Here is a 288,358-nt window from a genome sequence, read left to right on the forward strand (position 1 = left end):
TAACTATTAATTTTATGCGTTTTGTACCTTTCTGAAGGAATAAAAGCTGGAATTGGTTTCAAGGCTGTTTCTGAGTGAATACTTTCTTCAAAATAATATTAAAAATTATAGAAAAATTTTCGAGACATTCGAGTCGAGTCGAGATTTTTAAGAGCCGTCTCGACTCGACTCGTGTCTCGACTCGAAAATTCGAGTCGAGAAATACGTTTGTCTCGACTCGTCTTGAATTTTACAAAGTGTGTCTCGACTCGAATCTCGACTCGAATTCGAGTCGAGTCGAGTCGAGATTCGAGACATGTCTCGACTCGAGCGCATCCCTAGAAGGCATAAATATGAGGATTTTAAGACAAATTGCATTCAAATTATGCCAAATATTGTATATTCATAAATACAATGGGTGGCTCACATAAGCTTTGGGGCCCCCTAGGCCCCTCAGGATCGGCGCCCTTGTCTACTTCTATTATTTTTTAATCAAAATAATAGGTGAAAGTATTTTACAATTACTCATCGTCTTTAAGGATGCAAAAATAATATCCGTTTAATTCTGCATACGTACACGCAGTGGCTTGTAGTATTTTGCCCCCTTCTAAGAAAAGTTTCTGAGTGCGCTCGTATAGGGTATCATATCATGTATGGACGTATGTTGTTAGATATCTCATATTATGTCTACCGCCATATATAAAGTAGTATAACATAAAATTGAAATAAAGGTACTTTAAACAAATTAAAGGGTCAACAACAAATTATTTTGTTGTGTCGACACTCGGCACTTCGTTCAAGGAAATTTGCGAGAGGGAAAAAAAGTTTTAGTTTCTTCTTGAGCTATATTACTTATCAACTTCTTATGGAAATGTGTGACAACAAGTCTGATACTGACGTAACCATTCATCGCAACCTAAAAGAACCAATGAAAATCATAAAGCAAAAGTGGAGAGTGTTAACACAGCACGAAAATCAACTCAATTTTTGGCAGTACCGTGAGCGCATATACAGGGTGTTTCAAAACAACACCGACTACGTTTGGGAGGTGATTCCTGACACCAAGATAAGACGAAAAGTATAGACCAACCTGGGTGCACAAATACTTCCTTTCGGAGTTATATGCTGCCGAAAACATGAACAAATGAAGTTTAAATGTCCATAGCTCCAAAACTATGGGATCTACCGTAATCGGGTCAAGACTTCACTTAGGAACTAGTATGTATCCTATCCAAAAATCCATGTTTCAGAATCCGGCAGTGCTTCCGCAACTATTTTTATGGAGGTAGTTCGTGAGTACTTCAAATTATATGCCTGTAGCCAAACTTCCTCTATAAAAATTGTTGCGTCAGTACCTTAAGATTCTGAAACATGGATTTTCGGATAGGGCACATATTAGTCCCCAAGTAAAGTCTTGACCCGACTACGGTAGGCCCCATAGTTTTGGAGTTATGAACGTTTAAACTTCATTTGTTCATGTTTCCAGCAGCCTATAATTCTGAAACGAAGCATTTGTGCACCCAAGTTGGTCTATACTTTTCGTCTTATCTTGATGTCAGAAATCACCTCCCAAATGTTGTCGGTGTTGTTTTGAAACACCATGTATTGTTCCATCGAAACTAAAGAATCTTCTTTTTTCTTTGGCGATTTTGACAGTAATGAACATACTATTTTAAAAAATGATCACGGGTTTACTTCATTTTGCAGGACATCTATGGCCTCACCGTTGGAGGTGGACACAATTCGCTTCCAAGCAACACTGAACCCGACGCAATATACGGTATTTGGAATGTTCTTGCCAACACGAGTACATTCATTGTCGATAACTTTATTGCCTCAGTAGTGTTTGCTACCTATCAAGGCATCTATCGTTCGTAATTACTTTTAAATAAACCCTTTCTTTTAGATATTCCCATAAAGAGTAAACGCATAGAGTCAAACCGGAAGAACGCGATGGCCAGTTTTGTTGTAAATGATGTGATCTCGAAAAAACAATCAATTTCCTTCCTAATCATGCTGAATTGTGATTTCGTTTTAGTTTGCTTTAAATATCTAATGGTAAGTTTACCAATTCATTTACAAAGGTGAAGATTTCCCCCAAAGTGAAGTCCGAGTAGGAAACTTCTTGTCCACAAACTTTCACGACAAGGATTTGTCTGAAACAAGGAGATGTGTTGTCGCCATTATTATTCAACTCTGTCCTTGAATACGCTACAAGGAATTTCAAAAATAGCAATCAGAGTCTAGAGCTTAATGGTATTCACCAGGTTATGCCGTATGCTGATGATGTAAATTTAGAAAGGAACAATAGAAAGGAATGCCGAGGTGTTATCAAACGCATACATGGGGTATGGGTTTGGAAGTAAATGCAGAGAAAATTAAATAGATAGAAGTTCGTCGGGATCGTAATACTGCAAATTATGGTCATTAAAATATCAAATAATACTTTCGACAAAGTGGATACTTTCAAATATCTAGGATCAATATTAACAGGCCAAAACTATATTCACGAATAAATTAAATGTCGACTAAAAGCATTGAATTCGTGTTATTATTCAGTTCAAAATAATTTATCGTTGCGAATTCTGTCGAGGATTTGAAGCTTAAAACTGTATGTAAAACAATAATTATGCCTGTTGTGATATAGGGTTGAGAAACATGGTCGCTTAATATGAGGGAAGAACGTAGAGAATAAAAGTTGAGAATAAAATCTTGAGACTAATATTCGGACCCAAGAGGAACGGAAATGCGGAATGGTGGAAACTTCATAACGAGAACTACATAATTTATACGGTTTACCAAACATTGTTAGGATCATCAAGTCTACAAGGCTCTGGTGGGCTGGTCATGTAGCTAGAATGGAAGAAATTAGGTACGCTTTTGAAGTTTTTACTGGAAATCCAATGGGAAAACGTCCATTAGGAAGACTCAAACGTAGATGGGAAAACAATATTAAGACGTATCTCGTAGAAGTAGAAAATAAAGTAGAAACTGGATGCAGTTGGCTAAGAACAGAAGTCAATGGAGAGCTTTTGTAAATACAACATTGGACCTCCGGGATCCAGGCCATAGTTAGTTAATCATAAAGATTGAAGAAATTACGTGCTGTAGGACATTCATGACCAAACATCGATCTTTTAGGCATTGATGGATTCTTCTTATGTATGGTGTTGGTATTTTCACTTGCCCAAATATTGGGACTTCAAGGATTAACGTACCCTGACAAGTAGAACCAAGGATCAACAATCGGCTCAGAGTTACCAGAATTTTTCTGCAACTCTGTTAAGTGTTGAGGCATTTTTTAAAATAATTCCTGGGTCACAGAAACGCGAGAGCCATTAAACATTTTTCTCTTCGCACGATGAAGTGCTTCTACACATTGTAACTGATGTAAGTCGGCACATGATACTTTTAAACGACCTCTTGCACGCTTGTCCAGCAAAGTCCCCTTGGTTCCCAAGTTATTCGACGAGATCCTAACGCTGAATTTACTCGGCAGATGTCTGCTTCCAAAATTCTCTAGGAGTTGACTTTAACCAGTACAAATGATGATTCGCTGCTCCGGACATTTTTCGCCATTCTATGTGCATGCTTACGCACTCACTAACAACATCCGTATCGTGTAGATATTATCAGCCAAAACAGAAACTAAACGAGATCGGTTATGCTAACCTAGAACCTTATAAACTCCCATCTATAACGGCAGAATTACCATTTTGTTTTTAAGTTTCTCATGCGCTATACTAATTACAAAATTTTCAAAATTTATACAATATGAAAATTGAAACTACTGTATGTCACTTACTTTCTTCAATATTTGAGGGAATTATTCGTAAATGCTGATCTTCTAAACTCCTAATAAGTATTCTCCTTAATTAAAACAGACTATTGAAATTAATTATGAAAACAAGTACATTTTGTTATCAGAATTTAGTATTTCCACCACGTTTTTGTGCTATAATATTCTACTATATGTAGTAAAAAACTGGAAGAACTTCATTATCTAGTTATTTCGCCTGGGACATTTTACAAATTATAAAGGTAACCAAGAAAGTTCTGTCGCTCTTTGTGGAAGTCTCTATTCAATTGACCCTCACACCGTCAGTTGAATGCGAATGGAGATAAGGCGAAAGTCAGTTGTTGCTGTAGGTTTATCCAACATACTACCTGGCTGTATATTGTTCGGCGATGATACCGACCACCGACCGCCAAGTCCATTCGGCGATGATATTCACAATTCGACCAACATGGACTAAACAGAAGATTGAAAAATCGATGGATCGGTCCCGGTAGGGATGATGATCAGCAAGTCCTGACATGGTAATCTTCGGACTTTAAGCCCCTGAGATTGTTTTGTGTGTGTTTACAATTCCTCTACCAAAAAATGTAACAGAACGGAGAGCTCACATCAACAGTGCCTTCCAACGGACTGATAGAGACATGCTGCCCCGAGTGTGGGAAGAACTTGATTATTGGCTTGATATATGCAGAATTCCTAGGGGACACATATATAGCACTTCTAATATGCCACTTTTAAAAAAAATAATAATACGTCTGCAAAGTTTTGTAATAATATATCGAATAAGAAATATTCAATGAATTTATGAAATCGATTCAATCATTTGTAATAACCCCGTATATGTAAAAATTACAGCCATTGACAAAATAGAGAAGATATGTATGTATCTATGTATATACAGGGTGTTTCAAAACAACACCGACAACGTTTGAAAGGTGATTCCTAACACCAAGATAAGACGAAAAGTATAGACCAACCTGGGTGCACAAATGCTTCCTTTCGGAGTTATAGGATGCCAAAAACATGAAAAAATTAAAGGTTCATAGCTCCAAAAGTATGGGCCTATCGTAGTTGGGTCAAGACTTCACTGAGGAATTTCTATGTGCCCGATCAAAATATCCATGTTCCAGAATCCTGCGCTACTTCCGAAACAATTTTTATAGAGGTAGTTGGTGAGTACTTCAAATCATGTCTGTAGCCAAACTCCCTCTATACAAGGGCCGCGGTGGCTCAGTAGTAGAGCGTTCACCTCTGGTGCTTGGGGTCCCGGGTTCGATCCCAGCCCCCGCAAAGTGAACTTTGTGGTGGACAAACACCGCGTGCGTGGGTTTTCTCGGGGTTCTCCCGTTTCCTCCCACTTTCTTCATTCCACCATTTCATTCATTACTCATCATCACCGTCTCCTTTAGCCTAACCGGCATAACCGTGGGACGTAAAACTCAAAGATTTCATTTCATTTCATTTTTCCTCTATACAAATTTTTGCGTCAGTACCGCAGAATTCTGAAAAATGTATTTTAGGATAGTTTCCCATATTTTTGGTATTATTCATGTTTCGCGGCCTATAACTTCGAAAGGAAGCATTTGTGCACCCAGGTTGGTCTATATTTTTCGTCTTATCTTGGTGTCAGGAATTCCCTTCCAAACGCTGTCGGTGTTGTTATGAAACACGCTGCATATATATATATATATATATATATATATATATATATATATATATATATATATATATATATATATATATATATATATATATATAGGGTGGCCCAAAAGTAGGTATACAGTACCGTACTGATCAGCTGATAGCATTTTATATCTTTTGTATTGTTATCCATCAGATAGACTTAGTTTCTTTACTGATGGATTTGTTCTTAATGTCTTTTTACTTATCTCAAGGTCGGAACAGCCGATGCGAATAAACCCATAGAATAGAATGTTATACTTCATCAATGTTATATACAGATACATATATATATCTGTATATGTGTATTCCATATGTAAAATATGCTACAACTCGAAAAACATTGTTAATTAATGTATGACTATCGTAAAGTTTAAATATCATCATCAAGCTATTGAGCTCTCTTGATGTAATTGATCAACACATTCATTAATCTTGAACTGCATGATGCTGTAATTTATAGCTATTTATGCTTTGCATAATAGAAAACATTGAAACCTGTAACAAATTTTTGTGGGGTTGGACCGATGATTCCCATAGACGATCATTAGTCAGGGAGGGCTCCTTTCTTCGAAGACAGATGAATAACCATTTATTTGATAACGGATGAACTGGTGTTACAATACAACGTGCAAGAGTATCTGCAAATATCTAAAGTGTCTTAATAATGTTTTCTTTTCTTTTGATTCCGTTTCAAAATAAAGTTCAGTTTCGCCTTAGGCAGCAGATGTCAAGTCTGTTGGAGCACAATACAGACAATCTGTGTGTATGTTTCATAACAACAGCGAAATAAGTGTGTCCTGGGGTACTTCTAACCTATTATTTCCTAATGTTCAAACCACCACCACTGTTTCCTCTTGCATAGTTCTGCAGATTCTGCACCGTGGTATAATCAGCAAACTATTCGTCTCTTACCCAATGCATAGGAGTTGACAGGTCTATCTGCGAACATTTTTTCCTGTTCCTCTTTTGTTTCGCCTTGCATTCAAGAACTTCTTTACCTTACCTTTATCTTATTTGTTAACTCAGGTGATATTATTCTAGCAGTGCAGCAATGGTTATTGAGGCAATAGGATAACTTTTATAGGTAGAATGTCAAGAAACACTAGTAGAAATGTGCCTTATGGGGTCATAGAGAAGGTTTAACTCGCTATATTTCGCTTTCTGACTTATTGTGTCCATTCATCTATATATTAAAATGCTAGGCTTATATGTTTGTGGTTTAAAAAGTTTATATGTTTGCCTCCAATCCTTTCGATAATGAGATCTCGGAAACCACAAGTGCTAGAAACGTGCCGTTTTCTCTGGTCAATTTCAAATTTTGTGTAGATTGTCCAGTTCTAATTGAATGTTAAAAAAGTATGGCTGATATTTCTTTATTTCATTTTTTAGGGATACACTGGAAGTGTTGAATTTTTTAGTGAAATACCATATCCTACGTGTTAGACATTCCAACATCATATATTTCTATACAGAGGTTGTATATCTCTCATGCGTTTGTTTCATGGCCAAATGATAATGAAAAACGAAGGATAACCGTTTCTCTAGTCTGAGATGAATCTTTATTATTTGGGGTGTTTTGCCCAATGAACATCATATATGACATTATAATTAACTGTGTATGTCATGCATTTGCTTATTACATACTGTATGCAAGAAAAAAGAAAACATTAATCATACATGAATTAGAAACTCCAATCGGAAGTAAGCTCAAATCTTACAAACGGTACGAGATGCTGAAAAAATAATAATAAAAAATCTCCTCTTTATGGTATCCCTTTCCGATTTTTATCAACACGTCCTTCACTTGTGTGTGTAAAGGGACATGTACAGATGTTGTGAGGAATTACAAGGAGATTCATGCTCGTATGTGCATGATGCGTTATGCAGAGAGCACAGTTTCAGTTAGTTATGACATTAAAAAAATTATGCTGCGGTAAGTAGTAGAGAAGCATCTAAAAGCACTGTTTATATTCATATGATGTTTCGTAAGTCCTGCTAGGAGATTATATCTTTTAGAAATGTGTTAAAAAAGGATTAAAATTCTAGGAAGTGGATGATCATTTTACGTGAAAACTCAAAGATCAAACTCGGAACTTCCCCATTACCAGGTAATTTAGCTCCTTTGTCGTGTGGTGAAAGATCTTACGTTTCTTTAAGTAAACAACATGTTGTAATAAAAGCTGATTTGTTTCCTACGAACTGCTAACCACATAGTATAAGCATCATATTAAGGTTACCATCTACGAGGTTTTAATGGCAAAGGCCAGATATTAACACTGTATGTGAGATGGTTATCAATTTGCGGTCACACACTAGAGCTTGTAACAATAAAAAATTAACTAAGAAAACCCTATCTATTGCATGTTTATCATCTCTCATATGTGAATTTTATTTTTAGGATCTTGCATGCACTTGTATCGCTGTAAAAGCTCAATGTTAAAAGTTAGATTTAGAAATTGGCGATATGCAAATGAATATGCGAATTCCATGCAGTATGTATGAAAGATAAAGTAAACTATATATGCTATGTTAAGTTTAATTATAGTTGATCCCCCTAGTATAAATAAATATAATATACTCATTTCTTGAAAATAAATTTTCTCCTTAAGACTGTTCGGAGTTATTAATGTAATATTGTTTTGAATATAATAGCAAAGTTCCTTGGAGTAGTTTAGAAGTAAGCGCTTACCGTCCTTATAATATCGACGAGAGTTTATGAATGTAGTTGTTGTGTTGATGGCCAGTTACTGAGATTGGTATTGGCAGTTATTAAGATTCGTGTGTGTCGAATATTGATATTCAGTGATGTTAGAATTAATGAAGGAAAACATATTTTTGGATGGGGCCATATTGTTAGAGAATATTCAGGCAAATGTGTAGATGGTTTTGGAGGTTATTTATTATAAAAGTGCATACTTGGAAGTTGATACGGTGATACAACTTTCAAGAGCTAAAGATGTGTGTGCTTATACATACTGGAAATAAATGGTTGGATAATTATTGTTATGTTATTAAGCTTTACTATATCTTAAAGAGAAAATACTATTTAGTAAAATTGATAGACAGCTGAGTCGTAAAGGACACCAAACTATTAATAAGATATTACACTGTAAGATTTTTTTCGGTGGAACATATTGAGTGTTCAGAGCTTCAAGGAAATCAAGTGCAGTTATAAAAGTTCTGAGAAAAAGAGACAAAGTGAAATAAAATGAAATGAAATCTTTGTTTTACGTCCCACTGTTATGACGGCTAGGCTAAAGGAGACGGTGATGATGAGCCTTGAATGAAATGGTGGAATGAAGAAAGTGGGAGGAAACGGGAGAACCCCGAGAAAACCCACGAGCACGGTGTTTGTAAAGAGACAAAGTGTATGCGATGCCCATAAGTAGGTGGAAAAGTTAACTACTTTTCTCTTTTACTCGAGATTCTTCATAGTTCGTTATTTTAAATACCTATATTGGTTTGTTAGGACAATAAAATGAGGATATTTTCCTAACAAACCAATATAGATATGTTGCCAGTAAAATAGTTTAGATTGATCGAGCCCCTGGTGTGTGACCAGAGTATTTCATATCATGTTCCCCCTTCCATTACGAAATCCTGGCTAAACAAACCAATATATGCTTCCAGTAAAATAGTTTAGAATGGTCGAGCTTCTGGTGTGATAACCGCAGTATTTCGTCACGGATTTCCCCCCCTCCCCTATTACGAAATCCTGGCTACGTGCCTGTTGTAGATTGAATACTGAAAACACATAATGCTTAGTAATTTGGGTGCTTTTGTTAATGGTATACCAGATAGATTTTAGGAGAAATCAGTATGGGACCTTAACTTCACGCGAAATCCTAGTTTGCAAGATAGCGGATAACGGCCGGTTCAGTATAGAATAGAAGGTGAAAGTTACAATGTCTTGTGCAGAAACGAAGATTTTGGTGGCGACACAAAGACGTTTTCGTGCACAAGATGGTTTCTTTGCAGACCATTCACAGATTGAATGAGTAAATTGAAGCCACAGGCTCGGTGTTTGAGAAGAATTAACAGCACGCATTAAGTGTTCGCGAACCTGAAAATATTGAAGTAGTTCTCATGGGTTTGACACGATACTCCAGTAAATCAACAAGCAGGACGGTTGCTGAGTCAGGAATATCTTGGAGATCAATCCAAATAATCCTGCATTCTGATCTTCGCTTATTCCTAAACAAAATGACAGTTGTCCACAGTGGCGTATTTAGGGGGGCTTGCGGGCTTAAGCTCCCCACATTCTTACTTACGATAGTAAAGTACATGAAATATCTTGCAGAATTGTCACATTTTCAGGCGAAGCTCCAGCTTCCGAAAGTTAGCAAAGCCTCCCCTGAAACAAAATCGTAAATCCGCCACTGGTTGTCCATAAACTAAAGATAAAAGACAATAAAGGAAGGCTTCAGTTTGCTTCATGACTAATAAAAGAAGATCACGTTCTGTACAAGATAAGGTTTAACGTCGAGGCGGTATATTCATGTAAATGGTGTAGTGAAATGCAATGAAATCTTTCAGTTTAGTGTCCCACTTTTATGCCCTGGAGGCTAAGGGAGACGGATGATTAAGGCAAGTAAATGTTGTTGGAAGTTCACGGACACGATGTTGTCCACCACAAACTTACCTGACCCGGGGTTCAAACCAGGAACCCCACACATCAGAGGTTAGCGCTCTACCACTGAACCAACGTGCACCCCTAATGGGTGTGGTGAATTAGCAAAATGTTCGATTCTGGGTTCGATTCTGGGTAACATTATCACATACCACATGAAATTGAGAATTGTGGTGAAAAGGTCAGCTAAAGAATCATGAGTCCTTTTTTTTCTGGTGGTATGGGGATGTTGGAGAACAATTTTATTCCTCAGTTCTTAGCAACCGCTCTTCCTGTCACAGTTAGTGGTTTCCGCAGCGCCTTGTATTTTTTGTTTTAGAATGTAATGAATGGCGCTCGTACCTGGTGCGCTCTCCTCTTTATGGCGCTTCCAAAAACCCAATTTAATAACGAAAATAAAATGAATAAAATACAGCGAAATACAGGGTGGCCACAAAGTCCCGATATCTCTTGACAAATGCTAATGTAAGTTTACCCGTTACCTTTTGATAAACGCTAATGTAAGTTTTCCCGTTACCTTTTGATAATTGCTAATGTAAGTTTTCCCGTTACCTTTTGATAAATGCTAATGTAAGTTTTCCCGTTACCCCTTTATAAATGTTAATGTAAGGATTCCCATTGTTTCAGATTGTGTGAACGATGGCTGATCCTTTCAGTTACAGTATTGAAGAACGTGTTATTGCAAGTTGTTGGGTGCATGAGAGAAACCACACAGGTAAAACACTGGCAGAAATATGGACAGACTCTCGGACAGGGTTTCAACAACATCCTTCCCCGAAACAAACACTTTTACGATGGAAACAGAAATTAATTATTCGCCACAAGAAGTGTGAAGGATAAATAAAGAAGTGGCAAATCGCCTACACAAATTTACACTCAAGTTATAACTGCAGTGCTCCGCAAAACGTCACACAGAACTTGGCGGCGTATTATCCTTTGTCACGAGAATGACGGTCGACAGACTGGTTCTTTGGACACTTAATGTTTCCTATCTCGATAGAACTCGAAAGCATTTTTGTTCATGTCATTCAGTTCTTTCCGTGTAGTTATATCTGTGTTTGTTGCGTAAAAGGTGTTAAGTCCAAAATGTTCCAAACGTTTGAACTTTAAAACCTTTTTATAATACAGTACTTTGTAGGGAACAATTTATGCAGAGATTTAAAACCTCAGCATTTCGCCAGCAGTGTAAAGCGCTTAATAAACTTTTTTTAGAGACTTTACAAAGCAGAAAATTTTAATCCCACTCTATGTCAAATTACTACGATTTATGATTTTTGGACTTAACACCTTTTACACAGCAAACACAAACATTTACGTACGTTTAGTGATTTATGCTACTTGTTTTCAGGAGTAACTGAACCTTGTGGCCATCCTGTACATGTTAACATTATTTTTGTGTAAAAACACACAAAATAACCCAATTAATATAATAATACCGGAAATAATTTGTTTATGTTGTAAATCTCTGTTCAAGCCGTGTGTAGACAGACAACTTTATTGCGTGGACACGGTAAATGTCTTCTGTAATCAATTATCAAACTAAAACAGTACCTTGATAGATGCATTGTGCTCGTAGTTCCTCAATATTCCATGTTTTTTCCTCATGCACTATGTGCACCATCATAGCGTCATAGTCTCTTTACCTTGATTTGCAATTTGCGATTCTATCTGCACTCCTTCTGGGTTGGGCTACGAATTCTTCAGCAGCCTCTCGTATCTCCCCTCTCTGACCATTTGTTAGAGCCCCCCCCCCCCCGACATCTGTACCACCGCCATTCTCATAGAGGCAGTCCAAAACCGATACTTGCAGCACCGTTCCAGTATTTGTTTCCAGTTTCCCCTCTCAAGCAGCATAGTAAAGTGAATCTAAGCGACGATCTACAAGATAGGTCTAGGATAACTGCAAATAGTTCGTAAAAGTATGTGTATGTATTTCAAAGAAGTATCGTTGAAGGCATAGACGCTTCGAAATTCTGATTAATTCCTAGCCAATCATCCCAGTTTGGGTTTCCGTTAGTTTCATCAGAGAAATGAGGAGACTGTACCTTTAACATAAAAAATATGCTCATTTTTCATTTTCTTTCCTTGTTGTAATGTTTCGTTCTACAAGGTAACCAAAAAATTTCTTGCCGATTTTTAGTCCCATTAATCACGTGCTCACAGAGAGGAAACGAAATGATGCACGTGCCTGAAAAGCGATTAGGAGTTAGTCTAACCATCGACCTTCAGTAATACAAGAACGTTGTGCACACACAGCAGACATAGCGCGTCCAGTGTTGAAGAGAATTGGAGATATCGAATCATCTTGTTCACCTGTGTTTGTTGTACGACTTTAAAGTGAACCTGTCAGTTGTCGCATTAAGTTGACGCATATGCCAGGCATTTGGGGAGAATGCCGTGAACGAACGCACCACCAGGTATTGGTTCCAGAAATTCCGTTCGAGAGATATGAGTTACGGATGAACCTTGCAGTGGACGACCACATGTGTAAGCAGCCATCGAGAAGAATAGTGGTCTGCGTATGATAAACTTGCAGAAAGGTTCAATGTTTCTGCTAAAACAGTCAGACTGCACCTGAATGGGATAGGAAAGTCATACAAGTTAAGCAAGTGCTTACTCCACACATTGTCGGCAGCCAGCAAGGAATAATGAATCTGTTTGTCCTTGCTGATTCGGCATCTCAACACATCCATCTTTTATCGTGCTCACTGGTGACGAAAAGTGGATCCCCTATGACACTATCAAACATACCAGACATTGGTTGTCGCCACATGACACTGTTCCTCATTCATCAAGACCAGCTCTTCACTCAAGGAAAAGTTGTGCTCTCTGTGTGATGAAATTATCGGCAAGTGGTGCATTACGAGCTCCTTCCACCTGGTCAAACCATCAATGCTGACCTCTACTCTCGCATTTGCAAAGGATACACCGTGCATTGCGACAAAAGAAGCCGGCATTGGTGAATCGCAAGGGTGTGTTGTTTTTCCACGACAATACGAAGCCACATGTAGCAAAGAGGACCCGGAAGACTCTTCAGCAACTTGGTTGGAACATATTGTGCCATGCAGCATAATCACCGGACTTTGCGCCTACAGATTACCACTTGTTTCATTCTCTCGACAACTACTTCCGTGGGAGATCCTTCGCAAATGAGGGAGACTTGCGGAACGCACTCACAGACTTCTTTGCATCCACGACCACCAAGTTTTATCATCAGGTTATTGTACAGCTACAGGAACGTTAGCAAAAGATGTTGGACGCTGATGGAGATTGCTTCGAAACCTAAAGGTACGTACCGTCCACTGTATTACTATTTGTTTATCACTGCTCTAGAACGGCAAGAACTTTTTGATTATCTTCTAAAATAAGCTTTAGGGTTTCAGAAACTTTGTAAATAATTAAATAAACTTGAATTAAATTTTATTCACAAGATCACAGATATACAAATATACTTCAACAAAAATATTTTCATACTTCCAATTGAATTACACTTTATAATAATATTTATTATTTTCATAAAACAATAAAAGCAAAGATATGTAAATTTTTAAATGCAATATTTTTTCTTTTACAATTATAAACATTTTATTCTTTCTTCGTTCAATTATAAAATATAAAATTGTTTTCTTTTAAAATGTATTTCTATACAATAATACTGTGAAGTACGAAGTTCTTAATAACACAGAATATTTTTACAAGTAATATAGGGTGTTCACATAAAATCTCTCTTATTTTAAGTAACTCTAAAATGAAATAAAGATTAAAGTCCCATACGGTTTGTATTAAAAGGTGTAACAATCTTTCGCGACTCGAACATTGAGAATGTATCATTATACACACACACACACACACACACACACACACACACACACACATATATATATATATATATATATATATATATATATATATATATATATATATATATATATATATATATATATATATATATAATATATATATATATATATATATATATATATATATATATATATATATATATATATATATTATATATATATATATATAATTATTTATATATATATATATATAATTATATATATATATATATATAAAGAATAGGGCACAATGGGCTCATAGGGACCTCATTTGATGGGCTGGCTGATAACTAACGTCACATACACGACAAAGCCAATAAGACGTCTATTGGATTAAAATGTTCACGTGAAAATACTTTAAAGGCCAACCAAGTGAAATGGCGGGAAGTGTGCAAAAAAAAAAAGTTCTCTAATAGCTTTCTTCTTCTTAATTCATGAAGAAGTTGTACCACCGCATTGATGCCCTATTAGTGCGTGCCAAATTATTATTTAAGCACGTTTAATTAATCGTGATCAATTGCATAACTCCAAGTTGTGCGAAAATATTAATAACGTTTGAAAAGTTGTTTAGGAAAGTATAGGAAGGATATAGAATAAATCATATCAATCAACATGGATAACTTGGGATATCTGGTTATAGTTAGTAAACTGAAATGCAACAAGTTATGTCACTGAAAATTTAGTGCATTCTTAAGCGTCCTTAATGAAATCCATATAGACTGTTCTTATCAGGGACGTACGTACGCAGGGAGTGAGTCCTGAGGATTCGGACTCCTGACGAAATTGAAACTTTCTGTAAATTATACTAAATTTAGGGGAATTTCACAAATTTTAACATGATTTATTCTCATATGAAATTTCGACTCCCAGGAAAACTTTGAACCCTCCGAAATAAATTGCTGCGTACGTGCCTGATTGTAATTATTTTCACTCATCTTAATTCGTTCTCTTTGTATAGAAGGAAGTGTCCTGTTCTCATTATTGGTCCTTCTAGTGATGATTTCAGATTTCTCCTCGGGGGCAAATTTGAATAAACGGGGGTGGAAGTAGTACTGCAAAAATACTAGTAACTCAGGTTGAGCCCAATGGAAGAAATGCCCTGAAGGAAATTTCTTGATTTCCCCAGGGTCACCCTCAGAAATCATCATTAGGACTTGAATATAAATATTTTATGTGAACACCAAATACTTTGACGATTAACATGAATTATTTTGTAACAACATTTTATTTATTTATTATTTATTGTTCATCATATACGTATAATAAACAATTTATATTTAAAATAATTATAATTAAATAGTAATTTTCAGTTTTGAGAGAGAAATGATGAAGCCAAATCTCGCCATTTTCTGTTTCCTAACCACATTAATTTGTTACCATCTTAACATTACCTTTCCAATACATCATTTCACTTAATACGTAATATTCTGAAATATTTTGTTTTATATAAGTTTAGAGTGAACCTTCATTAGTTAATGTACCGACTATTAGAGTTTTAAAAAATTGAAAATAGTATTACTTTATGTGTCTTACTGTCGCATTTGTAACTTACAATTTATATGTTAACTTTTTTATTATTATTTTATTAGAGGCATATTCTGGGATATTTAGCTTTTTCTATAATTTTAACTCATTCTCTCAGACATGATAACAAATGTCAGTGTTGGCAAACGTAGGAAAGGAAGACCAATATTACAAACCGATAACGAAGAGTTAAAGAGATTTGTTAAGATAATTTGATTTAAGAAGAAATTATATTCTAAGAAATGTGATACAAGGTATGGTAGATGACAGTGGCGTACACAAAATTTCATCAAGAGGGTTCAAGCTCTGAATCTTATATCCTTTCAGAAGAACTGTCCTTACATACGCCACTGATAAGTGAGACAGAGGGGTTGAAAGAAAGTTGTTAGCGCTGGATGAAATTACAGAAGGTCGGAACAATGGTATCGATGAAGAAGCATAGAGCATATAGATTCTCCATAGAATTCAGTAAGCAATACGCTGAATTCGGTGCTAAATTTGTTTGATACCAGCTGTAAGTGAACGGTAGTTGTGTCCATGTTTTCTTTTCTTCTTGAAGAGGGAATTGCTCGTTTCGCTTTACACCCTTAATTCAATAATTGTTCCATAACCATACATATTCATTTAGCATCCTTCTTCTTTAGCTTGAAGGGCACAATCGTAAGTTAAATCAAGAATTCGTTTCATACCGTATGAAAATTAGGAGCAAAGGGTAGAAGATAAAAGCCAGAAATGTGTGAGGAAAACATTTGAGGAGACAATAATAATAATAACAATAAGATGGGGGAGATAATGAACAGTCCAATAGAATTTATTGCAATTTTTCTAAGTGAACATTGATGTAGTGCCTTAATTTGCCGTCTTGGGAACATTTGTGTTTCAGGTTTTCCTTAGTAAAATATGGTCCATTAACTGACAACAGAACAGTGACTAGAGGCAGTAAAGCTGTACTGCCTCAAAACCAGTGTCATGGAACAGCGACAGCTCATCTCTTAAGTGAAAAAAGTTATTATATGACCGGTACAGACTAGTAACGTCAGAAAATTGAGGCTGGAAATGGAGGTTTTTATCAGGATGATGCACCACCACATTACGCGTTGTTTTGTCAGAGAATTGTCGGATATACACTTATGAGGGAGACGACAAGAGTTACTGAAGTGGTCGTCTTGATCTGCGGTGCAAATTCTTATGTACGAGTATTTTGTGGCAACGTCTTCAAACATTATATCGTCGCTGCGCCTTGAAGAACCGTTATGTGACTTTTTTTTTTTTGTCGAAAATGAGCGATGTCGTGCAAATAAACCACAATGCTGTCAGACAGCGTCCCTTATAATGCCATATGTCAATATTCAATTCTTTCGCCACAACAAAGAAAAAAATTATAGATTGAAATAAAGGTATCCGATTCTCATCACGTCCGCATTGATTAATGTATACAAATCCCCTATGTGCTTATAAAGGCGCAAAAGGTGCTACGTAAACACAAAACTAGTGATATAATACTGTTCAAGCAAGCTACAACAATGTCCAGTGTGTAATATACGTACAACCAACTTTATTATTTTTTCATGTGTTTTCGTGTATATTTGGCAAAATTTTAAGAGTTCGTATTTTTTTTTTTTTTTTTTTTTTTGCTTCTCCTAAAAAGTTGTGGTTTTAACACATAGCGGTTCTTCGATGCGCAGCGACGAACACATCCCAGAATGTTGATGAATTGCGAGAGTCGAACATTCGAATGAATTACGTTTTTTTAAAAAAAAAAAAAAAAAAAATAAGAAACTTCTCAAGAAGCCTGTTTAAAATAGAAGGTCGTCTTATATTCACAATCATCTTGTAATTGGGTAAACACGCAAATACTCACGATCGCTAAAGTACCTGCTTCCTATGGACACAATTGCGCTAATACACCGCCCTTCAACTTCACTTTTCCATTAGCCAGCGGATGCAATATTAGCTTCTGGTGACCACCGAGCACAGGTTGGTGCGTGTTATTTCGTACTCATAGAAACAAAAAAGGAAACTATTGGAAGTATTTCTTTAGCCGAAAGACACCAACAACCGATACGAATCGTAAACTTAAGTTTATTGTGCTGTTAACAATTTTATAAAATTCAGATTTTCTTATTATATATACTACGAGACGTAAGACCTATCAAATAATTCCATTTGATAACCTTTTGTTTTTCGTAACAGTTTAAAACACAAAATTGGGGAGTAAAATTCTTTAATCTTCAGTCATTTCACAGCTGTGATATTTAGAACTTGTCTCTAACCAGCTCTCGACGTCATTATTGGAAGCGAGATCATCATTGGACGGAAGTTCTCGCAGTGGTTCCATCTCCAAACGTCCATTAGGTAATAACATGAAACCATTCTCCTTCCCAGGTAAACTCAACCGCTCCTGGCTGTCGAAAACTACAAAGAGACAATATGAAGGAACTACTCATAATACACATTACATAAAATAAAAGAAAGAAACCAGAGTTTTTTTTAAAAAAGAACATGAGCGACTTCAACAAAAGCGTTTAAAAAGTATAAAAGAATAAAAGCGCTAAAAGTATAAAATAATGAAAGCTCTGAAAGTAGAAATAATAAAAGCTCTGAAAGTAGAAAATAATAGAAGCCTTGAAACGAAACTAACAATAATAATATTAAAGGTCTTAAAAGCAGAAAATAATCGTTACAATTACCTATAAAAAATTCAATTCTGTGCCAAGCCAAGCAAATTAATACAAGTAAAATTAATTTTGATACTAATTTTTGAGACACTAATTTGTTTGGTTTGGTACAGAGATCAAAATATTTTGTACATAAAAGTACTAAATTATTTTCTGTTTTCTAGCGCTTTATCCTTATTATTTTCGTTTTAGAGCGTTCATTATTTTCTACTTTTAGTGCTTTTATTATTTTCTACTTTCAGAGCTTTCGTTATTTTCTACTTCTAGTGCTTTTATTATTTTCTACTTTTAGAATTTTTATTCTTTTCTACTTTTAGAGATTTTGTTGAAGAAAGTTAATATTTTTTTAAAAAAGATCTTATTTTGTGGTTTTTAGTGCATTTATGTCGGTCATTTTGTTTTAAGTATTTAATTTTTCCACTTCATCAATACCCTTAACACTAGATACCGAGATACTTAAACTAAAGATAAATATTAACTTCCGATAAAGTGACTCAGCCTCCGAAACGCGTGATCATATATATATATATATATCGGATGTTCTAAAAATAGCGCCCACGGACTGCGGAAGACCATTCTACAAATCAAAGCATAAAATTCCGGTACTCTTTAGGATAAGTAAATTGCACTATGTGGCAACGTCGCAGATAAAGAACCTCAGAGATTAACCAATCCATCAAATAGTTACATCAACTCTTTCCAGATGCCTGTTAAAGACGACAGACGTTGACACTAGAACTTCTTATTAGCTTAACAATTAATGTAATTACTTGATGGATTAGTAGATCAATACTAATGGTTACTACTTAATTTACAACGTTGCCACATAGTGCAACTTTTTAATTTCACAAATCAGATGAATGAGCTCCGAGAGTTATACCATTATATATTATTTATGCTTTATTTTGACCTGAAGATTAACGCTTTGTTGTCCATGGGTCGCGTTTTTACGAGTAGAACACCTGATAATAATCTGTATATAATCTGTCAAAGCGTTATGGAATTATCATGATTATAAACACGATATTAACACTGTCATATGTTGAGATGTTTCATGGTCAAACTCCAAAGACTGTATTCAGATCCAGATAAAGCTTGTTGGAACTTACAATAGAGAATTAGAATCTCAAATAAAAAAAGAATCAGCACCTAGTTATGTAGAAGTTATACGTGAATATATATACATAAACGGGAGGGATCCAAAACTCCCCTTTTTTTAAAAAACCGGTTAGAAAGCAAAATGTACTTACATGGTTTTACCTAAACAAATTATATGAGACATGTCATATTAACAATTCGCCTAATTCTCATTTCGCCTAACTCTTTATCATTGCCACTCACAGATAAAAAAAACTGATACGCCTTTTTAGACGAAATCCGAATTAACATTTGGGCTAAATCCCATTTCGCCTAACGATCTTACCAATCAGAAAATACTCCCTTATATAGAAGATATGACTGAAACCAGCACTGAAATTTCAAAACACAGCTCCATCCAATGTTATATTCAGCTCTGAAATATGACATTGTAACTTTAATACGTCATAAAGTTGTTCAGAATTCTAACCACTCTTCATTTCATAATACAATCCTTTTTATTTTCTGCAACGCTATTTTCCAAATTTTGACATTGCTTTTTGTGTTACATTTAGTTACTAAATATTCTTATTAGCTGCAAAAATTCTTGTGCTGTATGGTCGCGAAATATGATCACATACTCTGAAGGAAAAGCGCAGAATGAAAGTATTTGAGAATAAAATCCTCAGACGAATATTCGGATCCAAGAGGAATGGCAATCGGGGAGGCGGAAACTTCTATAACGAGGAATTGAGTAATTTATACCGTTTACCAAACATTGTTAGGGAAATCAAGTTCAGAAGGCTCAGGTAGGCAGATCCTGTAGCCAGAATGGAACAAATTAGGAACACTTTCAAAGTTATTAACTGGAAATCCAACCGGAAAACGACCATTAGGAAGACCTAGGCGCGGATAGGAGGACAATATTAAGATAGATCATGCAGAAATAGGAATACACAGTAGAAACTGGATCCAGTTGACTAAGGACAGAAGTGAATGGAGATCTTTTGTGAACACGTCATTAAACCTTCGGGTTCTATAAGCTATAGAATTAGTTAGTTTAACTCTGAAATATATAATTTTACAAAATTTATATCAAGTTAGCTGACTCCAAAAATACCAACAGAATCACAAGATTTATTTCAGTGTTGAAAAGTTAACTTCAGACATGGCTCCACTGCAGACTTATATCGTAAAACGCGAGATGTTCTAATTTCTATCGGTAGTTATGTACACACTCAAAACGTAGGAAAACTAGAATCAGGGCTCTACGCAATTTGCAATAGCATTATTTGCTGTAGACCCGTGCAATATAATTATTTGCTGTCCAACTTTCTCTGGAAAGAACAAATCTCAAAAGCCACAGTTTTAAGTACGCTACCCCATTATGAACATTACCAAGGGAAGAGAAAGTGCACACTAGGGTGGAGTGAAAAGTAGTGAGAAAAATATTTCAATAGAAATTCTTAATGGCATAGGTACTAAAGTTTTCCTTTAATGTTGTACAACATATATTCCAATTTTTTTGAAATTCTGAACATATCTTTAGGTTGCTACCAGCTGTTTTTTTACTGTCATATTACACGAATAATCGGACATACAGCAGGCTCATATAAAATGGTGGTTTCCTTCTGTTTGATTACTTCTAACATGTTAATTGATACAGTTAAGACATAGTTAAACACAAGTAATGATATATTAAAATTTTCTGAAACATAAGACAAGAACCTCCCCCCACGGTGTGATAAATCCTTAGACACTGACTGCATTACAAGTTTGACTTTAACCTATTACACTCACAGTCCCGTTATCACTTTATGCAACACTGTACTCCTTCTTGGTTTCAAAGACTGTCATAATGAGTCTTGACTTTATCTTCGTACGTTTGAAGCCATCCCTTGCTTCTGGACCAATTACAGCCTCAGATGCTTCAGTCACTAACTTTACACACCTTTCGACGGCCTGTGTGTGGGCTGGAAATTTGGGGAAATTGAATACTGGCACTTCCCGACTGATGATAAGGGACTATAATTCTTCATTTGTAAGATTTGTCAAAATTGAGAGCTCTGTGACTTCAACTTCCTACCAGTCAATAATTTCAGTGTAGTCTTGCACATCAAAGTTCAACTTTGGAATTGTGAACTGTCGTACTTTGACAACAGTGCTTGAACTTCTTTCACGATGCTTAAGGATTCTTCTCAATGCAAGTTTTCTAACGTGTTCTCTTTGATCTGTTAACATCCCTAACAAGAGGTTTTCAGGGTGGCTGAAATTTGCGTTTCGTTGTATCACGGAATCCACAACACTTCTGAGATGTGAAAGTAAGAACCTTGATAGCACTATGGTTTCAAACACATGTTGAGCTCCGTCCGTGCGGGACTAATTGTTTTTAATTTTGAACCAAAGAGGAGCATACACTTTGACAATGTATTCAGTCAGATTAAATGATGGATTCTCAGTTTTCACATACACTTTCAGTACCCTGTCAGCCATCGTTAGCCACCTTGAATGTGACAACCTGCCAGGGTTTCGATTGGTGAGATCAGCAGAGCAGTTTCCTGAGAAAATGGCATGGCACATTTCGTGTAAATATTTTTGATCTGTGCTTAGATCATCCGCAGAAATGTCTGGTAAATTACAAGTGATTTTCTGGAAACTTTTAACAGGGAAATATTCACAATCTTTTAGCATATTTCCAATCGGTCCGGAGAATTCACGAGGTCCCAGTGTGACTCCATGAAGGTACTGAAATAAGTGGCGAAGGGGAAGTTCATTCGCATGTAGTTGGCACATAAACCATTGCAATGGTCTGTTAAGGTGTTGTTCAAATATCCTAATGACTCCATTTTTTGTTCCAGTATTCACTGCTGTTCTATCACTGCCAATTGCTGATAGATTCCTTATATCTATACTGTTTTCTGAGCAGATTTTCACAATACTTTCTGATACACTTTTTGATGAGCCACTTGATGGTGTAACATGGCCCAAATAAATGAAATTTGGTTCTTGAATAAGAGAAATGTGTTCCTCAACTATGGTTCGACAGTGACATTTCTGGCCAATTTTTGCTTGAGTTAATGTTGCACATTTCCTTCCATCAAAGTAAAGTCCTATCAGAGTGTCTTTTTCCTGTCTCTGTTCTTGAAGTGTAGCTTGTGTTTTTTGTCGTGCTCTCCGTACTTCTGTCAATTACTTGAGATGTGTCTTCCCTGAAAACTATTCCAAAATCTTGTAAAGTTGCAGATGCAATTGCGGCAACACATCTAGCAGATACCCCATACTGATCTGAAACTCTCGCCAATGTTGGAAGTTGTGATCTCACTTGGTTTTTTGAAGCTTTTTCTTTCGATGTTGAAATGTCAGTTTCAAATGTCTCTCTGTCACCCTTAACCTCATCCTCATCCTCAGATGACAACAATTCGCCAGTATCGGCAACATAATCAGTGCTGACTGTTCGAACATCAATACATATTTTATACTTTTCAATGCTTGAAGCCTCTTTTCTTTTCCTTTATTCTGCTCTTCTTAACTTCATTGTCTTGGTTTTATCTACGGAACCAATTACCATCTTCCTGGAAGATCTCTGGTCATTAAGAAATGTGTGTTCCTTTGCACTTTAATTATTTTTTCACAGATACATGAAGCAAAAGTAACATACTTGAAAGATGCAATGTCAAGAAGCGCACTTGCATCAGTTTTAAAGCTTCGACTTTCAGATAGTAATTTTCATTTCGTTTTGATTTTGGATACCTCACAAGTTTATGATAAGTTTTGAGATCAGTTGCAAAACACGTTTTCTTGACACAATTGGAATTGACGCTCGATTTCAAATTTCTTCAATCTTTTCTGTCAGAATATTAGAGATGTCTGAAATCGACGGATCTTTCTTCGATGTTGCTTTAAGTAGTTATCGTAAATGTAAATAGTGTTTCAAAACTTCTAGCACACTTGGTAAAATGTTGTCTTTCAAATCAGAAGGACTCCCCAGAATTGGGCACTGAACTACATTCCTAGTTAACATTACACCAAATAAATGTTCCTAACTCAATTAATCCCTGAAAAACGCAGCTTACCGCACTGTCTCAGTTCAAACCAATTGCTTTACTGATTTTAGCATCTACTACCTGGCTTTAGTCAATGTATCTATAAATAAAGAAATCCGCAACAGGCGTAGTATAATTAAACTTAATTTAAACATAATAGTAATACATATCTCTATACACATAGTATCAGAAAATTTTAACATATTTTTACAAAAACACCTTGTCTTGATTAATTCTTTTCATCCCGTCAGCCCATAACCCAATATGTACCAAATATATTAACTCTCTTAAATTATGGGGTTTTTAGGTAAATTTTAGACTTTTAGTCAAGCAGCTACGGTGTCATCACTGTTAAATACTCACATGTCTCCATCATGCATCTGAGGGAGGAAATCGCGAAGAAAGGGATTTTTAATCTAAAAAGAATCCCTTTTTCTAAGTTTGCCCGCTCTGGACTCCCTTTGTTGATGCAGTGATGTGAAAAATCGGAGAAATACTAAGGGGTATAGAGAATATGCTTGCAAAATTTCACTGTTCTAGGTGCAAAAGTAAGGGTGGAAAAACATATTTATCAATGTGCTGAGAATATCCGCAGAATATTGCAGATGCATGCATAAAACAGGATCTCAGATAAGAATTTCCTGAGACATTCCTATTTGCGCTAGGATCATGGTTCACATCTCATTCTCTTCAGAATGGAATAGCCTTTCCAACGGTTTCATGTCTCCATCATGTACCTGAGACGGAAAAATCGCCAAAAAACGGATTTTTAAAAATAAAAAAAATCCGTTTTCACCTTTTTGCCCCTGTGAACCCCTCTGCGTTAACGCAGAGATCTGGAAAAATCGAAGAAATACTAATGGGTATAGTGATTGTGAGTGCAAAATTTCGACCTTGTAGTTGCAAAAGTAAACCCGTCAAAAATAATGAAAATAGGCCAACAATTTGTTTTCCACTTATGACGTCATCACCCCCATGTCTCGACGCAGAAAGGCAAAAAACTGTACGAAACGTGTTCTACGCTGCCTCTATGTTTGAAAAAACAAAAATAAATCTAAGTAAAAAGCTTTGTTGATTCATTTTTAAGCCAACAATGTACATACTGCGCCATCGTTCCATTTGGAACGACATAATTTAAAAGGGTTAAATGACAAAAGTTTAGTGGTTGGTAGCACCCTAAAATTATTCACGAAATTTCATCAAATTTTACAGAGGTGTTCCTTTGACAAGTAGTAAACTTTTTATGGGTCTGCCAAATTAAAATTTTCTCTTTCATATTTTCGCTCCACCCTAGTGCACACGTCCTAACAAAAGGCATGAAAACTACAAATACAATCTCGTTGTGTTTGTTTTTATTTCCTTTAATAATAGTATATGATGTTAGTGAAAGATAAAGGAAACACACCTGCACAGCAAAGAAGGTAATACTTGTTATAGAACTCAATATCGAGCTTCAATCTCAATATATCAGGTTATAATTCCAGTGGAACTAGCTCTTTTATCTTTATTTCTTGATTTTCCTTTTACATCTGTTTTTTTTTTTTTTTTTAAAAAAAAACTTGTTTCCACCTTCAATGATAAGGAACTTGTATGAGACAAGGACAAGACTATGTTCATATCAGAACTGTGATAACTAATTAAATGGAACAGGTGTTCGCTAATGTTCGAGAATTGAGTTCTTGTATTTGGCAACAATCAAGCAATTCATGCTGGGATTTATTTGATAGATTTTACCGACCCTTGAAACATGCCGCCCCGTGAAATATATGTGTTGCACAAATGGTAGAGTTGGCTCTGACTAGGATGATACAAAAACAGCTCAATTGATAAAATACGGATCTACGAACTTTATCGTTCTTGCTGTGATGACATATAAAGATTATTAAAGCAATACAAGTATTTCTTACTCGAATAGTCATCTTATTCGAAAGTTTTATTAAAGAATGTTCCAGTATTCAAGTGTACGGAATATTCGAATTTCAGCAACACTACCTTCGCCACGGGAGACGTGAGTTCGATTTTCAGTAGGAGCTAAAATGGTTCGAATCCCACATTAAATTGTATGTCCACATCTCATCTGCTGAATAAAAACCGTTAAACCCTATAGTATAATGAAATTATAAGAACAGAGATTTTTTAAAAAGAAATCATACTTTATAAGACATATTAATAAATTTTATTCTAATGATAGAAAGGACATTCAAGTAACCAATATTATTTTGTATTGTTTTTGGAAATGGGAATTATTAAAAATCAGAATATATTTCATTAAGTAGGTTATGGATATCTAAATGACACAAAATGTATTTTTAGGTAAACAGTCTAAGTTCATAGTTAATTAGGCCTCAGGCAAAAAGCTAAAAGTGATCACGAACTCTCTTGTGTTCATTGAAAAAAAAAAAAAAAGAGTAATTTTAGAGAACCTCAGGGTTCAAACTAATGTAAATTGTCAGATATGAAAAGGCGTGCAAGGGACAAAAGGCCATTCCGATTCTCACTCGAAAAAACGAGAGCATGACTGGACATCTCAAAACTGATGGTGTCACAAGACAACCTTTGTTGAGGGACTGCGGTGGCTCAGTAGTAGAGTGTTCACCTCTGGTGCTTGGGGTCCTGGGTTCGATCCCAGCCCCGCCAAGTGAACTTTGTAGTGGATAAACACCGCGTGCGTGACTTTCCTCGCGGTTCTCCCGTTTCCTCCCACTTTCTTCATTCCACCATTTCATTCATCCCATCATCACCGTCTTCTTTAGCCTAACCGGCATAACCGTGGGACGTAAAACTCAGAGATTTCATTTATTTTCACAACCTCTGTTGATGTAAGTTGTATTTTTCCTTTTTGTATACTAAACCACTGTAACTTTAAGAGTCCAAAGCTTAATGTTTGGTCTCCTGCCTCCGTTATTTCAGAAACGTTATGTCTTTTTATTAGCTAACTTTTTCTCTAATATCATTTGTCTAATAAACTCAATTCTATAATTATATGTAAAATTATATGTAAATAAAGCTTTGTAGTTGTGGAAGAAAACAGGAGCGGTATGGACAAGCTGAGATACTTAACTTTCGAACATTCGACTCCATTAATTAATTCAAATTCAAAGCCTTATCAATCCCATTATTTAAATAACAATCAACCAAATAATTAATTGGTTTTTCATTAGATTGGTTATATATATCAGGGCGCAAAATTTCTGGTCGCCAGGTCGCCATTGGCGACTAGAAATTTAGAGCTGGGGACTAGTATTCATTAGGAATGGTTTCTGCGTAAACTCACATGGCTGCGCAGTTTCTGTTTCGCACGAAAATAGTTGGGGCTGAGTGAGAAAATAATTGTCACTGATATGAATTGTCCAATTCAAAATTGATTATCCTGAATCGAATTGCCTGATTTTGAAATTTTATGCAGTGATGTGATCTTTTACGTTGTCAAACCAAAGGCTGGGGGCGGGGTGACCTCTCATAATTTGTACGTAAGAGATACTGGCGATCATCATTTTTGGATTGGCGAGATACTGCCGTCTGACTTTGAAATTTTGCGCCCAGAATGGATATTTAGATAGAATTATTAGTAATGATAGTGTTTCAGTCCTTGTTGAACACCGAGGTTATTAAGAACAGGCTCTACTATTAAAGTAAACTTGAATTTACTACTGATTTTCCGAGGAACTCATTTAGCATCAAGTTTTGAATCTAATATGAGAGAGCTACTAACAATATTATTACATTATTATTACTATTATTTGGTTAGAAGCAACGCGAGATTCTGATGGTTAACTGGTGGACACGGTGGGCTGTGGTAGAGTGCTTACCTCTGGTGCTTTGGGGTCCCTGGTTCGATTCCCGACTAAGTAAATTTGTGGTGGACAACATCATGTTTGTGGTATTTCAAGATGCACTCCCATTGGTCCCATTTCCTTCCACATTCTCATACCACCATTTTTTCCATAATAAATAATTTGCCTTAATCATCCGTCTCCCTTAGCCTAATGGGCATAATCTTGAGACGTTAAACTGAAGGATTTAATCATTTTTTTTATGGGTTAACATGATGCCTATGGATTTCCTCAAGGTTTTTTCCATAGTTTTATTCCACCAGTTCTTTCCTAATTTACATTTACTTACATCAACAACAGATGTACACTCATGTTCAAAATGATTGTCGCATAACTGTTTTCTTGTAAGAATATAATTTGATAATGATTTTGCAGGTTACTTTCAATACTGATACTATGTGTGTAATCGGGAAACTTATATTTATGGTAAATTTCATTGGAAAAGAATTATAAATACAAAAATTAGACTGAGTAAAACAAAATGTTGCTAAATAGACAAGAAAGTTTTATTTTCGTTTTATTGTTCTTAGTTACTTCTCTTTTGACATGAAATTTTCCACATACATGTCTTTGCTGATTATACACATACTAACATTGTAAGAAATACAGGGCGAATTCGTTATCAAATTATAATCCTACAATTTATAAACATGCGACAATAATTCTGGACATGAGTGTACCTGAGACTCCAATTTCCTTATAATTACGATACAATTCATCCTATTTTGCAGAAGCAATAAAATAGTTCGGTTTATTGTAAAAAAAACTGTATATACTCGTGTATAAGAAACATAGCCCTAGATAGATTCCTAGTAAGGGACAGAGATGCTTGCTTTGCCGTTGAAATTTCAAGTGCGGCGCTTTTTTTTTCGGGAGTGTGTATCACTTGAGCAAAGGCAGCATACACGAAGTGACAGCTGAAGACATAAGGTTGACTTAATAATTCATCCAATTTCAACACCAAAGCAACGAAATCTCTTGAGAAATCTTTTCAGCTTGTCGTTTCCTACTGTTATTTACAGGAGAGATTGACAGAAATTGCTTTGTTTACACAATACAATTTCGATTCATTGTGTGCTAGCGAGGGATAAAGAAAGACACTGTAGCTACAATTATTATCACTACTACGGAACTGGAACACTTTAGTTGTCACTGAGTTGTCACTAATACGGGATTAAAACACTTTAATAGTCACTGGTGTTGAATAAAACATATTTTTAAAGAGTGTTGAGTATACCTGCTCTACCTTTGTTTGTAAGACTATTGATTTATGTGGAGAACCATTTTTTTATTTTCTCTCGAAATGGAATCGAGAATTTTAGTGGTTTGATTTTCTAATGATTTTAACAATATTTCATGCAAAATTTGAAGAAGACGTTCATTGTAAACTGAAGGATTTATTATATCATTATCTTATACACAATGTTGGAAATTAATGTCATTATCTTTATAATATTTTGAAGTAAATGTTACAAATAGTATTGCATCATTGTTGAAAGGTATCGAACAATAATATTCTGGGTTTAGAATTTTTTTTATATATCAGAAATGGAATGGGTGTAACTGCCCAGTTGATCCAAAGGCAATTAGACTCATGATCCAAAGGCAATTAGACTCATGACATACTTGACCTGGTGACTCGGTCAGACCCATGACTCACAGTGACCCGGTCTGAAACGGACAGACTCATGACCTCGAGTGGCTCGGTCTGACCCGAATAGACCGACCAATGATCTGGAGTGACCCAGTCTCTCCCTGAGAGACCCAAGATCTGAATATATGGTCTGATCGGATAGACTCATAACTTGGATAGACCTGGTCTGACTCAAAAAGACTCATGACCTGGAGAGACCCGGTATGAGCCGGATAAATCCATGATCTGAAGATATCTGGTCTGACCCAGACAGACCCATGACCTGGAGAGACAAAGTCTGATCCACTTAGACCCATGACTTGGAGAGACTTTGTCTAACCTGATAGAAACCCATGAATGGCAACGAGTCATGGCTAGGACAAACCGAAAACAGAAATTAATTTTTTTTAAAGTTCATGACAATTTTAGTTCATATCTCATTAACCGTACCACATACTTCGTCTTGCTGTAGTGATCGCCACGATTCGTGAAGCCTGGGTTCTACATCAGTCATAGAAATGCTATCCCTCATGTGTGATACTTCGGAAGAATTTGGTACAATTCGTGGAGCTACCTTCTGAATGCACACTTGAGAAAAGGTAAGACAGCAGAAACGCACCAACAACGTTGCCAAACATAGGGAACATGGCGAATGAGCGAAAAAAAAACTTTCATAAAGAACTATAACACGAACACTACGAATTATTCGAATTAAACCGTAACAATAATAATAATAGCAAAAATATAAAAATACAATAACAAAACGAAACTTAGCGCCAACCCAACAACACTACACCCTCAGGAGATGTTCTCCGTTTGGTGCGAGAGACGATACTGGCAAAATTTCAGAGTGGGAGTTGACGACCGGGACACACCCTCGCATTCTATTGGGTGGCGGAATTGGTAAATCTAGGTCAAGCTTCACGACTCCTCGTGATCACTATATTATTATGATGAACAGCTTTATAAGAGTATATTTCAATATCAATCTCACCTTAATAGGTCGCATGGTTTTCGTTTATCATCAACTTTTAGATTTATTATTTAAAAAAAAATTGTCGCCAACTACGCATGAGAATTTACACTGAGCACGTACGTGTTTTCTACTCAGAAACATCTATTGGTTGGTATATACTCGATCTTTCCACAATAATTTTCTATTAAACATTAGTAATAGAAGTAGAACTTGTTCTATTGTTATCAATAAAAGTATAAGTAACTATATCGTATGGAACCGGAGGTTCAATGCCTAGCTAATTATCTATTTGGCCTACAGAACCTGGAGGTTCAATGCGTAACTAACTAACTGTATGGCCTATGGAATCAAGAGGTTCAATGCCTAACTAACTAACTGTATTACCTATAGAACCTGGAGGTTCAATGCGTAACTAACTAACTTATGGCCTATGGAATCAGGAGATTCAATGCCTAACTAACTAACTGTATTACCTATAGAACCTGGAGGTTCAATGGGTAACTATTGTGCTGCCAAAATGTCTTGAGCCGTGGCAAAAATGCGAACTAAAGCTCACACCCTCACACACCCACGCGTTGAGCCAATAAGGGTCCAGCTGTCGCTAAGCGAGAGAAAGCGACTGGAATTCCTTCAGCCGATAGCAGCGCTTGCAACGGAAGACTAGGGATCAAGTCAATGTGGCATATCTTTAACTAACTGTATGGCCTATGGAATCAGGAGGTTCAATGCCTAACTAACTAACTGTATTACCTATAGAACCTGGAGGTTCAATGCGTAACTAACTAACTTATGGCCTATGGAATCAGGAGGTTCAATGCCTAACTAACTAACTGTATTACCTATAGAACCTGGAGGTCAATGCCTAACTAACTCTATGGCCTATGGAACCCGGAGGTACAATGCCTAACTGACTCACTCTATAGCCTGTGGAACCCGGAGATACAATGGCTAACTAACTCACTCTATGGCCTATGGAACCTGGAGGCTCAATGCCTGACTCACTCGACGTCCTATGTCATCTGGAGGTTCAATGCCTACTTAACTAACTCTATGGCCTATGAAACCCAGAGGTTCAATGCTGCGTTCACAAAAGCCCTGCGTTGACTTCTATCCTTAGTCAACTGGATCCAGTTTCTACTTTGTACTCCTATTTCTGGAAGTTTCATATTAATATTATTTGCCCATCTGCGCCTAGGTCTTCCTAGTGGCCTTTTACCAGTTAGATTTTCAGTTTATAGTATTTTGAAAGTATTTCTACTTTCTTCCATTCTAGCAATATGACCTGCCCACCTAATCCTTCTAGCCTTAATGACCTCAACTATCTTAGGTAAACGGTATAAATTATGAAATTCTTTGTTTCAAAATTTGCGTCATTCCCATTCCCAGGTCCGAATATTTGTCTCAGGATTGTATGTTCAAATACTTTCAATTTGTTCTTCGCTCAAAGTAAGGGACTATGTTTCGCAACCATACAGTAGAACAGGAAATTATCATTTTATACATAAATTGTATTTTAAGCTTCAAACATTTCGAAGACAAAGAGTATGGACTGAATAGTAACACGAAGTCCTTTTTCCAGTCGACCTTTAATGTAGGGATGCGCACGAAACAAGATTTGTGGCTGTCTCGTCTCGAAAATGTGCTGTAAAAGTGATTTCTCGACTCGAAAAATGTATATTTTTCTATTGACTATTTTTTCTATTTTCTGTCTCGACTCGAATTTTGTCAGGAAAATCCTGTCTCGACTCGTCTCGTGCACATCTCTACTCTAATGTCTTCGTGGGTATGATTTTGCTTTGTTAATGTTGATCCTAAATACTGAAAGTGTCCACTTTGTCGAAAGTAGTACGTAATATTTTAATTATCCATAATAATTACACAGTATTACGGTCACAGCAAATTTCCATGTATTTATTTTTTATTGTATTTTATTTTATTTATTTTTCTGCATTTACTTCTAAACCCATATCCTTGTGGGCATTTAATAAAAGAATAATTTCATTTAAAAAATAATAACTCGTACCTGTCGCATTTGTTTCAAACTACGTGAACCCGCACACTGCAAGAAGCGTAGCACAACCATAGAGAGGTTTGCAGACTCAGTTTCAGGGAGGGGGGGGGGGTCTTACGTCGAGTATATTTCAATCTACTAAAATTATCATGCAGCTGATAAGTGTTGGGAAACTTAGTGAAGAAAATTTCGATTTATGAACGAGTATAAATCTACACACGAGTGTATGTAAATCAAAGTAAATAAACGCTTTATGTGTCAAATAATCATGATGGCCGAACAGCTCAATCTATTTTGATGATTTTTTTAGAAAGACAGACCTCAGCCGAGAGAAAACTTTTTCTTTACTTCACTTTGATGAAAATTAATTTTTTCAGTTTAACATCACACCATTATGTCCTTCAGGCTAAGAAAAACGGATGATTAAGCCAAGTGAATGATAATGGAAGAATCGGTGGAATGGAAATGAGGGAGAAAACGGGAGTACTCTCGAGAAAACCGACGTAAACTGTGTTTTCCACTATAAATTTACTTTGGTCGGGTATCGAACCAGGAATGAAATGTACCAGAGGTAAGCTAAGCACTCTACCGCTCAGCTACCGTGCATCCTCCGCACAAAATGTAAATACTCTATCACTGAATTATACCCATTCTCTTTCTAAAGTGTTGTTAAAATATCGTTTTCGTTCGGTTGTTTTAAAGAGACCATATCATATTTATCTTTAGAGATGCCGCTTCTATTGCTAAATTAAAAATCTTGAAGAAATGAATGTACACTCTTCTCATTTTAGTAGCTGATCTTGTGTAATAGATATCATCCCCCTAAGTGGCATGTTTCGTGACTTTCAAAGTCGCTTACTCTTCAAGTTAGATTATAGATACACCACATGCTCAAGGATCTTTTTTTTTTAATTTTTACTAGTCTTCCCTGTATCATCTAATATTACAAATTCTAAAACAAGAACGGCTTTGTTTAAACAAACTAAAGTTATACTCAACTATTTTCACGTCCTTGAGTGACGATGATTGTAGAATGTTGTATTGTCTGTGAAATCTGGCCAAAGATGTAGGATTTACTTGGCGAAACTCACATTCAAAGAGAGCAACGAGTGAGTCGGGGAGGAAAACCGCAGTCTGTGTGTGATACGTTTCGATTTGATAAGGGGGAGCTCGGTGGCTTAGTGGTAGAGTGCTTACTTCTGATATTTGGGGCTGCTGTTTCGATCCCCGACCAAGTGAGTTTGTGGTGTACAACATTGTGTTCGTAGATTTTCTCTGAGTATTCCCATTTTCTCCTAAATTCTCATTCCACCAATTCTTCCATTATCATTCGCTTCCCTTAATCGTCGTCTCCCTTAGCCTAAAGGGCATAATCGTGGTACGTTAAACTGAAAAAAATCGGTTTTATAGAAACAATAATATCTTACTTTTTGCTTTGACTTTTTTCCCTTCAAAATGCTTCACTCGGCTTTAGTTTCCATGAAATATTGGTATAAAATAAATAACTCTGTTTTGGTTGCATTATAGCTTAGGATTTATTTCGCATGAGTTAATAAAACGAACATTGATAAAAGCGATAAATACGTATTAAATGGTTTCCCATAAAAAGCACAACTTTAGAAATGCCCGCCATTTCTGTTCTAGTAAGTTGGCAGCACTGAACGTTAAACGATTTTCATTTGTTGTCTTTGTGGTTAGTAGCCACGGAGCCCCAAATAGGGCATGATAGTCATTTGTTTTCTGTACGGGTAAAAGTGCAGGTCTTCATAACGGAACAGCGTGTTGTCATAGTGAAAAACTTGTGCTGGGTGAATGTTGTGCAAAAACTAGTGAAAGTTTGGTGATGACGATCATGCGCTCTTCGAGCAACAGATGAAAATCGTGTGACATGCAGTGCTACCAACTTACTAGAATATAAATGGCGGGCATTTCAAAAGTTGCCTTCTTCTTGGGACACCGTTTACATTAAATAATTTGTATAACAGTTTCGACAATGTATAATCACCTTCATCAGGCACGAGATCTAACTAGGGATGACCCCAAAGTTGAACCTTGAATCTGAGGATAGTCCATATATTTTCTGAAAGGGTTACTAGAACAAGTTCTAACACAAGTTTCAATTCCTTGCCCGGAAGTGATCCCACCCATTCAGGGTTGGAAATATATAGAATAACCTATATGTCCTATAAATCAAAATACTCCGCATGACTAGTAGATTAAGAGCATAATATGCACTATCGAATAACATCCTATATCAAGGTAATAATCTCTTCCTCCAATAATAAAAATAAAAAAAAGAATTCTTCAGTATAGATATCCTATATTAGTGAACCTTACTATTACGCCGTAGGGTGATCGTGATTCAGTGTGAGTTACATGGCCCTCACGCCTTAAAAACAAAGGCTAATTCCTGGCAGAACCATCTTGCCAGGACCGTGACGTGTGACTTACATGATTCTCACACACAGCCAAAAACTAAAGCCAAGCTCCGGCAAACAACATCCAGTCGGAGCCTTCTTTCGTTTCATTACCCAGGCCTTGTGGCTAGAGGGCTTAAACGCTGAAGGGTGACAAATCGAGTTTATGTAGCCACAGAGAAAGAGCTGTTCGGATTGAGTAAATGTGCTCAAATTATCACCACGATTAGTTTTCCCTAACTAGTAACTCAAAAATCTATTGAACGTTTTTCTACCATGTGACCTATCAAACAACTCGTCTAGATGAGCAGTTGACGAATATATAGCGAACGTACTGATGTGACAACGTATATAGGTAAATTCGTGAAAAATATAGGAATTGAAATATGTACACTCATGTCCAAAATGATTGTCGTTTATCTATAACTGTCTTCTTGTACAAATATAATTTGATAATGATTTTGCGGGGTACTTTTAATACTGATACTATGTGTATAATAGGGAAATGTATATTTGTGGTAAATTTCATAGGAAAAGAATTATAAATACGAAAATTAGAATGAGTAAAACAAAATGTTGCTAAATGGACAGGAAAGTTTTATTTTCGTTTTATTGTTCTTATTTACTGCTCTTTTGACATGAAATTTGCCACATACATGTCTTTGCCGATTATACACATACTAACGTTATAAGAAATACCGGGCGAATTCATTATCAAATTATATTCCTACAACAACATATTTATAGACATGCGACAATAATTTTGGACATGAGTGTACACCGAATGTGTCACATCTAGCCATAATAATGAGTCACATTAGTTGAGATATCAAGTGACTTATTGTCGACTGAGTATTATGGAAATGCTTTTCTCTACTTTACAGGTCCACTAATATAAGATATTTATAGTGAAATAATCATGTTTTTTTTTGTTTTATTCATTGTTATAGGATACAATTGAGTAGTGCATATTATATTCTTAATCTACTAATCATGCAGATCAATTTAATATATAAGTCATATAGGTCAAGTTGTTCTATATATTTCCAACCCTGAAGGGGTGAAGTTACTTCCGAGCAAGGAATTGAAACTTGTTTTGGAACTTACTCGACAAAGTCTTTCAGGAAATATTTTTTATTGGAAAGTTTGAGGGGGGACCAAAGTTTGGGGGGGGACCAAAGTTTGGGGGATCCAATACTGCAAGACACTATGTCTACATCATATTGAACTGGTGTTATTCTGACCCGAAAAGACGATAAGCAATTCTTAAGTAACGTCATTTATATTTTTTGAAAAAAAAAAAATAATAATAGAGTTGAGTTGCGTTGATTTTGAGTTGAGTTGATTTTAGCTTAACGTCCTTTTCAGCAAAGAGGCTATATGAGACGTGGACCTACTGATTAACGTGGAATCCGAACCACATGAGCTCCCGCCGGAAATCGAACCCGGGTCTAACACGCCAAAGGTGCGTACGCTAACCGCTTAGTCTTGATTTTGAGTTTAACGTCTCTTTTCAGCAGTGAGGCTATATGAGACGTGGACCTACTGATTAACGTGGAATCCGAACCACATGAGCTCCCGCCGGAAATCGAACCGGGGTTAAAAAATAATAGAACTAGATGTTTTTATGAGGAAAGCAATTACACAGATGAGGTGTAGGGTTAAATCTTTATGCTACACCATCATTTTCTCTGGTAAACAAATATAGTTTGATTGAGAAAGTATACAAATTTATGTCCAGTTGCGTAGGTTTTGGAGAGTCTGGACTCGGTGGACACTCTGGGTAGGTGGCGGCTAGGATTTTTCTTACAAGACTAATACATATTTCACAGTAGGATATTATAATTTCCTTTTTAACATCTGATTGAGATTTTGCAGCTGTTACAGACGTAAAACAGATGAAGCTGTCTTATTGCAGCACAAAAAAGACCAATTAACCGCAAGAGATTAAAGAGGTTTAGCCTATTATGTTCGCTATAGCGAGATTAGATTGAGTTCTTTGAACATGGAGACTGCATACCGAGATTCAATCTGCCTCCTGATGAGTTTTTGCAAAAACTTCAACTAATTATTAAAAGTCATTTTATTTTAAATTTCCTCTTTTTTTTTTTAAATTAACATAGAGTATAAATAATGAGACTTCGATGGAATAACTTTTTAAAATAAATCTAACAAAAATGGTTTCTAATTTTATATTTTATACTAATTTTTTTTACTGCTGTTATAAAATTAACTATGTAGAGTTTATTATAGCTTGACATTCTCCAGTATTAATAGCTTTTTACGTTAATATGTAAAAAAAAAAAAAGCATATAGTAATCGATAGAACCTTTTGAGCTGAACAAAATGAATTGCAAATTAAGAATAATCCGTCAATCTTTTAAAGAAAAAGAAATATTTTTCTTTTGCTTTTCTTGCTTTAAATGATTCCCTAAGACTTTCTAGACTGCTATTACCCTGCTACATGCCCAAATAATTCCGTACAGATTGATAATATGTGTGCAACCTGATATGTACTGGACATCGGCGCAAATCTGTCTTCAACATAGGGGGGGGGGAGGACGGATAAGACCGATCCCATAATCTCGTTAATCGTTTTTTTCAAGCGATGTTCAAAATATTTATAAAGTTGAAAAACAATGCTGTGGAGGATCAGGGGAGCAGAGTTGTCTTTAACATTGGGAGGCGGGCAGATTTGAGGCCAAGGAAGCCGATCCAGGGGGAACACGGGCCCGGGCCCCCCAAAGTTCATGTGAGCCCCCAATGTATTTATGAATATACAATATTTGGCATAATTTGAATGCAATTTGTCTTAAAATCCTCATACATATACCTTCTGCAAGTGAATGATCCCCCCAAAAAATTTACAGAGAAATCGGCGCCCTTGTTTGAGGCTTATTCTGAAGGGAGAATGAGACTTATATTACAGTAGATGAATCTGATTTCTGAGTTATACAATATTTATTTGAAAAAAAAAATCTGTTACATACCTGAAGCTTCCTTCACTACTCTACATAATCACCACCTTCATTTAAACATTTGTCGTGTCTGTTCATGAGCTTCAGAATCCTCATGTTATACTCTGCTGCCTCCAGTTAAGCCAGGTGGTCAATCCATTCAAACAATAGACCGCTCTTATATGGGTTGGATTTGAGTCATAAAAAGTCCATACAGGAAGTGACTGCTGAATTATTGAGCCACTACGGTCTTAATAGTAACTTCAGGTGATCACTCTGTATCACGAGATTTTAACTAATTTTTAATATACTTCCAAGTACAACGATTTACACTCGATTCTTTGACAATCGACTAAAACTATAGAACAGGACGTGAAAGGATTGGCCAGGTCATGAAATGAGCGCGAAAAATCGGAAAATTTGTCAGATTGACTGATTACTGGATTCGAATCTGCGATCTCTAGCTTCCGAATCAAGAACGCTAACCACTATTTTTAATTCACCCCAATTGAGACATTTGTCTCCAGTCATCTATTTATTTTTTTTACTTCATTTACTACAAGGGACACATACACAAAACTTCAAGGACAGTTAACTATCCAACCATGCTTTGCAGAAGGATTCAAACCCCAATAGGTTTTGCCTCACGGTTGTCAGTCTAATGCCTCTGATGTCCTGACTCAGTAAAAAGATTGGAACCTTTTGATATAACCCACGTGTGTTGGCTCCACCTACGCATGAGTTATTCAGCATCGTCCTTTCACACCTGGCGCTTCTTAGTTTCCATCCGTGTACTAAATTTCAGCTCAACAGGCTGAGTAGATTTTGCTGCAGTGGAGTGCAATTGTTACATTGGTCATTTTCTGGGAAGATTCTTCCTGCAGTCGAATCAAAAATTTTCCCCCTATCGGCTGAGTAGATTTTGCGGCAGTGGAGTGCAATTCTTATATTCGTCATTCTCTGGGAAGATTCTCCCTGCAGTCGAATCAAAAATTTTCCCTCTATCGGCTGAGTAGATTTTACTGCAGTGGAGTGCAATTCTTACATTCGTCATTTTCTGGGAAAATTCTTCCTGCAGTAGAATAAAAATTTTTCCCTCTATCGGCTGAGTAGATTTTGCTGCAGTGGAGTGCAATTCTTACATTCGTCATTCTCTGGGAAGATTACCCTGCAGTCGAATAAAAAATGTTCCCTCTATCGGCTGAGTAGATTTCTCTGCAGTGTAGTGCAATTGTTACATTCGTCATTCTCTGGGAAGATTCTCCCTGCAGTCGAATCAAAAATTTTCCCTCTATCGGCTTAGTAGATTTTGCTGCAGTGGAATGCAATTGTTACATTCGTCATTCTCTGGGAAGATTCTCCCTGCAGTCGAATCAAAAATTTTCCCTCTATCGGCTTAGTAGATTTTGCTGCAGTGGAATGCAATTCTTACATTCGTCATTCTCTGGGAAGATTCTCCCTGCAGTCGAATCAAAATTTTTCCCTCTATCGGCTGAGTAGATTTTGCTGCAGTGGAGTGCAATTGTTACATTCGTCATTCCTTGAGAAGATTCTCCCTACAGTATAATCAAAATGGTTTGGGTACAAAACCTCGCGGCGACAACCTCGCGGACCAAAACCTCGCCTCCCAAAACCTCGCGGCCCAAAATCTCGCCGGGCCGAAACCTCGCCTGGGCAAAACCTCGCCACCCAAAACCTCGCGGGCCAAAATCTCGCCGGGCCAAAACCTCGTCTTCCAAAACCTCGCGCCCCAAAATATCGCCATACCCCAAATCTCGCCAGAGCAAAACCTCGTTGTAATGATCTCGCGACACAGAATCTCGCCTGGTCTAAATTAAGCGAGACGTAGTGTCGCCTGGGAAGAAATGTCGTCAGGATAAAACCTCTTCACGACGATTTCTTCAATGTAGAATGTTCTATGTATTACTATATGTATATATTTAGTAATAACACATAATTACATTAAAATAATGACAAGAAAAATTCTAATGCATGCTTTGGAAATCTATATATATAAAAATTAAATGACTATGTTTGTTACATTATACCTCTTGAGTCATCCTACCGATCTCAATCAAATTTTCAACATAGATGAGGTTCGAGCCTAGGATGTCTTTTATAATTTCACTTTGTCGGCACAACAAAAGGGAGGGTAGTGGGAGATATATACTTTGGCCCACGAGGTTTTGGCGGCTAGGTTTTGGCCACGCGAGGTTTTGTCCCGGCGAGATTTTGCCCCGCGAGGTTTTGGGCGGCGAGGTTTTGGGCACGCGAGGTTTTGACAACCGAGGTTTTGACCCGGCGATATTTTGTTCCGGGAGGTTTCGGGCGGCGAGGTTTTGGCCACGCGAGGTTTTGGCCGGCGAGATTTTGGTCGGCGATGTTTCGGCCGCGAGATTTTGTCCGTATCCCCTATACTACTGCAAATCGAGCTAAGTATAATTATTATTGATAACTCTCCGACAATTACAGCTTAACCTACATGTATTTGAAAAGATCACATGAACATTTATTGAATACGAAACATAGGCGCAACTTTCAAATTTATGTGGGTGCATATCAATGGCGGGACGTGTTAGCCTGTATGTTTTCAGAGAAGTTTCGATATTGATTGATTTATTTTTAGTTAAAATATTTTATGAACACTGCCATAAAGGGCTGTGCTGTGATAAAGTAAAATATACCGGTACTATAAGGATAAGTTGGGGCTGCCCTAGCTCAGTCGGTAACACGACTGACTTAAACGCAAGAGAAACTGATTCAAATCCGGATCTAAACTAAAAATCTTGTAGGTGCGGCGCATCCACAAGATTATTTCTGTAAGTACCGGAGCCCCGGAGCACCAATTTCTTAAAATCAAACATTAAAGTTAGTACAACTATCTACAATAAACAAAACTTCTGTCTCTCAAACATCCAACAGGACACTCTTAGATTCTAGACTATATGTGGACTAAACAACGTCTAGCTGTTTTCTATTCAAATAATACAAGTAAATATGTGAATTCTGCATCAACTGAAACCGCTGAGGCCACTGTTTAATTATCCATGTTAACATCTTGATTTAGGGCGTGTACTCCAGCAGTTAAACATATTAACACATGTTTTTCCTCGTATGAAACAGTAACAACGCACAGGAGGTGAATATTGCAATCTCTTTGTAGTTGTTATTTTTTTTTATTCTTTAATATGAATGCACATAGTTTTAGTGACGGTTCAACAAGACAAACCAACGCCCAACAATTTGTTCGCGTCAGACTCATAATTTACAGCAGCTCAACCACTGTTCTACATTTCTTGCATGCCTCGTGTGCGAGGTGCATTGTTTGGATACTAGACTGGTATATGTCCCACCCAGAATGTAACATATGAAATTTAGAAAGAAATAAACAATTTTTTTTTTTTAATGTCTATGTGGTTGTAGTAAACAAACTGCATACTTTTTAACTGTCACTTCTGGTGACATGAACAGAGGTAGGGAAATTTGCATGCTTTGTAACTTTACGTAGAAAATGAATACAAATGGGTTTGTTTTATTGTATTTACTGATTCCTCCCCACTTTATTGTCATAAATGCAGTTTATGATGCAGAGTTTGTCAGAAAGGGATTTGCTTGTACGGCGAGGAAAAAAAAAAACAAAAAAAGATTGTTTCTTCCAAACTTGTACGTGTTCCCCTGTTTCAACGTTTAATCTTGTTTCCGCAACCTTTAATATTTTCTTATTCTTTACCCTTTTACGATCTTGGACTTTTGAGGTAAATTTTAGACTTTCAATCAAGCAGTTACTGCTTAATTGCTATTTATCGTAGAATCTTTGTTTATACCTCGTTTTTTTTCTTACAATAGAGCGACCTTTCTGATATATGATACGGTCGCTTGTCCGTATCATATATCAAAACAGGAAAATCGGGGAAAACCGTGAGATTTTTCGAAAATATCTTTTTTCCTTAATTTTGCAACCCTCTGGCACGGGCCTGTGTTGACGTGGAGATCCCCCTCCCCCCCCCCCAAAAAAAATAAAACTGAGAAATACTTAGAGGTGTAGACATTGTGTGTACAAAATCTCAATCTGATATCTTGAAAACTAAGGGCGGGAAAAAATTCTAAAACCTATCACAAGGTCAAAATTATATATAGAGAGTGTTAATAAACCAGACCGACAAAGTGAAACAGGTTATTCCTCACATCAAAATAAGGAAAAATGTGCATTTGGACCAGTGGTCAAAATTGCGTAGTTTCAGGGCTATGACTGTTCAAAACCGTGTGATAATAGACTTCGGGGGCGAATATCTCCAAAACTATTAGCTATTGAGCTGAGGTGGCATGTTATTGCCTTCGACTTCTATTCTGCACTATCCGAAAATGCATCATTCTGAATCATTCATTGGCGGCGCAAGGGAATTACCCACAGGAAGTTGATAGACCCGGGTATTCCGTTCGGACAGTTGGGTCCGATTCATGACAGATGGAACAACGTCCCACCAAGTAACAAAAAGTCGTTGACAGATCATCAATATTTTGAACAAAATCAAGATGGCAAGGGATTTTTGGTGTGTTGTGCGTGGTTGCATAACGACAGTAGGGACTGAATGTAGTGAATAAAGGGAAATTAAATGAAATCATTATATATTCAAGTTCATGACTCACAATCATGACCTGTGTGCTAAAGGAGACATATATTAAAAATACGTAATGATTTTGGAAGAATTGATCCAATGAGGATTTGCGAGAAAATGGGAGTATCCCCCGCAAAAGAAAAAGACGAAAATAAGAACAATAAATGCCGTGTTTTTCATCACAAATTCACATGGTCGAAGATCTAAAGTGGGACTCCTTGTCATAAGGTGCACATTTCCACTGAGTTACCATGTACCGCTTTCGCACCTCTCACGTAGCGAACAACAAACTATTTACAACGTATGGGAGTTGATGACACATAAAAGCAACAATACTGACAATCAGTGGCGTATTTAGGGGGGTGGCTTCCGGGCTTAAGCCCCCCCCCCGAAATCTTACTTAGTATAGTAAAGTAAATGAAATATCTTGCAGAATTTTCACATTTCCAGGCAAAGCCCCCCCCCCCGAAAGTTAGCAAAGCCCCTCCCGAAACAAAATCGTAAATACGCCACTGCTGGCAATGTAACAAAAAGAGGGAAACCGTTTCAAGGACATAGATATCTCGAGAAGAGCAGTTGGTAATTAACATTTCACCCTGTTGTCTCGTAGGCTAAGGGAGGCGGATGATTAAAGAAATATGAAAAGAGTTCAGAAAATAAGAATATGCTAGACAATGGGAGAATCACGAGGGAATCCACGGACACTTGTGGAAAGGCACCTGCTCATTGCGATGAGAAATATGGAAAGTTTTTTGGTCGTGTGGGTCATGTTGTAGGTAGTCTATCTAGAGGCCAGATGGGGGTCATTGTGCCAACTGTGCTTAAATGTATAACAATAAAGCAATAAATATCAATAGCAATGAAAAGAGAATATCATCATATATGCAAGAAACAGCTTTACACGCACCTCTAGAGAAGCTATCTAAAACGCCGCCCTCCGATGTCAGTACAGGCATTGCAGCGGAAATGCTGAATTGTCAGTGAATCTCCAATACTTGTTAACATATGTTGTGCCTCCCGGATGCTATGTCTTGCAGTAACAATTCTTGCAACTAGCTCTTCTTCAGACAGTACAGGTGTTTCGTAAACCAGGGCTTTCATATGCCCCCACAGAAAAAAGTTAGAATCATGAATTAGGTCTGGTGAACGAGCAGGTCTACTCATGGGACCACTTCGCTCTATCCATTACTCTGAATACACACGATTTAGGTATTCCTGCACGGCATGTGAGAAACAGGACGGAGTTCCGTCATCTTGGAACCAAATGTGCTGGCGAAGTTCTAGCGGAATCTCTTCCAAGATTCCTGGTAAAACGTTTGACAAGAAATAACGATCAAACTGTCCTTTTAATAGGACTGGTAAAAGATATGGACCAATAATACGTATAAGCTCCCATAATACGAGCCCAGGTATTCATTGTGAACATGTATTGGTGACGGATATGGATTCTGGTGTGCGGATTTCCCTCGTCCCATAGATGACTATTCCAACTATTCAACATAGTATATTTTGTAAAGTATGCGTCCTCACTAAAAGGTATCTATGTTGAAAATACAGGATTATGCTTTCACATTCGATGAAACCACCCACAGATGTTCATACGTGGACCGTAATCATTGTCTAACAGAGGCTGAACTTTTAGGAAATTATACGCACTTAATTGCTGTTCTCGTAATATTGTCATACAGTCACATGATTTGTTCCTCGCACTTGCGCAAGAGGTCTTGTGCTACTGCTTTTAGTAAATATTCTTTCAAATCACGAGAGCTGACAGTCCGCAGAATATCAGTGTCACGCATATCCGCTAGCATAGACTCAGTTCTAGGTTCCTCAGCACAGCCTCAGCACAGACAGGTAGCACAGATGATTTTTACAATAGTTCTTAGTACCTATACAATTAGAAATAAGATCATGACCTATCGTTGGCTTCTAACCAGTTGTCAAACCTCTTTTCATATTTCTTTAATCATCCGCCTCCCTTAGCCTAAGAGACAACACTATGAAATGTTAATTTGTTTCAAACAAATCTAGGAGGATAAATTACCAACTCCTCTTCTCGAGATATCTATGTCCTTGAAATGGTTTCCCTCTTTTTGTTACATAGTCAGTATTGTTGCTTTTATGTGTCATCAACTCCCATACGTTGTAAATAGTTTGTTGTTCGCTACGTGAGAGGGGCAAAAGCTGTACATGGTAACTGAGTGGAAATGTGCACTTTATGACAAGGGGTCCCGAATTAGATCTGCGACCAAGTGAGTTTGTGATGAAAAACACGACATTTATTGTTCTTATTTTCGTCTTTTAATGTGAAGGATACTCCCATTTTCTCGCAAATTCACAGTGGATCAATTCTTCCAAAATCATTACGTATTATTAATGTCTTCTCATTTAGCACACAGGTCATGATTGTGAATCATGAACCTGAGGATAATGATGAGTTCATTTAATTTCCCTTTATTCCTTACATTCAGTCCGACTGTAAATATGCCACCACGCACAACACACCAAAAATTCCTTCGCCATTTTGAGTTTGTTCAAAACATTGATTATCTGTCAACGACTTTTTGTTACTTGGTGGGATGTTGTTCCATCTGTCAGGAATCGGACCCAACTGTCCTAACGGAATATCCGGGTACCACTTCCTGTGCGGAACTACCTTGTGCCGTCATTGAATGCTTCAGAATGATGCGTTTTTGGATAGAGCAGAATAGAAGTCTAAGGCAATAACATGCCGCCTCAGCTCAATAGCTAAATTTTGGAGATATTCGTCCCCGAATTTCATTATTCCATGGTTTTGGACAGTCCTAGCTCTGAAACTATGCACTTTTGACCACCGGTCCATATGCACAATTTTCCTTATTTTGATGTGAAGAATCACCTGTTTCAGTTTGTCGGGCTAGTTCATTAACACCCTGTGTATATATATTTATACATAGCACATAATGTAAAAAAGTACTGCGTCATTACTATTTGCTCTAGGAACATGGTTTATAGCTCATTCTATTCAGAAGAAAACAACGTTTCAAAAGATACAAGTTTTATGCCCGTATCGTACACCAGAAAGAGAAAATTATGGGAAATCCGGGAAAATTTTCCGAAAAATCCCTTCTTTTAGACTTTTGAGCATCTCGGGCCCAGGCACGGGTTGATATAGAAATCTCAAAACTGTTTGACAAATAGTTAGAGGTGTACACAACACGTATGCAAAATTTCATTATGATACCTTGAAATCTAAGCGCGGGATTTTTTTGGTGAAAATTGTCTTAAGTAAAAAAAATGTGATGTTCCGTCCCCATCCCCCTTTAGCGCCACCAAGTTGAACATCTGGGTCCCAAACGCATATGGGGTGGACATTTAGATATTGTGGTGCATGCTTGACTTGACCAATAATAAAAAAAAACTGCTTAAATGACTGTTATAATACCAAAATGAGCGGTAAAATATAATACTGCATTATCGTACTAAATGTACCATGAATGTTAAAAAAGTCAAATAATCATTTTTATAAAACGTGTTTTAGCTTTTCATATATAGCAGAACAACGACTTATGACTAACGACGACTTTTCTTGGAAAGAGATAATCGGCAAAATGTATATATGGGGTGGTTTTCCATACATGGCCACAATGAAATTTTCTACGGGCGAAACGTATAGACGTAATTAATGAGTAACGAATAAGTGTGAAATCAACATTAATCGTGAAATTCGAAGTCTTCGCCATTGCCCAAACGTTTTCCTTTGCTGTCGGCAAAGTACATGTTAGTGAAGTAGTTTGTGAAGTGAGTTAACCATATGTGAGGCTCAAAACCCAGGCAAGAACATAATTTGTGCCCGGGTATTTTAAAAAAAATGAAAAGAAAATAAAACTGCAGTAATGAACAAAGAAATAGAGGAGAAAAGGTAAACTGGGAGTTGAGAAGGAAGCAACTTTTGGGCATTTTGGAAATATATGGAGAACAAATTTTTTTTTCTAGTTTCGTTATTTTCCAGTAGAAGCAGATGGCACAAAGTCGTGATTTAGACACTCAATTTCTCACAACAAAATATACTAGTTTTCGATTAGGAAAAACGTTTATTTTAATGTATTTTACAAACATAAAAGATCGAAATTTACAGATGATTCTTTTAAATATTGTAAAAAAATGAGAAAAACAGAATAGTTTTATTTTTCATATTATATCATATTTTTAATTAGTTTAGTGTGGGAAATTCACACTTAAAATGGGACTTTTTGCCTCTCGAAAGGGATTTTTAGAACGTTTCAGGTTGGTATCATTGGTTCATTGGATGTAGTCATTTGAATCAGACGTTGTATGTTGAGCTCGTAAATTGCATTACTAATGCTCCAGCCAACATGGCTGTTGCCAAGGCTGCAGTGCAGGCAAATTTCAATTCGGGCTACGATATGAGGTTATCAAAGTACGAGTACCTCTGGAACGATTTAATGAGATCTCTATTAGATTATCTAATATAGAAGAATTCGATTTGGGATACGATTCGAGGTTATCAAGATACAAGTAACATTTTGGAACGATTTAGTTAGTTCTCCATTAAATTATCTAATATAGAAAAATTCGATTCGGGATACGAGTAATATTTGGAACGAACGAACGAATAAACGAATCTAACATAGGAACTCCTTTATCCTATGTTAGATGAGAAAATTCGATTCGTGATACAAAATTTTGAAGATACGATATTTTTTCTGGAACGAATTAATTTCCATTAGTCTCTGTCATATAGGAAAATTCGAGTTAGGAAACGACATTTTAAAGACACAAATACCTGTCCGGAACGAACCAATGGGGTCTTCTTTAGCTTATCATTTAATGCATGAAATCCGAAAAAATACAAGTGTTATGTTTATTACTTTAAAATTCATTATAAGCGCACATCAAGAACTTTTATGGATAGAATATTGTTATGTGATTCTATAACAGTCCTGGGAAGGTGGTATTGTTCCCAAAAAGTTGGCAACTTGGGTTTAGAGGACAAATGCTTCAAAGAATATCATTGTTATTAAATTAACAATAGTGTTTCAAATACGTGGCTAGTAAAGAAATCTCAATTTGTAGCCAACAAATAAATCTGTTAAAGAAAGTAACCAAATGTTAATTTTTTTATTAAGAACAATGAATTTTTAATTATTAAAATTGGTAAAATATATTACTTCAAGTGTTTCCTGTGCATGTCATCCGATTTTTCAGATGGCATGGCATTTCCCTGCCACCACAATAAAAAAAAAACGGATAAAACCCCTTTACACATGTTTAAATTGTTGTAAACCTAGTCTAAAATGACCATCTCTAGACAAAAATTACCTGTCGGAAGCTTCATACACTAATGGGTTAAATGGGAAAATTTGATTATGGGTACCAGATTTTCAAGACACAAGTAACTTTCTGGAACAAATCAATGGGATTTCCATTAGCCTATTTCATATACGAACATTTGGTATAGGATTCAGTATAATCTAGTAAAACTTCGTTTGGAGAGTAAAGTCTTACCTTAAAGTTTCTTTATGCATACTGGGAAAGCTCAACCGAAAACTACTTCTAGCCCTTCGTTTGCAACTTGGCTTTTACGGATATTGCAACACGAGCTTAATCATAAGTATTTCTTATACTATTCTGGGTTACATCTTTGCTCTTCGTTTATCCTGACAATCGAATAAACTAGGGACTCTGGTGTTACTTTGTAGAAACGGTTGTAAACTACTGATAGGACTTGATAATTTATATAATTTTATAAGTTTTTAAAAACTCCTTGCCTAATCTACGATACAAATTCCGATTTATCCAAAAATCACAAGAGTACTATTATAGAACATTATAGACCAAACCTTTTTGGTGATTCGCGTTAGTTTCGGGAATAAATAGGCATATTTGGTGATTTTTATACCATTAGAGGCCTTTTCTACCTATTTTGGACCAAAAAGTAACCAAATTTGCCTATTTATCCGGAAACTAAAGAGAATCATTAAAAAAAGTTTTGGTATTAATGTACTACAATATTACTCAGAAGTAGAGAGAAAGTTCAACATACTTTACTCAAAACGAAAAGAATGAAGCTACACGACAATCATTACTACAAGATGAAATGTTTCGTATATCATAGTGCATGGACACTTCTCAATTTACGCCAAGGTTACTTATCTTTGATGGCAGAACAGCTATGATGATGATGACAATGACTCCTATTCCAAGACGGAAAGAGTGACGAGAAACGGAGTGTGTGAAAACTTGGATTCGATAGTAAGTCATCTAAAACTATGATTAGGGTACTTATGATGATGATTTCGGAACGAGAAATAGAACGCAGTTTTTCGCTACAAAAGAGAATATAAGGAGAATTACTTCACCCTCTACCAAAAGGAACATTATAAACTCTACCACAACACTTGCTACTTATAAACTCAATTTCGCTTCTCAATGCTTTTATTCTGTTGCTCCGAAGAAATTTGTCTGAAATCATTAATGGTGCAAAATATTATTTGGTGCCTTTATCTTATAATTACCTTTTTTTAGAATCTTAAGCAAGAGGTTTCTCGCAAGGTACTGCATTCAGAACAAAGCAAAGGTTTAATCGTAAGGAATTGTGTGATGTTCAAAGCCGAGGTATTCTACTAAGGCTATAAACCAAAAATTATTACGAAGCTTAACTCATTTTCGAGCGTGCTGGAAAGTAAGCAAAATTTCTAACCTATAATTGCAAAATATGTTTTGTTTACATGGTGATTGATGCATACATAGCTGATAGAAGAGATAGGAGAGCATTTAACATGCGTTTCGTGTTATTTACCTGCGTTTACATATTACAGAACACTATTGATGTTATAGAATTACTTACGACTTCAAATTTCTTTGTTTCAGTTACATCTTCTAAGGAAATAAATATAAAACTAAGGTATATGTATAGATATGCAAGTTTAATCAGTTATATTTTTCAACTTTCATGATCATATGAATCATGCATTTAAAATGGCATATATATAATAAGTTGTAGTTTTCGGTGCATTTAACTTCTTTACCAAGATATGTGCATTAATCTAAAATACTTTTTTGAAAAAGATTCTATTTTTTGATCTATGTTTTATCATGCTAAAGCAAATAATTCCAGAAATAAATAATTTGTAAAACATACCAAACAACTCAAACATTGTTTTGGTTGTTTCGTTATGTTTATCTTATAATATTAAACATTCCTTGAGAAATGAATATTCATGCTTGCGCAATATGGGTATTCATGCTGTTGAGCTATTTACTTACTAATATCATGCAAGTATGTGACAAAATTTGAAATTACATTTTAAAATAATTTTTTTTGAAAGAATAAAGGGAAAATTATTAAATTTTCTTACAGTGGAAATAAATAAATAGTAAAACAATTTTATTACTATTCAGTTTATTTTCATTAATAATTTATACAGTAGTATTTATAATAATAGAAATAATTATAATAATGTGTCATGTAATATATAAACATTTTATCAATAATGAGATCATTAATAAATATAGAATACTGTAAAGATATATATATAATATATAGAATAATATTCAAGTGTTTATATTAACATAACACATAAAATTTATTAACAAATCACAGCTCTATATGCATCAGTCATCATAATGGCTAAACAAGTGCAAAGGCACTAATATTTACTTTCTTTATAATTTGGCGTATGGTTGAATTTGAGATGTGAATATACATATGCAATGTACTTTATTAGGTTGTTCAAAATGAAGTGGGACTGATTTTATTTGAAGGATACTAAGAAAAAGCCTCTGCTTTGAATTTCACCTTCTACTTCAAGAAAAGTGATTATCAATTATAATATGCTTAGTGCACGATTCCAACGGTATATTTTATAATTTCTTGTCAAGGAGATACAGTATCATCACAGTAATATCTATTGATCTGCCAATTAAAATCTTCTGCAAAAACAAGAGTATTTCGCGTAAAACGAACGTTTTCAAAAGTGTTTCCTAACAGAAAACATACTTATTATCACAGTAAACAATAAACCAGCAAATCACATAAATTTTATTCAAGGAGAGGAATATTTAAATTATCTCAAAGACGTACTCCTACAAAAATCAAAGCACTTAGAAAGATATTGAATATCCTTTGTTTTGAGCAAGTTTGAAAGTAACTAAGGAAAATTGACAGTATAATGACAAAATTACCTGGCGTAATATTTTACTTAGCATGAAATTCATATTTAAAACAGCCTTCCAATGAGACATTACAAGCTCTTTAACAATTTTACTTATACTGGGAAGGAACTTGAGAGCTGAATTTTTCTATGAGAAAGAGCTATTATTGATAGAAATCAAAGAAAAAATAGTTATAACTTTTTCATTTCTTCGAAGTTAAATGAAACTGATTTTTTTTAATTTCCGAATTTTAAAATTGGGTATCTTTAGTAAGACAGAGGATAAAAGTTTGAAACTCCTCCAAGTTTAAGCCCTGTACGGTAGGTAACAGTAAATACAAAACTAATTGGTGATTTGTAATTTATGGAGAATACGTAAGTCATTAAGTTATTGATGTACAATTGCTATAATCATGTTATTCCAGTGGGGAACAGGTTAACATCATTTCTCTCTTTCATTTCCAAAATGCCTTATTGCTCCATCCCATGCAATATTTATTCGTTGACCGTGAAAAATCGATAGTCCCAATCATGTTTGAATAACCTAATATAAATTAATAAGATGCTTTTAAACATATTACTTACGACAGAGGTATCAAATAAGAACCATTTTCCGAAACTAGTTTTATATTGCAATATTAAAATATAATTTCTCTCTAAAAGTTCTATCCATGAGCATCTGAAGGCCTATCTATGATATTTTCTCACCTAGCACAGTGCGATATAATAGAAAGTACATTAATATCTATTTGTGTTAAAATTATATAGGATTTCCAGAACATTGGTCTAAAACCTATTACTTAAATCGAATTAAAATTGCAAAACATTGTTGAAACGATGACACATTTCATGATTCTGTATGTAGAGTTAATTTTCTACTTAACTGATACTAAACACTGTATCAAATACTTGTAGAATACTTAAAATTAAAAATGTCAATTTAATAGATTTGATTCTATGCTATATAAGGTAGATGTTGTTGAGCATTATATACTTGATGTTTTACAAATTACTCTTTACCGTAACCACTACTAATGAGAAATAATTTTAATATCGGCTAATTAACTAAAGATATTAATAAATTTCATCAAATTGCTTACAAATATATTGAAAATAATATGTAGTTCCTAAAACACATTTGTTCCACTGTTCATATTTTTTTCATTTGAATCTATTCTTTTTATTCTAATTAGTGTCATATTAGTAAAAGTACTAATTACAGCAAATCAAAGATAACAAAAAAATTCCTGGTGGAAGAACGTGGATTGTTTTAATCCACGATTGTTGGAAGAGGCACAGGACAACGGTGACTATGGGATGTATTTTGGAGATCCACAAGGCGATCTAGATCGTAAAAGAAAAATCCATAAATTGTTCTATTAGAACCTTTGAATCTAGTTTCAATCTGAAGAAAACTAGATCTGAAACTGGATGCTGAGATCAAGTTTTTAAAAAATATGTGAAAATAAATTGATAAATACGCTATAAAGCGAATAGTGGCAATATCAATAATATACGTTTAAATACAAAACAACGTATTGTAAGATCAAATATTAATGTATACATTCTATATATCAACACAAGAAGTTCACAAGTTTATTACAGAGATAATCTCAGTTGAATATTCTTTTAAAATGCCATGCAATTTAAATTAGGATTCTCCAAATCCAAATTCAAGGCAAATTTAAAATCCAAATTCCAAATAACCTTTTACATCACAAAGATTTTCTGTTCAAAATTATAATCCGAATCAAAGAAGTATACAAATTACATAAGTAATTCTGATTGATTTCGCATTTACAAGAAACATATTGATAGTGGTAAGTGATTTTTAATATTTGTCCCGTTGTTGCCTCAAGAATGAGATAGTTAAAAATTAAAATACATTAAAAGAATTTAGGTAGTACGGAGAGAGTATAATAACAATTATGTAAGATATTACATTTATTGTTGTTGATGATGTACGATGGACGTATACTTTCGAAGTATTTGAATACATAGTACTTTAGTCAATTAAAATATTTATAAACAAAGGTAATATAACTTATATCGTTGAATTTCTTGCTACAGTTTAAATCTGTCATATTCGTTTTAGCTAACTGTCAAAAAGATTTTCTCAAAATTTATGCTCATATATACAATAAATAAAAATTATTATTTTCATTGTAGAATATTTATAAATAGCGTATATTTTTTAAAAATTTATATCATACAATTTCACATTAAAAACTATAAATTAAAATAGATATTGACTAACAAAAATATGAAATTTTGCATAATTTCAACACATTTTAATATGAATTACGGTACTGATAAGTAGGAAAACACATTGATATTTTTTTAAAATTATAAGTTGTCTTAATTAGAAGTTTTTTAAAAATATTTTTAAATAACTCGAATCAGTTATTATTTAATTTGTTCGAAACGAAATTATGTGAAGTATATAAATATTATTCGTAAAAATACTTCAATCAAACTATGTTTGTAAATACATTAATTATAAAAGTATCCTACATTAGCTTAAATTCGAACTCTTTCATCTACGTTCTATAGGACCTAATTAAAAGTTTGTACTGAAGATATATATTTTGGCGTTAGCATCGTTGTTTCACATACGTAACAAAATTGTCATTTCACTAAGATTTTTTTTGCGAAATTTTTGTTTTTCTCTAGATGTTATTCTAAACTGATATTTAGATTTGTTCATTGAAGTACAAAATCGTATGTGCTTTAGAATATTAAGCTGTTTTTTTTTTAATTTTGCTTAAGAATATATACAAATTGCAATACGTGAATTTATCGTATAGAAAAATAAAGACAATTTTATTGAATTTGTTTCGAAAATCGTGATATATATATATATATATATATATATATATATATATATAGTAATTTAAAAGCCTGAACATAATATTATTTCTTGTTTTTTAAATATAAACTAAAATGCGTAAAGCGGAAATTTTCTATTTCTTTTGAGATACGTATGATAATGTAGTTTGACTGGCATTAAGAGTACTAAAGTATCTCTTCATAGCCTGTAATAACGTAATATAATATCGACCTTAGATAGTATCGCATTCAGGATACCTTGATGTCATGTGTCAGGAGTAGTAACTCTTCCACGTAACCATTGCTTGACTTTGAATTTCTACAAATTGAAAGATTTCTGAATTTTTTAATGTATAGAGGATTAAAATCGTTTCATTTCATTTAACTAGTTAAATTTGATTTGAAACAGGCTCATTATTGTTTGTCTACGAAACTATTAGATATTCTGTAATAAATCATTATTATTACTACATAATTTTGCATAAAAATGAAAGAAATACATATAAGCTATACAATCTCATACAAAGAGAATTAGCTTTAGCATATTCCAGCTACAACCTGAAGTTGTTAGTTTGCTTGTGAGTGAAAAACTAATTCAAGTCATATGGTTACAGTTCATAATCATTTAAAACACTCAAAGAGCTCATTGGTTTGTTTATAATTGTTTTGTTTGGTTACAATTGTTTTGCATGTATATATATATATATATATATATATATATATATATATATATATATATATATATATATATATATATATATATATATATATGTGTGTGTGTGTGTGTGTGTGTTTCAGAAAATAAAGTTGTAAATTCTAGAAATACTATTAAGTATTTTCTGTTTCGTATGAGATTTACAGGAATTTTGGTCTTCTCTTTATATGAAATATTGGGTACAAAAGCGATAAAGGACATTATTTTCAATTCTTTTGCATTAATTTCCATTGTATGTTGGAATTAATCCTGACTTACTATCTTTCCAGAGCTGTTGTTGATTGAATGATTGTTTAGTATCAATTCAAGGACCAGTTATAGACCTCAAAACTTATATGAACAATTTCAATATTAGTTGAGAATCGAAGCATATGAAAAGTATATAACATAATCATTTGAAGTTAGACCGAATTTTCCCATTTTGTGAAGTATTTTCTTCAATGCTTCAAAGAACAAATCTTTCTATTAGCCTATGATTTTTTATCGATATCAGAAATTTAGTCTATCTTTTCTCAATAAATTTTGCTAATTAATATAATCAATAATTAATATTAACTATAATTTATTATTTTTTAAATTTTCATACATAACTTGAATTATAGCTGCATTATCAAATATCTAGTACAAAAATTACAAAAGACGAATTTACTTCTAATATACTAATATTATAGGCATTCAAAAGTACAAAATTGCAATCGCAAGTAAAAGTTTAAGACTATAAATCGTATCAATATTTTACATGATCTTTATGGAATTTCTTTAACGGCGTTTTCTGATCGCTCCTTCGCAGCTTTAAAAAAAGGAAGAAAAAGAGAATTCGATAAAATTAGTTAGAATGGAGGAAAATTGATATTCTTTTTTAAAAATAGGAAAAACTTTATATTGATATTACGCACACAAAAATGTAGTATTTTATTACTATTCTACGAGAAAACTAATGTATATTTTAAAAATTATGGTTCGATGTATTATAAATATAATTGGTAATTATTAAAGCACAATGTATATACGTGATTTTACGTAGCAGCTTGGATAAAAATAAAAATTAAGTTCTACATGTGATGATAGAGTATATTGTTCTATCCTGATATCTTAGGTATGATTTGGATGTTAAATATCTCTATGACAATAGAAAGAATATTCTTCAAGTTCCGGAGTTTATTTTCATAATCTTCATGATGATGCAAAAAAAAAGTATTATTAATGGCTTTAAAATAATTTATACTGCTTATAGATACCATAACATGAAGCAATAAATATTTCGGAGATATTTCTTGTTTTGCTACTGGAGAAATTTCTTCCGTACAGATAAATACGTGGGAATAATGTCAATGTTAATTGAGGTCAAATTTTGTGTTACAGATCGCCATAATATAGCGGTCGTATAATTTTTTAATTGAGTAATGATATGTAGAGAATCCATTACGACTAAAAAAATTAATACTATACAATAAATATTGAAGTTAATTTGGAATCGGAAAATATTTTGAGACTACTAATGTTTGGTTCAAGTAAAGTCTGCATAAAATATCAAAGTTGAGAGAGAAATTCAGTAACTTTATTCGCAAAATATTCGCTTTACCTAATTTCTGATTGTATAAAATAGAAAAAGCACCATGATAAGAAGCTGCAAATGTTACTTTTTAAATAACAGAAACAAATTGTTACTTTTTTATTTTTGTACCTGAATAGCTGAATAAGAATTAAAAATAACATTATTTTCAAGAATCAGAAGATTTATCAGTACCAATCAAAAAAATGGTGGTGTAAGTACAATCTCACTTTTGACACAGCGCAATGGTCTCAGTACGTGTATTACTTTAGAGTGGTATTGGAATGCCAAGGGTCCGGTATGATATAAAATCGATCTTGAACAGTGTTAAATTGACGGCAGTGTTAATTCTACATTATAGAAATAACACCGCAACGCTGTCAAAGAATTAATCGAATGAACAGCGGGACACGAAAATAAGAACAGGGTCAGATTATTGTTTTTATATATACTCTGTGGTCTCAAAAGAAAGCTATTGGGGTATTAATATATTATTCGTTAGCGGTCAGTTAAACCTTTTATTTGTTAATAACAATGGCTGAGCAAAGATATTACAGCCTCTTCAAAATGCTATGTATCAGACATATATAATCCTGCAATTTTTTAACGTGCATATTGCATTGCAGGGATGTCAAATATCTAATTAACGAACGTTCAGAACTGCTATTAGTTTCTATTTTAGCTATATGCTAAACTGTACGAGACATAATTGCCATTTATACGAAGTAACGAATAATGTATTATACTTTCTGTAATCTTTCCATTTGATTACGGCGTTCTTACAGTTATTTTAGTTGTATTTCAACTGATAAAGACTCTAAAAATGGGGCTAAGCAAAGAAAATTTGATATATTGTTTGATTACTTTACTGGACATTTCCCGATTTTCTTCCCATCATCCAGAATGCATGTTTGCCAAATCGTAGCATTAAAGTCTAGAATACTTTTCTTCTTTGGTGACTATGTGTGGTTATTTGTAAACACTTACAAATTCTTAAAATATATCAAATACTTTAATATCTCTCATAATAGTCATTTCAGTTTAATAGGAAATAAAATGTTTCTCTAAACGCGGTTCTTGATGACGGTACACAAAGCAACACCAATAGTCTGCTACTAAAATCAGTCCTTACTACAAGTTAGCATGTCAGATAGTTTACTTAACTAATGCTATTTAACAATTTACTGCAAAATCTGGTGGAGTTGAACTAACACTAGGCATGTGTCAAAATTTAACACAACTCGGACAACATAGAGCCATTGTATTGAATTAACACAGCCATTTTCACTGTGTATATGAAAATCGCCGGGAAGTGTCCTGTCACGGTCGCTATTATATATCTCAGACATTAGGTTGATTTCATTGTTGTTAATAATTTACACTACATAAAATAATTCAAAAAAATCCGTGTCTTCATAAATACTATTGTGAATGTTAAAGTTTTATATAAAAGTGGAGTGACATTCAAGAATATGTCATATGATAATACATAATGTGAAGAAATTTTAAACCAGAATAAAACAAATATTATTTTTAAAAATGTTGCCAGTGTCTGGTTAATTTATTGTTAAATTTTAATTTTTTGTAACTTTGTTTAGTTTAAATTTACTCATTCTGCAATAAGAAACAAGCATTATAATAGTAATAAATAAATATTCGAAAAAAAAATATTTACCTGAATCTGGAGTTAAAGGTCCCATGCCACATTGCATAAGATTTTGTTTCAATGTCCTGGGAGGACTCTTATACTCTCCTGCTGACGTAAGCGACGAAGTAATGCTTGGCAAGCGAATGTCGAGATGGGAGCCTTTCTCAGTTATAATCTATTAGTAAAGAAAATAAAAGATCAATAGTATTAAATTGAATATTAAAGATTGTCTTAATTTAATAATAGATATTTTGTAAGAAGCCAAGTAAACAGTATCACGCTTGTCAATTATGAAGGCGTTGCTTGTAAAACCGAAAAAAGGCTCATTGGAAGTTAGAAACCAAAATGTGTAATTAAACTTACATTAAATGAAGAAAGAAGTGTTCTTAATTAAAAATCATTACGAATTAAGAAAGACAAAAATAATGGCTTGTAATTCCGATCTCTTTACCACTATTGGCTCCCCAATTTATAACGTTGTCCTCAATGATCGCAATGGTTCAAGAAATATATACAATGTACAATAATGAATAACTCTCAAATGCATTGAGGGAAACGTCTTATTTTTTGTAATATAATTTTTGTTCTGTTATTACATTGCATCATGGTTTCATTTTTCTTTTATATAGGTGGCGTGAGTAAAGCAACATGGCTGCAAGGTTGACATTTGAAGAAAAGAATGGCCTTTAGGTGGTACATGAAGATATGAAACCATCAATAAGGTGTAACGATGATATGCGTAATAAGAGAAAAATATTACGAATAACGCATGAAGAGATTTCGGGGCGTTAACAAAAGAATAAAATCTGCAAAATCAGTAGAGTAGGATGGGATCATGAAAAAGTAACAGAAGTAACAAAACACTCGAAAAACGTAGTCTAGTAGATAAGTGAAAAATGTGAAATGTTGTCTCCTTTTCTTTTCTCTTTCCGCATCTTACAGCAGCAATATTTACATCATTTCGCTCTTTTAAAAGACATTGAGAAAATAAATTGCTTGGAGAAGTAACGACTTAAGTCGACAACTAGAATCTGTATGAAGTTTGTAAAATTTCTGTTCTGCAGAGAATATATAGCGAAAAATAATTCCGTTTATAAATATTGCCATTGCTGAGCTGTGGTCATGATGATGCACATTTGTGCTGAATTTCTCTATTTCGGTGACAAGTCACGAATAGCAATTAGCAGACATTTAAGTATTATTAATGTCGTATTCTGTATTTGTAATCTTTAAGAAAACAAGGAGATCCCATCACATTTGAAGTGCGAGTTATAGTTCGTGTCACAAAATGCAAAGAACATGAAACAAATTCATTTTCAACTTTATATATGAAGAATACTGTGTGTTGGGTTCAGTGCTATTCTTTACAAAAGGAACGTAAAAATGTGTATGACGATTCAAGGAGCGGTCGAGCATTTGTAGGATTAAAAATTTTTGGGTGTTCAATACTAAACAGAAGATTAGAAATAATAGGTAATTCACAGTTACACGAAGTTTTCTGAATTGTTCTCAAATATAACGATAACTGCTTCACAAAATTAGTTAACATTTGGCTTGTAATGCAGTTTTTATCATTCTAGGTTGAAGTATACAGAAACTAGTGCGACAATGACAAGAAGTTCAATAATACTAGAAAATGCTAGATTGACGTATACAGAAACTAGTGCAACAATGACAAGAAGTTGAACAATAGTGGAAGATTCTAGATTGAAGTATACTGATACTAGTGCAACAATGACAAGAAGTTGAACCATAGTGGAAGATTCTAGATTGAAGTATACAGATACTAGTGCAACAATGACAAGAAGTTGAATCATAGTGGAAGATTCTAGATTGAAGTATACAGAGACTAGTGCGACAATGACAAGAAGTTCAACAATAGTGGAAGATTCAAGATTAAAGTATACATATTCTAGTGCAACAATGACAAGAAGTTCAACAATAGTGGAAGATTCTAGAATGAAGTATCAGATACTAGTGCACAACGACAAGAAGTTCAACAATAGTGGAAGATTCAAGATTAAAGTATACATATACTAGTGCAACAATGACAAGAAGTTCAACAATAGTGGAAGATTCTAGAATGAAGTATCAGATACTAGTGCACAACGACAAGAAGTTCAACAATAGTGGAAGATTCTAGATTGAAGTATACAGATACTAGTGAACAATGACAAGAAGTTAAACCATAGTGGAAGATTCAAGATTGAAGTATACAGATACTAGTGCAACAATAACAAGAAGTTGAACAATAGTGGAAGATTCTAGAATGAAGTATCAGATACTAGTGCACAACGACAAGAAGTTCAACAATAGTGGAAGATTCTAGATTGAAGTATACAGAACTAGAATAACAATGAGAAGTTCAACAATAGTGAAAAATGAAATGGAATATCTAGTTCAACTATCCATGATTATGAACCGAGCCAAAAGAAGACGGTGATGAAGATGGTAATCAATGGTTTGGTTTGTTTGAGTTTAACGTCCCACGTATATGCCTGGGTGGCTAAGCGAGACGCGGACCTACTGATTGTAGTGGGATCTGAACCACTTTTTTTCGTTCAACTGTAGCCCCCACTGGGAATCGAACCCGTGATCACGAATACCAGCCTCTAGGCCAAGGTAATGAAAGAAATGGCGGAATGAAAACAGTGGGAAGAAACTGGAGAACATAGAAAATCCGCACACATGATACTTGTAGATCACAAAGCCTTCTTGACACGAGCTGGGTTCAAACTAGGGACCTCATTTACTAAAATTGAGCGCTCTGTTACTGAAGCAGGCTCCTCCCTCAACAACAGCGAAAACATCACTGAACAGTAATATATGATATAAATGTCAAAGGCTATATAAATAGTTTGAAGTAATCTTTTTTTTTTTTTTTTTTTTTTTTGTAGCGTCAATCGAAGATTACTTTCTGCATATTCCTCGTATAATGTGAAAAATCTCTTCCAATGATTTAATGAAATTTTCTCGCGAAGATTCATTTCCAGGAACTATCAGCTTTTGCCGTATTGAGTCAAACAGATTGAATGTGTCACAGCCTAAAGGCATTAAACGTTCGTGTTGAACCATAAAAAAGGCATAGAGTCCATCCGAGTAGAACAGAAAGCATAAAAATATCTTTTATTGTCCTCACATATACACATATGTGAGAATATATAGACGCACAAGAAAGTTAGCTTTAAGGCCAAAAAAAAAAAAAAAAAGTCTTAGCCCATTTGCAAATTGGTATGTATGTAGTCGTTTCCCGAGATCTTAAACATTCAAACATATAAGTTCACTTTGGAATATGCAGTCTTGTAGTTCACAATGTGATTTGGGTATTTAAGATTCCAGCAAAATAGTTCATGAATACCAATTTCTCAGTGTGTAATCCATTTAAAAAAAATAGATATACATATTCCTGTCATTCTAATATATTAAAAAGCTTGTCGCTTTTTTCTATTATGTTATGTTACTCTATAGCTGTAAGACGAATGATGGTGCTCCAACTAATGTGACCACTAATGTTTTACCGCTCTACCGCACCACGTGACGAAAAGAACAAATGGTATTTCAAGACTGTAGACAAATGGTCACAGGCAAAGTATCTGACTGATTTGCTTTAAGATTATCCTACTACTCTTTTCTCTGTGCTACTGTAAACAGTGTTGCCAGAAAAAAGAAGTTGACACTAAAAGACACTAAATCGGAGATAAAATTATTAAAATTTTGCGTGAAAAGTCGCTAAAAATTAATTGTGAAATTCCATCTCTCTTTCGCTTATTTTTAATATCATTTTTAACGAACTTTTAAAAGTTCGGTACTGAATTTTCTATGCCTGTGTGTGTGTATGTCTGTCCGTCTGTCTGTTATTTGCGATTTTTTCAATTTTGAACACTGCATTCGATAGAGCATCAACAACCATCAGAGAAAGTGATTAAATTCGCGTCACTCTTACCGTTCCCAAGATATTGGCCAAAAAATGGCCGATTTCCAGAAATTTAAGGACCCATATCTCGGGAACCGTAAGTCATAGAGAAATCATATTGGTGTTGATCAATATCTAAAACAATGGTAAACATTTTTGTACCAAATAGTAACCAGTGGCCACTGTCCAACTGGTCAATGGTTTGGCCAATGGCCAATTGGCCAGTGGCCACCAATTAATATTGGTACGAAAATGTTTAACATTCTATTAGGGATTGATTACCACCAATATCATCTATCTATGAATTACTATTCCCGTGAAATTGGCAAAAAAATAATGGCCAATTTCTACATACTTAACGAGCCATAAGCTCGGGAACCGTAAGTTGTAGAGAGACGATATTGATGTTGATCAATACCTAAGAGGATGGTAAATATTTTGGTACCAAATAGTAACCAGTGGCCATTGGTTAACTGTCTACTGGCCAACTGGCCACCGTTCCCCAGATATTGGCCCAAAAAGTTCGAATTTCTAGATATTTAAGCAGCCATATCTCGAGAACTCTGAGTCATAGACAGATGATATTTTGCTAATTTTTGCGAGAAAGAGAAGAAGGTGTGGACAAAAAAGATTTACTTTTACATCTGGGAACAATCACACTTATCCTTCCTCTCCATCTCTCCATTCTTTTTAAGTTCGTTCTGGCAATGCTCTTGGAGCATTCTCAACTGGTTTCGTTTTGTAACATTTCTACATTGATATATTTTTTTAAAAAATGATATTATCAGGTTTGATCCCATTCGTCATAAAACGTTCTTGCTTAGTTTTTAGTCTTTTTTTTCTATTTGTGAATAAACGAAACGTCGTGAAATCCAGAGGCTCCATGCTTAGTAGAATTAAAGGACTATTCACCGGATACGCTGTTACATTCCAGAGTTTTGACTATGTATTTTATTTTCTTCTGAAACAATTTTGGTATTACATTATGCAGGAACACTGCATTGAAACTATTATTATTATAATTTAATACTATCATAATTATAATATTATGATAGTATTATTTAGTTAAAATCTGTTAACACCTAAATATGTCACTTTATATTATAATCAGACACACACACACACGTAGTTATATATATATATATATAGGGTGTCTCAAAAGCTCCTGACATAGGGTGACTCTGTTATTATCACAATTACAACAAAATGTAATAGGAAAAACCATCTCCAAATATTATGTTTTCGATCTAAACTGAAGGATTTTTTTTTAAATCGGACAAGTCGTTTGGGCTGTACACTCTTTATGTGCCAAATGTTAAATGAAAATGCAACGTTTGCATTTACCTGGACTCACAAGTTACTTTCTTTTACGCTAACATGTCGATGGCCAACCTTTAATTCAAATAATAACGTCATATACATATATATGACAGAGAATCAAGTGTTAATAGTGATGGGAAAGAACTATCCTGCTGCAACTCTGGTGTTAGAGCTTAGCTCACGAATCTCTGTCGCGATTCTGATTCTTTTTTGCCGTCAATCGCGGCAGAAATTCGTGAGCTAAGCTATATCAAGTATTTTTAATCGCAGATTCTACAAGCAGCTGCCTACAATACTGACTGAAGATGCATATTTAATAGAAAGTTGTCAGTTTGTTATTCTGTGACGGTATGCGGGAATCTGTAGCAGCATTGGAACTATTCCAAATCATGCTTTTCGCGAAAGTTCAATTAGAAAGAACTTCCAGAACTTTTAAATGAACCTGACATAGAAGGTATTGAGCTCGAAGATAAAGTGGAAGGTTTTGATGCAGACGACAGTGATTTGAACATTTTACTTGATAATGCAAATGGAACGAAAGGAAGCAGTGGTACACTTGTTGCAGTGAATGCCTTATCATATTCGTGATGCTGTATTAGTATTAGTTGGCAACACTGATAGACAAGTGGTAGCTCGTTTGCTTAAGTTTTACATGTGCATTCCACAAGTCCAAAAACTTGACGTTGTGCTAATAGAAAAATTATAACTTTATGTTGGGTTGGCAAGACTGCTTCTCTGATGACATCCCCTATAGTGCCCAGTGAAGGTTCCTCACACTGTCTACCTCTTCGAGGAAATAAAATTTAAAAGAATTTCCCCAATCTAAGGATAAGCGAGATAGAAAATATAAAGGATTAACCGTGAATGATTTGAATGCTGAAATATACCCCACACTTCCCCATTCCACCCTACTCTATCATACAACCACCGAAATGAGATTAGAAGCCGCCTTTGCACACATACTACACTGTACTAAGTTGCTATTGATCTGTATGATAGTTTTTCTATAGAAACAAAATAAATATGTCATAGTTACTGTCATAAATAAAACATGATATCTTAAACAATTACATACATATAGTTGGCAACATTGTACTTAGAAATTTAGGATATGTGTCTACTTATAGCGGTCGCTGTGGAGGTGGTAAAGCGCTCACTTCTCACGCATAGTGTTGCTAGATCTGAAGAGTAAAAAGTAACGAGGTTACCACACTCCAAAAGTACCAGACGAACTATTTGTAGCCCAAACATAGAAATGTCAGGTGTCAGACATTTGGGTTAGCAATGGTCCGGCAGCGACCGCAGTTTCAGACTTTACGATGTTGTGTTAGGGCAAACCCAATATTACATCAGCTGCAGTAGAACTGAAGTGTGTAATTAACTGGACAGGCGGTGGTGGTACAGAACGGGTGACTTTTCTTATTTTCAAGAACACATGTTTGCTTAAGTCAGTTTTGTAGGCTCTGAAATACACATTACAACATTGGGTGATATCAATAAAAATAAGTAACTACTCTTGAGAAGTCCAGCTCGAGAATCGGAGTAACTACACCTGGAGTAATCTCCTCCCTCAATTTCGTATCAATAAAACAAGCCACTACTCAGGTCTAGTCTGCTCCAGATTTATGAACGTTTACTCGCGCTTCCTCTGCACGTAGCACTGAGTCGTATCAATAAAAGAAGTAGTTACTTATTTCTCCCACTCATCGCGCAGTCATTTCGTTGTGGGTAAAGTGCATGTGTGGATATTATAAAAGAGTTTCCAGTGATACTTTCAAAGTCACAGATACCAGAAAGTACGCGAAGGAAAGCCGAAGCTTTGAAGGCAATTACAGTAAAATGCAACGAAATACCAAATACATCTACGACTGAGACACACATCCAAAAGAGAATCTTTAATATTCGAGCGAGAATAAAACAAAAAAGGAAAAACGGGAAACAAGAAAGTAACACTGAAACCATGGGAAGGAACCTATTGGAGCTGATGGATGTTGATTCGAATCCAGCAATATCAAGATTAACACGACAAGCGCATATCACGTGTTGGCCAAGGTCTTTGTAGATTGTTTGGCTTTAAGAGCGAAATCAGACACTTGGCCCCTTTGTTTCCTTTTTTAAAAAAGTCCAGCCAGTCACATCATAAAGCACATCCATCCGATTGCGTTTTCCACACCATACGTGTCCCATTTCGCCTTGGCATAAAAAAAATACATTCTCATGTATACACCCTTCCTATCAACGTTGAGTTGAATTGATTTTGAGTTTAACGTCCTTTTCAGTAGCGAGGCTATGAGACGGGACCCACTGATTAACGTGGAATCCGAACCACATGAGCTCCCACCGGGAATCGAACGTGGGTCTCTCATGCCAAAACCGCTTAGCCACGAATGAGCTCGTCCTATTACCGTATTCGTTCCCAAAGTACTAGGTTTCTTTATTGCCACGTGTGTATAGTCAAGTGCTCCGATAGCACCCGGAAATGTATATTGTTCTTACCACTCTGCCTTTGCTGTTTGCATATTACGCACACTTCCGGAAACAATCAATTTTCAGATATTGCAATAATCGCATCCATTACATTTGTAGTAGTCATAGATACATTACTTTGAGCAACACCAGAATCCCTTGACATTCCGACCTGGAATTCAGGATCACTCACGTAACGCAAGAAAACCCGCATCTTTTCCTCATTACGTAGCGCACCACCCCAAATTTAGGTTGATTCTTCTAAAAATGTTGTGTTAACCACTCTACATTTTCTTTCATAAACCTATAATGTTTTTGCAACATTTCTATGCAGTTTTTTCTGCGTAGCAAAGCAATCATATAATCTGCCATATTTAACACGGAGTCACCTATTTAGCTTGCTCCATAAATTTGGAGAAGTTACTAGCATCACAGAGGAGTCTTTGATTTTTATTGATATCAAACGCGGAGTAGTTACTAGGCTCGAGAATAGAGGTGTGGTTACTTCAAAAGGGCGGGGCTTCTCCGAGGTCAGCCGAGACGAGTAGTGCTCAGTTCTCTTTTTATTGATACCAATGCGAGTAACTACTACAAAATTGGGAATAATGAGTAACTTCTCCGTTTTATTGATATCACCCATTTACAGTATGCTTATTCACTATTATTCCTCACTTCTTTAATTTATTGCTAAATTCTTTAGCTGGAAGCCAGCATTTTCGAAGATTTATTGTAGCTCTACTTTTGCATTATGTTAATATGGACAATACAGTGACACAATTAAATTTCTGATGTTTCTGTTCATACAGCTTCGCAACTATTAGACCAAGACATTAATTGAGACAGTAATATCGTCAATGATACTGCAACAGTGCAAACTTAACAAAAGTCTAGTGTTGTCAGATCTGGAGATTAAGAAATACTACAGGGTGTCCAACCCGGAGTTTGGGATAGTAGAACTTTTGAACCTGAAGTGATACACAAATAATGGTTATACCAAATGAAGTCTTGTTCATGTATATATTTTTAAACTAGGAAGCAACGATTGAAGTATACCAGGAACCATACAATGTTGCCAGATGTAACCGAAGGTGCAAATCTTTTTTTTTTTTTTTTTTTGCAAAACATATAAATTGACTCATAACTCACACGTATGGACGTTCTGTCGTTAATTTTCAGTATGTTTAGTTGGAATAGCTTGGAAACTATGGAGCAGAAAAAAGAATTTTTCATTTCCATCGATAACTAATCGGATGAAGCCTCTGTAAGGGGGAACTAGGAAAATCGTAGTTTTCATAAATTAACACTCTGAATTGGCAACCCTGCTGATGTTTCAGTGCATCAAAAGGTGTGTTAAGGATCTGTCTATATTATGCAATTCCTGAAAACAATAAAAAACAAACTTTGAAATTATCATGATAAAAGTTTTACTTACATGCACCCGGCAACAGTGCAAATCATTTCTATGGGGCTATTTAAATTGAGAGGTATACAAGAACAATTCTCGAACTATTCAAGACCTGGAAACGAACATTCGCAGTGCCATTGAGAACATTAACACTTCTAATCTTCGTAAAGTTGCTGCCAACCTGATGAAACGTGTGAACCAGTGTTTGAATCAAAACAGGGGACATTCCCAGCATCCGCTGTAGAGCTGGTAACTCATTTCTGATAGTAGCAGTGTTGCCGGATGCATGTAAGTAAATGTTTTATTGTGATAATTTCAAAGTTTGTTTTTCATTGTTTTCAGGAATTGCATAATGTAGACAGACCCTTAACATACCTTTTGATGCACTGAAACATCAGCAAAGTTGCCATTAGTAATAATACGGAATAGTAATAATTTAAGAAGTTTTCTCCTCAGGGGTGAGGGGATTTCAATAAACGGATGGAGGTGAAAATAGCAGTGTGAAAATACCGCTAAAGCACGTTAAACTCGGTCGCAGAAAGGTCCTAGGGGGAGATTTTTTTTACTTTTGGCGTTAGTATTTGATACGCCTATATTTTGAGTGAATATATTTTGTGACATTCCGATCCCTTCCAAAAAAAAAAAAAAAAAAAAATGAAATGAAATGAAATGAAATATCTAAGTTTTACGTCCCACGGTTATGCCGGCTAGGCTAAAGGAGACGGTGATGATAAGGAATGAATGAAACAGTGGAATGAAGAAAGTGGGAGGACACGGGAGAATCCAACGAAAACCCACGCACACGTTGTTTGTCCATCACGAAACCTCACTTGGCGCAAGCTGGGATCGAACCAAACACCCCCGATCCCTTCGAGAATCAAACCAAGGACGTCTGCATCGAATTCCAATCCCTTACTAATTCTCTATCTACTAGTAGATCTAATACACAAAGAACATTTACACCGTGAACACGTGTCATATAACCAGCTTGTGGAACATGAATATAAACAAATATAAAACTTTCATTCAATTTCATTGCTATGTCAAACTTCCTTTTTTATTTTTTGTGATTGATAATATTGATAGATGGATCGACAGAGGGCCGGATCTAGGATTTTCTGAGGGGGGTGTGCCGTGTCTAGTATCATTACGGCATGTGTGTGTGCACTATTACAGACAGGTTTGACATATATTTTTATGCCATATCAATGTCTTTGGGCTTTGTGTGTAGTAGTAGTAGTAGTAGTAGTCAGGGATAAAAGTGCGGGGGAGCGCAGGGGGATGCTGTCCCCCAACTCAAAAAAATCTGTACGGCGTCCCACAGTTCTTAAGAAATTACAATGGGCAAAGATAGGGAGGGACGGCGTGACGTCATGCCGCTACCTACCATCCCCCCACCTTTTCAGATCCACTTTTAGCTCTGGTAATAGTAGTAGAAACGGGTTAGAAGTCCCGCAGGGGTTGGTTGGATTCTGCTCTTGACATGAAATGGGCAAATTAAACACTTGCCCAAAATTTTCTCTACATTTCACAATCTATGGATCCGTACCGTATAGTAAAACAAGTGTACCTCTCCGCGAAATAGTCCATCCGCCTCCACATACAGTGCCGCTTACAATATCGAAGACAACCAACAAATACAACCTTTTTCTTAACTATTACTATTCCCCTTACCTGAACCCTTCACTCATTCTCCCTCACAAACTTAAATAAATTCTCCAATTGACCCAGTAAATTTCCTAAAATTGGTCCGGCGATACAGCACTTAACCTTAATATACTAATAAAAAACGTGAAAATGTTATGTCGCTAAATAACTTTTCCCTTGCTCCCATTAGCATCATTTGAAATGTGGCAGGGGGAGGAAAGCAAAATTTTCCACCTACACAGAGAAAAATCAGTTCTCCGGACAGCGGTATATTGTACAAATATACGGTATCCTCTTGCTTACTATAGAAATCAGTACGGAGCATACGTTATCCGTATGCTACATAGGCACTGCCCTTAAATGTTACATCATGCCGTTGCAGGATGTCTGACATCTAACAGTTTTCCGTATATCACATGCATATACTTATGTTACCTTCGTCAGCTATATGTTGTATACGTCCATTTGTATGTGAGATCCTGACCGCCTATATTGTTTCATACGGAAAGTACGTACAGATGGAACACTTATACAGAAAGTATTATAAAACATGCGTTTTCAGTTGTACGTTAAGTCCAAAAACTACAGGAATTACGCATGTAACCTATTTTTTTAAAGTACGCCACCTACATTTTTTTCTCAGTGTACATAAAGGCTCCGCAATTTTAAATAGTACATTGTATATAAATTATATATATATATTTTAAAAAAAAGAGGTTTCTCAAATTCATGGGGACAATTGCACCCTTGCCTTCCCCAAATGACGCCCCTGCTGGTCCCTCAGCATAATTTGAAATAACGCTGCTCGTTTACATGTGTAATGGGTATAATATCTTACTCATTTTCTGCCGTGTCGTGACAAAACGCTGTAACTTTGGCGAAGAAGTTTTGCGAAAATGAGCCTTAAAGTTTTCATCCGAAAATGTGATCTGTATCGTGTAGAACCAGTGTATCTTGACTTTGGAAACACGTGGTTACATGTAATGTTACGTAAATGCATGTTGTGTGATTAAATTTGGTGAAAATTGATTGGTTGACCATTATTGCCTAGTTACACTGGTTCTACACGATACAGATCACATTTTCGGATGAAAACTTTAAGGCTCATTTTCGCAAAACGTCTTCGCCAAAGTTACAGCGTTTTGTCACGACACGGCAGTTTTGATATAAGAAGTTTTCTTTTCAATATTGTCTATTAAGTGTAGATATCATCTTTTCTTCCCAGGCCGGTAGCCAGCCCAAAAATGTAGGGGAGGCCAGGCTGAAGTTAGGAGGGGTCCGATCCAACCATATTATAGTTCATTTGCAAGCCTACCGTGAAAAATTTAGGGGGGCCAGCAAAAATTTAGGGGGACCGCTCCATAGACTCCCCTGGGTACGGGCCCGTTTCTTTCTCTCTATAAGATTGTAACATACCTTCTATAACCTACCTAATAAGAAAATTTCTTCTTATAAGATATCCTAACAATACAGCAAACGAAACATACGTACGAACTCTTTTCAGCAATCGTCATTTGGCTGATGTACTCACTCATAATTTTCACCGACTGCAGCGCTACCCGATAATTTAGAAAAAAAAAAACATGTTTGAGACAATGCTTTTCTTTTTAGCGGAGTAATTGTTCAATAAAACATACGAATTCCTCTTGAAAAGAACTAAATTTTCGTAACTTTCAGTGATAGCAGTGCCATCTACGAAGATTCGAGAGACATGTTTCAGACAATAGTAATTGTGTGTGTGTGTGTGTGTAGAAGCAAAATTTACAAGTAAAAAGTGGGGTTTCAGTTGACATTCCACAGTCACTCCTTCACTCAAGAACAGGCCTGTAACCAGTCCAAAAATGTACGGGGGAGGGCAGCTGAAGTTACAGGAGCCCGATGCAACCATATTATAGTTCATTTGTCAGTCTACAATGAAAATTTTAGGGGGACCAGCCAAAATTTAGGGGAGTCTCGTCCCTCTAGACTCACCCTGGATACGGGCCTGGGATACGGGCCTGCTCGAGAAGCGGAGGAGGGGCTAATTGTTGCAGCGTTCAATGATCCCCTCCAAAAAAAAATGTATTTAAAACATTTTTTGGGTATGATATCCATTTCTCGAGATATTTCGATGTCTCGAGTTAATATATTAACGTGTATACGTACATACATATTTTTTTTTTAAAAAAAAAAGAAAAAATGGTCAGTGGCTCAGTGGCAAAGCGTTTACCTATGACTCGTGAGGCACATGGTTCAAACCCCAGCCAAGGAAGGTTGTTATGGACAATATCGTATCCCTGAGCTTTCTCGGGGTACTCACGCTTCCTCCCGCATTCTCATTCTACCAATGTTTCCGTCATCATTCATTTGCCTTAATCATCCGTTTTCCTTAGCCTAAAAGTGTATAAATGTTAGACTTCAACAATCATTTCGTTTCATTTAAAAGAAATTAGGCAGAAATAATTCACCAAATTGTCACCATAACTACTTGGAAACAATCATAATTAGACCCTAATTAATTCTTTGTTAGCTTGTCGAGAAATTCTTAAGGTATTAATAAAAACTGTATGGTTAACATACCCAAAAATTATATAAGCGACAGTAACGCTGTTCCTAAAACCAAGTGCTAAAATTAATTCCAAAAGCTTGTGTTATATCTTCCTGGATATAGTTTTTCTCTTCAAACGTGAAATGTGTACCTTCACTCGTAGAAATACATAAGTGAATATTTTATTTCTATAATTTTCTGCTGTATTTTGTGCACGTAACACTTAAAAGGATTACTGGCGTAAACAGAAAACAAAAGGCCCAAGCTAGTGTCCTCTACCAATTCAATTTTTAAAATAACAAGTCGAGTTATTGTTGAGTTATCACTGGCAAATATTTTTTTGGGCCCAAAGGAAACAAACTCCTTTACTAAACTACAGGTGCAAAATGAGAATAGGTTGTCATAAAAATGATAGTACTAATTAAGAAAAGTGTCATAAAAATGGTGGTTTTACGGTTAAAATGAGTGAGAGCATATGAAAGAGATTTGTTTACAATAATAAATTGCACTGTTGGAGGAATTTTGCACACTGTAAGAAACCTGTATTTCATGTTTACAAGTATAATGTTACAACTGGGAACCCATTACAAGGGTTATACTAGGGTTAAAATGAATGAACGTTAATCGAAAATGGCTGTGTAACATATGAGGGAGAACCCGAAAGAAATCGAATTGAAAGAGCGCGGCCGTTCCTAGGCGTAGTAGAAATTTCTCCCGCTAGGTGGGTCTAGTACAGACCTTCCCAAGGCAGTTGTCTAGTCTAACCCGTCTGCGTAGGAGATTAACGTTTGATCGTAGTGTTGCTTTACTCAACCGTTCTTGTTTACCGCCTACGAAATCGTTAGCGGTGACAAATTTTGAAATTTTGCTCCCTGTTTCCAAAATCAGCAACTGAAGCTTACCAAATGCTTCAACAGGCTTTCAAGAAGATTCTGGGTGCGATTTACCATCTTACAACGACGAAAACATTGAAAATATCGGCCAAAAATTGGACGAGGATCGTTATTTCAGGATGAACAAAATTTCAGAACAGATAGGAATGAGTTGCAGCTTGTGCCAGCGGATTTTGACTAAGAATTTACAAATGAGATTTGCTGCTAAGTTTTTCCTCTGCTGCTGACACAAGATCAAGAAACGATTCGTCTGAATTTATGCCAAGACTTGAAAAATCAGATTTAAGTAATTCAATCTTTTTGCACAAGGCCATTACCGGTGATGAGAGTTGATGTTACGGATATGACCCCGAAAGCAAGCAAGAGTCTAACAATAGTAAATATTGAAACCGGAAGTTGTTAGCTTTTTTTTTTTTACCATTTTCGGTTTGAATAGACGATTAACGGATCAGATGGAACTTACTCGTGGGACACTGAATTGATTTAAGAAACCGTTTTCTGCTCGGATACCAATTGACAGACAGACGGACATACCTCTTATAAGACTTCTCATACCTGTGCTTACGATAATTTGAAAATATAATAATAATAATAATAATAATAATAATAATAATAATAATAATAATAATAATAATAATAATAATAATAATAATAATAATAATAATAATAACTAAAAGATGGTTCTCTTTCGGGGCAGATCCAGATGGATTAATGGTGAGACTGAAGGTAAAAGCGACTTTCTATACTTTCTATAGTTGAGTTGATTTTAGTTTAGCGTCCCTTTCAGCAGCGAGGCTATATGAGACGTGGACCTACTGATTAACGTGGAATCCGAACCACATGAGCTCAGCTCTCCCACGCCAAAGGCGCGTACGCTAACCGCTTAGCCACGGAGGAGCTCTACTATACTTTCTATAGACCAGGGGTGCCCACAAGGGGGGGGGGTTATGGCGCAAACTGCGTCATTGAAATATTTGGGGGGTTAAAAATCTATATAAATATGTTTAAGGAGGTGTAAAAATTAATCGAAAAGATTTTTTTTATGGAAGAACACCTACGGATAGACAATTGAGGGGGGTGCGTCATGGACATGAGGGGGGGGGAACCACTGTATAGACACAAGAGTTGTCATCACTAGAACTCTCCAGCCGTCTTTTCTCCCCCGGCACCCATTTTCCAGAGGCTTGGTGACTCAATGAGAAGTATTGGAATGAAGGTGGAACAAAAAATCTCCCACTTGAATTCGAGCTACGGTGTAGGTAGGTAGCAGTGGCGGATCCAGGGGGGCAATCGCCCCCCAGAAGAGGAAACTTTCTTATTTTATATATATAAATAAAACCCATCCCATAGTTTGGAGCTCTTAAAAGTACCCCTAAGTAGTAGTATTACAACCCATCGCCCCACCCCCAGAAGTCCGTCCTGGATCCGCCCCTGGTAGGTAGACGACCAACCATTCTAACGTAACTCTATGTAAGACTCACACAATAACTACTGAACTAAATAAAAATGATAAACAGCATGATTATCAACCTTAGGCCTCCCAAGGATATTATGAAATTACATTGATAATTTTCAGCGAGGGGTAAAAGGGTATGACATGTAAAATTAGTCGAAAATGGCCGATATTAGTATCCAATCCATAATTTTCAGGGTTGCTGAGATGAATAGTGACACAGTCGATGCCGTTCGTATCAAAATCCATCCCTCATCATCATGAGGGTGATGGAAATGGGTGGGAAGTTGGTGATATTTAAAAATAATCGGAAACGAACGATATTAGTGTCTTATCCGTTGTTTTCGAGATCGCTGAAATGAATGGTGACACTTCGGATATCTTTTATGACTAAATTCGTAATGCTGAGGTCTTAGCGCGGGTGAGGAGGGGAAACAGATAAAAATAACCGAAAACCAACGGTATTACTCTCTTTTCCGTTATTTTCGAGATCGGTGAGATGAATACTGGCACTTCCGATGCCGTTTATGTCCAAATTCTTAAAGCTGAGGTCTTAGCGCGGGTGAGGAGGAGAAACAGGTAAAAATAATCGAAAACGACAGATATTAGTGTCAAAACCATAATTATCGGGGCCGCTGAGATGAATACTCACCCTCTCGATTCTGTTTGTGTCCAACTTTATCCCCATCATCATGGGGTGATAGGTACGGGTGGAACGAAGGGTGACAACATGTAAAAATAAATAGAATTACAGCTGTTAATGTCTGATGTATAGATCTCGAGATTGCGGAGATGAATAGTCACACTTTCGATGTCATTCATGTTCGAATTGATCTCCCATCATCAGGAGGTGATAGATGCGGATGGCAAGGAGGCATGAGACGTGAAAATAATCGAGAACGATCGCTATCAGTATCCAATTTACAAGGGCAATTCGGAAGAACACCACCCTTTGGTTACCAATGACATACACTCGCAAACACAGAAGTTTTATTATGTACATTAGAAAAATATAACATTACATTACTTTTCAGCATATTCACCATTCAAATTGAGGAAGTTGTCATAACGTTTTACAAGGTTTGAAATTCCTTCTGAAAAAAAATAATAAATTCCCGTCTGGAAATAAAGCTGTGCTAACAGCATTGTGAAGCAAGCCCGCAACCAGAGGGCAACTAGGGGGCTTGGGCTCCCCTAAACTTTTCGTGATCCCTCCATACCTCAATATAAAAAACACAATTTAGATATGTGTAAGAGATTTTTTAATGACTTGGCCTCCTAACATATTAATGGTCTCCCCAGACCTCTGTGGCTGGTTTCGGGCTTGTTGTGAAGTGCATTGTCATTGTCAAAGCGGTGCAACGCAAGCCATTGTTTCGTGTGCCTGAAGAGGTAGTAGTCTCTCTGCGCCAAACCTGGGCTATAGGGAGGATGATTAAAAACATCGCAGTGGACTTGCTTCAAAAATTTTTGGGTACCTTCTGCGGTGTACTCAAAACATGCGATTCCATTCACATAACGATACCTTCACTCAACACATTTGGTCCGTAAACACCACACAATTCGCGATGGATCGCAGCTCCTGAAAGTTTTTTTTTTTTTTTCGCACTCAGAAAACGTACTGGATCGTTCATTTTCAATTGTTATAGCGGACGAATGAACTGCAACACAACCTTCTCTTTCTACTGCTCACTGTCTACTGAACTAATGTACACAGCGCCACAAGAATGACATCATTCTTCCCGGCCATTTTTCGCACATGCGCAAACAAAGGTTTTTTTTCTCTCTTTTCCTCGTATAGTTTTCGGAATCGCTGAGATAGTGCTCCCTAGTACAAAGAATCAACACAATGGCGTTTAAGTTAAATGTTTAGCCACCATCAGCGTGGGTGTGCGAAGGAGTGAGGGGTAGGGTGGGAAGGCGTGACAGTACGAATGTGTGTTAATATACTTTCAATGAAATGCGTATCCTAAGGGGAAGGAGGTTCAAACATTTTTCATAAACGTATTCTCTCCGTGCTTAGGATGGACATTTCAGCTAGCAGTATTGCAATAATGTAATTTAAATACGTATACGTATTGCATTTGTATTATTATTAATGCATAATTATTATTACAAATGATATGTTAATAAAAGAATATGTGTGTCACCGTTGAGAACATAAATAACAATAGATATGGTCTCCTATTTTTGATAGTGCTCCAGCAAAATACAAACCATCTATTATTGCTGACAACGAACGACATACTTTTAGTACCACAAACGTTTATTTTTGTCAATTTTCTCATACACTAATCATGAGAATTTACTGATAACGATGTTAGTTTGTCCAAACCCAATGTGTTCAATCGACGGGTGTATGTCTTATCTGTGGATAATCGTTGAATTAATGACAAATTAAAATTTAATAATTAAATGATAATTTTATACTAAGATAACTGCACGTATATGCGCCAATGCAGCTAAATACGCCAAGTGTTCAGTGCTGAGACTTCTCCGACGAAATCCGCTAAAATGCGACTCCAATATGTCCGATTTGACGAATACTCTTGGAGACAGCGTTGAGTCAGCCACGCCGTGTAGTGTTGTTTGCTTCGGGAAGGTTTCGTGGAAGGACGTTTTATTTCAATAAGAGGTAAGAATCCGTTATTAGTACCGTGCTAATTCCGAACATTAACGATTGTTTACAGAAATGCACGCCTTATTTCGTGTTCGTCCAGGAACACTTTGTTATGTAAATGTAATTTCAGTATTTGTGATTCCATGGCTACTTAATCAATACCACGCATGATGCAGCGAAATACGCCAGGGTCTGTGCAGAACTGACTGCAAAAGACCAAGATTTTCATTTGTCCCACATGTTCCATGTAATGTCGGTGTAGTTTTTTAAAGTTACAGTACAGTGATACTGTTTGTTTCTATTCTTATGGACTAAAACTTTTCAGTTTGAAACTTCATTTCAACTTTGAAGATTATCGTTTTTACATTTTATCTTTTTATCTTCATCTTGCACTTTGATTATTCTATTTTTGCTTTAGCCATGTTGTGTAATATTATTTGAGTTCGTATAATACAGACGATGCAAGCAGTTCCAAGATTTATTACAGGTTTCTAGTAATATCCTAGACTTGGCGTAATTACCTGCAAGTGTTGGTAAATACGCCACTTTGTAACACTTTTTTCTTTTATCTTGAGTACAAAATAGAAGTGAGTCGCATCATTGCCACATTTTTTTTCTACCTGCGGAAAAGGCTATTCTGCAACGCACATGTCGTTGTTTTTTTGTGTATGTGTTTCATGAAAATTAAGGCCATAAAAAATCCAACACCCTTAACATGGCGTATTTTCCTGCACCTGCACCTAATATTTCATCAATTATATTAGATACTGTCGTCTTGCAGGTGTATTAATACGGGCATGATGGCTTAATGGTAGAGCGCTTATGTCTGGTGCTTAAGATTCTTGGTTCGGTCCCCGGACAAGTAAGTTTGTGGTTTACAACACCGAATCTGTGAGTTTTCTCGGTATACTCCCGTTTTCCCCCAACTTTCTCATTCTACTAACTCTTCCGTCATCATTTGTCTTGATTCGGTCCTCGGCCAAGTAAGTTTGTGGTGGACAACCTCGTGTCTGTGGGTTTTCTGGGAATACTTCCAGTTCCCTCCAACATTGGCATTCCACCAATTCTTCTATCATTATTCATTTACCTTAATCATCCGTGGTGGCACGGTGGTTCAGTGGTGGAGCGCTCACGTATCGTATATGCGGCCCCTGGTTCGATCCTGCCCAAGTTAGTGATGGACAACATCGTATCCTTAAATTTCTCGGGGTTTTCGCCCACATTCTCATTCCACCAATTTTTTCGTCATGATTCACTTATGTTAATCATCTGCCTTGTTTAACGGGAAATGAGCACGGTGGCTCAATGGTCGATTAGGCTACTTATATCTGGTGCATACGACCCCTGGTTCGGTCCCCGGTCAAGTAAGATTATGAAGGATAACATCATGTCTTTAGATTTTCTTGAGATACTCCACTTTCCTCCTATATTCTCATTCCATCAATTCTTCCATTATCATTCACTTGCCTTGATCATCCGTCTCCTTTAGCCTGACAGGAACAATCGTGGAACGTTAAACTAAACGAATAATTCCTCAAGGGAAAGCTTGATGAAGATATATAAGATATATTTCAGTAACAGTTTCATTTGAGTCTTCATCCCGGCGAAATTGAAATACCGCTAATTTTACAGTAATTATGTGATATCTTCAAATAGATAAAAGATAATCGAAATATGGAACAAGAGCGCCCTAGACAATATTATTTTACATGAGAAACTGCTATCACGACTCACTTATCTGCTTTCGATTTCGAGCCATTTTGAAAATCGGCATTTATTTTCGCGTTTCTAAACAGCTGAAAACAGAAAGCCATTATAGGTGACTTGTGATATCGGTACCTCACGCAAAATAATACTGTTTAGGGCGCTCTTGTTCCATATTTCAATTATCTTTTATCTATTTGAAGATATCACATAATTACTGTAAAATTAGCGGTATTTTAATTTCGCCGGGATGAAGACTCTTAACAAAGACATTTGCTTTTCTTCATTTTCTGGGAAACTGCGGATGAGAAATTACGTATTAATTGGTCTTATTGATCGGTAAATATTCCACTTCTAGACATCTTTCGTTAAACGCTGAGTATTATTATTATTATTATTATTATTATTATTATTATTATTATTATTATTATTATTATTATTATTATTATTAAAGAGATAACTGTATTATAAGTTTCTATGATAGCTCGCACAACATGCTGTAGTTTCAGTAGTTTGCAACGCTGTATAAAATTCACATCTACGGAACCAGCGTCTTGATGGCGCCGGCGGTTCCCCAGATGGTTCGGTCGCCAGTGATGCTATAAAAACTTCATCAAACCATCAAGACCCTTCGTCGTCTTCTAAGAACCTACTCGAGCGAAACCATTAACTACCGTGTAAAAAAAAAGTTTAAAAAAGCCAGAGAGAAATAGCTTTTTACGGTGAAAGTCTCTTGTTCGTATCCAAGCAAGACAAAGAAGATGACTAAAAATTAGAAAGCAAACTTTTTAGAAGATAATCCTTCTTTAATAATAATAATAATAATAATAATAATAATAATAATCATCATCATCATCATCATCATCACCATCATCATCATCATCATCATAATCACAAAGTAATGTATGTGAGTGTCTATGTGTGTGTTTATGTGTTGTCTGTCATCAGATTTATACATAGAAACGAGGAGTGAACTAGAGCCACCAATTATGTACGCAAATACATTTGCACCTGATCTAATCCCGTACGAAGCCTTTTTTTCGATTTTCGGCTCAAGGGTGACTAGCGGGGATTAAAATTTATGCACGTTTCTGGTTGTTTCAAAGTACCACTGCTACATATGCAACCAAATTTACATATTTGTTACGCAGGATTGCATTACAGCAGAGCTTATAGCTAGTAGTAACGGAGTAGTCAAAAGTCATAAAGGGAAGGGCCACGGTGGCTCAGTGGTAGGGCGCTTACATCTGGTACGTGGTGTTCCTGGTTCGATCGCAGGCCAAAAGTTTGTGGTGGACAACATAGTGCTCGTGGGTTTTCTCGGGGTACTTCCGTTTCCTCCCACTTTCTCATTCCACCAATTCTTCTATTATCAATCACTTGCATGAATCATCGTCTCCCTTAGCCTCAAGCGCGTAATCGTGGGACGTTAAATATTTCATTTCATAAAGAAAAATCACAAAGGATTTAGAACTTTTTTTTATTTATCACTAGTTTCCACTGACATTTCAAACTTAAAGACCAAAGATGGGAGATTGCTTATACTTATGTGCGGTATGCTATGACGTAAGAAACGATCAGTGGGCTGTACTTCTTTGAAGATAATGAATCCAATGCAGTAACGGTGACTGTTGATGTATATTGAAATGTGACAGAAAATTGTGCGTCCTGCAATGAGGAACATTTTCTTTGTGGCTATCTGAAGGACAAAGCACAAACAATACAACAGTTCAAGGAGAATATCCGTGCAGAAATACGGGCTTTCGGACCAGAAGTATTGACCCTTATCATGAATCATGTGCTAATAAAGGGCCCGTATTGGTGAGGCCCATAATGGAAGGTACTTACCTGAGATTATATTCCGTACATAAGTGTATACAATTTCCCATCCTTGGACTTTCAGTTTGTGAAATATCAATGGAAACTAATGATAAATAAAAAAGTTATTCACGTTTGGCCTAGCCTGTATATAAAAGACTATATGTGTGTCCGACATCATATTTTCAGATCGAAAAGTCATCAAATTTTATTCAGATATACATTTTCAACATATGTAATCGCTTAAAAAGCATGTTTTTTTTTTTTTTCAGTTTTCGACTCAAGCTGATACTGAGGAACACACGTATTCCAGGTTACGGTTGTAGAGGCCAGAAAGAAAACGGAAATTTTGGGTAAAAAAAAAAAAGTTTTTACCGTATAAATTATGTAGTTTCTCGTTATGAAGATTCCGCCATTCCCTATTCCTCACACATGTCCCTTTGTAGACACAAGTGAAAGAAGTCTTGGTAAAAATCGGCAAGAGATACCGTAAGGGAGAGATTTTTCTCGATTACTTTTTCAATATCTCGTGCCATTTGCAAGATTTGAGCCTACTTCCGGTTGCAGTTTTTAATTCATGTATGATCTGTGTTTTCTTTCTTCTTGCATGTAGTATGTAATAATCAAATACATAAATTAAGTACCTCTATGACCTATGGAACCCGGAGGTTCAATACCGCGTTCACAAAAGCTCTCCACTGACTTCTATCCTTAGCCAATTGGATACAGTTTCTACTTTGTATTTCTATTTCTGCGAAATTTATCTTAATATTGTCCTCCCATCTGCACCTAGATCTTCCTAATGGTCGATTTCCGGCTGGTCTTCCAGTTAAGATTTTGAAAGCGTTCGTTCTTTCTTCCATCCTGGCTACATGACCTGCACACCTGAGCCTCCTAGATTTGATGACCCTAACAATGTTGGATAAACCGTATAAATTATGTAGTTTCTCGTTATGAAGATTCCGCCATTCCCTATTCCCGTTTCTCTTGGATCTCAGGATCTTGTTCTCAAATACTTTCAATCTATGTTCTTCGTTCCGAGTAAGAGACCATATTTCGCAACCATACAGAACAACAGGCATTATTATCGTTTTATACATTTTAAAATAAGCTAATACATTACCCATACAATCAATTATAATGTCAGTGATATATGGTGCTCATTGAGCAAAACACTCCAAACAATAAAGATTCAACTTAGATGGAGAGATGGTTATCCATCGTTTTTCATTATAATTTGGCCATGAAACAAACACCTGAGAGATATGCAGCCTCTATATACAATTGAACCACTGATTGGAAAAAGGGAATAAGTACAATTTTTTTGCGATTTTAACTTGAGATAGCAGATGTGTTCCTTTAAGATAGTTGCATCGTTGAGTAGAAAATTGGAATGTTTGGGCAACTCTATGTGACCAATGTAGAAGACAAAATCTCTCGCTGATTAGAAAAAGGGAATAACTACGTTTCTTATTTCCTTCTTACAGTCACTACAGGACACGACCACAACTGTGAGACTGTGTGAAAGTAGACAACCACCAGAGCCCTCTGCTTTCGTTACGATACTTCGCCTTCTTTTTGCATTGCACAATCTATGGAGAACTTTTTGCTCCAATCAGTTACAGATTTACATGTTTTCAGTGAAACAAGTGGTGGTCAAAACTACAATCATTCAATGACATGAATGCTTTTCAGCCTGACCGTATCATAACGGTTTCCACTATACACCAATATTTGCCTGTCAGAGGTCACAGTTTTTACCATGTGACCGAAATTTTGCTGTAATCAAACCAGAACTCAAACGACACAATCGCATTTATTTACCAGCACAGTATAACCACATGATTACGAATGCAACAAATACTGATCCTCCATTTCAGGTTTACGAAGTTGTCAATGAAGAAATCTTAGATTTTAAACATTGGTGGTAACCGCTTTAGAAATCTTCAGGTAGCATTGTGGACAAAACAGTGAAATTCCAAGTAAGTAAATAGAGACACTGTTTACAAAGCAGAAAGAATCTCCAGGTTATGTCCAAGCTCATAAGTTTATCAATGGACTAAGAACTGATATTTTTCGATTACTCAAAAGTAATGTCACAAACGTTGCACTGCCAACGTCAAAGGCATACGATTGGCAAGTCTTGATTAATCAGAAAAAGATCAACGATTCTTCACAAATCATCAAATACATACCTGACCAATACAAACAGTTTTATAGGATGATTTGTTCATTGAAAACCACTGACCAAGAAACTATAGAAGAAGAAGATGCAGACGGATAGGACCTTATGTAAACCCATTCTACTGTGACAACGTATTTCGCTACGTATTTTGTTCAGTTGTCTATTGTATTACTTTTCTTGTTGTATGAATAACATGTGCTGTACAGAAAAACGAACGGTGACAATAAAGGTGTTAGAAGCCTAATACACGTGATAATTCGAATACATATATCCAGGATTAACATACAACATTGCATTCAACATGTGCATTTTCATAGCTTTCTATCAAACTGCACATTACATACCCTACACACAATTACAATTGCACCCGACTTTAATTGATTGGAAAAAGGGAATATTTTTTCCATTTTTAAGCTTTTCTAACCAATTCCAGGGCTGCAATACAAGATTCTTCTTGTTGTCTTAGTGTTTGTTAGTTGTTTTGCTACAAGTAATCAATTATACACTTTTTGCAACAAATACAAACAACGCCTCTAGAAGGTTTTTTTAGCGTTATTGAAAACTTAGGTCTGATGCACTTATTCCCTTTTTCCAATCAGTGATTCAATTATACGGTGTTGGAATGTATAATAGGTAGGATATGATGCTTTAGCTTTTTTTTTTTAATTTCAACACTTCCAGTGTACCTGTAAAAATGTAATAAATAAATAATGACCATGTTTTTTTTTTTTAATATTGAGTTAGAACTGGACAATCTAAGCAAAATTTGCAATCGATCAGTGAAAACGTCGTCTTTCTAGAGCCTGTAGTTTACGAGATCTCATTGTCGAAAGGATTGGCCACAAACATATGAACGTCCAATTTGAAAGAACTCCAAAGATGGCAGCACAATTCATTTGCATTTATTTCGGAGAAGGCTTATTAAAAGACAAAGGCTTTGAACAATAATTTAAAAGGATAAACTTTGTGAAAAAGATCTCTTTAAGTAATTTATTTAAAGTACACCTTTTAAAAAATATTTGTCTTTGTTATAAACATGAAATCACAAATAACCTAAATCAAAGGTTTGAAAGCTAAAGTTATAGGTTGGAGCCCGGGCGTTCTCAACAGGGCTGCCTTTGTCTGCATCAGTTACTGCGTCGCCCCAGGAACAGAAGATAACAGCATTTGTCTAACTAACATCACCCATGTGTTGTAGCACCCTTATACCAGAGCACTTCACCCTTATACCATCCATCATTACAGATCTAATGACTGTCGTATATTTAGCTGTCAAAAATAATGCTTTGATAGCTCTCCATGTATTCAACTAACCACCATATGTTTGCTGTATTTATTCATTTCAGGCACCGCAGTTCCAGCAAGACCATAACTTATCAAGCCATCCAATCTGGACCAGCATCCACTGCAACTGAGGCTTATCCTCACTCAATTGATGACCCTCCCCATGAAAATGAATAAAGTTTCAAATAAATTGATAATTAAATAGCACCTAGACCCTCTAACGAAAACTTGGACCTCTTATGCTATTCTACCTAACTCTTACCGAAGAAAGGGCGCAACCCTTTGAACGGGTAAACGTAAAAAAAAATCGTTCTCAATTGGTATTGTAGCATTTTAATAGATAGATACTTTTAAAATGAGAACTATTTTATATTTACTAATTTACAGTTAAGATCATTGAGTATTTATGTTTCTTGTATTAGAATAGAGAAATTTTGTGGCAATAAATATGATATATGTCCATCACCCGTTTAAAGTTAGCACCGTGATAAAATAGAATTATGGCTACAAAAGATACTAAAATATATTCCTCGTTAGATTAATTAATACAGACGCAAGTAAATTATTTTAAGTAATCTTATAAAGTTACCGTTTTATGGCAGGGAAGTGTTAAAATAACAGAGATATAATCATTTTAGTTAATACCAGTATGTTAAAATCAAATACAGTACCGGTATACATTTTACAAAGATCCGTATCTTCCTTGTGCTGTGTAATTTTTTTTTTTTTTTTTTTGAAATGTTGAACCTATTAGAAAAAAATCTTTTGTTCGGAAATATTGGCAAAACCGGAAAATATAATTTAAAAACTATTTCTTCGCCTGATGCTAATATTATTTGCTGTAACGTGTCTGCAGCATATATATATTTCTCTAGCAGGAAAAATACTTAAATCAACGGCTTTTAATTTTACTTTTTAGTTTTTTGATTTGCGATTTAAAAAATCCCTCTTTCTTTTTTATATATTTTTCGAACAACTCAAAAAGAGAGATGTCTTATTTATATACACACACATACACCACACAAGTGCGTAAACTTGAGCAGCGACAAATATATTAAAGAACTTAACATGTGAAACTTCCGTTCGTTATTATTAAAGTCTAACAGAATACCCGTTCTTCACACGGGCAGAATACGTTTCATTTTGGGTATAAAGAGCACCAAAACTGTCACCAATAAACTTAGGACCCCAAAAACTATGAATTTTACACTAGTATCAGTCATTCTTAATTACTTTTACATGTCACCCTCCCCATTTAGGATTGCTAATGGTGGCTGAATTTGGATTTAAACAGTATCGGAAGTGTTAATGTTCATCTCAGGACCACAAAAACCATGGATTCGACAGTAATAGCGGCCATTTTCAGTCATTTTTATATATCTCCCCACCCCCAAGTTGCTGGCCTGAATTTGGATTGAAACGGCATCGGAAGTGTTAATGTTCATCACAGCAATCCGAAAAACTATGGATCCGACACTAATATCGGTTATTTTCGATCATTTGTATATATCTCCCCTCCCTCAGGTCACGGTGCTGAATTTGGATTTAAGCGGCATTAGTTCATGCCAGCGACCAGAAAAACCATGGATTCGACACTAATATCAGTCATTTTTTATATTTTTTATATATCACCCTTCTCCCCCTCCTTAAAGTTTCGGCGTTGAATTTTGATTTAAACTGGATCGGAAATGTCACTGTTGATCTCAACGACCATGAAAGCTATGGATTTTGCACCATTTTTATATACGTCCCCCTCCCCCAATTTGCGGGGATAAATTTGGATCTAAACGGCATCGGAAGTGTTACTGTTCATCTCAGCAACCCCGAAAACTATGGATTTGACACTAATGTTGGTAATTTTCGATCATTTTATATATCTCTCTTCCCTTTTCTTTAAGTTGAGTGTTGAATTTGAATTTAAACTTCATCGCAAATATCATTGTTCATCTCAGCAACGCCGAAAACTATGCGTTCGACACAAAGATCTGTTCCACACTTCCTTCCTCCAAGTTGCACCTTCAAAGTGAAATGGTAAAATATATACCAGGCCCGAACCTCATCTATGTTGAAATTTTTTATCGAGATCAATCTGGTGGTTCAAGATTTGTTAAGTTATAAATATAGTGTCCTTCATTTTTATATATTGTATATAGATAATTTGTCGGTCTCTTTTAAGAAGTAATTTGGTTAGCATTAACAAAATTTCACCAGATCAAAGAGCACATTAAAAACTCAGTTTCATTAAAGAGCCCTATTTGTTGCAACAGAAACGCTTCATGAAGGTATATGTGTATGGAATTGTAAAAGTTCTGTAATTAATGCACAACCAGAAGTAAACGACTAACAGGCACATAAAGGAAATGAGTGCAGACTATTAATTTTTATGAATAACTACTACAGTTTTACTTTCGAAAACTTCTTTTTTTAAATTTTCAAAATATTGAAATTTTTCAACTTACATTTTTCACGCGTTCGAAAACAACAATGGTTCCATTACTAGTAATACTAACCTAATACAAAGATTTTTGTTATTTTCCCAATTTTTCCAAAATTTCCGGAAAGAAACCGGAAAAAACGGTTTTTTACCAGCAGGTTCAAAATTTCCAAAAATTTTACAACACTATTCCAGGTTCATGAAGTGAAGAGTATCTCAGAATTGAAACCCCTCACATTATAACCCACATTATTCTACTGGATCGCAGGTTGCATAGTCAGTCCATACTAAGAACGAACATTCAATTATTACAAAAGATATATATATACAGGGTGTTTCAAAACAACACCGACAACATTTGGGAGGTTATTCCTGACATCAAGATGAGACAAAATGGATAGACCAACCTGGGTACACAAATACTTCCTTTCGGAGTTATAGGCTGCTGAAACCATAAAAATATGAACTTAAAAGGTCCATAGTTCCATTTCTGTGGGACCTACCGTAGTCGGGTCAAGATTTCACTTAAGAACTAGTATGTGACCTATCCATATATCCATGTATCAGAATCCTGCGATACTTCTACAACAGTTTTTACAGAGGTAGTTAGTGAGTACTTCAAATTATATGCCCTTAACCGAACTCCCGCTCTAAAAATTGTTGTTTGAGTACCGCAGGATTCTGAAACATGTATTTTTGGATAGGGCACATATTAGTTCCTAAGTGAAATCTTGAACCAATTACGGTAGGTCCCATAGCTTTGGAGCTATGGATCATTAAAGTTCATTTGTTCATGTTTTCGGCAGCCTATAACTCTGAAAGGAAGCATTTGTGCCCTCAAGTTGGTCTATACTTTTGTCTTATCTTGGTGTCAGGAATCACCTCCCAAACGTTGACGGTGTTTGTTTGGAAACGACCGTGTATAAAATTATTATTTTGTGGATAGATAGAAGAAAATGGTATATTTTGTGCTATTTTAAGAACTAAAAAGGAATATTTTTTATAAGCATCGTTATCATCATCCCCACAACTATTCTTCTATTCGGGGGCGCGGTGGCTCAGTGGTAGAGCGTTCACCTCCGGTGCTTGGGACCCCTGGTTCGATCCCAGCTTGCGCTGTGTGGACTTTGTGGTGGACAAACACCGTTCTCGTGGGTTTTCTCGGGGTTCTCCCGTTTCCTCCTACTTTCTTTATTCCACCATTTCATCCATTTCTCATCATCACCGTCTCCTTTAGCCTAACCGGCATAATCGTGTGACGTAAAACTGAAAATTTTCATTTTTTTTTACTCTTCTATTACTGGCAGATCCCTTAAGGTAAGTTCCAAAGAATACCAATAGATGGCAGCAGGTTCCCTATCTTTCCAATGTATTCTGGTAGGGGGAGACAGTATTCCCAACAAATCAGTCAGTTGAGAGATTCCTTATTGAGATCATGTTCCCGGAGAGTAAATTTATTTCTCCCTATAATGAGCAAATGGCGGGAACGGAAGCTAAGTAACAGAGTGCTTATTTCTGGTCTGCGGAATCTCTGGATTAATCCCTGAACAAATTAGTTTGTAGTGGACAACATTGTGTTCGCATGTTTTAGTGGATACTCCTGTTTTCTCCCACATTTCCATTCCACCAATTCTTACAACATCATAAATCACTTACCTTAATCATCGCTTCCCTTAGCCTAAAGGGTATAAACGTAGGACGTTAAACTAATAATTTATAGAATAACAAAAGAAAATAATTAAGAATTGTGTGCATTGCCTCTCAAAATATACAGGGCGGATAACTTTTAAAATAAAAGACAAAAATACTGAAATTTTGTACCGTACAAATATCGGAAAGGGACAAAATCATTTGACATATTCTGTGATACCTCAAAGTTAACAGTGTTGCCAACCCAATATAAAGTTATACTTTTTCAAAGGATAGGCCTACTACGTCACATTATTTCATATCTCAAATCTACGTAAAAGGAAAATACACACTACTACACTTGTCATGCAAGGGCCGCGGTGGTTCAGTAACAGAGCGTTCACCTCTAGTGCATGGGGTCCTTGGCTCGATCCCAGCTTGCGTCAAGTGTGATTTGTGGTGGACAAACATCGAGTGCGAGGGTTTTCTTGTGATTTTCCTATTTCCTTTCACTTTGTTCGTTCCACCATTTTATTCATTTCTTATCATCGTCGTCTCCATTTGTCTAGCCTTCATAATCGTAGGACGTAACACTTGATGATTTCCGTTCATTTCATTTACTTCTCATAAAGAATTGCAAACTAAGAACGCTACAGTATTACAAACATTGGGTAACAACGAAATTAGCCTGTTACAACAGTCACAACACAAGCGCCATGAACGAGGTAATGCTCGGCCAAAGTAATACTGTGTCGAATACCACGGTAATTATATGATGCATTTTGTACAAGCAGAAACAAAGGCACAAGAAATTGAAAAAGTGGCTTTTTTAAGCAAATTACTTCGAAAAATTGCTTAGAAAAGTATGACTTCAAGTTACGTACATGGTTTCCAATAAAAATAGAGATTAGAATACCATTTACAATAATATTATATGAAAAATGGTTAAATTTGATTACTTAAAGTGGTATATTTGCGGGAATTTTTAAAAACATTTTTATGTACGAGAGTCAGCCAAACTAAATCGCAAAATTTGCGTTGCGTTGACGTAAATGGTTACGGAATGAGCCCCCTGCTGTGGTCGGGATGATGACCAAACAGAGCATATTATGAAGCTGATAGTGTAATTCTAAAAGTATAATTATCTATTCTTTCTCGCTTTCCTCACTAAAAATATTTTTTCTTTCTCTCGTATTATAGCGTATGCGTGTGTCATATCTCTGCACTGAAAGATAATTACAAGATCTATTAGAGTACATACGTACAGTATAAGAATCACGAAAGATAAAAGTTACGTACATATTTTTGTTACGACGGAACGTCAAAACTTAATCAAGCAAGCTTGTAAAACTTGTCCTGTAGAATATGAGATATATCGCTCAATCCAAACACTGTTATATTAAGTATTTACTTGAGTAATCTGTGTTAGAAAACCATTCATTACTTTTCAGTGTGGAAAGACGAAGACTTATAAAATTATATTTGAAATAGTAAAGATAAGCTTGGTTAAGAGATGTTATACCGTGAATCAAACACATGAACCTTCGTGATCTAATAGTGGACATTATTAACTCACAATAAAAGTATGCTGTTTTTAGATGAGGTTTGGGACTGGTATACTTTTTATCATTTCACTTTGATGGTGCAACTTAGGGGAGGGGAAGAAGGAGACATATATAAAAATAAATAACAATGAAAGTGGCAACGTTTGTGACCACAATTCTTGAACCACCCGACCGATCTCCATCAAATTTGCCACATAGATGAGGTTCAGGCTAGAGATGCTTTTTATCTATTCACTTAGACGATGCAACTAAGGGGAGGGGGAGAGGCGATATATTTAGAAATGATCCAAAATTACTGCCGAATCCATAATTTTCGGGGTCGCTGAAATGAACAGTAAATTTCCGATGACGTTTAAATATAAATTCAGTCTCGGAATTTGGGAAGGAGAGGAGGTATATAAACATGATCGAAAATAACCGATATTATTGCTGAATCCCTAGCTTTCGGGGTCGCTGAGACGAATAGTGACACTTCCAATGCGGTTTAAACCGAAATTCAGTCCCCATTGCTCCTTATGCCCAAAAGGAAACAATTCTCCCCGTGCGAAGAACGGGCAATCTGCTAGTTCACAGTAAGCTTATGGTGGAATGTTATAGATCTAATATTTCGTTTGTGTGGGTCATATTGGATCTGAGAAAATATATTTCTAAAATCCTTGCCAAACATAAAAGGTGTTGCTTATTATAAACACAACAAATTAAATAGATTTTGACATATGCAGAACGATTGTCTTACATTAGGAAAAAAAACAAAGGTAAAATAAAATAGTTTACTTACCTTTTTATTCATGGCATATAATTTTGTTGTTATGTCTCTGGCTATGAGCGTCGTAAGCACAGTAGCTAAATACGTTTCCTTAACAAACAAATATTCTAGCGACGAGCGTTGCCAGAAAAGGTATCTACAAGATGTCGCTGCAATGATAGATACCTACAAGAAATGGAAACAAAAAGGTGAAGGAATAAACAATACAGGAGCGGAAAAGATATTTATATAGGGAAAGTCAAATAGATCATATTCATACCAAGGCAAGGACGCCGATTTCTCTGTAAATTTGGGGGGACCCATTCAGGTGCAGAAGGTATATATATGAAGATTTTAAGACAAGTTGCACTCAAATTATGCCAAATATTGTACACTCAAAAATACAATAGGGGCCCACATGAGCTTTGGGGGGAGGCCGGGCCCCCTCGGCCCCCAGGATCGGCGCCCTTGTACCAATGTTTCTATATAATGATATCACGACGAGTATATAGTGATGTCCGGAAGAGTTTGCTAACTTTATTCTCTCAAATCCATCTCCTTTAGCCTACAAGATGATAATTGTGGAATGTTAAACTAAAAATATTCTATCATTTCGTGTTTTCGAGAAATATGGAAACAGACTTTATGTATACTTTCTTGCGGATAACTTAAAATGTTCTGGAAACAACTTTCGAAACTTCTGAAAGTATACCTGCCTTAACTTGAAGATATATATGTGAAATGGTTTATTACGAACAGGACAATAAGAACTCCGGTAGATTGATTACAAATTAATTAGTTGGTAACACTGTTGTTTAGATTTTAGTTACAAATCTTGCCGTCTGCATTCATTTGATGGTCGGGATATAGAAAGGTCCTTATGAAGTTCATGAAATAACCTAATAATCAAAATGTCAAATAATTAAGTGTATTATTATAAGAATGAAAGGTAATATTTTTAAATATTTTAATAACTTATGTATTGCATATATATATATATATATATATATATATATATATATATATATATATATATATATATATATATATATATATATATATATATATATATATATATATATATATATTTAGAAATTTAACTTTTTTTTCAAGGCGCATCCTGTATTTACAAAAGACAATGCATGTCTACCTTATTCACACATTCTTCAATGTTTCTCATGTAAATTATAATAATGAATTAAACCAAATAAGGAAGTGTTCATTACCTTGAATTTGTCCTCCATTGTCGCTCGGCTGGATTCGAACTCAGGTGAATCTAAAAATTCGCAAGCCATAATATGATGTAGAAATTGATGATCCGACATTACGTTTACCTGCAATAAATTTTTTGGCGTTCATGTAATCAAAATTTCGGTAAATCAAAGTAGATTAGTGCTAATCTCAATTCAAAATGTAAAGAAATATACATAGTAACCAACCACTGAGCACAACCTACATTGTTGTCATGTGGTGACTGGCATGCCATAGGAATGGAATCTTATCACAATGACGCGTAAGCGACTTGTACCTTCCACGGAATTTGGCAACGTGGACGGGTAAAGATAAACAGTGATTAATTAAAGTGAGTCTGAAGGCTTAGCTGTATATTACTTTAAATTTTGAATCTTCTTTAGGTTACTTAAAATAATAAGATTGCCAAAACAGCGGAGCCATGATCTTTGTAATTCTTATTACCTATCCATGTATCACCTTGCGCATTACCTTATTACCTATGTATTTTATCTAAATTACAAAGACTTGCTGGCAAGAATATTGCCAAAATATTGTTGTTAAATTACAACTCAGAAGTAAAAGAATAATATAGATGATACCTGTAAAACAATCATTTATACAGGGTATCCGAAAAATCCCACACTATAGCAAATATGAAAAAGATGCTAGTTTTCGTTCCTTTGTTGCAGTGAATTATTTACAGATCACTGGATTCCACTGAAGAGAAACCGAATGGGCCAAAGCTCCCTAGATTTGAATCGCAGCATGGACTTCCTAATAGCAATATCGGTTGGCCCAACGTTGGGAAAATTGTGGAGATGCGACTTATCAACCGTGGCTCAACACCAGTTTTGTCTACTTTGGCAACCATTTTTCAAGCAAAAGAGCGTTTTCCCTACATTTAGCCAACGCTAAAGTACGGTAACGTATTTCTTGGTTGGGAAAACTGTCCACTCTAATATCGTTGCGTGAAGATCAGAAGAATAGTTGATTGGCCAACCATACATTTAACCAACGTTGGACCAACGTAAGTTTTTCCGCTATAGGCTCACACCGACCATCGCCCACCGTTTTGACCAAATTCCACTCAAGCTACAACGATGGGCCAACCAACCTTGATACAAGGGTTATGCTTTCTGAGTGAATTTCTGGTATACAGCAGGAATATTTGTGATATGCCTCAGCTTATGTTCCCATGTGCTCAACAATTTGGAATTCCGCCTACAAACATGTGTGGAACTCAACGTAGAACACATTGAAAAAATACTATTTTGCCTATGGTGCGGTATATTTCAGAAACCATATATTGCAATAATGACTGGACATTGTTATGTCAAGTTGTTCATTATTCAAGAAATGTTGGATCTCGATTGACATAAATTGAATATTCCCAAACGATGACAGATGGTATCAGAGTATCGGAAACTAACGGGTATATACAACTACAAGTAATTAGTGTCATGTTAGTACCGTGTAATCCTATAGACGCAATATGGGCTTAAGGCAGATACGGCTATTTTATCTGTAAGATTTTAAAATTGACCCAGGTAGCAGATACAACCAGAAACATCAACATAATTTTTAGATCTGACACAGTAAATGAACAAACCACATAGCCGTGGTTAACAAATTTACGATGCAACGACATGAACCTTGATAGCAAACTGTGTGGACACACATTAGCAGCCATTGATTACAATTAACTGCGAGCATTACTGGAATTTAATCCTCGCTAAAGAAATTGTGCTGAGCATGATAGAGACAATAGATGTATGCATGTTATTCCACAATTTCCTGACAGTTCCAAGATAATCAGAAGCTAGACAGTTGGGTTCCACATGTGCTTACTGAAAAACATATGACCCATCTCCCGGAAGTATGATTTTCTATGCTCCTCCAAAATCGAAACGTTCAATTTCTATACAGTGAGTGGCATGAGACAAGACCTATCCCCATACGCTGGCGGCAACCGTTTATGAAGAGAGTATTGGAAAGCTCGTTCATCGATATGACAAATGCCTTAATCGTTATGGTGACTTGGAGAAGTAACTGTAATTATGCTTTGACTTTTGGTAGTAAAATGATTTTGTGATTCACATTTGTTTTGTGTGTTTTATGCTACATTGAAGGTTGAAAAAAAATTAGCCCTCGTAAGTTATGATACTTAAGATAAGAGTTATGATACGCTAAGAAATAAGATACATGTGATAGAAATTGTGATACGTATCATAACGGATACAATACGTTTGATAAGAGTTACGATACTTACAATAAGAGTTCAGGAGTTTCAAAATAAAGGTGGATATCCAGATTTTTTTTAAAAAAAATAAGGCTGTACATCAGAAAAGGAAAACAGCCAGCTTTGTTTTACTTAGAAATTTTGAGATTTAGTTACCAATGAACCATTTCCCCCTTTTAACTTTATTTGATTCTTATATTATAATAATAAGGCGTTGTATATTTCTAACAATGTGAGCTATATATATTAGATAATTTTCACGGAAATATATGTTACTAAATAATAGGGATGGTACCGAGACCGAGACTAGTCTCGGTCTCGTCTTGGTCTCGTCTCGAATTATATATATACATGGTCGCGGTGCCACCCAGGTTCGCCCTGCATAGGTTCCCGGGGGCCCAACTTTAATTTTAAATGGAAGCAAGGGGTGAGTGGTACCTCGTTCAATAGACTTTGAAAAACTAAAAATCGTTGTGGCAAAAGATCTTTCCTATCCAGCACTGTATTCAAAATGTCCGACAAGACATGTTGCCTCTATCAGATGCAGTAAAACGTGCAGTACCGCTAATATGAAAACGGTTGAACATAAATGAACCGAACAAAAACTCAAATAGAAAATGTCATGTGGCACATCGTTTGATATTGTCGCGGAGGCTCCCAGGGCCACCCTTCATGGGGCCCCTGGGCGCAACCTCAAAATTGTAAATGGAAGCATGGGGTGAGTGATATCTCGTTCAACATATCTTTAATAACTAAATAGTCCTGTTGCAAAAGATCGTTCATATGGGTCACCGTTTTCAAAATGACCACCAAGACATGGTATCTGTATCAGGTAAAACGTCCAGTATCACTAATATGAAAACACCGAATAAATATTCGAATAGGAAATCACAGAGGGTATCTATCATTCTGTAGCTCGGGAATGTTGCAACAATCGAAAAGATGATTAGAGTGAAACTGCCATAATGGAAAGGAAGAAATCTAACTCCTAGAAATTTACCCTAACCTCACTCCGTAAGTGAGTGAAGCGGGAAGGATCGGTGAAATTGCAAATGAGAGCCTTAGTTTTTGCAAAGTGTATCTACGAAACAAAGTTATTTGAAATGTGTTTTTATAAGAGATAAATGTCTCTGTAATGGGATAAAGTGCGTAAAATTCTTGTTAAATGGTACCTTCCATTTTGATTGCGGGCAATGGTTTGATGCAAAAATGAATCAACTGAAATGCGAAACCAATTTGTCGAACAATGCAATTTTAGAACAATGTTTACAAACGTTGGTTTTGTTCAACAGTCGTCTGCATGATATTGGTTCTCTTCTTTTCTTTCTATGTCTTCTTGCATGTGATAGAATATGAGTTTCACTGAGATGTCCACAGTTACATTCCGAATAACTTTCAACAGTAATTTCAGTTGTGATCCTTAGTAACGAAACGGTACATACTGATGCAGATATGTCCCAAAAATGTTTCACGCATTGCGTTAAATTATCAGGGGCGGGCAAAATGTTGTTAAACTTGAATTTCACCTTATTTCACTTTATTTTTATTCATTATAGTACCAGTCATTTGTACACACAAGTGCTTCAGACAAACCATATCTATTGCAAATAAAAGTGAGGTTCTCATTTGAGATTTTTCCATTCATTCCCGCTTCACCCACTTACGGACAGAGATCGGAAAGATAATTTTCTATCATTTCCCCTTTTGCATCATGTTAATTATATTTTAATAATCTTTTTCTCCGTTGCATTATACTCGAGCCGTGGAATGATAAATACCCTCCTCTGTGCTTTCCTATACGAGTTTTATTCTGTTCATTTATCTCCAACTATTAGAGGTCTAGTGGTACTGGACGTTTTATCTGATACAGGAACCATGTCTTGGCGGCCATTTTGAAAACGGTGACCCATATGAAAAATGTTTTGATACAATACTGTTTCGTGTTTCAAAATTTAACCAACAACGTATCACTTGACCCATATTTCGGTTCAAAATTTCTAAGTTTGGCCCCCTGGGAGTACTGCCCCCTGGGAAAGGCAGCCGTGGGAGTACTGCGAGAACATTACTCGACGCGCCCCATGCCTTTCCTGTTTCACTTTCTGACTGTTCGTTTATCTCCAACTGTTTTCATATTAGTGGTACTGGACGTTTTATCAGATACAGGGACCGTCTTGGCAGCCATCTTGAATACGGTGATCAATATGAAAAGTCTTTTGCCACAACGCTTTTTACTTTTTAAAGATCTATGGAACGAGGTATTACTCGCCCCATGTTTCCATTTAAAATTTTAAAGTTTGGCCCTGGCACCCCATTAAGGGCGGCCCCGGGAAGCGCCGCGAAAACACCAGTGTGCCCCATGGCATTTCCTATTTGAGTTTTTGTTCTGTTCATTTATGTTCAACCGTTTTCGAGATATCTCCGTGGAAAGATTAAAATGGGCCATCCTATATATATATAGCCGCGGACCCAGTATATGATCAAAGGAGGGGCTAAGCCATGGTTTGCTACTTTATCCAGTGTAATGAAAGTAGGATTGAAACCCATTTTATCCAGTGTATACCTGAGCGTTAAGGGGGGCTATAGTCCGTATAGCCCTCCTCTATGATCTGCGATATATATATATATATATATATATATATATATTAAAAATGCTGAAATCTTGTACCACGTTGGGAAATTCTTCTAGATATTCTGCAATATCACTAGATAAACAATGTTGCTAAAAGGAAAATAAAGTTGTATTTTCTCAAATTGCGCTACGTAAAGTATTACATATTTGTAATTTAGTTATTTAACAAAACCACAATAGGCCATACATTATATACTGTTTGTTTTATGGTGCAAGAATGCTTTAAAGAGAAGATGTTTTTCATAGTCTTTGGGCTACTTGTAATGTTAATGTTTAAGTCTTCGTTCCAGCAATACATGTGAATGTAAATTATAACTGAAATTAAATGTAACTGGTACATTTTCAGTAACACTAGTTGTTCCCCCTAAGCCTTAGGCCTGGTGTACACTTTAGATTAAGACCGTGCTTAATTAAAAGTTTTAATTACACACTAATTACATTTCACTTGCTTTAGTTTGACCACCGATCACCTCAAAATCGATCCATACCAAATAGCTATATGCAATTATTCAAGGACTTACAGTTAGTACTACACAGTGTTCACTTTTCTTTTGTTTTGTTTTAGTTTAATGTCCACAGTTATGCTAGAGCGGCTAAAGGAGACGTGGAGCTAATGATTATAGTGGAATCCGAACCACTTCGGACCTTCAACTTTACCCCTACCGGAAATCGAACTCCAGACCACGCGAATCGAAATCAAGAGTACTAGTCGCTAGATCAAATGGGGGTTCTCACATTATGTTGATTTAAATAATTCAGTCAGTGTTGTCAGATCCGAAGATTAAAAAGTAGCGTGTCTGTACTCCGAAAGTATCTAATTCGAACTATTTGTAGCCCAAATACATAGAAATGAATACTGATGATGCTAATGAAATAATTTAATATGAGCTGAAAAATGTGCTGGACGTATTGCAAGAAGAAATTATGATCGACGGACGAAAACAATTCCAGACTGGATACCACAAGACAAAAACAGCCTAGGAAACCTCCGCATACAAGAAGGTGTGACGAAATCAAGAGCTACTGAGGAGTAACCTGGAAAAGAATTGCCCAAGTTAGATAGTTGTGAAGACTTGGAAAGACCTTCATCCAGCAATGGATTGATAATGGTTGATTATGATGATGGTGATGATTTTATTATATATCAACCTCGGAGGTAGACTAAACGAAGTCATAATTTCGTAATTTTACATAAGCGTAAAACTGGTTCCTCAACTAAGACTATATATATAACTTTTACTAGGTAAGGTAGGGTAAAAATGGATCCAAAATTTAATGAGAGTCATAGAGCGAAAACAGTATTTTTGACTATTCAGTCCATCATGTTGCAGCAAAACTACGAAAATTAATATAAAATAAAACTAGAAAGTTAAGAATCACTTCTTTTGGCGAATGAGAAAAAATAGATACAGATAACTCGAATTACCTATATACTTATATAAAATGTATGTCCATGTTTCGCAAGTAATTTTTAATCAATATAAAATTTCAACGTAATGAACGTAAGACTAGTTTTCTCGAATAAAGATTGCATGCACCATTGAGAGCTCAGGAATAAGATTAATCTATATTACGTCACTGGATATGTGCTTACGTAATGCATTACGACCTTATGAACTTGTATAAGAAACAGAATGCACTTAAAATGAGACGCGAATTTTGCGAAACATCGGACTTTGAATCTAACTTGTTTTGTGATCCAACTCGAGACCTCACATAGCAAAGATGAGTGTAGTAGCTCCAACCACAAGGTTCAGGATATTCGTGTTATAAAGTGTCAATTAAACACGGAGATGTGAAATGGTAATAAAGCATTTCATCAATTTCAAACAAAATACGTATATTGTAGTAATAATTTACCCTATTTGTTAAGATAATGAAAGTTATATTCTGTTTTTAAAATGACAGCCAAAGCAGAATGTATTGAATAATAAATGAGAAATTGTAAAGTTTCAATTTCGGTACGATTAAATACATTCGTGCTGCTATGTGTTGCGTTATCCGTTAGGAGGTATTGAACAATTCCGATTCAAAGGAAGGAAATAAAACTACTGTATAGTACTGGAGTTAATTTAATAGAGTTTAATTGTATAGGCAGTTCTGAGGCTATATGAGACAAAATCTATTGTTGAAAGTGAAATATGGGTTCTATTAGGGTTTTAGGGTGATACACCCACTGATCATTGAACCTGGAATACGCGCATGGAAAGCATTAGCACAAGCAAATTAGCTATGAAGAGGTGCACCATACCATAATTTTAATTCAAAATCAAAGGGAAAAATAAGCGGAAACGACAGACTGTACGAGAATAATACTTTCACTATTTGAATTTCACACTATTTATTTCGAGACTTTCGAGACTTTCGAGACGAGACCGAGACTTGGTACTCGAGACCGAGACCGAGATCGAGACAAGCATCTGTTGACCGAGACGAGACCGAGACCGAGACGGTGATTTTTTACTCGAGACGAGACCGAGACCGAGACCGTTATTTAACAACCGAGACGAGACCGAGACTGTACAAAGTCTCGTCTCGTCTCGTCTCGATACCATCCCTACTAAATAAACTCTTTTTTGTGTTCCAATCGTGTTTTATTTATTTTATTTTAACTTACGTTTCGCGCTAACTGCATTCATCGTCACAGTTTTACTGATTTGTGGATATGAGGAATCGAACCCGGAGCTCCGTGCAGTGAAGACGCACGAGCTAGCCACTAGAACAGCTAGGAGTTAAATTTCAAGATTGTGAGTAATAGGTAACATACTATACCTAGATACCAAAAAATAACGTTTCTAAGTGTTCAAACGACTCAATCTTGGTGTTCCGAAGATTAGCATATAAAAGTTAGCTACTTTATTCCTATTTGAGATATTGGACTATACTTATAATCAAGGGCCGATCCAAGAGGGGCTAAGGGGCTATAGCTCCCCTTTACGCTCAAGTTTACACTGGATAAAATGGAATTCAATCCTGCTTTACACTGGATAAAATGGCAAACTATGTTTTAGCCCCTCCCTTGATCATATCCTGGATCCGCCACTGCTTATAATTATATGTAGATGTAGATGTATTATATGTACTTATAATTATATGCTAGATATATAAGTGAAACTAACCTTTCCTGATAAAAGAAGTCCCAGTCGATCCGTCCTCGTTAGATTTTGCATGGCATACGCTTCTCCTGCATGCAGCGACATAATTTGTGCAAATTCTGAACTCACCATTTTCTTGAATAAAACGCGTGATACCTGAAACGAAAGACGAAGAATGTTTAGCTGACGAAGTCTTTGTAGAATCATTTTGACATTTCTGTTACTTGACTTAAAAAGGGAAAATATTAATTCACCAGAGTGTGAGTAGTCTTTATACACTCATTTTGACACTTTCGCTAAAGGAATGGGAACAAATACTAATTGAACTGAACGTGCGGGGGAAAGTCGTCATACAATCATTTCGACGTCTCTGTTAATCCACTAAAGAAAAGTGTCGATTTCGTTCAATGTAAGCGAAGACCTTACACAAACGCTTCCATATTCCTGTTGCTCGCCTAAAGGAAAGAGAAGGAATGAAAACCTCAACTTATCTGAGTTGAACGAAGTCTTTAGGTAATCATTTCGACGTTTCTGTTCATCTATTAAAGGAAAGAAAAGTATTGGTTTCGTTGAATGTAAGCAAAGACCTTACACAAACGCTTCCATATTCCTGTTGCTCGCCTAAAGGAAAGAGAAGGAATAAAAACCTCAACTTATCTGAGTTGAACGAAGTCTTTAGGTAATCATTTCGACGTTTCTGTTAATCTATTAAAGGAAAGAAAAGTGTCGATTTCGTTGAATGTAAGCAAAGACCTTACACAAACGCTTCCATATTCCTGTTGCTCGCCTAAAGGAAAGAGAATGAATAAAAACGTCAACTTATCTCAGTTGAACGAAGTATTCAGGCAATCATTTCGACGTTCCTGTTAATCTATTAAAGGAAAGAAAAGTATCGATTTTGTTGAATGTGAGCAATGACCTTATACAAACGCTTCCATATTCCTGTTACTCGCCTAAAGGAAAGAGAAGGAATAAAAACGTCAACTTATCTCAGTTGAACGAAGTCTTCAGGCAATCATTTCGACGTTTCTATTAATCTATTAAAGGAAAGAAAAGTGTCGATTTAGTTGAATGTGAGCAATGAACTTATACAAACGCTTCCATATTCCTGTTACTCGCCTAAAGGAAAGAGATGGAATAAAAACGTCAAAATATCTCAGTTGACTGAAGTCTTCAGGCAATCATTTCGACGTTTCTGTTAATCTATTAAATTAAAGAAAAGTATCGGTTTCGTTAAATGTAAGCAAAGACCTTACACAAACGCGTTCATATTCCTGTTGCTCGCCTAAAGGAAAGAGAAGGAATAAAAACGTCAACTTATCTGAGTTGAGCGAAGTCTTTAGATAATCATTTCGATGTTTCTGATAGTCCACACATACAACTATCTCATATAGTTGTATTGATAGCCTTCATACAATTATCTCAATGTTTCTGTTTTTCTGATCTCTCCACCCAAACTCTCACGTCCCAAAATCTTTCCTAACCAAGCTCTCGACTGGCCAGAACTTCACTAGGACTAAATTTGTGTTTCAAATGCCTTATGTGGGCTCATGAAAACTGTTCTGATCATGAGAAAGATACTTTGAGTCGTCCATGTGTACCCCTGAAAGTGAAATAATTCTTCGAGAAACAACAGACACAGCTTATTCCCTGGCTAGCATAGTCATCTGGCATATCACTCATCAATCATGTATGGCATATGTTAGTCGTTATCTCGTTCATTACACAGTCGTCCAACAAATCTTTTGTGGACTCACATACAACTAACATAGCAAGTGACTATTTGGGAAAATATCCAATGCATGTTCGTTCATGCCCATTATCCCTATGCTATGCTAGTTTCCCAAGTGTTCTGGTTTGCTATTTTCTAAAGTCTGGTCATACTACTGATAACGAATTGCCCTATGGCCCCGGATTTTCGAGGCTGTCTAGAGCAGTGGTTCTGAACCGATGTGTCGCGACACACTGGTGTCATGCAGTCCCCTAAAATGTGTCGCGATATTTTAGAATTTAAAAATCATTAAGAACTTAATAACAATTAGTTAAAATCAAGTCAGACTGTACCAATCAACACCTCCAGCAGTAGCAATAGCACTCAGTGCTATATAGTCATTATAAAAAATAATTGGTTTCACCATTAGAACAGTTCTTCTTCTTCTTCTTCTTCTTCTTCTTATTATTATTATTATTATTATTATTATTATTATTATTATTATTATTATTTATAATAAAAAATATCAAAACAAGTGTGTTGCGATGTCCAAGAATGTTCAGAAAGTGTGCCGTCAGTCTAAAAAGGTTGAGAACTACTGACCTAGAGACAATTAAGTTATTCGTAAGGTTGTTCAAAAAAGTACTTATTTTACATTTTTTTAAAAAAAATTACAAAGTTATTTGCGAAAAAGAAAACGGTGGTCCGTAACCCTCTCAGCTTCTTCATCATTAGCATACAGGAATGGGCGATGTTGCAAATTTTCTTTGTACTGAAAAATGTGTTTCAATGATTAAGAAATGGCTCACTGCACTTACTTGCTTTGTTTTGAAGATTAGTTTTAGCTAAGGGGACATTTTGTATTAGGTGAACGAACAAATATGGCAGCAGTAGTTGTTATATGAGACTTGAAGATTTCCTTAAACTAAACATGTTGGGCCTTATGCAGAGTCGTATTGATGTCTGATTAACGTCATACTACGGGGTTGACTAACGGATGGTTATCAAAATTGTATTCAGTCTCTGATTAGGACGTAGTATTTGACGAAGTTATTCACATGTGACTAATTAATATAGAGCAGAGGCTAATCATTTACCCGCAGTTTAGCGTGCGACACATTTCGTATTTCATGTATTTTCATTTTAACAGACTACGCATGCGCTCATCTACTTTTTCGTAGTTGCCACATTTATTTTTCTAGCCCGATGCACTGGGGTTATATAAGTTAATCATACCCAAATCATCCTTTTAGTTGTACTCAAAGTAGACTCTGAATACCAAAAAGTACACCTTCCTTAGTAAAGACCTAGTATGCCACTAAATTTCTAGGCCTTATGCAGTCGTTCTGACGCGTGATTAGTACCATACTAAAGAGCTCGACTAACATATGTTTCCTGCAGTAGTCAGACCTTTAGTATGACGCTAATCATACGTCAAAACGACTCTGCATAAGGCCATCTGTGACTAACCCTCGATTAACGAATTTTCTCTGAATACCGCCGGTTATGTATATGTTGAGTTTCTTGTAAAGAAGTATGGACTACTTTGGAACGTTGAGCAATTAATCATTGTATCACTTGCCTCGCAGATGGCAGCATAATCGTCGTTAAGTTCCTGTGAAATGAAAAGTGAAGCTTCGTGTCTAATTCTTTCTGTATATTATGACCTTTATAAATAAGTCCCTTTTTCTTCTCAGCTGTCAGTAGCTACAGTAGATTTGCTTTTGATAAGCCTAATATGTCAGTGTCGCCCAACATTTTAAGTTTTGTTTAAGAAGTGTCGTGTGTCCTAGTTTGCGTCGCAAAATTTTCTCGCTCGGATGAACGTTGACATTTTCCAGAGAACTAAAGTGAAAAAGGTCATTTCATTGTGTGTGCGACATTGCGCATCGAATCTCTCTCTCTCTCTCTCTTTCCGTCCGTTACAAAGAATATGGTACAACAAGATTACATGTTCATTTAAAAAAAAAAAAAAAGCCGCAGGGAATGTATGTAAATTTGTTGTAAATGTCACCTGAATTTCAAGGGCTGAATCGCACCATTTTTTTCCTTTCTTAAAATGACACGCACTATATAACGAATACAAGGCTACGCATGTAGCTTCTTTTACGGATGAATAGATTTGATATGTTTGGTGGTCTCAGACTCCGAGAACCCTAGCAGAAATCGTGATTATTGCAAGGACGGAAGTACGGTAAGGTTGTTTGCCTTCCTGCAAGGTGACAATGTCACAAATTGTCATATATTAATCTCTTCGTTTCCTCTTCACTTTCTTTATTTATTTCTTTTTTTTCTTTCTTTTCCAGAATACTGTGTGAGTATGTTTCAGTTTTGAACAACTCATATTTCATTCTCAGAATAAGACTGTCGTAACTAAAAGAAGATTTAATATTATTATCAACTAGTGGAATACCCGTTCTTTGCACGGGGAGAATCACTTCAATTTTGGACATAAAGTACTAATGGGAGCTGAATTTGGATTTAAACAGCATCGGAAGTATCACCTTTCGTCTCAGCGACCTCGTAAACTGTGGATTCGACAGTTATATCGGTCACTTTCGATCACTTTTAGATCTCCCTCTCCCCCAAGTTGCGGGGCTGAATTTGGATTTAAATGGCATCGGAAGTATCACTGTTCATCTTAGCGACCCTGAAAACTATGGATTCGACCTAATATCGATCATTTTCGATCGTTTTTGTATATCTTTCCCCTCATTCTCCCCCAATTTGCAAGACTGAATTTTGGATTCAAACGACATTGGATGTGTCACTGTTCACCTCAGCGACACCAAAAACTATGGATCGGACGTTAATATCGGTCATTTTTAACTATCTACCCCTCTCCTAAGTTGCACCGTCAAAGTGAAATGATAAAAAAAAAAAAAAAAAAATCCCAGGCCCGAACTTCGTCTATGTTACAAATTTGATCGAGATCGGTGTCGTGGTTCAAGAATTATTGAGTTTTATTTATTTTACACACTCCCCTCTCCCCTCCCCTACACTGTACCGTCAAAGTGAAATGATAATATAACTCTCAGGTCCGAAACTCATCCATGTTCAAAATTTGATCAAGATCGGTCAGGTGGTTCAAGACTTATGTAATTTGTGTGTATTTAAGAAAGATTTTTCAATAACAATTAATAGCACTTACGTATGTTTTTTTTTTATATTGTAGTAACTTTTTATTTGAATGCTAAAAATCCTTATGTACATACATTGTAAAATGTTTTGAGTATTTTTAAATAGGAAACTAAAACTGATGCAATAAACACAGAACATAGAACAGTATTATAATTTACAATCGTGAAAACGACAATTAATCTTATATCCATATATTATAAATTGTTAATCACAAATAAAGCGATTTTTGCCTAGTTATTTTACATTTAAAATTTAACAATCAAATATACTTATTATTTGATGAGGAATGTAGCTATTTCTGTAACATAAAATATTCTGTCCAAAATTGGAAACTTTCGAAGTGAATGCCACAAGGAGTTTGGTGAGAGGAGATTGATTACAAAAGGAAAATTTCGTCCCAAGCTTTTCCCGGAGGGAGAGTTCCTAGTATCGCGGCTACGTTCCCTCTTTGCACAGCCATACTTATTCTTTGAATAAGATAGGATGAGGCTCGGGTGTCTTCTGTGTTAATAGTTATGCGGTGTCCAACTTCCTTAATGAAGTTTAGACCTTCCTGACCCCAGGACCCACAAGTTTCAATGGCTATGGTGACGAAGTGGTATTTGTCCAAGAGGTTGTTATATTTTCGTCTCTTTTCATATTCTCTGCGAGTTGCAACCGTCCCAGCTTTTGTGGAAGATGAAGGAAGATTAGAGGGGGCTAGGGTATCAGTACAAGTGAAATCCCATATTAAAGCCTTCCCTCGTTTCCAAGGCACCAAAGACATTCCGTCAGGTCTCTTGCCATCAGAGCGACTACACCCTATTGGTTCTCTCACGGAAGGCGTTCCAGAGGAGATGAGGGCTCTCATAATGAGATCGTTAACGGTGGAGTGTCGAGAGTATCTGCCAGCACTGTGAACACATGATAGGCCATGTATACCTTTCTTATCCACTAAACTTCCGCAAGCAGGGCACTGGTGTTGTTCACAGACATCTGCTCCCAAACGTAACGCACAAGCGACTCGAAAACTTTCGTCGGGAAGATGCAGCCCTAGGGATGAAGATGGGATAGCTTGTAACCAGGCACCTGCTTCAGGGGAAGAAGTAGCAAGAAGACGTGCCTTATCTTCAGGATTGGTGGAGGAGTGAAGAATAGAAGATAATCTGGAGTCTATAAGAGGAGCGTCCCATGAAGTTTGAAAACTTCTCTTATCAAAATCAGGTAGATCGAGTCCGCCACACGATATCCACTGGGAGATACAATCATTTATCTCAGCTTCTGAATCCTGATGAATATCCTGGCGAAGAAGAGAAGTGATCAAAGGCATAGAGCTATACATGGATGAAAGGAAAGATGGAGTAGCCAAGTCAAGGGCTCGACGAATCCCTAGACCTCCGTGATTCACAGGGAGAGATGCTTGTAGCCATGAGTTATCTGTGAGACAGCAGTTTAGAAGAGATTCTAGGCCATGTCGGATGGATTCATCATATTGTTCCACAAGATCTGTCTCATGCCAGGATGGAGAACTACGAAGGAAATATAACAGTCTATGAATGGCTAATGAGGTCCGTAGGAGATAAAAAGCTGAGTGGGTAGATATCTTAGATAGGCGAGTGAAGAAGAGATCTAATTTAGATATCTTGTCCAATAACAAAATGCGTCGAGTATCAGTGTGTAGCGCAGCACCTAAAAGGGAGGCTCTGTCGGATGATATAAGTTGAATTCCAGGTGCAACTTCGTTGAAAAGGGAGTAAAGGGTGTTAGCCTGTTCGTTTGAGACTCCTAGGAAACCGACTTCACATTTGCAGAAATTGAGCTGTAATCCAATGTCACGAGATTGAGTACGAATCTTTGACAAAGCTTCGAGGACATCTTCTTTGTCTCCAGCTATAGTCCCATCGTCGAGGTACCAAATGTTTAACTCCGTATTGATATTTCTGACAATAGAGTGAAGTGTTAACGCAAATAAGGCAGGTCCTAAGGGGTCGCCTTGTTGAACACCTCGTTGGGAGAGTATGATATCTTCACCAAAAAATAGATGACTAGGCTGTGAGTAACACTGATGTATGAAGGTGTATATATAAGGGAAATGCGTTTTAACGGCTGTAAGCATAGAGTCTCTGTTAATTTCGTTAAATGCATTCCGGAAATCTAGTTTCAAGAAAATTTTCTCCTGTTTGTGGGGATGAGAATAATACAGTCGGGCGACATGGGCTGTAACCTCTGAGCCATGAGGAACGCACACTCCCAACTGATGTGGTGACAAGAAAGTAGATAACGGTTCTCTAATTCTTTGGCATACTATCTTAGCTGAAAGCCGTCTCCAAACGTTACCGACAGCGATGGGGCGTATATCACCACTTTTCTTCCTTAACGCTATAAGCGACGCTCCAAAAAATAGTGGTCTAATTTCTGTAGGTACGTTTCCAGTGAGGATTATGTGAAGAAAATCACTGATAGTGCTTAACAGACGGTCTCTAGAATCTATGTCTTGGCACAGCAAAAGATCCTTGAGAATGGAAGGGCGTAAACTGTCCATACCTCCTGCAGAGCCGGAAGAGAAGGATCGAAGAGCTTTCTGTACTTCTTTGACAGAAACTCTAGGGACGGCTGGAGCGTTGTCAATGAGTGCAGGGGGTGTGAAAGTATGACTGTGTGTAGGGTGTTTGTTGCGTAATGCATCTAGCACTGTAGCTTCTGGAGGCGCCAAAGTGTCATCAGAGACGAGAAGTCTGACTGCTCCATGGACATCACCATCGGAAAGTTTGTTCTCGATAACCTTGATGTTGAAGGAGACTGGGTCTGTCACTCGGCGAGGTTTGGAGGGTCGTTGGTGGCGATAAAGAAGGGCATCGCAGCGAGAATTAGTCCAACTTGTGATTCTTTGTTTCACCCATGTAGTGAGATTGGACACTTTGTTCGTTCTTGTTGGTAAACAAAGAGTTACGTAGGGGAAGAAGAAGAGCTCCTTCCACGATTGCAAGTTATTAGTAGATATAATATTCTGCAGAACGTGACAGAGGGAGTCAGCCAACGCTGGTCTAGCTCCTCGAGGAACTCTACGAAGAATAGGCGTTATGGACTTGAGTTTTACGAGGAGGGTATTGCATTCTTCAATTGACATCTCGTTGGACCTAAAAATACAGTTGCTCAATGTAGTGTGTGAAGTAGAATTGTGTGAAGGTGAAAGCATGTTAGTGACATTGGGCGATGTGGGTTTGGCTTTGGTACTAGTGAGATGACACTTACTGTTGTGGATTGCAATGCCTCTTGCATTGAGTAATTGTTTGTTGCACTGAGAACACACTGAATCATTATGCACAGATCCACCATCAGTATTGAAATTATGAATACCTGGGTCATCATTATAGTTCAATGACACAGAGTGGTCGACATTGCCGGGCATGGCGCTAATATCGTGTCCGGTCGACATATTAAACAAATGGTAGGTTATGTACACAATCATTCATGTTTGAAACGGTTTAACAATAGAAGAATATATTTTAAACTTCGATTTCATATACACACAAATCACTTCCATTGTTAGGAGTAACGTATTTGAAACGATATTATGGCTGAAGAAAGCAGTAATTTAAAAGTTAAATCAGTTTCCGAGAACTATTGGAAACGAGGATTTCACTAAAACAATCCTGAGATGTTCACGCACGTTTTGACACCACACTCGTGAAATTAAACCATGTTTTTCCCGCACTAAGCTGTAAATCTTTACGAACATCATTAAAATTAGAACTCGCAAATACAATAATTCTTACGTATTCTTACGAATAAATACATATTATATTAAAATAACGTCGTAATTCCAAATACAGAAAAGAATCTACTTTCTTTAGGTATTAAGTTTTCTTTTTCTTTGGAGGCGAGTTTACATTTAAAACTGACAGTTTAGAATTACGAGTCTTATTCTGGGGCTGTGATACAATCTATACATTACTCCTTAGTGCAAGTGAGTTATTTTCGTGCCACGAAGGTGTCAATAAGCATCTGTAATCAATTTTTATTGTTTATTACCACAAGCATACAATGTTTTTATTCATATAATATTTCAACATAGTTACTCTGCTTTCCAATGCACCTAGTTCACACTTCCTCAAGATTTCCGATACCCTCTGTAAAAAAAAAAAAAAAAAAAAAAAAAAAAAAAAAAAAAAAAAAAGTTGCGCAGCAAGCCACGAATTCTACGCTTCCTTCACGTGTTGGTAGGAGTTAAATTGACGGCTTCTGAGAACATCTTTAAGTGGACCAAACAGATAGTAATCCGAAGGGGCGAGATCGGGACTGTATGTAGGATGTTCCAACACGTCAAAACGCATCGTCTGAAGAGTATAAGTGGTGTCGGCGAAGGTATATGGACGTGCATTTTTATAAAATACCTTCCAACAATTGTCCTTTGGGTATATTTCGAATTGCAGGCTTCAATTTGCTTACCAGCATATCACTGTACCTTTTATTGTTTATTGTTCACTCCTTTTCCAGGTAATGTTCCAAGATTGGCCTTTGTGAGTCCCGAAACACTGTAACTATCACTTTCCCTGCAGAAGATTGACTCTTGAATTTCTTCTTAACGGAAGATCCGTGGTGATTCCATTGCATGCTCTGGCGTGTGCTCTCCGGTTCAAAGTGACGAATCCGCGTTTCATTTGCAGTGATGATTCGTCTAAGAAACGCTTCTCGTTCATTAGCATAATGGTGAAGTAGGTGCTGACAGATTCTCACACGGTTTCGCTTGTGCTCTTCACCCAGTATTTTCGGAACCTGTCTTGCACAGATTTTGTGGAAGTTGAACCTGTTATACATGATATCATATGCACAACCGTAACTAATCTGCATATGGGTTGATATTTCATTAACGGTTACTCGTTTCTTATTAAGAACCAAAGCGTGGACTCGCTCAATAATGTCACCAGTTGTTGCTGTAGCTGAGCGCCGTGCTCTTTCCTAACCCTTCACGCTCGTTCCACCACTTTTGAACTATTCAATCCACTGGCAAACACTTTGCTGTGGCAACACATTGTTCCCGCATTGTGTAGAAGTTCTATGAATTTCCACTCCGTATACACCTTCAGTCCACACACACACACACACACACACACACACACACACACACACACACACAAACACAAACACACACACACACACACACACACACAAGTGGATGACAGAGAGTTGATCTTTGAATGAAAGAGAGTGGCCCAGCTATTACCTCCCAACAGCGCAAAGCGAGCTAATGTTATAACGCTTCGACCTACCACAGGAGAAGGTATTGACTTAGCCTCGTATATAACGGTAATTTATATACCAGTGACATCATGTTTCGTCTGGGTTACTTGAATCCTAATTTTGTACGGAATACCCGGGTTTGTATCTCGCTTCTCAATCTCTGATTGACCCGTTGGTCGTACAAATCCAGTGACCCGAGAGAAGCCTATATAATATGAACTCTAAAGGACTACTGACTAGTGCTCTCAAACGGGTTAGGTCAGCTCGGGTCGGGTCGGGTCAGTCGGGTCAGCTCGAGTCAGGTTGTCGGGTCAGGCTACTCGGGTCAGCTCGTGTCGGGTTATCGGGTCGAGTCAGCTCGGGTCGGGTTGTCGGGTCGGGTCACTCGGGTCAGTTCACTTTGGTCAACTGAGTTTAGGTTAAGCTTAAACTCGGCTAGAGTCGAAAGCTGCTGTTTTTCACTAGCTGCCTAATTAAAAATAGCAATTTTCAATTGATTTTATAGAAACCATAAATCTATTTTGAACACTTGCAGCTAGTGTTTTTATGGTAAATGCTTATTTTTTTACTTGTGTGTACTTTAATTTTTAAATGTGGAAGACTGATTTTACCAATCGACTGTAATATTAATATCTACGCCAATATGGAGTCTGGATTTAGAACAAAACTAGAAGTTGTTTAAGCAAGGCCAAAAGAAAGATTGGATGGACAACCAAGCCCAAGCAGGGCCGCGGTGGCTCAGTGGTAGAGAATTCATCTCTGGTACGTGGTGTCCATGGTTCGATCCCAGCTTGTGCTAAGTGGGCTTTGTGGTGGAGAAACGCTGTGTAGTGGGTTTTCTCGGGGTTCTCCTCTTTCTTCCCACTTTCTTCATTCCACCATTTCATTCATTTCTCATGGTCACCATCTCCCTTAGCCTCGGTGCAGAATCGAGGGACCTTAAACTGAATATTTAATTTTATTTCACCAAGCCCAAGAACATCGATACAAGAACAAGATAAAGATTGGATATGCAAGACGAAGTGCACAGTAATCTTGCTCTTGGCCTTGTTTTGGTGATCACCAAGTAGCGATGAGCATATTTTCTTGCTTTAGTATAGTATGAAAGACCATGATCTAAATCACACTTGGTCTTCATTTGTACCGATGAGGGTACATTCTTGGTTCTTGTATAGCATGATAGACCACCAAGACTACAAAATGCAGGACCAAGACTTGACTGTACAAGACAAAGGATAAGACGCAGTATTGATGACCAAGACGGGTGAGAATTGTTTGAATTTCATTTATTGGGCTGAAAGGGATGAAATAAAATTAGTATTTTATAATTAATTATCATGCTGTATTTTTAAATTTTAAATTACAAAATTTATATTATGTATCTTCTTACTTGCAACAAGTTTTAATTACCGAGCGAGAAAGAAAAACCAAAGTGGCGCGGGTCCCGGAATCATAAGAACCTATTTGGGAATGAAAGTTGAAGGGTTGGAAAAAATCACAGGTGTTCTCCCGTTTCCTCACGATTTCCTTTTGTCTCCGCCAAGATTTCCTTTTGTCTCCGATTTCCTTTTGTGCTCTCAAACCGTAGGGCCGGGTCGGGTTGTCGGGTCGATCAGTTGGGTCAGCTCGGGTCGGGTTGTCGGGTCAGGCTACTTACGTCGGGTTGTCGGGTTTACAGGGCATGATCCATTTATGATCATCCCTGCAAACAGTTTTCAATGTTGACAGTCTGATTTTAAAATTGTAAAGAAAGAATAATATCGTCATATTTTATGTCCCCTGTGGGGGACGCCGGGACCGACATGGTTATGCTGGACCCTTGAATGGCGAATAGGAAAAGAGTCACTGAAAAGAGCAGTGATCCACAACTAGTGTGCCGCGGTACACCGGAGTGCCAGCACAAGATGAAAGGTGTGACATGAATTTTTCATAATTATATTGTATAAAAAATAATTTTTATTTAAATTTTATTCCATTACCGTCTACAGTATGATTCAATTATTTATTTTAATAGTAGGTCTAATAGAAAAGTCTATCTTCTTATATTTTATACACTACATCTACAGTGAATTAAAGTTAATAAATTATTAACCAATTCAAAAGTCTATTTATGTTTAATAATAAGAATATGAAATATAATAATATAAATAAGATTATATTACATGTTTGTATTAGCAATGCCAATATCAACATTACATGACTCAAATTACATTTTGGTGTGCCATATTGAGTCATGGTGTGCCGCGAGGAGCAAAAGGTTGCGGATTAGTAGAAAAGAGGGGGGAAACCAATTAGCTATTAATAACCAAAACTTTATGTGTAATATTTTTGTTGTTGAAATCGAAAAATCTAATTGGTTGATTTATGTTTTAATGATGCTACCCGTTCAAGACCCCAACAAGGCGAGGGCCAATCATTGCAGCAAAAAATCATTGCAAGGTGAGAAGAAGACGCCGCAAAACTAATGGGGGAACCATATATAAATCAATTTAAGAATATCAATTGTTATGGCATCTGGTAAAAGGTTCAAGATTCCACTGTTGAATCTTTAAAATAACTTGCTGATTGTAGGTAGGATAAATACCCTTCTATCAGTGCAGGTTGTACCATATGTGCAACACGTACATCTGCACGGTAAGGCAAGTTTCGGAAGGTGGAAAAATCTGGCACAACTATATGATTTAAAATAAATGTTTCTTGTTGGAAATAGACTTCATGATGATGGTAGTTAAATTAACTAAGCTGATCTCCTATTTGAATGATACATTCATAAATCATGTTTAAGTTGCATCAGTTTGTCACATTGACAGTGCTAAAGCAAGTGGTGAAACAAATCCCAGCATGAATTGCTTGATTGTTGTCAAATACAAGAATTTAATTCTAAAACAGTAGCGAACACCTGTTCCATTTAGTTAGTTATCACAGTTTTGACATGAATACTAGTCTTGCCTTTGCTACAAACAAGTTCCTTATCATTGAAGGTAGAAACTTTTTTTTGGTTAAAACTAAGAGATGTAGAAGGAAAATCAAGGGGGAAAAGGAGGTAGTTGAACTTCAATTTGTAACGTGATATATTGAGAATAAAGCTCGATATAGAATTCTATAAAAAGAATTACCATCTTTCCTGTGCAGGCGTGTTTGCTTTATCTTTCACTGAAAATCAACAGACACAACGAGATTGTATTTGTAGTGGTTTAGACCTTTCTGAGTGCGATTGCGTTTTCCCTTATCTTTGTTGTTCATCATGGAGTAGCATATTTAAAATTTCTGGAGAAAGGGGGCAGCAAATGATGTCATTGCCCTGGGCGACAAATTGCTTAGAGCCGCCACTGCCTCCTATACGGAATCCAAATTGCTGGTCGAGGGTTTTGGGGGGAAAAAATCCTGCACCAGTACCCCCTGAATAGATTTGTTACGGCCACTGGCGTATTTAGGGGGGACTTCCGGGCTTAAGCTCCTCCCGAAATCTTACTTACTATAGTAAAGTATATGAAATATCTTGCAGAATTTTCACATTTTCAGGCAAAGTCCCCCCCCGAAAGTTAGCAAAGCCCTCCCCGAAACAAAATCGTAAATACGCCACTGGTTACGGCACTGGTCGAGACATCACTTCTACGATACCTTTTCGAGACAAGACATCCTCAATCTTGTCTTGTGGGCAATCCTGTACTTAAGTTATTCACTAGCTACCAAGAAAGAGGTGGAGGTAGTTGTGAAAGTCTGTAACATTTTAACCAAACTGTTCAGTATACAGTAGTAAATTTTACCCCCCCTCCCCCCCCCAAAAAAAAACATTAAAAAAAAATAGAAAAACGATGGTTTCATTTTGTACTACGTGAGCAAAAATGAAACCATAATTTTAGTTAAGATGTTTTATAAAATATATATTTTTTTTCGAGCTAAAAAGAAGTTTTAACAAAACGTAAAGCTTGCCACACCCTTGAAGGATTTAGGGAGATATTGCGAAGGAAATGCGTTTTATCTGACCTAGTTTTATAAGCAGTTATTTGGAAAGTAAAATGTGCATTACAAAAGCTACTGTAAGATTAAAGAAGAAGAAGAACCTAAAACTCCATCCTCTTTATTCTGTGGCGAAGGATGAGGTATTGGATAGAAAAAAGTGGTTATTTTTATGTATGAGTGTGGTAATGTGCATACTGTGTCACGCGAGCAGGATGGTGAGTTAGCATATATATATATATATATATATATATATATATATATATATATATATATATATATATATATACTGGTAAGTATATGCGTGTATTTTTTTCTCTCGACCTTAAGTTATTTTTTTTCTTTTTGTTTTATCGCAAGAAATCAGAAATGTCGAAGGTAATGAAAAAGAGGAAACATTTTTTTTTCTAAGCAGTACTCTATGATAACCTTCACAAAAGAATAAAATATGGTTTTATAACTATTTCTTTCGGTGAAGATACAAGAAAATGAAATACGAACTTTTGTGTTTAACGTATTTACAATAATGTCCTGTAAGCTGTAGGGGACAACGAACAATGCAACCGAGGATTTGGTGAACTACCCAGCCACTAGGGTCGCAAGATATAACCCATTATCATCATCATCCAGCAGCACAACTATGCTATTGTGCTGCCAAAATGTCTTGAGCCGTGGCAAAAATGCGAACTAAAGCTCACACCCTCACACATCCTCATGTTGAGCCAATAAGGGTTCAGCTGTTGCTAAGCGAGAGAAAGCGAGTGGAATTCCTTCAGCTGATAGCAGCGCTTGCAACGGAAGACTAGGGATCAAGTCAATGTGGTATATGTATAGTTGTCGTCTGGGGCAAGATTTCACCTTAGTACCCCCCCTCCGGCCAACTAAACAGAACGCTCTCCAAAATGTTTGCCCAATTTTGCCCCCTCCCAATCCTGCGCCCGGGGCACAAGCCCCGTTTGCTTCCCCTAGTTACGTCACTGTCATCATCGTAGGTATTCTGCCATTATTGGCAGGATACTTGCTACAACTGAGAAGCTTCCATGCTCCACGGTCTTCTGCTAACTTCTTCGTCTTCTCGTATGTTTTTTCAATTTTGATATCGTCCACTAATTGTAGTCCCCTTTGCCCCCTCCGTCCTACCTAAAATGATGGTTCCTAAAAGTATTTTGAGATATGGTCACCTTGTTATAACAATTGTAACCCCACGCTTTTTAATTCCTGTCTTTTTTCTTCCCTTCTAAAGGAAATATATTTTGTTAAAAAAAAAAAAGCTTAAACATGGCTCTAATTATTTTAAATATTTGTATACAAAATTTCATGTATCTACCCTTCAGAGGTTCGGAGATAATGGATGGATCACATGCCGGATGGTGGGTTTTTGGCCAGGCGCGCGCCCAGAAATATTTGCTGGGAGGGGGTCCAATTCGCCTATGTAATACTGAACCTGTCTTATTCTGCACCCAAAAGAAAAAGGCGATAAGTAAGTGTTAATTACCGCCACCTATATTTTTTTTTATAAAACATCACAGAACTAATATTTTTATAAGAAAAGATGGAGTATGGATGAGGCGTAAAATCAAATCTGTAAGCTACATAAATCATTTCTCTGTTAAACAAGTATAGTTCTGTTAAGGAAGTTAACAAATGTTAGTCGAGTTACAAAATTTGAGGGGGTACCCAGATTCGGTGGACACTGCCCCCACCCCCCGTGGGTGAGCCCCTGGTCTTGACTCCTCAAGAGGTGTTTAGTTTTAGTTTTAGTTTTAGTTTACGTCTAATTCATTATCTTGCGTTTTTCCTCTTTTGAAATATAAGGTTTAAAGTTGGGTTTAGATACCCTGTCTCGAAGGTCACTTTCTGAAGATACCATCTTGCAGTTCTAGCGTTCGAACCCTTTTATACTCAAACCGTATGATCTTTTCTTTTAAGGGTAAATGTGCATGTAGAAGAGACTGTAGGAAGGATACGTATTATAGAACAAAATTATATATGTTCTGTCTTTCTGAGGCTTTCTAATTTTATGGACCTGAGAAGAAACAGCCGCAATCATTTTCTCATTAATCCCTTTGACCAGCCACCTGTTGGTGCCAAAACCCAACACTTAACTCTCACGCCAACGTATGTTGCACGCGGTTTATCAAAATATCCTCTTTTCTCGTCCGCCCTCCGCGTCACACAGTAGCAACACAACTATCTCATGTCTAGAAATATGTTAGTAATGAGTAATGTCACGAAACCACTGGCGAAAGGAGAGATTGAAAGAAAAAAAAAGTTTTATCTTCTAGACAGAAAGAAGGATATCTACAAGCCCCTTTCATTAACGTACACAGGATTCGTACTCTCTCTAATATAATATATAGTGAAAAAATTACACGGCTGTTAAATCTTTCATTTCTTAGTGACAGATAACGAATATCTATCATCTTGATTGGGAAACATAAACACACAATCAATATTCTAGAAAATGAAGTACTTCGTTAACAGGTGTCTAATCAAGAAAATACAGTGATACCTACAATGTATTATAGATAAAAAATATGATTCTCAGTATTAACATCTTGTTTCATTCAACTATGTTCCCTCGTGGCCAAGTATGTAACGTGCGTGCTTCCTGTGTGCTATTTTCCAGGATCTATTCCCTGTGAAAATATTTACTTCGACTAAATACGAGGGTATTTCCATAAGTTTCTTGCCAGACACTAAAATATCGCGTCAGTGATAACAGATAGGCCATCTATGAAAGTAATAATGTATCATTTTCATCTGTTTAGCTGCGTCAGCTCGTTGGAGGTACTCATTTGAATTTGCCATTGTGCTTTGAGTTCGCATAACTGCATGACAATGCTCCAGTCCACAAGGCAGTTGCTATCAAGGCTACAGTGACAGAGTGAGGCTTCAAGAAGATTCAGCACACACTCTACAACCCAGACTTAGCACTGAAGCCTTGGCATCAATAGTTATGTGCGATGGATCATTGTTATGCGGTACGCGAGTTCAATGCACAATGACACATGTAAAAGAGTACCTCCAACGCATGGAAGCAGATAGACAGTTCAAAGAGATGCTCTATATGCCATGAACGGCTTATCAGTGGTGCTACATGTCAGTGTCAGGCCAGAAATATTTGGGAATACCCTCGTAATAGTTCGGATCCCACTTTATGAACGTGTGTCCAATTTCTTACAATCTCTGTACTGAAATAATAAAGTAAAGGAAGGGTTATGAAATTTCATTTTGATTTGCACAAATAACTCGAACTTCGTGTATGTCCAAGTGGAATAAGTTAAGTCTTGTATTAATTTACGAGGAATGTAATGATCGCTAATATACATAGTGCAGCAATTAAGAAACGAGACTGTAGCCTCGTGTAGCGTAGTTGCTAACGCTGTTGCCTTTTCTGCTTGCAGTCAGGGGTTCGATTCCTGGTGAGGACACTTGGTTGAGAAAGTATAAAAGCTTTTTCAGCCAGCCATTGGCAAATGCAGAGATGGTACCTAACATACAGGCCCCAGGCGGTTTCCTTCCTTCCCTTTCCTCGGATAGTGTGATCACCGAGGGACGTCATCCCTCGTGTGTGTCAGGCTAGCATAGCTATAGATATCGAAAGCCTAGAAATCTAATTCGTAAATCTAAGGAACAAGACTGATTTCTTTTGTTGATAAGTTACTTTTAAGAGAAAAGTTATTTTCATAGTAGTGATGGAGACATTTTCAGTTCGACTAATTGCCAGTCTGGTGCGTGATATGACTAAAGTATAGGTAAAGACGAACCTTTTTCACAAATGCGATATGAGCGAAACGTTAAAAATACGCGTATATGTTTCAGGAAACCTCAAACTTTTCGTTTCAGAACCAGAAACCACATCTATATTATCACGATTTTTTTTGGCGAAATTTGGCATTACGCGCGACAAATGCGAATAAAAGCGAACAAGTGGAATTCTTGCTAATTATTGCTAATAATAAGTAAAAACTGCATTTCCAATATTATTTAACTTAAAAATCGTTGCATTTTACCGAAAACGTGCACGACGGTAAATTAAGTTCTCCATAAAATCCATAAGCTTGCATGGCGTGATGTCACTTTCTGGGATTTTCAACGCCTCTTTGTGCGTCGCTAAGGCCAGCCGGGACCCTTATGCTCACCTTATTGTCGGTAAAACGAAAACTTGAGTCCACACTGTTCAGCGTGTATGACGCAAATTTTAAACTTAAGGTTTTTATGAGATTCTCTTGTTTTCATTTTCTTTTCGAATTTTCTTCGCACTGAAAAACTAAGGGTAGTTTATTTAAGGGTAAAAATCAAAAATTACTATTTGCTCAAAAGTGCTTCTAACGCCTTTGTTTATATTTCATAAATTAATTAAATTTTATTAATAACCCCATGCTATAGTATCAGGCCCGTAGCCAGCACAAAAATTTAGTGAGGGCCCGGTCGAAGTTTGGGGGTGCCCGATCCAACCACATTATAATTCAACACCATATTATAGTTCACTTGTAAGTCTACCGTGAAAATTTTAGGAGGGGCCAGTAAAAATTTAGGAGGGTTCCCATAGACCCCCCTGTATACAGGTTTGTATAGTATCTGTCACCTTTCAGGAAAAGATCTACAATAGATAGTTCATTGTTGGGGGGGTAGCCTCCTCGGGGATTTTCTCAAAAGTGACTAAGGCGATTTTATTCATATTTCAAAAACAAATGTTTCATTAGTAACCTGATAGTATAGCATGTCTCATTTGTTTCGAAAAGGACCCATTAAGGGGTAGTTTATTCTGGGGAGAGAGTATTCCCTGATGATTTCCTCGCAAATGACTTAGGAGATTTTGTTTGTATTTCATAAATAAAAGTTTCAGTAATAACTCCACAATACAGAGAAGTTGTTTTTCATGAAAACAAGGGTTTAGTTTGCTCTTGCGGATGAGCTTTTTTTCCGGACTATTCTCTCCAAAACTATTCGCATTATTTTGTTGATTTTCATAAATAAGTTTTTCTTTAATCATTTGACAATACTGTATAAATCACTTGTTATGAATAATTGTAATATATGGTAGAGAATCGGTACATGGGTTTTCTTTTCCCTCATCTTCTTATTATAAAAAAAAAGTTTTATACAAGTACAGTGTACTACAAATAAGTATATATCTCTAACAATAATCCTTTCTTTTTATGAGTTTCGACCTTCTGCCCAAAGCAGCCCAGAGATCTTGTGCTTGACGGTTAGTAGCCTCCTGCCCAGTGCAGCGTGGAAATGGATAGGAACATCTTGTCCGTAGCAGTGCAGAGGTGGATAGTACTCGTATCTCCTGCCCAGTGCAGCTCGGAGATTGGTAAAATTAGGTAGATCCTCCAGCCCAGAGCAGCTTGGAGAGAAGCTGGAACTGATTACTTCTGCCTCTTGACGTGCTCTTCTATGGCCAATTTTGGAGGCAGAGACTGTGGAGGGGTTATAAGGGTCTCTTCGTGACTCTTCGTATTTCTTCGTAGTCGGTATCTATAGGCTGCTTGTGATCCTTGTGGAGGAGCACGTGTTGTTGTTTATAAATATGAGAGGATATTGTAATATTCACAAGGGTTCGTTTATTATTATTGCTGAGATATTACATACACAATTTACACAATTAACACTCATATGATTTTATTGTATCACTCATAAACAAATATTTCATTATAACCATCGTGTATGGCGTAAATAATTTCTGATATCAGAATCTTTAAAGGATGGTTTACCTTTGTGAACGTTTCCTTCAGACAAAGTTTTCAAAAAGAACACCTTATACTTATATTCGTATTTCACAAATAGGGGCACAATGGCTCAGTGGTAAAGCGATTACCTCTAGTGCATAGGGTCCTTAGTTCGATCCCCGGCCAAGTAAGTTTGTAGTGTACAACATCATGTCAGTGGGTTTTTACAGGGTACTCCCGTTTCCCACCACATTCTCATTCCACCAATTCTTCCATCATCATTCACTTGCTTTAATTATCCGTCTCCTTTAGTCTAAAGGGTGTAATCGTGAGACGTTAAACTGAAAGATTTGTGTTTCACAAATAAATGTTTCTGTAATAACTGCAGTCTAACACGATTTAGCTTAAGAAATAGAGCGACAAAGTTTAGTGCGCTGGCCTGTACCTTTTACATTTTCCTCTTGAGTACATTTTCCATATATATATATATATATATATATATATATATATATGATAAAAGGAATTTGGAAATACCCTGTAAGGATATATGTGAATAATATTTCTTTTCTTACCTTAAATGGATAGAAGAGGGTTTGGTAAGCTTCTTCTAGTTCGTTATCAAACTTTACGGGCCTCATTTGATAGATTATGTACAAAAGTTGTCCCATATTCAATATCATGAAACTGAAATTCCAGGAGAAAATGTCTGGAGCACAAATGATATTCCAGGCCCACGTAGAAAATAGCATAAATCCTGAAAGTAAAGACGCAGACATAGTGTTTAGTAAATTATCTCTAGTATAAATTTAATTCTGATGTTTCTAATATTAACAGTTATTTCTAATAAAAGTAATTTCATTTTACATATTATTACAACTGCTGCAAAAGAAAATGTAATTTGAATTATCATGAAATACAGTGGGAAAAACTATGGATAGTTTATTACAATTGTATAAATGGCCGCTTTACGTTTTGACTCCATAGTTAGGGGATCCTAATTCCATCGTTAGAGAATCCTGATTCCATAGTTAGGAGATCTTGACTCCATAGTTAGGTGATCCTGTCTCAATAGTAACAGGATATTTACTCCATAGATAGGGAATCCTGACTCCATGGTTAGGAAATCCTGATTCCATAATTAGGGGATCTTGATTCAATAGTTAGGAGATTCTGACTTCATAATTAGGGGTTCCTGTCTTTATAGTTGGGGGATCCTGACTCCATAATTAGGGGATCCCAACTCCTTAGTCAGAGGATTCTGTACAATAGTTAGGGGACCCTGATTCCATAGTTAAGGTATGCTGACTCAATAGTTAGTGGATTCTGACTCCATAGTTAGGAAATTCTGACTTCATGCATAGGGCATTCTAACACCATAGTTAGGGAATCCTGACTACATAGTTAGGGGATAATGACTCCACAGTTAGGGAATCCTGACTCCATAGTTAGGGGATCGTGACTCAATAGTTAGGTGATCCTGACTCAATAGTTAGGAAATCTTGACTCCATGGTTTGGGGATCCTGACTCCATACTTAGGGGATTCTGACTAAATAATTAAGAGATCCTAACTCCATAATTAGAGGATCCTGGCTCCATAGTATGCAGTTAGCGGATCCTGACTTCATAATTAGGTGATCCTGTTCTGTCACTGACTTTTTGGTACGACTATACTGTAAATTTTCATAAGGTCATCCGGTTTTTTAGCCTGAAAATATAGGACGACTACCTATTTAACACCTGGCAATACATACATCGAGTGTCCCATAAATCTGAGCCCACAAACAATTGAAACTTGTGAGAAACACCAAAAACTGTATCCCATTAATTAAAATTGCTAACATTTTGAAGTAAGGAAATTCGAACTCGAGCGTTAGAAGAAATATACAGACGGAGATCAACTTTAAAAAAGAAAAAATAAATAAAAGGCAAAGGAAATTTAGTAATGTCAGAGGTGTTCAAGCCAAACCAGGACTTTTAATTTTATAGGCATAAAAAGGAATACTACCGTAGCAGTTCTACACGCAAAAGTAAATGGTAATTACAGCACACATATTATGGGACAGCCAAAGACCAATAATTAAGATGGTAGGCAATAGTGTTGGTAATGAATGGAACCATGTGTGATGATGATATTTCTTGTAAACAAAGACGTAGAAACTTCCAATACCTAAGAAAACTTCAGGCACAATACAGTGATGAGCCGCTCAGCCTCAGTTACTGGCGTTAGCGTTTCAAAGATGGCCATACAATCGACAGTAATGATCGTGGAAGTGGTAGTACCCCGCCAACAGTAGTCGTTCCTGTGAATATTCAGTCCGAATACAATATAATTATCGTCCAATTACACAACAAACTCTTTTCTTCTGCAGGAACGGTGAACATAATCATTCACGAACGCTTGCATTTAGGACACGTTTATGGACACTGGATATCAAGGTAGCTTTTCCCTTCTAGCCGAAATCTTGGACCTCGCTCCTACTGATTTCCTACTGAAAACAGTCATTTCCAACTAATCTATGGCGTCATAATTTGTTGTTATGCTCTTACTGATTTCCATCTGTTTGGACCCCCAAAAGCAGTGATTTCCAACTACACTGAGGTATTATAATTTCTTGTTACGCTCTTACTGATTTCCACCTGTTTGGATCCTTAAACGTAGTGATTTCGAACTACACTGCGGTGTCATAATTTGTTGTTATGCTCTTACTGATTTTCTCCTGTTTGAAGCACTAAAAGCAGTGGTTTCCAACTACGCTGTAGTGTCACTATTTGCTGCTATACTCTTACTGATTTCCACCTATTTGGACCCTTAAAAGCAGTGATTTCCAACTACACTGCAGTGTCATAATTTTTTGCTATGCTCTTACTGATTTCCATCTATTTGAACCCCTAAAAGCAGTCATTTCCAACTACACTACGGTATCATAATTTGCTGCTCGTTATAAATAGTAGGACGGAAACCTCGCGTTAAGGAAGAGCAGTACTGAGGGCTAAATAGAGTATACTAATCGTTTATCCATGGCTACTTGTACGCTGACATCACTTGTTTACCCCATTCCTCTCATCATCTCATCCCTTCTCTCCCTGACTCCATGCGTTTTTCTAATTGCAAATGTATTCTCCTAAATCATATGGCCAGTTGGAAAGAGTACCTCGGAGAGAGTCAGCATTTCTGCGCTGAGGAAGCAATAAAACATTCTACGTGGAATGCTTCGAAAGTACAACCAATATTTCTATAATGAAATTTTCCTGCACTGATAACGGAATAAACCAGGTTATCCTAAGATAGCTCACAAGTATAAATCTTATGTCGATGTTTTCCTTCACTGATTAAAATAAATCAGAATATCCTCAAATGGTTCAAGAGTATAACAAATCTTTGTATGCCTATATTTTCCAGCACTGATTACATAATAAACCAGGCTATCCTAGTATTGTTAAAGACTACAATAAACTTTTCTATGCCGAAGTTTTCCTGCACTGATGACGGAATACGTCAGGGCATTTTTGGATGGTTCAAGAAGACAATAAACCTTTCTAAGCCGAAATTTTATGCGCTGATGACACTAAACCAAACTAACCTGGGATAAACAGAAAGTACAACAGATCTTACTAAGCAAAAGCTTTCCTGTAATGATGACAGAATACGTAAACCAGACTATCTTAAAATTCTGTAAGCGTACAACAAATTTTTTCCATGTGAAGTTTCCCTGTACTGATCACAGAAAAAAAACAGGATATTATGGAATGGTTCAACAGCACAACAAATCTTTCTGGGTCGAATCTTTCATCCAGTAACAATGGAATAAACCAGGCTATACTAAAATGGCTTAAGACCAGGCTATACCTTTTCTATGTCGAAAATATCCTGTACGGATCATAAAATAATCCAGGCTATTCTAGGATGGTTCAAGGGTACAACAAATCTTTCTATGCCGAAACTTTCCTGCATTGATGTCAATAAATCAATCTATCAAGAGTGTTTCAAGTGTACAATAAAACTTTCTTTGCCGAAACTTTATTGCACAGATGACTGAATAAAATAGGCTATCTTAGCATGGTTCAAGAATACAAAAAAATCTTTATATGCTGAAACTTACTGCACTGGTGACGAAATAAATCAGGGTATCCTTGAACGGGTCAAGAGTACAACAAACTTTTCTACGCAGAAATTTTCCTATATTGATCACAGAATAAACCAGACTATTCTGAGATAACTCAAGCGTATACATCTTTCAATACCGAGATTTTCCTTCATTGATGACGGAATAAACCAAATTATCCTAGGATGGCTCAAGAGGATAAGTATTTCTATGCCGAAATATTCCTACACTGATGAAAGAATAAGCCAGGCTATTATAGGATGGTTCAAAAACAGAACAAATCCTTCTATGCCGAAAACATCCTGCACTAATGATAGAATAAACTAGGTTATCCTACGGTTCAAGAATTTAACAAAACTTTCTATATCAAAACGTTCCTGTACTACCGACACTAAATCAGACTATCCTAGGATGGTTAAAGAGTACAAAAAATCTTTCTACGCCGAAAATTTCGTGGACTGATGACGGAATAGACCAGGCTACTCTAAGATGGCTCATGAGTATAAACCCTATGCCGAAATTTTCCTACATTGATGCTAGAATAAATCAAGCAATATCAATGTTCTTCTAGAGTACAATGGAACTTTCTACGCTTAAGTTTTCCTGCATTGATGCCAGAACAAACCAAACTGTTCTAGGAAGTTCAATTATACAGCAAATCTTTCTATGTCAAAGTCTTCCTCCACTGATGACGCAATAAACCAGGCTATCCTAAGATTCTTCAAGAGTATAATATATATGTCTATGTCGAAACTTTACTCACTGATGGCGTTATATATTAGGGTACACTTGAATGATTCAAGATTATAACAAATCTTTCTATGCCGAAATTTTCTGCACTGATTTCAATAAACCAGACTATTCTAGAATGGTTAAAGGGAATAAATCTTTCTATGACGAAATTTTCCTCCGCTTATTACGGAATAAACCAGGCTACCTAATATAGCCCATAAGTATAAATCCTTCTACGCCGATATTTTCCTGCACTGGTCACAGAATAAACCACGTATCCTAAGATAGCTTAAGAGCATTAATCTTTCTATACCAAAACCTTCCTGCACTGATAACGAAATAAATTAGGATATCCTAGGATGGTTCAAGAGTATAGCAAGCCTTTCTATGCTGAAACTTTTCTGCACTAATAGTGGAATAAATCATGCTATACTAGGATAGTTCAAGAGTGCAAATAATTCTATTACGAAACTTTCCTGCATTGATTATGGTTTAAACCAGGCCACTCTAAGATTCTTCATGAGTTATTTCAACCACTGAACAACATCGGTCTCATTCTGGACTTCCAAGATCCAATAATATCAGCTCACAATAATTTATTAAAATATCAGGACTTCACGCAGACTAATGGTCCGGGATGATGATGTCGAACCCTAAGCAAATAGGAGTCTGGATGGAGATGTTTCATTGTTTCCAGAATGCCTCCCACTTTCTTCATTCCACCATTTCATTCATCTCTCATCATCACCGTCTCCTTTAGCCTAACCGGCATAACCGTGGGACGTAAAACTCAAAAATTTCATTTCATTTCATTTCATGTTTCCTGAATGGAAATGCTGCATGCATTGAAAATGAAGTCGAAAGACCCATCTTCTCGAAATACGTCATGTACAATGCGTACGGAGAACTTGAAGCACACCTTTGCTTGAGCGCAGATTTCATAGGTAAACTAATAATAATGACTATATAACCGCCACCAGGTTATAGAAGTATTTTTTTGTGGACGCCCTGTATATTTTGTGAAGACAGTGATTATTATTTTCGATTTGTACTTTATTCTGCAACGCATATAAGTTCTTTCTTTGGTGGGAATTGCTTCTTTCCCACACAATTGGACAAAGAAGTCTTTCATCGTTTTTTCATATATATATTTAAAACGTTGCTTTTGCTGAGAACATTTCAGTTAGTGACTAACCATTTCAGTGTTTCTCCCTGACTCATTATATGCACAGTATATATTCTATAGTTAATGGGAACTGAATTAAGTGTTTTCTTTAATCGCTTATGGAAACATTATAATAGATTGGAGAAATACGGGCTGACCAGATGTTTCAGTAACCAAAGTGGCACCAACTGTGTTGTTTCGTAGCCCGTTATCTGTACTTTCTCACGCCAGTGTTATCGCCGTGTCTAGTGCATTATGGGCAGTTGACTAAAATTAACAGAAATTGTTTTCTATATTCTGTTTGTATGTGCATACAGGTGAGTTAACTGAGTAATTTTTGAAATGAACTGCCAACACTTTTCTGTTGACCATTGCAACCCGTAGCTTGAGTTTGGACGCTCGAAGAGTTTGACTCCAGGTCTGGAAGATGCAACCACGCATCTCGCGTTGAACTTCAAACATAAGTTGTGTTAAGGGGCACAAGCTATTTAGCCGGTGAAGGACGATTTCTTACGGCTAGCCCCAATCAGTGAAATCCCAGGTCCGCAGACCTTGTGCGTTTCAAAAGTTATATTCGCGCCCTCCAATATCAGAATTCAACTGTGAAGACCTTCTTTTCGTTTATTTACTCAAGATTTACTTTTACGCTGCAGGACTGTTCAGCGTAACAATTGGGTTCATCGTGGGACGATCCAGACAACTTTTCCCCAGTGCGAATCCCCCAAGTGTGTTCATGGTGTGAGCAAAGTATTTATAGTGATACCTGAATTATAATCATATATATAGAAAGGGCTCTATTTCCCGAAAAGCGCAAAACGTAATTTCAGCGGCAAAATTTATTAGTGTCCAGTGTTGTGTTCATTTCTCTTCGTTATTTTTTTTTTCAAAATAGTGTTCTAATAAATAAGTATAGTGTCATTTAACCCAGTGTGTTTTCGTTGTATGTATGAATGGTGTTTGTGTGCGTTATGGTCTGGATGACCGTCTGATCGTCCGTGAGGTTTTCGAGACGAGACACCCGAACCTCTCGGCGCCTAATGCTCATCTCATTATTGAGACCGACGAGCTTTGTGGGAAACAGTTTGTAACCTTTCTTTGGAGAGGTCTTCGTCGTCCTGTCCAGGTAAGTTAAGGTATCAGGAATATATTTATTGGTAATACCACGAGCCAAGGACAGCGACCAGAACTCCAGCCGGTTACAAATAAATGACGCCCGAACTACCGACCCGAATCGAGACCGTTGGTGCTCGAATATACATTTAAGATTAATATTTTAATATATCATTTCTCTTTCAGCTCAGGAACCAGTAATCTGAAAAAAAAAAAAAAAACTTCTCTTTCAGGTGATTTTAATAATATGTTTTGTGATAGCATATTTTATTTTAATTGTATGTTTTAAGCTTTATCTTGTTCAAGATGACATACAACGAAGCAGATTTGTTTACTAAGATAGCTTCAGTTTTTCAAAAGCATTTAGATAGGTTAGAAGGAAAGCTAGATCAAAATAATGAAAAAATTGAGAGATACATAAAGGAAAGTAAAGTTGATTTTAAAGAGAGCTGTGTTGAGTTTAAAGAGAATTGTGCTCGCTTGAAAGAGAATCTCGTTGAGTCAAAGAGTGGATTAGGTCAAAAGATAGACGCTTTACGGGACGTGTTTCGTGAAAATAGTCAGAAAACGGAAAATGCTGAAAACAAAACATCGGAATGTGAACCCCAGTTACAGTCAGATGTTCCTACTGGATACGAAACACCGGAATTTGAACCTCAGTTAGTGACTGATATTCCTAATGAAAAGGAAACGCAGGCATCTGAACTCCAACCAGAGACAGGTAGTCTAAACCAACCTCGTAACACATCTGATAATGATTTTATCTATTCAGAATCTAGTGACGTCGCTTGTAGTAGAAGTAGTGAAATCCATGAACATATGATTGTACACGACAGAGGTCGTAAGCGCACAAGAATAACTACCACAAACCACAGAGAGAAAAGGCGTAAACGAGATTACAATTATAGCAATAAGCAAAGATACGCAAACCGGAGCGTAAACAATACGAAATTTAAAGGGAATCAGAACCAAACCTGCACTCGAAAAGGCAGTAATAGAAACAGAAGGAGTCGTAAATCACGGCCACGAAATATGAGTTATCACAAACGAGATTGGAAACGCAACTTGAGTGAGAACATTAAGAGTATTTTTGTACATAGAGGTAACCGCTGTAGGAATAGACGAACAAACCGTAATTATCAAAGTAGAAACAGTAATCATAGGAAAAGAAAAAAAAGAGGGGCAACCAAGACTTTGGGTGTTGATACAAATTTTTCTTTCAGAAAAGCGACGCATTTCCAAGCGATAAACATATATTCATTTTTCTTCCTTTTTGCTTTTAGTTTTTGATAGAACACCTGGATACGAAAAGAAGAGCTACGCATTTCTTTTAAAACTCCTTTTTGCTTCCAGCTTTTAACTGTTCAGCAAAGAGCAGATAACACGTTTTTCTTTCTTTATTTTGATAAGATAGTCGCTGCATTTTCGATCACCTGTTAATGTCGATGAATGACGGACAACACACAGCTGATTGATTCTTGGTGTGTGTGTATGTGTGTGTCTTTGCTCAACGTAGTACTTCATACTTCAACCAGTTGTGCATTTGTGTTGCAAACCTTATCACTATTTACTATTAGTTTAATGTTATTAATTTTTTCTTCTTTTCATTACAGATGTTTGAATTTAGATTTTTTAGTAAATAATTAACGTATCCCATACGTAGAGGGACCGTACTTATCCAAAAACGGTTTGATATCTTGGCGAGATATCCGTACCTTCAGCCAGTGGGAAGATATTTTGGCCTTATAACATATTTTTATTAAATGTTTTAAATTTTAAAAAATCTTTTAGGATCCCTTCCCACTTTCGAAATTCTTAAATATGTTATTACATGTTATTTAGAATTAATGTTTGATTTTCTTTTAGAAAAAAAAAATGTATCGAGATGCCCAAGATAAGAAAATTTTTAGTTGTTAGTTACGTATATATTTCTGTATTTGTAAATGAAACTTAGTATGTAATCTCATGCGTAGAATATGAAACTTTACATTTATAATCAATGTTAAATTTCTTTTCAGTGTTAATCTTAGATTTTCGTTTTCATTTTGAAGTGTTTACTGTAATTTTATTGAACCTCATTTACGTCATTTACCCGATTTTGACTTTATTTGAATTTCCAGGATGTGACATGATATATTTTGTTCGAAGAGAAAAGTTTAGAACGGAAAGTAGGCTAAGCCTTAAACAAGTGAAACAGACATTTCCTTGTTAGCTAATAGTGTGTGTAGGAATGTCGTGTGAATAGTATATTCTTCGAACGAAAGCAGTAATCTTTTTATTTTAGAAGGAACTATATGAACAGATATTCTGATGGTGAACGGTCGTTTTTCCCCTCATATTAATATATATGCGGAAATATGTTTAACTTCTATATTTTCTTGCAATTTCTAATTAACATTTTTTTTCGTCTTCTCTAGACCACTGAACGACCGTAGGGAAACTTCTTCGGGTAGGATATTTTATGGGGATAAATATAATTTTTTTTCAGGGAGGCAATTTTTCCTGGAATTGCAGATCTCTTGCAAAAATGGACGTGGCTAATCCATTGGATATTCCATAGCTAACTGTATTTTCGCCATCAATCGCAAAATATAGTTTGTCATTTCTCTTCTTCCTTTATGGTATCCGTAACTAAGTATGCGTATTCTTAGGTTAAATATTTTGAGTATATTTTGTTTATAACATTTCAGTGTATATTTTAATGTTTATGAATCGTAACTATATTGTGTACTTGTATGCTAATGTGCTATAATGTTTAGTTTTACATTAATTTTGAAAAAGCTATATTTTAATCACAGTATGTCCCAAAACTATTTGGAATTTTTTTAGTAAAATTGTTTTTGTTATGGAGTATTTCCTTCAGAAATCAACATGGCCAAAGGTTTTGGAATATAAATCTTTAGGTTTCAGCCATACTACCAATGACGGATGATTTTCTTCAAAAATCGACATGGCCCATTATTTATGAGGTTTCAGCCGTCTCAGAAATATTGATATAGATCCCGAAAAATAAACTTATTTTCTTTTTTCCAACAGTATGAAGCCATAACGTTTTTTGAGAATTACTTTCTGTCAATTATTTCATATGCTCGATGACTGAATTTTAATATGTTAATAAGACCATTTTGAAAATTTTGTAGCGAAGATGCCTAAGGAAGCTTGTTACAGCTGTTTTGTAGGGAATTTAATTGGATGTTTCAGACCAACCAGAAAGTTGTAATGTCGTTGACTATATTCTTGTTTGTATCTCATGTTTTTCTCTTAGTAGGTCTCATGTATTTTGTCTTATAGAGACATATCTTTACGATGCTACGAGAGCATTTGTATTTTGTGTGTTTACACATTTTTTCTAGGTGGAAGACGTATGTTATGTTCCAGGGAACATACGCGTAGTTTACTGAATATTAATGTTTATATTTCAGTTTTGTGCAGAAACAATTTTGTAAGTGCCTAGGGTTGCAGGCCTTCCTCGTTTCTAGTTTTTTTGCCTCGCAGGTGTCGATGGCATATTGTGTGTGTAAGTACGTGTAGTATTACACATTTTTCCCACCAATAGTTTTGGTCAATTTATGGCGTAATGACCATTTATTTTCAGGAATGTTTGGACTAGTGAGTCAACTTCCTTGATTCAGACCTTTGAAAAACTTGGATCAACACCGTATAGTTTTCAACGCTGCATTAATAAGTTCTTTTGCAGATAATACCCATATGTTCTGGTAACCCTACAATGTTTACGTTTATGGAAGTGAACAACGACCATTATTCTAGGCCTAAGCTAATAATAACTTTGTTTCAGAACGAAACCATTTGTTGTAATGAGCATTATTGAATTAAAGTCTCGATTTCCACGACGAGCAGATGGCATTTGATCTTATGGCGTGCCAAATTTTCTTCATACATGTCAACGAAATCACGATCTTTTCTTTGATATGCAGAATCATGCTTATTTCTTGGAATTACTATGAACGTCAATTTTGACACTTAAGTTTATTTTTATTTTATTTTTGAAAAACGATTTTTCGTTCTTTTCTACCAAACAACATGAGGCACAGTTAAAAAAAAAAAAAAGGGACATACAGGTGAAAATCTTATTTTTGTTTATATATTGTCATTTTATCATGTATTTACATTTCCATTCATTTTATTTTTTCAATGATTTTCATATTTTTCAAATATATTAGAATGATATCGAAACTTTAACAATAATTTTAATATTTTAGTACCTTTAACATGTTTTGCTATTTGCTTATTCATTCATATTATTATATTTTAAATACAGATATCAGTATATTTACTAATTTTTATTAAGATATTTGATAATTCTTCAAGTCGATGTTTTCATGAATAGTTATCGTGTGTGTATATTTATTTCATATTGCACAAAATAAAGTGATCGAAACGGAACACTTAAACATTTTACGAAAAGAATTCATTAGTGTTTAAAAAAAAAAAAAAAAAGCATTTAAATAGCCCTATAACGTATTTACTTCATATTATATCAAATAAAGTGATCGAAACGGAACACTTAGACATTTTACAAAAAGTATTTGCGTGTCAATTAAAAAAAAAAGTTATCATACAGGTGTTTCAACCGTACTTCGCTTCTCACACCAGTGTTAAAAAAAAAAAAAAAAAAATCTCCCCTTCTCCCCTCATCAACTCATCGTTGGAGAATCATGGAGGATACTCACACAGGAAGACAGCATGGTTTCAACATGTGAAGAAACGGAAGATAAGGAAACCCAACTGCACCAATTGTTCAAGAGGATCTTATTACTTCATGGAACATTTGGATTGGACATTGCTCATGCAGGAACCTCATCATGTTGTAGTGAGTGGACAAGTTATTTAACTATTTTAAATAGCCCTTTTTCAGGTGAACAACCATTCATCGTTTATGCACGTAAGTCTCACACCATATGACAGTGTTGCCAACTAACTTATTTTAAATTTTCAGGTGAAAAACCTAATTTTATTCATACTTCGTCAGACGGCCAAGGGTTCTCAACCTGTCTACGTGTGCACTTGACAGGTTGTTCCACTTTCGGACACCAATCTATAACCGCCACCAGGTTATAGAAGTATTTTTTTGTGGACGCCCTGTATATTTTGTGAAGACAGTGATTATTATTTTCGATTTGTACTTTATTCTGCAACGCATATAAGTTCTTTCTTTGGTGGGAATTGCTTCTTTCCCACACAATTGGACAAAGAAGTCTTTCATCGTTTTTTCATATATATATTTAAAACGTTGCTTTTGCTGAGAACATTTCAGTTAGTGACTAACCATTTCAGTGTTTCTCCCTGACTCATTATATGCACAGTATATATTCTATAGTTAATGGGAACTGAATTAAGTGTTTTCTTTAATCGCTTATGGAAACATTATAATAGATTGGAGAAATACGGGCTGACCAGATGTTTCAGTAACCAAAGTGGCACCAACTGTGTTGTTTCGTAGCCCGTTATCTGTACTTTCTCACGCCAGTGTTATCGCCGTGTCTAGTGCATTATGGGCAGTTGACTAAAATTAACAGAAATTGTTTTCTATATTCTGTTTGTATGTGCATACAGGTGAGTTAACTGAGTAATTTTTGAAATGAACTGCCAACACTTTTCTGTTGACCATTGCAACCCGTAGCTTGAGTTTGGACGCTCGAAGAGTTTGACTCCAGGTCTGGAAGATGCAACCACGCATCTCGCGTTGAACTTCAAACATAAGTTGTGTTAAGGGGCACAAGCTATTTAGCCGGTGAAGGACGATTTCTTACGGCTAGCCCCAATCAGTGAAATCCCAGGTCCGCAGACCTTGTGCGTTTCAAAAGTTATATTCGCGCCCTCCAATATCAGAATTCAACTGTGAAGACCTTCTTTTCGTTTATTTACTCAAGATTTACTTTTACGCTGCAGGACTGTTCAGCGTAACAATTGGGTTCATCGTGGGACGATCCAGACAACTTTTCCCCAGTGCGAATCCCCCAAGTGTGTTCATGGTGTGAGCAAAGTATTTATAGTGATACCTGAATTATAATCATATATATAGAAAGGGCTCTATTTCCCGAAAAGCGCAAAACGTAATTTCAGCGGCAAAATTTATTAGTGTCCAGTGTTGTGTTCATTTCTCTTCGTTATTTTTTTTTTCAAAATAGTGTTCTAATAAATAAGTATAGTGTCATTTAACCCAGTGTGTTTTCGTTGTATGTATGAATGGTGTTTGTGTGCGTTATGGTCTGGATGACCGTCTGATCGTCCGTGAGGTTTTCGAGACGAGACACCCGAACCTCTCGGCGCCTAATGCTCATCTCATTATTGAGACCGACGAGCTTTGTGGGAAACAGTTTGTAACCTTTCTTTGGAGAGGTCTTCGTCGTCCTGTCCAGGTAAGTTAAGGTATCAGGAATATATTTATTGGTAATACCACGAGCCAAGGACAGCGACCAGAACTCCAGCCGGTTACAACTACTAATAATTACTACCATATTTACATTAAGAGCATGCACTAGTGTGATGTGAGACATGCTGCAGATATAATTTAACACAGGCACATTCTCAATTTGCTATAAGCTAAACAAACTAAAACAGAAACATAAATAACCCAACTATGAAACCCTAAAATAATGTAACGAGTGTTGTAGGTCATTACATAGTACAACAAATCTTTCTATTCCAAAATTTCCTGCACTGATGACACTGAACCAGATTATTTTAGGATGGTTAAATAGTACAAAAGTATTTCTGCATCGAAACTTTTCTGCACTGATGACGAAATAAACCAGGCTATTCTAGCTTGATTCAAGAATGTAATAAATCTTTCTCTGCCAAAATTTTTCGACACTGATAACGGAAAAAATCAGCATATCCAAGGATGGTTCAAGAGTACAACACTCTTTCTATGCCAAAACTTTCTTGCACTGATGTTGGAATAAACCAGGCTATCCTAGCATGGTTCAAGGATACATTTTTCTCTGCTGAAACTTTTCAGCACTGATGATGGAATTAAGCAGACTTTCCCAAGAAGATCTAAGTGTACAATTCTTTCTATGCCGAAACTTTCCTGGATTAATAACAGAATAAACCACTCTATTCTACGATTGTTCAAGATTACAACAAATATTCTACTCCGAAATTTTCTTGCACTTATGACAGAATAAACTATGCTATCGCAGAATGGTTCAAGAGCACAACAAACCTTCCTGTGCCGAAATTTTCTGTATCAATTAAACGATAGAATAGGCATATACATTTAGCAGTGGATATGTCAAGAAATAATATAGTTTCATGATAATTCCACTTTGTGAAGCTTGTTCTTTTATTTTATAAACTCGAAATTCCTGGTTTGAACTGAACGCATTTCGCAAACCGTTCGTAAATATTTGTTGTATGACTAACATACTGGCACCAAGTACAATGTCTCAATGCAATCTCTACTGATAATGGCGAAAAAGCGAGAGCTATAACTAAATCTAAATTCACTTTTATTTTCTGACAGAATTATTATAAGTAAACAGATGGCAAGATCAGTGTATTATTAATGTGAAAAAATGACATTTTAAACTAACAAAATTTGATCAGGGAAGTCGCCAGACGGTATGAAAAAGGGGACCAATTCAATAACTTTAAATAGCAAAGACACTGAAAGATTTACAACTAGAAAATTCTTTAGAAAATATTTTGGAACAAATATGATGTCTTCATATGATGTCTTCATGTTATCTACATTTTAAAAAAACGGAGGTACTAACCAGATCCTGAAATTTAATTTCTAACCATTTGTAATCGATTTATCACCCGATTCTCATTGATTGTCATTGATTTTCAATCCCCAATATATATTACACAATTTCTTATATTTACAAAATTTTGAAACTTCGGATTTCCAAAGTTTTGTCACATTTAATGATATACTAAGTAGATTAAGGTTCCAGAATGATGAGGAATCCAGTTACCAGTGCATGAATGGTTACGCGTGCGTCTAATTTTTTTTTCTGTGGAATTACTGACCTTCTCAAGCGCTGGGATAGGTCCATTGAGCTAAGTTGTACTGCTACCCCTTCTGGAGACGCCCCTGGTATAATTTTGTTATCCCTGTATACCAATCCTTCAAATTAATAGAACAATAGTTTCATCATTAGAAACAAACATCAGTATTTTCTTAGGTAACAAAATGGACCCTATAAGTTCAATACAATAGGAAAAAAAAATAAAAATAAACTAGAATGTAATGTACTTACCGAGGATAAGAACACCATGCATGAAGAGAATTCCATGACGAGAGCTGGGAGCAATATAGGAGATGAAAAAGCAACTATTGGCCAGCTGGAACAGAATATGCTGCGGTTCCTTCCAAGAGTCACAGTTCAAGAAATTTGCTGAAAATATACAGGATAAGCCATCAAATAGTAAAGCATGTTTCATCCCTTTGGACATATAGGTACAAAAATCACATTGAAACTGTACGTTGTTTATACATTTTACCTACAGTTTACAAGTAGTGAGAGAGTAAAGAAACATATGTGTCGCCTTTAGGGAAGGCAAACAACAACATGGAAGTGCGTCGGGACCGTAATACGGCAAATTATGGATGCGTTAAAATATTAAATAATACTTTTGATAAAGTGGATAGTTTCAAATATCTAGGATCAATGTTAACAGAAAAAAATCATATTCACGAAGAAATTAAATGTCGACTAAAAGCAGGGAATTCGTGTTATTATTCAGTTCAAAATCTCTTGTCGTCGCGAATTCTATCGAGGAATCTGAAGCTTAAAATATACAAAACGATAATCATGCCTGTTGTTCTGTATGGTTGCGAAACATGGTCGCTTACCCTGAGGGAAGAACATAGACTGAAAGTATTTGAGAACAAGATCCTGAGACGAATATTCGGACCCAAGAGGAACGGGAATGGGGAATGGCGGAAACTTCATAACAAGGAACTACATAATTTATATGGTCTACCCAACATTGTTAGGGTCGTCAAGTCTAGGAGGCTTAGGTGGGCGGGTCATGTAGCTAGAATGGAAGAAAATAGAAACGCTTTCAAAGTCTTGACTGGAAGACCAATCGGAAAACGACCATTAGGGAGACCTAGGCGCAGATGGGAAGACAATGTTAAGATGGATCTCGCGGAGATTGGAATACAAAGTAGAAACTGGATGCAGTTAGCTAAGGATAGAAATCAGTGGAGAGCTTTTGTAAACGCGGCATTGAACCTCCGGGTTCCATAGGCCATAGGGTTAGTTATATATATACAATTCGTTTAGTTAATACAATTTCTAGACAGTAACGTACGCAGGAATTTATTTCGGGGGTTCAAGCTCAATATGAGGTATTTTATATTAAAATTTCTAAAATTGCCCTTAAATTTAGGCTAAATTTACACAAAAGTTAAAATTCCGGAGGGGTTCGGATCCCCAGGACCCACCCCTTGCGTGCGTCTCTGTTTCTAGATATGGAGTATATAAATAATAATGTGTTATCACAAAATAAAAATCAAAATAGACGTCATACTTTCTAACCCCACAGAAGTTCATTTTCTTTTGATTTTCTCAAAAAATACGCATGGGAGTTTACCTTTAAACATGTTATTTTGTTTAGCTCGATGTGACCTGTTGACTGATGTACGAGGGGCTGCTGAAAACTTAGCAGCCCAACCCACAATGATTGCTGGTAGAATAATGAAGTTTTAAAGAAGGTATGTAAAAAATACAAATGTTCATATTAATTTTTATTAACGACAGTCTTTTTTTTTCAGGTCCCAAGTGATCATCAGTGTTTAACCAGCGATTGTCACAACCGCCGAGATCACAGCTGTCATCAAATGTTTGTTTCACCACCAAGGAAAATCACCGACGCAGGTCCATGAGGAAATCAGTGGAACACTACGAGACTTTCCTTTGTCATATGCAGTTGCCAAGAAAAGGGTGGCACAGTTTAAACGTGGTGATTTCTCTACAGATGATACTCCACATGCTGGAAGACGAAAAACAGTGACTGTTAGAGATGCGCACGAGACGAGTTGAGACAGGATTTTCCTGACAAAATTCGAGTCGAGACATGGCTCATCCAATAGAGAAATATACATTTTTCGAGTCGTGACATCACTTTTACAGCACATTTTCGAGACGAGACAGCCACAAATCTTGTCTCGTGCGCATCCCTAGTGACTGTCTTCGAAATCGTAGATGAAATACATGGCATTACTCTTGAAAATCGCCGAATCACAGCAAAATGTGTGGCAGAGATTGTGAACATTTGAAGGGGGGAAAGAAGCGTTAGTAGTATAAAGTATGAAGACTTGGGCATGCCCAAGCTCTCGGTAAAATGGGTTCCCAAAAATCTGTCAGAAGATCAAAAAAGCGTTAAAGAGTAAAAGCATGAAGGAAAGTCATCTCCCACTTTGACAGCAATGTCAAGGGCGGGCAAACAGATTGTCATAACCGTTTTATAAGACTTCTCCCGTCTTATGCAGAGTCGTTATGACGTATGATTAGAATCATACTAAAGGCCTGACTACTGCAGGAAACATATGTTAGTTGAACGCTTTAGTATGACACTAATCACGCGTCAGAACGACTCTGCATAAGGCTCCTCATATTTATGTATAACATCTAAAGCACTATCTATAGCTAACAGATCCTTCAATTATACAGGCCAAGTCAAAATGATGAATCCGATTTCAAAAATTTATTTGATGAAATCTAAGAAACATATGTTATTGTGACATGTGTTAAGAAAGATACACTGAGAAACTTTTCTTCAAACATATCACCGTGTTCTATGTAAGCACCTCGCGTAACACGCCACACGTCATGCCGATAGTCTGTCTTCTAGTAAACCTTTTGTAGCATGTTGAGGCAGCGTCGTAACTTAGATTTTATTTTCTGGGAGTGCAAGCATTAATATTTGAGCCCTCCTACCAAGGGCACCCATCAGGGGGCAAGGTTGGGCGCTTGCTTCCCCTTGAGGAAATTGTACTTCGGAATATCGAAAACCCAATTGAATTTTTGCATTAGTTACAGCAAAATTTGAACCTATATTTGAAATGTCGGGTATACTTGCCCCCCCCCTGGAAACCACAATATGGGTGCCCTTAGCCCCCACTAAATTTGAAAGAAGGACCCTTCTTTCCCTCTTTTTCTTACTCTTTGTGGGCTCCGCATGCTCCTGGGCCCGTTCCATACATGACAAATTAGTTAAGAGGCCAATATTGACAAATCTCAAAGCCATACGAACAAATATTATTTCTAGGGCTCTTAATAGTATACTTTTTTTTTTTTTACTGAAAAGGGCCCACGACTCATTTTTGTTTTATTAACCTTTTGTGTGCTGTTTTGTTCATGCAATGTAGTGAACTTGTTTGATGCTCCATTTATAATTTCATGTTCGTAACGTATATGGTGTATGAAAATTTTTGTCTTAAAGTGGGCCGCCCTCGAACGGCGGGGAGCTTCCCTGGACGGCAGTTGCCTCCCTTACCCCCACAAGTTACGGCCCTGTGTTGCGATCAATATCAGCAATTCATTTTAATGCTCACTGCTGACTCTTAGCGGTAGAAAGTGGAAACACTACGTGGAAACTAAACTTTGAAACTTAAACCTTTGGAAGCGCTTGTCTAAATAATATATGTCTATTAGATTTCATAGAAAAAATGAAATATTTAAGTTTTACTCTCACGGTTATGCCGGTTAGGCTAAAGGAGACGGTGATGATGAGAGATAAGGGAATTGGTGGAATGAAGAAAGTGGGAAGAAACGGGAGAACCGCGGGAAAACCCACGATCACGGTGTTGTCGACCACAAAGTCCACACGGCGCGAGCTGGGATCGAACCAGGGACTCCAAGCACCGGACGTGAACGCTCTACCACTGAGCCACCGCGCCCCCTTAGATTTCATAGAGTAAATTTCTGAAATCAGATCCATCATTTTAACTTGCCTTGTACATTAGTAATAGGCATAGATAAAATTTCTTCTTTATAATGACCAGGTGCGCATCCATATATTTTTGTTTGTTTGTTTGTTTGTTTAAGGGGGGTCTAAAGTTGGGAGGCGTCCAATACTACAAGACACTACGTTTATGTAGTATTGAACCGGTGTTATTCTGCAACCGAGACGATCAGTACTTGCTAAATACTGCCACCTATATGCTAAGATTGTTTTTTATAAGAAATATTAAAAGAGCTTCTTCGCGGCTAAGCGGTTAGCGTACGTACCTTTGGCATAGGAGATCCGGGTTCAGTTCCCGGCGGGAGCTCATGTGGTTCGGATTCCACGTTAATCCGTAGGTCCTGTCTCATATAGCCTCGCTGCTGAAAGGGACGGTAAACTCGAAATCAAATCAACTCAAGAAATAAAATAAAGACTGTAAGATCAAATCTTTATGTTACATCACTCCGCTAAACAAGAATAGTTTTTGTTAAGAAAGTGTACAAATGTATAACCAGTTACAAAGTTTGGAGAGCGGACCCAATGGAACCCCATGTGGTTGCGCCCCTGACAAGGGCGGCGATTTCTCTCAAAATTTGAAGGGGGAGCATTCAGATGCAGAAAGGATATATGAGGATTTTTAAGGCAAATTGCATTCAAATTATGCCAAATATTATAAATTTACAAATACAATGAGGGGTCTACATGAGATTTGGGGGGCCCGGGGCCCTTCGGCCCCTGATAGTGACAGTAAAAGTAAGTGATTTTTCAATCTTTTAATGTTTAGTTTATTACATTCTAATTAAAGCCATCTGCCGTGGTTACTTTCAACGAATGATATTCATTTACATGAATCATATATCGGAAGCACCACTCAAACAGAAAAAAAAGGGGTCAAGGAAATATTTGGGTAAAATATAGTTCGTGCTAAATCTTCAATCAAAACAAAAAAGAGAGAAGAGAAAAAATGACCTCAATGTGAAATCTATATAGAAAGAAAATCGAAAGAAATAAAGTGAGATTGAATCAAAAGAGTGTGTGTTCGTATTTTATTCTCCTGAATCACGCGAATCTTACAGTCCTGTATGTTATTTTAACAGAATATAAACAATATTGCGTGTAAGTACAACATATACAATTTACTTTTAAACAGTATACATAGATATGCACATAAGATGATAGATTCGTAGTAATACGAATAATTGAATAGGAACATTGATAATTGTTTTTAAATTGAGACAAAGGACGAGAGAAGGAGAAAACTCAACAGCGTCGACATTTTTTTTGGGGGGGGAACACCATGAAAAATGAAATAAAATCTTTCAGTTTAACGTCCCACGATTAGGCTATGCCCTTTAGACTAAGGTAATCGGGATGCGCACGAGACAAGACTTGAGGCTGTCTCGTCTCGAAAATGTGCTGTAAAAGAGATGTCTCGACTCAAAAAATGTATATTTCTGTATTAGAAGAGCTTTGTCTCGACTCGAATTTTGTGAGAAAAAATCTGTCTCGACTCGTCTCGTACTAAAGGTAGACAATCCCTAAAGGTAGACAATCATTAAAAGAAAGTAAATGATGATGGCACAATGAGTGAAATGAGAATGTAGGAGGAAACGGGAGTTGAAACCGAGAAAATCCATGCACACGATGTTGTCCACCACAAACTTACTTGGCCGGGGATCGAATCACAGACTCCGTGCAATTAAAAGTATGAATCTTGCGCCTAAATAATTTAAAGCCAAAACATGTACATCTATGGTATGTATCAAAGTGATTTTCTTCTTGGTTACTTAGTGGTTTAGTTTTCTTAACTGGCGTCTAGGTTAGAAGCAAATTTTTCGAGCACTGCCTATGGATATTAGAAGATTTGTTAGCCTCAGAGACAGCATAGATGGACCTAAATCCATAGATTCCATGACAGAAAGAGCGTGATTTACGTTTGTGGTTTCATCATCACTGTAACCGCATCCATTAATATTGGGCAATATGGATCGAGTTCCTATTTTCTGAAATGGGAAAGCGCATTTATACCTGCATTGATCCTATTTTCTCGTATGATCAACAAGTGGTTGCAGTCCCTTGGCAACCTCCAGTCTACTTCCGTAAATAGTTAAGAGTTCCTCCACGTTGCAGATCCCTTCTCGAACTTCTTCGTAGTTTATGGCTGATCCTGTGATTTGCCAGGACTTAGGAACTGCACATTCTGCTCTCGCTACACAGATCAGTGACGGATCCAGACCATCTTGCGATGCCCCCCCCCCCTCCAGAAGAGGAAACTTTCTTATTTTATATATAAATAAAACACATCCCAGAGTTTGGAGCTCTTAAAAGTAGCTCCAAGTACCAGTATTACAACCCACCACTCCCCCCAGAAGTCCGTGCTGGATCCGCCCCTGACACAGATACAGTTGGATTAAATCAACCATATCTGGTCTTACCCTCCAAGAATGAAGGCTATAGGTTAAGTTCATCAAAGTCTACAGTTCCAGTGTTCGAACCACCAGACTTTAGATTGGCCTTAATGTCTCCTGTTATACCTACTAGTTGAGGGATCCTCCCTACCGAGTAGCCCTGCCAAGATAAGCAGTATTAGCACCCGAGTCATTAGGAAGCTCATCTCACCTTTGGAATACAAAATATACAAGTTATCGAATCCCACGGTATGGCTACAGCCCGGTAGATATCAAACCAATCCAGGAAACAACACTGACCCGGGGGCTTGGTTCCTGGTTCTGACTAATTACTGGTCGCTCAAAGTACGCCTAGAAGTATCGCGCATAGTCCAACCTCCACCTCCTGAACCCACTGGCACGCATTATTCGTCCATTTGGGAGGCATCCCGAAGGGTTCCATTTCGCTGGTAGGATTAAACAGGATATTAATGTCCTGCGTACTCCATTTTACGGGAGAGTATACACCGTGCATTACCGGTATCAATTACTGATGTAGACCATCTGTGCCAGGTAGATATTGCTACCTGGGAGGCACCAATCGCTCTGCCCCAATAGAGGAAGCAATAATCGCTCAACTACAACGTATATTACCGGCTCCACTTGTCCCTCTTAAGGAGTAGGGATGACCACTTCCCTACTGATACCTTAGTAGGGGACTTATATCACAATCTCCAGCTATGTCCATCACCCAACACCCTACAAGGAAGGACTCTGCCCTTGAAGGACAACGTTCTTCTCCCCTTGTGCCAATAGGCAGAGTGTATTAACGGAAGTGCATTATTTGAGGTGCCTTTTCTGCTCCCTGCGGTCCATTTCCCTTTCTAACCACGGTCTTAGGACCGAACATGACAGGATTTGATAGACAGATACGAAGACGAACAAAGTCCTTCTATAAGATTTTCCATACTTAAGCATAGTGTGGTTTGGAAGCCTAAAATGACGGCAAGAAAGTTAGCGCAGTGGCACGTACAATTTAGATGTCTAAATTATGCTATCTTTAAATATAGAAGTCTTATACAACGGATGTATCCGTCCGGCTGTCTGTATGTTGACAAGTTTGGAGCAAAAATAGTGTGAAGTGGCGAGAAACAGTTTTTCTCATATGGATTCGGCGCCCCAAAAACAGATTTCATCTTTGTATTTAACTCTCTATTCCAACCGGAAGTGATTGAAATGTATTGGATATGGTTTCATCATATCAAGCAGTGTCTGGTATCTCTACTTTCAATCGGTGTTTACTATCTCTACTTTCAGGTAGTGTCTGGTATCTCTACTTTCAAGCAGTTCTGGTATCTCTACTTTCAATCACTGTCTGGTATCTCTATTTTCAATCACTGTCTGGTATCTCTACTTTCAATCGGTGTTTACTATCTCTACTTTCAGGTAGTGTCTGGTATCTCTACTTTCAATCAGTGTCTTGTATCTCTATTTTCAATCACTGTCTGGTATCTCTACTTTCAATCGGTGTTTACTATCTCTTTTTTCAGGTAGTGTCTGGTATCTCTACTTTCAAGCAGTTCTGGTATCTCTACTTTCAATCAGTGTCTGATATCTCTACTTTCAATCAGTGTCTTGTATATCTAATTTCAAGCAGTTTCTGGTATCTATACTTTCAAGGAGTGTCTGGTATCTACTTTCAATCACTGTCTAGTATCTCTACTTTCAACCAATGTCTGGATCTCAACTTTCAATTAGTGTATAGTATCTCTACTTTCAACCAGTGTCTGATATCTCTACTGCCAATCAGTATCTGGTATAGCTACTTACAAGCACTGTCTGGTATCTCTACTTTCCTTGTCTAGTATTCCTACACTCAACGTCACGTAGAGTATTTTACTTGTGAAACTATGGCTAGTGTGAGTGATTGAAGAAGTGTATACAGTTGAGAAATGATTAGGGATGTGTACGTGGGTGCACGAACGACCACACACAGGGCAAACAATGACACAAATAATGACTGGCCTAAGAGATCTCTTTGGTAAGGGCACATCTCGTAAAGAAACCTTGCATGATTTGAAGAAGCGTTCGTTTGCTTCAGCGGTGCTCCGCAAGAAGCCAAGTAGAACATAGAACCGCATATATTTGTGTGTATAGCACGATAAAACACATACAAATCCAGTGGATATACACATATTTAACAGATTTAATACAAACACCTGAAAACAAATATATCTTATGAGATTAATATGGCATTGGATAACATTTCATTATCAAAACACCTCTGATGCGACATTGAATGTAGTCATACAGATCATAAATGGTAGCGAGTGGAGTATTACGCCATTTCGCGTGCAGTGAATCATTCAGTTTCGAGAAAGAGAGGATAAAGTCGGAAATCTGTATCGGATTCCAAAATGGACCACAGGTGTTCAATTAGGTTCAGATCTGGAGATTATACAGGCCAGGAGATGTGTTCAACCCGATTAGATGTTGTTCTTCAAACTATGCTGTAACAACTCCAATTGTAGGAATAGGCGCATTATCATACAGGAATTGCCCGAAAGGAACATGATCATAAGAAGCACATGCAGGCCAGAAGCGCTATCCATCAGCACGGAACATCACAGAGACTTTGCCATTTTATGGTTGAGTTGAAATACTGTTGATAATACGCTTCTTTGGGCTTCTGCAACACATAAACACGACCCGTAGTTTGAATAAGTTAAACGATGACTCATACGTATATCACACGTTTCCAGTTATCAGCGGTCCACGTTGCGCTTTTGTGGTACCATTGGCATCATGCTAAAGCGTGATGTTCGCTTATCAGCGGTTTCGTCCCTGCAAACTAGCGGCAGTCTGTGATTGTCAACAGAGGCTGTAGCAGGTGATGCTTGAGTTCCTACGTCACTTGCACCGTAGTCGCACGACGATTCTAAATGACAATCCGCTTTAATGCTCGGCGGGATCTGACACAGAATTCTTTCCGACCATTGTTTCTAATTGCCGATGTGGTTTTGCCGTGACTTTTATAGAACGTCACCATCATGGACACTGTTCCTCGCGAGGCAACTAATATACTTACCATTTTCGTCACGCTCCAAATGACCAAGTGCTAACAATTTGTTCTCTTTGGGAATCAGAGATGTCGTTCATTCTAGTCTATCACAAGTATAAATTGTGAGTTTGGTATAAAGAAAATTGTTGAGAAATTAACGCATCAAAAGCTAATAAAATCAAATTTCACCAGTAACATGCGTCTGTCTATCTCAATATTTTCTCATCAAGTCAATATATAATCCCCTTTAGTTAATACACAAAATAAAATATTTTAAAATGTTCATAAAAGAGACGACGTAGCGCTTGCGGAAATACGAGGAGTTCCTATCTTTGAAAAATCTGCTGTATTAGTAGAATTATTGGGTAAAATTCGTATAGTAAGGTGTCTGATAAGTCACCGCTTATTTTTATATGATTGTAATTTCTTTTATTTACGAAAAGACATCTGGGGCATTCAGAGCACAATTGATTCAAAAGATACAAAGATTGTACGCTCCGTTTAAATAGGTGTAAAAATGAAGACTATTTTTTAAATATATATGAGTTATTTACAACATTTGGTGAATCTTTCAAGTACTAAAAAGAGCTTTATGTAGAGATTTTAAATATGGAATAGGTCCAAAATGACCAAAAATTGGACTTGATTTCTTTGTGCACTGAGCACCCCATTCATGAAACTAGTATATTTAGAAAAAAGTCTTTCAGGTTTTGTTTGATATCTTGTTACAAGACCTACATAAACACCAGTATTTTAAGTACACTTCCTTAAACAGACTAGTACACTCGCCATTGCCGCTTGCATGAAATTTTCTGGCACGTTACTGATCACGTTACTTTCTAGTTCGTCCAAATTGTTTGTTTAATTTTCTCTTGTAAACTTCCTCCTGATCCCATTTCCAAAGAAAAAATCAGAGGGCGTTAAATCTGGATTATGTACTGGCCATTCATGTGCTCCACATCCAATCAAACTACCTGGGAACTTATAATGTACGGTAGCTATTTGCGAACCTTGTTATCATAATATGTGGGAGCGCCATGATGCATGACCAGAGGCCGCAGTTCGTTGCTTAATGAAATTATGGGACACACCTGAACTCTGAGCACATTCAGATATATTTTGCCATTCATTGTGATTCACTTAAAGAAAGGGTCAGCAACTCCAAATGTCGTCAAACCACTTCATATAGCCTCTGGATACCCCTGTGTTTTTCCAATACACATATTTGGCACGCGCCTAGAAATGACTGTTATATCTCTTCATAAATCCACCAATATGAAGCCTCATCGCTCCACAAAATGTTCTGTTATCATATTAACAAAAGGTTTTTTTTTTTTTTTTTTTTTTTGCGAACTCCACACATCTGTCACACGCGCCAGGGAACAATAATGGTACCTTATGTCGCAAATCCTATGCGTTGTTAGTCAATCAATAACTCACTCAGGACTTCTTTTATATAGAGAGATTAGTTTTGGAACTAATTTCATAAATATTTACATTTGAAATGTGCATATTTCTTTCCAAAATGTTGTGCCTTTTTTTTTAAAAAAAAAAAAAATTTTGCCATTTCTTTTAAAACCAAATACTTGCATCTAAAGTTCCTAGTGATAACTTGAACTTCAACCGCATCTGCCTTCTAAATGATAATTTTACTTTTACCCACTCCAGCCAAATAATTATGACCACCTGCTACTTTTGCAAGCAAATCGTTGGGCTGATGTAAGAATCACGGGTCACAGCACAATCGCACGCCGAATGGTGACACGGATATTTCCTCATCAGCCAGTGTGATCTTATGCGTTAAATGGGAAAGAGCGGCAATATATCATAATATAATAGAGGTGTAGAACGAGCAATTCGGAAACAGCGCAACTTGTCAGGTGTTCGCGAGCTGACGTCTTCCAAGGTGAGAAATAAACAGTGAAACCAAACAACAAAGCGTGGGGCGGCCACACTTCACTAAAGATATCAGACGTTGTGGACAGTGTAGCTTGGTAAAACAGGATAGGGCGCAAACTGTGGCACATTTCAGAGCAGACTTTAATAATGAGCAAGGCACGAGTGTGTCTGAGCACACAGTTTCCCATACACTATTAGATATGGGCCTCTGACGTCCCACAAGTGGCAATGTTAATTGTATGGCATATGGATAACGACATAATAACGTTATACAGTGTTTCCTCCAGACATGTTATTGGGTGGCCGCTACTCCCGGAGCTCTGAGAGTGCCCCTCCGGAGGAGATCAAAATAATACGTCTATAATATAATAATGTATAGAATAGTACCGTTTGAAAATAACATGTGCCTGTTCGAATACTAAGTGTGACTCCCCCCCCGGAATTTTTTCTGAAAGAAACACTGACGTTGCAAGGTCCGATGAACATGACACTACCTTCATCACATCGATAGCCAAGTTAGAATTCGTCGTTTTTCAGAAAATACTTGCTTAAGACGTGCGCAGTAGGACGATGACAGGCTGGTAGTAGCTCTAATATGATTTAGGGAATCTTCACATTGTCATCCATGGGCCTGATAGTGCGTGTGGAAGGCATCACGACAGCTCCTTGCAATCAGCACGTCATTGATGATCATGTACACCCATTCATGTCGGCCATGTTTCCAGCTGACAATGGCATCTTTCAGCAGGACAATCTTCCGTGTTACAAGGAGAAAGTTGTGCTGCAGTGGATCGAGAGAACGCAATGGTGAGTTTCGATTGCTGAAATGGTCCCAAACTCACCTGATATTAACCCAGTTTAATATTTCTTTGTATGTCGTTGAACGTCAGTTCCGAGCTCATCACCCTCTCCGTAGAATTTACAGAAAATAAGTGATTCTTGGGTGCAAATATGGTGCGCCATGCATCCAGTTACTTCCAAGGATCAATCTATTATTCCATGCCAAACGAATTGTTGCTGTCCTGCGAGCCATAGATGTGAATACCAGATATTAGGTAGGTGATCGTAATGTTTTAGCTGGTGTGTGTAATTCTACCTTCAAGTACAAACCAGGAAGTGTGTCCCATATACTACAATACACCCCATCTACGCATTGTGTCTATTTCCTATCTATGCAGTATAAGTTAGTTCCCACAATCTCAGATTTACACAGAACAAATAGTGGCGTCATTTAGGGAGAAGTGGGGGGAATTTTCCTCCATGAATTTGAGATGTAAATATTTTAATAAATACTATACTAGGTAATATATAGGCTACTAATACAAAATGTGAAACTACTTATAGGATCGATGACGAAACCACCTATAGGCCTAGGTCTTAACTCCCTCCCCAAGCAAAACTGAATTAGGAATTAGACTTCTGGGCTGTCTGCATCTAAGGCCATTTAGCCCGCCACATATACAAGGGATGACGTCCCTCGGCAAGCACACTATGCGATGAAAGGGAAGGAATAAAGGATTTGGAAAGAAAGGAAATAGCCTGGGACTATTATGTTGGGTACCTTCCCGGCACTTGTCTGGTGTGAATGAGAAAAACCCTGGAAAGCCTCACTCAAGATGGCTGGCCTGAAAAAGCTGTTACACTTTTTCGACCGATTGTCCCCATCGAGAATCGAACACGGGACCGTTCACACTGAACTCGAGAGCGTTAGCGACTACGCCACGCGGGGCCACGCAAGCAAAACTGAAATGACTATTATGGATAACATGGCATTTTGAATTATTTCCTTTATCCCCTCCAATTTCTACAATGCTATGTATATTCCAAACAAAATACTATAAATGTATCTTTCAAGGACCATCTGTCATATCTTGCTCATGGCATATATAGCTATATACTGTATAACAGTTAAGAAGCTTCGCTCATTATTTCCTGTATATAGCAACTAACATACAAGTACCATCTGACCAATAAAATGTCAAGGATTTTTTTTCTCTCCTATAAACACAGCGATTACATGAAAATATTTTCATGGCAAAAAACAACAATTTCGCATGGCATTTATTCTTTTTAAAGTTTACCATCTTAAATGTTTGACTTCATATTGTTGTTGCAGAGAAATTCTTTTTGGTGGATAAAACAGAGACCTAAACGTGTCTCCGTGAAATCACTACAGTCGAAGAAAGCAAAGAAGAAAAACGAAAAAAAAAATGAAGTTTATATGTCCGCAACATTGTTCCAAACAATCGAATAGAACCGTAGCACAAAAGGCATGTTTCTAAAAGATCTGACTCCAAGACACGTACTTGAAAGCATGTAGGTTGTTGGTAGTTAGCTATATTTCCCGTCTTACTCATTTGTAACGTATTTCACGCCAAAATCTTTTTGGCAATTCGTCAAAAAAAACATACATAAAAGCAATAACAATTGTCTGGCAACAGATTCTTCTATGGGACTTTTCCCTAAATTTTAAAAGCAAAACTGGAAAGGATTGGCCACGCAAAAATCATGTTAATTTTTTTTAAAAAAATGAAAAAAGAAAGCAAATGGAGTCCAGTCAAACGTCCCAACGAGTTTTTCTTTTTCAGTTTCTTTTTTTTTCTTTTTCGAATGCAGAATATAAAAGAAAAGAAAAGAAATATTACAGATCACAGAATACATGCCAAACAAGTCTTCTTCTTCTTCTTCAGTGTATTGCTTGCACGAGATAGCAGTAAAAAATAGTTTTTATTCTCCTTCTTCTCTTCCATATCTATGTTCATTTTGGATTCTTCCTCAAGATTTTTATAGCGCTCTTCCCCTCTTAAGATAATGTATGACATTTTATTCCTTTTTTTTTGAAAAAAAAATAAAAGTAGTTGTTTTCTTTTCTGTTTATCTTGTACTTATTTACGTTGTGTTTACTGATAATACGTTGCAAGGTAAAGACACAAGAATTTTGGGAATGATCCAAAAAATATACCAAAAGATTACGCTAGTGAACAATAATTAGTTTTTGGATCAGGGGTCACACAATTTTCGAACGGCCCCCTAAATCGAGTTTTCGTATTTTTATTTATTTATTTATTTATTGAACAATTTCCCAGATACAGCATAACTTTGCCATTTTACACAGGGACATGCTAACAAAAGAAAGAAAAAAACTAGACAACAATAACAACAACATAGAAAAAAAGAGTGTAAAAGTAAAACTATTCCGTCAAAGCTCGTTTAATTGCTCTTTCAAACACTGGGTAGTTCGAAAAAATATCCACATCAGTTGTTACTTGATTATAACTGTTTGGTATTCTATAAAAAAGAGACCTCTGTATAACAGCCAACCTAGGACGGGCAAGATGGAATAGGTAGGTATTCCGAGTGATGCGGGAAGGGACACGTAAGGATAGTTCCTGAAGTAATATTTCCGATCTTAAGGTTCCATTAACTATTTTATGTAGATATTTCAGGTCAGAGATAATTCTGCGTACTTCAGGAGTCTGAATATTAAGATGTCGCAAGAGCTCCTTCTTAGATAATATTCGAAGTGCAGGAACACGAAAACGGACTATAGCAATGAAGAAATTGAGAACAGAATCAAGTCTGGAGAGATGTGTAGGTGCTGCCATGGCCCATATGGGAGAGCAGTATTCAATCTTGGGCGCTATTAAAGTCTTATAAAAAGTTGCTAATGAAGAAACAGTGCGTAGTTCGGTGAATCGATAAAGAAGTCCCAACATGCGCATTGAATTCTTTAGTATTGAGGAGATGTGGTCAGAGAAGGTGAGTTTTGAATCAAAGATGACACCAAGATCGTTATGACTAGCAGAATGTGTGATAGGGGAATCGTTGATATGGTATGTGGAGGGAACAGGAGACTTTTTCAAAGTAATAGTAATACTGTCACATTTCTTACTGTTGAGTTTCAAGTGCCACATTTCACACCAGCCTGTAAGGTAATTTATGTCTTCCTGTAGAGCAATTGTGTCATGGAGACACGATATTTCTCTGTATAACTTACAATCGTCAGCAAAAAGCAGAAGGCCACTAGGTTGAGCTGATAAGTGCGTGTAGAGATCATCCATATACAGGACAAACAGTAGAGGCCCAAGTACACTCCCCTGAGGCACCCCTGAGATCACGGGTTGGGGGTTAGAAGTCGCCCCTGAAAGAACAACTCTCTGTTTACGGTCCTTCAAGTAGCTTGTGATTAGAGAGAGAAATTTACCATGTACATTAAATCTATTGGAGAGTTTATGAAGAAGATGAATGTGACTGACAGAATCAAAGGCTTTCGAGAGATCAAAGTAGATAACATCTAATTGAGTATTGTTATTCATACATTTGACTGCACAGGAAAGAAGAGTACTTAAGTTTGAGAGACTTGAGCTTTTCGGTAGAAAGCCGTGCTGAGAACTATGGATGTAAGGTGAGGTGAAATTAAGTAGCCTGTCTTTAATTATTTTTTCGCAGATAATTGATATTACAGAAAGAAGAGATATTGGCCTATAGGAGGATACATGATCTTTAAGTCCTGATTTATATATTGGGGTCACGTGAGCTAGTTTCCAACTGGTGGGATAATACCCTTCCTTGAAGCATCTATTAAATAAGATAGATAGAGGAACCGCAATAACTGAAGCAGTTTTGTTGAGAAAGAGAGGACTAATTTTATCAGGTCCAAGTGATCTATGTGGAGATAACGATAGCAAGAGAGCCAGAACTTCGCCCGGGGTGGTAGAGAGAATGGATAAGGTGTCCGAACAGATGGGGTGGAGAGGGGGGAGATGGGTTGTAGAGGAAAGGGAAGTAAATGTTTTGCAGAAGTAGTTATTGAAGAGGTCTGGTCTTTGATCATCACTCGCTTCAGTATTTTCATCTTGAATTGTTGCCGGTATGCCCGGAGATTTTGTTCTAGATTTAATTACAGACCAAAAGACTTTAGGGTTACTAACAGTAAAATCACCAATTGAGTCCATGTATTCAAAATATTTACGCCGCTGTACCTTCTTGGCAAGACTTCTAATTCTAGCAAAGTTTTTGTATGTGTAGTCACTCGGATGTGATTTCCATAGAGTCCAGGCAAGCTTTTTGTTTTTAAGAAGGTCACGAAGTTCATTGTCGTACCAGACCGGAAACCTGTTCGATTTTGATGCTTTCACTGGCACAAAGTCCTTTATGGCTGAGTGGACAACGGATGTAAATAAGTCCACAGCGTCGTCAACAGTTCCTACCTCTAACAAACACCAAGGAAACAGTTCAATAGCCCGGCAGATGTCACCCCAGGGGGCTTTCTTCCATACAAGTTGTGACCTACTTTTGAGGGGCTGGTTTGTAGTAGTGGAGGGGAGGAAATCGAAAGAAACATCCAAGGAATCGTGATCCGAGGGAAAAAGATTTCTGCATGGGACAATACAACGAGGTTCTAAGTTAGAAAGAATATAGTCAAGATTGCTATTATTGCGGGTATTATGCATATTATGTTGACCTAGACCAAGTCCATGAATAAAATTGTCCATGAAATAACTGTCGTTTCCATCTTTAGCGACTCCATGCTTGCTGTCCTGCCACGTGATGGAAAGGTTGAAATCACCCAATAGGATGACGTCACCGTGTGACAACGCATGTAACAGTGAGTCATGGCAAGCTTCTAAGATGTGCTGGGGGGTGTTCTTGTGTGGCCTATAGAAGCATCCAATAAACACAGAACGACGCTTTGGAATAAATACTTCCACCCAAATAAGTTCACAATCCCGTTCGAGATCTAGTCTTCTCTTGCTCTTCCACTTATTATTTACACAAATCATCACTCCACCTCCACGAGTTATGCGGTCTTTACGATAAATGGTGAAATTATTAGAAAAGCTAATTTCACTGTCGTTCACTGATTCATTGAGCCACGATTCGGTCACTGCGAAACAATCCAGTTCCCTTATCTCACCTAGGTTCAATGAGCACTCAAGTAATTTGTTTTTAATGCTACGAACATTTTGATAATATATATTGAAAGCACTAGTGTAATATGGACAGGGTGGGCCAGGGTTTACGTGAATATCACCACAAAGGAGGAGAAAACAAACGAGAATGAGGCACTGTTTTTTTGCTTTTGACTCATACCTTGTCACAAAATCACTGGTAGTTCCTCCGTCACTGTTAGCAGTACCAGAGAGAGCACATGGCGGTCCTCTTGTTATGAAGGTATTCCTTTTCTACGGAATAAGGACATCATATCGAATTAACTGCTAGTTTGGGTTTGGTTACACTGTATGTAGTTCTCCAGGTAAAAGGCGTACAAGAAAATATTTGATTGAAATATATTGGATCTTTTGATCCAAAAAAGTGAATCTGAATTATCACTATATTATATCTTGGTAAAATATTAAGATAAATGAAGATAAAGGAAGACGTTTTGATGTATATTTAATTGAGCTGTATGAGGATTCAAGTACAAAGTATTATTGTCGGTAGCATATAGAAATAAATAAATTTATATGTATCTTTTATGGATTTTCATACAGCAATTACAAAGAAAACCAGTTGAGAATGCTCCAAGAGCATTTCCAGAACGAACTTGAAAAAAAATGGAGAGACAGAGCGGGAAGGATAACTGTCATTGCTCCTGAATGTAAAAGTAAATCTTTATTCGCACCTTCTTCTCTTTCTCGCAAAAATTAGCAAAATATCATCTCTCTATGACTTACAGCTCTCTAGATATGGCTGCTTAAATATCTAGAAATTCGAACTTTTTGGGCTAATATCTGGGGAACGTTGGCCAGTTGGCCAGTAGACAATTAATCGGTGGCCACCGGTTACTATCCAACCGGTTTGATACCAACATTTTCACCATCCTCTTAGATAATGATCAACACCAATACGAGATCTGTGTGACTTACAGTTCCCGAGATTTTGCTCCTTAAATCTCCCGAAATCGGAACTACCTTTTGGACAATATCACGGGAACGATAAGTCAGAGAGAGATAATATTGGTGTTAATCAATACTTAAGAGTATGGTAAACATTTTGTTACCGATATTAATTGGTGGCCACTCGCCAATTGGTCATTGGCCAAACCAGTGACCAGTTGGACAATGGCCACCGGTTACTATTTGGTACCAAAATATTTACCATCCTTTTAGATATTGATCAACACCAATATGATTTTTCTATGGCTTACGGTTCCAGAGTTATGGCTCTTTAAATCTCCGGAAGTCGGTCATTTTTTGGCTAATATCTCAGGAACGGTAAGAGCGACGCGAAAAATGTAATCACTTTCTCTGATAGTTTTTGATGCTCTATCGAATGCATGGTTCAAAATTGAAAAAAATCGCAAATAACAGACAGACGGACAGACAGACATATATACATAGAGAAGTCAGTAACGAACTTTTTAAGTTCGTTGATAAATATGACTTACATAAATTAACAAGTTTAACAAGTTTAAGGACGGTGACGAAACACTCGAACATGCATCACGTGCCGGAAGAAAAACAAATACACAAAATTAAGATCTTCAGGCAACAATTGAGGAGAACAGTGGCCAGATATGTGAGGAACTGGAACTACAATCCAGTGTGAGTGGAGAAACCATTCGGTAGCACCTCCATCAAATTGGGAAGCACTACAAGTTGGGTCGATGGGTTCCGCATGATTTGACTCCGGGCCAGAAGGCAACACGAGCACACCTGTGTTTCTTTACTGGCTTGTCTCAGGAAGGAGCCATTTCTGGAGAGGGTCTTGAGATGTGATGAGAAGTGGGTCCTGTACGAAGCTCCACGGCACCTGCATCATTGGTTAGCATTCCATGAATCGGTTCCAAAACAGTCGAAACCAGAATTGCACCAGAAGGTCATCCTGTGTTTTTGGTGGACTGCTCGTGGCATCGTGCATCGGAAACTGCTACCAGCTGGTCAGAGCATCCATGGAACTCTGTACTGTCAGCAGTTGAGCCGTGTTCATGAAAACCTCAAAACTCTGGAACCAGCACTTCTGAATCTCAAAGGAGTCCTCATGTTAGAGGACAACGCTAAGCCGCACAAGGCTAGGATGAACCGTAACACCATTCTACGCCTTGAATGGGAAACATTATTGCATCCATCATTCTTCCCGGACATTGCACCGTCCGATTATCACCTGTTCCATTCCTTGGACAATCACCTTAGAGGACGCCAGTTCAAATGCCTAGTAGACGTGCAAAATGCACTTGATATCTTCTACGCTTCACGGTCCACCAAGTTCTACCGCGATGGTATCCATGGTCTTCCAGAACGTTGGCAGAAGGTCATCGATGTTGATAGGGACTCCGCGGCGTGAAGCGATTGTTTATCGTTATTCCGTTGTTTTACCGTATTTCGGAGTTTGTGCGTTGTGAAACACAAATTTTCTTGATTGTGAAAATATTATTGTATATATTTCAGACAAACTAATATGGAATGTCAAGTTGAGGAAAATGTTCATTTTCGGCACATTTTACTCTTCGAGTTTAACCGAGGATCTAGTGCAGCAGAAGCTGCGAGAACAATTTGTGCAGTGTACGGGAATGAAGCAATTGCTGAAAGAACAGCACAGAAAAGTTTCTCTTTACCAATGGCTAATAGATGTCGTCCAGTCAAAACCAAAACAGTTCTTCAGGCGAGGCATTGAATTGCTACCTAAACGTTGGCAGAAGTTCATAAATAGTGGAGGTGAATACATCACTGAGTGATTGTGAGTTAATGTGAGTGACAGTAAAATGTATGCAATGTATTGTTACAATCGTAGAATATGTTAACGTTATGGCTACGTTGTATTTTGTATTTGAATTAACAAAACAGCAGAATAAAAATAAAATATAAAATATAAGAAACGCACGAACTTATTTATCGACCTAATATATATATATATATATATATATATATATATATATATATAGATAGATAGATAGATAGATAGATAGATAGATAGATAGATATAGATATATAGATATATAAATATATAGATATATAAATATAACCGGTTTTTAAAAAATTAGAATGACACCAGTGTGTAACAATATTAAAATGCTGATCTGTAGTAACTGAATGCCATTATACTCGTTCCAAGCCTCTAGATCCTTCGAACGTATTATGGACTATCGCCAGATGAGAGAAGACTGAATGACGGCTGAGCAAGACAAGACTCCCTGTTCATTGTTTGTTTGTAATTTCATTTCTATCCGAAGTTTGTTTATATATACATTGGTTTTCATCTGTTTGTCTTCCTATTTTGATATTTTTACTCTTGTTTACTATTTTCTGTTTTCTGGTTTTCTAGGAAACGAGCTTGGATGTTTTCCTTTTCAGATACAAAATAGTACATTAACAACAAAAATATAGAATTTAATATAGATAAATTTAATTTACATCACATTCCCTTTTCTGGGAAAAAATTTAAACCAAGTGTTTCAAATGTCATTGGTTATCTTTGCTCTTTCCTTTCCATAATATTTATCTAATTTAATATATGTATATAAGTTTAATTTACATCACAACTACATTGAGAAAAATCCGTTCTCCGGACAGCGGTATGTTGTACAAATATACGAAATCCTAAGGCCCGGATTTTTATGTAGTACAAAGTACCGAAATATGTACATAAATATGTAACAAAAATCAATGAAATATGTAAGAAATATGTTAAAAATATGAAAATATATAAAAATATTTTTTCGTGTTTATTTTGTGTCTGTGCTATTTTCTTAGCTAATAAATATACTGTAACATATTTATGTAATAAAAGCTTAACAAGTGTAAATAACTTCTTACAGATACGTACAAATTTTCAGGAGGAACAAATGAAAATATGTATCAAGAAAGTAAAAAAATCACATTATTGAACATATAAACATAACAAAATATTTATTTAAACAAAAGGCACTTACTTTTGGGACGAACAATGAACCACCAAATAATTTTAGGTAATGGAAAAACTTTTCCACTAACTTGTCACTGATACGTTCAAATTTTCACTAAGAACAAATAAAATTGTCTGGTGGAGAAATGAAAATCACATTATTGAATATCAAAAGAGAAAAAAATATTTAAGAGAAAGAACGCTTACCTTTGGTACTTTCAAATTTATAACTGCGCGTTTGAAAACTTCACTAACTTTCGATAGGTACGTTCAAACTTTAACAAGGAACAAATAGACTTTGTAAACACATTATTGTATGTCGAAATAGAAAAAAATCTTCAAAACAAAAAGCGCTTACTTTCCAGACGAAAAATAAACCTCTAAATATTTTATATAATGAACTGCGTATTCAAACACTTCGTGTCACTAACTTGACACAAATACGTCCAAATTAAAAAAAAAAAAAAGAATGAAATTGTCTAGTAGGGAAATGAAAACCACATTATTGTATATGATGAAAAAAATCTTTTTTAAAAAAAAGCGCTTACTTTGCTGATGCACAATGAACCACTACATACTTTTCCAGGTATTCAGGAGTTAAAGAGAGTCGTTGGTCAATCAGGATCCTTTTATAGGCTGAGAAAGACCTCTCCACGTCGCAGGAAGTGACAGGCGCGAACTTCAACAAATAACATTTTCCAGGGCTGATTTCCTCAGGAGCCTTTGTTTCTTCTCCATCCAATATCCTTCATGCAGTTCTCAATGTTAGGTATCCTGGATTCCTCTTCAAAACTGACTGGAACTTCCGGACAATTTTCACACCTGTTTCCCCCTGCACAATGTTGAGTTTCTTCTCCACATCATCCATTGTTGTCATTGCTTCTTTCAAAGTAAGTCCTGAAGTTTCAAGTTTCTCGATAACGTTTGCAATCCACCCGAAATTATTTGCAATGTACGCTAGTGAACATTGAACAACATGTTTTTTGAACGCACTTTGAGAATCACGCACTGTTGCACTGGACTCTGCAGGAAATGTGGTGACAACTGTACAGCATCAAAATTTTCATTGTAGAAGTTAACAGCCTGTATCCAGGTGCCCCACTGTGTCAGTACAGGCTGTGGTGGTAGCGACACATTTGGTAGCTTTGTTGTAGCACTGCACACGACCAGAGGCTTTCAAAAAAACTTTCTTAGTAGAAGACACTAGCTTATTGACTTCAGGGAAGTTGATCTGCACTTCCTCTGCTACACGATGTAATCCATGGACCAAACAGCACATATGAATGAGGTTTGGGTAGAACACTTTAAGCGCATCGGCAGCTCTTAACATGTACGCCGCAGCATCAGATCACATCAGAAGCACTGTCTCTGCAGGAACACTTTCTGGTCACAACACTCTCAGTCCATCATTTACGAAACGTGCAACTGTGGAATGGTTTGTTTTGTCAAAACTTTTGAACAGATCAGAAATGGTCGTGATGGAGAATCAGGGTCAAGCTTTCCTACCACCAGATTGGTAACGAAACGTCCTAATACGTCTGTAGTTTCATCCACCGAAAACCATGCGAATCACCAGTTTCAGAATGTGTTTGATAGTATCTTCATAGCACACATCCAAATAATTCTTGCGGATAGTAGATTCGCCAGGAATGTGTTTCTTGCAATATTTTCCCAAAAAGGACGCGAACTGTGGGACTTGCAATTTGTACCACGGTATGTCTGCTGCTATGAACGCATTAGCAAGGTCTTTGTAAAATTCACTGCTGTTTTCAGATGCTGGTTTTGTTTGGGTTAAAAGTTTTTGCTTTGCGGCACGCTGTAACACCTTGTTTTTCATGTGAATAGCTGTTTTTATGTGCTGATCCTGTTGCGACTTCATTGAGCAGCCCACTTTCTTATCGCATACTTGACAAAAAACAATTTTACCGTCTGTGGTATAAGCGTCATCCATAGCTATCCACGATTTCAATTTTGACACTAAAGAGCAAGCCATCATTGAAAACAAGAAACTGACTCGGTCACAAGCGTGCACACTAACAAACCGGTCGCGAAACTGAATCCTTTTTCCCTTTGTTTGAAGGAAGAAGTGGCGGAGTAGCCATCGAGTCATATAAAAGCGATTTTTTATTCGATTTAAGAAACAAGTGATAAAGCCTAGCCGCTCCAATCACCTCCCTCTCGCCGCCACCCCACCCCCACCCGTAGAGGTTACACATACAAAAAAGGTGAGAAAGCCAGCCAACTGTGTGCGTTTTAGCTTGTTTTGTCGGCACACATCCGAGTGACGTCTGCTTGCAAAGGCGATAAGCACAAAAATCCTTATATTGTTTTCTTTCTTTATATATAAAAAACAGATCCTTTTCTTTCTTTTTTTTCAGGATTGGAAGCGATAACTGACGACGTTTCTTTGCATATTGTAGGGTGTATGATTTGTTTTAACCCAGCTTTCCCGCAATGCAAATCGGTGGAACAAAGTGAGAGAAAAATACAGATAATTAAATAAAGTACTTTTTGAGTTATTTTTCTATATGTAGGCCTATTTTTATTTGCGTATTATTCAAAGAAAATTAGAGGAAAGGAGCAAGGAAACTGAATTTATGTAAAAATATGTACAGTAGACGGAAAATATGTAACAGACTTCAAAATATGTAAAAATATGTAACGTGATTTTGGTGTATATGGCTCCTTACTTCGTAATTTACGAACATGTCATATTTACACCATCGTACATACAAAGGAAAAAATATGTGAAAACATAAAAATCCGGGCCTTACAGTACGGAGCATACGTTATCCGTATGCTACATAAGCACTGCCCTTAGATGTTACATCATGCCGTTGCAGGAGTTTGATATCTAACAGTCTTCCTTATATTACACACATATATGTATGTTACCTTCGTCAGATGTATGTTATATACGTCCATTTGTATATAAGATCCTGACCACCTATATTGTTTCATATGGAAAGTACGTACAGATGGAACACTTATACAGAACGTACTATAAAACATGCGTTTTCAGTTATACGTTTGCTGTACGATAAGTCCAAAAACTACAGGACTTACAAATCTAACGCCACAAATATATTTTTTTCTCAGTGTAGATATTTGTTGTTACAAACAGTGATAATCGGGTCACAGTGGCTCAGTGGTAGAGCGCTCACCTCCAGGCTTTCTTCTAGGAGTGATTTGTAAGGCTAGAAAAACTTTTTATAAATGGTACGGGCCATCGAACTAAACTTTCTTGCTCTCACTTATTATGCTATAATGATTACGGAAACGATTACTGAGTCAATCAATTCTAAGTGATCAAGAATGTGCCACTCGACCATGTTCAAAAAATCTAATTTTTCATGAATGTTTATCCTATATCAGGGTACTTCAAAACCACAATTAATTATTTTTTACAACATCCCATGGCGACGCAGTGGCTGCCGCCATTTTGCGCTTTTTTCGATTTTAGGCGTTTACGTTGTTTTGAATATCTCAGCATGTATTTGTCCTAACAAATTGAAAATTGCTGGACGTCTCCAACTCGTGCAGAGCTAAAGCTCTTAACATTTTTTCCTAAAACCACTTGAAGAGGGTGAAATCAGGGTCTGCAGTAGCAACATTTTTGGACATAGAAGACATGTTTTGGAAGAGGAAACAACTGACGTAGAGGTCTGAATTTGTGTGTGCATGTAGTCCAGGGTCATAAGTTAATACACAAAAATTTACAGACCTGTAGCTGCTCCCAAAGACCTGAAAGAAAAAACATAAATTTGGGGAATTATGCCAATTTGGCATGTTTCACTGTCCAATATCTACAATAGGCCTGGATTTAAAAAAAAAAAAAACACATCTGAAATTTTGGGAGTAGTTAGTCCTTTAGTGTACCATAACACACAACAAAGCGCGTTTTGTGTTTTTGAGCAAAAGGGGGTCAAAGTATTAAATAACGACGTCATACTGTAGGAGGTGTTTTGTTCATGAATTCAACTGGAAATTCGTTGTTGTGAAGTAAAAGAAAGTAGGATGAATGATTAGTCCAGTCAAGGCTCTCAAGCTCGTTTCTTTCCTCTAGTTGTAGCACTGTCTTATCATACCCACAGCAGCACTGGTGAAGAATGCCGTTATCAGCAGAAGGCGAGACAAGTCAAAGTGCACACTTGACAAAAAGCCCGTAAGTACTCATTGCTCTTGCTGATTGCTTTAACAATGATATTCAATGCTATTTATTCTTGTTTTAACTGTCAACTCATGTAGGAGGCTATTGTCCTTTCGCCTTCAAGAAACTCACCACCCCTAAGAGTAATCTACTGCTTCTGGATTTTTTCTAGAAAATCGAATTATACGAAGGGTATACTGAAAGTCGTGAGCGACAAGTTTTCACAACCGTAATCTTTAGTTGTAAGTGAAACCAAGTATATCATCTCAACTCAATCTACAGAACTTTCTTTCTTTCTTTCCAGACGTTGACGCTGTTTGGCTAGCAGGTGACCACAGGCAGGATTTCCAAAATGGCGGGCAGCGATGTTTCGTTTCGACAGTATGCTGTGATTGAATTCCTTTTTAAAGAGAACCAATCTGCTTCTGAAATTCACCGCAGACTGCAGCCTGCCTATGAAGATATATGCATGGGTGCCAGCAGTGTTAGGAGGTGGGTGAAACATTTTAAGGATGGAAACACGAGTATCGAAGATAAGCTTCGCAGCAAGCGCCCTCGAACTGCCTCCACGGAACGCAACAAGGTCAGGGTTGATGAGATGATTAAGAGAGAGAGGCGTATCACTATGAATGAAATTGCTGCAAAACTTGGTATTGGATATAGTGCGGTGAGAGAAATGATTCACAGCTTAGGTTATCGGAAAGTTTGTGCCCGTTGGGTCCCACGTTTATTAACCGAGGACCACAAACGTCAGAAACTAACCATTGCCCAAACCCTTCTTCAGAGATTTCGACATGTAGGTGATGACTTTTTGACGAGTATTGTGACTGGAGATGAAAACTGGTTCCATCATTATGAACCTGAAACAAACCGACAGAGCATAGAATGGCAACACGAATTCGCCAGCGAAGAAGAAAGCAAACACAGTGTAATCGGTAGGGAAAGTTATGGAGAGCGTTTTCTTGGATGCACAGGGTTGCATTCTGGCTGACTTTCTTGAGCCTGGACAAACCATAAATTCTACCCGCTACATCCAGACACTTTTAAAGATCCGTCGTGCCTTGTATGATAAACGTCCTGGAAAGAAAATATCCTTCAACAGGATAATGCACCTTCGCATACTGCACGTGACGCTATGGAGCAGATCAAGAGATTTGGGAGGGGAAACACTTCCACATCCCCCTACATCCCACTCTCCGACTACGATCTTTTTGGTTTTGTGAAGGGACAGATGCGAGGCAATCGTTACGAGACACTGGAGGATATTCGCCAAGCAGTGCGTCAGTGTTTACGGGCAGCTGGAATGGAATTCTATGAAATACCCTTGCGATAGAATTTCTATCGCAAGGGTATTTTCAAACTTGTAGAACGATCGGAAAATGTGTGCAAAAAAACGGATACTATGTGGAAAACTGAAAGAAAGGTCTGTAGATTGAGATTATATATTTGGTTTCACTTACAAATAAAGATTACGGTTGTGAAAAAATGTTGCTCACGGCTTTCAGTATGAACCTCGTACAATAATGTAGAATTGTTAATGAATTATTGATTTGAGGAAAATAAACAAAATCGAGTAACTTTCAAGAAAATAGGAGTTGTTTATTTTACCCTTCAGTAAGCCATCCTTATTTTGGGAGGTAGGAAGAACATTTTAAAAAAATCAGAGAATCACATGAAAACCTTACGTTTAAAACTTAAGGTTCACGATCTTGATACATTGAATCGTATGAGTTATAGGTGAGAGTATACATCAGGGCGAACGGACGAACAAACATCGAAAAAATACTTTTTCAGAATTGAGGCGCTATAAAACGTGTAACCCGTTGAAGTCTTGAAATTCGAATATTTTCACAACCACCATACTTTCTTCTCTCCCATAGTCGCACGAAAGTAAAAGTAGGTATGGTCAACTCCGGAATTTTATTCCGGAATTCGCAAAAATACCGGATTTCGGAAAAATCCGGAATTTTCTAAGTGAGACTTCCGATTTCCAGAAAGACTTCCGATTTTTAAGTGAGACTTCCGGTGAATGAAGCTTCCGATTTCGGAAAATAAATTTTGCGGAATCTGGACTCCGGAAAATTTTGGCCGACCCTAGTAAAAAGTAAGGGAACTGCAATAGGAGACTACATAATTGCTAAAGGATGATCCCGCATAAGAGTAACTTGAATCGCAACTTCGTTTAAGTCAGCAATTGACTATTCCAGGGAGGAGGAAGCAAAATGATGCTACTGATCTCTGGTTCGGCCCCAGTTTGTGATGGTAGATAATGGGTGGACTGGCCAACCAGGTAACTGGGCAAACGTCCAATACACCTGTCACTTTTACAGCGCCCCCTCCGTCACGAATTTTAATAACGAAAATTAAATGAATAAATTTCCCTAAAATATTTATATTATTTTTCGGAAATAATACACAAAATAATTCGCGTATTTTGTGTATCTTTATTGATAATAACTTTTCAAAGAGCGAGTAAGATTGACTAACCTGGAATTCACTGGCGCAAATCCCTGGAGGTATGAGGGGGACATATCCTCTCCATTCTTGGAACTGGGGGGACTGTTCTCCACAATAAAACGATTTTAAATGTGTTTTTTGGGGGGGAGAAATGTGATGATTTGTGTCCGATTGCCACAAAGGAAAGCGAAATGAAATTGATGTTTCCCCCTCCCAGAATAACACTCAAATCTGCCCACCTCCCAGTGTTAAAGACAACTCTGCTCCCCTGATCCTCCACAGCATTGTTTTCAACTTCATAAATATTTCCAACATCGCTTTAAACAAAAACAAAAAGAAAAAAAATTATAGGAATGGTCTTACACGCCCCCGCCCCCCAAATGTTGAAGAGAGATTTGCGCCGCTGCTGGAATTACAACTATATTGCTGTTCTCTGTAATCAAGCTGACAATGCACCTGCGAATAATTATCTTTCGAAGTTCGAGATGTGGATTAGATACCTCATCGATCAATTGTTATGGCACTTTCTCAATATCTGTACCATAGCTCTTTCCATGGAGCCAGTCCACCTTTAGATAACAAAACTATTTGCATTGGTTTTCTCCGGTGGGCCTCCAGCTTCCTCCCACGTTTTCATTCCACCAATTATTTTATAATAGTTCAATGCATTAAAATCATCTGTCTCCTTTAGCGTAAAGGACATAATCATGGGCAGTTAAATTAGACACTTCATTTCATGATCAATCAGTGATAATTTCAGAGGGCATCCCGGGTAACAGGAACTCCCCTCAACGCCATACCTCGAGTTTATGTTCAGTGTGGGTTACTAGTATTTTCACAGTACCTACCTGTTATTAGATTGAAGGTCTTCTCCCGGAGATTTCAGGATGTCCTCTGAAATCACCCTAGAGACCTGCACGGGCCGGGCTTGGGCGGGCCGACTCTGCTATTTCTTTGGGCCGGGCCGGGCTTGGGCGGGCCGACACTGTTATTTCTTTGGGCCGGGCCGGGCTTGGGCTGGCCGACACTGATTTCTCTTCAGGTCGGGCCGGGCTGGGGCCGATCAATTGCAATTCTTTAATAATTATAGACTTTCGTTAAATGATAATTGGAATAAAGCCAAACGTTGAAGAAGTGTCCGCGAAAAATGTTACAAAGAATGCAATAGCTATTTACAGTTTGTGTTGCTTAGCGGCTCCACTTTTACTACAGAGGATTGCAGGCATTATGCGGTAAATTAAGCTCTGACCTTGACCTTCACTGAACTCAAAATATAACAAGAAGGGGTGGGAATGTTTTGCCTGTCGCTAAACAATATTGCCATATTCACTTTATGCTAAAAATCAATTAAGTTAGATTTTTGTTACAGGGAATGGGGTTTTTGTTCTCTCGATGACAGGCAAAGTTCTAGGAGGCAATGGTACCATTCGAGAGGCAAGCGTCAGGTTGTGAACCAGAGTTTAGAAAATGTTTCTGAGGGTTAAGTCAAATTTAGTACCAAATTTTGAGAAAGATTGGGGATCGAGCTAATTTTTTTAAAAAAAATTGTCGGGCCGGGGTCGGGCCAAAATCTTTTAAAATTTATCGGGCCCGGGCCGGGCTTGGGCCAAGAATTTTAAAAACTTATCGGGCCGGGCCGGGCTCGGGCCGAAAATCTCCAAAACTTTTCGGGCCCGGGCTGGGCCGGGCCTAGGTACGTTCGGGCTGGATTGGGCTCGGGCCGAAAAATTCGGCCCGTGCAGGTCTCTAAATCACCCGTAACTACAATATTCACTTATTTAATATTTTAGCATTAGAACTGTACATACGGTGTATTTCTTTTAATGGTGTTAAATGCCTGCACAATCTTTATTTTTCAGCCCACTGATTTTCATGAAAAATTATCCTTTTAAATCAACTGGAATGTTAATGCTTTAATTCTGCTGATTCTTTCTACAGATATATTTAAATATCCCTTACTTCTTGTAAATTAAATCTTGATATACATAATTTTAATATTTAATTCTCAAAAGTTTATTGCAATGTTCCCTCCACTTTGTTGCGTGATATAAACAACAGAAGCAGACGACTCCTCGTTGTATGGGATTAACATGGGGCACGAAGAGGAGCACCAGCGCCATCTTTCTTCCCGAATTGGCGAATATAAAAGGTGCTGCTCAACACCAGTCTATATCAGTCGGCATTTGACTGGTCAACTTCACTATCTTTATCAGCTCCTACGAGCAGGAGAAATTCCTATTTTTCTAGCTACTACGGGCAAGAGAGTTTCCTTTATCCTCTTTTCCAGAGGTTACGAACGGGGAAAGACTCATACACTGTAAAAAAAAAATCGTTGTGTTATTTCAACGACATGCCTATGTGTTAACACGATTGTGTTAAAATATAACACAAACAAATGGTTAGAACAACTCACTCTCCATTTGGAGTTGTGTGTCAAATGACGGTAGTTGAAATGACACACGGCCTGTGTGTTAAATTAACACAAGTGTAGAATCTTCCGTGTTGTTTTCTGCGGGATTGCCAAATATGTTGGGCATCTAATTATAAAGGCTTATGAATTGAAGCTACAGACAAACACAGTAGAAAGAAATACTTAAACAAATCCAAGTATACGCAAAATTTGAAAATGCAAACCGCGCGATGTGTTTTCAATGGTTTTACATAATGTTTCTGAAGAAACCCTAACAGCACAAGATGTGCTAAGCATGTGCCATTTAGGTTTCTAAATTCATCTCCCACATTTGATGCATTTATTGCTTCTTTTCTAAGCGATTGTGTACTAGAAGCAACAAACGCGTCAACTTTATTAGATGGCAACCGGCGCCGATCATCTGAAAGTGAATATGGAAGAACTATAAAATAAAGTAAATAGACAGTTCGTCATTTTGTTATAAAATTAGGTCTACATGGCAAGCAGATTTTATCTTATCTCGAATGCTTATCGTCGAATATACGTGGCTTAAAGGAGCACTCTGATTGGCCAAATTCAAAAGACCTCAACAATTTATCCATCTACCTATAATTTTGTGATTCATTAACGCTTACGGCACGGCTCAACACCGGTTGTGTGTTAAAGACGTAACACACCCCCTGTGTTAAACGGCAACACCGCGGGGTATGTGTTGAACTAACACCGCATAGTGGTAGTCACGCTGGAAGCACTGCCCTGTGTTAAAATTGAGTTGAATTAACTCAACCATTTTTTACTGTGTACCCTCTCAATCGCCAAAAACTGAGAATCCCTGTCTAGCCTGAGCATCCTATATAGTGCACCTTTTCTCCAGCTGCTATGGGCAAGAGAAATATTCAACCTTTTCTCCAGCTGCTATGGGCAAGAGAAATATTCAACCTTCTCTCCAGCTGCTATGGGCAAGAGAAATATTCAACCTTCTCTCCAGCTGCTATGGGCAAGAGAAATATTCACCTTCTCTCCAGCTCCTATGGGCAAGAGAAATATTCAACCTTCTCTCCAGCTCCTATGGGCAAGAGAAATATTCAACCTTCTCTCCAGCTCCTATGGGCAAGAGAAATATTCAACCTTCTCTCCAGCTGCTATGGGCAAGAGAAATATTCAACCTTCTCTCCAGCTGCTATGGGCAAGAGAAATATTCACCTTCTCTCCAGCTCCTATGGGCAAGAGAAATATTCAACCTTCTCTCCAGCTCCTATGGGCAAGAGAAATATTCAACCTTCTCTCCAGCTGCTATGGGAAAGAGAAATATTCAACCTTCTCTCCAGCTCCTATGGGCAAGAGAAATATTCAACCTTCTCTCCAGCTGCTATGGGAAAGAGAAATATTCAACCTTCTCTCCAGCTCCTATGGGCAAGAGAAATATTCAACCTTCTCTCCAGCTCCTATGGGCAAGAGAAATATTCAACCTTCTCTCCAGCTCCTATGGGCAAGAGAAATATTCAACCTTCTCTCCAGCTCCTATGGGCAAGAGAAATATTCAACCTTCTCTCCAGCTGCTATAGGCAAGAGAAATATTCAACCTTCTCTCCAGCTGCTATGGGAAAGAGAAATATTCAACCTTCTCTCCAGCTCCTATGGGCAAGAGAAATATTCAACCTTCTCTCCAGCTGCTATGGGCAAGAGAAATATTCAACCTTCTCTCCAGCTGCTATGGGAAAGAGAAATATTCAACCTTCTCTCCAGCTCCTATGGGCAAGAGAAATATTCAACCTTCTCTCCGGCTGCTATGGGCAAGAGAAATATTCAACCTTCTCTCCAGCTCCTATGGGCAAGAGAAATATTCAACCTTCTCTCCAGCTCCTATGGGCAAGAGAAATATTCAACCTTCTCTCCAGCTCCTATGGGCAAGAGAAATATTCAACCTTCTCTCCAGCTCCTATGGGCAAGAGAAATATTCAACCTTCTCTCCAGCTGCTATGGGAAAGAGAAATATTCAACCTTCTCTCCAGCTCCTATGGGCAAGAGAAATATTCAACCTTCTCTCCAGCTCCTATGGGCAAGAGAAATATTCAACCTTCTCTCCAGCTCCTATGGGCAAGAGAAATATTCAACCTTCTCTCCAGCTCCTATGGGCAAGAGAAATATTCAACCTTCTCTCCAGCTGCTATAGGCAAGAGAAATATTCAACCTTCTCTCCAGCTGCTATGGGAAAGAGAAATATTCAACCTTCTCTCCAGCTCCTATGGGCAAGAGAAATATTCAACCTTCTCTCCAGCTGCTATGGGCAAGAGAAATATTCAACCTTCTCTCCAGCTGCTATGGGAAAGAGAAATATTCAACCTTCTCTCCAGCTGCTATGGGAAAGAGAAATATTCAACCTTCTCTCCAGCTCCTATGGGCAAGAGAAATATTCAACCTTCTCTCCAGCTGCTATGGGAAAGAGAAATATTCAACCTTCTCTCCAGCTCCTATGGGCAAGAGAAATATTCAACCTTCTCTCCAGCTGCTATAGGCAAGAGAAATATTCAACCTTCTCTCCAGCTGCTATGGGAAAGAGAAATATTCAACCTTCTCTCCAGCTCCTATGGGCAAGAGAAATATTCAACCTTCTCTCCAGCTGCTATGGGAAAGAGAAATATTCAACCTTCTCTCCAGCTCCTATGGGCAAGAGAAATATTCAACCTTCTCTCCAGCTGCTATAGGCAAGAGAAATATTCAACCTTCTCTCCAGCTCCTATGGGCAAGAGAAATATTCAACCTTCTCTCCAGCTGCTATGGGCAAGAGAAATATTCAACCCTCTCTTTAGCTGCTATGGGCAGAAAGAATTTCTAGCACCTTATAAACAACATTAGATGCTTTTATATAAAGGATGTTTCATAAACAACACAAGTTTTGAAATGCCCGCCATTTCTGTTCTAGTAAGTTGGCAGCACTGAATATTACACGATTTTCATCTGTTGGCTTTGTGATTAGTAGTCACGGAACGCCGAACAGTGCATAATCGTTATCTGTTTTCTGTACAAGTACGAATGGAGCGCTCTACGACGATATAGTGTGTTGTCATAATAAAAACTTGATGAATATTGTGAATTCCTACATGTATAGAAGAGAGATATTGTACAGATGGAGTGGAAAAATGTGAAATTAGGTAAAATAGTGGTAATTAGGAAAATAAAGTTAATGAGAAATATTTGATTCATCAGTTAACATTTTTAATAATAAAAAGTGGCTTACACATAATGTCTTTGGTGCACGTGAGCTTGGGTTCGATTGCCGGTAGAGCAGCACAAAAATTTAATTTCACAATTTCGCTTCTAATCACCCATCTCCTTTAACGCTAATTCACATAGTGTGCCTGCCGTGCCCATGCTATTCTCCTGCCATGCTACGTCCGTGCGTTAGCCGTAACCATTCACACATACCATGCCGTGCTACTACTGCTTTCTACACCATTTCTCTTGGTTCTGGTCAACTTCGTGTTGCTTCGCGTGCTCCGAAGAAAGCCGAAGTATCACGGCCGACGTGTCACGACTGAGCAGTTTTGTCTTCGAGGCGACTTCTCTGGGCACGGCATGGGAACAAAACAGGCAAGGCACATCATGTGTGAATTAAAAAAGATATACCAGTGAATTTTCAGTATCGAAGTCTGCAAAGAAACTTTATGGACCAGAACACGTACGGGGCACGGCGTAGAAACAACACGTTATGCGTGGATTAACCTTTACCCTAAAGGGCATAACAAAGGAACATAAAACCAAAGATTTTATTACATGTTTCTTCGTTTACTCACTCACTACATAATTTAATATGTTTATATTAAATACAATTGTATTTTAGTATATATGTATAATGTAGTTAATAAACTTATGTATTGTACTAGTATAATCGTTACAGACCTATAACTTGAAGTATTATGTGTATACGTGCTTCAAAATGTGTGTGTGTGTTTGCGACTGTGTTGGTTTGTCTTTTACACACACACTCCCTGGAAAATAATCCAGCGTTGTCTCTGGCTATGAATATTATAGATATATGTTGTTGAAATGATCAATTTTAAAGCAGGATGCTTAACTGATAAAAAAACCTTGCGCTTCAGGTGTCATTATCCTATGTGCATGCTGTAATACCAGGTTTTCATTTGCTGTTACAAGACTGTCTAAACCGTTATATAAGGCATAGTTATTGTGCACGAGCGAGAGGAACATTCACATTACTGATGAAAAAAAAATATTTGCATTATTTAACATTTGGACTGACGAAGGGAGGGATTTTATGCTGCTTCTGGTTCGCGGTGGCTCAGTGGTAGAGCGTTCACCTCCGGTGCTTGGGGTCCCGGGTTCGATTCCAGTCCCCGCCAACTGAACTTTGTGGTGGACAAACACCATGTGCGTGGGTTTTCTTTTATTATGGGATTGGCCTGGCCATTAGAGGTGTTCAACTTCTCCTGATGTTTCTCAGACCACTGCACAACAGCTTCAGTTGTGCTAATAGATACATTATCATCTACGAATATGGCGTAATTGGCCGAAAAAAACATCTGAATCATAGGATGCACAAGATCCCGTAAAATAGCGATATAAGCACGAGCAGTGACATGACCGTTTAGCGTAAGCAGAAGACCCACCAAAAACATGATATTGCTGTCTACAGCAGCACAGAGCCGCTGCTATATTTCACAGTTGGGCGGAGACACGCGGATCATATGGTTCTTCGGACGTCCGTCACATATAAACATGGTCGGTGGTTTAAAATAAGATACATGATGAATCATCCGACCGTACCACACGTTTCCAGTCATCAGTGGTCCACGTTAAATGTTCGCGGATCATTGGCATCATGATAAAGTGTTATGGTCTCTCATCTGCGGTTTCGCTCGTGCAACCCGACCCTCTATTTCCTGTCACGTAACTCGCGGTAGACTGTCATTCTCGACACAACATGTAGGAGATGCTGTAGCGTACCTCTATTACTTAAGCCGCAGTCACGGCACGGCTTTTAAGTCTCAACCATACCTGTCACTGAGAGTTTTCTTTTGACCATTGTTACTCTTTGCCGATGTGGTTTTACCATGAGTTTTATAGGCCGTCAGCATCATATCCTCGTAACACATCAATGCGTGACGCTCGCACAACATAACTGAGTGCCAACAATATATTTTACCCTCGAAAATCAGCGAGCCAATTTTACACTATCGGTGTTTGCTCATTTCACTACACAGTGCCGTTCTACTGCTCCTCATGTAGTACGAAGTTTGCTCTAACACACCACATCAACTGACTGGGATTGTGGTTGCCGCCTGATCGTGTCCAACCCAGACACCTGAAGTTTTTAAAACTCCAGGTGTTTCCATTATTCTAATAAGTAATAACCATATGTAGGGTCTATGTGTAAATGTATAAAGAGTTTACTGACAGTGCATGCTATGAATTTATCCTGATAGTCCATAATTATGGATGTAAGGGGGTTACAACTTTACGATATATGAACTTTTGCCATCCCAACAAAACACTTACGCTTGCAGCACAGTGTAATGGCTACTATGTGTTAGCTAGCAGTGTAGTGTAGACTATCTAATAGAGGTTTTGTATTTCCAACTGCATTATTTAGAGAGCACAGAACATTTTCCAACGAAACAGTAGGAAGCAAGCACACTTTACTATTATACCTAGGTATTTCTCTTGGCAAATACTGCAGAACTATTTGTTCCTATCACAATATGACTACACCAAATATTTTAACTCCCTGTATGCTAGGTACACTGATGCTAATGCAATGGAGTGTGAATTCTATCTAACACAGTACATGCAAGGCTTGTGATTGCCCTTTTTCCAGTCTTACCTATTTTTTCAACCACAACGCCAGCTAAAATTAAATAGCACTTAAAATTAATTACCAAATCAATAGTTCAGAAATACTAATACAAATTCTACAATATGTTGTATAAACCACTCAATAAATTTCAACTATCGTTTGTTTCGTAGCAAATGTTCCCTCACTTTATAATAATTTTAATGTAGTTGTAATAATTCTTTGAAATACGAGGGTTGGGACATAAGTCATGATAACTATTTTTTTTCTCAGCAGAAAAGAATATAGAACAAGATCATCATTGGACTCTACGCATTTGGCACGCGTAGTACATAGACACTGGACCAGATGTCAGTGTCTCACTCAAGTAGCCTATGAACAGCGTTGAGCTGGAACATCAATGGCCAGGCAGAATGGATAGACCTGACTCGACAGGAACAGCGTGCTTGAAAATAGGGATTCATCTGGAAAGTGCTGCCAGAGAATGTCACAGGGTAATACTAGAAGCTATAGAAAATAATACGGCGTTCAACCAGTGTGTCGTAAGGCCGGCGGGAGAGGAAACGAACCAGTGATCCAATGACATGGAAGAGACCACTTGTGTGTTGCACGCTGTAATTGCACACTGCATGAAGGCCGACATGACATGTACACTGTCTGAGTCATATGAAGGCTATCTTGTGAAAAGAGCTACACATCCACATCATTCAGTAAGGTGAGTGCTCCATCCACTGATAGAAGTGTAAAGGTGGACAGTTGTGCCACTATGCAGTATCCACTCATACCCTTCCGGAAGAAGGAGGGCACCTGTTGTAGCGAACTGTTACCATGAGTCAAATAAATGCATGTGTCACGATGCTCCCCATTGTTTCTATCTTAAATAGTTATATATTCCTCCTCGTATCCATTAGTCACTGACGCAGAGTCTAGCGATCCAGAGTTCTTGCGATGAAAAATATATAATTGCCATTACTTATGTCCCAACCTTCGTACTAAATACTACTAGACTTTTAGGAATCACATTAACAGGCCTAATCACTGCGAAATTAAAATACCTCTAATTTTATAGTAATTATGTGATATCTTCCAATAGATTAAAGATACGGTAATCGAAATGTGGAACAAGAGCATGCTAGAAAACATTATTTTGCATGAGGTACCGTTATCACGAGTCACCTAGTAGCTTCCCGTTTACAGCCGTTTATAAACGCAAAAATAAATGTCGATTTTCTAAATGGTTGGAAATCGAAAGTAGATAAGCGAGCCATGATAACGGTATCTCATGTAAAATAATATTGTCTACCGAGCTCTTGTTTCACTTTTCGATTATCTTGTATATATTTGAAGATAACACATAATTACTGTAAAATTAGCTGTATTTTAATTTCGCCGTGATGGGGCCTCTTAAACGAAATTACTTTCAATAAAAAAAAATCGAGCCGTCTCATAATAGCTGTAAAGATTCACTATTGTTACTATTAATAGTTATTCTTAATTCTAAAGTTTTACTTAAAATAGTGATGCTCCTTTTTCTGATCTTTTTAGGGTTCTGACAGTTGCACAAGTTGGTTCAAGAAACAGATTTTGCATTATTATTTTCAAGACATTCTGAAGGTACTAATATGGAGCCTTTCGTTTCACACTCCTATAGAGTCGCTACAGGTATCACTCATACTGTAATTATGCTCTGAAATTGATACAATGCATACCACCCCATATTTGTCAAGTTTCCGTGAGATACTGAAGAATATATGAATAAACATTCAAATGAAAACAAATAGATATAAAACGTGCGTTCACACCAACGATGTTATAAAATAGAGGATCTGCCCATATTTATCTTCATCCTATTAACTCACTGAAGCCAGAAAGCAACTGAGCACCGGCACGTCTGATTGGCTACTCTCGTTTCCGCCATAAATGTTGGCTCAAAATATTGCGATTTTATTAAGCGAAGAAGGCAACTGTGACGTATGGCTTCACGATTTTGTTGTATAAGCAAATCCTCTATTTTATAACATCCTTGGTTTCATACACACACACACACACACACAATATGATACTTCCACACTATTTAAGTAAATATTAAGATATTCGTGAACAGTTACTTACCAGCAAGCGTTCCGTTGATACTTGGTTCATCAAAACTATCAAATAGGCCCGTACTATTATTTCCAGCAGCTTCATTGGAGTCTGTAGTTGAGATCCAGGTATATGTATCAGTGGGACTCGAGTTGAGATCTGCTAAACTCATCGCTTGCAGCAATTCAGGCACTGCATTGGGTGGCATCACCTGCAAAAGAAACATGAAAATGCAACATTATATAATTGCAAATCTATGTACCAAAATAAACTTTATATACGGTGTCCCACATAAAAATGGTACGCCTCACGTACCGGTTAATCATCTCTAGTTAAATTGCTTGTGGGGTGACAACACTGTCTCGAAAAATTGGCTACACTGCATTTTATCATAAAGTTGAGAGCAGCGGTGTGTTCGTGCGTCGTCGTTATGAGAAACTCGTATTGTTGACTTGTTGCAATGTGTTATGTTTTGAATCAGTGCTTGTGGTAACAAGAAACATTTGTAATAGAAATGGGGCAGTTTGCATTAGAACAGCGAATTGATAATGTGGCATTTTACATAAAGACAGGCTTCATCAAGGAATGTAAAGAAATGTTTCAAGCGAAGTGTTCTGGTAGGAAACTCTCCACGACCAGCACTATTCAAGACTTGCACAAGAGATGAACGGCTGTGTGATCCGTTCAGAATGTGCAAAGGAATAAGCGACCGACAGTGAGGACCCCTGAAACCATAGACAGAATTCGCACTACATTACGAGAAGCCCTCGCAGGTCAGTAAGGAGGTTATCGCAACAAGTTGGTGTATCTTGTACATCGTGTCATAGTGTACTAAAAGATAATAGATTAAAAGCCTACCCTGTGAGTGTGCTACAATAGTTGAAAGATGAGGATTAGGAAACAAGTTCATTATTGTAACTGGCTGTTAACATCTATTGCTAACGGTTACTTGCACCCCTTGTTTTACTTCATCTCTGATGAGCCTTGGTTTACTAGAGAAATTAGCAACATCACACCTGCAGAATTAACGTCATCAAACGAGGTTAGCGATGCTTGGATGCCCATGGCTAATACTTACAGCATCTCTTATAATCAGGTAACAGTTTAACGTTACTATTACCTATTCATTGCTGCTGTTAAAGTGTTACTTGAATCTCGTGTGTCAGGCATACCGGTTTTATGTGGATCTTCCTGTACTTACCAATTGCTTCTCAATCGGAATAGTACCAAAATTTAACAGTATTACAAGTGAGTCATAAGATTTGCAATTATTACAATATACAATATTTATTACAATATAATTAAAGCACATTAACATTCAAAGTATAGCTGGACTCTCTACAGCCACTTCCTTGCCATCTCGATACCACGTCTTGTTCATAGATGTCAAGAAGTCAGTCACTGCTTTTCTCATCTCCTTCTGCAGGGGTGCCCACAAGGGGGGGGGCTATGACGCAAAGTGCGTCATTGAAATATTTGGAGGGGTTAAAAATATATGTAAATATGTTTGAGAGGGTGTAAAAATTAATCAAAAGGATTTTTTTTTCATGGAAGAACACCTATGTATAGGCAATTGAGGGGGGTGCGTCATGGACATGAGGGGGGGTGGGCACCACTGCCTTCTGGCTGTTGAAGCATCGTGATTTCAGAAAGTGCACCATAGGACGCAACAGGTAGTAATCCCAGGAGGTAAGATCAGGACTATATGGCGGGAACTGCTTTTGTGTTGTATTTTTCGAGGGATGACTTCTGCCCAAAGCGTTCTATTAAGGAAGGTTGAGTTTCCTTTGGAGGTGAAGGTTTATTTATATTTTTTTTCTCCGGGATCTTTACATTTTGCATTATCCTGCTGCAGCAGAGCATGCTTTTGGTTCACCAAGTAGGATATTTTTGGTGTAGTACAGCACACATCCGTTTCAAATGTTCGACATTGATGGTTCGACCGCTAGGAATGGACCCGAAGCGAATTATTATCTCATAGTTTCACCACACAGACCGCGTGACTTTATGCTCGAAACGACTGTTTGGTGACCGTTTCTGCAAGTTGGCCCTTGTTCAACCACTGATTTTGTACATTCGAACTTCGGAGAAATACCCCGTCTTCGTCGCATATTTAATCTCTGAGCTGGAAAAAACTAATGTGGCAAAATGCGACAACTATTGATGGTTCTTCCGAATTCGTGAAGGTGATTTACTACAGTCGACTGGAACATGACAAGTTAGTTTGTCAGTCATCGTGTGCTGGTGGATGGATTTTCCTCAATGGCGTGGGCGGTCAGATCTTGGCTGCTCATCGACAGTTTTTACAACCTGTACGAAATTTCTAAAGCCAACAGTTACTGTGCTGTAGTTCACTGCGCTTTCCCCTTTCGTATTAGAAATGTTTTGGGTTGCTGCCACAGCGTTGTGCTCGAGTTCGAAATTAAACAGTTACAGTTCACAGACGTATCAGACGTTCTTGAGCACTGATCATCACTGCTACTAACAACTGACTGACGATACTGACGGTATGGCTTCCAACATGTCAAATAGTCCGCTTGGCGCAGAACCTCTTGGGGCAGTTTGACCTTGTACTTAACGACCGATCACGTTGTATACACGTGCCTGCTGGTTGTGTTGTGGAAATATTACAAGACTAATGACTCATGATATTCTGATATGTACTGTGTGCTGTGATGCGTTACATGGAAAGATCAGTTGATCTTAATATTATTCGTCCATGCTAGACTGAATAGACTCCCGACTAACACAGGTGTGTTCTTCTATTCAGATTGGAAGTTAGGAATAGAATTAACAACCATAGTCCATCTGGAAAATATGTTAAGAAACTAAAGAAAAGTCATTCAGTGGATTCATTTTATTTAAATGTTTTCGGAGGAATAGTTTGTTGTTCTTGTTGAACTTTAACACCGAGGCTATATAATACGCGGCCCTACAGTTTAAGGTGAAATTCAAACAGCTGAAGTGGGTTCAAATTTCAATGATTTTGGAAATTGATCCCAGAAGGCGGAACCTAATGCGTCAAAGGCTCGCGCGATAGCCACTTGACTAATTTGGAGGGCGGAAGATGAAGATACTCCCCAAGTGGGATCTCGAACTAGAGCCTTTAAGGGGCAGAGTGGAGATAGAAATTATGGTAGGAAGTGCACGACTGAAGGCAGGAGAGCTTTAAATACTAGGCGAAAAGATAGAAAGGTATGATGGACTGAGAGTAATAACCAGAAAATTAACTTTCGACTGATGAGGAAAATTATACCGAGGGCTGAAAGATGAGTATTTTCATTAAGAACATTTTACAAGTATCAATGTTGCCACAGTCCTAGCTCTGGAGTGGGCTGAAAAATAGTACCAAATTGAAACTAAAAGGGCTGAATTCATTATTTTATACCATGGGGGGTAAAAGTGTCGGGGAACGCGGTGGAAGGCTGTCTATCCATTTTCAGAAAATATATGTGGGGTCCCCCACTTCTAAAACATTACAAAGGGCAAAGATAGGCACGGGGAACGGCGTGACGTCATGCATCCCCCTACTTTTTTCAGATCCACTTTTACCCCTGAGTGTAATACATGGCTCTATAACATGAAAGTAATAGAGGTAAAGTTCTATAACACTCCCCTCGTCTTCCAAGAGTTTAAATCAAGAAAGTGTTTTTTAAAATTAATTTTTAAAAACATCCAAATAGGACGACTAAAATTTCTACCACACTACTTCTTTCTCGTGCGCTCATCTAGGGTCATTCTTTTTCCGGTATAGTTCGAATTACGACTTTTCTACACAAAGTTCTTAGCGTTAAGCGGAGCAACGTCACAGAAATGAATGTTCAACAGCATTTTTTAAGAGCGCAACACACAGTATAAGTAACGTGAGATGTAGAAAAAGTCTTACTGACACTTGAAAATGTGACAAGTATTTGTTAAATGGTGGTGAATTGGGTAGAATTGTACCAACCTTTTCACAAAACGGGCTGAAAACACTGTTGCCAGATCAATCAGTTGGGAAAGCAGGAGATTCAAAGATAAAAAAACAGGAGAAAGCAGTAGACACATACAGTGGTGGCGTTTGAATGTAAATCCGGGAGAAGGCAAAAAAATTTGCCATTAGTAAGGGAGAGTAGTCAAAACAAGCAGTCCAGAATTCATTTCCGATTAACTACGTTGAGCAAATAAAAGGGAAAGTCCCGATTTATATTAATATTATTTGATACACACGTATGTGAAGTAAAACGTAGTGAAAGAGCAAAGTGGAGTGGGAAAATGTCTTTTCATGCACGTACCGATAACGTAGCTATATGGTACAGTCACACGTGATCGTGGCGTAAGACGATTTCTTGCTGACGATCGTGGAGAAATGATCTAAGCCACTCTTCCAACCGAAGTCACAATTTAAACAACACTTACTTGTAAATCTTACAGAAAGTCAGAATATAGACGAATCTTATAGAAGATGACGTACAGTTGTATTCTTTGCATTCATATTATATATAGTAAAGCTCTATAACTATACGCTCTACAGAACTTTGTGTATTATAACAGAGAAATTTCATCTTTTTATGTGAGGAAACCTTGAAAATTCAATATTAATAATCTTCAACTTCTCGAAGTAAGGAAAAAGCAGGAGATTGTTCACTTTTCGTTTTCTTTCGCAGTAGATCAGTAGAACGTAGAAAGAGCAGGAGATCTCCTGCAAAATCAGTAGATCTGGCAACACTGGCTGAAAATGCCTGCATGGTACCAACGAGCCGATAAATGATAAAAAGGGCTGAATTTGATACAATTTATTGTACCAAGTATGACAACACTGATGTATTTATTGATAATCAGTTTTAGTCCAAAACAATGGAATTATTATTTAAATACAATATGTGTAGACGGACCCACAAATGAAATGGTAGAGAACAACAACTTTTACGAAGAGGTTCAAGTGCATGCTACCAACTACTGCTAATTTGATGGTTATGTGTCCTCAAAAATTGGATAATAGTTTCATTCAATTATTGTCAATAGTAGTCGAAACCAAGCAAGTCGTGAAGAAAAATAATCTATTAAGTGACATGGTATTAAAAGTTATCACACGAGCTCCATCTCGTAGCTTTATTCACAAGCGTTTCGGTCATCGGCGCGGCGTCGATCCTGGAGAACCAATGAGAGCTTGCTGCTGCCAAAATTTGCTTGGGCACCCCTAGGTTCTGGATATATTTGTTTGGATATCTTAATACATCTCAAAATTGTTATTCAGAAAATCAGCGCCTCTGTTGCGGTTGAAAGAGCTTAATTTATTTTTCATTATTTCCTTCGACTTTAGTTGTTTCTCTTCTATATCACCTAAGGCCTAACTACAGGTAGATGGGGCTAGGGTGGAAGACGGCATAGAATACTGTTAGCTTCCTAGTAATACCGTTGGACCAGAGGGCAAGGGCGCTCATCGGGGAGGCAAGATGGTGCGATCCCCCCCCCTTAGAGAAAATTGTACTTCGGAATATCGATAGAATTTTTAGAATACTTACATCAAAATTTGAAACTATATTTGAAATATCGCTTATACTTGCCCCCCTTGGAAACCACAAGGGCGCCCTTGCCGGAAGGTGAAGTTGTATTCCATGATATCTTCCAAAAAATATTGTCCAGGAGAGTCAAATTCAAAATGTAAGGCTTCTCTACTGGAATACTATTTACAAAACGACGTGCCCTGTACAAGTGACGCATAATGGTAATGTAATTTACCTTAACTCCGGGAGATGATTTGCTAACTCTGGGGCAGTAATCCCCCTCAGAAGTATGCCTGGAAGAAACACTGATATGGTCGTTTCAAAAGTAAGGGGCAATGCTCTCCTAGCAATATCCTAAGTACGACAATGTATAGTATAGTGATTGCGAGGACTCGTGAAGCTTAACCTACATTTGCCAAATTCACGATCCAATAGAACGCAAGGGTGTGTCCCACCCATAAAATTTTGTCAGCGTCATTTCTCGCAGTATATGGAGAACATCTCCTGAGAGTACAGTGTTGTCAGATTGCCGCTAAATTTCGTTTTGATGTTATTGTAGTGGTCGTTATATTTTTGATTTTATTATTTTTACTATTTAATTCAAATAATTATTATTGTTCGTGATACAGTTCTTTCCGTGTTTTTTTGTCGCTCGTTTGCCATGTTTTCTAAGTTTGGTAACGTTGTTAGTGCACTACTACTGTTTCACTTTTTCTCAAGTGTGCGTTCGGAAGGCAGCTCCACGAATCGTCTCGAATTCTTCCGATGCATCGCACGTGAGGAAAAGGAGTTCTATGATTTCTGTAGAGTCCAGGCTTCACGAGTTCTCGCGGTCACTATTCACTTCAACTGGCCTAAAAAAAAAAAAGAAAGGATGCTTTTACGATAGGACAAGTGATACAGTAAACAGGGGCGGACGAAGGCAAAATTTTCACCCGGCCAAAGTGACTTTTTGGCGCCCCCCCCCCACCCCTAGTCCTAGTCTATATTTTACATTTTATTACAGTGATTTCAATCTTTTAAACCCAGTTTTCAAAAAGAAAAATTAATACTCCAATACATTATATAGGTATATTTAGTGCTTACAAATTCTACAATTATATTGTATATTATTATTATTATTATTATTATTATTATTATTATTATTATTATTATTATTATTTATGTACCGATATGTATAAACAAAAGCAATATCGAACAGCATTTATTGAATACTACTAATTGTAACATGATTACTGCTATATTGCTAATTGTTTTGTTATATTAATAACATCAGAAGTCATTCTAACATATATATCTGACTATGTAACAGTCTATTCTAATAACGTGAAATACTAATAAATATATTTCACATATATTGAACGTGTTTTACGCACAACAACATATAAACAACTCTTTTTATCTGGGTCCTAGTAGTTGAAGTAAACGAACTAAAAGTATCGTCACGGTATATTTCACGTTTTCTTCACTTATAAACGTGAAAAAAAAAAAACATTGCAGAATACGTTTACCGAGTATTAGAAACCGTGCTGCTGACAATCCTTAGCACTTCCGACATCGCGCCAAAGGATTCTGTGTTCACTGCTATCATGGTTTATCGTTTTCGTAATTTGGACCAATCATAAAGTCAGAGCATGTCTCAAAATTCGGTTGATGTCATGTCTGGGAATTTCACCCTACAGGAAATACTCTGTACACCCACTGAAAGTTAATGAAATATGAATTTTTGGATTTCGTATGTGTGGCTTCCTTTACGCTGATAAGGATCACCATCCATAGTTTCTGGTATTCCAAATAGGGCCTGTTTAAATTTGACTTTTTCGCAATTTTGGACACCCCTAGTTCTGAAACTACGCACTTTTCCCCCCACAGGTCCATATGAACTTTTTCTCTTATTTTGATGTAAGGAATCACCTCTTACAGTTTGTCGGTATAGTTCATTAACACCCTGTATATATATATATATATATATATATATATATATATATATATATATATATATATATATATATATTCTCTTAATCCCAAATTTCGCGCCCCCTTACTTCGGCGCCCGAGCCGTCGCCCCACTTGCCCCCTCAGCACAGCCCTGATACCAATTTATTTCGAATTTCTTTTGGTTTGTTTTGTACACCAGCCAACGGCGCTTTTCTTCGCGACATATTGTCTAGTAGTTGACATTGCTAAAAATGGCTTCGTACAGGAGAAATATGGTGGGGAGCACGGCGGCCCATTGGTAGAGCGCTTACCTCCGGTGCGTGGAGTTCCTGGTTCGATCCTCGTTCAAGTTAGTGGAGAAAACATCGGTCCTGTCTCCTCCCACTTTCTCATTCTACCAGTTCTTCCATTATCATTTCATCCGTCTCCCTTAGCCTAAAGGGTATAATCGTGGGAAGTTAAACTAAAGGATTTAATTTCATTTCAATTCAACTCAACTATAGTGCTGCCAAAATGTCTTGAGCCGTGGCAAAAGTGCGAACTAAAGCTCACATCCTCACACACCCACGCGTTGAGCCAATAAGGGTTCAGCTGTTGCTAAGCGAGAGAAAGCGAGTGGAATTCCTTCAGCCGATAGCAGCGCTTGCAACGGAAGACTAAGGATCAAGTCAATGTGGCATATCTTTAGTAAAGCATAGATTGGGATCACTGTATCCTTTCCAAGAGAGCTGAAAATAATGTAAATTACTCCCCCTTCATTTTAACAGAATATTTCTTCATAAGATGAAACATAAATGTAATCTGGCTCTTACTTCAACAAAATGGCACCTAGGACTCCTAGAAGTAATTTTTAAAAATGTTTATTAAGAGGCCCAAACACTGCGAAATTAAAATGCCGCTATTTTTACAGTAATTACGTGATATCTTCAAATAGATAAAAGATAATCGAAATGTGGAACAAGAGCTCGCTAGACAATATTATTTTGCATGAGGTAACGTTATCACGAGTCACCTAGTAGCTACCCGTTTGCAGCCATTTAGAAACACGAAAATAAATGTCGATTTTCTAAATGACTGGAAATCGAAAGCCGATAAGTGGGTTGTGATAACGGTATTTCATATAAAATAATATTGTCTAAAGAGCTCTTGTTCCGCTTTTCGATTATAACTAACTAACTCTATGGCCTATGGAACCCGGAGGTTCAATGCCGCGTTCACAAAAGCTCTTCACTGACTTCTATCCTTAGCCAATTGGATCCAGTTTCTACTTTGTATTCCTATCTCTGCGAGATCCATCTTAATATTGTCCTCCCATCTGCGCCTAGGTCTTTCTAATGGTCGTTTTCCGATTGGTCTTCCAGTCAAGACTTTGAAAGCGTTTCTACTTTCTTCCATTCTAGCTACATGACCCGCCCACCTAAGTCTCCTAGACTTGACGACCCTAACAATGTTGGGTAAACCGTATAAATTATGTAGTTCCTCGTTATGAAGTTTCCGCCATTCCCCATTCCCGTTCCTCTTGGGTCCGAATATTCGTCTCAGGATCTTGTTCTCAAACACTTTCAATCTATGTTCTTCCCTCAGAGTAAGCGACCATGTTTCGCAGCCATACAAAACAACAGGCATGATTATCGTTTTGTATATTTTAAGCTTCAGATTCCTCGACAGAATTCGCGACGACAAGAGATTTTGAACCGAATAGTAACACAAATTCCCTGCTTTTAGTCGACATTTAATTTCTTCGTGAATATGATTTTCCTCTGTTAATATTGATCCTAGATATTTGAAACTATTCCCTTTATCAAAAGTATTATTTAATATTTTAACGCATCCATAATTTGCCGTATTCCGGTCCCGACGCACTTCCATGTATTTAGTTTTCTGTACATTTACATCTAAACCCATGTCTCTGCAAGCTTTTAATAAGATCACTGCATTTCTTTCTATTGTTCTCCTATCGTCCCCTATTAAATTTACATCATCAGCATATGCCATAACCTGGTGAATACCGTTCAACTGTAGGCCCTGGTTGCTATCTTTGATATTCTTCGCCGCGATGGGACCTCTTTAAAGCTTCAAATTCTAGAAGTGGGCCAATTTCCATATTTTCTAAGGACCCATCTTTTTTTAGGAGGGTTCAAATATTAACGCTTGCCTTCCTAGGAAATGTTTCAAGTTATAGTACTAGATGGCATCTAAAACATTTTATTCTCTTTGTCCTAATTCTGCTTTACCTTCCTTCTTAGCTAGGTTAATTGACAACAGTCATGATTCCGCACATTTAATCTATGACCGTCCAAAAGTTATCGGCGTAACTTCTGGAGCACCCGTTGAGTTTGAAACTGAATCGTAACCAGAAGAAAAGGAAACGTCTGTTATTTCCTCCGTCAAGGTTTTATACTGAAGAAGCGAAGACAATATGATTATTTATAATGTGTGAAGCTGCATAAATGGAATCCCTCCAACCTAAATAAACATTACGGTATGTGAAGAAACGGTGACCAGGAATAGCTATTAAATGTTTCCACAAAAATTCACTTCTTGAAATAAACTTCGCTGCAGCTACATTTAACCGAACAGAATGTATCTTTTCTTCTGTTCCACCCATGTTTATTTTACTTTTAAGTATCTTCGTTTCTATACAATCTTGGTGAGATGGGGAAATTGTTTATGTTAGTTAAGTCATTGCTTAATTTTCAGAATTTTTATTAAGATCTACTCGAATGAAGAAGCAAGAAATTATAAAACACTCAAAGAGGTAATACATAGCCTAACTATATATAAATCCTAACTAAGGTAGGTGCAGGTAAATACGCCATGTAAAGGGTGTTGGATTTTTTATGGCCCTTATTTTCATGAAACACAAAAAACAACACTTGTGCGTTGCAGAATAGCCTTTTCTGCGTGTAGAAAAAAAAGTGACTCTCTACTATTCTGTACCCAAGGTTTAAAAAAAAGTGTTCACAATGGCGTATTTACCGACACGTGCAGGTAATTACGCCAAGTCTAGGATACTACTAGAAACCTGTAATAAATGTTGCAACTGCTTACATCGTCTGTATTATACGAACTGAAATATTACTACACAGCATAGCTGAAGTACTAGAATAACCAAAGTGCAAGATGAAGTGCACCAAAGTGCAAGTGCAAGATAAAAGATAAAAATGTAAAAACGATAATCTTCGAAGTTGCAATGAAGTTCTAAACTGAAAAGATTTAGTCCATAAGAAGATAAACAAACAATGTCACTGCACTGCGACCTAAAAACCTACACCGATATTACATGGAACTTGTGGGACAAATGAAAACATCTTTGTCTTCTGCAACTGTCTTCTGCAGTTCTGTACTAGCGCTGGCGTATTTCGCTGCACCGTGCTTGGTATTGATTTAGTTGCAATGGAATCACAAATTCTGAAGTTACACTTACAAAACGAATTGTTCTCTAGATTAACACGAAATAAGGTGTACATTGCTGTAAACAATCGGGAAAGTTCTGAGTTAGTACGGTACTATTAACGGATTCTTACTTCTATTGAAATACATAATAACGTCCACGAAACCTTTCCGAAGCAAACAACACTGCACGGTGTGGCGATCTCAACGCTATCTCCTGGAGTATTCGTCAAATCGGACTTGTCCAAGACCGTGACACATATTGGAGGCGGATTTCGTCGGAATCGTGCCAATACTAAACACTTCGGCGTATTTAGCAACACTGGCGTATATACCTGCAGTTACCTTATATATAATACATGAACTAACTAATAAAATAATGGGTAATTTCGGTGGATGTGGAAAATTGAAATTTGGCATGAGTGTAGCTTTTTGGGATTAACCCATACGAAGACTGCCGAAAGTGAATATTTTTAATTTTTAGGGGCTCTAAAGGGGGAATGAAGAAATTCCCCATGTTATTTATATGGGTCTTTTATTGGACATATAATCTCATATTTCAGGTACTTGGAATTGGAATAAAGACTTGAAATTCGGTATGCTTGTACGTTTTCGTTGTCATTACGTAAGTAAATCACCTAAAGTAAAAATTTCCAACCTTAGAGTGGTTTTATGAGAAAGTGAAAAAATCTTCCCCATGTTCTTTATATAGAACATCTTCTACATCCCAAAATGTTTAGGCACTTTCGGCAGGATCAGAATGATGAAATTTGGGATGATTGTAGCCTTTCGGAACTAACCCACAGGAAAATTGCCAAAAGTGAATATATTAGTTTTAAGGGATCTAAAGGGGGGATGAAGAAATTCCCATGTTATTTAAATGAGTTTTCTCTTGGAATACAAAATCTTATCTTTTAGGTAGTTGAAATAGGAAAAGAAACTTGAAATTTGGTAGAATTGTGGGTTTAGGAGGTGCGAGGCCGTAGCCCAAGTAAACGCAGGGTTAGTATATATATAGTGCAGGGTTAGTGTAGTTTTCGAAAAAATTGAGAAAAATCATTTATTTGCAAACTTAAAAAGTAATGCTGGATTTATGTTTTGTATATATAAAACAAAAAGTTATGTTGTTTATCAGATTTGAATTTATTGCTCTTTCTATTCTTCTAACTGTGACGCAAACACCACTAAAAATAGCACACATACCCCTAACAGTGACGTAATTCTCGTAACAGTAATCCATATGCTCCTAGTAGTGAAGTAACACTACCTATAACTCTACACTTTATTAATCGGGGTTGGTTTAACTATTTCACGTTGAAGTTTAAAAGTAAAGATGGGCAAAACTGGTTTTGCAGAAAACCCGAAAAAGCAACATTTCGGTTTTTCCCAAAAAACCTGTTCGTCTTTTCATCGAAGCTGGTTTTTAATTTTGAAAACTGAACCGTTTTTTTTTTTTTTTTTTTTTTTTAACCGTTGAATGAAACCGAAACTGGTTTTGATAGAAAGTCAAGATGTTGTTCCAAAAAATCCGAGCTTTTAAAAGTTTTCAAAAAAATCGTTTTTTTTTTTTAAATAAAACCGAAAAATCAGTTTTCGTGACCACCATTATTTGAAAGACGTGCAGATTCGTCATCGTCTAATTTGATTGTCTGTGCACCTTCCAACTGCACCGCATTCAAGGCTTATTTGTCGTTTGGAGTCTAAGTTAATAGTATACCTTGTCCTTCAAAACCACGTTATTATGTAAGGATGCAACACACGAAAACTCACAGCCATAACCAATAATGTAATGATAGAATTTCTCGTGAATATATGCTAGACCAGTGGTCCCCAAACTTATGAAGCTTTTGAGCCACTCTACCCTTTTTAAATCCTACTGTGAGCTACCAATCAAAAGAACTAACAACTTAAAAAGAAGAAGATGATGATGAAGAACAAAATCTCACATTTGTTTATTCCCTATAAGCTTACAATTCTAGTAAATATGAAATCAACCTATTCAACTTAGCAAATGTCTCATATACACACGAAATGAAATGAAATGAAATGAAATCTGTGAGTTTTACGTCCCACGATTATGCCGGTTAGGCTAAAGGAGACGGTGATTATGAGAAATGAATGAAATGGTGGAATGAAGAAAGTGGGAGGAAACGGGAAAACCCCGAGAAAACCCACGCACACGGTGTTTGTCCACCACAAAGTTCACTTGGCGGGAGCAGGGTCATATACACACGAAAAACATAATGTACAACTCTACGCGTGTATAATTAACTGTGAGATGAGGGTGATAATAGCAGTTGCGCAGGAGAAACATGCAGTTGTCTTTAGCGCCCCCTGTCATTAGCGTCAGCTCAGTGGAGGAATCAAGATTAGCCGACCGAAGCGTTAACGCGATCTACCGAAAATGTTCCCGCGAGCTACGGTTTGGCTATCACTGTGCTAGACTGTTTTCAAAAATATATACGCTCTTTCTTTCGTAAATATAGGTTGAGCTATATAAAAAATATAATCTTTCAGCTTAACGTCCCACGTGTATGCCCCTTTAGGCTAAGGAAGGCGGATCATTAAGGCAAGTGAATGACGAGGGGAAAATTGGTAGAATGAGAGTGTGAGAGAAAACGGGAGTACCTCGAGAAACCACATGGACACGATATTGTAATATCCTATGTGATGTAAACAAACAACTCCACGCATCAGTGTTTACAAACACCACCACCACGTGGTTCGGCAAGAGAATCTCCCACCAGATGGATCTACAGTCACATGCAGAGGACGGCTTCTGGCCCCTCCCACGGAGCAGAAGATGACATCGGAGCAGCAGCGCCACCGCCACCCAAGGAACCCTATAAATTGGATGGACAAAGGCAATTCAGTACCAGTTTTCTGGTGACCCTCCTACTGTCTGCTTCGCGATTTTAGGAGTAACCTAACCCCAGGGCCTCTAGTCTGCTTCGGGACTACGCCTATCGATCCTTCCTCCTGGCTTAGCCTGCTTTGGGGCTCTGACTGGGAATCCTAAACTCAGCCGCTTACCCTGCTCCGGGGCTCTGTTGGCCACTTAACCTTCCCACTACTTGCTTCGGAGCTTTGGGCACCCAATTCCACTCCGCTTAGCCTGCTTCGGGGCTCTGTTGGAGATCCTGTCTGCGACCTTACGGTCAAAGACCACCTATAATTAACCTTTCATATTAGAATGATTATCTTGTATAGTATTTTGTAAAAATACTTTTTATAGTGGAAGTTTTTATAATAAAACTGGTAGTGGGAGTCGATTCCGGACGCTCTTTTTATTAAATGCTCTACCTATAACATATATGAGACAAAGTTTTACATGGTGGAGGCGCCGGATATCAAGTTTTACAATATTGTCCACCATAAACTTACTTGGGTGAGGATCGAACTAGAGACCCCATGCACCAGAGATAAGCTCTCAACCACTAAGCCACCGTGCCCCTGCACTATAAAAAATATTAAGTGGGTACAAGCAAGGGCGCCGATCCTGGAGAGCCAGGGGGCCCGGGCCCCCCCAAAGCTCATCTGGGCCCCTATTGTATTTATGAATACACAATATTTGGCATAATTTAAATGCGATTTGTCTTAAAATCCTCATATACATACCTTCTGCATCTGAATGCCCCCCCCCCAAATTTACAGAGAAATCGGCGCCCTTGGGTACATGCTGTATAATCCCGTATATGTTCATTACATCTACGCTCATAACTAGGGCTCGGAAATTGAAGACCTAAAATTTGCCTTAAAAAGGACCTATAAAAAAGACCTAAAAATATCTGGAAAAAAGACCTAAAAACTGGGGAAAAAGGATGTAAAAATAAGACTCAATTTAATTAGAATTACTGTATATATTTAATGGATATAATGCTCAAGAAATACAAGCTTCTTGTAAGCTAGCGGCCTGTCCTTCTTCAACAAACTGAAGTAAAATCTGAAATAAGAAAACTTCCCCACCCTCACTCCCTTTGCTGAAAGGCATTGTTACACCTCCTTATCTGATTTGTGATTGTTGCAGATCCGGTCTTATCAGTCCAGTCGTTGAAGAATGTCTTATCTTTTGAAATTTCGTTACTAAAGAGAAGGGGTCTTATGCAGAGTCATTTTGACGTATGATTAGCGTCATACTAAAGGCTTGACTACTGCAGGAAACCTATGTTAATCTAGCTCTTTACTCTGGCACTAATCACACGTCAGAACGACTCTGCATAAGGCCCAAGGTGTTTAAGAGGTGGTAATGATTCGAGTTAATGACCAGTAAACTTATTGTCGAAGGATGAAGGAAAAAAAAAGACGTTAAGACCCATTAAAAGCTTAAACAGGGTGTCTACTAAAATTCCAAAATTAAATTTCGTGACTTTTTCGTGACCTTTTCTTTACCAAACCGTTAAATTTAGTAACATTCTCAAGAGCGAATTTGGGTACGACTTGGACCGAATTTCCAAGCACGCGATAGAAGCGTGGTTTGTTTGCGATTTGGTAGCGTCTAAAGCCAACCATAGACATTTTTGGTGATGAATTTGACGTTTTATAGAACAAAATTTTCCAGTCTGTACTTATATTTGTACAGATAAAAAAATCGTGGCCCAAATGCTACATTTCGTGACTTTTTCTTGACTATCATGCCCGTTTTCTGATTTTGTGACTTTTTCATGACTTTCGTGATCGATAGACACCCTGTTAAAAAAAAGACCAATAAACAAAAAAAAAAAAAACGCCGAAAAAGGCAAAAAAGGACAAATAAAATCCACCATTTTGTGGCCTAAAAAGACCCAAAATGAACATATATTATGTTAAATCTCGTCTTCGGGCACTCGTAAAAAAGAGGATTTTTCCTCAACTTTCGGGTCCTACTCATAACCCATTTCCTCTCAATAGGGTAGCTGCCCGTTTTATTAATGATATTCTTTACGTCAATATATAAAGAAAAGACATTTCTCTCCTAATGGTTGATACAGCATAAATATGTCAGATGCAAACTCATCATAATTTTCCTTTTTGTCCTTCTCAGAGTACGAACAGAAAATTACTTCTAATTTATCTCTTTAATATTCTAGAAACAAAGCACAATCAAAGAGACAGAAACAGGAAAGATATTTTCTTGTATTATGCATTTTAATATCCGATATCATTTTACAAAGCAAAAGAAAAAAAAGCAATCTGCGACAGAGAGGATTTCATACGAAGGAAAAGTGGTGTTCCACATAAACAAATGACTGATATCAAAGACGTTGCTCTGTCGTATAGAATTGATGGACGCTATTTATTTAAATAATGCGCTCAGAGAAAATTTTGTAAGAGTGCTCAGAGCAAAACAACCATGACAAGGTTTTCGAAACAGAAAAGAAAAAAAAGAGATAATTAAGTGAAATGATTTTATTCAAAAGTGCACTAAAACATTAAATGAATTTCATGACTGTTTCTTTCAAATGGACGATTCATAGTTTTTAATTTTACCCAAACATGAAATAAGTGATTTTTTTGGTCCCATTGAAATTATACAATCTGTAGTGATCGCGAGGAATCGTGAAGCTTGACCTTGATCTACCATTTTCACCACGCAATAGAACGCAAAGATGTGTCTCGGTCGTCAAACCCCAACCAAGATATTTTGCCATTGTCGTCTCTCGCGCTGTACGGAGAACTTTTCCTGAGGTTGCACTGTTGTCAGATTGCCGCTCAGTTTCGTTCTGTTGTTATTGTTGTTCTTTTCTATTTTTGCTATTATTATTCTTATCATTCAATTCGAATAATGTTACTATTTGTGTTGTAGTCTTTCAGTGGTACTTTTTTTCGCTCATTTGCCTCAAGTTTGGCAACATTGTTGGTGCAATTATGACGTTTCACTTTTTTTTCTCAAATGTATGTTTGGAAGGCACCTGCACGAATCGTTCGGAATTCTTCCGATGCATGACAAATGAGGAAAGGCAGTTTCAGGCATCACGAGACGCGGCAGTCACCATACACTTCCAAATTATTGCAATCCAAAAGCACCGAAACCACAAGTGATAGTTTCATTCTATAACTAGTTGAATATATGCCTCGCAAGGGGGCTGTATTTGGAAGTCATCACCGTTGACCGCGAAAACGATGGATTTAATACTAATATCGGTCATATTGGGCTATTTTTTTACATGCCTCGGTATCCCCCTTCCCCGCTGACTCCCGGCCCGCATACAATTGTAACTAAATTATGCAAGTCATCGCTAATGGAAGTGTCACCATTGATTTCAGCGACCGTGAAAACTATGGATTTGACACTAATATCGGTCATTTTGGATTACTTTTATATGTCTCGGTATCTCACCCACGCAGACCCGGTGACCCCCAGCCCGGAGCCGAATAGCGAGAATTTGGAAGTTAATGCGATCGGAGTTTCATCATTGATTTCAGCGACCGCGAAAACTATGAATTCGACACTAATATGGGTCATTTTCTACTACTTTTACATGTCCCGGTAAACGCCCTCCTGAGACCCCATGGTTCGAATTTTGACAAAAACTTTGGTCTGGAGCCTGGACCAAGGTATTCGTGACTAAAATTTGGTAACTCTCGGTGAATTTGTCTGGTTCCCAAGCCGGTTCCGGTAAACGCTCCCCTGAGACCCCCCTGGTTCGAAGTTTGAAAAAAGGGCTCCGTCTTGATTTGGGTCCTGGGCCAAGGTACCCCTGATCAAAATTTGGTAACTCTCGGTCTATTCGTCTGATCCCCAAGCCGCACACAGACAGACAAACACACAAACAAACTCTTTATTTTATTTACATTAGATTAGATAAATTAAATCATTATATGCATTTTATAATATTTTGCTTTAAAATGGACGCTTCATAATTGTGGTTTTTTCTTAAACACAAAATAAATTAATGTCGTTTGACAATGCAGCTATGGTACAGATTTGGAAACTATTGCAATTAGGGATGCACGTGAGACGCGAGAAGTCTCGTCTCGTTTCGCGTCTCGTCTCGCATTTACGAGACGAGACTGAAAATTTTATGCGAGACGCGAGACGAGACGCTAGACGAGACTCGGTTAAGTCTCGCACGAGAAGTCTCGCGAGACTTATCGCAGTCTCGCAACATTTATGAATTACATTTAATTGTATATTTAGTGATTTTACATTTATTAAGTTTTCTTTGTAAGTTGAGCGTTAATGCCTCCAGGAACAAAAAAGTGATTGGGGCAATAGACATTTTATGAGATTTATTATTATTCAAGATTATTTTTATTATCTTGAATATTATTATTCAAGGTTGATTTTCAGAATTAAAGCTTTCTTTAGTTTCTAAACATCATTAAAAAAGAAAAACTTTGTAAATTGGAAATTTATTACAGCATCGATTTAGGACTTTATTTTGCGACACAAACATACACGCGGGCGCGCACGAATACATGAACTTCTGTTTTTGGTCTGAAAAGCGAATAAGATTCCCTATTGCTTCGAAATGTGATATTTATGTTGTTTCTGTCTTTTTCACATTACTACCAGCGATTAATGTTGGGGGATGGCGGGAAAATCACCTCTCGTCAAAGTTTATCCCCGGCCCGGCTCGCAGAAATAACATGATATTTTTATATGCAATAAGTATTTTCTTTCCATATATTTATCAAAAACATCCCCCTCTAGTTCGGAGGTTTAATTCAAACACTGGTTTGGTAGGATGGCCCTATAGGTTTGGTGGGAGATGGTAGGAATGGCCCTATACCTGTCAATAAATTTATTTTCTAGATCTGGCAACACTATATAAGTTGAAAGCGAAAGTTGATAAAATGCGAATTCTGGCAACACTGCAGTTAGTTCAACTGTATGATCTGGAAATTGATCCAGAAAGGTTTTTTCGTATCAAGTATAGTTTGCTGGATATTTGGATTCTCGCCATTGTTAACATATTGCGTTATCCACAAGTCCGTTGACACAAGTAATGTTATTCCTTGGTGGTTGGTGTAAAGGGAGATAGGCGACAATAGATGGCAGCACTGTTCTCCTACACAAGTAACGTATTTTTATGTTTTCTCTGCTGCTTCCACAAATTTAATGTTAGAGAGTTTAAACTTTCTGAGAAGAAAGTTCAAACTTATTCTAAGGGAACAATCCGTGTCAATTTTGGATATTGTGACGTTAGAGCATTCCTCGGACTAGAAGGAGGCAAAGACAAGGTTGAAATTCAGTTAAATAAAGACGAAGCAATTTAAATATAAATATAGTAAAAGGATCCGGGTTTGGTTCAATGAGTTCAGAAAAACATATACGGAAGCGTTATATTCTTTATATCCTAATTACATTGGCGACTTTTTTTCGGGGCAAAAATGTGCCCGCATGGCATACTGGAAAATATTGCTGGAGACCTCTAAGCTGGAAAACAATGTTGGATCCAGTAACAATTTATGCTGGTTTTGCTGTAAATTATGCTATTAATCTGACGAAAATTAATGGTCCAGCAATCAAATTCCAGCACAACTTTTCTTTTAATTTAGAGGGGAGGGGACACAAGTTCGGATACCATGTTGAACTCTAGGTTCCGTCTCCTTAGGATGTTATGAACATTCATCCCATGGAAAGCAATGGGAAACCACCATGGATTCACCTTGCCAAGAGACTTTTAGGTCAAATACCTGCCTTCGGACAGAATATCACATCATCATTCAGTAACAGGCATAGAATAACACATTGCAAAATTTTTACCCAGAATATATGCGAGACTGCGAGACCATGCGAATAAGTCTCGCGCGAGACGCGAGATGAGACTCAAAATTTTATGCGAGACGAGACTTTACATTTGCGAGACGAGACGACACGCGAGACGAGACCAACATTTGAGGCTGCGAGACGAGATGAGACTTTTCCATTTCTCGTCTCGTCTCGTCTCGCGTGCATCCCTAATGGCAATCCAATATCGAAACCACACGTGGCAGATAAATCATTTCCGGTTTAAATAGAAGGATCAGGACGCTCGATACATATCAAAAACTGTTTCTCGCTGTCTTTAATTAATAGTTTCCACTCTATAGGTATCATTATTGGCACCGGAAGTGAGTAAATCTATAACTTCCGGTTTGAATAGATGGATATTGAAACTATTCTTGCTATTCTGAAATTAGATTTAATATTTTGCACTATGTTGCCATTCGGCACCGGGTACCCATACCGGTACATTAATCCAATCTTTCAGCAATACACCAGTATCCTGTAGGATCACTTTTTGGTGTAATTACGTCCGCAATCCTTCAAGGAACACTTTCCACCAATATACGATACGTCTTGACGGAAATCTTGGCCTATTTATCTTCCAAAGCGGAAAACAGCTCAGTGGTGTTTTTTGGGCGACATGACCTGGCTCTCAAAGGTGTTCAATGGGATTGAGATCTGGACTTTGGGCTAGCCAATCAAGTTTTTTTCCACACTCATGTTCTCGAACCACATGTTTATATACCTACTGTATGACATTAAGCATTGTCGTGCTGAAACAAGTATGGGTCAATACCGAATTGTGCTCACAATGTCGGTAGAGCAGAATTGTCTAGAATTCTTTGGAATGCTTCGAGATTCATGTTTCCCTGAACTAAAATACTAGGACCCAGACCATACCATGAAAAGCAGGACCACATCATGATGCCACGTCCACCGAGTTTCACTATGGGTACGATACTAGTGCTGCCGAAATCGTTTTTTGAAAAAAAACGAAAACCTGTTTTTGAAAAAAAGTGAAATTTCATAAAACCAAAATGTCGGTTTCGAAAATCGCTTTTGCGGTTTCGGTTTTGAAAGCCGGTTTTGCGGTTTCAGTTTCCAAAATTGAATTTCAAAAACCGAAAACCGCAAATGTTACAAAAATTCGACAGCACTATACGATACAGACCTGTAAACAGAGTTCTCTGGGCATACGCCACACCCATACACGTCTATCGGATCACCACACCAGGTAGCGCGATTCATCACTCCATTCAACGGATTTCCATTGTTCGAGAGTCTAATGGCGGCGTTACTTGCACCATTGTAAACGATAAGTCGCATTTTGGGCTGTGATATGTAGCTCGTGAACTGCTGCTCGACCATAAAACTAAGTGTGGCGATCTCCCAGCAAACGGTATGCTCACATGTATCACTATTGGACGCCGATCAAAAGTCCTGTGTCACTATCTCTAATGACACTTTTTGGTTTGACTTCACCACACGTTTCGAGCATCGACGGTCACGATCTGTTAATATCTTCGCTTTAGTGGACCTAGGCTGGCATGTCATAACCCTCTCTCGCTTCCACTTCACGATAATGTCAATCGCTGTCAACCATAGAATCTAATTTTGGGGGGAAATTTCACGGGTTAATTGTCCAAACTTTTGGGCTCCAATGATCATCCCTCTTAGTTCGCATCGTCTGTCCATATTGACTCCTGTAGCTGATATGAATGTATTCTAAACCAGCAACGCAATTTATAAGTTGCATGACGTGTATAGACGACCCGAAGCATGTTTAGGTGACGGAATGGCCACACAGTGTATTATCTCTCATTCAGTGGCTGGTCTAGAGGGAAGTCACATAGGTTAAAATTTTAAACTTTATTACTACAAGTGATGGAAACTTCATACAGATTCAGAGAGCTGTACACAACAATTAGTAAGGTCACTGGTGCGGATCCTTTACAGCAGTCTTCTTGTCTCCAAAATTTGTGAACGTGTTAGGTTTGAGTATAAAATTACCAGTGCCATGCCGTGGAATATCAGCTAGCTCCCGGAATGAGAATATACGACGGCGCCATATGAGTGAGGTCCACAGACCACTCCTGAAGCGCCACCATGATTGGCGCAAGGCGTAAGAAATTTTTCAAAAATAAACCATCTTTTTCACTCCCGAATTTTGCGCCCCATTACTTCGGCGCCAGGGACCGTCGCCTCGCTCCCCCCACAAGGCACTGAAAATTATTGCTACAAAAACGTTCTTATGCCATAACCTAATGTATATCACCATTAGCTAATATTGCCGTAACATCGTCATTATGTATCAACAACCGTTACGTTACAGAAAAGACGTTAATTAAATACAAAAAGACCTATTAAAACAGGAAACAACAAGACAACAACATTATGAAATCACTGAGCAGTGAGAAATGTATCATCAGAAGAACGTTCTAGAATTTTACAAAAATCTACAAGAACTTAAAAGCAGCTTATTTATGAACGTAATTTAAAACTTAACTTATTACAATTATAACAAAAATAATTTACATTAAATAATACTCTACTACGACTTCTATGTTGTCAAATACATAAACAAAATCAATAAAAATGTATGTATGTATGTTCCAGTTTAACTTTGGAACGCCTGGAGTACTTCCAACCAAATTTGGTACATACACTATGTGATCAAAAGTATCTGGACACTTGGCTGAAAATGACTTGCAAGTTCGTGGTGCCCTCCATCGGTACTGCAGGAATTCAATATGGTGTTGGCCCACCCTTAGCCTTGATGACAGCTTCCACTCTTGCAGGCTTACTTTCAATCAGGTGCTGGAAGGTTTCTTGGGGAATGGCAGCCCATTCTTCACGGAGTACTGAACTGAGTACAGATATTGATGTAGGTCGGTGAGGCCTGGCACGAAGTCGGCGTTCCAAAATACCCCAAAGGTGTTCTATAGGATTCAAGTCAGGACTCTGTGCAGGCCAGTCCATTACATGAATGTCATGGTCGTGTAACTACTCCGCCATAGGCCGTGCAGTATGAACAGGTGCTCGATCGTGTTGAAAGATGCAATCGCCATCTTCAACAGTGGAAACCAAGAAGGTGCTTAAACATCAATGTAGCCCTGCACTGTGAGAGTTCCACGCAAAATAACAAGGGGTGCAAGCCCCCTCCAAGAAAAACACGACCACACCATAACACTACCACCTCCGAATTTTACTGTTGGCACTACACACGCTGACAGATGGCATTCGCCATACCCACACCCTACCATTGGATCGCCACATTGTGTACCATGATTCGTCATTCCACACAAAGTTTTTCTACTGTTCAATCGTCCAATGTTTACGATTCTTACACCAAGCAAGCTCCTTACAACTTACGCTCGTTTGGCATTTACGTACGTGATGTGTGGCTTATGAGCAGCCGCTCGGCCATGAAATCCAAGTTTTCTCACTTCACGCCTAACAGTCATAGTACTTGGAATTGATCCTGATGCAGTTTGGAATTCCTGTGTGATGGTCTGGATAGATGTCTGCCTATTACACTTTTCGAACCTCTTCAACTGTCGGCGGTCTCTGTCAGTTAACAGAGGAGGTCGGCCTGTACGCTTTTGTGCTGTATGTGTCCCTTCCTGTTTCCACTTCATTATCACATCAGACACAGTGGGCCTAGGGATGTTTAGGAGTGTGGAAATGTCGCGTACAGAGTTCTGACCCAAGTGACACCCAATCACCTGACCACGTTCGAAGTCCGTGAGTTCCGCGGAGCGCCCCATTTTGCTTTCTCACGATGTCTAATGACTACTGAGGTCGCTAATAATGAGTACCTGACAGTAGGTGACAGTACAATGCACCTAATATGAAAAATATGATTTTGGGGGTGTCTGGATACTTTTGATCACATAGTGTATGTAACTTACAATCTGGAAAAAATGCTGTGGACTTAAGACATCCTTAGCACCCATAGGGATTTCTGAAGGAAAATAAGAATGTTGAAGATTGAAATCTACCGACAAAATATGCAGGCGACAAAGTCCCTGAATGTAGACAGCTAGTTTTGGTCTAATACTGGAATCAAGGAAAGTCTCTGAAAAGAAGGAATAGGGGAGACCGGGGCTGGTTGGCAGCAGGGGCTGGTTGACGAACTGCAAATAACTCCTTCATTAATTAACATAATGAGCTGTTGCTGCTGTCATAAAAGAGTGACCTATGGATGCAGCTGCCACCTTCATATGGAATTTGTAACTTGCGTATTATGGCGTCTATTAGATAAAGAGTGTTTTTGCCAGCCTGAAGTATATTTTTCAGTTCTCCGTTACAACATCACAGAATCGTCACTACTTGGAGTACAGAGGTAAGTAATATAGCATTAGTTAGATCTGAACTTTGTTTTTATGGATATTCAAGCAATAAAACGTAAATGCCAAACAATTGCTGAGTAATTACGACTTCGTTGAACAACATAGGCTTGGGGTTAGTTGGCGTATAACATTTGGGGTTGGTTGGCAAGTGCGCCAAACAACCCCGTGTGAAATTTTATTTCATTCTACTTTTATTGTTACATTGTTTGTTTTATTGTTATGTTGTTTACATAACCATGCTGTTTACATATGTTGTTTACCAATCTTTTACTTCAATGTTATAGAATAATATGCACGTATTAGATTACTGTCAAAATTTAGAAATCGGGATAAGACTGTATGCCGGACTCTGAATTTTGAATACGCCTAATTCTCAGGATCAAGAATATTTTGTATGTGCTCTTTTGTTACAAAAATAGAGGCCTAGCTATTGCTTTTTTTCTTTGTGGAAAGTAGGAAATAAACTGCATTTCTCGATAATTCAGCTAAAACATATCTTAGTTTCTCTTAGCTACTTTGTGAACAGCGTGAAATAAACTACGTTTCTTGATAGTTCAGTTATTTTAATTACATTTTGAAATAATATGAAGAATTAATCTACACCAAATCATATTAAAACTGATGTGGTTTGATAATCTTGTAGCTTTCAATGTCATGACAACCAAGCTAGAATGAAAGAAAGAAGTTTACATATTTCATAATGCTGATTCTTTTAAATGTTGTGAATAAAAGTCATTTAAAACTTCATATAGCCAACTTCATTGCAATATATATAATAGAATTTAGAAAAATAACGTTTATTTCTAATAAATCCAATTTTTGTTTGTGTTTTGTTATATTTAAAAAGTATGTCAACTAGCCCCACAATATCAGGCAACCAGCCCCTTACTAGGGGTCGGTTGGCATACTCCGTTTTAAAAGAAAGAAAAACTTTCTCTCGAAAACTGTAAGCAACAAAACAAAAACAAAAATTGAATTTATTAGAGGAAACATTGGTCTGTCTATACACATCCATTACATTGCAATACAGTGCACCATCTGCTCATAAAAAAGTAAAGAATGAAAAGTTCGCCAACCAGCCCCGGTCTCCTCTACTGACGTCTGTATAGAGAGAGTACTGACGTCTGTACTACCGCAGATCCCAAGAATGAAGGAAAATTTATTAAAGTGAAAGTATGATACCTGACTGGAAATCGAAGCTCCTTGCCCTCTCCATAAATTATTAGTGAAGAGAAGCCGGAATTTTAAGCTTAACGAGAGCGAAATTACGTTCTGAAATCTTACTAATTCTTAAATCCCTAAACCCTTATTACAGAAATGTATTTATAATAGGTAACCAAAAAAGTTCTGTCGCTTTTTGTGGATGTCAGTGTTCAATTGTCCCTCACACCGTGAGTTGAATGCGAATTGAGATAAGGCGAAAGTCAGTTGTTGGTGTGGGTATATCCAACATACTATCTCGTTGTGGTAGTTCAATTACATCGTGAACTTGCGTAAGAACAGAGTGAACATGGGGCGTCCATAGAGCGTCATAAGGGCGTGTATGCTTTACGAGTTCAAACTAGGGTCAAACGCCGCTGCAGTGGGGCGGAAGATATGCCAGGCCTTTGGTGAGGATGTCGTGACTACGCGGACACTGCAACGGTGGTTTAACAACTTTAAAGACGGTGACGACACACTCGAAGATGCACCACGTGCCGGAAGACCAACACATGTAAAAATGAAGATCTTCAGGCAGCAATTGAGGCGAAGAGTGGCCAGACATGTAAGGAACTGGGACTACAATTCAGTGTGAGTGGTGAAACCATTCGACAGCACTTCTATCAACTTGGAAAGCACTACAAGTTGGGTCGATGGATCCCACATGATTTGATTTCGGGCCAGAAGGCAACGAGAGCAGACACCTGTGTTTCTTTGCTGACTTGTCTGAGGAAGGAACCATTTCTGGAGAGGGTGTTGACATGTGATGAGAATTGGGTCCTGTACAAAGCTCCACGGCGCCTGCATCCCATGAAACGGTTGCAAAACAGCCGAAACTAGCACTGCATCAGAAGAAGGTCGTCTTGTGTGTTTAGTGGACTGCTCGCATCATCTTGCATTGGGAACTGCTACCAGCTGGTCAGAGCATCAATGAAACTGTGTACTGTCAGCAGTTGAGCCGTGTTCAAGAAAAACTCAAAACTCTGGAGCCAGCACTTCTGAATCTCAAAGTGGTTCTCCTGTTACAGGACAGCGCTAAGCCCCATGTGACTAAGATGACCCGGTACATCATTCTACGCTTTGGGTGAGAAACACTATTGCATCCCCCATACTCCCCAGACATTGCACCATCTGATTATCACCTGTTTCATTCCTTGGACAATCACCTTAGAAGACACCAGTTCCAATCCCTAGCAGAGGTGGAAAATATCACTTGGCACCTTCTTCACTTCACGGTCCACCAAGTTCTACCGCAATGGAATCCATGGCCTTCCAGAACGTTTGCAGAAGGTCGTCGATGCTGACGGAGACTATTTTTGATCTTCCAGGTACGTCTTAGGTAACATAGCGATGCTCGAAGTTGGTGGGTGAAAAAGCGACAGAACTTTCGGGTTATCTGTATATTAATAAAGTAGTTAAACGCTTATTACAGAAATGTATTTATTAATAAGCTAGTTGATTTACCAGCCTAAAGATGTCGCTTTTACTTACTCTTTGATATGAACCAGAACCCCTAGACAAATTTATAACAAAGTGGAAGGATTAGTACTTAGCAGTAAGATAAGTACATTCGGCTAGAGAACCCACAAATGAAGACGAACGATTGAACTCGAAAAAAAGTACGAGAAAATATTTTTACGTTGTTATTCTTCCAATATGCAATATAAATACCAATATAAAATAATATACTATGAGAATTTAAAAGAATTATTCTTTAGAAAACGTTTGTTTGTTTAAAATTCAGAATTTTCTATACTGTTTCATTAGTCATTGTGAGTCATATTTTCTTAATTCAAAAATAAGGTTTTTTTAATTTCAAAATACCTGTACGTTTGAATCCAAAGTTTAAATTTCTTTGCGCCGTCTAAGATGCTCCAGTAAAACTATTTAATCTCTTTACGGATACGGCATCAAATGATGCCACATATTTATCGGAAAATAATCCGATTGTTTTTTTCACAAACAAGAATGCGAACTGAAGGCAAGTAAAAACAAGTGCTTCAGAATATTATTTTTTACTTACCTTCAGTTCGCACTCTTCTTCGTGAAAAAAAAAAATCGGATTATTTTCCCGATAAATATGTGGCATCATTTGATGTCATATCCGTGAAGAGGTTAACGGGTACTATTTATAATACAAGGTTAGCATAAATGATGTATTCGTTTTGAAAAGGCTATAATTTCAAAAGTATTAGACGTAAAGACATGAAAGATATTTGATAAGAACCACAAACTCACCAAGTTTGTATTGTATGGCAGCATGAGTCCATTATCTTTCCGATTGTGTGTAGCAGTGTGGCAGTACGAGGTTAGTACCTATCGAAAATGGAGGGAAAGCAAGAAGAAAGACCTTGAGTATCGTATAGACGTCTGTCGTGTCACCAAAGGAGCACATATTGGTGAACGTTTGTAGAAGGTATATAATAGGGATGGCCAGAACCGGTTCCTGCTGGAACCGGTTTTCGGGTCTGAACGGATCCGGTTCTAGAAGATCCGGTTCGGGAACCGGTTTTTCGGATCCAGGTCTGGAACCGGTTCTTCGGATCCAGATCTAGAACCGGTTCTTCGGATCCAGGTCTAGAACCGGTTCTTCGGATCCAGGTCTGGAACCGGTTCTTCGGATCCAGATCTGGAACCGGTTCCGCTGGAACCGAAACTTTGTGACCATCCCTACGCTAAACCCGAGCTGCTGGCAAGCTGTGAACAGTATGCTAGATGAAATGGTGGAAGCGACAGGCAGGCGCCCAGGCGGCGGCAGCTTGTCTCATTTGGCTACATAAACTGGGTAACTGGCAAACTCATTGGTTAAACAGGCAAACTGGCGAACTTATTTGGCCAAACACCCACTGGTGGACCAAAATTTTTTTCTGGGGGCACAAGCGGGTCTGGGCGGGGAAGGCACAAGTGCATGGTCCTCTTTGCATTATTTTTGAAGGTGAACTTTATGCCTCCTTTACGGGTCTTTGGGGGCTTTCGGATCCAGGTCTGGAACCGGTTCCTAAGATCCGGTTCTGGAACCGGGTTTACAGATCCAGATCTGGAACCGGGTTTTCAGATCTAGATCTGGAACCGGTTCTTAAGATCCGGTTCTGGAACCGGGTTTTCGGATCCAGGTCTGGAACCGGTTCCTAAGATCCGGTTCTGGAACCGGGTTTTCGGATCCAGGTCCGGAACCGGTTCCAGAACCGGTTCTGAAAACCGGATCTCCGAGAACCGGTTCCCCGCGGAACCGGTTCCGACGGAACCGGAACTTTGTGGCCATCCCTAGTATATAAACTGGGTGAATTTGTGATTCTTTTCATATATCTTTGATGCGTGTACGTGTAAGACTTTGAAAATATATCCTTTTCACAACGAATGAATCATTTATGCTAACCTTGTATGATGTTAATCACACTATCTCTATGCAGGAACAAAATGTGGTGTGTAGATTTAAAAATGAAAGGAAAAAATATATATTTATCACTAGTCTAAGCGTGGATCCAAGCAGGCCCGTATCCACGGGGGGACTGGGGGCTGCCCCCTAAATTTTTACTGCCCCCCTCTAAAATTTTCACTGCAAATGAAGGCTTGGGAATGAACTATAACATGTTTGGATCGGGCTCCCCTAACTTCTACCGCCAGCCTCCCTACATTTTGGGGCTGGCTAGGGGCCTGGATCCAAGTATAATTTTAAGAACAATTGTGACACGAAGTATTTTGTTTATTAGTATTTTTACTTGTTGAGTGTAACCTAGTGAGATTCGAAAGGACAACTCAACAAAATATGTAATGATGTATTTCAATATATATATACAGTGGCGTATTTACGATTTTGTTTCGGGAGGGGCTTTGCTAACTTTCGGGGAGGGCTTTGCCCGAAAATGTGAAAATTCTGCAAGATATTTCGTATACTTTACTATAGTAAGTAAGATTTCGGGGGGGGGCTTAAGCCCGGAAGCCCCCCCTAAATACGCCACTGTATATATATATATATATAGCAAGGGCGCCTATCCTGGGGGCCCAAGGGGCCCCGGCTCTCCAAAGCTCATGTAAGCCCTATGTATTTTTATGAATATATATTTTTATATGTATTTTATTGTTATATGTATTGTTATATATATATTTTTTATCAATGGGCCCCCCAAAGTTACAGAAAAATCGGCGCCCTTGATATATATTTCTGGTGTGATACATCATAGAACTTTCACCAGGACCCCATGCTGTAAGCGTTGGTGGAACACTCATAGGCAACTAGCGACATCTCGCCAAACATTGACGGCCCTACTTTCGTTTTGAAAATTCACCAGCCACTAGAGGCAGAGACGCGACGAAACGCCAATGAACAACAAAGTTACTCCACCAAAATATGTTAAATTGTCTGTATGCGTAATCTGTTTACTTTAAGGTGAGTCTAAAAAACATTAAAGAAATGTTAAAACAAAGTACCCCGTGGTGGGCGCGAACTATCAACCTTAGAGTTACTAGGCCCGCGTTCTTCCGACTTTTTTTTTTTTAAGATCAACCGATCATACCTCAGTTTCCTGAGCAACCCGAGTTTCCTCGTATACAAGGCCTCTTCGACCTTTACCATATTCGACAGGGACACGAACACATACATATCCAGGACGGTTAAAATTCCGACCTTGCCCTTCAGAGGGATTCGAACCCCCGGTGGATTGCGCCTCATGATCCGAAGCTGAACGCCCGAGACCACTCGGCTATTGCCACCGGCACTTGGCCGCGGAGGTGATGAAGAAATCCTCGCTTGTAGAGGGATAAATCTTTGAGGTCTTTTTACCTTGGCTAATGAGAGTTCTCCGCGTTCGCCATGTAATTTTATAATAATTTATTACGCGTCTATTTACTTTATTTCATGGTTCTCCCATATTCACTTTCAAATGATCGGTAACAGTTACCTTCTACGTTCATAAAATTATACGCACTTATCTCAAGATTTTTCACTTCATGTGGTTGAGGCAGGGGTTACTCTTGACTCCTGGAGCTCACTTTAGGAATAATTCGTCAGGAAAATATAAAATATAATAATAACCGCATGCACATGACTGGCGATTATTCGTGTTGGTCCCTTTGCGATCCTCCGCGACGAATCAAAGGAGCGCGGACCAAAATGAAGTCTTCGCTGCTACGCGGTGGTAACTCCAACACCCCGACTGTAGAGAATTCTTTCGACTTGACGAAACCCTGCCGCAGTGGCACACTAGCGGGAGTCCTTCAACGCGTCGCTATATCGACGATCGACATTTACCGGCAAGTTGGCCACTAAGTGTTGGCAACGTTTACGACATAGGGAAGCTTCTGTCAGTCAAACCACGCCTAGTGTAAATATCAGTGAATAATTTTGAGATTAGGTTAAAAGTCCTTATTTAGGGTTTGGTAATTTTGTCTCCCCAACTTCCCCCGTACTTTATTTTTTGTCCTATTTGAGCCCCGAAATGACTAAAACTAGTACCGATCGATGAACGATACTTCTAAATTAACAAATCTGATACAAAATATACGATGCAATTAGTGTTGATCTTTCACGTGGAAAGGACGCCAAATTTTTGGAAGGAGGATCCCGTGCGTGCTCTCCCTCTTCCCCCATAGGTGTTCGCCCCAGATATATTGTATTAGTATTGTAAAATTCTCTCTATTTATGTAGTGTAGAGCAATTATCGTACACGAGGGATTCGATTTTCCCACCCCCTTTTATTATAAAATATCCTCCTGTACAATAAGTAGTTTCCTCTACTATTTTTAGGTAAGAAAGAGGAAGGAACCCAATGACCAAGCGTCTTAGGGCTTTTGTAGGTGAGGTTACTCTCTTTGACCAGGCGTCGTGAGAGGGAATGATTTTTTGTAATTAGGTGTCTCTCAGTGACCGGGCGTCGTGAGAGAGAAAGGGAACCCAATAACCAAGCGTCGTAGGGCTTTTTAGGAAAGGTGTCTCTCAATTGACCAAGCGTCGGGAGAGGATAAGGTGTTCCAATGGCCAGGCGCCTTAGGGCTTTTGGTGGTTTGATCAACCTGGAAAGATTGATGACTCTTGAGGTGTGCTGCTGTCTTTTATCCTAAAATGTCGGCTACCTTCGTTAGTTTCCGTCTTGCCGACTGTTGGCGATGGTGGGCGACTCCTCTTCGGTACTGTCGTCTGCGCTGTATTTATTTACTGCAAACACGTGTAATAAACACATGGCTACAGCCTGGTGTGAAGACATGTGAAACCTTATAATATTTTGTACTGCATTGTATCTCAAATGATATTAAAGTATTATCTTCGGTCTACAAAAAATAATAGCTGCACCCGTAAAATGTCTCCGCCTTTCCGCATGCCCCCAAGAAATTAAAGTTGGCGTCGTCACTGATTGTATATTGCGGAAGATAAACGTTGGTGTTACATGATTGTGTACATTTTAAACCCACTGTATGAGAGAAACTTTGAAACTTTTATAAAATAAATATTTCACTTGTGCATTTCAAATTCTCTGTGTAATATAAACTTGTTGCATAAAATAAACGTCGTGTGCTTGTACAAAGGATGTTCCGTCAAAAAAAAAAAAATTGTTTCTGAGACAATTGAATTGAATGTGTAGCTATAGTTCGTTTCTTCAACCGGAGTGCAGCTTGTATATAAAGAATGAAGCCTCCTACGTATGGTAGCTTGTGCCATAAATAAGTCATCGTCTGAGGGATCTTGAGGAAAACACTTCCGATAACTTAATAGCCAACCAGAACTTTTCATTTCACACAGTTGACAGTTGCTTTTCAACTCCACGTGGAGTTTTTAGTGGCTACAGCAGGGTGCGAATTGGCGGGGGGATGCCAGGGATTTCCCCCCTGACAAAAATCTTTCCCACCCTGGAAGAAAAATTTTATCCCTGGCAGGGATAACTTTTCCCCCTCTGGAGTATTTTTAAATGGACATAAAGATAAGATAGAAAAAGGGAACAATTCTTACTTTGCGTAGCTAACCCAAATATTACTTGAGTGAAAATTTATGAAAGATCTCATATCTGAACTGTTTTGTCGTATATATATATATATATATATATATATATATATATATATATATATATATATATATATAATATGTGGGGGGAGGAGTGGGTGCGCATATGGGTGACATTCATCCCCCCCTGGGAAAATTTTTCAATTCGCACACTGGGCTACAGTTCCAAATGCTGTCCTTGAAGATAGTAGTTGACTCCCTGTTCCCAAGACCAGCTTCCTTGTTCTTACATTGTCTAACATCTGTTTCATATTAGCCATAGTATTGGAAAGAAAGTACAGACACAGTGGGGTGTTATGACGTTGTAACACAGCAAATGCGGTCAAATGAGGGATGGAGATAGGAAGGGATGCTGTTGTAGTAATCAGCATGGGTCTTTGAAAGAAATTTGCCGAACTGCACTTCTGTTGAGTAAACGCACTATAAACATAGTAGTAATTTCTTGAGATACCTCAGAACACAGAAGTTCATACCTTCGATTCAAGTATGATTTTGACTTAGTCCCTTATACAAGCGTGAAGGCAATTTTTTTCTCTTTCCAGGTATACTTTTCTGAAAATGGCTGGAAAATTGAATTCTGTGACTGAACATCCTTTACACAGGCACCTGAGATATGTTCTATCTGTGTATTATACTTAAATCCATTGTATAAGAAAAACTTGTATAAAATGAATGTTCGATGTGTGCAATACAAACCCATTGTTTGAAATAAACTTATAGTATACTAGCTGAATATACCCATTCTTTGCATGGGGGTTGTATTTGGAAGTTAACACCTGTAGGAGTATCGCCATTCATTTCAGCGACGGCAAAAACTATGGCTTTGACACTAATATCGGTCATTTTGGGCTATATTTACATGTCTCGGTATCCCCCCTCCCCATTGACCCCCGGCCCGCATACAATGGTAGTTGAATTTGCAAGTCATCGCTAATGGAAGTGTCACCATTGATCTCAGCGAACGCAAAAATTATTAATTCGACACCAAAATCGTTCATTTTGGATTACCTTTACATGTCTGTATCCCCCGGTCACCCCGGCCCGCAGCCGAATAGGATGAATTTGGAAGATAATGCGATCGGAGTTTCACCATAGATCTCAGCGACCGCGAAAACTATGAATTCGACACTAATATCCGTCATTTTCTACTACTTTTACATGTCCCGGTAAACGTCCCCCTGAGACCCCACTGGTTCGAATTTTGAAAGAAAACACTTCACTTTGGTCTGGGGCTTGGACCAAGGTATCCGTGACCAAAATTTGGTAACCCTCGGTCAACTTGTCTGGTCCCCAGGTCGGTTTTGGTAAACGTCCCACTGAGATGCCCTGGTTCGAAATTTAAAAAAAAAAACGCTTCGTCTCGATCTGGGGCCTGGACCAAGGTACCCGTGACCAAATTTTGGTTACTCTGGGTCCACTCGTCTGGTCCCCAGACCGCACACAGACAAACACACAAACAAACTCTTTATTTTATTTATATTAGATTGGATTACTTGCGTTAATCACAGAAATAAAATTCTTGCATAAACTAAATCCCCATATGCACACTCATGTCCAAAATTATTGTAGCATGCCTATAAATATGTTGTTGTGGGAATATAATTTAATAACAAGTTCGCCCGGTATTTCTTATAATGTTAGTATGTGTATAATCAGCAAAGACATGTATGTGGCAAATTTCATCCCAAAAGAGCAGTAAATAAGAACAATAAAACGAAAATAAAACTTTCTTGCCTGCCCATTTAGCAACATTTTGTTTTACTCATTCTAATTTTCGTATTTATAATTCTTTTTCTATTAAATTTACCACAAAAATATATTTCCCAATTATACATATAGTATCAGTACCGTATTAAAAGTACCCTGCAAAATCATCATGGAATTATATCCTTAAAAGAAGATAGTTATAGATATACGACAATCATTTTGGACATGAGTGTACATTTCAATTTCCTTCTTTAAAATAAAATTGTGTATAAAATAAATGTTTCATATAGCTATACATTACAAACCTTTGTATGAGAAAGCTTGTATAAATGTCACGTGTGCAATACAACTAATAGTGTGAGAGAAACTTGTTCCATAGAATAAACATTTCATATGTGCATTTCGCACCCGTTATCTGAGATAAAGTTTTATTTCAGATCCATTATCTAAGATAAAATTGTATTTCAAAGCCATTATCTGCGATAAAATTGTATTTAAAAGCCATTATCTGAGATAAAATGGATTTCAAACCCATTATCTGAGATAAAATGGTATTTGAAACCCATTATCTGAGGTAAATTTATATTTCAAAACCAATTATCTGAGATAAAATTATATTTCAAACCCATTATCTAAAATAAAATTATTTTGAAACCCATTTTCTGAGATAGAATTGAATTTCAAACCCATTATCTGAGATAAAATTGTATTTCAAATCCATTATTTGCGATAGAATCGTATTTGAAACCCATTATATAAAATTGTATTTCAAATCCATTATCTGAGATAAAATTGTATTTTGAACTCATTATCTCAGATAAAATTTTATTTTACACCCATTATCTGAGCTAAAATTGTATTTTAAACTTATTGCCTGAGCTAAAATTGTATTTTAAACTCATTATCTGAGATAAAATTGTATTTTACACCCATTATCTGAGCTAAAATTGTATTTTAAACTCATTGTCTGAGGTAAAATTGTATTTTAAACTCATTATCTGAGATAAAATTGTATTTCAAACCCATTATCTGAGCTAAAATTGTATTTTAAACTCATTATCTGAGGTAAAATTGTATTTCAAACCCATTACCTGAGATAAAATGTATAAAATAAATGTTATATGTTGTATTACACAGAAACTCTTACATTGCAACACTTGTATAGTCATTTTTTTTCTGTTTGTTACAAACTGTTTCTCTGTTCTGTCTGTTTTCTGTCCGATGAAAAATATAAATCAACTAAGAATATTTTTGTTTCTGCAAACCAAGGAATATTGAGGAAAGCAAAAAGTAATAGCCAGTGGTAGACGTCACCAAAAGAAAAGAAAAAACACAGAGACACTCGTGTAGCAACAGCGGACTGGAATAAAATCAAGAGTTGAATCAAAGAAAAAAGAAGACAAGCGAATCCCGTTCGATATCCAATCTGCTCGTTTTCTGCTGTTTCCTTGTTAAGTCTCGCAGCTAGACTCTTCAGGTCCCCAAAACACGCAATTCGATGGATGTTCCTGCTGAGATTGAAATGACATGGAAGAATGGCATGAAAGTGAAAGGAAATGACATGACCATTGAAGTTAAACAGAAAACGAATTCTAGACGATCTTTGTTGATGACAGTGGGTGTTTCGTTGGATACAAGGAACAAATGCGTTTATAGAATAAAGAAATTTACCTCCGTGAAGTTGTCTCCCCCTATAGAAGCACTAATGATCTTTTCTAGTGCAATCGTTTGTGCTTCTTAGAGCACCAACTCCCAATATTAATACTTCAATAGTTTGGACGCTAGAAGCAAAAAAACTTAGAAGGGGTTAACTTCACATTAGCCGCCAAGAAAGCACTAACGATGAAACCTAATGCAATCGCTAGTGCATCTTTAGTGCTTCTACAAGCACTAATAGTTTCGTTAGAGCTTCACTATTAGTGTAAATATGGTCAATTATATATCACGAAACTCCCATTAGAAATACATGCGGAATTTTTCATTGGGTCAAATTCCCATCAAATTCAAAAGCACTTAATGATCTCTTTTAGTGCAAGAGCTAGTGTTTTGTTAGTGCTTCTTATAATATCAACTCCCAACATTAGCGCTTCAATAGTATGAACGCTGGAAGCAAAAACCTTTGGGGGTGCTGACTTATCATTAATCAACCAAAAAAGCACTAACAATAGAATCTAGTGCAATCGATAGTGCATCGTTAGTGCTTCTAGAAAACACTAATGTTGGGAGTTGGTGCTCTAAGAAGTACTAACAATTGCATTACAAGAGGTCATTAGTGGCAACTTCACGGATTTTTTTTATCAAACAGACAATAACAAAGCTTATAATACGGAATGATGTACAAGAAATGTAACACGTGGCCATGATGATAAATTGAACAGGTGATAAGTTTATCAAAAGAAGTAAAAAGAATCGTAGCAAACATACAGATTGCTACTAAATATTGCAAACTTCTGACGAAAATGCAAAATGCGCAGGATTCATTGAAAACTAGGACATTAATGGCCATGTGCACCAACGAAGTTCACCTGTTGAACGAGGGTCATAACCAAGGATGTTATAAAATAGAGGATCTGTCCATACAACAAAATCGTGAAGCCATACGTCACAGCTTCGCCACACCTACTCTGCCAGCTCCGCGCCACTAAGATCACGTTTCAAGCCAACAATAGTGGCGGAAGCGAGAGTAGCCAATCAGACGTGCCGGAACAGACAATGCTCGGTTGTTTTCTGGCTTCATTGTGTTCACAGCATGCAGGTACCTATCGGCGGATCCTCTATTTTATAACATCCTTGGTCATAACCAAGTTCGGTGAAAATGTCTGTTGCACCAACAACGTTCAAGGTTAAGTCTTGGTCAAATGGTGGATAAACTTGATTTTAGCTTGAACGGCCGAATCCAAGTCAGTCTGTTTACATTCAATAACGTCTTTGTATTTTTTCACTAATGAAACTACAATACATTTCTCGTGTTCTGAAAATTTTTTGCTCGTGGTTTCATTATTTTTTCCATCACAATTACGATCACTGAAATTAGACTACTCACAACTCTATACACACAGTCTCGAAAGTCGAAAAGACTGGCACGCGGTATGCTTTTTCTATTTGTTACTTTGTTAAACGAAGATTAGAGATAAATGACGACAACCAATCAGAGTCGATTTTACAAATTGACCGAAGTTTACTTAAACGAGATGTACTAAATTTCGACTTTCAATGGTGCAATAAATGTCCGGGAACCACGTTTAAACTTAAAAGTTTAATGTTGAACGCGTTTGAGTAAATACTCGTTTAAACTTCGTTGGTGCACACGGCTGTAAGGCTCACACCATCACAGATCCGTCACCATGTTTTACGCTTGGGCGGAGACACCGTGGATTATAGTTTCTTTCGACATTCGCCACACAAACACGGCCAGGGCATGGAAATAAAGTGATTGGTGGTTCAGGTAAAGTGAGGTGGTTTTAACATCCCTTTCAGCAGTGAGGCAATATGAGACGGGAGCTACTGATAAACGTGGAATCCGAACCCCATGAGCTCCTGCGGGGAATCAAACCCGGGTCTCCCACGCCAAAGTAGCGCACGCTAACCGCTTAGCCACTGAGGAGCTCAAGTGGTGTTGCATCCGACCACATCACACATTTCCAGACATTATGTAAGTTCACTGTACCACTGACGTCATGTCAAAGTCCCTTATTAGCGGTTTCAATAAAAATCAAATTCAATAAAAGACAACGAAAACTAGAAAAACATCTCAAAAGTGTTCTTTTCTTGCTTGGTAATGTTTGCTAATATGCAAATATAGCAAAGGAGAAAACTGTTAGTTCAGAAGTCTATAAGAGGCAAACTGTGTGAGAATGTAAATGTGAGACAATTTTTGAGGGTGAGGGTGGATGGGTGTGGGTGAATGAATGAAGGTGAAGACAAGTGAGACTGTGATTTGGAGGGTGAGGGCAAGTGAGTGCGAGTGAGGTAGTTGAGTGTGAGAGCATTAATAATATTTGAAGGAGCGAATGTGAGGGAGCTTCATCCTAAGAAATTTTATTTACAAAACATTTTGCTATAAGTTCCAGGACCGTACAATTGAACCTAAGGTAGGAAATCAAGAAAAACATGATTGTTCTATAGACGGTGGCGGCCAAATTAGATATAGTAGCCATATTGAATGAAGCTCAAGTGGGATGTTCGGAGACTTTTAGGATATTACTGTACTTGATGAAAGGAGGCTATCCTGAAAGTTTTATTAAGCTACTAATTTTTTGCTGTGTTTGTCAAAATTTTCCCCTGTATACTGGACTATTTAATAAGAGCACGAAAATAGTTTCAAGAGGAAATGTTAAGTACTAATGAAGTGCAGGACTATTAAGGCACGCGAGGTAAACCAAGTTTTAAAAAGGGTTCAACTTTCGCCTAATAACAACATTAAGTCTGTGTCATCGCTTTGATTGACGTTTGCATAGCTAGGAAGTACTAGGCGAATCTTGAATAGACGAAACTTGAAGCCCCAACACACACAGGATAAAATATAAAAGAAGTATTGATAAGTCTAACTCTTTAAAAATAAAATGAAATTCGTTAGTTTAACGTTTCACGTTTATGTCCCTTAGGCTAAACGAGACGGTGATTAATGGAAGCGAATAATGATAAAAGTAAGCTTTTGTCATCTCCCAATGAGAATCGAATTAGAAATCATGTGCATCACAGATACACGCACTGACCACTAAACCAACGATGAGGAATTTAGAGAAATTAGCAACAGTAGTTTAACATGGTATTAGTTAAATTTGAATTAACCATGGATTTCATTTCTATACGGGGTGGCAAAAGATGATATATATTGTAGCCCTATATACATTTATACAGGCAAGTATAACAATGTCAACCCTATGAATTAAATTTAATATATATACAGGGAGCAGTCTAAAGGTTCCCGGAATTCTATTGTAGCTCTTTATTACAACAATACAAGTACAAACTAATTTAATCACCTTCAAAGTAGGGATGGCCAGAACCGGTTCCTGGCTGAACCGGTTTTCGGCTCTGAACGGATCCAGTTCTAGAAGATCCAGTTTCGGAATCTGTTTTTCGGATCCAGGTCTGGAACCGATTCCGGTGACCATGCCTACGCTAAACCTGAGCTGCTGGCAGGCTGTGAACAGTGTGTTAGATGAAATGGCGGAAGCGACAGGCAGGCGCCCAGGCGGCTGCCGCTTGTCTCATTTGTTTAAACAAACTGTGTAACAGGCAAACTCATTGGCTAAACAGGCAAACTAGCAAACTCATTTGGCTAAACACCCACTGGTGGACCAAATTGTTTTTCTGGGGAAGGGAGGGCACAAACGGGTCTGGGTGGGCAGGGCACAAGCGCGTGGTCCCCTTTGCAGTGTTTTGAAGGTGAACTTTGTGCCTCCTTTACGGTTCTTTGGGGGCTTTCGGATCCAGGTCTTGAACCAGGCTTTCGGATCCAGGTGTGGAACCGGTTCCGGAACGGTTCTGAAAATCAGGTCTCCAAGAACCGGTTCCTCGCGGAAACGGTTCCACCGGAACCGAGATTTCGTGGCCATCCCTACTTCAAAGGAGGCACCTTCGGAGCAAGGGCGCCAATTTATCTGTAAATTTTGAGGGGAGGCATCCAGATGCAGAATGAATAATTATATGAGAATTTTAAGACAAATTACATTCAAATTATACCAAATATTGTATATTCATAAATACTATGTCCGGGCCCACATGAGCTTTGGGGGGGGCGGGCCCCCTCGGTCCCCAGGATCGGCGCCCTTGCTTCGGAACTCTCACATACTTGTTCCACCGTTCCTGCAATTGGTGGAAACACGGAAGAAAGACCTCTTTTGTTATATTCCGAAGTTTGATCTCTTCTACGGTGTCGAAACGAATACCTTTGAAACTTACTTTTTAGCTTTGGGAAGAACCAAACATCAGATGGTGCTAAACATTTTAAAGGCTATCAAACCCTCTGAATCAGATTTTCCCCAATTTGCGCGTGAACTTGAAGTTTTGCGCATTGCTCGAAATGTGACATTATGCAAACTCATCACCACACACTCCTCTGCTCAGCTACATTACTTGTATTTACAATGCCTATTATGACCTGTTCACGCTTGTAAATTCATAATTAGGCAATGTACACGATTCATTATGATTGCATCACAAATTCCAAAACCACAATAGCATTCCGGGAAATTTTGACTGCCCCTCGTAAATATATATGATGCTAAATAAAGATATAGATGTTTCTAGGTGAAACTAGATCATCCGTTGCAGCAAATGTTGTGAGGACTTGTGGCATTGATACGTCATACAATAATTCTTTTCGAAGAATTGCAAACTTAAACATTTGGTGACCTTTCCACCTCCTTCGAGCCGTCTTTGCTTGTTCCCAATGTTTCTTTCAGAACTGTTTTTTGGGGGGGCGCTGCCCGCCTTGAGCTCTGAGAGTGCCCCCCCGAGCAGATCAAAATATTACGTCTATAATATAACAATAAATAGAATAGTATCAGCAGTGGCCCCTGGAATACTAAGTGTGCCGTCCCCGGAACATTGTTTCTGAAAGAAACACTGTTCCTGACAAGAAAAACTGTTATTTCTATATGAATAAGTAACTATTTCAAACAAACAAAATGTGTAATTCTAACGGTGGTAAGAGGCTTGAAAGAAAACATGATTTATAAACTATTATAAGCTAAATAAAAGTGGTATTTTAGTTTGGATACAATGTTCTCTTTTCTATCTCTATGACCATTTAAAAAATTCTAACGGGGGAGTTTCTGTGTCAGGAATGAAAATGTTCTTCTTCAGGGAGGGGTGATTTTTTTTCTGACAAGGGATATCCCTTGTACCCTGTCCATCAATTCGCACACTGGGGCAGCTGATGCTTGACGATCAAATTATGTCTCTCTGTGCCAACCAAGTTTGTGCCCTATTTCGGAGTTCACATGAAAACGCTACTTCAAACATTTTCCAAACAAACATTTTTCCGACATTAATTCCGGTGATGGACATTTCTTCTAACCCTCACTCATACACACTCACCCTCACACTCAAATATTATTGATGATTCTCCCATCTTAACCCATCCTCAATCGACTCTTTCGACTGACGCTCAATCGACTCCCTCATATTAAACCTCACTCGCACTCACCCTCATTTACCCAAATGAGGGTGCGTGAGGATGAGGAGGGTCTCAAGAGGTCAAAATGAGGGAGAGTGTCCATCTTTTGTGAAGTACTATGACCACATTGGAAACATCTGACATAAGGTATAGATTTATCTGCCCATACTTTTCGCTTAGACCACTTCTCATTAAATTACTACTAACTTTTATCCGATCTCTACGAGCCTGCATAATCTTTAATAGAAATTATGATATTACACTATATCTTATTCCATCAGTTCCCCAAATCTGTTAACAGACTGAGACGAAGCAATACAAATATTATAAGCAGACGTTAACTTTTCTGGTGTTACTTATACTTAAAATCTGTGTCACAGTCAGTTAAAAAGATCAAAGAAGCCTAAAGATCATTTTTACAATAAAATTCTGAATTCTTACCTTTCTAAATTTCTTTTCGGCAATAAAATATCAAATGTTTCTTTTGTACGTTACTCAGCGGATCCTGGTGGACAACTTATTCTAGAAATATTTTAGAAATTCTATTCTAGAAATATTCTAGAAATAGAAGGCGAAAATTGTCAACCCCAATAATTTTCTAGTGGTGAACCAATGAGGAGGCGTGACAAGTCTTTCTTTTCTATCAAACCCGTAGCTAGGGTTGGCCACGTTGGCTGTGATCCAGGAAGGCGTCATTTGAGTAGAATAAGAAGCAATTGCTCCATTCTGAGTTGGAGACTCACGTGCTTTTTATTAAATTGTATTCTAGGGGCATAATAGGAGCATTGATTGTCTATTGAATGCCACATAATTATGATTGAACTTCCAGTAGAAGCAGATCCGTAGCTAAGAAGTCTCTTCTCTCGACCACCTTCAGTCCCCTCTGAAAAGGGCCTGTGACACATCCATAAGGTGTTTGGGCCACAAAAACCGATTTTGATTAAACTTGATAGACTAACAGGACACCTTGCAAAACTAATGTAACTAGCAGGAATTTGTCGAAAAAGCTGTAGTTTCTGAGATACAGTCGATTCATTAAAGATGGCATTTGTCGTTATATCTCGGAACGGCTCAACAGAGGACAAGCAAACTTTGCAAGCCATAGTAGATACATGGTAGTTTCAAAACGAAATTAAAACGAATTGTCTGCACCTGCGCAGAACTGCGCATCATGCACAAATAATTGTGCGCATGTGCATATTTCGAAAACGTGAAGACTGCGATATATTTTTCTCTCCGCAACGATTTTTATAGAGAGAGTTTGGCTATGGGCATATAATTTGAAGTACTCACCAACTATCTCTGTAAAAACTGTTGCAGAAGTACCGCAGGATTCTGATACATGGACATTTGGATAGGACACATACTAGTTCTTAAGTGAAGTTTTGACCTGACTATGGTAGGTCCCATAGTATTGGAGCTATTGGCCTTTAAAGTAAAATTTTTCACGTTTTCGGCAGCCTATAACTCCGAAAGGAAGCATTTGTGCACCCTGGTTGGTCTATACTTTTTGTTTTATCTTGGTGTCAGGGATCACCTCTCAAACGTTGGCGGTGTTGTTTTGAAACATCCTGTATAGGCATATTATCTAAGAAACTTTTTTTTTGCGACGATTAACCTTCGAGTTCGATAATTGTTATTTTCATCGACATTGTTATTGTGGCGTTTAAAAATTTAGTGAAATTTGTCAAGGTACAAGCACGTAAGGAGGAATTTATTTGGAGGAGAGGGAATCCAAAATTCAATGTGACGATAAATTATGTTAAAATATGTAAACTCGCCACTAAAATTAGACTAAATTTACACAATAGCCAGGATTTCGGGGTGTCCGGAACCCAGGATCAAACCCCTACTTGCATTCCTGTCAATGCACATAGCATAGAATGATATTATGGTTTCTACTACTGACCTGTTGAGCTAAAAGAAGAAAAATGCTCAGTTGTTAAACTTCCTGTCTTGAATTGAACCCTTTCTCAACATTTAATCTGTAGATTTTTACATTAGAAAAATATTCATGTGTTGTTTATACAGGGAGGTCCATTGACAATGATAATAGTAAATATCTCAGAAAACGTAAAAGGCAGAGAAGCGAAATTTTGCAACAAGAAACTATACGGAGAGACACAACGTTCTAGGTATTTAGTAATATCACCGAATGAACAGTGTTGCCAACCCAATATAAAGTTCTTTTAATTGCACTACGTCAAATTATTATGTATTTCAAATCAACATGTCAAACAAAAACTTAAAATACACATTTATTATTCAGTGTTGCAAATTAAGAATGTTATAGTATCACAAACATCCAAAGTTTGGAAGCCTCTAACGCACAACGGAGATGGACAGGGTAATGCACATCGAAAGTACGTTAGCGTTGGATACTATGATATCAAAGTGCTGTAAATGGCAAAATGATTTGTTTGTCAATTGTAAACGATACAATTAACTAAATATTATACTGATTTAAGCATTTTTTTAAATAAAACTTTTCAAGAAATTCAAATTTTCAAGCCCTTGTAACTTCGTTCCTATTCATTCGAAACAAGTCATACCATAACCATAGTATCCAATGCTAAAGTACTTTCGATGTGCATTATCCTCTGCATCTCCGTTGTGCTGTATGCGTGATAGAGGCTTCCAAACTTTGGATGTTTGTGATACTATAACATCCTTAGTTCGCAACACTGAATAATAAATGTGTATTTTAAGCTTTGATTTGACATCTTAATTTGAAATATGTAATAATTTGACGTGGTGCCATTTGAAAAAAACTTTATATTGGGTTGGCAACACTGTTGATCCGGTGATCTTACAAAATATCTAGGGCGTTGCTCCTCTCCCTGTAGTTTCTTGGTGCAAAATTTCGCTTCTCTCCTTTTACGTTTTCTGAGTTATTTACGATTATCATTGTAAATGGACCACCTTCTATATAAACCACTTCAAATTAGTAGGGGGCCCAAAAACCAAAATTTTCAAAAAACCGGTTTTGGTTTTCTCCAAAACCGGTTCGGTTTTCACCCAACTCTCCGTCAGGCAACTAACTCCTTCGTCAGGCAGTGCGGGAGGCCTAGATGGGTTCTTAAAGACTTTTTTTTTTTTTTTTTTTTTTTACAAATTATGGAATCGAAGTTAAAAAGCTTCTAAAATCCTTTTATGATCCATTTAATTTAATCATTTATGGAAAAATACTTATGGAAGTTTGCCTACTGTTTTAAAATTACTTCTGCGAGGAAAAAGTAAAATATGAAATTCTACCATCAAATATGTCTTTGGCATTAATAGAAAGAAAATAAACGTGAATTTTTACGAAGACAAAATAAATGTTTGTAACTCTCCTTCTAAAGATTTCTCGAGCATTAATTTGGATGAAAATAAAATTGAAAGTCGGATTGTAAATAACATACCTAATTCAGCTTCAAATTTTTCTCAGACATTACATGAGAGCAAAAATAACACTTTTTATTCGTTCAAGCAAAACATTCGTCTTAAGAGACCTAGTCACTGCGAAATTAAAATAGCGCTAATTTTACAGTAATTATGTGATATCTTCAAATAGACAGAAGATGTTCGAAATGTGGAACAAGAGCGCGCTAGACAATATTATTTTGCATGAGGTATTGCTATCACGAATCACCTAGTAGCTTTCCGTTTGCAGCCATTTAGAAACGCGAAAATAAATGCCGATTTTTCAAAATGGCTGGAAATCGAAAACAGATAAGTGAGTCGTGGTACATGATTCGAACATATAGGTGGATATTATTGGAAATTATTCCAGAGTCCAATTATGTAAGCCTAGATAATTTCCTCGTTGTGGTCTTACTGTTCTTTCCATTCCTGAACTATTAAAATCTTAAGATGTTTTATAAGGTTAAGTTCTAGAGGTCGAGGAGACCATTATAAACACATTAGTTGTGGATTATCTAATCATGCTCGAGTTTGCTTCAATGTGTGAAAAATACTGTTCTCTTGCATAAAAATTAATTTATTTTGTTCTGGAAACTTTTCGTGAAGAAACGAAAGCAGAGTATCAACTACCACTTGAATGTAAGCTGTACTGATCATTCATACAGCAATAGTACAACGATAACGTTGTGCATATTTTTATTTCGATTGTGAACAGGGCAGCCTTGCTCAAGCACTATCTATAAAAGAAGAATAAGAAAATATTTTGTAGGTTGATATATTTGTATTTATTTTCTAATAACTTACATAAATTTTTACAAAATAAATAATTTATTAGAAAATAAACACAAACATTATTTAAAAAGTAGTTAACAAGGAACACAGAAAACATGATAAATCATCAATTACCGTTGAGTTCATTTTTCTAGTCGCTGACTTAACCTAGATTTTTGAGTAATTCAAATTTTGGCTATAATTTCTATGAATGGAAACACTGATTATTCTTCCGATTCATATTTTCGGATGTAGAATAACATTATCTACTGAGGTAAGTTACATTTCATTATCTCTTTTCACTTACGAAAACCAGGCAAGAGAAAAATTGTTAGCTTTTGAAAAATATTTAGTAGTCTGTCCCCTTAAAATTTTGCCTCATGTGTTACTTCCATCGTGTTCAACGTAGTACATGGTAATTAGGTCTAAATTACATGCCTATGAAGATTTTAAAAGCATTTTGTTGACAAATTTTGAAAATGATTTTATAAGCTAATCGTGACGCCCAAATTCGGAGCAAAAAGTATGACAGTCGTGGGGATCACAGTATTATGGACTTTGCCATCAATACTTAAAATAAATTAAAACATTTCAACACATTTTGAATTCAACCCATTCACCAGAATTATTGCATCTATCAGGATTTTATTACCGTATAAATTACAGCCAACATTGCTTTCTTCCCAGTATATGAATTTTAATCACAATTTGTTAACTGTTCAAAATTTTGAAAATCAGATGTCTATTCAGTATAGATCTAGTGGAAGTAAGAATGTACGCAATAATCCCAATAATAAATTTGCAATACGTAACATCAGTGTACAACCAAGTACAAATACTGAAGATCGTAATTCCAGATCAAATGGTAATGTAACTCAAAATAATGCAAACAATAACATTAGTTTTAGAAATAACAGGTACAGAAGCAATAGGTACCGTCAGTTTAATACAACTAATGGTAATAGATTTGGTAATAATCAAAATAGGATAGATGACAGGACGTTATACATTAGAAGATAAGCAAATAATGAAATGAAAATGAAATGAAATCTTTAAGTTTTACGTCCCACGGTTATGCCGGTTAGGCTAAAGGAGACGGTGTTTATGAGAAATTAATGAAATGGTGGAATGAAGAAAATGGGAGGAAACGGGAGAACTCCGAGAAAACCCACGGACACAGTGTTTGCCCACCACAAAGTCCACACGGCGCGAGCTGAGATCGAACCAGGAACCCCAAGCACCGGAGGTGAACGCTCTACCACTGAGCCACTGCGCCCAATAATGAAATGTATTATGCACGAAATATTATACAGAATTGTGCGGTACAATGTAATCTAATTGATACAGCGTACAGGACTACTTTAACCTAACGCCTGTTGACGCTGAACGGATTGAAGATCATGTCAACGACAAAGGACGCCCATCAGGGGGGGCAAGGTTGGCGCTCGTCCCCCCTTAGAGGAAATTGTACTTGGGAATATCGAAAACACAATAGAATTTTTACATTAGTTACAGCAAAATTTGGAACTATATTTGAAACGTCGCTTATACTTGCCCCCACCCCTTGGAAACCACAGTATGGGCGCCCTTGTCAACGACTAAAGCTCAGTGTTGTAAAGTATACAGGTTTCAAGTAGTGAAAATGTTTTAAAATCTCAAAATAGGCCTATGTACATATTTGAAATAAAATGAAATGAAATCTTTGAGTTTTACGTCCCGCGGTTATGCTAAAGGATGAGTAATGAATGAAATGGTGGAATGAAGAAACTGGGAGGAAACGGGAGAACTCCGAGAAATCCCACGCACACACCACAAAGTTCACTTGGCGGAGGCTGGGATCGAACCCGGAACCCCAAGCACCAGAAGTGAACGCTCTACCACTGAGTCACCGCGGTATGTACATAATTGTGTTAATTGTGTTAGACGTAAATTAATTCTGTTCCAGCGGCGCAAATCTATCTTCAACATTGGGGGGGGGAGACCGTTAAGCAATGTTCAAAATATTTATGAAGTTAAAAACAATGCTGTGGAGGATCAGAGGAGCACAATTGTCTTCAATATTGGGAGGCGGGCAGATTTGAGGCGGGACATCAATTTCATCTCACTTTCCTTTGTGGTAATCAGACTCAAATCATCACATTTCCCCCCAAAAAAAAACATATTTCAAATCGGATTATTGGAGGAGACAGTCCCCCCAGTTCCAAGGTTGGAGGGGACATGTCCCTCTCATCCCCTCGGGATTTGCGCCAGTGTTCTGTTCCATATGTAATTTTAATGTGATATTGATTACTGTTTGTTTATTTTTCTTTTGATTATCGTTATGATTTATTGTAATATGAATTATGCTATCTGCATTACAACATCTGCGCCCGAACATAAGAACATCTTAACATTGTATTTTAAATTGTAATGGGTCAAAGGTTAATAACAGTAATATTATGGGCCTGAAGTAAATAGCTGAAGTTTCATATTTTGAATATGTCCCTTTTTCTTCGTTGTTTAAATAAGTAAATATTATGAAAAAGGAATATGATAATATGATATATTAAAAGAAACGGCCAATGAGAAAATCGTGTCGTGTCGTTTCGTCCCAATCCCACCACGTGTCGTATAGTTTCGTCCAGAGCAGCATTTCGTCCCAATTCCACGAACACGAAACTTAGGTTTCGAGTAGCGTTTTCGTCCAGTAATTACACCCACAAACAGGGCCGGATTTAGCATTTTGGCGCCCCTAGGCCCAATAATTTTTTCCGCCCCTAGTCTGGTTAAAGTTACTTTCCTAGAAACCTTTATTTAAAAATTATATCAGGCCTATATGGTAATTGCTTAAACACCACTCCACGATGCAATTTTATCATTGCAAGTTTTTTGAGGAATTTACTTGGTTCTGGGTTTAATAAAATACCGTTAATGTATTAACAAAAGATTGGTGAACTTTACCAACAATTATATGTTCCAATGAACTTCAAAATCAGAATGCTTTATTAGTCTGATTTTTTTAATCAATTCAAAAAATATGTTAACTTATGGCTATTTATTTTTATTTCTAGATTTTTTTAAACTTTTTTCTCTCGGCCGTGCGCCCCTGGGAGCTTGCGCCCATAGGCCCGGGCCTACTGGGCCTATTGGGAAATCCGGCCCTGCCCACAAACACACACACATTTATTAAGTTTACAGTGCGATAAGCTTCACTGTTGTCACCAGCCTAGACTGTGTGCCCTATTTTATTGGCACCTCTCTGACAGAAGTGGGCCTGCTGTATAAGCTTGGCACTCAACATATACGAAAGGGGTAGTAAGTAACCCACGAATTTCATGGACCCGCGCGGTTAATTCATAGATTTTTTTTTTAAATTTTCATAAACTAAAAAAAATCCACGGAATTACCGCAGTCGGGCTTAAAAGTTAAGGCCTAGTCCCAAAAATATAATTGCAGCCAGCGCTTAGTTACTTATTAAATTATATTCGTATATTCTTCACTATCAATAGCTTCGTCCAATATTTTCATATGTCAGTCCTAACGCCCTTCCTTTCTTTTTAATCTATAAGGATTATTTAAGGGACACTTCTCAAAAAGCTTCCGATGTCTCCTGACTTTTCCAGTGACTCAGTTGCTCTTACAATTCTGTCATTTATGGAAACATATTTGTGGATTTTCAAACCACTGGTCAACAAAGTAATGAAAAATTCAGTCAGTCTTTCGTGGTCATATACAGTCATCCTTCCTTCATTTTTGCTGGCTTCAGAAAGGTAACGCAGCACACATCCTGAGTCCCGTACTTCCATTGGAGAACGCTCGTTAGCAAGTGTTCGAAGTGCCTAGTAGGCCTTCTCCGACTGTGCTGCCACCTAGATTAAGTTTCAGAATTACCGGTTGATCGACGTGTGAGTCATCACCTGTGTGGGTTACTGGACGAAATTCTACTCATTAGTCTGTTCACTAAATCAATAAATATAACGGTAGCTCGAGACGAACTGCCATGGATTTGCATTGGGACGAAACGCTACTACACCGGGACGAAATGCTACGGATTTTGTCTTCGGACGAAACGCTACTGGGACAAAATACTACGGAACCGAGAAAATAGATGTAAAAAAACAATCGAACATGGGCCGAACAGATGACAGACTAGTTTGGATCCGTTGATCTAGGAGATAATAGGTAACCTATAAATATCAGCAAAATATTTTTAAGTTGTGAAAGAACGTAATAACTTACTAGATTTATTTTATTTTATTTTAGCTATTTTTTTTATTAAATTTTATGATATTTCTATAGTGTCTTGTGTGAATTACCAAGCGCTTATCGATTTTATTAGGTATTGTGCCTCTAAAAGTTTTAAAACATTTAATTAAATCGTGAAGTTACAGAAAGGTAAGCGGAAGCGCACAGATTTTAACAAGATGCTAAAATAACTATCGCGTGAAAAAAAAAAAAAAAAAACATGCACATTTTTATTGTGAAAGATGTGAGCTGAGCGAAATCACCCCTTGAGGATAAAATGTTATGCGCAGTTCTTAAAAAAAAAAAAAGAAAAAGAAAGAAAGAAATTTTATGGTGCTAAAAATTATGTAATATACATAGCTTGGATAAAAAGTACTGGCAACCCTGCCGGCACGCGCCAGTCTAGTGACGGAGAACCGCGAGATGGCAGCACCGGAGCAGACAATCTCAGTTGAGGAACTTAGGTGAGTGGGAACGCTGTTGAGTCAGTCAGTCAACGAGAGCAGTGGCGTCAAATTGGTATCGCGAGTGGAAGCGCTGTAAACACAATGTTCACTAAACATGAACAGCGTTCGTGGATCAAAATTGAAGTGGCACGTAGTCGTAGTGCACGAGAATGTTTTCAGGGACTGCGGGAAGCCTGTGGTGATGCAGCGTTGCCATACCGCAACGTAGCTCGATGGGTTAAAGTGTTTTGTGAAGGCAGACAGAACGTGGAAGACCGCCAACGTTCTGGACGACCTCCAGTGGACAATATGACAATTCAGCTCCTTGCATCCTTGCTGGACATGGATAGACGGTGGACTGCGCGTGAGTTATCGGCAGAGGTTGGGGTGTGCCATAAAACTGTGTTTCACATTTTGAACGACATCCTGGGTTTTCGCAAAATTGCAGCACGTTGGGTTCCACATGTCATTACCGAGGTGCAGAAATGGTACCGATATGCACTGGCACAAGAATTGCTGGACCGCCACCAGAGGGAAGGTGACAATTTCTTGGGCAGGATCGTTACCATTGATGAAACCTGGGTTCGATCCTACGAACCATATTTGAAGCGCCAATCCAACGAATGGAAGCATCCCGGTTCCCCTCGGCCAAAGACTGTGCGCCCTAGTCAGGGAGGAGTGAAGGTGATGTCGATAATGGCGTATGATGTCGAAGGGGTTATCCTGCACCATGCTGTACCAGCAGGGCAGACTATGAATGCGCCATATTACTGCACGTTCTTGCAACACCATCTGCGTCCCGCACTTCGGAGAAAGCGACCTGATCTTTTGGCACGGACCCCAATCATTTTGCACGACAATGCACGCTGTCACACAGCTACCGCCGTGACGGACCTTTTACGTGCCTGGAACTGGGAGATTCTGGAACATCCACCATATTCGCCGGATATGAGTCCGTGCGATTATGACCTGTTTTCCAAGATGAAGCAACCACTTCGCGGACAACGATACAACACCAGACAGGCCATCCTCAATGCCGTAGGGCGGTCGCTGCGAGACATCGCCAGAGAACAACGTGCTGACGGAGTACGGCGCTTTCCATACGTGTGGCAGAAGGTTGTGGACATGGGGGGTGATTACATTAAAGGAATGTAGAACGTATTTTCCCTTCTAATACAGTCATTTGTAAATTATAACAATTGTGCCATTACTTTTTATCCATCCCTTGTAAAAGGTGATAATTTTAATTCTAGTGAAGCAAATTACTTATTTATGTACTGATGTAAATGTACTAGTGCATAGTTCCAGTTAATTGGCAATTAATTTGTATGATGTTTTCTTGAATGACAAACAAGGTCTTCAACTTTTTAAACTTGAGTGAACGACTTGTCTATTGAGTTTGTATTATCCAAACAGTGACACATACTAGTTGTGCCAAAAGAAATTCAGGTGGGAAAAATAAAACATAACTTAGAACTTTATGTAGAGCATATTTACTCAAACAATAAATTTTAATAGTACCATTATTGTATTATTTTCAGAAAATTTCTCTGTTGAAATGTGGTTATATTTAATAAAAAGAACTACACGATTGTTCTCCCCTCTAGGATTTTAATATAAATACTTTTTGTTCAGACTCCTTGAAAAGCATTACATATTAGGTTTCTTATTCTATAAAGACCGTGATTAGTTCATCACTGACATCCAAAGTAACAAATGGAAAATTACCAGTTTGTTCCTCTAGCAGCTTCACAAGATACATTATTTCATCGACAATTAAATTATTCGTTTGAACTAATGATAAAGATGTTTCGTTGGCAGATTCAACAGGCGAGATTTCTAAAGTTGTGAGTTGGTTTTCATTTGCGGACATTACGACGAAAATATCGCATTCAGATGTCATTAGCAAGGAGTGAAGTCGCTCAATTAAAATATCCATCTTGTTTTGGTTATATTTTGCTACAATGTCTTTAATATTATGATTATTTTTGGTATCGTTAGTATTAAACTGACTTATATACATGTTGTAATCTTCAGTTGTTACCTTTGACAGAAGAAACTGGAGAATTCCCAGAAAATCTTCGATGTTAATAGTTACACGAAAGTCATTTTGTTCTTCAAGAGGTGAAACACTTGTTTGTGGTGATTTAAAGGGTACGACGATACCAACTGCTTCGCCATCAACAGTATTCGAGATTTTTCTATTAATAGAATTCAAAACCACAAGACTTTTGGGAATTATTCGGTCTACCAATTCTTCAGAGCAAAGTTTGGTTAATTTTGCTGGAACACTTTCATTTACAAAGGTCACAAATTTGTAATCTTTGATTTGATTTATTGTCTCAGGACAAAATGTTAGTGTTTTGCTTGAAGTAGCACTGTTGAAACTTCTCTGAATAATTTGCTCAACGTGATTTTGTACAGTGGACACATTAGAAGGACTAAGTAAAGAACTATTTGAGTTTCGCATTTGACCACTTACTTTAGAACTAATAATTGCAGATTTCAGGACACATAAAGAGGGTATATTATGACTAACATCACACAATTTTTTAACACTTGCCTGATGTGTTTCAATTGGCATTGGTGTCATGACATCAACGTGGAAATTTGGTTTCAGAATAGTTGATATTGTATAACTCATACTATTTTTATTAGCATTAATTGTACCTAGCGTTGTAAAATTCGGCTTCTTTACTGGAAAACAACCTATAGAAGGTGTTAGAAATTTGTTAAAGTCTATACATTTTGTGTGTATCCCACGAGACGCATCAAGATATTGAACCATTACTAACTTATCTTCTGTATAGCACATCCTTTGTACAGTTTCTCCGGTATTCATTTCTACCTTGTACAGAAAATTGTTTTCGTCCTTTTGTGTTTCATGTTCTTCAGTATGAACATCCTGTTCACCAAATACATTTGGACATTTCTCAATCTCAGTAATCTGCTCTGCGATTGGCTGTTGTTGATTGCCAATGTCTTTAAACGTTCCTTTCGCTTGTAAGTAACTTTTCAGATATTTTAAAGCACGTTTAAAATCGACGCCATTTTCTGACTTCAATCTTCTGAATAGGATTTCACATCGTCCTTTATTTTTCGTAGAACTATAAGAACTGCACACCGCAGAAATTGCAAATCTCTTATATAACTCATTTTGAACATAGGCATCTAAAATCTTACTGTTTTCAGGTAGCACATAAATTCTAGTGTGAAAATATCGGAGATTATTTGTCAATTCCCTAGATGGCATTGTTAATTTTGATTCTAGATACCGCTTGTTGACAAAACTGAAACCATAAATACTTGTTTATATTTTTTCGTTGCTTTTCCAAATTATATTTCACGTAGGTAACTAGAGACGATGCAATCAATACAGTTGGAAAAGCACGCCTCATTAGTACAAGCTAATGTTACCACGGAAAGTTTAAAATAAAAATAAGTTGACAATTATAACAAAGGCCAACAATCAGTAAAAATTCTGTGTAATAAATATTGGTTTTCTTCCAGTATGAATTTTGTGTTAATAGATGTTAGTGACCTTCAGAATAATTTTGTGTTTAGTAGATGTTTAGTAAATGATGTCAGGCAGCATTTCTGACCAGTGTTGAGTGTGAACTATGAAGTCATTTTGACAAAATGTATGTTTATAATTTTAGAGTAAGAATGAAACGTACCAAAGAAAACGTAAAATATGAATTTCATTTCCCATTGTGAAACTAAGGTAGACTTCCAAATTGGAAATTCAGTACTGAAATTTGAAAATGAAATGAAATGAAATCTTTGAGTTTTACGTCCAGTGGCGGATTTAGTCCGGGGCCGGGGGGCCTAGGTCCCCCAGTTTTTGAGTGACGAAAATAATTAAAACCTATTATTTAGACCCTATATATTTATAAATGTTTATAGTAAACTCATGGGGTACCTATCATAGTCTGGGTTCTGACTGGCTCCCTAGTTTTTACCTCGAGTTAACCTACGCACACGGTGTTGGTCCACTACAAAGCTCACTTGGCAATACTGAAATTTGAAGTAATATAAGTATTGTTAGCAATAGATTGACAAGGCCAAAGATAGAACCTGTACCTCAGACGCTGAATCCGTTACTCGCTATGCGTTCTTTAGCCACAAAGGTTGAAATCGGAAATAGTTAATTAGAACCAATTCCGGATTGAATAGATGGTTAAGGGACAAGATAAAACCTAGTCTTCAGAACCGGAATCGATTGCAAAAAAAAAAAAAAAAATGCATCTCTTACCAATTTTGCTCCACGGAAGTCAACATTGTAACCGGAAGAAATAGTAAACTTCAACCGCTTTTGCTTTTGGTACAGTGTTGCGGGTTGTGATGGCATGTACCGTCGACATCCTGAATCGACTGCAGAAAGCTGCTTGTCGCTATCTCTAATACCTTTTCTGTTCTATGGTGATAAATTATGAAGCCGGAAAGGTTAATTTGAACCACTTCCGGGTTCAATAGTAGGTTATAGGAGGAAATGGAACCTCCTCTTGGTAAGCTGAATCGATTTAGGAAAACTGCATCTCAATATTTCTTACCGTTTTTGCTCTATGACAATCAGTATTGATGCTGGAAGTGGTAGTAAATGTCAACTACTTCCGGTTTTGGTACAGTGTTTGCAAATGGTGATAATTAGTTCTCTTGAGACACTGAATTATGTCACTATCTAATACAATTTTGTTCAATTGCGATAAATGTTGAAACTGGAAATAGTTTATTTTAACCACTTCCGATTTGAATAGAGAGTTAATGGCGGAGATTAAACCTATTCTTGGGACGTAGAATTGCATAGAAGCACATCTCGATATCTTTTACAGTTTTTGCTGTGATATCTGTCGACAGCCGGGCGAACAAAGCCATAAGACTTCCGACACTTATGAACAGCATAATTAACAGCATAACAGCATTCAAAGTCTGATAATTTAGAAAAGAGAATTGTTCCAATTGTTGATTCCTTTTTCTTTTGCGGGCCCCTCTGAGTTCTGCGGCCCTAGGTAATTTCCCTATTTTGCCTAGTCGGAAATACGACGCTGGCTAACAGCATTGTAGAATTATAATCCATTACTATGAATCCTAAAATGAGAAAGGGCTTTGAACAATATGGGATGAAAATAAATATTAGACAGACAAAAGCCATGGTGATTGGAACGAAGGGCTCTGTGTCAAATGTAAAAGTAGGAGAGGAGAAAATAGAACAAGTGAATAGTTTTCGATATCTGGGTAGTATTATTAGTGTTGATATGAAGTGCGAATGTGAAATAAAACCAAGAATAGGAGTGGCGAAAGAAGCTTTTAGGAGGAAGAAAAGTCTGTTTTGTGGGACCTTGAATAAAGAGTTGAGAAAAAGACTCATAAAATGCTTCGTGTGGAGTGTTGTACTATGGGGCGGAAACGTGGACATTACGTAAAGGTGACGAAAATCGACTGGAAGTCTTCGAAATGTGGGTGTGGAGAAGAATAGAAAGAATTAGTTGGGTCGAGCGCAAAACGAATGAGAGAGTGTTAGAAATGGTGGGTGAGAAAAGAACACTTTTAGATATTATTAGGAAGAGGAAGAGAAACTGGTTGGGGCATTGCCTAAGAAGAGATTGTATCATGAGGGACGTCCTAGAAGGTATGGTGGCGTGAAAGAGAGGGAGGGGCGAAGGAGACTACAATTAATGGATGATATTAAAACAGAAAGATCATACGCGAAGACGAAAAGGTTATCGGAGGAGCGTGGAGCACGGAAGCTTCTCAGCTGCGGCAAGTGACCTGCCAATAAAGGCAGAATACCTATGATGATGATGATGACTATGAGTCCTAGGCGATTCGTTACATGTAGTGACGTTAGGTTTAAGTACTGTACACAATTGGTATTATGTAAGAGAGTGAAATCAAATAATTGATGTTCTACGATATCTAAAAAATAGATGAAATATAGGATGAAATAATTATAATGAAGTACGTATGAAGCACCTGTATAAGTGTAGCAATATAGATAAAAATAAGTTATCAATAAAAAGTTATAGATAAGTTATTGATAAAAAATAAAAGTTATCAACGGATTATGAAGGTTATAAATAAGGGTTATTGACGGATTATAGAAGTTATAAATAAAAACGAAAGTTATCGACGAATTATAAAAGTTATAAATAAAAATTATTGAAGACGGATTATAGAAGTTATAAATAAAAGTTATCGACGACGGATTATAGAAATTGTAAATAAAAATAAAAGTTATCGATAAAAATAAAAGTTATGGACAAGTTATAAAAGTTATTAATAAAAGTTATCGTTAAAAAGTTATAGATACGTTATAGATAAAAATGTTATCGACGGATTATGGACGATATGAATGAACGGAAATTTGTGAATTTTATCTTTTGTGTTATTCACTTCTTGAACTGTTGTCACGTTTAGCGCGGCATACATGGCTCAGTGGTGCAGAATTTACCTCGTGCGTGGGTGTGTCTGGTTCGATCCCCGGATAAGTAAGTGTGTGGTGGACATCATAGTGTTCGTGGGTTTTATCGGGGTAAGGTTTCACGTTAGCAGATTTTATATATCGGCTGGGTAAGGGTTTGGCTGTTGGCTAACTCGATCGACCAATCTGAGACGTTAACTCATGATCGTGAGACAAGACCTATCGTGGTTCGTGTTATACTGAAGAGAATTTTTGTTTTAAATTGTTCTCGATGTATTTGCAGTTCTGTTCCTTTCGAAGTAAATAATAATAATAATAATAAGAAGAAGAAGAAGAAGAAGAAGAAGAAGTAAATAAGAAGGAAATCAAAGTGGAAGAAAAAGTTAAACAAGAAACTGAAGTATGTATGTTTGTTCTTTCGTTTGTTTGTAGAAATTTAGAATCGCGTTTCAGCAGTGAGGCTGTATGAAACTTGGACCTATATAATTTAAAGTTAAATCCGACTCACCGTAATGTGTTTAATGTTTTCCCATCAGGAATGAAACACAAGTTGCATCATAGTTGTTCGCATTAACGACTAGAGCAGCAGACAAGGCTGAAGTATATTCGGTAGTCGTTTTAAGAACAAATAGTTTAGTGGTAAAGCATTTGCACGTGAAACAAACGGTAAAGAAAAAAAACAACCTCTGGTGTGAGGAGTTCTTAGTTCAATTCCAAGACATGGGAATTTGTGGCACCCTAAAATTTGTGTCTATGGATTTAGTCACGATTCTCTCACGGTTTTATTCCGTAACTTATTCCCTAGTCATCAAGGGCGCCGATTTCTCTGTAATTTTGGGGGAGGGGCATCCACATGCAGAAGGCATATATGAGGATTTTAAGACAAATTGCATTCAAATTAGAATGCCAAATATTGCATATTCTTAAATACAATAAAGGGGCCCACTGCAGCTTTGGAGGGCGGGACCCCCAGGATCGGCGTCCTTGCTAGTCATTCGCACTCATTAATCATCTGTCTCTAAGAAGTAAATAAATTGTATAAATTTCATTTCATATGATTAGAACTAATACTTACAGAAATTGAAGTCAAGTGGAGAGACCGACGACTCATTCGCAACCTGTACATACGACAACGAGTGAAGTTTCGCTTGAATGAAGGAGAAACCAATAGTGTGGAGATTGGAAGAGGAGTCACACAAGGATGTAATATGTCGCCCCAATTATTCAACATTTCCAGTGAACGTTTGATGAAGGAAGCATTAATGGAAATTGGAGATTTCAAGATTGGGATGAAAATCATTAACAAGATAAGGTATGCGGATGATACGGTTATTATAGCTAGAACCGAAGAAGGACTACAAGAGATGATTGACAAAGTAGTTGACACTGGGAAACTATATGGAATTTAAATCAACATCTAAAAATCGAAATTCATGAAAATATTCCGTGGAAAATGAGCCCTTAACGGGTCAGAGTAGAACAAAGAGTACTTGAAGAGGTCGATCATTTCAAATATTCGAATATGTGGGAAGTAGTTGGACGAAAAACGCCTACTGCACCAAAGAGATCAGGTCAAAAATTATTATACCCAAAGAAGCATTCAACAAGAAAAGATCACTCTTAACTAGCAGGCTTAATATTGGACTAAGAAAGAAATTGGTCAGGTGCTATATATGGAGTATTGGACTGTATGCCTCAGAGACTTTAACATTACGGAAGTTAGAGATGAAATATTTAGAGAGCTTCGAAATGTGCTGTTGGAGGAAAATGAAGAAGATAAAATGGACAGAGAGAGCAACAAACGATGTTTTGAAACAGATAGGAGAGAAGAGGGCGCTTTTAGCCAGCATTCTTCGTAGGAAGATCAATTGGATTGGACACATCTTGCGAAGAAATTGTCTTCTTCATACCGCCATAGAAGGAAAGATGGAAGGAAAGCGAGGTATAGAAAGAAGAAGAACACAAGTGATCGATGATTTGAAAAATAGAAGAAAATATTGGGAGTTAAAAGAGGAAGCCGAAAATCGAGAAACATGGAGGAAACAATACCAAACTCAAACTGAAAATTAAGAAGAAGAAAATAAAAGAATCCTCATTAGTCCCAGGACCTGCCGAAAGGCAGAATCTAAGTAATAATAATGATTTGAACTGCAGAACCCTTCACTTAAAAGTATCTTCTTGCCGAATATCTTAGGGTTCATTTCTTTATACGTATATAAAAGCAACGAGCCCTAAATATATTTAATCCTTTCCGTTGGTTCAGTGAATAGCGTATGCCTTTGGTGTGTGTGGTCCTAGGTTCGATTCCTAGTGAAAGAGCTCTAACATTTAAAAGCTTTAAATTGGTTCGGATTCCACCTTAAAATATAGGTCCGAATCTCATATAACCTCGCTGCTGAATAAACACGCAATAAATCTAAAACATTCAGTTAAAGGACACGGTCTTCAGGCGCGAATCCGAAAGAGGCTTTGATGGTACAGAATCCTCGAGTTTTCAAATTTACAATATACAAAAATGACAATTGTAACATTTGGGTATACTTTACGAAGGACAGAATGCCACGTGACAAAATGACAAATGTCTAACCCCCACTTAAGTAAGTTCTGGATTGGCGCCTGTACGTCTTTCTATGATAAAGTACTGTCATATTGTACTACGTATTTGAAGTACTGTAATGTACTGTATCTTTCTCACTAAAAAAGCATTTCACACATCACTTCAGAACAGAAAATGATTTTAAAACATCACTGATAATTGCATTACTGAATGCATCGTCTGCTAGAATCTTTACGTGACCTTTTCCGATATCTTATAATCATTGTTTATTTGAACTCCAGGAAACAACCTAAGTTATACAAATGATTTTAAGAAGTGGAAATAAAATTAGTACTTACCAGAACCAGCAAATCAATTGCAAATAACAAATAACGTTGTGCGTTGCTGTAAATGCACTTGGAAGGAATTACTTAGCGCGTAATCGTCTGATATTTGTCGTGCCATCTTGGGGTCACAAACGCGCTCGATGAAAATCAAACACGCAGTTACCGATATAGTTCCACTTATTGTCGCTTCGTGGCACTTCAAGCCGGGTCGTTTCTGCCACCTAGTGACGTGAGTTTGAACTTACTTATTTCAGTTTTCATTTTTTTTTTTCACTAGCTTGTTTACTTTTATTATTCCTAATTATACGTATATTTATTTTTGTGAAATAATTGTATGTATCTGGTTGGGGAACAGAATGATTTATCCCTCCAAAATATTTTAGAGAAGAAAATATAGATCAAGTCTGAATATATTTACATAGAATTAAAGAAGTAGAAATAACAAATGAATGTAATACCTCTTCTAATAGTAGGCAGCAATTGCTGGTTTATGCATATGCAGTGTTTCTTTCAGAAACAATGTTTCGGAGGGGGGAACTGCTGGTACTATTCTATTTATTATTATATTATAGACGTATTATTTTGGTTTCCTCCGGAGGGGAGCTTTCAGAGCTCCGGGGGGCAGTGACCTGCAAAAACCTGTCTGAGAGAAACACTGGAGCGTATGTCCGCCCGTAGCGGGGCACAAGGGGGCAGTTGCTTCCCGTGTATCTTCGAAGGTGGTTCAGTTCTCTGAAATACATGCCAAAACATACTATAGATAGGCTACATTGACTTGATCCCTAGTCTTCCGTTGCAAGCGCTGCTATCGGCTGGAGGAATTTCACTCGCTTTCTTTCGCTTAGCAACAGCTGAACCCTTATTGGCTCAACGCGTGGGTGTGTGAGGGTGTGAGCGTTAGTTCGCATTTTTGCCTCGGCTCAAGACATTTTGGCAGCACAATAGTTTGCTTTCACATGCTTAATAATTTATATTAAATATTATAAATAAAATGAAATGAAATCTTTTAGTTTAACGTTCCACAATTATGTCCTATAGGCTAAGGGAGACGATGATTAAGGGTAGTGAATGATAATGGAAGAATTGGTGACATGAGAAAGTGGGAGGAAAGGGAAGTATCCGAGAAAACCCACTTACACAATGTTGTCCACCACAAACTTACTTGGCCGGAGAACGAACCAGGGATGCCACACACCAGAGGTAAACACTTTACCTCTGAGCCACCGTGCTTCCAATTAATTAAATATTACAGTTCTATAGTTTACTTACTGCAATTAATAAGGATATGTGCGTAAGTAATTGTTGTTTTATTAATTATATATCATGTACAAGCGTGCATTAAAGCGTGTGTGTATTTGAGTCTACGTTTTCGTGTTGGACTTCTGAATCGTTCTTTTGCTCCCTTGGAATCGGTCTTTTGCCTCTTGAAATCATTATTTTGCCTACCTTGGAATAAGTCTTTTACCCCCTTGCACTCGGTCTTTTCCCTCTTGGGATCGTTCTTTTGTCCCCTTGGAATCGTTCTTTTGCCTTTTGCAATCGTTCTTTTGCCTATCCCTGGAATCAATATTTTGCCACCTCCTCTTAGAAAGAATCCCGCGGGTGTCCTTGTTTGTGTAGCTACATGAAAGTTAATACATAATATTTGAAAGTCTCCTTACTTACTACCCATTTCGTGTATGAATTACAAATATGAATCTGTTACGTCATTACCTCTATATTCATTACTCCTGCGCCAGACACCGATGTTACTATAATTCTTTTATGAAGTTGAGTGCATGAAGGAGATGATCAAGAAATTTAATAATAGAATAAATTATTATTTGTGGGTGGCTTAAGCTGTTCATTATGCCACCAGCAAGACAGTACATAGTACATTTAATGAGAAAGAGCCTAATATCATCACATATTTTAATTTTAATTTCTGTTTAATTATTTTTTTTCAAATCGATTTACACGCTTTAGTTCACACTTATCGGGTAATCCTTAGGAGCTGCAGGGCCCAATTAGGAACAATTTTGGGGCCCATATTCTCACCTAATTTACACTAAAGTCTACAGGACTATATATGTGTACTTATAAAGTCTATTATAGACTTTATTTCTCTGTGGTAGAATGAAAAGCAATGAAAATGTACGCTTAAAAACTACATGCGAGTACTGTGCAGATGCAGAGATGACGTGGATAAATGAATTTAAGCCACTGATCCACTACCCATCGTGTAGCACTTTGATCTACCACCCACCATGAGCCACTCTGACTCACCACCCACCAGAACCGATCGTCATCAACTTTGAACCATGATCGAAGCTCTCCTCTCCACTGACTAAAGAGTTTACACTTGTAGTAAAACAAGACTGTGAAATTAGCACTAATCGGAGTTTGAATTTCTATGGTCAATTGCTCATGTTACAGTAACGATGGACCCTGTTGTTTACGATGTTAACATGGTAAAGTGTTTGTAATGGGCCGTATTACAACGAATTTCAATTTCATTATCATATATAATTATTTCCTTGTTGAATTACAGATACTTTTCAGTGGAAAATAGGATGAGATTTGAAAGTCTCGAATCAAGACCAATGTAAAGGGGGGAGGGAAAAAAAGTGTAAAGTTCAACTGTCTCGAAAGCCAAGAAGTAAGTCCTATTGCTATTATTACAATCACAAATATCAATATCCAAAAGTGTTTGAAGTTCTTTTTTCACTTAGATATACTCGTCTCAGCAGTAGCGTAGCCAGGATGTGTTTCGGGGGGGGGGAGTGCTGTTATAGGTACATATAGAGTAATTACAAACAAAAAATATATAAACATAAAAATATATTTTAAAAAATACAAACAAAGTAGCAAAGTACATTGTCGGACCTCTTTGGGGGGGGCAGCCCCTCTGACCCCCACTTCCCTACGCCACTGGAAACAAATAAAAAAGGAAGAAAAATGGAGGCTTTGAAAGTGAAACGTAAGCAAATTGACCAGTGTTTAGAAGATACTGTCTACAATGCACTGAGTAGAGTGGGTCGGTAGGTCAGAGTGGGTTGGTGGGTCAGAGTGGATCACGGTAGGTGGTAGGTCGCAGTGGGTCACGTCCTGTTGATCCACGACTCACTGACCTACTCCATCTCTCGTACTGTGAAATGGTTTATTGAAAATAAGTAAAAGGTCAACAAATATTGTTTCCTGATGTGAAAATCCAATACAAAATGTAAGCCATGGCCCAAAGTAAACACACATGCTTTAGAAAATAATGTTTGTATCAATTATGGCTTAAATGTTAAAACATTGTAACCCATAGAGCAGCATACAAAATTAGAAATTCGCTATTTTGATTTGATCTAATTATTATTTTAATCCTTCATGTATAGTCTTATGTAAAAAAAAAAAAAAAAAAAAAAAAAAAAAAATCAGCTTTGTAATTTTTAAAATGAATTGTGCAGCCGAAAACCTCTAAATTCTTAGAATAATAAAATTGTGGGTTACCATGTTCTTGCCTCACACCCTTCATTTATATTGAAATCACCAGCCATTTTGTTTTCTCAGTATCTTCTCGCTATCTATTGCCGTTTTTACTGTATAGCGATCAACTTTAAATCCGGAAGTGGTTGATTTCTGCCATTTCCGGTTTGAATAGAGGGTTAGGGGTCTAAGGCAGAAGGTGGCACCTAATCTTAAAACTCTAGACTTGTTCCGAAGGAAAATTAACTTTTCGCTAATTGTTATCGTTTCTACTTTACGTAAATCAATATTGAAACCAGAAGTTTGTAATACCCTGGATGGAAGTTGCTAAACAACTGTAATATAATTTTCAATCCTGGATGAAAGTTGCCAAATGTATGCAATACTCATTTCAAATATAGTTTCAAATGCTGCTGTAACTATTCTAAAAATTCTATTGGGTTTTCGATATTCCGAAGTACAATTTCCTCTAGGGGGGCGAGCGCCCCCCCTTGCCCCCCTGATGGGCGCCCTTGACATCATCAATTATAAAACGAAATTATATCACTATACTAAAATTTTAAGTAATCTATTACTCAAGCGTTATCTATGTTGCGCATCGACGCATAAAGATGTCATCAGGTATCCCGGATATATATACAGGGCCGGATCCAGGATTCTCTGAGGGGGGTGCACCAATAACTACCAGTACATTTGAATTAAATTTGACTTTTTTAAAAGCCTTTAGGCATCTGTGATGTGAAAGAGGAATTCCTTTGGAAATGCTAAATGTCTGCTCTCGATGAATTCTTTTCCTTCAACCTTCAGAAAATTGACTTAAACTATTGATTTTGCAAAACTCACTGCTAGCTTCTCACTTTAGGTAGTGTATATTTACAAGGAAGGGGAGTGCACGCGCACCTTTGCACCCCCTCCCTAATTCCGGCCCTATATATATACGAAAAATTATTAATTTCCTGTTGAATTTTACAGTAATTTTGACATCCTAGGTTACAGATCAAAATCCTAATTATCACTTTCTAAATATATGTAATGCGCTGTGGTGCAGATATAATTTACGCGGCGCATTACAAGTTGTAATGGATTGCTATAACTTCCAATGTTAGTAGAGAGTTAATGATGGAGGTGAATAATGTATTCTTGGGACGCTTAAATCGAGTGCAGAAAATCCCTTCTCGTTATGGAAACCGTTTTGTGCTCTACAATGATCAACGTTAAAACCGAAAGCGTTTGATTTGTACCACTTCCTATGGATGGATCACCGCCATCAAGAACCAGGGCGCAAAATTTCCGGTCGCCAGGTCGCCATTGGCGACTACAAATTTAGAGCTGGCGACCAGTGTTCAGTACGAATGGTTTCTGCCTAAAAACGTACAGGGCTGCGCAAGTTCTGTTTCGCAGGAAAATAATTAAAAGTAAAACTGTTCATTAAGCACTTCCAACGAGATTTCTACAGTGAAAAAGTGGACCTTGTCTTAGCAGAGTAGGCAGAATATAAACTTTTGTTTTCTTCATTGATGTTAAAATGAAACACTGCAAAAGATTTACAGTGAAAACTCCATTACGGGATTCCCAAATTTGCTTCCAATTGTCACATTTTGTGTAGTTTTTGAGCAGGCCCGTATCCACGGGGGTGCTAGGGTAGGCCGCCCCCTCTAAATTTTCACTGGCCCCCAAAATTTTCACGGTAGACTTGCAAACGAACTATAATATGGTTGGATTGGGGGCCCCCTAACTTCTACCGCCCCCCCCCCCCTACATTTTTGGGCTGGCTACCGGCCTGGTTTTGAGTGCTGCTTCATGTGAGAGAGGCTTTAGCAGTCTCAACAGAGTTAAGACTACCTACAGGAATTCACTGAAGACTGACACACTGGATGATTTGAAGACAATTTCCATCTATTGACCTTCAGGTACGGACTTTGATCCGAACTGGTACTTCAGTGCAGAAAAAGAGCGTTACACAAACGTGAAGTCTTAGGCCCGTTACACAGTCAAGCGGAGCTCCGCGCTCCGCGCCCCGTCTTCCGCCCTCCGCACTACGCGTGTGTGCTTACACAGTCATCCGTAGCTACGCGCTACGCGTCACGTGATTATATACATGATTCTTTTCAGTCAGTGTTGCGAGTCAACATAAAAATATATGTTGACAATAGTGGTATCTTAATATTTTTGTAAGAAGAGAAAACGAAGAACACAGAAAAATAAATGTCTCAAGATTCATCGCTTAGTTTCTCAAAGAAGTCTGAAGGGAGCTTTACGTCTGTGTATATAGATTTACGAGAAGACGAGAAGGACTTCAATAATTTCCGTACGTCAATTCAGTCGTTCGATGACCTAATTGAAAAAAATCCATCGAAATTATAAAAATGCAGTTTAAATAAAATTCATATGCACGCTCTTAAAATACAGTACTTAACAGATAATGTTTTTTTAACAAATGAAGATAACCATGTTTGTACATTTGGTTAGAACTTCACATCGAATCAACTATTTAATAGTAGAGATAAATTATTTGCCTCAATTTATCTTTTTTCATTGTCCATACCTTCATTTTTACAAAAAAAAAATCTTTTACATATCTCGTTCCATGCCTGTTCACGAATGTCACGCTTTTTGTGTTCCTCACAAGAGGGATCCCATTAATATGGTGTTAATTTAACCTCCGTGATAATTGAAACTGAAACTGAAATTTGTTGAAAGAAAGTCCAAAAATTACAATAGTCACGTATTGTTAACAGTGGTATATTAGAGGCACCACATGTACAGTTCCAATTAAGTAAGACATTCCTCATTTTGAGGTTTAAAAATAATAATATAGAAGTACACAGTTAACGGATCAACTCTAAGTTTTTAAAACAATATAGCAGAGTGAAAACATTTTTAAATAAAACTAACAGCACGTTTGTAGGTAACGCGGACGAATTTAAAAAAGTGAAAACAAAAACAATTCCAGTTCCGTGAAATGAATGTATTATAAAAACCGTAGACAATTCACTCTAGGGGTGCAGATAATCTATCAACCTCCTAGTTACCACTCTTGCTTCGTAAAAAAGTAACATTGGGAAAAAGTAGTTTTGTTACTAATGGCAATGGACGTAAAAACACTGTAAGTACGCTCGCATAAAGCTCTGTTAGTGACTCTGGTGAAAAATACACATAGACAGTCCTGACATGTAAGACGAAAATGTGAACCCTTCAATTATCTTGTAAATATCATTCATTTAATAAGCTCTTTTGGTAATGGTTTATCTTATATGCACTTTGTTATATATTGTTGTAATAAATTAGTTTTCTTCATATAAAGCCTATAAAAGTAAATTTCTAACTCTATACTACCTGCCCTATGGCATTCAATCAATCATATTATTTTTTAAAGATTTGTTATAAGGAAAGACATTAATTGAAAGTTCCAATTAAACAAAGACAATATAGCTAAATTAAAAATAACACTAAAAATATGAAAATAGTATTGTAGAACAGTATAAAATATTATTTAGCAACTCACTATCAAAAATAAGAAAAGAAATCTGGATCATTTTGCTTTTGCTACCATGCACATTTCTTTTTAAATTTTAAAGAGAAGTGGCTGCTCCGCGCGCGGAGTTTCGCTTGACTATGTAAGCACCCATTTGCTCAATGGCCTTATCTGCCTCGCGGAGCGCGGATAGGGCCACGCGGAGGCTGCTCCGCGCGCGGAGGCCTCCGCGTGACTATGTATGCACCCATAAGAATCAATAGAACAATCTTGCCACGCGGGACTCCGCGCGCGGAGCTCCGCGTGACTGTGTAACGGGCCTTAAGGTGAGATACTTTTTTTAACATGTATATGAATTGTCCAATTCAGAATTGATTATCCTGAGTCTAACTGTCTGGTTTCGAGATTTTATGCCCTGATGTAATCTTTTCTTTGTCAGACCAAAGGCTGTGGGGGGAGGGGAGCGCTCATAATTTGTACGTCTGGTACTGGCGACCATCATTTTTGGATAGACAAGTACGTCTGACTTTGAAATTTTGCGTCCTGTCTATACTAAACATTTGACCATTTAGATCTACATCCTGGTCAAAATTGTTGGTCATTCATCAAGTAGATTTGGAGTTTTTTTTTTTTCTTTTTTTTTTTTTTTTGTCTCCCGAACTAGCGGACATACTGCAGTCACACAGGGCTGCTGTGGGCTAGGACAATTATCACCCTATTTCGAGTCCACGTTGTGTGGCAAATAACACCTAACTTATTGTACACTGAAAACATTTCAGAGAAAAGACTTACAAGAGGTTTGTAAAAAAAATTGATAAAAGGTGAAAGGTTAAAACTCCGTTTACATTATTTGAAGACTTTACAAGGGCGGCTTTAGGATTTTAATTTTAAGTAGGCTCGATTAATCGCTTATGGATACATGCACACATTTGATTGATTAATGACAATAGGAAATTACTTTTACAGTAGTGGTTGATGCTATTTATTAAATAATTATCCACCATTAATATAAACAGTGGAAAATATATTTACTCTTTACTGTATCTTTTAGCGTTTATAAATTTTTCAAAATTCTTAAGTAGGCCCTTGCCTACTCGGCCTACCCACTAAAGCTACCACTGAGATTTTACCAAACAGAACATTGCAATATGTAAACGAGTTTCGGTAAAATAACTTCGTTTCTACCATGCCAACTCGAAAAATTATAATACGCGTAGATGTCGAAAATAGTTCGTACATTTCGCCGCTAGATGACAGTAATCAATGTAAGTGTGCTCTGCCACCTACTGCCAATATAATGAACTGTGTTCACCACACTAAGACCTTGGTCTACGGACCCCAAAATATGAATTTGTAGGTAAAATCCAAGGCAAAAGTTATTGTATATGACAAGAATAAGAATAACATGCACTCTCGTATTTTTGCTCAATATTCAATACCGCTACTGTATTCAATAGCGCAAATATGTAAATAAACGACATTTTGACGTATAAATCTTAATTATCCGTTTTCACGTGAAGAAGTCCGTGATCTTAGTTTGCTTTTATTTTATTTTTTATTTTTTTATTTTGTTTTGTTTTTACGCAGTCAACAAAATCTTCAATCTCATTTATTGCGTGAAATATCCATTAGTAATACTTGGTTGATATAAAAGTTAAATTTTCAACATTTCGAAAGTGGAATTTAGTTCTTTTTTTAGGGTACGGGAGACGAATGATTTAGGCAAGTAAATGATGATGGAAGAATTGGTGGAATGAGAAAGTGGGAGGAAACGGGAATATCCCAAGAAAACCCACTGACACGATGTTGTCCACCGCAAACTTACCTGGCTGGGAATCGAACCAGGAACCCCCACCCAGCAGAGGTAAGGGCTTTACCACTGAGCCACATGGCCCATTGTAACATAGGCCCAACTTTGGCAGTTTGTTTAGCTTTCGAGCAGTAAACATCTCCCACTGATGAGCTTATGGTCTGTAGTGTTAGGGAGACAAACTCCCCTCCCTGGGAATCGAAATCAAGACAATAGACGCGGCATCCACTTGGCCGCGAAAGGGGGTGTCATTACTATTAATGAATACAGTACTGAGAAAAAACGATTGAAGTTAGCGCCCCCCCCCCCAGAAGTTTTCAAGTCTACTTGTGATAAATTGTTTTCCCGAGGGATTGAATGAGTTTAGAATCCTGTCCACCATTTACGCTAATCGAAAGAAGACTTTTAGTGAGAGTTTTCTTTTTTTAAAAAAATGTTCATTTTTCTCTAGTTATCGTCGTAACCAATCATTTCCAACTTAATGCTGCATGACGTCACAGTATTCTGCTTGGGTTCTCCGTAAGACTAGGGATGGTACCGAGACCGAGACCGAGACCGAGACGGACTTTTATATACCGAGACGAGACCGAGACGAGACTTAAGTCAGTCTCGAAAGTCTCGGTCTCGTCTCGAATATTGATATAGATAAATACTAAAATTTCCTTCACTCAAAATTTGTTTCGTTGCTGTGTTAGATAATATAAGAACGGTTGACTGATGTACATGGGCGTATTTAGGGGGTGGTTATCGGGCTCAAACCCCTCCCGAAATAAATTTGTGATAATTTTTTGCATTGCACGTACAGCGCAAATGTTTCTCACTCGTTCCTCAAGCCTCTCCCGAAACAAAATCCACTGCTGATGCGAATAGAATTCTCTCTCTCTGTCTCTTTCCCTCCCTCTCCCTCTCAATCTCTCTCTCTCTCTCTCTCTCTCTCTATATATATATATATATATATATATATATATATATATATATATATATATATATATATATATATATAATATGGTCGCGGTGCCACCCAGCTCCGCCCTGCATGGGTTCCCGGGGCCCAACTTTAATTTTAAATGGAAGCAAGGAGTGAGTGGTACCTCGTTCGATAGATCTTGAAAAACTAAAAAGCATTGTGGCAAAAGATCTTTCATATAGGGCACTGTATTCAAAATGGCCGCCAAGACATGTCGCTTCTATCAGATACAGTAAAACGTGCAGTACCACTAATATGAAAACGGTTGAACATAAATGAACCGAACAGAAACTCAAACAGAAAATGTCATGTGGCACATTGATATTGTCGCGGAGACTCCCAGGGCCACCCTTCATGGGGGCCCAGGGCGAAACTTCAAAATTGTAAATGGAAACATGGGGTGAATGATACCTCGTTCGACATATCTTTAAAAACTAAAGAGTGCTGTTGCAAAAGATTGTTCATATGGGTCACCGTTTTCAAAATGACCACCAAGACATGGTGCCTGCATCAGGTAAAACGTCCAGTATCACTAATATGAAAACACCAGAACAAATATTCGAATAGGAAACCACAGAGGGTATTTATCATTCTATAGCTCGGGAATGTTGCAACAGTCGAATAGATGATTAGAGTGGAAGTGCCATAATGGAAAGAAACAAATCTAACTCCTAGAAAATAATCGCTCCAACCTCGCTCCGTAAGTGAGTGTATCGCGAAGGATCAGTGAAATTGCAAATGAGAGCCTTAGTTTTTGCAAATTGCATCTACGAAACATAGTTATTTGAAATGTGTTTTTATAAGAGATAAATGTATCTGTAATGGGATAAAATATGTAAAATTATTGTTAAATGGTACCTTCCATTTTGATTGCAGGCAATAGTTTGATGCAAAAATGAATCAACTGAAATGCAAAACCAATTTGTCGAACAATGCAATTTTAGAACAATGTTTACAAACGTTGATTTTGTTCAACAGTCGTCTGCATGATATTGGTTCGCTTCTTTTCCTTCCATGTCTTCTTGCATGTGATAGAATATGAGTTTCACTGAGATGTCCACAGTTACATTCCGATTAACTTTCAACGGTAATTTCAGTTGTGATCCTTAGTAACGAAACTGTACATACTGATGCAGATATGTCCCAAAAATCTTGCACGCAATGCGTTAAATTATCAGAGGCGAAGGGGTGGGTAAAATGTTGTTAAACTTGAATTTCACCTTATTTTTATTCACCTTATTTCACTTTATTTTTATTCATTATAATACCAGTCATTTGTATACACAAGTGTTTCAGACAAACCGTATCTATTGCAAATAAAAAGTGAGGTTCTCATTTGATATTTTACCATTCATTCCCGCTTCACTTACTTACGGACAGAGGTCGGAAAGATCATTTTCTATCATTTCCTCTTTTGCATCATGTCAATTATACTTTAATAATCTTTTTGTCCGTTGCATTGTATTCGAGCCGTGGAATGATAAATACCCTCTGTGCTTTCCTATACGAGTTTTATTCTACTCATTTATCTCCAACTATTTACATATTAGGGGTCTAGTGGTACTGGACGTTTTATCTGATACAGGCTCTATGTCTTGGCGGCCATTTTGAAAACGGTGACAGATGTGAAAAATCTTTTGCTACAACACGTTTTACTTTTTAAATATCTATGGAACGAGGTATTACTCGCCCCATGTTTCCATTTAAGATTTTAAAGTTTGGCCCTGGTACCCCATGAAAGGCGGCCCCGGGAGGCGCCGCGACAACACCATTCGGTGTGCCCCATGGCATTTCCTATTTGAGTTTTTGTTCGGTTCATTATGTTCAACCGTTTTCGAGATATCCCCGTGGAAAGATTAAAATGCACCGAACTCAGCCTGTTCTCTTTCTCCAACCTCTGATCGTAACAGCCAGTCCTTACGTCATAGATTCGGGAGTTGGAAATGACCATTGATCTGTTAGTGTAACGAACTTCGATGAGCATCTGAATACTAGAAACCGCCTGTGACAAACATCTTGGGATTTCAGCTAAACGAATAAAAAGCAAGCTCTCACGCGACGTTGCCAAGTGGTAAAGGGGTGTGGCTGTGGCTAAGCAGACAAACTACAGCGCGTTAAGGTGAGAGGGAATAGACGTGGATGTATGCAAAATAAACGTGGCAATACTGCTGGCCTCTCATTTGCTAGCAGCATTTAAAGGGAACTTGGAGCGCCGCCTTCAAATGCCAAGATGTTTGTTACGCCATTTAGTATTGTCCACGAGATGAAAAATATCTTGTCTCGTCTAGGTTTATGTCTCGGAAACGACACGACAGTCTTTCTTTCAGTTTTAACGTCCCATGAATACGCCCTTTAGGATAAGAGGAACAGATGACTAAGGCAATTGAATGAAGATGGAAAAATTGGTGGAATGAGAATGTGGGAAGGAACGAGAAAACCTACAGAGATGATGTTTTCGACCTTAAACTTACATGGCCGAGAATCGAACCAGGGACAGCGACGCAACTAGGCTAGTTGTCGCCCGGGGTAAGAACTCACCTTAATGTCCCTCACCATCTGTTATTGGCATCACACAGTAATAGTGTTGCCACGAGACGAGACGAGACGAGACTTCAGGCTGTCTCGTCTCGTCTCGTGCAAAGCATGTCCCGTCTCGTGTCTCGTCTCGAAAAAATGTGCTCGTCCCGTCTCGTGTCTTGTCTCGAGAGGTTCTGTCCCGTCCCGTCTCGTCTCGTCTCGTATTGTCTCGTAAAAATATAGCAGCATACCATGGGAACGAAAGTAAAATCTAGCAGCTTGCACCATGCTAATCAAAATACAACTAAGTTATTACACTGAACACACAAGACAAGAACAGAGATGGAGTGGGTCGGTGGGTCAGTGGGTCAAGTTTTCTGAGTGGGTCGTGGGTCAACAGCATGTGACTCACTGTGACCAACCACCCACCTTGACCCACTGAGACCCACCACCCACCGTGACCCACTGCGATCTACCACCCACCATGACCCACTGCGATCTACCTCCCACCATGACCCACTGCGGCCCACCGGCTCAGTATGATCTACCGACTCACTCTGCTCACTGCATTGTAGACAGAATATTCTGAAGAATGTAAATTTTTCTTCGTTTTACTTTCAAGACCTTCATTTCCCTTCCTTTTCCATTTATTTCTGTCTACTTACCTGAGATGAGTAAATCTAACCAAGTGAAAAAAGATTTTCAGGCACTTTTGGATATTGATATTTTTAATTGTAATAATAGCAATAGGGCTTATACTACTACTTGGCTTTCGAGACCTGTGGTTTTTAGAGGAGCTAACTACTGGAAAAAATACATTTTTGAATCACTGTAATATATAAATTATTATATGAAAAAAATGAATGTAACTATGTGTGCCTGATCATCACGGTCAAATTGCAAAGTCAAATGAAATTCCTTTTGGTATTTAATCCAAACTGGGATGTTATATTGCTTTCATTACAATGCATAATATCTTGAGGAGGTAGTGAGAATCCGAATTTTTGCGAAACAAAATGAGTATTTCGCAAGCCGTTAAACTTCCGGAGCTAAAATTCAGTGTATTAACTGTTCATTGAAAATAAACATCCTAGCAGTTTTTAAAATTCTCCTTTATGGGGGAGGGGGGGCACATTCTATATATGGAAAATTGGTAGTGAGTTGGTTTGTAAAAATGATCGAAAACGATCGATGTTATTTAAGAAAAAAGTCAGAAACAAAAAATACAGTGTTTGGCTTCATATATCCATTGCTTTCTACTATAATAATTGCTGAAGCTTATGTTTATTGTATGGAGCGCTTACAGCACAGGACAATCAACCCATAAAGTTGTGACTAAAATAGGCATAAAATTTGTACTGTAAGATTAATTACACGGAAATTTTAAGTTTGGATTGTACGCATAATTGTATGGAAAATTTTACACTATTTTTACATTTACGTTTGTATACTTACCTTAATTTGGAAGTTTCAAATTTCATCCTTTGTTCCACTCAAAAGTATCGATGATAATTTAATTGAAATTCATCGTAATTTGGCACAGGGCAAACAGGAATGTGGTAATTGAACAGGAAGAAGGAGGGAAACTCTTATTCACCTATGAACACTTTCCAGGAACCTCGTTCCCTTTCGCTTTCTAGACGGGGGAGGGAACTTGGGAATGACATCAAACCTTCATGTGTAATTACAAAAATTAAATTTATAAACAAATAAGAAATCATCAGTTTATCAGACTTTAATTGATAATTTATTCACAAGATTCCCTATCGAAGGCGTGAAGTTTCTGTTCTTCATGAGTCGACATTGCCAACTGACATGGTCGATATGGAAAAGATGAATCATGGTGATAGAGAGATGATACTTCTTGCTGAGTATTTCAAAACTGATCAAGAAATATCGTTATCAGACTTAAGTCTAACAAGCAGGTTGTCGATGGTTCAGTGGTAAAACGTTCACCTCTGGTGCTAGAGGTCTCGGGTTCGATCCCAGCTCCCGCCAAGTGAACTTTGTGGTGGACAAACACTGTGTGCGTGGGTTTTCTCGGGGTTTTCCCACTTTCTTCATTCCACCATTTTATTCATTACTCATCATCACCGTCTCCTTTAGCCTAACCGTCATAAGCGTGGGACGTAAAACTCAAAGATTTCATTTCGTTTCATTTTTCGAATGTGTGTGTTTTCTCGAAGTTGTCTAATATCCTACTTTCTTCATTCCACTAATTTTCCCATCATCGTCTATTCGGGGTGGGCCAAAGTTGCCTAAAGGTCTTAAAAATAAAATCAAATAAGCTCACAAGGCAAGGACAAATAGTTTAGAAGATAATATATCTCTGCTGTTAGTTGTCTGAGGCTTCTCGACTTTTTTTTTACAATCTGAAACATTGAAATTTGTTTCACCAGTTTCAATACACGAATATACAGTAAATTGCTCATAGGTACGTCGAAGATGAAGACACTAATGTCAAATAATGTTTACATGACAAGCAAAGTTCGATCTAAAGGTGTCACCATCCCCGACACTATCGTATACTATCAGCCCACTTGCTTTATAGTGTCTGTATATATATATATATATATATATATATATATATATATATATATATATATATATAGAGAGAGAGAGAGAGAGAGAGAGAGAGAGAGAGAGAGAGATGGAAAGATATATAGATAAATAGAGAGATAGATATGTATATATACTTTGATTTCATATATTCCAGCCTTTAGGTTTCACAGTGTTAACCACACCAATCCAAAAACTACTTTCCATTTTAGCATGTTTAGATTTGTTGGAATTATTATTTTTTTTTTTAAAGCTCGGAACCAAATAATTTTATTGAGTAATGGAAAGTATTTGATTGAAACTTTATGTTACTGCACAGTAAGCTCTACTTAAAGTGCTATAGTAATGGGAGCTGAACGACACATCGGACGAAAGAATGCTTGGGACCAGTCTTCCCCTCCATGGTACAAATCTGTTCCCATAACAGCGGGGTTGTGTGCCACTATATGGTGGTTGCCCCGTTTGTGTAACAAACTCATGACAGTATAGGAAAGGGGGGCAAGAGTACGCAAATTTTAATTAAACTTATATATTTTGGTAAAAAATAGTTACAACGGAAAACTTTTACATGGAACACAAAACTTGAACTCTCCTTTACGAAATGTGAACTCAACTTTTATATACCTCTATTCTTAGAGGAAGTAGAACTGATAGAATGAAAACATTCAAATTCGTACTCTTGCCCCTATATGTGGGGCAAGAGTACGAAATCAAAGGGGCAAGAGTACGCACCCAAAAGAGCATTAACAACCGTTCATGGCATCGTGCGCACTTGATCCAGTCTTCTATTGGTGGATCACTGTAGATGATATTGCATAATGGACACTCGTACACTACTTCCTCACTGACCTGAGGAGTTGTAGCTACAACTTCGGTTGTAGCTTTTCTGGTGCAAGATGATGTTTGCCTTTGCTCTTTGGAGGGCGCCGTTTCGAAAGTAAGTTCTGCTTGAAAGGAGAGGATGTCAGAATCTCTGATTGACTTCGAGAAGATCAAGATCTACTGGTTGAGTGCTTGGTAGCAGTTGGAGGAGGACTGACAACCACCAAAGGAATGCATGGTGTAAATGGTCCACATGGGCCCCTGCTTACCTCCAGTTAAGATCTAGTTTACTGGTTGAAAGTTTGGTAACCGATGAACTAGCAGTCAGCAGAGAAGTGTTTGATGTGGATAATCCGCATGAGCTCCTGCTTGCTTCTAGTGAGAATCCAGTGTTACTGGTTGAAGGTTAGGTAACAGATGAATGAGAACGAGCAACCGGCAGAAGAGTATTTGAAGTGGACAGTCCGCATGAGCTCTTGCTTGTTTCTAGTGAGGATCTAGCGTTACTGGTTGAAGGTTTGGTAACAGATGAATGACAACGAGCAACCGGCAGAAGAGTGTTTGAAGTGGACAGTCAGCATGAGCTCTTACTTGCTCCTAGTAAGGATCTAGCGTTACTGTTTAAAGGTTTGGTAACAGATGGAGGAGGACGAGCAACTGGCAAAGGAGTGTTTGATCTGGATGCACCGCATGGGTCCCTTTTTACTTCCAGTGAATCATCCGATGAACGATTTTGGACTCTATTCAGATCTGATGCTTGATTTTTTGCTTCAGGAATGCTTTCGTCTTCAGACCTGGCTTCTACATTTAAGTCTATCACATCCACAATAGAAGGAAGAAAATCATCTTCAGTGAACACATCTCGATTCAGTAGGACAATTACAGATTCTTGAAGGCTGGATACCAATGGTTGCAGCGTTGTAGTCATCATCATCATAGGTATTCTGTCTTTATTAGCAGGTCACTTGTCGCAGCTGAGAAGCTTCCATGCTCCACGGTCCTCCGCTAACTTCTTCGTCTTCGCGTATGATCTTTCTGTTTTTATATCAACCATTAATTGTAGTCTCCTTCGCCCCCTCCCTCTCTTTCCCACCACCATACCCTCTAGGACGTCCCTCATGATACAATATCTTCATAGGCAATGTCCCAACCAGTTTCTCTTCCTCTTCCTAATAATAATAATGTCCACGTTTCCGCCCCATACAGTACAACACTCCACACGAAGCATTTTATGAGTCTTTTTTGTAGTAAGCCTCAGTAAACAAACTCGCAACTTGGAATTATGTGGGATGGATGATTCCTCATCCATTTATCACACACAGTTGAATACCAGGATTTCATCGGGTCAAAAAAGGAGCGATCGAATAGTTTCAAATTATGACTCGGATTTGGTGGTAAACTCAACATCACTATCCTATTTTGCCTGCAGAAATCAATCGCTTGGATTGAAATGTGACAGGTCTGATTGTCAACAAGTAAAAATACCTTTTTCGAAACCGAATTTGATCGCACATGTTGGTGTAAATAATATAACCATTCTACGATAAGTTGTGAGTTGATGAACCAGAATTAGATATTCCCACAGAACCTGGCGGCGAGCCATCGAATAATTTTTGTTTCATTTGTTTTGTGGGAAATATCTGAGGAATAAAGGAACCAGATGCACTCACCATGAAACAGCTGTTATGTTAACTCCAAAATTACTAGATACAGTTTTATTCACAACTGATTTTTAGTCGACTTTTGGAACTTTCTGAGGAACCGTATTTATTCCAGTTTCGTACATGTTGTAGATATCCCGTGGAGAAAAGCCGTTTTGTCTTACAAGATCTTTTAGACAATTAAAAAACATTCAACTTGTGGCTTGCAAAAAACACGAGCTCTCCCCAGACCAGTCTTTGAAGGCTGTTGCAAACCAATTGTTAAATGTCTACGACGGAAAGACTCTGTCCAATCTCTTTCTGCCATTCGATTCACACGACTAAAGGATATGGGGCACCTAGTTACGTTCAGCAAAATTGTATGCCATTCTTCGTAGATCTTTTAAAGTTAATTCATAGAAGAATTGATCCAGTAATGTGATATATTACACTAATTCGTTCTCCATTTCTTCGGTAAATAGGCCTACTGGCTTTATTGTACCTAAAGACGTTGCAGATTCTCATTCAAGAAAAGAAAAGAAAAATCCTTAATTCTCCTTATATCAGTAATGGAAATGCATAGGATACAAAAACAAATCAGATAATATTTAGACCCTTTATAAAAAATATATTTCCAGCTTATTCCATCAGTTACAGAATGCTTGTCACCTTCAAGGGTAACTTGAAAACTTCTCGACCTATCCTTGATGAAGCTACATATTGTCAAATGTTAGGTTAGGTTAGCTTCATATATCTTTATAGAATCCCGTACCAATCATTGGACTGATACCACCTTATGCAGAGTCGTTTTAACGTATGATTACTAAAGGACTGACCACTACAGGAAACATACGGTAGTCGAACTTTTTAATATGGCACTAATCACGCGTCAGAACGACTCTGCATAAGGCCCATTGAAATTTATTACTGAAGACTACTGACATTTAAGATAAAAGAGGACAAAGCGTAGTATTTCTGAAACCTGAATAAAATAAGCAAGCGTAACGTTATTCAATAACTGCAAATGTCACTATCTCACACGTTTATCTGTTTCGAAAACTCAAACACCACGTTAGATACTGTTATGTAAGGAATAGTATTTAGAATAAAAATTTATCCCTCGTACGTAAGAAAATATCATGATTCTTCAGAATTCTTAACGTTAGAGGCTACATATGGGAACCAGTATTCGTAAAGTTTGCCGTCACTCTCTAATACAACGGAATCTACATTCTGTTTTGATTGTTAGATCTAAATCAAATTGGATTCTTTTTCATAGAACAGAAGGGGCAAGAGTACGCACGCGTACCCTTGCCCCGAAGGTATCTGCGTACCATTGCCCCCTCACTCCACAATTGACTTTCCCATGATGTTGTACAGCCAACTGTAGGAAGAAAGTCAATTTACTCCATCCTGTCAAACAATGGATATGTTAGAAACTAACGCTTTATAGTACTTTGAAATCGCTATAAAATTGTGTAAGTTATTCATTAACTACTTATGTCCCAATATTATATCAAACTATTAGAAAAACATAAATAATTACCTAGATAGCTTGTAGTTTGCCGCAGCACACTCAAACTTGTTTAGGTTCTAGACGCTATTAACATCAAACTCCACGTGACGCATTATTGCCATACGCGAATATATTCACCTGATTTTAGGGAATCGTATCCTTACCCCCCACGTACTCTTGCCCCCCTCTACTCTACACCCAGATTAGCTAGTGGTCTTAAAAAAAGTTGATTTTTGGGTGGCCATTTTGGATTAACCCCTTCGGGATCCTATGGTACAATTTGTACCATATGCACTTTTCATGGTACATTGCGTTATTTCTCTTCTATTTGAGCTTTTTCGTCCGGTTTTTTTTTCAAGTCCAGAGGCCTTGCAGAAGACATTACGTATGGTTTCAGACCGTCCTGCGTCCAGACATAGGAGGTGATGACGTCATAAGTCAAAAATTTCTTTTCTCATTTTCTAAGCGTATGTTCAATATTTTTTGGCGGGCTTATTTTTCTACGTAGAAGATTGAAATTTTGCACAAACATTCAGTCCACGGAGTAGTATTTACCAGATTTTTGTTCCGATGTCAGTGCTAAAACAGGGGGGGAACCAGAGGGGCAAAGGGGTAAAAATAGGGATTTTTTACCCCAAAAATCCCGTTTTTCGTCATTTTCCCGCCTTACATACATGATAGGACCACGTGAGTCATACCGTCTGAAAGACAGTTCCATTCTAAAGAGAACGACGGTCGAATTATTATCCTAGGGTAATTAGGAATGTCTCAGGGAATTTTTATCCAAATATACTTCTGTATAGGGTAAAAGAGGGGCATGGTAGGGAAATTTTTTCTGGCGGGCCTATTTTTTCACGTAGAAGATTGAAATTTTGCACAAACATTCTGTCCACCGAGTAGTATTTACGAGAAGTTTTTTCCGATTTGTGCGTAAAAACAGGGGGGTCCAGAGGGGCAAAAGTTGAAAAAGGGAAACTTTGCCCCCAAAAATCCCTTTTTTCAGGAATTTCCCGCCTTATATACATGATGGAGACATGTGAATGGTACCTTCTGAAAGACAGTTCTATTCTGAAGAGAATGATTGGCGGATTATAGTCCTAGGGTAATTAGGGATGTCTCAGGAATTTTTTCCCTGAGATCATAGTGTTTTATGGTACTTTGGGGCATTGTGGGAATTTTTGATAAAAATTATCCCGCCCTTACTATTCAAGATAGAAACTTGAAATTTGGCACACACATTCAGTATACCAAGTACTATTTATCAGATTTTTTTGATGGCTACAATCACACAGGAGGGGTCCAGGGGGGGCAAAGTTCGAGAAAAAAAATTTTCCCTCCGAAATTTTCACTTTGACATTTTTCCCCGCTTCTGGTATATGGTATGAGCATGCAATTGGTACCATTTGAAAGCCAGCTCTATTCTGAAGAGAATGAGGTATGAACCATGATCCTAGGATAAATAATGACGATACAGTAGCTGCTTGACTGAAAGTCTAAAAAATAGCCCAAAAAGCCAGGATCCGGAAAGGGTTAAAGTTTTTTATATTGTCGTGATCTATTCGCAATCATACAACGTACATCTTCATACCAAGCCTAGCGGTCTGCGGCGATAGACCATCGGCTTGAAGGACCCGGGTTGAGTCCCGGAAGGGTCATGTGTATGGATTTTAACAGCATTTGTTTTTTCGTATTATGTCAGGGGGCGAAATCGCACGGGATAAAAGGATTTCAGTTTGAAAAAATTGGAGAGAATATCCTCCCCAGGATACTTTCATGGGAGTAAGGAATTAGTAAAAATATAGGATATACATTTTATGGCAAGTTTAAAAATATGGTTTGGGTATCCTATTTTTTTCTGTTAATTATGTTCTTCAATGTTCGAATTTTGATCATTCTCATGATATTTTCTGCTTTCAACGGAGTTCCATGAATATTATACCAAATGATCTTTACACTCTGTAAGAAACCTTTTCTGAAGATAATTCAGGTCCTAATGAATATTATTCACTAGAAAAGGGAAGTATTCCCATCCTCACAACATGGAAGCAGAGGGCAATTTCGCACTCTGGTCAGATCAAACATTTCCGCGTAACGAAACGAAGGGCCCCCTGTAAAACCTCTTCACTTCCAGTGTTATTTTTAGTATCATAAATTTGCTGAAAGCAAACAATTTGAAGGGTTCGTCAATAATATCTTTGCTTTCTTTGTCCTTCGCCCGCCTTCCAAACGAAGAGGTGAATTTTACAACATGACTGCTGTATAATAAGCGAGCGATTGGTAAAATGGTAAAAGTGTGTTTTTATGTGTATGTGTGTGTGTGTGTGTGTGTGTGAGAGAGAGAGAGAGAGAGAGAGAGAGAGAGAGAGAAACAAAATTTTAGTTGCAAGATGACGTACTTCAATTGCCGTTTTCGGTTCATTTCGGTTCATATAGCAAAAAGAATACCGTCACCAGAGAATAAAGAGAAGTATAGTCTGTTCTGTTCTCTTCCGCCATCTCAGCCAGAACTTTCAACTACAACCTGTAATGAGTATAGACCTTACCCAGTTTTCAAATTGAGTAGATGGTGGTGGTAGTTCGGTTTCTTTACCTTGTAAAAAATCTTCCCTGTCTTTGATTTTGTTTGTCATCATTCCAGCCAGAAATGAAAAAAATGAGAATTCCTCAGTTTACAGCAAGGGGAATTGGGGACAAGACATTAAGGATGATATTCCTGGAAGCTCATGTATCAAGATTGTTTCATTCAATAGACAGAGGACACTTTTCTATGAAGCCTTTTCAACATGTTTTCTCACAAAGGGGATTTTCCTTTTGCAATCTATATGACCACTGGCAATTTCAATCTTGGCCATTCCCGCCAGCATTTTCATTTTCGAGACACGAGACGAGACGAGACATTTCACGAGACATCCCGTCTCGTGTCTCGTCTCGTTTTCGAGACGGGACAAGCAGTCTGTCTCGTCTCGTGTCTCGTCTAAAAGGGTTCTATCCCGTCTCGTGCCTCATCTCGTTTACGAGACGAGACGAGACGGGACACGAGAAATGCCTCGTCTCGTGGCAACACTACACAGTAATACTCCTATTCTTTTTTTTCTTTAAGGTGTAGAGCTTGATTTCAAAATTGCTGTACATAATTTAATTTTTAGTACAAGCTGAAACACAAAAACTTATTAATATTTGATTGCCAAATAATCTGAGAGTAGCATGCTTGACATATTCTTATAGCCTTATCATAATAACTGCAAATCACAATGTTTATGGGATTATTTCGGGATTTTTCATACATATAGAATGAATCAACAGTCTGTTGCTTTAGAATAGAATATCTAATTAAGACAAACAGTCAAGCTGTTTTCTCTAATATTATACTCGGACATTTTACAAATATCTTAAATCGATGTACGTTAAATGAAAACAAAAAAAAAAGGCTCGAACTAAAATTTAGCATGGCATGGGCTTTTTTGGCTGCAAAAGTTTTTACAAGATTCTCAAAAGATAGCTTTGGGAATCTTGTATGGTCTGTAGATATGAATGGTCTTGTATGGTATGGTATGGTATGGTAATCTTGTATGGTCTTTAGCTAACTTATGGTCTGAAGATATCATCCTAAGGTTGTTGAGTCGTTGTTGTCCTGTTAAGTTCCTGAGACATTTTTTTATGATCTCCAGTTTGTTTATGCCCTTTAGGATCCTTGTCTTATAGTAAACGTACATATTTGCCCAGTTTTACGCCTCCTAATCCGGCGGCCGGAGCACAAGCTCCGTTTACCCACCCTTACGTCACTGACCAGAGAACGGTCAACACGAAAAGTACCTTTTAAAATTCGAGACAAGATATGAGAAGCATTATAATCGTCGTCTCGTTTTCGATACGAAAATCGATATAAGACGAAAAATTTGTCGAGCCTCGTCGCTAACACTACTTTATCAACAACAATTAAATTTACACAAGCTATTAGCTTACACAATATAGTCCAATAATAAATTTGGTTTCAGTGTTGTTATACAACACCATTCGTGGATCTTTAGCAACAAGAAATGATTATGGTAACTTCCAGGCTCTTATCCAGGGGGTCTAGGCGGGCCGCCCCACCCCCCTAAATTGTTGACGTCCCCCTAAAATTTTCACGAAAGGCTTGCAAATGAACTATAATATGGTGATGAACTATAATATGGTTAGTTCGGGCCCCCCTAACTTCAGCCGGGCCCTCCCCCATCATTTTTGGGCTGACTACCGGCCTGGTAACTTCTATATGATTTTTTTTAAATAAGGGCATAAAATTTGTCCATAAATTTACAAAAGAAGACAAGAAAAATTTAGAGACGAGATGGAAAAAGCTTTACGAAAATCTATACCTCCGTCCGACATCTCTGTTTACCTCCTTACTTCTTAGCACCCGTCATACACATGCCTTTGATATACAGGATGAGTCAAAAGTCCTTGGACAGCTGCATAAGTTTGAAAATCGACGGGAAAAGTAAAAAGTGATTATGGGAACAGAGGTTTGATGAGGGGCCGCAACTTTTGGAGCGTATGTCATTCATGGCCACCAAATGAAATCCGCCATATTGGATTCAAGTCATTTTTTTTAAATGGGAAGGGGTGTATGACACATCAAATAACACTAGCTTGAGCTCAGGAATTTAGTGGTGTAATTTTTTTTCTATCTTGTACAGTTTAGAAGTCATTAATGTTCAAAGGTGGGAAATTACCTTGATACTGACCCAGTTCTCTCTTTGTTCCAGGTGATCTAAAATGGGTCTGACACGTGAACAGAAGATCGAAATCATCCTTATATCAGGGGAACGCAGCTACCGAACAGTAGCAGCTGACTACAACAGACGGCACCCAGAGTACCGGTATCGCACAGCACGGTGGCTCACGTGATCACCAAATTCCGGAAGACGGGCTCTGTTCAAGATAGGGCACGTAGTGGGCGACCAAAGACTGCCACCAATGAGGAAACTGCAACGGCGGTTGTTGCGTCGTTTGTGAAAAGTCCTAAACAAAGTACCCGTCGTGTGTCCCTAGCATGTGCAATAAGCCAATTCTCCGTTGTCTGGATATTGCACGCCAATCAGTAGCATTCTTACAAGTTGCACATGCAACATAAACCGAACGAGGATGATCCTAATCGCCGGTTGGAGTTCTGCATGTGGGCTACTGAACAACACGAACTGGATCCTGCGTTTGCCAAGGGCATACTGTTCAGCGACGTGGCGTATTTCACTTTGAACGGGGAGGTTAATCGAGATAATTGTCGATAGTGGTGTGACGCCAATCCGAACTGGGTTGACCCGAGTCGAGAGCATAGTCCAGCGAAGATGATGGTGTGGTGTGGCATATGGGACACCCGCATCATTAGGCCATTTTTTATTTTCAACACCTTACCTGCACCACAGTATCTGATGCTGCTGCAGGTCCTTGTGTTCCCTGCCACACTGAAGGCTGACGGCATTTTCATATTTTCAGCACGATGGAGCCCCTCCACACTATGGACTTGGTGTCCGTGAATGGTTGAATAAACAACTGCCAGGGAAGTGGATTGGTCGCCGTGGTCCCCTGACTTAACGCCCCTTGATTTTTATCCTGGAGGAATGCATTTAACAAGCCTGTGACCAAATTTCAGGAGACATTCTCCTCCGTGTGCAGTCAGAGTGGTTACGGCTACTACAGTTGTGCATTGCACGGAATGGACAACACGTAGAACATGTGTTGTAGCATTCAGTATCAAGGTAATTTCCCACCTTTGAACATTAATGACTTCTAAACTCTACAAGATAGAAAAAAAAAACAAATTACACCACTAAATTCCTGAGCTCAAGGTAGTGTTATTTGATGTGTCATACACCCCCTTCCCATTTAAAAAATTGACTTGAATCCAAAACGGCTGATTTTAAGATGGCGGCCATGAATGACATACACTGCAAAAGTTGCGGTCCCTCATCAAACCCCAGTTCCCATCATCACTTTTTACTTTTCCCGTCGATTTTCAGACTTATGCAGTGTCCAAGGACTTTTGAAATTATATAGATTATATATAATGCTTATGTCAACACAACATAAATGAAAGTGACCATGTTTGTGACTGAATAAGTCTTGAACCACCCGACCGATCTCAATCAAATTTTCAGCATAGGTGAGGTTCGGATATATATAGGATTAATTGACCTAGTATATTATATTTTTAGCCACTGAATGCATGAAATACTTAAAATAGGCATATTTATGTTCTATATCGTACAATTTGTACAAATTATAATTCGTTTTACTTTTAACGAAACACACACTTGTTGATTCAAACTAAGCTACAATATTTTTTTCTGCCTTCCTAATAGCAATAGTTTACAGAAAGAAAAAAAAATAGCGAACTCATTCATCGAGAATACAGATCCAAAAACTCAGGTTTTATTTCCTTCATAAATATAACAGGACTTTTTATACATAGAAGTATAGGTGCATTTTTCTTTTCACTCGTGATCTTGATTGAGCTATCTCTTGGCTAAGATGTTAGCGTAAGCGCTTTTGGCGTGGGAGACCCGGGTTCGATTCCCGACGAGAGCTCGTGGTTCGGATCCTACATTAATTAGTAGGTCCACGTCTCGGTGCTGAAAGGGACGCTAGGCTGACATGAAATGAAATTTTAAAAATCGTGGTCTTGATTGAACTTTAAACTAACAGAAAAGTCGTTCTCTTCAATACTGAAAACCATAGATATTGTGAGACACTACCAGTAACAAATGAACGTACATTCAAATGAGGTTAGATGCGGTGGCTCAGTGGTACAGCGTTCACCTCTGGTGCTTGGGGTCCCGGGTTCGATCCCAACCCCCGCCAAGTAAACTTAGTGGCTAACAAACACCGTGTGCGTGGGTTTTCTCGGGGTTCTCCCGTTTCCTCCTACTTTCTTCATTCCACCATTTCATTCATTACTCATCATCACCGTCTCCTTTAGCCTAGCCGGCATAATTGTGGGACGTAAAACTCAAAGATTTCATTTCATTTTTTCAAATGACGTTAGAGTCCCCATGCTTGCTGCGAGATGTTTGACGGAATGCCAGATGTTTTAATGTAAGTGCCACGATAAAAAAACAAAGCTAGCATATATTAACATATATTAACACATAAATTCTAGTTTTCACACAAAATATATTTATTTGTCGTGATTAACCATCATAGGTTAACGGCGTGGGATAACTGCGCCATATTTGTTTTTTGTTCATTTATTTATATGAGGGAGTTGTTTTTTTGTTTCCTTTTTTAAATAAGCTGGAATTTTAGTGGTTTGACGTTACGGATCTCTTTTTCAAATTTTTATTTAAAATATCCTTTATTTCTTAAAAAGAAACCATTTTGATATACAAATATAATTTTATTAGTCAATAATGTAATTTAATTTACGTAGTATAATGTAAATTCATTTCGAAACAACAAGGAACATTTAATTAGTCTTGAAGGAAGGGGGGAAACAATCAAATATTATGCACTTCATTTCAAGGAAAATAGAGAGATTAATAATTTTTTTTTTTTATTTATTTTAGAAGGCAGAGCTCCTTCGTGGTTAAGCGGTTAGCGTACGCGCCTTTTGACGTGGGAGATCTGGGTTTGATTCCTAGCTTGAGTTCATGTGGTTCGGATTCCACGTTAATGAGTAGGTCTCATCTCATATAGCCTCGCTGCTGAAAGGGACGATAAACTCAAACTCAAGTCGACTCGACTCTTTTCGAAGGCACGATGGCCACGCCTTTGACGTATGTGGTCCCGGGTTCGTCTTCCGGTGGCAGAGCCTTTGGAATTTTAACTGTACTGGATATGTTTGTGTTCGAGTCCCTGTCCACTTTGTAAAGGGTTTAACAAAAAAAAAAAAATCTCGAGTGCTCAGGAAACTGAAGAATGATCGGTTGATTTAAAAAAAAAAACGGCTCAGTGGTAGAACGCTTATATCTGGTGCATGAGGTCCTTGGTTTGATCTCGACTAAGTAAGTTTATGGTGGACAACATTGTTTCCGTGGATTTTCTTGGAGTTACGCCTGTTTCCTCCCACATGATCATTTCACCAATTTTTCCATCGTCATTCACTTGGCTTAATCGACCGTCTTCCTTAGCCCAAAGGGCAAAATCAATTAATCATGGAACGTTAAAATTATTTTTTTTTTTTTCATTTTCGAATTCTTTTCTTTGTTTACAATTCTTGTGATAGCTTAATGTTGACTATATCTTGATGGTAGGTTTGACGAAGACAACACTAGAAATTACACTGTCCAAGCTAGTAGGAAAAAAATACACTTGGAATAAATCATACATAAATTAACTACAAAAGTACAAGAACTTCCAGAACAGATTTTTGAAATTGAACTGCTACATCTTAAATTTTTAGTGAGAAAGATTTTCAAAGCAATTCGAAGATGTGAGCTCAAAAGCTGAACCAGACAGAACGTTTTGGACTCTTGAACGTAAAAGAGACTGTTTGAGAACCCATGAAATTGGACCTTGATGGTAACATGTCCTAGTAACAATTCTTTTTAAGGATAAAGGAAAAATAATGTTGTTCTAATAACATGATTCAGCAGTACCATCTATCATTCATGTAGTTAAGGTTGAGATCTTTTGGCTTAATTTCTCTTAGGGCGTAACATATAACTGACAAAATGTACACACAAATAATGCTATACGCATCAGGAACAATACTCAATCAAAAAAAGCTTGTTAAGAGAAAGAAAATGGCAGTGAAATTGCCAAAGAACAAAAGTGGATAATGAATAGTTTGTTGTGAGTGGTCGAGACACGGACAATGCGTAATAGAAGCCGATTTGAGCGACATCAAGTGTTAAAAAGAGGAAGTTCTTTTCATACTTCAATGATTTTTTACTCCTATATTTACAGTTTTTTTTTTTTTTTTCGATTCACCTTTAAGTAACAATTTAGCAACATTATCTATTTTTAGTATCTGCTTCCTATTGTGTCACAGATGTTACTACTCCCTTTTATTGTGTTTGCCATCTGGTGAATCCAATGGTTAAAAAAAAAAAAAAAAAAAAACATTGGGGAACATTCTCCATATCAATTGTGAATAGAAATTATTTAATACGTTTTTCGTGTGTAGTGATGTCATCAATGTAAATCTAATCTGCTAGGCGTGCATTTTTATACTGGATGTGTCATAAAGTGATGGTAGAAACTGGAAGAATGCATAGTACGAGGTATATCCGAAAATTAGATATACGCAGGCCCGTATCCACGGGGGGCAAGGGGGCCAGGCCCCACCTAAACTTTAGCTGGAACTCATAAAATTTCACGGTAGGCTTGCAAATGAACTATAATATGGTGATGAAATATAATATGATTGGGTCGCCCCCCCCCCATAACTTCTACCGCTTCCCCTAAATGTTTGGCTACCTGGCTACCTGGCTACCTGGCTACCTGGCTACGGGCTTGGATATACTACCAAGCCCGTACATTTATACTACCAATGGTGTCGCGTAAGTCGAAGTAATTGAGAGAATCCACCTCTCACCTTTGATAGATTTTAACGCTAAGAAATGACATTATTTTTTCAAGTTTAACATCGCACTATTATGCATGAAGGCTAAGGCAGACTTTAATGATAAGATATATGATAACGGTATTTTGAAGGTACTTTGTTAAGAAATGGGAGAACCCCGAGAAAACCCACATATACTGTGTTTGTCCACCACAGTTTTCTTTACTATATAGGAATCAATATTGAAAATACAATTCGTACTAGTTGTTACTACGTCCGGTTTCAGTAGAAGAAATAAAAAAGAGGTAAGATGAAATATATTCCTGGGATCCTGAATCCAGAACAAAAAATTGCTCTATGTGAAAAAAAAAACCTACAGCTGGAAGTATTAGTACTTCTCTTCTACTTCCATTTACAATAGAAAAATAAAGCCCGAGATTCAACATATTCTTGCAGTACTGAACCCGAGCAATAAAACTAAAACTATCTATATCAAGAAACAAATCACTAAAACTTTTTTATTTATTAATTATTTATTAATTTGCAAGTAGTATATGCGTAAGGCAATGTTCTGTCACTGTTAAGAAAAAAATAATAACCATAGATTCAATCTGCTATTTAACTGTGTATTTTGCTACATATACAGTATCTAAAAGTAAACTCTCGTAGGGACAATAAAGAGGATCAGGTGAATTACTCCCATGTATGAATTATAGAGAGACTGTGTTACCCGTGAAGATTTTAACGGATCGACTCCATTATCGAACTAAGCCGAGATAATTGCAGCAATAAAAGCTACATATCCTTTTATAATAGGCAACCAACATTTCTTTACTAGGGTACAGGTTGCATAGAACCTAGGATACGTTATAGATTTTAGACGGGATATTGATAGCCACCGTTACCCATGAAGATGTTCAAAGATGGACTCCATTAAGGAAGTCGTCAGAGATAATTGCAATAATAAAAGCTACATATCCTTTTATGATAGGCAACCAATATTGCTTTGCTATTGTGCAGGTTGCATAAATAATTGTGTTAAAACAACTCAATTCCAGCGTAAACCAGTGGCCCTGACATGACTACCACTTTAGCATGTTATATCAACACCAAGGGTCTGGTGTTGCGGTTAACACAGACCCAGTATTACCAGTTTGACACAGAGTGGTGTTAAATTAGATGACGGTGTTATTTGCTAAGTACGTATACAGAAGCTTTGAAAGTTATATAACAAACAATGATGGTATTAAAACCACTCAATTTTAACATAGGCCAGTAGTCCCAGCATGAATACCACTTTAGCGTGTTATTTCAAACACCCAGGATCCGATGTTGCGGTTAAGACTGGACCGACGTTACCCATTTGACAGAGAGATGGTGTGAAACTAACACCGTGCCGGTGTTACAGAACTAAGTGAATAAACGAAGGCATGCAGAAATAACAACAGTATCATGATGATCTTTCTATATACACCGTAACCATGTGTTGTTAGTTACATTCCAGCTGGCATCGAGGACACAAGTGATTGAAATAATAATATTAATAATGGTATTATTGGTCAGTATTCAGCGAAAGTTTTCACTTGGTAAAAAAAAAAAAAAAAAAAAACGATTTAGCAATGATATTACAACCACCTTATAAAACATGTGTAACAGGTACATACATTTTTACTGTAATTTGTAGCGTGCTTACTGCCTTCAAAGACATAGTAAATATCTAGTAATTTAAAATAAAAAATAGTATTGCTCTGTAGTTTTTATATTAAGCTATGAGCAAAGCTGTATGCGTTATAGTGAATATTCATACCAAGTAACATACAAAGAATTATGTTTCCTGTAATATTTGATTGAAATAGTTTTATGGGTACATTTACATGAGTAGAAGTGCTGGCATCTGTTGTTCCTCGTAAGCAATTTAAATTAACTTATGTGACATTTTATTATCCCTTATAATAGTCATGTCTGTTTAATAAGAAAGAAAATATTTTCGTGGAAGTAGTTGTTTGTTAACTTATAGAAAACTAACACAGTTTTGTGTTACTAAAATGATTCCTCATTATGTAAAGTGGTTGATTTAACGACTACCATTCTAACACTTTACTCCAAAGTGAAGGGAACTGAGGTAGCACCAGATATGTGGCAAAATTTAACTTACTCGGGTAACAGTGATTTTGCTGAATTAATACAACTTGTGTGTAGAGTGAAAGTGAAATAGTTGGATTTTGTTGCATGGGATTATCACCTAGAATCTACGTATTGGCTTTTTTTTAAAAAAAAAAGAAAAAAAGAAAAACTTTAATTAGCATAGGTACGTACGCATGGGGTGGGTCCTAGGAATTCACTAACTGGAATCCCGACTTTTCGACGATTTCGTTAATTTTCGGGGTGAAAATAGAATTTTCGGGAAAATGGAACATCAGTTATTCATGTATTTGTGAATACGAATCAAATGACACCCATTTTGTCCCCGTCGGTCACAGGTCCGAATTACCCAATATCCCGGATTTTCGTTAATTTTCGGGGTCAAAGTAGAATTTTCGGGAAAATTGCATATCAATTATTCATGTACAAGTGAATACGAGTTGAACGACACCCATTTTGTCCCAGTCGGTCACTGGCCCGCATTGCCCAAATGTTTCCACTATTTATTTTTGCCCCCTAATTTGACCTTGAAGCGGTCGGTTCCAGAAATCAAAAGTGGTGCCATTAGACACAACTCATAAACCTAAAGAAAAGTTGGAAAATATGCGGCCACGGTAACTCTCTTTTAACCTAAATTTAGTCTAATTTAAGGGGTAATTTTACGAATTTTAATATAATTTACCCTCATACTGAATCTCGACCCCAACTTGAGATAAATTCAAACACATGTCCCTCGTTAAGCGCATGCTTTACAAGCTAAAAATGGATTTGATGAGGGAGCATAAGCCGAACAAGTGTTTTATGTACTTCATTTACAGATGTCATCAAAATTCGAGAACGAAAACGTGCAAAAGGCTAGCCCCAGATTTTCTGCATTTTAAACATTTTGACATGAATGGTAGTAAATAAAATAGTAGATTCAGTGAACTTTTATTAAGATGGCTCACTAGGTGTTCTCTGTACTATGCTAAACACTGCTTGAATAGTGCGGCGTTGCAGTGTTTACTGGTGCCTGATAATAAAGGAAGATAATCATGGAATTCTGCTTGCATACTTACTGGAGAAATTAGGTTTCGACCCTTACCGCGAACCACAGCTAAGTTCCACTTCTCGAATTGCAACGCTAGAATCCATGAATTAAATGTATAAATTTGGCAACAACGCATTATAGCGTTCTGCGCAAGATTCTTCTCCAAATCTTATTTCCTTAAATGTAAATTAATATTTAAATAAAATGTGAAACATAACACGAAAAATGGTCAAGTAATATATCTATTTTGTAATAAGATCGTTACTTTAAAGTACTTTACACATTCAAATAAACATTTCATAAAATTGAGCACTTCTAGTAAAATCTAACAGCAAGTGCCATCTTGTGTGCTCATTGTAAAACGAATCTAATATTTTTTTTTTATTTATTACCTTTTTCGATATCAGAAGTCACAACCAAATGAATCAGTGTCTTATATTGTAGCTGAAACATAACTCTATCTTATAGTAACAATATTTATAATATGTAACGTTTCATTGCCCAGTAGTTAAGGAAATGAGCTAAAATATGTAATGACTTCCGGATGGTGATCCACCTTAACATTGTTTTGCTTCAGACTAACATCGTACCCACTCAAAAGTGGTACCAAACTTAAAGTGCAATAGCCTATAAGTATAATCTTATACCTTAAAAACATTGGCTTTTATAATGCTCTTATTTACTAGTGTGAACTTAGGCAAGGGCTTCTAATGATCAGGCACTAATTAAGTATAGAATCGAAACAAAACTATAAGTTTGGGTGCATAATTTAACTTCGCAGACAAATAATGCAATGCCAGTTTGGAAACCTCTCAAGATATAAATCGTGAAAATGTCGAAAGCATTTCTAATCTATTTCCAAATCTATGTCCCCACTCAGGAAAATTTTGGATCCGCTCCTAACTATACGTAAGGCATTTTAATGTTTCAGCTGGAAATAAAGATCGCATTGGCCAGAGATATGTTTGTATGAGGTTATTCACAAGCTCTTATTGTTTAATTCCGTAATATAATCTAATATAAATAAAATAAAGAGTTTGTTTGTGTGTTTGTCTGTCTGTCTGTGTGCGGTCTGGGGACCAGATGAGTGGACCGAGAGTTACCAAATTTTAGTCAGGGGTACCTTGGCCCAGGCCCCAGATCAAGACGAAGCCCTTTTTATTAATTTCGAACCAGGGTGGTCACAAGGGGGCGTTTACCGGAACCGGCTTGGGAACTGACAAATTGACCGAGAGTTACCAAATTTTAATCACGAATACCTTGGTCCAGGCTCCAGACCAGAGTTAAACGTTTTTGTCAACATTCGAACCAGTGGAGTCTCAGGGAGGCGTTTACCGGGGCATGTAAAAGTAGTAGAAAATGACCGATATTAGTGTCGAATTCATAGTTTTCGCGGTCGCTGAAATCAATGGTGAAACTCCGATAGCACTAACTTCCAAATTCACGCTATTCGGCTCCGGGCCGGGAGTAGTGATGGGCAGTAGGATTATTCCCGGTGGGAAGGAAAATAAAAAATGGGAATATTCCCGGTTTTATCTCTGACATATAAATTCCCGAGAAGGAATTTATTTCCATTTCTTTACTTTATCTTCCAAATTATAAGAACCATGTGTCTAATTACTTTATTTTCATTTATTATTATTTACTTCTAGGTTTTAAATAATTTGGAGATTAAAAAAATAAAATTCTTTGACAGTACTTTATATAACTAATAACATGATATTTTAAGTTCTATTTCCAATTGCACTAAAAAGTAGCAAAGTACTAATTTACAAATGATGAAAAGGAACCAGTTTGTAAAGTAATGTAGAAATTATGTAAAAATAGAGATGAAATACTTACACCCCAAACCACCGTTAGTAATAGACGTCGGTCTCTCTCCTGGCTCTGATTCAAATTTCTGAAAAGATGCTCAGACTTCTCTTACACGTGAAATAACGCATGAGATTTCGAGAAATAGGTAGGAAGAAAGATCCTGTGTTTCAATGTTAAGTGCTAAATTATAGAACTAGGCTAGTATCTTGCAAATATTGTGAACATAAATATGTATGCGCAAATGTGTCTTCTGAGACATGGTGAGACATGTGTCTTCTGACAGTTACCCAACCTAATTTGTGTATAAGATATAAAAATTTAATATGTTTATAATATCAATAGTAGAGTCAAGTTTAGAAAATCCACTTACATATAAATTTAAACTGTTTAGCGGTATAAAAGTATGTGGACTTACTATACAATTTTTTTCCCCATATTTACTGTATAGAATATATTGTAAGTAAATATACATTTATGTGTATTCTCTAAATATAATAAAATATTAATAAAATAACATAATGCCGTTCAGAATATACATTTTGAAGAATCCTCTGGACATAACAGTAATAATATACGGTGATAAACGAATTTACCTTCGAAATCATAATATAGTAATAGAATTCAATTTTCTTTATGCTTGAACATAAATTCCCGGAATATTCCCATTTTTGGGAATATTCCCGGGAATTTTCCCAGGGAATATTCCCAAAAAATATCTTCCCGGGAATTTATCCATCACTAGCCGGGTGTCACCGGGTTGGGGGAGATAACGAGACATATAAAAATAATCCAAAATGACCGGTATTAGTGTCAAATCCATAGTTTTCGCAGTCGCTGAAATCAATGGTGATACTCCCACAGGCGTTGACTTCCAAATACAGCCCCCGTGCGAAGCATGGGTATATTCAACTAGTATTTGAAATAAGTTGATTATCTAGTTGTGACTACGTCACGATGACGTCACGCGGTTGACTCATATATATACTCGTACGTAACATGGTAAGAGTAGCAATATAATACATTTAAATGACTCTTAGTAATATAATTTATTTAGGTTTAATTTACTGAATTTTAGCGAATTAGTTCGTTTTTCTTGTTTTAAGGAATTATTTTTATAGCATTACAGATATCTTTTATTTACAACAGAAAAACTAACATGTCAAGTTTGGGAAAACGTAAGATTATTTACTTATTTAAATCCCATATATATATATATACAGTAAAACCTGTCTTCAACGCACCTTTTACCAAACGGAAATATTTTACGGTTCCATGAATTTACTGGCACAAATCGTATTAGTGTAAAATCGTCTGTAAACTTACCACAATCATAGATAATGTTGTTCTACAACAGAAAATGTGAACCTGAAGAATTTCCAGTGTTGCCATCCATATAAATTACAGTGTTGCCAGAATAGCAATTTCCCTAAATTCTAAGTTAAGGCAGCGACTAGAGAAACGAACTCAACTGCACTTGGTTACGTATTGTGTTGCTTTGGTTTGCTGTGAACTACTTTTCAAATAGCATTATCATTTAGTTTTAATAACTGTATATTAAAACTATTTTGTTTATTACAAACTAAATATACCTATTATTTAAAAAGTAGTTCTCAGGAAACCAAAACAACATGATACGTAATCAAATGCAGTTGAGTTCGTTCCTCTAGTCGCTGCCTTAACTTAGATTTTAGGGAAATTGTTATTCTCACAACACTATAATTTCTATGGATGGCAACACTGAAAATTCTTCAGGTTCATATTTTCTGTTGTAGTACAACATTATCTATGATTGTGGTAAGTTGCATTTTATTATATCCTTTCACTTATGAAAAACAAGCAAAAGAAAAATTGTAAATTTTGTGTTATTTTTAATAAGGCAGGCTCTTAACGGAAAATTTCAAATTTTAGATATCCTATGAGATGTTAGATATACTTTTAGCAAAGCAGTCAGTGATGTGCAAACGGAAGTAGACCCAACAGATATATATGCTTTAGTTGAGAATTATACGGAAAGTCTGAAAGGAGAAGAGGAGGTGGAGGAAGAAAATAAATAAGGCCTTGAGTTGGAAGAAGATTTTAGATTCAAGACCTACAAAGATTGTATCAAAAGTTTAAAGGAACTGCAACGTATGCCTTACGTCGAAATGACACTGATATGCTTTTTCAAGCTAAAGTCTCTGTGGAAATTTGGGCATATAAGCTGTGATATGTACAGAAAAACCTCCATGACTTAGTCCCGGACTTAGGTTTGACGGGGCCTTAAGCTATTGAAAGGGGCCCTTTATACTTCAAGCTTTCTTTTTCAGCGACAAAATGTCGGCGTTTTTTTTAGGTTTAAATATATGCTATATGCTAATTTATGGACCTAGTAAATATTTAAATGGAAACAAGGGCCCATTAGAAGCAGGGCTGAGAAACAGGGGCTCCATTATAAGTGGGGCTTGATAACAGGAGGCTCATTACACGTGGGACTGAGAAGTAGATCCCTATTACTTACTTCATAAAAGCCTAGTACATAACAAAACAAAACACTGTTGTTGTATGTGCGTTTTATCTTATTTGCCTTTTCTTGTTATTTGGAAATTACATTACAATCAGTATTTTTCTTTAATTTTTGGGGGACCCCAAGCAAGTGGGGTCCTAAGCTTATATATAAATTGGGCACTGACTATTGGGAGTAAATGTGTGTATAGTATTTTTTCTGTTCATTGTAAGTTTTGCGTATATTAATTAGTAAGTAGAAATAAATATCGTAAATTGGCTAAGGTACATACACCATCTTATTTTATCTTTAGATCAGCTTTACTGTCCCTTCAAGTTCTCAACCTTGCACCGTCAAATCCTACCACGATCTACACTTGTCTTCTTTATGCTGTGGATCAGTGCAAGCGAAGAAGTCAGCAGTCGTGTGTAGTAATGTTTGATCAACCACTTCACGCGAAGGCATTGGGCATAGTTTTAGCCGCTGAAGAAAACAGTCTGCTATCATGTGTAGTCTTGCGTTTAGGTTTCCACTCATACTCTTTATGGCTCTGTGGGAAATATTATAGCTGGATGTGGATTGGAAGTACTTTGGAATCTATTTACGCTAAAACTTCCGTGGTTCATATGTAGTGATGTGAGGTGGAAAATTTTCCGCTATATTTTTCCGGAAAATTTTCCGTCCTAAAAAATATCAGTAATCAAGTAATAATTCTTCGGCAATCATAAAGTTGGTTGAATTCATATACAGAAATGTAAAAAAAGTGAAAGATCGTTTAAAGAATCTGAAAATTTTCATGGCTCAGACAATTTTCAGTACTATGTTGGAACAAGTTAAACAATTTTTCCTGAATCGAAATATTTTCTGTCTTATATGGAAAAATTGAAGAAGTAGAGAAAAACACTATGTAAATTTTTACTTCCCAACTTGAAATATTAGAAAATTTTCTGGTTCTCGTAATCTAATTGGAAAATTATAATTTGTTGCTGTCTAATTTTCCTCTACAGGAATTGTATATCTCAATGTGCAGTTAAATATAGTGGAAAAGTTTCCACCTAACATCACTATACATAATATCCAAAACTGTCCGGATTATGAAAAGTGTTTTCACTTGTTTCTACATCGTGATGAAAATTTTCCGATTCATGAAAATTCCTTACATTTGTTTTTCAGAGCAATAAAACTTTCCGATTCGCAAAAAGTTGTTTTACTTTTTGCTCCAAATGATGAAAATTTTCCGACTCATAAAAAGTTCTTCAATTTTTGCAAGACACAAAATATTTCGATTTATGAAACATTGTTTCATTTGTTCCTACATAGTACTGAAAATTGTGTGAGCCGTGAAAATTTTCAGATTCTTTAAACGATCTTTCAATTTTTAACATTTTTATACATGATTTCAATCAATTTTATGAATACTGAGGAATTGTTAGTTGATCACTGATATTTGTTAAGGACGGAAAATTTTCCGGAAAAATATAGAAGAAAATTTTCCAGCTCACATCACGGCTATACAAGGATGTAGGAATAAGTGGAGTATGTTTTTATGAATCGGAAAATTTTCACCACTGTTCATATGATGCCAGGTTATGCTTACGCTCGAGCCCTTCGGGCGCATTTCTTTATGCATGTTTCCTTGACAATCCTTCTCCTAGAAGATTTCAGAAAGGATTCCGACTTCACTCAACAACTGAAGACATTACTCAATGGTCTACTGGAAGGAAAAGTTTCGTTGAAAACAGTTTGCACGTCTGAATGCTTGATCGAAGCTTTCAGGTTGTTATACGTGATAAGTTTCCTCGTCTAGTCGTACTGCCAAATTGTGGGGGCAGTACTTCCAAATGATCAACACTTTGCATCTTTTTTATTAGAGCAGAACACTCGGGTGACTGGTAATTCCACCTCTACTCTGTAAAAAGTATGATTCCGTATTTGCACGCCGCTGGGCAATTAAATTACGGAAGATTTGCTCAGATTTAGCTTCAGTAAATGACGAAATTAGAAGAAACCATTATAATCTCAGAATTCGAACGGTTCACCGCCCAAAACTATTTCACTATTAGAAGATCGGATAAACTTTGGTCAGGAGTTTGAGCATTATGCGGACTGTGAAAATTGTTGGAGGACTGAACACATGGACGTTGACTGTCTGAAGGAGTGATTGATTGCTCTTTGGGTGTGTGGAATGCCAGCTTCATTGAGCATTATTGAGGCGATTGAAGATTTTAGTGGCATCTATTCCGAAACATCCGAGAACATTTAGAACTTCCGGAATATCGACGGGACAGAGACAAAAAGGACGTCGAAAAGCTAGTGGGTTGGCTCGTAACTCATAGCCCATTCAAAGGACAATCAGACCTCCTTGTTTCGTTATGTACTGAATTGGTCGCTGGTGAAACCATCAACTTTCATGTTCCTCATGAGTGCGGTATACGCGCCATAAAGTCAATTGCGGTTCAGCGCTTCAGTAACTTTCATCTTAAGCGAAGAGATAAGGTACAGTCACTTGTAAGTGTGGCCAGAACGATTAAGGTAAAAAGAAACATCCGTTAAAGTAAATCCAAACTATCTTTTCCATCGACTTCTGTGTGTTGTATGCAGTGAAGAAGAATTAGCAGGTAACTTAAAGTATGAGCTGGCTGCTAGACCACCTGCACTTTTCGATGGTATAGTATGCGGAAAGAAAAAAAGTTTAGCATTCTTAAGCGTTCTGCAGGAGGAAGGACCTTGTGAAGACACTATTCCATCAAATTCTGTTTTCATAACGGATAGAGAATTCCTACTGCATCGAATGATATGGGTGCGTCCAGGAAACTTTGAACAGATATACCTACAGTATGTGAAATACATAACTAATCACTGCGGTCAAAACGTGACAGTGATATTCGACAGGCACGTCTCTATAAGCACAAGGGACGAAAAACATGCCATCAGAAGTAGAAAACTAGCAGCGACAGAGACAGTTATCACAGACGCTACACAACCAACTATATCTCAGGAAGTATTTCTGAAAAACGCAAAGAATAAGACACACTTCATTGCCCTTTTGTAAGAGCATCTTGAAAAAGATGGCATTAAAATGTTTCAAGCTCCAGGTGACGTAGATACGATGGTACTGCTAAGTTCTGTGAAAGTATCAGAAAAAGGATTGAATTCCGTCATTGTAGGAGAAGACACTTACCTCCTTGTTCTTAAGGTTTCTCTTTCTGGTGACCAAACCGTCCGAATGTTAATATCTGGGAAGAAAATTGCAAACAAGATCTTCTGTAGTGACAAACTAAAGTCTGGCCTTGGAAATCTCCTTCCCGTATTTCTCTTCTTCCACGCTGCAACAAGTTATGACACGACTTCTGCGCCCATTAGGAAAGGAGAAGTTAGATCTTTCGAAAAGTATAAAGAGAACGAAATTTTGAGGGAAAAGGTGTTTATATTTGACAAACCAAGCGCCACTCATGCGGCACAAGAGGCTTTTCTGCTTGCTTTGTATGGATGTGACATTAATGGAACTTTGGACCAAGGAAGGCAACAACAGTATATGTGCAAAGTGGCAAAGTTATCTCTGAAATCAACATTTGATTTGGCAATTCTTCCACCTACTTTCTCGCGCAGCAAAACAACATTTCTATCGAGTTTATCAGCAAGTGAGGCTACAAAACTTATCACTCAGTTTCTCTCTTTGGAACAGCATATTTCCAGTTTAAATCAGGCAAAAATTGTTTTAACCCATTTTTTGTTCCTTTTATATTTGTGGTCAGGGCGAGTTGAGCGGTCGTGACTTCATAAGGTTCGGTGGGTAGTTTTTTAGTAAAAATCACAAGAAAGAATAGCACTCTAAGAAAACATTCATGGAGATTATACTGCTCTTTCAGTTCTCCCCTTTTTTTTTTTTTTTACTCAGATTAAATTCATTTTCACACAATATTCTACATTTAGCTCCTTTATACATAAATTAAACATAACTTTCTTACAAGGCTGTCTATAATCTTTATTATAAACTAACGAGAAATGTAACAGTTTCGGAAGTATATCACTTCCTTCTTCAGACTACTACTCCAACTGAAATCATAGATAACGTAACATAATTTGTTATCTCTACCAATCAAGAATCATTTTTTTCATTTTTCATTAAAATTCAAAATATATGTCCATTGTTGTGACAATTTTAAACTCTTAACAGGCCCGTGCTGGGATACTAATAAGGGCGGTGGACAAGTCTGCTAAAAGGGCGCCCATACAAACCTTATATATATATATATATATATATATATATATATATATATATATATATATATATATATATATATATATATATATATATATATGTGTGTGTGTGTGTGTGTGTGTGTGTGTGTGTGTATGGGTGCCATTTTATATCAAAATCATTTCCAAATTTGTTTTAGTATTACGTAAATAGCTAATTTGTGGAAACCTCGAATCGAAATCCTCTCTACTAGAGATAAACATTTTAGTTCCTATAATAACATTTCTGTCTAATAAAATGAAGATAAATATATATTAACACCCTAATATAGTTCTATCGCCTATGGACACAGGAGATTCAGTGCCGCGTTTACAAAAACTCTCCATTGATTTCTGTCCTTTATATTCCAACCTCTGCGAGAACCATTATAATATTGTCCTCCCATCTGCGCCTCGGTCTTCCTAATTGTCATTTTCCTATTTGTATTTTCAATTAGAACTGTGAAAGCGTTCCTAATTTCTTCCATTCTGGCTACATGACCTGCCCATTTGAGAGTCTTAGACTTGATGACCCTAACAATGTTTGGTAAACGTATAAATTATGCACTTTCTCGTTACAAAGTTTCCGCCATTCCCCCATTCCCGTTCCTTTTGGAGTCCGAATATTGGTCTAAGAATCTTGTTTTCAAACACTTTCAGTCTGCGATTTTCCCTCAGAGTCAGTGACCATGTTTCGCAACCATACAGGACAACAGACATAATTATCGTTTTATATTTTAAGCTACAAATTCCTGAACTGAATTCGCGACAACAAAAGATTTTTAACTGAATAATAACACGAAATCCCTGCTTTCAGTTGACATCAAATTTCTTAGTGATTATGGTTTTGGTCTGTTAATAATGATCCTAGATATTTGAAAGTATCCACTTTGTCGAAAGTAAATATTATTTGGTATTTTCAAGCGTCCATAAAATGCAGTATTACGATCCTGACAAACTTTCATGTATATAGTTTTTTCTGCATTTACTTTAAGTCCATATCCCTGCAAGCGTTAATTAAGGCTATCGTTCTATTGTCTTCCTTTCTATTGTTCTATCATCCTCTATTAAATTTACATCATCAGCATACGCCATAATCTAGTAAATACAATTCAGCTCTAGGATCTGATTGCTGTCTTTGATTTTCCTCATAGTTTTCTCCAGAACAAAGTTAAATGATAATGGCGCAACGCATCTCCTTGTTTCAGGCCATTCTCAGCGTGAAGGCTCGTGAAGAAAAATTTCTCTACTCGAACCTTACTTTGGGATTCATTTAAACATCCCTTAATTGATCTACCTTTTTCGGTATTCCAAATTCTGTAAGCATGGTGTATAATGTTTCCTTCCTACCCGAGTCTAAAGTCAGTAATTGATGTGGCAGGATATTGTATTCTCATCCCTTTTAGAGTATAGTCGAATGGTAAATATCTGGTCAATAGTTGATCGATTTTACAAAAGTCCGTACTGATCATCTCCAATAATTTCGTCTGCGTATGGAGTTAATCTTGCTAATAGAATGTTTGAGAGGATTTATTGGATGTTGACAGAAGAGAAATGCCTCAATAATTATTACAATCTGTTTTGTTGCTTTTCTTCTGAACTGGAACAATGGTTGATTCTTTTCACTCTTGCGGCTATTCCTCCTTGTTCCAGATAAGGATAATGAGTTTGTGTATCTTGCTCTGCAATTTTTCCCCTCCAGCTAAAATGAAGTTAGCCAGAATTTCGTCTACACCTGTAGATGTGCATTTCTTTAATTTTTTTTTTTAAATAGCAATTTCTATTTCTGTCTGGTTAGGTTCCGGAATATACGGTTATGCTGCATGCATTTCACTTTCCCCATGATCATTAGTTTTTAGCTATGTGTTAAGCAAATCGTCAAAACAATCTTTCCATATATTCAAGATGCTATCCTGATCAGTAAGAACTGTTCTCTTGGCTTTCTTTAAGATTGGTTTAAAGGGACAAGTTTTGACGATAGATGTCATTACAGTCTTCGTATCTCTCTCATGTATATTTTACCTTTCACGAAAATTCATGATTTCTCTTACAAATTTCAAACTACAGACTTCAAATTTTTAGAGAAGGAACTTCATAACCTATCAAAGGCAACAATCTGTGCCGATTTTTTTATTTAGATATTTCTTCATTCTTGAAACAGTATATTGTTAAAGATTTTGATATCCAATTTCAACAATTAATCCATTTAAACAATGAAGAAAATTCCAAGTAAAAAATCGGCACGGATTGTTGCCTTTGATAGGGTATGAAGTTCCTTCTCTAAAAATTTGAAGTCCGTAGTTTGAAATTTGTAAGAGAAATCGTGAATTTTCGTGAAAGGTAAAAAATACATGAGAGAGATACGAGGACTATAGTGACATCTATCGGCAAAACTTGACCCTTTAAACCAACCTTAATAGATAAGCACGAGGTTGATAGCCTTTCTTAAGTTTGTTGATGCATTTATACAATTCCCGAATGTTTTTGTTTTTATTATTATTTTCAAGTTAATTAATTTTAGCTTTTAAAAAATCGCGTTTCTTTGTTCTAAAAGTTTTGGAAGTTTTCCGCCAGATGACAATGAAATTTTATGTAGTTATTTCGTTCGGATTTTGTGGCCAATGCTTGTTTCTTCTGTTTTCTCTTCTCTACTACTTTAGTGCTTTCCTGGTTGAACCATGGTTTGTTGAACCACGAATTGAAACCGCCTAACAGAATTTTCATATGGTATTGTGGGAGATGATTAAATACCCGTTCTTTTTTCGTAAAAACTGTCTTTTTTTTTTAATCGTCAACCTTATTTTCTGTTGGGGCATGTGCATTGAAAACAATAATATTACATCACCGACCCTTAAGAGAAGTAAAAGAAAATCTATCATTAACAAATTCAACCCATGCAATTCTGATATTATTCGTTTGTGAACGAAAAACCCGTTCCTAGTTGGTAATTTTTAATTCGTTCCCATAAAAGAACGTAAAATTTCCCGACTTGACTCCTCCATTTCCTTCTCATCTTGCTTCCTGATATCCGACTAGGTTTATCCACTATTTCTGAACTCATTCGTTACAAATTTTAACGCGCCTGCCCTATAGAGACTTCTTATATTCCATTTTCCAAATCTCATGTCGATTTTACTTTGCTGAATTCGTGCGAAGTTATCAGTTCTGATTCGAGGATTCTGCGAATATATCTGAACAAGCCTTTTTTTTTTTTTTTTTTTTTTTTACAGGATGAGGTTGTTAGCCCCACACCAAATCCCCAATCTGGAGGATCACCCCCTTGTCGTCTGTCCACGACTGCTTATTCAGTATATTCGCAGCTAACTTCTATATCTAGAAGTCTTCTTCTCGATCCACAACCTGAGGACGCGCAATGCCGTGCTGACAGGAAGACCACATTTCACTGAAATTAATAAAACTATATTTCAGAAATACAATAGATACTGATTATCCGAACACTGCTTTAAAACACACAGGAACAATCAATATGCTCGGATATATGGATGCATATTAAGACTGTGAAAGCTTCGATGCCCTAAAAATCGTAAATTAGAGACTAGTGTCAATGTAGTAAATCATGAATGCTATCCGAACTATTCTTGATGTATTACATTGTTTCGTTTTATAGCTACCTAACTTTAGAATATTTTTGTAAGTGATTATACTCTTTACCTGTTCTCTGGCAATAGAAACTGTATGAATTTATAACACAAAACTGAAAAACAGAAGAATAAAATTTTTAAAATATATATAATGTGATATTTCGCAGAGTATCTTATGTAAAGGGCGTCTTGTATCCTTCACAGGTTCCTTATTAACAGTTACTATTTGAATTTATTATACAAAGCTAGTATACAGGATAACTAAAACCACTTATCTATAAGGTGATGTTTCGTAGGGCGCCTTATGTAAAGGGCGCACTATAAATTTCACCAACCAACAGTGGTTCTTTATAGGGCTGTGCGATATCGAAATTTCGATATCGACATTCGATATTTTTCTGATATCGATATCGAATAGATATATCGATATCGACAATATCGATATCGATATCGACAATATCGGATATCGATATCGACAATATCGGATATCGATATCGAATATCGATATCGACAATATCGAATATCGATATCGAATATCGACAATATCGAATATCGATATCGAGTATAGACAATATTGAATATCGATATCGAATATCGACATCGACATCAAATATCGATATCGACATCAAATATCGATATCGACAACATCCAATATCGATATCGACAACATCAAATATGGATATTTAACATATTGATTGGTCTTGAATATTCATGTTGATGGGGGCCTCGGTGGCTCGGTGGTAGAGCGTTTACCTCCGGCGCTTGGGATTCCGGGTTCGATCCCAGCCCCTGCCAAGTGAACTTTGTGGTGGACAAACACCGTGTGTGTGGGTTTGCTCGAGGTTCTCCCGTTTCCTCCCACTTTCTTCATTCCACCATTTCATTCATTTCTCATAATCACCGTCTCCTTTAGCCTAACCGGCATAACGGTGAAACGTAAAACTGAAAGATTTCATTTCATTTCATTCATGTTGATATAAACAATGTGGTCTCAAAACGTTTCAATGGGGGATATCTCAGAATACTTGTTAGTCACAGAAAACAGACTTGTGTTCCTTCTAATCCACCACTCTTTTCTCCGAAAAAGTTAATAAAAATATTCATTGAATTGTCTCTCTCAGTTATCATATTGGTCATCATTGCAATGAAACACGGTGACATAGAATATGCGTGTTTTATTTGTGTGTAGGTGTTTATTTCATGTATATGCATTTGTGAATGTGCGCGTGTGGCGGTATGCGTTTGAGAGAGAGAGAGAGAGAGAAGTTCTTTCTATATCATAAAACGTGCGTGTGTTGTATATTAAGCTCACGCACAAACAATACTTGATCCAGATATGGACGATAGAGGCCGTGGTGGCTCAGTAGTAGTGCGTTCACTTTTGGTGCATGAGGTCCCGGGTTCAAACCCTGCTCTTGCCAAGTGAACTTTGTGGTGGACAAACACCGTTGCGTGGGTTTCCTCGGGGCTCTCCCGTTTCCTCCCACTTTATTCATTTCACCATTTTCATTAATTTCTCATTATCACTGTCTCCTTTAGCCTAACCGGCATAATCGTTGCACGTAAAATTCAAAAATTTCATTTCATTTCAGATATGGACGAATGACGTACCCGATCAACAAAAGCAAAATCGGGGAATCCCCGTTTCTCTTTTGTGCTAATCATTTGATGCCTCACTGCAACAGGAAATCGATGCATATCTTTCAGTGCCTTTTACAGACAGTGGTGCTATTCAGCCGGTTCACACCGGTTCTAGCGAACCGGTTGTTAATATATTTCGAGTTTGCTAAACCGTTTGTTATACCCAGGCATAACAGTAAATTTTATTCAGTTATACCCAAGAACGAGCAAGTTTCAGTTTGTTTAGCTTTGTTCTTAGAAATTCTTACAGCTACAGGGTTAGATATATGATCTCTCAGAATAAGGTATAAGCGACTTTTTTCTTAATTTCAAATGGGCTGGTTAGATATCAAGAATGAAAACTAGGATCACATGAGTGCAGTGGTGAGGGTTATTTACATTTGAAACTCATACATACCATTATCAATAATTGTTGATCCATTGCTGGGTTAAAGTGTTTCCAATACTTCTTGACAAACATCTATTTTGGATAATTCGTTTCCAAGATATTCCCAGTGCTACCTAATTTCGTCACAACACCTTATATTGGGTTGCTGTGTAGGTTTCTACTTGTCACTTGTGGCATCCAGTGAAAAATTTGCCTTTGTCTATCTTGTATGATTTGCTTCCTAAGAGAGAGGGAGAGAGACAGGGGCGTAAATAAGGGCCCCGCAGACCCCGCATAGCGGGAGGCCCATGCCATCACGGGGCCCCCAAATTGTGATGTAGGACGTAGAAAAGGGGCCCCATTCCACGTTGTCTGCGGGGTGGCCCCCAAGCCCCTAGTTACGCCACTGGAGAGAGTTATTTTTCTATGTATCCATCTACTATCTCTCTCTCATATACCGGTATACAAGGGCGGATCTAAGGGGGGGGCTACGGGGCTATAGCCCCCCCCTTGACGCTCAGATTTACACTGGATACAATGGGCTTCAATTCAGCTTTACACTGGATAAAACGGCAAATTATGGTTTAGCCCCTCCCTTGATCATATCCTGGATCCGCCACTGCCGGTATATATAACCAGTCACCGAAAATTAGTATAGCGCCACTGCCTACAGATATGGAAGAAAACCTCCTTCACTGGAGGAAATCTCATGACAGTGAATTTCCAAAATTAGCTCTTCTGGCTCGTAAGTATTTGTGTAGGTACCAGCGTTCTATCGGAAAGAGTAGTTAGTGCAGAACATGCGAAACAACTGATTTTCTTTCCATGAACAAAAGAGCTCGTTCCTAAATTGCAGTGTCATGAACTTCAATGCATCATACATTTCTAGTTGAATACTCAGTGCTAATAGGCATAGTTCTAAACAAGACAGTTATTGTTCATTTTTCTCTGTATGTGTGATGTGTGTGTGTGTTCTTCTGAAGTTAATCCGTTGGCTTTACAAATTTAACACTTGGACTCTATTTTAATATCCAATTAAAAGAAAGCACGCGATCAATAGAGATCTCTTTCATGTTATTATTAATTTCATAGGGTGGCGAGCACCAAACTAGTACAAATTACTCTTTTAGTAACTCTTACTTCTTTAGTCTGGACTACTTTAGTAAGTTACTTCCATAGTAATATACTCTTTTAGTAACTGTTGGAGAGCTCAATTTATATTTACTTCTTTAGTTGTAACTAAAGTAGTAACGCCTTTTTACTAAAGAAGTAAGCCATTTCTACACACTACTGGTACGTGTATTTCGTTTGCTATCGGGAGCTGAAGCTTATTAAAAGATGCACCTATGAAAAAAGGCAGAGAACATGCTCTTGTAGTGAAGAACAGGAAGTTGGGAAAAGCAGATGAGCTTCTTTCGTTGAAAATGCGTTTAATATGAGAGGAATATAATGCAAAAATGTTGTTGATTAAAAAGACAGAGAGAAATCATAGAAAACAACCTTAAAATGGAAGTTATGAATAAGTTCAACAACGAAACGGAGCAAATTTTAGGTTTCGGTTCTTCAGGCAAAGTGCTCGAGAAATTTATGTTTTTGTAAATGAATATGAATATGTTTTATATGTACGAAATATTTATTTTCATTCAAAATATAATTTTATTACATTACACTGTTACGATAATATTTGAAAGTTAAAGAACATATTAATGTCGATTCATGGTCGGAAACAAGAATTATTAAATCAGAAATAATTATGTAATTATAACGTCAAAAGAAAAACTATTGTCCAGGAACTGTTATATATAAAACAATTCTTCTCAGAGTATAAACACCTCATCCAGTTCCTTGCCAGGTGGTAAAGTGTACGAAATATATTTTATTTGATTGATATTTTTCCAATATGGTCTTGTTTTTCACATGACGTAATGTTTGTGTTTATTATTTCAGCATCAGTACATTTAATTTTTCTAATTACCACATACTAATATTTATTTGTATTAACAAAATTATAAGAGTAGACATCTTGTTTTTCTTAGAAATAATCAAAACATCTTTATTGTATAACTTTGCGTACTGAAGTAAGAAATAAAATAAAAATGTTAATCCCCTATTTGCAAAAAAAAAAAAGAAAAAAAAGAAAAGAAAAAAGAAAAAAGAAAAAAAAGAAACCAGAGAACCATAACTATAAAATTATACATAAATAAAATGAATCACATTTCACTGCAGTAGTGACGATCCAATGTCATATTTATTTAAGAGGGAAAAGTCTTTACAATAACTTCTTATTCTACTAGCAAATTAAGTACCACATTAATTAAAATAATTAAGTATAATAGACCTGACAGCTTGCCCTGCAGCATCTGCTTCTGGCTGAAATGCATATTGGTCGATGTCATTCACATGCACAGCATCAGTGTGAAACACATATCCAACTTCTATTCCAGAGTTGTGCAGATCTGGAGCAGCCACAATAACATTTCCACATTAGGTTTTTTTTTTTTCCATATCGCATTGTTTCAGTGAAAATTTGGAAATGTTTCTTGCAAACACCGAATGAACGTTCTATTATACATCTTGTAGCAATATGGGCTCTATTGTAACGCTCTTCGGCTCTTGTCTGAGGTCGAAACTCAGGAGACATAAGATGTTTGGAGAGAGCATATCCGCTATCTCCAACAAGCAACCCATCATACTGTCCATTTTCAAATTCTACAGAACTATAAGATTACCAATGTCCCAAATGCATGCATCATACGTGAAACCCAGCCACGGCTTACCAAGTTCAAAATCTTCATATTGGCATCAGAAATAATTTGTGTATTACTAGAAAAGAAATTCTTGATTTTCTGTATAGCTCTACTTGCTCCAGAAGGACAAAGTATGGGTATATGTACTGTACACTCATGTCCAAAATTATTGTCGCATATCTATAACTGTCTTCTTGTAAGAATATAATTTGATAATGATTTTGCAGGGTACTTTTAATACTGATAGTACGTGTATAATCGGGAAATGTATATTTGTGGTAATTTCATAGGAAAAAAATTATAAATACGAAAATTATAATGAGTAAAATAAAATGTTGGTAAGTGGACAAGAAAATTTTATTTTCGTTTTATTGTTCTTATTTACGATTATACACATACGAACATCATAAGAAATATCGGGTGAATTCGTTATTAAATTATATTCCTAGAATAACATATTTATAGACATGCGACAATAATTTTGGACATGGGTGTACATAATCTATGGCCCTATGACATTCGGGAATCCACAAATTCCTTAAATTTCCTTTTGTTCCTTGATATATATTTTCTTTGTTCTGTGGCATGGACACATACAGTGCTTTAAGGCAATTAAATTTTTTATCACACCGTTAAAAGCTCTTCCAGCAGTAGTACGATCGATGTTAATGAGATCCCCTGCTACGATTTGATAAGTACCAGTGCGAAAGATTCGCAAGCCACAAAGAAGTTGCAGCCTAGGAGACAAAGCACGGTTCCTATCAGAATTATGATGCAGTAATGGCTCCAGCATACCAAGCAGCGACTCAAAAGATTCCTTACGAAACCAAACCGCTCTTTGAAATCATGGTCGCTATACATCGCAAATGGGTTTCTTCTATAATCTTTTTGCATTAAAGAGCTATATGCAAAGACTTGACATCTCCCACATGAACTTAAGAGGTTTCTTGTTAATGGTTTTGTGCAAATTCATATCTAAAAGTATTCATGTTTTATTAAATTTAGGCTAAACCTTACGTCTTATACCATTATTCAGTTTTGCTTATGAAATCAATTTAGAAAGGTTCTAAGTCATTCCTAATAACAGTGCACCTAATAATGCATATTCTAATACTTAAGCAAATACAGAGAAATAGGGAAGTGTTAATAGTACCTAAACATAATATGTAGGTCTGTGTAGTGAAATGACAGAATGGAGGCTTTTGTTTGTTTTAGTGGGCTGAGTTATGTGGCTCAACTTACATCTAGTAACCACATACAAATAAACGGAAAATTATTACTTTGCACTAAAAACTAGTAAATTCTTGTTTCCCTGTCTGTTTAGATTTAAGCAAATTTTAGCACAGGCATTTGATTTTTCACTCTCAATGGCAATACAGCACAAACATTAATTTTAGTGAGAATATCAAGTTGACTCGGTTAAGGAATGCAGCCATGTTAATGATGAGAAATATTTTGGAGGGCATAGCTCCCCGGCCCTGCACTGGTTTTGGCTTTATCAAGGGGTGCCCACAAGGGGGGGCTATGACGCAAACTGCGTCATTGAAATATTTGGCGGGTTAAAAATCTATATAAAAATGTTTGAGGGGGTGTAAAAATTAATCGAAAAGATTTTTTTTTTCATGGAAGAACACCTATGGATAGACAAATTTGGGGGGGTGCGTCATGAACATAAGGGGGGGTGGGCACCACTACTTTATTTTCGAAAGGAACATCATTTCTGCCCAATACAATTTTTGCACAAAGTTTGGTTTGATTCGGTGAAGAAGTGTAGCCGATAAGTTAAATACACAATATTTAGGTGGATTAAGTAGACGTAGAAACATCCCTACCCCACCGCCGCCGATTTGCACTATCTTCAAAAGGAACCAAATTTTTAACCCTTACTAATCTTTTGTAAATTTGGCTTCATTCTGTTAAGAAATGAAGTCAAAAGAGAAAATTAAATATTAACATGGAATGTTGGGAAGCATAGTCCCCAAGCCCTACATTAATTTGACTCATGAAGCGGGGCGTTATATATGAAGCAAAACCCGCCGCAATTTTTTCGAGGAAGTTTGAAACACCAATATCGAATATCGATATTGACGATATCGAATATCGAGGATATCGGATATCGACAATATCGGATATCGATATCGAATATCGACGATATCGGATATCGATATCGAATATCGACAATATCGGATATCGATATCGACGATATCGGATATCGATATCGAATATCGACGATATCGATATATCGACATCGATATTTTTGCGATATCGATTATCGATATAAGATGATATCGATATCGACGATATCGATATATCGACATATCGCACAGCCCTAGTTCTTTACCAACAGTAACTGTATGTATTTATTGTACAGAACAGCGGCATACAGAAGAGTGAATAAAATCGCTCATCTTTGATGTGGTTTCGCAAGGACGCTTTATGTAAAGGACGCACTGCATTTTTCACGGGCTCTTTACCAATAAATATGTAAGAAAATATTACTAAAAACTTGTACCTTTATTTATACTGTGATGTTTAGGAGGGCGCACCGGGACACGTCCCGGTATCCCGGTGGGCCAGCACGGGCCTGACTCTTAACAGAAATAATACATTGTTAATTAATCTTTATATTTCTTTTAACATATATTAACTAAATTAAATACTAATTAACTATCTAAATATTGAAATTTTCTACCTAATATTGAATACTAAATTTTCTACCTGAATATTGATTACTAATTAACTGCGTGAATATTGAAAAACATATAAATAAAATTTTAACCCTATATTGTCCTTATATTCTACTTTTCTTCTTTCTTCTTTCTTCCCTTTTCAAAATGTTCTCCCATTCTTCATTAATACTCAAACCACTATTCAAGTTCATAGCTTTAACGTACACTTCTTTTATTCTCTTCGCTTCTTTCCACTTCCTAACCAGTTGTCTCCCTTCATATTCCAATATTTTCGCTCCTTCCCAGTTTACTTCGTGGCCTGTTTCATCTACGTGCTTGTAAATGGCATTCGTGTCTCTCTTCAATCTTACATCATCTTTATGCTGTTTTAAACGTTCTTGCATTCTCTTCCTGGTATATACACCTTATCACACATCCCACACGGTACTTCATATATCACTCCTTTCTTACATAATTCCGCTGACGTTCTCATTTTCTTTTTCTTGATGATATCTATTATCTTCATTCCTCCTTGCCTGTACGTCTTAATACCTTCTCTCTTAAGAATTCTTCTTATCTTCTCTTATATCACCCCTGCACTTTCAATACCATGCAATCTTTTCTTCTTGTACTCTTCTTTCTCACTTTTCTTCCTTCTCTTCCTGCTCTTTTTCTTGTCCTTATCACTGTAACCATTGTCTTTCAATTGTTTCCATAGTCTTTCTATATCTTTCTCCTTTTGATCTTCCTTCGTATTTATCATTTTGATCTTCTCTTCCATATTCCTAATGAAATTAATTTTTGTTCCTTCATCGACATCACTTCTTTTATTGCAGTAAACTTCTGATGCACATTCTTTTTGAAACCACGATGTTATAAAATTTCCTTCCTTTGTTCTCTTTACTTTGATATCTAAGAAATTTATTACACCTTCTTTTTCTATTTCCGTCTCTAACATGATACCTTTTCTTTCATCATTCAATTCTCCAATAAATTTCTCCAATTGCCTTCTGGTTCCTTTCCATACTCCAAAACAATCATCCACATACCTACAGAACAATATTAATTTATCACCACCATTTTCTATCACTGTTTTCTCCCATTCATTCATTACCAGATCTGCTATTACTGGGCTTATACATAATCCAATGCTCCTTTATAGTTTTTCATTTTTGTATCATGCGTAAATATTTATAGCTGTTTCCTTTTTTGTTCATTTATCTTCTAACGGGTAAGTTCAAGAGTGGAAGGGTGTGTATTTACCTCCAAAAGAATGGGTTTGGTTTCAGTACAGTTTCGGTCAGTATTTCCAAACTAGATATTTATTTCTAATTATTCTGCTGTAAAGATGTTTTCTAAAACTTTTAATTTTGAATTTACCCCACTATCATAGCACATAATTCAATTAAAATAGTCAAGAAGCACTAAATTATGGTTTTTATTTGAAGTTAAACTTTCAGTTATGTAATCTGGCCTAAAAATATTAACTTGGCCCGAGAAATAGCTTTGTCGGACTTTCGAGGCTACACCCCCAAAACGCTAAAACCCAAGATGGCGTCAGTTTTACAAAATGGCGGCTTTCCCAAAAAAAAATGGATGCTTTGGAACTATCAGTATGTTAATTAGAACACTTCCCAGGATATTTTGCACGAATTTTTAGCGTATTTTACGGAATGTCCGGGTCAAAGCCTAATTTATAAACCCTTAGATGCGGGAACCATATTAAAAATGTCCGCCATATTGGATGACGACATTGGAACGGCGAGGACTTTTGGGGGATGTTGGTTAGGGTCTTGTCCACCAAGTTACGAAAATTAACTAATTTTCTGTAGGTTTCACTATACTTCTACTACTACAGACTGGTCTTTAACCCCTACAGCGTTACAATAAATTTAACAAGAGATTACGGCTTGCTGCACACAAAATTGAATATCTCCGTTAGTTTTAGAGATACAACAACGTAGCTTGGCTCGTTGGAAAGCTCTTAAATAGCAAATAACGATTACTTCAAAATATTTTCTCTTATATGTACTCCTTTCCAAGTTATTTACAGTTAGATCTAAAAAATAAAATAAAATAAAAACTGATCAAGAATATACATTATTTTCATTTTCAGGTCATCTATTTGAAAGCAGAGCCAATGTAAGACAAGTAGGCGTTGTAAATAACAATTTTCAATGTGTTTTCTGCAAAATGAAGTAAAAACGAAGTTCCTATCTTGAAATGCGAAGTAGATATAATGTTTTAAAATTTAAAGGCTAAATTCGGTCGGCGGCCATATTGATGACGTCATATCGCGGTTTCCCCAAGCTGGATTTTTTAGGACTGAGTGAGTTGATCAGGATAACATTCTGAACATCTCCACCAATTTTCATCTTGTTTATCATAATGTCCGGGCTGGGTCATATTTTTGTCTAATTTTCCTGGAGTAATGGATTATAATTTAATTCAGTACCGGTATGTGATATTTGCTTCGAAGTTTGATTTACTTACTAGCTACAGCAGCTTAATTGATATCAACTGCAAAGTACATCAAGACTTCTGATGAGTGCAGAATTTCATATCATTACATTCCGTTTTCGTGCACAAGTGGATTATATTAAATGAATTTTATGAATATTTAAAATAACAGAAAGGAAACTTGCACTGAATTATTCTGCAATATTTATTTTTCTGATATTTTGGAAGTGAACTGTGTATGCCAATATTTCTTTTGTAACAAAAAGAAAAATTACCAGATAATAGTTTTCTACCATCTGTTATAGACTAATCAAATCAAATTCATTATTTTGAATAATGTTGACTATCGTAATAAAATTTACGTTTTGAAAAAGGCTGCTTTTGTTTCTTACGTAATGTAGGAATTAGCTTTAGTTATACGAGAAGGTATCATAAAGTTCTAATTATCATAGTAAAAAAATTCAGGATACAGGGATTGTTCTGGTTTGTAGTTGTTAACCCCTTTCTATGTAGTCACCAAGGTCGCCCATCAGGGGGGCAAGGTGGGGCGCTCGCATCCCCTAGAGGAAATTGTACTCCGGAATATCGAAAACCCAATAGAATTTTTAGAATAGTTACAGCAAAATTTGAAATTATATTTGAAATGTCGCTTTCTCTCGCCCCCTTGGAAACCACAACACGGGCGCCCTTGGTAGTCACTACTTATATTTACACATTTTTCCTAGCATTCCTTCATTTTATGAATACCGTCATTGTAAAAGTCTGCAAATTGTGCTTTAAACCACTCTTCCACCTCATGAATGACGTCATCTGTGTAGTCAAAATGGCGATCACGCAATGGATTTTTCATTTGGGGAAACAAGAAAAACTCACTAGGTGCGAGGTCGGGAGAGTAAGGCGGATGTTTCAATACCTGGAAACCGTACGCCCTTGCTTTGTCGATAACAACTTGATATGAATGAGCTGGTGCTTCTGTAAAGATGTCAGCAAACGAGGAACCCAGTGCGCAGATACCTTAGACATGTGAAGTTCGGTATGGATAATTTTCCACACACTACTATAACTGAGACCAGTTTCATTCATAATCGTTTGGATGGTTACACGTCTGTCTTCGAGAAGAAAACACTGTACTTTCTTCCTAGTGGCCGCATTGTCCGTCAGGGATGGTGTTCCACGTCTTTGGGTCGTCTATGAGGGACATATGACCAGTTTGGAATTTCCTTTTTTCACTTTACAATGGTGTCATAAGATGGTGAATCATTGCCATACACAGCCTTCATCTTGTCATGAATTTGTCTGGCATTATTGCCCTTCAAATTCAAGGATTTTATCACACAGCGAACCTCAATCTTATCCATCTTGCATTTTGGTCACATTTGGCACATCCTGTAAAAAAAAAAAATAACAATTATTTGGAGCTAATTTCCTTAACATCATGCACATAAGAACCAAACACAATACTGACAAAATTTCATCGTCATGTCTTAACAACTTCTTGGTGAGAATTAAAACTTTACGATACCTCCTCGTATATTTTGCTTTTCTGTCTTAAAGAGCAATAGAGGGCCCATAGGTTTGTGATTGTATTTATTCATACTGTACAACTTTTCAGAAAGAGATGGGTGGCCAATTTTTTAAATAAAAAAATCAGAAAACAAGATTACATTGAAAATATCTACTCTTATCCTTGTCAGTAGTACCTTGCTGTATAAAATATATAATTGTGTTCTTCAAATAGCTTATACATTAATGGATGAGAAATTACTAAATTAGTCCAGATGTTACATTTTGAAATTGTTTATGTGGAATTACGGAAAATTCTCACCAGAATTTGATCAGGAATTAGATTTCTGGGCTTCCGATAGTAGTGTAGCCACTGCTAGTGTTTTCGTACTAGATCTATAGTACTCGCGCCGAGTCGTGAAGGTTGACCTAGATCTACCGATTTCACCACCCAATAGAAAGCGAGGGTGTGTTCCAGTCGTCAACCCCCACTCATCAAATTTTGTCAGTGTCGTCTCTCGCGCTACACAGAAAACATCTCCCGAGAGTACAGTGTTGTCGGATTAGCGTCAAGTTCCGTTTTGTTAATTCTTTTTTGTTGCATTATATTTTCGTTGTTACTATTTGTGCTATTGTTACCATTTTAGAATAGTTGTTATAGTAGTTATTGTTGTGCAGTGTTATTATTGGTAATTTTTAAATGCCTTTTTTTATATATACTGGTTTACTATGTCTTCAAAATTTGGCAACATTGTTGGTGAATCTCAGCTGTTTGACGTTTCCCCAAGTGTGCGCTCGGGAAGCGGCTCCACGAATTGTACCGAAGTTTTCCGATGTGTTGGAGCTCAAGCAAAATATTTCTATGATTGGTTTAGAGCTCAAGCTTCACGACTCGGCGCGAGTACTATAGTACATTTTATAATATTTTAGTGTTCTAGTACGTTCACCAACAAATTTAGTACTTTTGTCCTCCTCTTCTTTTCTCATAAATATATTTGGGAGAGAAAAAGGGATCTCATGAAAATTTGGCAATGTAGGAAAATTTCACTGTTCCTGGTAACCTTTTTCTGCCTGTTTCTTTTTCTCAACAGTGGTATTTACAAGAGCGGAAGTGGGACAAAGGTGCCGTCCGATCGCCTCCTACAACTAATAAATGACGACAGTAAACAATATTACATATTCGGTGATACGTTTAAACAGTAGGCTATTAAGGGATAAAAACTCGATTTTCTCAATAAGCCCATTTTATGATATTTCTCCCGATATCATCTATATTTGTCATGCTTGTATTACTTTAGTGGTTTTACAGTGAGTTCTAGTACCATAATGAAGCAGGGATTCCGCCAGGATTTTTAGTTTGGGGGTGTAAAGTCAAAACTGGGAAGGTGTAACTGATTTGTACTGTTTGTTTCGAATTCGGACTGTAAAAAATTTAAAACTGGAGGTTCTTTCAAGAAGGAGTGGGGTACTCCCCCACCCACAGTCGATGAGGAGCTGTCGGAAACCTTCCAATAAGATATTAATATCATAAAATGTCGTAAATACGGTGAAACGGGAGCAGATAAAAAATTTAGTACTTTTTTCCCCCAGAACTACTGCTTTTTTTCTACATAGGTTAGTACGAAATATTTTTGCTGGATGGTCACACTGTTCGATAGCTATGGCCATATTAGGCGGCGTTCCTTATAAATCACATTACCAGAAAAGTTGGAAAAGAAGAAAGGAATGGGAAAGGAAGGAAGCGGCCTGGGGCCATTATGATACCATCCCAGCATTTGCCTGGTGAGAATAACGAAAACTCAGGAAAACCTCATTCATGATGGTTGAACTGAAAAAGCTTTAACGTTTTTTCGGCCCACTGGGAATCGAAACCGGCATCGCTCGGACCAAAGGCGAGAACAGCGTTAACGACTACGCTATACGGAGCCACTCATCAGAATTTAAGAGAGTATAATAAATAAATTATATATATATATATATATATATATATATATATATATATATATATATATATATATATATATATATATATATATATATATATATATATATATACACGAGGGGCATTCAATAAGTAAAGAGACAAATTGCTATAGCTCAATAAAGATTTATTTCAACCTTTCAAAACTAAGGCTATTTTTCAATATAATCACCCTTTACAGTTATGCATTTGTCCCATCTTTCTTGCAGCTTCCTAATTCCCTTGGCGAAGAAATCTTTCGATTTACCCCGAAGCCACCTTTGCACCGTCTGGGAACTCATCTGGCACACGTTTTTCTGTACTTTAAAATGTTCCTAATGACATTGTGAACAGTTCCAACACTTACTTGAACTTCCTCAGCTATCATTTCAACAGTAATTCTTCTGTTATCACGAATAAGTCCGTCAATCCTCGATTTCAACGAAGAACCAGAAACTTCCACTGGACGTCCACATCGGGGTTCATCACCTTGTTCGGCCACTTTTAAACCGATCAACCCACTTGTACACATTCGCACGGTTCATACAACTGTTACCGTACTGTCTCAACATTCGAGAAAAAATTTCACTTGGTTTTATACCTTCTGCGACTAAAAACCTAATGACTGAGAGCTGTTCTTCTAAGGTGCAATCTTCTAAAGGACTTGCCATGATGAATTGATATTTTTGAAGTTATGTTGATATAAAATTACGAAACAGCAGATCAGAGCATATCCCAAGGTTGCCAGCTAACACCCCTGAAACAAAAAAAAAAAAAAAAAATTGATTAGTGTTAAAAATATAGGCTTTGTCTCTTTACTTATTGAATGACCCTAGTATATATAGAATTGCTGGAATTCTACTGTATATTATATAGAAATAAAAGTTATATTGTTTGTCATCAAATAACTGGTAAACGGTTGGTTGGACCGATTGAAATGGATTTCAGAATTATCTTGAACTAGGTTTTTAAACACGCTCCTTTAATTAAAGTGCGTATTGTAAGGGAGTGTGTGGGTCAAATTTAGGGATGCAATCGAGACGAGACGAGATTGCATGTGGTTTCACTTTCGAGTCAAAAATAGTCGTCTCGGTCTCGTCTCGTTCAACAGATGCTTGTCTTAGTCTCTGAGGGGTCAAGTCTCGAGCCAAAAATAGTTGTCTAAGTCTCAGCCTCGTTTCCATCAACAAATACTTGTCTCTGTCTTGAGGGTCAAGTCTCGAAACAGAAATAGTCGTCTCAGTCTCATCTCGATCAATAAATGCTTGTTGCTGGACTCAGTCTCAAAGGATAGGTCTCGAGTCGAAAATAGTCGTCTCAGTCTCGTCTTCATCAATAAATGCTTGTTTCCGTCTCGAGATTCAAGTCTTGAGTCAAAAATAGTCTGGAGTCTAAGTCTCAATCTCGTTTCGATCAACAAATATTTGTCTCAGTCTTGAGCTTGAAGTCTCGAAGCAAAAATAGTCGTCTTAGTCTAATCTCGATCAACAGATGTGTGCCTCAGTCTTGAGCTTCAAGTCTAGAGTCAAAAATAGTCGTCTAAGTCTCAGCCTCGTTTCGATCAACAAATACTTGCCTCAGCCACGAGGGTCAAGTCTCGAACTAAAAGTAGTCGTCTCGGTCTCATCTCGATCAACAGATGTGTGTCTCAGTCTCGAAAGTCAAGTCTCGAGTCCAAAATAGTCGTTTCAGTCTCGTCTTGATCAACAGATGCTTATCTCGGTCTTGAGGCTCAAGACTTGATTTCCTTCTGCCTCGTCTCAATAGTCTCGAAACAAATTTTGTGAAATTAAAAAACATAAATAGTATTAACTTACAACCTACACTCTAAATACAGTACCCACTATTTCAGAGGTACAAAACGGCCGTTTTGTACCCACTAATTTAGCAGGTACATTGTACCCAAGAGTTAGCAGGTACAATGTACCTGTGATTTCTTAGGTACAAATAATTTCATGGGTACAAAAGCTCATAATTTCATGGGTACAAAACCTAATTTCATGGGTACATGTACAGTCAGAAACAATATTAAGTATAGGTTGGAGCTATCATTTCATATACCTCCAACCTATACTTAATATTGTTTCTGACTATACCTATCATATGAAGCCGCGGTGACTCAGTGGTAGAGCGTTCACCTCTGGTGCATGTTGTCCCTGGTTCGACCCTAGCTC

The 288,358-nt window shown here is 37.2% G+C and overlaps 1 protein-coding gene across 3 annotated transcripts; it reads right to left on the bottom strand.

Annotated features, from left to right (window-relative positions):
• Window positions 1-17,223: 17,223 nt before the first annotated feature.
• On the bottom strand, window positions 17,224-229,438 carry LOC145686730 (popeye domain-containing protein 3-like). 3 transcript variants are annotated; one of them, XM_081760340.1, is made up of 9 exons: window positions 229,300-229,438; window positions 170,283-170,463; window positions 132,455-132,592; window positions 117,685-117,866; window positions 97,424-97,555; window positions 89,430-89,537; window positions 88,237-88,389; window positions 56,623-56,770; window positions 17,224-17,869 (listed from the first exon to the last, which is right to left on the bottom strand). In XM_081760340.1, exons 2-9 carry the CDS (start codon window positions 170,458-170,460, stop codon window positions 17,679-17,681), a joined length of 1,230 nt encoding a protein of 409 aa, XP_081616466.1. In that variant the 5' UTR covers window positions 170,461-170,463; window positions 229,300-229,438; the 3' UTR covers window positions 17,224-17,678. The 3 variants fall into 3 exon arrangements, with proteins under 3 accessions (XP_081616466.1, XP_081616467.1, XP_081616468.1); XM_081760341.1 differs by lacking the exon at window positions 17,224-17,869 and adding an exon at window positions 49,100-51,195; XM_081760342.1 differs by lacking the exon at window positions 17,224-17,869 and adding an exon at window positions 53,510-54,185.
• Between the last annotated feature and the right edge of the window lie 58,920 nt (window positions 229,439-288,358).

Source organism: Thermobia domestica, chromosome 5 (genome assembly GCF_964235325.1).
Source record: "Thermobia domestica chromosome 5, izTheDome1.hap1.1, whole genome shotgun sequence".
NCBI classification, from domain to species: domain Eukaryota; kingdom Metazoa; phylum Arthropoda; class Insecta; order Zygentoma; family Lepismatidae; genus Thermobia; species Thermobia domestica.

Excerpts from the sequence above, each read along its gene's own strand:
- LOC145686730 (XM_081760340.1), bottom strand. The coding sequence starts at position 170,460 with ATGCCACCCAATGCAGTGCCTGAATTGCTGCAAGCGATGAGTTTAGCA. Across the intron at positions 97,556-117,684 it reads CCCTCTTCTATCCATTTAAG|GTATCACGCGTTTTATTCAA; the intron begins GTAAGAAAAGAA and ends CTTTCGTTTCAG. Across the intron at positions 89,538-97,423 it reads GACTTCTTTTATCAGGAAAG|GTAAACGTAATGTCGGATCA; the intron begins GTTAGTTTCACT and ends AATTTATTGCAG.